The 256,667-nt window shown below is 36.1% G+C and overlaps 7 protein-coding genes across 9 annotated transcripts; 5 read left to right on the forward strand and 2 right to left on the reverse strand.

Annotated features, from left to right (window-relative positions):
• Window positions 1-26,412: 26,412 nt before the first annotated feature.
• On the forward strand, window positions 26,413-42,091 carry rgs8 (regulator of G protein signaling 8). Its single transcript, XM_079884833.1, has 6 exons — window positions 26,413-26,750; window positions 33,336-33,386; window positions 33,841-33,945; window positions 34,043-34,104; window positions 38,326-38,492; window positions 41,191-42,091. Exons 3-6 carry the CDS (start codon window positions 33,845-33,847, stop codon window positions 41,383-41,385), a joined length of 525 nt encoding a protein of 174 aa, XP_079740959.1. The 5' UTR covers window positions 26,413-26,750; window positions 33,336-33,386; window positions 33,841-33,844; the 3' UTR covers window positions 41,386-42,091.
• Window positions 42,092-48,745: 6,654 nt separating this feature from the next.
• rgs16 (regulator of G protein signaling 16) lies at window positions 48,746-51,186 on the forward strand. 2 transcript variants are annotated; one of them, XR_013822628.1, is made up of 6 exons: window positions 48,746-48,862; window positions 49,071-49,151; window positions 49,270-49,331; window positions 49,565-49,731; window positions 49,982-50,646; window positions 50,806-51,154. XR_013822628.1 is itself a non-coding variant. In XM_079884831.1 (5 exons), the coding sequence occupies exons 1-5, from the start codon at window positions 48,789-48,791 to the stop codon at window positions 50,222-50,224; spliced, it is 627 nt and encodes a 208-aa protein (XP_079740957.1). In that variant the 5' UTR covers window positions 48,746-48,788; the 3' UTR covers window positions 50,225-51,186. The 2 variants fall into 2 exon arrangements, 1 of the variants encoding a protein (XP_079740957.1); XM_079884831.1 differs by having other exon boundaries at window positions 49,982-51,186.
• Window positions 51,187-68,089: 16,903 nt separating this feature from the next.
• Window positions 68,090-77,863, forward strand: rgs5a (regulator of G protein signaling 5a). The gene is made up of 5 exons (XM_079884832.1): window positions 68,090-68,234; window positions 69,792-69,905; window positions 70,719-70,780; window positions 73,277-73,443; window positions 75,911-77,863. The coding sequence occupies exons 1-5, from the start codon at window positions 68,191-68,193 to the stop codon at window positions 76,070-76,072; spliced, it is 549 nt and encodes a 182-aa protein (XP_079740958.1). The 5' UTR covers window positions 68,090-68,190; the 3' UTR covers window positions 76,073-77,863.
• A 9,462-nt stretch (window positions 77,864-87,325) lies between these two features.
• Window positions 87,326-89,421, reverse strand: rgs4 (regulator of G protein signaling 4). Its single transcript, XM_079884162.1, has 5 exons — window positions 89,312-89,421; window positions 88,871-88,987; window positions 88,653-88,714; window positions 87,876-88,039; window positions 87,326-87,783 (listed from the first exon to the last, which is right to left on the reverse strand). Exons 1-5 carry the CDS (start codon window positions 89,353-89,355, stop codon window positions 87,535-87,537), a joined length of 636 nt encoding a protein of 211 aa, XP_079740288.1. The 5' UTR covers window positions 89,356-89,421; the 3' UTR covers window positions 87,326-87,534.
• A 20,731-nt stretch (window positions 89,422-110,152) lies between these two features.
• Window positions 110,153-219,186, forward strand: nos1apa (nitric oxide synthase 1 (neuronal) adaptor protein a). Its single transcript, XM_079884823.1, has 12 exons — window positions 110,153-110,759; window positions 110,989-111,060; window positions 146,385-146,477; window positions 149,781-149,839; window positions 170,204-170,312; window positions 173,304-173,445; window positions 175,590-175,747; window positions 192,265-192,426; window positions 198,831-198,996; window positions 202,385-202,534; window positions 213,516-213,804; window positions 216,225-219,186. The coding sequence occupies exons 1-12, from the start codon at window positions 110,655-110,657 to the stop codon at window positions 216,784-216,786; spliced, it is 2,067 nt and encodes a 688-aa protein (XP_079740949.1). The 5' UTR covers window positions 110,153-110,654; the 3' UTR covers window positions 216,787-219,186.
• A 12,699-nt stretch (window positions 219,187-231,885) lies between these two features.
• Window positions 231,886-243,151, reverse strand: uhmk1 (U2AF homology motif (UHM) kinase 1). Its single transcript, XM_079884803.1, has 8 exons — window positions 242,597-243,151; window positions 241,270-241,562; window positions 239,979-240,170; window positions 239,749-239,843; window positions 239,592-239,668; window positions 239,414-239,512; window positions 239,234-239,322; window positions 231,886-236,735 (listed from the first exon to the last, which is right to left on the reverse strand). The coding sequence occupies exons 1-8, from the start codon at window positions 242,895-242,897 to the stop codon at window positions 236,589-236,591; spliced, it is 1,293 nt and encodes a 430-aa protein (XP_079740929.1). The 5' UTR covers window positions 242,898-243,151; the 3' UTR covers window positions 231,886-236,588.
• Window positions 243,152-243,850: 699 nt separating this feature from the next.
• On the forward strand, window positions 243,851-255,808 carry uap1 (UDP-N-acetylglucosamine pyrophosphorylase 1). 2 transcript variants are annotated; one of them, XM_079884805.1, is made up of 11 exons: window positions 243,851-244,013; window positions 244,603-244,895; window positions 245,922-246,126; window positions 248,465-248,640; window positions 248,947-249,119; window positions 251,990-252,183; window positions 252,724-252,864; window positions 253,974-254,162; window positions 254,471-254,512; window positions 255,063-255,129; window positions 255,266-255,808. In XM_079884805.1, the coding sequence occupies exons 2-11, from the start codon at window positions 244,619-244,621 to the stop codon at window positions 255,356-255,358; spliced, it is 1,557 nt and encodes a 518-aa protein (XP_079740931.1). In that variant the 5' UTR covers window positions 243,851-244,013; window positions 244,603-244,618; the 3' UTR covers window positions 255,359-255,808. The 2 variants fall into 2 exon arrangements, with proteins under 2 accessions (XP_079740931.1, XP_079740932.1); XM_079884806.1 differs by lacking the exon at window positions 254,471-254,512.
• Window positions 255,809-256,667: the final 859 nt, after the last annotated feature.

Here is a 256,667-nt window from a genome sequence, read left to right on the forward strand (position 1 = left end):
TATATATATATATATATATATATATATATATATATATATATATATTTATTTATATTTAAGAAAGGTAAAAAAAATAGACATACTTAAGACGTACTAGTCTTTCAAATGACCCACCGGCTTAAAATATAGTTTTAAACATCTCTCCAATTAAGCATGTCTAAATAAATATCTTAAAATTTCACCCTTGACCCATAATATTATAAGTTAATTAGTAATCATCCAAATAATGCTTATGTAAGCACAATCGCCATTCCCTCCATTCACTACCATGCATTGCTGGAGATAAAGAGAGACGTGAGCAGTATTCATTGAGGGGAAAAGGCACTGGGACATCGCCCTGTCTCAGAGATGGCTTTGCAGTATTAGGACTGGCATATCAACTGATAGCGTGTGATGTCCCTCAGTCATCACTACAGAAGACAAACGACTACACTGGCTCTCAGCAAGTATCAAGAGAAAAGAGATGTACTAGTACGTGCCATCATTTCTGACAATGAAATCAAAGGCACAGAGATAGTATAACATAAGGGAGAAGGTAAAATGATGCATTTGCAGTGATTCAGTAAACTGTATCATAGTTCATAGTTTCTAAATCTATGATTGTGTTATCTCACTCGCAACTCTACATGTTTTGCATAGGATTCTGGGATATGGCTCATGATTAATGTTTTCCTCTGCTCTGGTTAAAGGAAAGCCATGCTCCCCTCTTTCCCCTTCTTACATTAGATTGCGCTCACCCTCCCAAGTCGCTGCCAACCTTACATGCCAATTACAAGGGCCAAAATGATGTAAATCATGAATAAGTCGTCTAGTAGTGGAGCTGGCCTTTTGATTTGTTTCACTTCTACAAACTTAGTGCAAAATTATTGACATAAGATGAATACAGCTCCACGAACAGCAGGGATAATTAGGCCCCTTAGGAGAATACACAATGTCCACAGTCTGAATGTGTACACTAACAAACAAGGAGTACAGCATGATAAAAATCACCACGCTTTCACTAGAAGAGAGATCGAGATAATCACACTCTCACTCTGGGGGAAAAAAAAATATATATCACCAACACTTGCCAAAGCATGTAATTATAGAAGATACTAAACATTGTCAGACTGCATCCATCTGGGTTCATCCAAATCAGTCTGATGCCCAATATGGTGCTAGGCTATAATTAATGCAAACGTCGTTACATGTTTACTGAAATCGACCGTTCTGAAAAACATCGAGAACATAGTAGGTTGAGCGAAGAGATTAGCCGTCTGCCCTTGGGGTAGCATTAGCAAAAAGAAAGATACTCTTGGACTTCTGATCTAGTTGAGAACACAACAGCTATCGATAGGCATGCTATCGGTGACCTAGCTTTGAAGAGTCTCAGATGTAGCGAGAGGTGAGGGATTAGTTTTGCGTGGAGGCAGAGAGGGACAGATGAGGAGGGGGCTAAGGGAAGGAGAGACCGCAATGCAATAAAAGGAGAAAAAGGGGGTTGAGAGAGAGAGAGTAATAGAATAAAGGCCAGACAGAGCAAAGTGATAGAGAGGCAGCGATCGAGAAATGGAAGAATTGATGAAGGGCAAAAAGAAAAAGGGGTGTCTGAATGAGGGAAAGCGAACAAGCAGAGGAGCTACTAAAAAGGAGGGATGAAGAGGGCACAGCCGGAAGCTCTGGAAGAAAAGGAGCAAATGGTTTTGGCTAAAGAGAACAGACATCAAAGGGGAGAGGAGCAGCCAAGGAGTCAAGAGGGCTCTGAAAGTTAGTTAGATTGTTGGGCGACATGGCAGAGATGGAAGCTGGCATCTCTCGGCTGATGCCTGCCAATGGCCAGTTCTTTGTTCCCACCCCCCCGAGACACCACTGAGGACAGCAGTTAGAGCCTTGGATTTAATCAGTATATTATGCACTTACATAAGTCCATAAAATTTTATGCACGCTCCAAGGTTTTATGGTCTTACGCAACATTCTCAAATTTGGACATCAATCTCATGTCTCAAAAGTGGCATGGGTCTTTTATTAAGAAGAAAATATTTAATCAATACTTGAAATGTCCAATGATGTAATTCAGTAGTTTTATGTGATTTAACAGGTGTACTTTTTAATTGTTTCCTCATTAGAAAGTTTTAGATCAGCATTATATTACAAATATAATTCTAAATTATTACTATATTGATTTATATTTACATGTACACATTTAAAAGTAATAATAATAATAAATTAATCAATATGGTAATCATTTTGAATTATATTTGTATAACAATGAGAAAACTTTCATTAATTATTCAGAAATTATTCATTAATATTTGTTAGATAATGTTGTGTTAAAATATTTGGGGGCAGTATGAATGTTTTTTTTTTTTAAAGAAGACTCTTATGTACCATGAAGGCTGCATTTAATTGATCATAAATACAGTGAAAACAGTGATTGTGAAAATGTATTACAATACTGTGCAAAAGTCTTAGGCACATTAGTATTTTCACCAAAAAAAAAATAGGGTTTAAGCCAGTTATTTGTATATTTTGCTGTAGTGTGTCAGTATAGGAAATATCAGTTTACATTTCCAAACATTAATTTTGCCATTAATTGTAATAATCCAGTGAGATTTTTGTATGCACAAGGAGTCTGACAGCAGCTGGTATACATGCTCCACGCGGAGATCTGATCTCAACATCAGAGTCTGTCTGTGATTACATGAAGAAACAGAAAAAAACAGAGACAAACTTAATCCAAAAGAACTGCAGCAATGTCTCCAAGACACTATGGCAAAATGAATGTTTGGAAATGTAAAGTGATATTTCCTTCTGAAACACTATAGCAAAAGAAATAAATAACTATATTCTATGTAATTTATTCATGTGATGAGAACGCTGAATTTTCAGCGGCCATTATTCCAGTCTTCAGTGTCACATGATCCTTCAGGAAACATTCTATGCTGATTTAGTGCAAAAAAAAAAAAAAAAAAAAAAAACCTTTTTATCAATGTTGAAACCAGAGATGGGATTTGAACATTTTTCTGGAAACCTTTATGGATACTTTTTTTAGGATTCTTCGATTAATATAAAGTTAAACAGCATGTATTGAATTAGAATTTTTAGTGTAACAACAAAATGTAATATTTTTTTTCAATTTCATGTCCAAATATTAATTTATTTTCAAAAACTTACTGATCCCAAACGTGTGTGTGTGTGTGTGTGTGTGTGTGTGTGTGTGTGTGTAGATATATATAAAATGTGCATGCACAAATACATGTATATATTCCATATTAATTCTTGCAAATAATTACGTTGAGTAACCAAGTTTAATGCACAAATCAGTGGGAATGACAGTGAGACATGAATGAACCCACAAATTTTGTATGTAAGAAGCACATTCTACGCGTTGCTGGTTTCGGTGCGAAATATCTGAAGCTCTAACATGTTCTCTTTTATTGCTACACATGCAAATGCATTAAATGGATTGCTGCAGTCATTTCTCCTGAAAAACAGTGCCAAAACAATTTAAAGCCTGAGGTCGAATCTATTGTAGCACAAATAATGCTTTCCACGTCGGTAATGAAGTATTACCAAGCTATTATTCCACGCGGAGTTAGCTCTTGAGGTTGTTTTCGTCCATTGTCAGAATTAACATAATCATATTTTTCAGATCCATAGTTCACATAATGGCAATTATGCAAAGCAAGGAAGACACAACAATCTGTTGGTTACTTTTGACTGCCTAAAACAAATAATTCATTGTAAAACACTTTCTAGTCCTCCCCGCAGCGATGTCCCAATTCAGTGAGCATGTGCCATGTATTACAGCGTATGCTCAAGAGTCTCAAATGAGAAATTTTAACCAGAAATTAACATGAATTAATAAGATCCAAGTTTTTGGCCAGTGGCTGATATTAATCATTCCATAATCTTCTTTTAAAATGTAACTAGATTTGGTTTATCAGGTTACGTTTCTATTTTTCAATGCAAGATTTAATAAAAAACCTTTCAAAACTATTGAAAACTTAAACAACAACTAGAAATGTTGCCTTTGCAACTGAAGATAAGTGTAAGCTTTAAATGGCTAAAATGGAAATAAAATTTAAATAAAGCGAAACAGGAATATTCAAAAACGAATAAAAAATGTTTACAAAAGCACAAACCAAAATTACTAAAACTTAAAATGTAAACTGTAAAGGTAAATAAAATTGAATTAAATGTATTAATAAATACTATAATAGTATATAAATAATACAAACACTTACATGTATATGCAATGTATATGAAACCCCTTTGTACAATAAAAAAACAACAACAATTATAATAAAAAATTATAAAAATTACTGATTACAACTGCCTTCCCCTCTGATGGCCAGAAACAAAGGATTTGAACATATTTTTTTAATTCCAAGAATGGCAGACCAACATGCAGACGTACTATATGCCACAACATTAAGTGTTCTGAATCCAGACTGACAGCTCTGATGAACAGTCGCACTGAGCTAATTTCAGTGTCATATCAACAACAGCCTCATGTGAATTCAAAAGGCTCCTTGCGCAGTAAGGTCTTAAAATGCATTATATATGCTCTCGTAGACTTAATTGAAACTGAAAATGTTATGTTCCACTCCAGTACCCTCTTAATAAGCAGGCAATCACCTACCAATGTTGTGGCACTATTACAAGCACCCTCTGCCCCTGGCCTCGGTTGGTCGAACAGATAAGACAGTGAGGGGAGGCTCTCGACTCTATACCTGGCTGAACCTACAGTACATAAGGAGCCTGAAGTCCAGCACTAATTATTGCTGCTTTACCCTCTTATCCGGCAGAGCAATTTATCAACATACAGCCAATCTGCTGCGCACTGTATACAGCGACGGCATTAGGAATTGCTGGCTTTTCTAACCACTGAACAGAGGGAAAGCAGAAGGAGGCGAAAAACTGCGTAGTCATCATGAAATGGGATTGTACGCTTTTCGGCAGCAGCAAATAGAGAAGCACATCAGTATTTGTCAGATATTTATAAGGGCTGCACCGCCACAAGCAGTGATGTAAAATGCATGAACGCTGGACTCGTCGGAATGTGAATGGTCGGTTACAAAAAAAAAAAAAAAAACAGTGGACGAGTAGGGCGGACCTGAGAGAGGAAATGTAGTCATTTGTGTCATTTAGTCAGCTAATCTAAAATCCTACACCGCTCTGACAGAATGTATAACATAGGGGCAAAAGAGTTCAATACGGCAGCAAGGTCAGGCTTCAAATTTAAACCCCTCAAAGAGAGAAAATATGATTAATAAATGAATTCCTATTCAAAATTTATCCGCCCTGAGCTTAGTTTGACCTTATGCGATTCACAGAAAGGTCTATTTTAATTATGATAATAAATGTGGCATTCCAAAGCCAATTGGATGTCACTAAGGATTCTCATGGTCTCTCTGATTGTTTCTCCCCTGTCTCTACTTTCAATTATTGTTTAGTATAATAATTTAATGTTATGCAGCTGTATTGCCTGGAGCGGCAAGTACATTTTGCTTTCCGTTTATTGGATTATCGCTATTTTTTTGCAGCTAGTAAAGTCCACCAGGTGACTGTGCCTGTGGAAACAGGAGACTATTTTACCCAGACTAAGATACCCAGTTTCTGCCTGAAATGCAATTTAAATGTTGCGTTGTCAGGGCCCTGTGATTTCCGGGATGCAATAAAAATGCAGACAGAATTGCGAAATCCAGTCACAAAAATGACGCTGAATTTGGCAAAATGTAGATACATAAATCAAAAGTATGGCTGTACACCTAATAAAATTGTGATATGGACTAGTGTCTGTGACTATCAAACTGCAAAAAGACTGCTTAAATGTGAATGATAGGCGCAGTTTTATATTACATACTCAAGCACACACGATGCTCAGAGTTTTCAGCATCTGCCGTCTCAATATATGAGGACAGTTCACAACTTCATCTCCAGAGCTGTTCACTTCAACAGCATTTCAATATTTCTTCAGATAAACACACTGAAACTCAAAGGTCATCACTAAAACCCGTAAAAATAAAGATTCAGTTTAACTTATAGAAAGTATGTCAGAATTATACCATGGTCTGTCTGAATACTCAATTCCGATTGGCTGGAAGGTGTGCATTAAAATTGTTTGATGCACAGGTAGTTCCAGTCAGTTTAATCACCATTGTATATTAATGTGCTGCTTTCAGTAAAGCGAGCACGCACACAAATCGGAGATGGCGCTACGCACACACAGAAACATTCAGAGGACAGAAACTTATCAGTGTTCCCCCGTGTCTTTTATTAATAAATTAGCTTCGCTACTGAATTGCTACATTATAATCACCAGCGTTGACAGGATAACATAGCTGTTTTTGAAGTTTCTGAAACTCGCAGCTTCATTATCAGCAGACGCCACACAGACGCAGGTAATTTACACATGCATGTCTCTCTCTCTCGCTCTCTTTTGATATTTCATTCAAATAAAGCTACAATTCATTCTTTCAAATAACCTTCCACACTAGTTTATCTCTGTGTCTGATTTAAAGAGGGCAGAATGCTAACGAGCAGTAACTGACGATATAACATTTTTACACTTCCAGTCAAATATTTTGCTGCAAACATCAATAACAGCTTTAACTTGGCAATGCTTGCAAATGACCATGGTATAAGCGGGATAATCTATGGTTACCTGTGCAATGCATTAAACAATTTGAATGCGCACTGCTTCGAGTCAGGTGGTTCTTTGCTGCCACGTCATGCATTAAAATCGCTTAATGCACAGATAGGAATGTTACATTTTAAATGATAATTCAAAATTAACTTAATATTAATTAAATTGTTAGAAAAAATGCATAAAAAATTGTATGCATTCATTTGATTACCACAGTTTTTGATTTTTTAATTAAATCATTAAACAGAAAAAAAAAGACATTTCTGGGGGAGTATATTATAGGGCATTGTTATTGTTAACATTTTATTGGATTATTAAATTGTTAGTTTTATGAATTCAATTGTTTAGATATACTTACATAGGTCCCTAAGGAATACAGCTTGAATACAGTGGATGCATTAAAGCATTTGATCAGATCTGTGTGTGGAAAGCAGAGAGAACTTTGCCTGACAACACTGATTTGAGGGAGATCTACAGCACTGTACATTTCTGCATCAGTTTCACTTCTCCACAAGCTGCGAGAACCTTATGAAATGGCGGCTATCTATTCCCACATCGCTCCAAGTAGGACATCATCACTGTAGTGACCTTGATTGATTAGGCCTCGGCCGTGCACTGCATATTAATGATCCATAATGAGGCTTAATGCGCAACTTTTAATAGATATTTTTTTTAATTGGCAGAAACATCACCATGCAAAATCTATTTTATGATTCATTTGATGATTAATAAAGTTCTAATATCTGGGGACTGTAGCCAATCATGATGATTGTCCATTTGCTTTGGGTAAATAGGACTTTGATGCTGCCCGAGACAGACACCCAAAAGAATCATGAGAACTACTAAATCCAAGATATTGCTAATTTTGAAAATTAACATTGAAAATCCAGGCCAACTAATTTAAGTACTAATTGGTGATAAAAAATAAAGATAATAAAGCACTAAGCTACAGTAAAATTGCGATAAAATAACCCAACCACAAAAAAAAAAAAAAAAAAAGCACTTTGTGGTCTCCAAGGCACTATAATTTCTCATTTTATTATTAGCGATTATTTTCAAGCAAGCAAAGCAAAATGAAAAGGCCACGGTGTCTTGAATATTTAATAACTTGTCAATAGCAACAATCCTCTCAAGGTTTATGCCTGGTTGTTTTGTATGCCATTTGTCAGCGCAGCCCCTATCCTACTCTGTTATTGACGACAATGAAGTCAAAGTTCCAGAGGGAGTCATATCATTCATGTCCTTTGTATAGTGCTCTCATGGTCGACAAATACCCTGAATAAACCAAAGCTTCAGAAATCCAGGTGTTTGTCGATAAGTGCCACTCATGGCAAATGTTAAGTGACCCAGTGGTACATCAAACATAATGTCAAAGGAGCTTTGTGGGAATCCCTGGCTGGTGTTGCTTATATTTGTTATTTGCACACATTCCTCACTTTGCTTTAGGTTGAGGACACACTAAGCTCCCCTTCATCCTTAAAGATTTTGTCAGTATAATAAGATCCATGTCATTATGGCACAAGACAGAGTAACTTAAGAACAAACTGTTTTTACTCTTCTAATTTAAGTACAGATCAGCGGAGCATTTCTGCCACTGAAGTGAAATTAGTCAGCAGATGGCACTAGCAGCCTTTGAAGAAACATTGGATTTTAAACAAGAGCTAGCAAATGAATCCTTTGTTGAGCTATTTTCTAGCATATTGGTAGTTGATGGACACGTTTCAGCTCTCAAACGGAAACAACGCTAATGTGTCAACAGTGCCCCCTTGTGAAAGTGGCCAGGAATTGTTAAAGACTGTACCAATGAAACAGAATATGTTTTGGGGAAATTTATGCAGTAAACAGCAAAATAATTGGCATTTAATTTCTCTGTGTGTGTGTGTGTTTATGTGTGTTAAAATTTAGGTTAGCATGTACAGGATGATAATGCAATATATCCAATATGTTATGTGGAGAAATAAATGGAAACATTTGCCAATTTAGTTGTTATTGCACAAAACTATACCAAAAAAAAAAAAAAAAAAATCAACCCTTTGTCCCAGGTTCTTTCCCAGCTTTTTGATTCATTATTCTTCTCTTTTTTTGTTGCAAAATGTAAAATACATCTTATATAATTTCCAATAATGAATTTTTGAAAAAGGTGTCATTAATGTGAAATAATAAATCACATGATCTATGTAAACTTATGTTTTGACAAAACAAATAACAAACACACACACACACGACTTAATACAATACCGAATATTGAATCATTAATTATTAATATATATATATATATATATATATATACATAGAGTATAACCTTTCAAAAATGTGTTGAGATGAGATTTAGTGACTTCATTAAAAAAAAATTTAAGATAATGGTGATTTTATTTTTTCTCAAACAGAATTGGGGAGGAGGGGTGTCACCTTTCTTGCCTTATAAAAACTTTTTAAAAAATTCTGACTGCAAAAATGATGACGGTTTTTAAACAGGTTTCTGTAAGTGGCATCTACGCCTTTAAGAAACAGCTGCTATATTTACTTCTAGAAAAGGGTTATTCTACCCTCTTATAGCTGTTCATTTGTTTCTCGAGGCTGCCTGTCAAATGTTTTTGTTCATGTGTTGCTTGCATGCTCATGTGAGAGACTCTCGAAGATTCAGGCAGGCTGTCTTCACACAATCTAACACCTGCGTAAAGCCACCTGTCTACTCTAACAGGGCTGTGCTAACAGGCTTTTGTGGTGACACATCATCAATTCAAGAGGGGCAAAGACTTTCAACAACAACAGAAGCTGAAAAAAGCAAGCCGGAGAAGGACAATGTCCCCGCGTGAATTACAAAAGCACTCACAGTGGGAAACCTTATTTTAGCTTAGCCAGGGTCGAAAAGTGCTGCTCACCTTCCCACCTTCCTGTCACAGTTGTAACTCAGGCTCCAAAATGTACCTGAAGACTGGCATATGTCAGAGTTTGAGCAATGCTAGTCTGATGGAGGCGTCACGGGTCATAGCGAGGTGTGTAGGGCGACAGCGTTCCCCTCTCGACACGCACTACTACAGGATGTTGTCACAATGCCGCTACACTATTGATTACTGAGTCTAAAAAGGGCAAAAGGTGCCGTCTCGTCATGAGGAGATGTTGCAGGGCAATGATTTAAAGTGTTTGAAAATTGAATTTGGAGGTTTGCCTCTAGTCTCTCAATGTTGTAGGTTGTTTCATACTGTGGTAGAGCTGCAAGACAAATGATTGCTTGGTACAGTATGTTCAGCACGCTTGGAAAGCCTCTTGTTCTTATACAGTATGTGAGTTTAATATCTAAAGAAAGATGAAAAATGTAATCTAATCTAACCTAATCTAAATATTTGTATTCTAAATTTCGGAATATTGTACACAAAAACTGATTTTTTTTTTTCTCTGAATTTTGCAACATTGTTTAGATAATTTATAAAAATAAAAAAAATTGGGGGGTGAAAAAAATTAGGAGGTTAACAGTCCCTCCACTGATAAATTTACTTGATTAAACTAATTTGAAAATTATGGCAAGTAAAACCTTGTAAACTTTACCTCAGATAAGTATGAATAAATGATCAAGTGTATGTATATATATATATATATATATATATATATATATATATATATATATATATAGAATGGAATGTGGATGAAAACACAGTTCACAGAAAGAGAGTATGAATTTTAATGAGCAAGTATGTGATTAGGTGTAAGTAGTTGATAACTGTTTTACAATAGAAAAATTGAACGACTGATATAATATCCAGTGTTGCAAACTCTTTTATCACATTTTTCCATTTTGAATTGAAAATACATTTACATGTTTCATGTAATTCATAACTGAATGTGATGAAGTTTGCATTTTCGAAATAAGACATACAATAGTGAATGTGTGCATATTTTGAAAATAAAATTACATTGATTACTTTACATTTAGCGTAGTTAAAACCATAAACTTTATTCATTTAAATCCCTTAATAGTTATTTCATTTCTTTATATAAAAAACCTAAAAGACTCCCACCTGCTCATCTAAGAACTATGACCTGCACGGAAGAGAAAGACTCCAACAATAAAAATGCCTATAAGGCCTATATCTGGCAAAATTAAGTCTTTAGTCAACTTTTAGGAGCACACTTGCTGAATATAGGCCATTTCAGATCAGATCTGTCACGCATGGTCCTAATTCTGATTTCATGGGTCATTGATATAGGCAGCACTCACTTTGTACCATTCAATTCAAAGATTCCCATCCTGTCTCAGTTATACAGTGTGATTGCAAGCCAGCTCGATGCCTATCAGCGTTGCCCTGGGCAACAATAATCTCCTGGTCATATGAGCAAGAAAGGCAAATGAGCTAGGGATATCTGTGCCCCATCGGTCAGAGTCGAAGGTGAGAACAAAATGTGTGGCAGGATCTCAATAAAGTGAGCTTTAAATCTCATACACATCAGATTTTCCACTGGAAGGAAGTGAGAAAACTGGGACGCCTGCTTGCCCCCACCAGTCACTATAACCCTGACACTTCCCAGCACAACAACACCAGCGGACACACTTACTTTATTCTCTTGTACAAAATAAACACCCCTCCAGGGATTTTTCACTTGAACTTGTGCCTACCTTCATCAGTCTGCCACAGCAGTAAACAACAAATCACGTCACACACATTTCTTATGCCTGATATTGGATAAGGACAACTTTGCCATTTTGTACGAGTAAATTCGTTTTTTTTTATGCGCATATAATTTGTATTTCTATTGGAACTTTCCAGAAAACAGCTCTTTACCATTTCCAAGAATGCATGTTCGCATTTACCTGTTTCTTTCGGTTTCACTCCGTTCTTTTTTAAAGTGTTCTCTGAAAAAGAGTGTTCTCACAGCGATTAGTAGTGACAAAGCGATCCGAAGTCATTTATTTTCAACGAGATTTGCTGATTTCTGATGACATGCCCATATCTGGTCATTTTCTTAACTTCTCAAAGTTGAAAAATTTGAGAAATCCTGTGAGATACTGTAACGGTGTATAGGCAATATGGTTATAGTTGCAATGTAATGGAAGTAGCAACCAGAGTTGGGAAAGTTACTTTTAAAAAAGTAACAATTTGCGTTATTTAGTTTCTTTTTATGGAAAGTAACATGTTATGCTACTTTTGTGTTACATTTTCTCACATTTTCTCTCTTGCTAACAAACAAAAGTTCTGTTTTTAGCTAATATAAAGGCCCTTTTACACCAAAAGTGAAATGAGTAAGCCTCAGGCTGAAGGAGATGCAAATTCACGCATGTACAGTAGAAGACACAGCTCAAATAAACCTTTCAGCTGTGCTTCCATTCTGGATGGCAGAAGAATGAGATGCAGGAGAATAAAGTGCAACACTCTTACTTCAGCAATAAAATGGAGAGGGGGGGGGGGGTGAAACACAAAAGTCATTTTTGCTTATTTGTATGGTTGAATTGGATCATCGAAGGTCAGCAGCAAAAACATTGGTTATTTAAAATATTATTTATATTTGTGTTATTTAACATTTACTGCAGATTTACGTGATATTGAGTTTGCTTTTCACTGTTTTTATTCCTTTTGAGGAATACTGAATTTGTTTTTGTGCAAGTGAGATGAGTAAATGCATGCTCACATTTAGTCTAGAACTGCAATAAGCATCACGTTTACACAGCGCATACAAAGCCTGTGCACTTACTCTTCATTTCTCTCAACCTGGAATGGAGAGGTGTCTAATAAATGAGAAAACAATGTAACTTGAATTACTCGTTTGAAAAAGTAACTCATATTTTGTTGTGAATTTAAAAGTAATGCATAACTTTACTAGTTACTTGATAAAGTAATCTAAAAACATAACTTGCATTACCTGTAATCTGATCTGAATTCAAGCTTGCAGACAATTTTAAGAAAGGGGCGGAGTTGAAGAGGACGCAATGATTGGAGGAGTCAAGCATATGTCACAAGAGAGAAGAATCAGATTGTTTCCATTCCGAATGAGTTTGATTCATACATCCTGTTCATGGTGTATGTTGCCGTTTCATTTCCCTGCATGATATTTATTTATTTTTTTTATTTTTTATCAGCAACAAAACTGATTGTCAAAATAAAATGTCTTTTTTTTTTTTACCAGCTATACAACTTGTCAACTAACTTTAAAGTGGCAGAATACTGCATGAACACCTACTAAAGACTAAAAGCACAGTAATTAAATCATGGTGAGGTCAAAATCCCTTTAAGGCAAGTCAGTTACTCTGCAGCCATATAACACCCACAGGCAGCTAACAATAAGATCAATAAGATACTACAAAAATAAAACATGACAACAATGGTATCATGAGTTGTTTTATATATATATATATATATATATATATATATATATATATATATATACTGTATATATATATATATATATATATATATATATATATATATATATATATATATATATATATATATATATATATAGTACAGGCCAAAAGTTTGGACACATTACTATTTTTAATGTTTTTGAAAGAAGTTTCTTCTGCTCATCAAGCCTGCATTTATTTGATCAAAAATACAGAAACAAATGTAATATTGTGATATATTATTACAATTTAAAATAATTGGTTTTCAATTTATTATACTTTAAATTATCATTTATTTCGGTGATGCAAAGCTGAATTTTCAGGATCATTACTCCAGTCTTCAGTGTCACATGTGACATCCAGTCTATCACATGATCCTTTAGAAATCATTCTAATGTTCTGATTTATTATGAGTGTTGGAAACAGTTCTGCTGCCTAATATATTTGATGAATAAAAGGTTAAAAAGAACTGCATTTATTCAAAATATATATATATTTTTTAATATAAATCTTCTTTATTATCACTTTTTATCAATTTAACACATCCTTGCTGAATAAAATTATTGATTTATTTAAAAAAAAATAAAGAAAAAAATTACTGACCCCAAATTACTGACCAGTAGTGTATATTGTTGTTATAAAAGATTTCTATCTGGAAAACATTTGCTTCTTTTTTTTTCTTTTCTTTTTTCTTTTTCTTTTTTTTTATTCATCAAAGTATCCTAAAAAAGTATCACAGGTTATGAAAAAATATTAAGCAGCAGAACTGTTTCCAACTTTGATAATGAATCATCATATTAGAATGATTTCTAAAGGATCATTTGATAGACTGGAGTAATGATCCTGAAAATTCAGCTTTGCATCACCGAAATAAATGATAATTTAAAGTATAATAAATTGAAAACCAATTATTTTAAATTGTAATAATATATCACATATTGTTGTGTGTGTGTGTGTGTGTGTGTGTGTGTGTGTGTGTGTGTGTGTGTGTGTGTGTGTGTGTGTGTGTGTGTGTGTGTGTGTGTGTGTGTGGACATGTTTTTCTACACCGGTGGGGACTTAAACCTGAATGCACACAGACTCATGGGGACTCGTGTCACCGTGGGGACCTAAATTGAGGTCCCCATGGGTACAAAAGCTTATAAATCATACAGAATTAGTTTTTTTGAAAATGTAAAAATGCAGAATGTCTCCTGTGATGGGTAGGTTTAGGGATAGGGGCAGTGTAAGGGGATAGAATATACAGTTTGTACAGTATAAAAACCATTACGTCTATGGAGAGTCCTCACAAAGATAGTGCACCAGACATGTGTGTGTGTGTGTGTGTGTGTGTGTGTGTGTGTGTGTGTGTGTGTGTGTGTGTGTGTGTGTGTGTGTGTGTGTGTGTGTGTGTGTTCCAAAGACATCAGTGTGATTAAATGATCACAGAATGTTTATTTTTGGGTGAACTGGCCCTTTAAGTTTGTGGCGTGACTACATTCGTCATAACGACTGTTACAGTTTCTCCCATTTACATAAAATGAACGAGCGGTCTCTGGTGTGTTTTTATTTTATTTAATTTTTTTCTGGAAAGTTTGTTGTAGTTTTGCTCAAATAGTAGGAAAATATTTAGAGGGCATGATTAATTGAGTTTTAAAATCTTTATCATTAATTTTACTAATTTAATGCATTAAATTGACCCACCTACAACGATTTAATTTTGAGAAGTTTGCTTGTTGCTGACTCTGTTTGTTTCTGTTTGTCATTTATATTAGCATATAAATCCTTTACCACACCCCGCAAGGCCTGTCATAATTAATCACCACAAATATGTCTGCGCTGACTCATTTATTTCATTATCATATTCTCATGAAGATATTAAACCCACTGAAAGATCATTAGCAACTCTGACCTACTTCCTACTTCACCTCTGGTGCTGAATATGAGATCACCTCTATTATAGCTCATTATTTTCATCTAGGGCATAAGGGTTGATTAAACGCATACCTCATACAGTGTGTGGTCAGTACTACTTACCGCATGCAATTAGTATTGATCCAGTGGGGTAGGATGAGACAGATAAGCCTTGCTCTGGACCGATGACTATATTCCATTAGCCGCATAGAGCATGGAAATACTATAGGCCTGTCTTGACTTTCTTTGCAAATGGGAATATTTTTCACTCCCAGGATCGTGGTTCACAGACTGATATTTCACATTCACACTGGACGAATAGACAAAAATGATCGAGCGGCCTATAGGTCAATCACTGAAGATTAACAGCCGCAAGAGAGACCCCTAGCGGTCAAGGATAGAATGGCTCATTTCATATGCATTCTAGTTGTGTAATTCAGAATAATCCCAGTTGTGTAACGGTTTGAAATAGTACCCATATTACTGTAAAAATGAAAAACAAAACAAGATTACGATCTTCAAGACTTAAGATTTCTATAATCATTTTAATATTACATAACCTGCACAAATTTATTCCTGCAGGCATCACAAGCACAGCTATTCATGGAGACAAAAAAGACATACAATACATGAACTATAAGATTGTCTATAAATAAGGGTGTTGCAGCCTTAGAGAATTGTCTATTTTAATTCCATGATGACTATAAGGCCACCAAACTTACAATGGAGATTTAAATAGCCAGTCCTAAATTAGGCTCAATTGTATCTTGTAGCCTTGATATATAAAAATAGAAGAACACATGAGATTGTAAAGGCAGGGCCAACTTCTGTGCAGAACAGTGTTAGTAGTGTATGTGTGACATGTAATGTTAACAACTTAGATGATAACTGTTCATGATAAATGCTGTGATTTCACCTATTACTTTGACTGTGGAGATTAAAACCAAAGGCTGAAAGGAACTTTTTATACTTCTGTGCTTGGTGTTTCATTCTCAATAAAATGGAAAGGACAAACACATACACTGTTTTGTAGAAGGATATTTCACACTTGTTTCTCAAGGCACTAGACATGGACGTTCTCTACTTTGGTGGTCATTTATTAAAATATATTTCTAAAAACGACTATAAAACATGAAATGGACTTTTCTGGTGCTTTTGACATCACTGGGAGGAGGTGAAGTAGCCTAATGTTCCTCTATGCCCACAAGAGGGCAGAGCAACTACACTAATACATTTGTAACTTGATTTTGTGCTGTGGATTCTGCCATGCTTAACCCTTTTCTAAAACGTCGACCGTAGAAGCTGTTCTGGATACATTTTCGATAATTTATCAAGAAGCTAAAGGCCACAAAACCTATAAAAAGAACCCAAATCAAAATCTAAAATTGATTTAGTCTCGAAATAAAAAAAGCTTTTGTCTACTGTTTATGTAACATGCCATTAATAATTTGCCATGCATGCAACCGGTGGTAACAATAGTTCAAATGTCTGCATCCAAAGCCACTTTTGTTTAACATTGCTTCCAGTCTTATGAGTGATGATTAGCTGTAACCACAAGACTGCTAATGTTATTTTTCACTTTGGGGCAAAAAAAGTGACATTCAAGTCTGAGATGAACTCCTTTTATAAAATACTTTTATAACCATGACACTGGAAGATGGAAGTTCTGTGCTGGAAAATAATGCTAATTCATTATTACACTAATGTTGTTGTTGTCATCCTGTTTCTTAATAAAGCCTAATAGTTACCAAGACAGTATTGCCACAATTTCATTCAATGGAAAATTCTCTGTAGATGAATGAATGGTAAATTTGAAATGGTAAGTGGGGGGAGATTTATGAAGAGTCATGTCTTTCATATAATCCTCCATTAACATCTATGCTAGTTAAGTTGTCTGTGGGTGTGCAAGTAGCTCAGTTCATTACAGCAAAAGGTCCTTAGAGACATTTGGATCAGGTGAAAAGCTTTGGGTCGTCATTCACCGCCCGGACGCTCTCATTCTGCACATTAGCTTCAACACACTCCCTGCAAATCTACATATCTTAGATCTGATGTAAGAACGACGACAACAAAAAAGCTATCTATCTATCTATCTATCTATCTATCTATCTATCTATCTATCTATCTATCTATCTATCTATCTATCTATCTATCTATCTATCTATCTATCTATTTACAGTATTCTCATTTTTAATTAAATACAAATGGGCATATGAATACATACCTAAAGTTTTAAAAAGTAAAAATGACTATGATGTAATTTGCTCGTTGTAAAGTTTTAGAAACAGTGCCACAGACATAAGCTCAATAGCTATAGTTGGAACACTGTTATCAGCTGAGTCTAATGGGAATGGAGTTTGCACACTTGCCTCACTTTATGCTTCGTCATGCTGTCATCTCTGTTTCCACTGTGACAAAGACTTCCTCTTATGTCATCTACATGATGACATAATGTTTAATGTCTTGTGTTTACTTATAGCTTAACTGTTATAGTCATTATGTTTGCACTAACTATTGAGCTTAATAACCGTTACGTAAGAACTATTTGCATTAGTAGGTACACTTCCACATCCAATTTAAGACTCTTAATAATTTATTAAATTATTTTGATCACTGAGGAGATGTGCATATCACATCAGGATGTCAAACTAAATATTATTATATCCTGTTTCATTTTATATGATTCAAAGTTGAAGTTTAAAACTGTGATTCTTGAAATTGAAATAGCAATATTTCTTCTCTTTGTTGCAATAACTTTGGTAACATGATTGAAAAAAAATGGAGCGTTTTTATTAGCTTTCTTCACATTATGGTCTATTAAGGATCCAGATTATGTCATTTCCTGTGTCACACTTATATGGAATGGGGGGGGGATTGGAGATCATGCAGTAACAGTGTTGTGCATGTGAGACACATCTGAATATGACTTTGTTTGGTAATTAAAGCTATGTAACAGACCACAGTATGTCAAACTTTCAAAAGATTATTGGTGTTGTGCCTGTAATGATTTTTTGTAAAAAGTAATTTAATTAAAGTGTTTTTCAGTTGCCATTGTTCCGCATGCTGTTGTGTTCAACACTTTTGGAAATGTTGAGGGTCCACTTTAGACATTCTACTAATTAAAAGTAACTTTGCCACTACATGTCAACTAACTCTCACTTGAGTATTAGTAGACTGTCTGCTTAATATCTGCTATCACTTTATTGCGATGCTCTCCCAACAGACATTCTACTGACTATAAGTAACTTAGCATGTACCTGTGTACTTATTCTACTAACCTGAACCCTAACACCTATCAGTCTAATATTCTGAGAGTTAGTAGACATGTAGTTGCAAAGTTACTTACAGTTAACAGAATGTCAAAAGTTGACCATCGAAATAAAGTATAACCTTTTGAGATTAAAATTCTCACTCTATTATGTTGTTTGTTATGAAAATCAGAAGGTGTCTTTATGTGCAGGATCAACTTTAGACAGATGATTGACATTCCCAATTTGGACATAAACTACAAGCATTACAAATCAATCGTCCAACAGATAAGGCCATACAAAGCGGTCTCCTGCAGAGGCATCTGAAAGGCATTCTTTCATCTTCGTAATCTCTCCACCTACAGTGTGTGGGTGTAGAACTGTCCCCTCTCTCCTGTCATCACGTTACAATGAACGAGCTTCACTGAATGCTGTGCTTTCACTAGTGATCTTTTGGGATTCCTGCCAACGTGTAATCAGTGACTCCATGGAAAGTGACAAAAAGGGGGAATCTAATGGCTGTAAGAGTAGGTTAATTACAGAGGGAATACATACTTGTCACAGGGGGCAACCCAGAGTTAAAAGAGAAAGTAGGAGGCATTTAAACAGACTGATATCTGGGAGAGAACTGTGGAGCAGAGAGAACAGGGGAGCACACTGTATAATAACACAACTGCTGATCTTTTGTTGTTTGAGGGCATCTGGGTTAATAAGCCCATTGAGTAGACTGTACCTTTTGTAGCTCACCTTCAACACCATGAGTGCCATTATTGCACTCGCTCTTGATGAAATAATAATGAGGTTCAATATAAACACATCTGTTTTGGACGTACAGTATCACTCCTGGATTATTTTTGTCAGATTGAGTGTGCTTAGCTCTCAATGCTCAACAACTCTCCATTAAAACTCTTCAGGGACAATAATGCTATTTGCATTCCCAATAATCTTGTATAGGCTATAATATTTGTTAAAAAAAGAAGAAGATATATTTAACTTAAATACATGTTTTATGTAAGCATGAGTACGCCTCAGAAAAATAAAAAAAGGTCATTGCAGCTTTTTTCTTTTTTTTTTCTTGCCATTTTGCATCTATTTCTCACAATACAGACATTATAATTCGCAATTGCAAGTTTATATCTCACAATTGTGACTTTATTTATCTCAGTTGCGAGTTAATAACTTTTTTTTTTTTTTTTTCAGAGATGCTGAAACTGTAATCATGGCATCTACCAGCAGGGACAAGCTAACCAGACTACCTTTAACCCCTTATTCTTAATTGTAATGTGGTCATGCATTCATTCACCTACATTTATATATATTAATCATTTTATTCACATCAAAATTCCTATGCAAAAACATCTTGCAAAGTGCCACATCAAGTCTGACGTGGAGCATGGAGCTGCATAAATCTGCAGTGACTTTCTATTCAAAGACATCAAAATAGGCATTTGCTGTGTGTATTTTTTTTTTACATGATGTCATATCTTTTCATTTCAAAAGAGCATTTAACAACCTTCATCACATCAGGCTTTTCCAGAGATTTAAAAGCTTACTAAATCCACCTTTGAAGCTGATTAAACTGGGATGTTCCCTCTGACCAGATAACAACATTTATGGCTAAGTGCTACCCTACTTACAAGCTACCGACTAAAATCACTCCAGCACTCATTGTCTGTCTGTCCACAGTGACCCACTCTAGAAGATATTTTACAGATTTATGTCAGTGCAATTTTAAGAGATTTAAATAAATACCATACTATAAATATCATATGAACCTATTTATATAACTAGTGCACACACTCACTGGCCACTTTATGGTACACCTTGCTGGTACCGGGTTGGACCCCCTTTTGTAATTTTTCTTCATGGCATGGATTCAACAAAGTGCTGGAAACATTCCTCAAAGATTTTAGTGATTCATATTGACATGATAGTACCATGCAGTTGCTGCAGATTTGTCGGCTACACATCCATGATGCGAATCTTCAGTTCCACCACATCCCAAAGGTGCTCTATTGGATTGAGATCTGGTGACTAAGGACACCATTTGAGTATAGTGAACTCATTGTCATGTTCAATAATTAGTTTGAGATGATTTGAGCTTTGTGACATGGCATGTTATCCTGCTGGAAGTAGCCATCAGAAGATGGGTACATTGTGGTCACAAAGGGATGACATGGTCAGCAACAATACACAGGTAGACTGTGATGTTTAAACAATATACTCAATTGGTACTAAGGATGGTCACAGCCTGAACTGTTTATACAAGGGAGGATCCAAGCTTTCATGTTGTTTACACCAAATTCTGACCTACCACCTGAATGTCGCAGTAGAAATCGAGACTCATCAGACTATAGGCAACGTTTTTCCAATCTTCTATTGTCCAATTTTGGTGCCCGTGCGGATTGTAGCCTCAGTTTCTTGTTCTTAACTGACAGGAGTGGCACCGGCTGTGGTCTTCTGCTGCTGTAGCCCATCTGTTTCAAGGTTTGAGGTGTTGTGCGTTCAGAGATGCTCTTCTCCAAACCTCGGTTGTAATAAGTGGTTATTTGAGTTACTGTTGCCTTTCTATCAGCTCGATCCAGTCCTCCTATGACCTCTAGAATCAACAACAAGATATTTTCGCCCACAGAATTGCTGCTCACTGAATATTTTCTCTATTTCTGACCATTTTCTGTAAACCCTAGATATGGTTGTGTGTGAAAATCCCAGTAGATCAGCATTTTCTGAAATACTCAGACCAGGCCGCCTGGTACCAGCAACCATGTCACGTTCAAAGTCACTTAAATCACCTTTCTCCCCCATTCTGATGCTCAGGTTGAACTTCAACAGAAGTTCCCTTTCTCTCTTTCTCTTATGATTGTGTGCAAACTAGTGTTTGCATACTATTATTTAGGCTATGGTTCTTTTTGTTTGAGATTATAATATGAAAAATATTCAGCCTGTCATTCAGACCATGTATTCTTGTCTGCTTGTTTCTGGCTACATTTAATTTTGACAAAATTAAATGTTAAATACTCTTCTGATTTGAAGTCTATATTAATACACTATATTCAGCCTTTCACCTAGACCGTTTCTACTTGTCTGGTTGATATTTGGCTGCATTTAATTTTTGAGAAAATTAAATATGAACTCATCTTATCTTTGAGGAGTTAGATGTCTGTATTAATATACTATTCAGCTTTTTCATCCAGACCGTGTTTACTTTTCTGGTTGATATTTGGCTGTATTTGTTTTTTTAGAAAATGAAATATATACTTATATGATCTTTGAGGAGTCATTTAATTCTGAGGAAATAAATGGTGAATTCCTGGGGGAAAATGGATAACACCTCATTATATGGTGCCCATCTCCCTTTGGTGCCCTCCAGCAAGTTCTAGTCTCAGTCGCAGAAGGAGGGTTTAGGAGGGGTTAGTTTGGTTGTTTCCTGCCGGTCATCCGTTTCAGGATACTCGATTCTGGTCCCTTTAGTAGTCTCAGCCGTAGTCGTCTAGGGATAAGACAGATCTGAAGACAGTCGTTATCTTGAAGAAGGCTTTGACTAAGAAGTAGTCCTGACACTGAGGCCATCAGACTTCTGAGGGCAGTCCCCTCCAGAGAGAAATGGTTTCCACCTCATCCAAATATGGTGTTTCTCTTCGATGCCCTCTGGAAAGCGACTCTCTGAGGAGGGTCGCAGTGCTGCCAGTTCGGTTGTTCCCTGCCGGTTTGCCGCTTCAGGGCACCGAGGTATCAGCGTTCCCAAACGATTCTCCTCCGAGGGTCTTAAAACAGTCAGTTCGGTTGCTCCCTGTCGGTTTGCCGCTTCAGGGCGCCGAGGTGCCTGCATTTCCCAACGATCCTCCTAGGAGGGTCGTAGAACAGTCAGTTTGGTTGTTCCCTGCCGGTTCGCCATTACAGAGCACTGAAGTGGCTGTTCGACCAATACCAGAGGCCAGTCTCGAGAGACTGGTCCCCCCAGTAGATTTTCTGGCAGCGTAGAAGCTACTGCCATATTTATCTCGTTGGGTCCTGCTAACTATAGAAAAGAGCTACAGAATTCAGCGGTTCTCGTCTGCCCAGATTTCTAGGGGTCCTCCCTACGGTGGTGGACCCCGACAAGGCTCTGGTTATGGAGCAAGAAGTACAGACTCTTCTGCGAAAGGAGGCTATAGAAAGGGTTCCTCCTCCCAGCAGGGAGTCAGGGGTTTACAGCCATTACTTAATTGTTCCAAAGAAGGATGGAGGCTTACATTCAAACAGATTGTGTCACAGATTCAGTCCGAGGATTGGTTTGTCACGATATATTTGAAGGATGCGTCCTTCCATGTAGCCATCCATTCTCATCACAGGAAGTCCCGGAGGTTCACTTTCGGGGGTGAAGTGTACCAATATCGGGTTCTTCCCTTCGGCCTAGGTTTACCATAGCTCAATCCGAGCAGGTGGCGGTTCGTTATCGAGATGGTGTTGTTGAGCTCTCAAACACTTCCTCCCAGACCTGAGGGGCCATCATGTGCTTGTCTGCACAGACAACACATCGGTGGTCTCTCATATCACCATCAGGGGGGTCTAAGGTCACATTAAGGAGCTCCTATGAAAAACTTTGGTCGAGCGGAAGTAGACCTGTTTGGATCTTAAGAGACTCTGGGGCTGGGCGCTATGATTCAGAGGTGGCCGAGGTCACGTCTGTACGCATTTCCCCTGATCTTTGCTCCCAGGAGTTCTGGAGAGAGTTTGCTGGGACGGGGCCCGTCTTCTGTTAATAGCCCCGTTTTGGCAGGCCTGAGTACGGTTCTCTCGAGTCTTTCCTCGATGGCTCTCCTCTGGAGATTCCGCTCAGGGAGGACCTCTTCTCTCAGGCGAGCGGGTTGATCCTTCACCCCTGCCCAGAATTGTGGAAACTTTGGGCTTGGCCTCTGAGGGGGCCCAGCTCATAAATTCAGGTCTCTCAACTGAGGTTGTTGAGACCACCCTCCACTCCAGAGCTCCCTCCACGAGGAAACTGGCTGCTGGAGTTCCTGCAGAAGCGTTTCTCCGCAGGTCTATCCCCCTCCGCACAAAAGGTTTACATGGCGGCCTTAGCTGCTTACCACGTCCCTTCCTTGGGGATACACCCTCTAGTAACGTTTCCTTTGTGGCACTGTGACCAAGAGGCTAGGCTGCTTCTAAAACATTATCATCAGGAGTTCCCTCCAATATGTTTGCAGGATGTTGCCTCGCGCAGGTGCTTTCGTCTTGGTGTGCACAGAGATTTCACACGGACAGGCACTTGTTACTATGACGTCGTGGGTGCAGTGTTCCCACAGCATCTCAACGCAGGTAAACTGACCTGTGTGAGTAGTAATTCAGCACTTGTGGGTAGTTCAGTAGAATTAAATGTCCTTATTCCTTTATATCCACGGGACTCGCGTGTGGCACTGATATCTGTCTCTGTAGTGTCTGAGCTAAATATACTGCTGGATCTTATATGCTGTGGGCCTATTTATTTGCTGGAGGTTCTGGACATCTTGTTCAGATACATGGTATTATGGATTCTAGCAAATACAAACAGATAAAAAATCAAAACCTGACGGCCTCTGCTAGAAATCTTATAATGGGCCGTGGTTGGATCTTCCATCAGGACAACGATCCAAAACAAACATCAAAATCAACACAAAAATGGGTAACTGAGCACAAAATGAAGCTTCTGCCATGACCGTCACAGTTCCCTGACCTGATGAGTGGAGTGAACTGAAGAGAAGAAGCACCAACATGAACTTCTGAATCTGAAGGATCTGGAGAGAATCTGTATGGAGGAATGGTCTCTGATCTCTTGTCAGGTGTTCTCCAAACTCATCAGGCATTATAGAAGAAAACTCAGATCTGTTATCTTGGCAAAAGGAGGTTGCAAAAAGTATTTAATAACAGGGTGCCAACAATTATGGCCAGCGTGTTTTGGAGAAAAACATTTATTTTATAATGTGATTTACCCCCACTTTCAATTCTTTTACTTCAATGAGAGGTTAGATTTTTGTGAATTTTTTGAATGAAAGTTCAAAAGGATAAACTATGCAGATTTATTTTTTACAGCCATTTTTTATCATATTTATCAGGGGTGCCATCAATTTTGACCACCACTGTATATATATATATATATATATATAGCATCTATTCAAACACACAACACAAAGAAAATTCACCCCAACATGCAAATTGACAGAAATGAATAAATGTAAAAAGGAAAGAGAGAGGGGGGGAAAGAGAGAAAAAAATAATTACTGGACTCTATTGTCATGAACATTTCCTTGATGATTAGTCATCCAGTGAGCATGCTATCTCTTCAGCCCTAGAGAGGGGTGCTTATTCTAACATGCATGCAGAGTTTATCAAACAGCTGCTTCAGAAAAGGCCCATCGTCCTTGAGAATCCACAGGGTGGCTCTCCACATCATGCACTTTGTGGAGTCATTTCATCAAATATCAAATTATTTATTAACTCTTTCCCCGCCATTGACAGACATTTCCGTCATTTATGAGACAATGCTTCCCATTGACGGAATTTTCCGGCTTCCGTGTTTTCACTGTTTCATCTTCTGGAAGAGTACAGAATCTCCAGATCAAAACACAGGCAAAAAAGAAGCAGAAACAAGCAAAAGCATATGTAAGCAGATGCATATGTAACATAACGCGATCATATAAATTAAAACTGCGTAATGTTACTGAATGAAATGTCGACCCAGGATGAGCTATGTGAAGCATTGGGGGTGCTGATGGACTCGATCTACTCCATCTGTGTTTTGATCATCGTTCTGAATCTGATCTGGATGAAGTCTTTGACAAAAATGCAATTTTCTCAGCTTTTTGCTCAAAATGTTGCTTTTTATATTAAACTTACCCACATTCGAGTGTTGATTAAAAAGAATGCATTAAGCTATAAAAAAAAAACGGGTTTTGTTGTTGTTTAAAAGCAGAGGCTCTTTTTTTCTTTTTCTATATTGCATGTTCGGGTATTCATACAACAGAATATTCTTGGGACCATGAAAAGTTTGTGAAAATGATCAAAATTTATTGTGGTGGCTGGCAACTTTAAAAAAAAAAAAATGCTGGCAGGGTAGAGTTAATATAGATATTATTTCAAGTGAAACATCCTCAACCACATGGAGAATGCCAGGATGCAGTGACTTAGTTCTATGTCTGTATTTGCTCTCAAGCTCTCAACTGCCTTCAAAACAGTAACTCGAATATTGTAGGTCTTTCTCAGCTGCAGTGAATATTTACTATTAGAAATCCTGTTGTATGGCGGGGAACCCCAAGGACAAATGTAAATTGTCATGTCAAACAAAATGCCAAATCAGAAAGCGAGCTGACAGAATACGGAAGCGTAACACAACTTCATCCAAACCTTTTTCTTTTTTTCCCCCTCAATTTTTTTTTTTTTTTTTAAAAGCAGTCCAAACACTATTATCCCCATTTCTTCGTGCCGGTCGTCTTCCATGTTTGAACGCAAGAGATTTCGTGAGATTTCCCGTGTTCACAGTCGGGACCCTGGTTAACTGTGAATGGAATCTGTTCTGTTGTACTGTCTTGGTCACATATGCCAACTGCCACATTGGCACACTGGCAATATGCCACATTGGCACTCCACACACTATAGGAACAAAACTGTTAAATCTATGTTTTGTTTTTTTTATCGTCATGTTTTTGGTCTCTCACATTTTGAAAATCTGATAAGATTTTAAATATATTTAAGGTGGGCCATCCTTAAGACAACTGCCTTTAAAACAGTGATTCTGAAAGTTTAGGTCTTTTATAGAGGCAGTGAATAGCATCAGCTGAAAAAGCTCTAATGAAGGCTTTGAACAATTCGTCAGCAACCTCCAATTCATGTGGTCTGTCGGCTGTGCATTATTCACATGTGCCTGTATGTGTTCACATGAGTGTCTAAGATGATACGACACTATTTTGAGGACATAATATGCCTCCAGTTGAGAACTGAGAATACTGGGTACTCAAGTAGTCAGTCTACAGCCCACACACAGATAAGAGCTATCAAATGAGGCCAGCATGTCCCCATTTTAAACCCAGCAAGGATTTGCCACTGTGAGTGCGGGATAAAAAGGCAGCTTTGATGTCTACGCCGGCTTGATTTAGTCTCCTTGTTCCTCTCCTCAAAGGAACCCATTACCTCGGCCAAAACCTGCATGCTAGACCTCAAATTTCCCTCTTTTCTATGACATACATCCATGCAGAATAACAGTTTGACAGCGAGAGACCTCGCAACACAAACATGACAGTGAAAAGCCTAGACGGAGCAAAACAAAACGGCATAGTAATGCCCTTTGAATCTCCAGAGAGACCAGTGTGTTGACAAAGCCTCTCCCTCTGCTTATTTTTCTCCCCTCTCGTCTCATCTCTCTCCCTCCTCTCTCTCTCTCTCTCTCTCTCTCTCTCTCTCTCTCTCTCTCTCTCTCTCTCTCTCTCTCTCTCTCTCTCTCTCTCTCTCTCTCTCTCTCCCGTTCATCGCTCCCTCACGCTTTCACACCGATGAACACGCTGTGTGATGATTGCTACATGTGGGCAACAGTAGATATCTCTACACAAGAACAGAGCCACGTTAAACCCATCGGATAAAGAAGCGTCTCCATCCTGAATCAAAGAGCTGCCATCAACGGCAGTGAACTGTAAAGGTAAAGGCTCCATATTCATATCACTGATCGATTGTTGCATAAGTTGCTGCTCACACTGGCTTTGTGTGTCTAGGATATTTGTCATAGCGCACAGTTCTCACCATCTGTCCTTCTGTCATGTCTTCTCTTGTGTAGGGAATTGGGTGCAACTAAGAAAAACAGATCATCTATTTGGCTTTCACACTGTAACATTTATAAATGATGGAAACTGCAGTTTGTGATAATTTTTAATTTTTTATGATGTTGCCAGTGTTCTTTTGTGGACGTTGTTTAAACGTGTTTCCATGAATGCTGATTTTTTTTTTTTTTTTTTTATTACAACATACAGAAAAAACATACAGAACATTAATTTTATTTGAGTTATACTGTATAATCAAATAATAATATGTCATATCGATTACTTAAGTTACACCATTTTAATTTTCTGACATGCACAATGAAAACTGTTTGTTGAAGGGATTGGGCAGCTAATCCATCTCTCCTGCAATAACTGTGAGGGCTTTGTAGGTTTGTAAATGTCAGCGAGGGGAAGTGACAGAGATGAGGAGAGACTTTGAAGCATCCACACTCACCACCCACTGCTCTTTTTAAGACACACTGGAGATATGTTTCATTCTGCTGTACAGACTCAACAACAGCATCCATTCTCTGCATGGATGTTATAATCATTTACATTTTACATTTAGTCATTTAGCAGACATTTATCAATCTTTGAAATGGTGAAACTGTAGTTAAAAGCACAATGCACATAAATATGAAGAGACTCGTAACTTTATGTGGGATGTTTATCAATTCCAACGGGGATTTTCTTAGCAGAAACACTTGAGGTATGGATAACTAATCTAACTAAACTAATGCATGTTATTATAATATGTTAGCATGCATCATTGACATATTGGCATTCATTAATTAACTCTTTCCCTACCAGCGTTTTTTTATTTATTTTTTAAAGGGATAGTTCACTTTGAAATTAAATTTTGGTATGTTTTAGCTTACCTCAAGGGCATCCAAGATGTAGGTGTCTTTTTTTCCGCAGTAGTTTCAATTTTGATATTTTTAGGTCAAACCGTTCTTGTCTGTCAGTCATTTAATGCAGGTCTGTGGTCACTGTCTCAAAGAGCATGCACAGAGTCCAAATTAAAACAATTCCCCATCGTCCAAATTAAACAATTTCCCATCGTAAGTACACATTGATGGCCTAAGACACGAAACGAGCGGTTTGTATGAGAAAACTAACAGTATTTATATCGTTTTTACCTCTTATACACAACCACGTCCAAGTGATCTGAGGGCGCGCGCGCATCCTGGTGTGTGACGTGTACGCAGACTGGTGCATAGATATATACACTAGATGTCGCCTTAAAGACATTCGTTCCAATGAACTGCCGTAGACAAGGCGACATCTAGTGTATATATATCTAGTGTATATATCACACACCAGGATGCGCGCGCGCCCTCAGATCACTTGGACGTGGCTGTGTATAAGAGGTAAAAACGATATAAATACTGTTCGTTTTCTCACACAAACCGCTCGTTTCGTGTCTTAGGCCATCAATGTGTACTTACGATGGGTAATTGTTTAATTTGGACGATGGGGAATTGTTTTAATTTGGACTCTGTGCATGCTCTTTGAGACAGAGACCACAGACCTGCATTAAATGACTGACAGACAAGAACGGTTTGACCTAAAAATATCAAAATTGAAACTACTGCGGAAAAAAAGACACCTACATCTTGGATGCCCTTGAGGTAAGCTAAAACATACCAAAATTTTATTTCAAAGTGAACTATCCCTTTAAAGTTGCCAGCCACAGCCAGCATTTTTATCATTATCATTTATCATTATCATTATCACAAAATTATCATGGCCCCCAGAATATGTTGTTGTGAACAGGCAATATATCAAAAGAAAGAACACAGCCTCTGCTTTTAAACGGGGGGGGGAAAAAAGAATAATGTTTTATTCTAGCTTAATGCTTTTTTTATCAATACTTGAATGTGGGTAAGTTTCATAAAGCAACATTTTGAGCAAAAAGCTGAGAAAACACTTTTTTTGTCAAAGACTACATGCAGATCTGATTCAGAACGATGATCAAAACATACGCTGTGTCCGAAATTGAATACTTAGCTACTATATTGTATGCGAAAAATAGTACGCCAACAGAGTAGTATGTCCGAATTTATAGTATTTGACAAACAGTAGGCGAAAAGTACTCGGATGACCTACTACTTCAGACGAGATTCTGAAATGTACATACGATGGACACTTTACTATCCCATGAGGCCACAGGAGACGGTTTATGAATGGAAGTGAAGCGACATCACTGACGCTGGTAGGTCACGTGATAATGACAACATGGCGGATGTAGTATGTCTGTTTTAGTTAATGCACTTTCAAATAGTTGAAAAATCAAATAAATGTCTTTTTTAATAAATTATCTTTTAGTAATTCCTTTTAATGGATGTTTAGTTTTATTTATGTTAATAATCGATTATGCACAATCTAGTCCCACTTGATCTGCATACACAAAAAGCTTTGCAGATTTCCACAGAATTTAAATACCTGTCACTGACAAAGTTTAACACCCCCCACCCTCACCCACACCATTTTTACATGTTCATTTGTTAAATATTTTGTTGAATTATATATATATATATATATATATATATATATATATATATATATATATATATATATATATATATATATATATATTCAACAGAAGTGTATCATTCTCATTTTCTGAGAATGTTTAAATAATGTTTACAATGTTTAAATAATGTTGTCATTAATTTCCTTGAAAATAAGTGTAGAAAAAGCAGATGATATAATTTTTTATATAATGTTTTTAATGACTTTGTACCATAATTTATTATAAAGTTCTACCAAGGTATGTTGAACTAAATTGTGGGGTCTTTGTATTGGGCCTGTCAGCAAAGAGAGTAGGAATATATTAAAACCAGACAGTGGCATTTGAGAAAAAGTGTTCCTCATGTAATTGTGCTAATGCTTATTGTTCGTACCACATTCACACAATTGCAGTTCTATCCAATTTGTCTGAATTATGTCCCATTTCCCAGAATAGCCACTATGTGCTAACCTTTTTCAAACAGATGTCTTTCTGTCCCAGATTTAATGAGACCTCACACTGATAAGGAGCACTTATTCTCAATTTTCTGCATAATGTGTACAACATCAAATCACATGAAATAATTTATCATAGAAAAGTCAAACAGGCCTTGCTATTTTGAAGATATCTAAATAAAGTAACGGTGACCTTAACTTCAGAGTTTTGTTGGACCGAATGTGATTTGAGGAGACAGTAGCCATCACGTTACATAGGTGAGGACCTCAAAGAGGAAAGGGCATTGACAAAAATAGAAGGGAAAGAAACGTTGGCGGGCTGTAGCCAGGCATTACCTTGCAACTGTCATGGCAAAGTGTGAAGCAGGGTGTAAATGAAGGTAGTGTCTCTGGGGCACAGATGCACCTTTCTAAAACAGGAGCTAAACCCTCACTCCCACAAACCCCTAAGAGAAATGTTCTTTTAGTGGATTACAACATGCTGAAAAAAAAAAAAAAAGAGCTTAGTTCCACCTAAGGTGGTTAAGTGGCCTCCTGGTCTGTTTTTATGGGGGTTTTTTTTAGCACTTTTAAGATAATTGGTCTTGGAAACCAGCTTGGTCAGGCTGGGAGACCATAGTTTATCACAGCAACATTTACATTTAATCATTCAACAGATGCTTTCATCCTAAGCGACTTGACAAATGAGGAACATCACAAGCAATTTATTATACATGAGTCAGCATATGTTGTCTGTAAGCATTGCTGGAGAACTTTAAAATATTTAAAATCTTAGGCACTCTAAAACTCTATTCACCTTGTTTATTCCAGTACGTGGAAAGCAAAACTAATTTAAGGCTGGTAAAAGCAACTACATTATTTTTTTAACATGGACGACCAAAGAGCTTGGAATTTAAAAATAGCAAGAGCGAGGGTTGAAGATCAGATGGCATAGCAAATTGATAGTGGGTAGAGGAGCCTCAGCGGGAAACCTGACATCTCACTGAGCTCCATCAGACAGTAACACTACAGGGACCTTCACATGTTCTACTGAGCATTAGGGTATGGGGCACTTTTCATGAGTTCTTTTCTGTTATCTGTAAGGGGACCATAAAAATCAATGTGCCAGTTTTCACGTTACTGAATTATCATTGATTAGCCCAAAATATTTGTTTAACTCTCATTAGAGTGTTAGTAGAGTATTAATAGATTGGTAGGGCTAGGGTCAGAATACGTTGACGTACTTGCAAAGTTCCTAGTCAGTACAATGTCTGTTGGAGGAGGAGCATCACAATAAAGTGATAGCAGATTAAGAAGACAGTCTACTAATACTCTAATGAGACTTAGTTGACATGTAGTTGCAAAGTTACTTATAGTCAACAGAATGTTCACAAGGGACCATCAAAATAAAGTTTTATATTACATTATTGTCACAGCGTTGTATAGTAGCCTATAATCCCCCCACACCCCCACCCCCACCCCACCCCACACACACAAAAATAAATAAATAAGAAAAAATAAACACAGAGAACTAGAAAAACACTACAACTTAACCGTTGAAAGCTGAGGGCTTAGGGCGTTTACACGACACCGTTTAGAACACGCATAAAAACTACAACTTTTAATGCGTTTTGGCCATTCATTTACACAACAATAGTGTTTTGGGGGCCTGAAATCACAAACTTTTGAAAACGGGTTCCAAAGTGCATGTTCTTGAAAAAAAAAAAAACACCATTATTGTCTCAGTGTCCTGTAGTTTTTTTTTTTTTTTTTTTTTGTAGTTTGTGTAACTACAAAAAAACGCACATTTGTGAAAACGGTGATGTCATGGGCATACGTATTACATGTTTAGTTTATAGACGCGTAGTGTTTCTTTACAAAGTGGCATCGCCAACTACTGGCCTAGCATGCATAAGCCATGGTAACAAAGGAGAACTCAGGCAAAGACAGTGAAAATGAAACTAAACAGAACAAAATATAATGAAACAAGGCATGATCGCGACAGTTAGATTAGCCTATATTATAGTGTATTAGCCTATATTATATTATATTATATTATAAGCTTTTAGTTTAACATTGTGATTATGCTGTCCTACTATGAACTGCATTTCCAGCAGTGTATGCTTAACTAAACAGACTAAAATTCAGCATTTGGGAGTTTCACTGCAACCCATTAACATTCCATTCGAAGTGAGACAGGACCCACAACTATGAAATTACTCAGCACAGAAACTCGGATTCCTACATCAAAGAGAAATTGAGAATATTAAATTCCGAGCACTCACAAAAACGAAAGGAGAATGTTAGCTATGTTTTTATTTCTTTGGGCATCTCATGGTGATTTTATAAGGGTGAAACATCAGAGTATCTTTTATTTAGCTCCCTGTAGCTCCATTTGTGCTGCATGCATGGATAGAACATGAACTGGCTTCTCCCTGCCTAGATAGATTCGTCAGAGCATTTTATAAATAGCATGGCACGTGTTCTCATCCAGTGCAAGGAAATGAAGAATAAGCCTCAAGCATCCGGCGAATCACTAAAATATTCCAATCTTGTGAGAATTTTCGGATTGTTTGTCAGACTGCAATTAGAAATTCATAATTTCTGTGATGCTTTAGAAGGGACATATGGTTAAAACACAAGGGGGCTCATGTTATTTATTTATTTCACCCTGCTTGAAAAAGATATTCAGTAATGGAAGCACTATAAAATAATTCACTTTACTTCAGCGCATTTAGATTTGATCCCTAAACTTTTTAACCTTTCATTTGTAATTAGTCAAATGAAAAAAGATACGAAAACAGGGTTGAGAAATAATAATAAATTATGTCATTATTTCCTTGAACTTGCACTCCATTTAGCAATTATCAGAAACAGGAAAATATTCAATAATGAATACAACAAAACAAAAATAAACAGAAATGTGATACTTGACACAAATGAAACTGCTTTTTATGTCAAGAACTACTAAAGCTAACCATGCAAGCACACAGATTAAAATATACCTTGGAATATACCTCCTCTTTCATAATATCCGTGGTAGACAAACCAGTGGCTTTTCTGATTCCCATCAAAGTGTACAATAACACAAAGTCCTGTTCTCATGGTTTTTTTTTTTATGCATGTTGAGAGGAATTACTCATGCATATTTTCTGTGTCAGGAAATCACAATCCTTCAGAAAAAGAATGGTCAATTCCATGCAGTGTTTCCAATTAAAAATAACTACATGTGAAAGCAATAGGTTGCATCAGCTTTGTGGATTGAAATGGTAAGAGAGTGAAATTTTATTTATTCACTTTTTGGAAATGTTCCTTTGGAAGAACTGAACGTGCCTGGAACTGCAGGTGCAATAACAAAAGCAAAATAACGTGAGTCTTATGTTGGTCCAAATGTTTTATATTGCATCAAGGGAAAAGGTGGCATCTGGCATTAGTAATTGTGAGCCTTGGGAATAGTAATTAGAAAAATATGCTCACTGATGAGTAGTATATATACGTTTAAATCTTTATCATTTTCACAGGCAAATCAACTCCTCACTTGACTGGAAGAAATTGCATTGCAAGGACATTCAGTGAGTATCCATTTATCTTATAGTTTATCATGTAAGAGTTAATGTGAGTATCTCTCTTTCTCTCGCTCTCTCGGCCCTGATTGATTCTTCTATGATGTAAATATACATACAGAATTCATGATAATGCCTTTTTTAGGGCCAGGTGCGCTGTTGCATTTCAATGATTCCCATTTTGAAAGAATATTCATGTTTACAATACAGTGAATCCACATCTCCAGATAATTAGTGAACATTGCAATGGTGTGTTGTATAATGCATCTGTGAGCATCAATGCAATCTAATCAGACGGGCTATTATGCACACCTGAGCTGTTGTCATTATTATCAGTAATTTGGTATGTTCTAAAAATAGATCATCACCGGTCTCTTATGAATACACTAATGTCATTGACAGCTGTTAATCTCTTGTTATTGAAGATTGCTTTTATCTTTTTTCCTCTTCTTTTTTTTTTCAGGGCCATGAAAACTAGACTAGGGTGCCTGTCTAACAAATCAGACTCATGCAGCGATTTTTCAGAATTCCTGCCTCCCGCTCAGGAGAGGTCCACAAGATACTTGAAGTGAGTAATTTGTTGTTCCCTCAAGAAAAAAAAAAAGGAAAATATTTAATTAGCTGTCTCATAACTGTACCTGATCATGTATCCTTGGCCGTCTCAGGTTATCCAATGATGAAGTGACCAGATGGGCAGATTCATTTGATGCTCTGCTGTCCAATAAATGTAAGTCGCACTATTCATGATAAAGTTTATGGGTCTGAATTATTGAGCTTATTTGCGTTATTCTTCAGTTGGGGCATTCGAAGTGTGCGCCCAGAAAGCCGCTTCTCAGACAGCGTGTGGATGCTGATTTGAGCTCTCTTTCAAGCCTTTCTTATGCTTGAATGAACATTCACACAAAATTACATCAAAAAGGCCGGTCTCGTCGAGCATCCTAGTAAACATAGTCTGTTATGTCTTAAGTGAACATAAACAGTTGAGAAATAAAGTGCATGTTTAACAGTATATTGGATCGTGCATCTCTTAAAGTGACAGCAGCCTAATAAACCTGCTGTCTTGTAATGTTAATCAAACAAAAAAGACAAAAAAAATAATTTACTGCTCTTGACTGAATAACTTTTGTAACCTTAATAAGGATTCATATATATTTATTTTATACAGTGAAGAAGACTATGCAGTGTTATTTTACATTTGATTATTCATTTTCTCTACCTGAAAATGTGAAAATTACTATTAGACTTACCTGAAAAACATGAAAAGCAGTGTTTATTTTATGTGTATGCTTGGTCTATTGTATTTGCGTTGTTGTTGTTCGTAATTGTATTATTTGTTCATATTTTATTATTGACAGTTTACTTGTCTTTAACAATACTTGTATCAAAAAATGTATATGAGTTTATTACTATTTATTATAAAATTTATTATTAGTAGTTTTTGGTGTCACAACCTTATTTGTTAAGGTTATGGGTCAAAAACAACGAAGACAATATAGGCATATTTTATTTATCAACTACTTTTTTTGTGGTGGGGTCACAAGTAAATATTCGAACAACTACTGGCCCAACCAGTAGTAAAAATCCTTAGCGTTGAGCCCTGTAGTCCAACTTCTTTTGATAGTTTGTATTGTCGCAAAATGTAAAAAATATAAACAATACTATCAACGAGCTCTACTCTACTAAATGTAAGAAAAGCATTTAGTTTCTTATCTTAAGAAAATATTTTCTGTAAAGCTGCTTTAAAAAAGCTTTTCTGTGTTGTGAAAAGTGCTACTAAACAAATAAATTATAATCTATATTTAAGCAAATTATGTTTTTATATGTGTGTGTGAGTGTGCGTGTGTGTATTTTAACACTGTACACCAGCCACACTTCTCCAAATCATTCTTACAAAAAAAGAATCGTTTTTGTCTTTTCAGTCAGTTGTATTTCTATAGGGATGTACTGTAGTTCAGCCATGATATAGCCAAGTTCACCAGCAAGTTATGTAAGAAGCTTTCCATATTAAGTAAAGGGCGCCATTTCCCTGTGAGTCACGCGTTTGGCTGTGACTTCTCTCGTCGATTGCACACAAAATGACAGGCCTTATTTCCTCAGGCTTAATTCGAGCATCAATTAGAACAGAGTGTGTGTGTGTGTGTGTGTGTCTTTCCCTGAATCTCACAGCAATGACACCCCAGACGTGCCACAAATAGCCTCTCTCAGTGCTGTTAACAGGACATTTGTTCATGCTAAATACTTCTAAAATCTATCAATAGTAGTATTTAAAAACAAGTCAGCAAACCATTTGCAAAAGCTGAGGTACCCCCTAATGCTAGGTATTAAAATTCAGAACTCATCCCACATGCACAGTTATATCATGAACATTGATCAAACCATGCAACTTGTTGAGGAGATTTGTGCTATTGCTTTTTTCCCTAAGTGATCATATATTAAATATTCACCTATTGGGAATAAAGGAGGGACCCACCCATATCTGGGTGCAAGAATGAAGACTTGGTGATAGGTTATTTTCAACCAAGTGCCTAAACTGTGACAGACATACAGTGCTTGTCAGAATTATTTGCCCCCTTGGTAAATATGATCAAAGATGGCTTTAAAAAAATAAATCTGCATTGTTTATCCTTTTGATATTGAATTTTTTTTTAAAAAAATGCAAAAATCTAACCTTTTATTGAAGTAAAAGAATTGAAAGTGGGGGGAAAATCACATTATGAAATAAATGTCTTTCTCCAAAACACATTGGGAACAATTATTTGCCCCCTTTTATTAAATACTTTTTGCAACATCCTTTTGCCAAGATAACAGCTCTGAGTCTTCTCCTATAATGCCTGATGAGTTTGGAGAACACCTAAAGAGATCAGAGACCATTCCTCCATACAGAATCTCTCCACATCCTTCAGATTCCCAGATGCATGTTGACGCTTCTTCTCTTCAGTTCAGCCCATTCATTTTCTATAGGGTTCAGGTCAGGGGACTGGGATGGCCATTGCAGATGCTTGGTTTTGTGCTCAGTGACCCATTTTTGTTTTGATTTTGATCTTTGTTTTTGGATCACTGTCCTGTTGGAAGATCCAAACATGGCCCATTATAGGATTTCTAGCAGAGGTTGTCAGGTTTTGATTTTTTATCTGTTGGTATTTGATTGAATCCATGATGCCATGTATCTGAACAAGATGTCCAGGACCTCTGGCAGAAAATTAGGCCCACAGCATTAAAGATACAGCAGAGTATTTTATTTTACACATGGGGTACTTTTTATCCCTGTATGAACCAAACCCATATTAAGTGTTTGCTGCCAAAAAGCTCTTTTTTGTTTGTTTGTTTCATCTGTCCATAGAATGTTTGACACTACTGGAACTTCAAACGGGACAGGTTCTACAGTCAGATGAAACAAAAAATAGCTTTTTTTGACAGCAAACACTTAATATGGGTTTGGTGCACACAGGGATAAAAAAGTACCCCATGTGTAAAATGAATTGTTGATGTTATGTATTTCAATGACCATTATGGCTGTGTCTTTCACTCACTTTCAATTAATTACCAGGGTATAAAACTGCCTTGCCTAATGTTGCATCACAATAAATAAATAAAATGGATGTAATTGATTGTGAGAGTGAATAAAGAATATGCTGATGTACATGGACTCAAGTCGCTTTTTTGGAATTTATTAAATTCAATAGCATTCATGTAAAATATAAATAATAAAATAGTGTAAAATGGGCTATAATACTGTAAAATGAAATTGCGGTATGGACATCATACTGTAAAATTAAATTGCGGTAAGGGCATCTTACTGTAAAATTTAATTGCAGTAAGGGCATCATACTGTAAAATTAAATTGCGGTAAGGGCATCTTACCGTAAAACACATTTACAGGTAAGCTACTTTAAAGGGGAACTTACAGTAACTTACTGGCAATAGTGCTGCCAGTAAGTTACCGCAAAAATACGATAAAATGTCTAACAGTGTATGCTGTGTAAAATCTCCCCTTCAGGTAGCGTGATCTGTAAAAAGCATTTCAGATATAAATGACTTCCTGTGTCTAACAGGATACATGTTCAGCGGAAAATCACTTTATAAAAAAAAAAACAATGGAGGCAACAAAGGAGAACATTTTGTTCGCTAGCCAACAGGAGAACATTTAGCCTCTGTACTGCCTCTTGATTGTCCTTTCATTGAATTTCCAGAGAAGCACTATTGTCTCATTTACCCACCCTGCTGTTTGTGTGGACTTTAACTGAGAAGTCTACCTCACACAAAAAAGGATTCAGGGTAAAAATAAGCAAAAAAAAAACAAAAAACATATGATGATCATAAAATCACTACCATACATGTTTAATCCAACCAGGCTCATTGGAAAAACATCCCTGAGGCGACATTTCTGCAGAATGATATTACGTTGCTTGCACATTATGCAGCCCTTTCAAAGTGAAATGTGCAGTGAGTGATGCTAAAAGTGCATTCAGTTTTATCTGAAACAGATGAATGTTGGTGTATTCTCTCATTTTAAGCACATCACAAATATGACAAAGAAAAAAATTGCTTTTGCTTGGTGGCACGTCCTGATTATATGCATCCCTGGGTCAACATATTTTGTTGATTCTGTGAACAACATTCCTGTCTGAAAATGTAACCCTACCCATACCCCTAAATGCTAGGTGAATAACCCTGATATATAAGCACCTAACCATGCACCTAACCATAAACTTGTCATAAACTGTAAACTTGTCCCTCAAATCGTATTGGTAGATTGGAATGTTGTTCCAGGATCAACAAATATGTTTATCCAGGAACATGTTACACTTCTGCAGCTTGATGTCATTGAGAAGAATTTCCTGTAGCCAGCATGGCCAAGATATGGCATATTAGACATGACAAAGATATACTGGTTTTAATATAGTAAGTAAGATGTTTATCTGTAATCGTATTCATCTTTATTTCATAGATGGTTTGGCAGCTTTCAGAACCTTCCTCAAAACAGAGTTCAGTGATGAAAATATCGAGTTCTGGTTGGCTTGTGAGGACTATAAAAAGATCAAATCCCCTGCTAAGATGATGTCTAAGGCCAGTAAGATCTTCAAGGAATTTATTGACATTCATGCACCCAGAGAGGTATGTTGACTCCTTCTATAAAACCATAGCAACTACACCTGAACAAACAGTATTTGTTTGAATCACCAAAGCTTTTCATGGTGTTGCTAAATAACGTAATTGCAAAGAGTATATTAAAACATTCCAATTTGTATGTACGCAATGTTTCCAGGGGCCTATACCATGAAGCCGGTTTAGGTGGATAGCCAGGTATGTTTCAGTTTAGTTTGCGCCAACCCTGGGTTTTAGGCACCATGAAAGTGGTTTGGCTTTTAGCAGTGTTCATCGCCATAGTAAGGCTGGATCCCAAATGGCACACTCCAGCCTTGTGGACCTCCTTCGAGTTCACACTTGGTGACGTCAGGAAGTGCAGACCTAAGGGGCGCTGGCCTCAAGTCCACAAGGGCACGCGAGAGTGTATTTTGGGACATGCTTGATGACATCATGCCACCGAAACTCCTCCCCTCATTTATCTGATTGGGCGTTCGCAATGATTCCTGGGTAGGTAACTCGTGTGGAGTTAGAAAGTGCGGGCTTCGCTGAAGTCTGCTTCGAGGGCACAAAGAGAGCACACTTCTGAGCGCTGAAATGCAGAATGGGACACCTACGGACTCGTACACTAGGCGAGCACGCGCAGTTTAAGGCCACGAGTCCACATGAAGCATGCCATTTGGGATCCAGCTTAACTTCCGCTCCACGGCTAACCTGGTCTGGGGCAGGTTATGTTCCAGGTTAAAGGTTGCAAACCGAATTTGGACCAATCAGCGGTGAGCAAAGTGACACATGTCTGATGCGATAAAGTCACTCCACCTGTTTCTACTCCAAATTAACGGTCACTAGATAGCAAATGATTTTTAAAGACAAAATCTTCAGGCTTTTAGTAATGCTTACTTAGAATAATAATTTTGCATCATTTAGATATTATTTATGTAGGCTAATTATTATACCCTTCATCGATCACACATGGACAAGTTTAGTTTAATTATTATTAAGCACAGTTTAAATGAATAAATATTTAAAGGTAATATAAATACGCTTTAAAATAAATAGATAAAGCTATGCAATTACTACATGTGAGCTTAAAAGTTCAATTCTCTCAATACCTTTATCAGGTATATACCTTTATTTGGTTTTGTCAACTTGAAACTAATCCTGTAACCCAGAATTTGTTTAACTACCATCATGGTATAGGCCCCAGATGTAACAAGTATAATGCCCTGTTCTGTTGTTTTCATTGTGTTTTTGGTTGTGTCCTGTGTTATCCTCAGTCAGCTTAATTAGTTATCCCAGTCACCTGTGCCTTCTCATTCACCTTGTTAATTATCTCACTTGCTTTGTGTACTTAAGCCTTCAGTCCTCCCTCTGTATTTGTGTATGGTAACATGTGTGAAGTATATTCTGTGAGATTTTCCTGAGTTTTGTTGTTAAAGAGCCAGTTTCCTGTTCTTCATCGTTGTTGTGAGCTTTTATCAGCATGTTTTGTGACAGGCATTCGTGTCTTATCCTGGCAGGCAGAATTTATGTTATATATATAACATGTTATATATATCATATGTTGGTCTTTTGAACATTCTATTCAACAAAGAATCCACAATATTAAACACATTTGTTTTCAACACTTATCAAAATTAAAATGAAATAATAAAATTAAAAAAGGAACTTAAATAATTTCAGAAGAATCATGTGACACTGAAGGCAGCAATGGCTACTGAAAATGTTCATAGGACTGTGCATATATATATATATATATATATATTAGGGCTGTCAAATGATTAATCGCGATTAATCGCATCCAAAATAAAAGTTTGTGTTTACATAATATATGTATGTGTATGGAGTATAATTATTTTCTATATATAAATACACACACATGCATATATATTTAAGAAAAATGTGTTATTTATATATAAAATATTTATATATAATATAAATTATATATAATATAAATATATATACACAGTATATACATGCAAATATTTCTTAAATATATACATGCATGTGTGTGTATTTATATATAGAAAATAATTATACACCGTACACACACATATATTATGTAAAAACAAACTTTTATTTTGGATGCGATTAATCGCGATTAATCGTTTGACAGCCCTAATATATATATATATATATATATATATATATATATATATATGTATATATATATATATATATATATATATGTATATGACTTTTTAATTGCTTATACAATGCACTTCCAAGTTTGAGACCTGTGCTATAAAGAGTTTTCCTCCCTCTGAGTTTGTTCTTTAGCACCACCTACGCTCACTTTAGTTGTTCCCTGGCTTCAAACATGAAGATCATCTTCTTGTTCAGCATGACCTTCAGTTACATTGTGAATCACTGCTTGTTATTCGGGAAGCACAGCGCTGTCCTTAAGCATCCTGATTGTGCGGGTCACAGAAAACACAAATAGCTTCAGTTTGGCTCCTTCAAGACGAGACGTATCTACCAAATGTAATAACCCTGCTCTCTTGGCTCAGACAGTGCACCAACGAGCTTAATAAAATTTTTGACGGTGGAGAAGCGTGAACCATGATCATCAGAGACAGTGATAGATGTTTTTGTGTGAACTTTGATGACCATACCATTTATAGTCTATTCACTTTGGCTGTGCTGGGAAATGGTTTGTTTTATTCTATGCTGTTATCAAGAGTATTTGTACAGAATTTAATATTCTCTAACTCTTATATCTCTGAAGGTTAACATAGACCACAGGACCAGAGAGGAAACCAAACAGAGGCTTCTGGAGCCAACTTCCAACAGTCTCAATGAAGTCCAAGCTAAAGTGTACAGCCTCATGGAGAAAGACTCCTTTCCTCGGTTTATAAGATCAAAGATCTATCAGGACTTACTGAACAGGACACAGATATACTGTCAGAGGAAATCTGTTTAAAAGTTAATGTCTACGAAAGATGTTATTTTGCTTGCCTGGTTAGATGATATTGAGATAATAAAGCAGACTTTAATTGTAATATATAGCATAGTCTGTGTGTTTACAAAATAATTAGATGAGAGTAATCAAATAAAAAAGGTTTAAAAAAAAAACGAACTAGTTCCTTGCTAGTTTGTGCATCTTAAGTAAAACATGACCCTGTAATTTACTTCTTTTCCCAGTTCTATTTGAACTATATTCTCACCCTCCCAATTGTGATAGAATGGTCAATGTTTCTTCTGAATGCTGGCAAGGGTGTAAATGTAAATCAGTCTCTACATGGGTAATATGTAAGAGTAGAGTATGATAATTTATTTTTCTTAACTTCAATGTAACTTGTGTACACATTAACACTTATATGTTTCGATAAGACATGCCTGCTGTGTTACTGCATGCAGCCTCGGCCTGTGGCATCTCTCATTGAATCCTTTCTCTTAAAATCTAAATATAATTATATACACATACGCACACAAAATATATTTTTTTCTCTGAGAAAAAAAAAAGCTATTTCAGAGTATATGGCATTATGTATTGTTTATCTTTGTTTACTTTGTTGATTATTAATTTATTTAAGTTTATTCTTTTAGATGTATATGTTCTAATGGTTTACAATGACATGTTCTCCAGTGATTGTACTAGATCAAGTAAAGCATGTCACTTCAATTACGGTGTTGGTGTGTGTTCTTTTTTGTGTCCGAATGCACTATTCTATGTTGTTTTGTAGCATTTTCACACTGAAAATTCTGGATGATGCACTTAATTAACAGAAAAAAAGGAAGTGTTGGATGTTGGACACTTCATGCTCTCAACTCTCGCAACTTTAATTACTTCACGCGTTCACACGTACATGAAATCAAATGTAGGCGTATTTTAAGCGTATTTGGCGTGCTGTCCGGGGGAGGGCTCCAAGCTTGGAATTTGGCCCGAACCCAGAGTACTCCCCCTTTTACTGGGATAGAAACCAGCCGAGAGTGAGGTGATGGGGTGGTGGAGGGATGCTGTGAAACTTGACATGAGACAGAGGTGAGGAAAGGCTTTATTTATACCGGCTTCCTCTTGTGCTGATTGGTTGATTACCTGAACGTGCTCCTCCCGAACTTTGTTACATACAACTTCATATAGAGGAGGGGGAGGGGCTTTCAGACTTTTTAAAATTCAGACACCACAGTTGAGTACATAGTGTTCTCTCCATATATGTTTCTTTGCAGCCTTTAGCCACTGTCTACAATGAGCTGGATCTTTGTTTATTTTTTGCAGTCATACAAGTTGACAGAATTTTAACTACGGCTGTATTTAACCCTAAGCACTTCCCCTTGGGGGAATCCCCACCGCCATTTTGAAGTGCCTTCAACTTCATCAAGTGGACAACGGAAGTTTATTTGGACAGACCCTCGACTCCTCGATTTTACGTGCATTCACACCATGTTGTAATGACCGTAATTACGAGATTTCAACTTGTAAAAAGTTTTCACGTCCTCGTAATTACAGCTTGTAAGATGGGTACTTTCTGAGAGCTCTTACTTGTACCACGTGACCGCAGTACCACCTGACCGATGCAGATTCATTTAGTCGTTCATAGTGTTGCCATAAAAATGAATAATTCCCAGTCTGAGGACTTGAACAGCTCCGAATAGATTGTCACGTGTTGTCATCTCACTACGGTCATTGTGGCATGGCATGAATGCAGAATTTGACAGAGGAAGCGAGGCTACTCATATGTACACTTCAGGCATCATAGAGACACAATGCAACACGACTGTGATGTCACAACACGCAGTGCTCACACTTCATTTACCCACAAGTGATCAATGGCTTTCCATTTAAACCCATTGCACGGGTTCCGCTAGTAGTGTGCACTCATGCAACATAAGCAATGACGTACATCTGACTTAAACGCAGCCTAAAAGTTTGCTAAGAAGTATTTCCTACTAAAGCAAGGCAGTATTTGAATCTGGTCAAGCCTATTTAATAGGAGCTGACTGGGAGTGGCCTTTAACGGCAACATAACCAGTGCATTGTAGCTGTTGAAGTTTCCATATATTATCCATATATATTATGGCAAAAATGGAAGACAACAGCCCTTTTTCCCTGTTTTCTCTAGTCAGGTAGCATAGATAAAAAAATATTTTTTGTTTTTCTACCGCATAAGCAGACAAGTTTTATTGAGAATTTATTGCCAACGGTGAATTACCCCTTTAAGGTAACAATTACATGTTGCTACTTTTTACAGTATGGCAATAGAATACTCTACAATAAATAGGTACACATGACCGCAGACAGATTGCAAATGTTATAAAAGCTCTTCAGCACACAGATGTGAAGCTCTTGGCTCATTTGGTTTCTTCCAAGGGCTATAGCCCAGATGGAATAATTAGATCTTCCACCCCTTCAGATCAGTGCTCCCTGAACTGTTTAAGACAGAGAGAACATCTGTTGGCCTGGGGCAAAGTTCTCCCTGAAGGCATCGTGAACATATTCACGAGCCTCAGGCGCATGCCTCCATATCAAAGCTGTGTGAAGACCCTGTTACCATGGGAGAAGGAGGGGAACCATTCAGGTGGGAGCTCAGGTTAATTACAGCCTAATCCTCTTTCTTTAAGAATTCCATTGTTCAAATTGCCAAAATTATCTTTCTAAAACTCATTATTACAGCTGAATGCATTGGGTGATGCTGATGAAGGTGATGAAGAGAAGTGATGGCGTGAGCTTTCTCTTGCAGCCTAGTATGGCAATATTTTGATCCTTGTTGTTTTTAATCTTTCTTGATCCTGAAACAACATTCCAATCAACCACTCAGATTTGGAGGGCGAGTTTACAATTTATGTGAACTTTAGGCTTACAACCAGGGTTAGGTGCTTCTACATCAGTGTTATTCACCTGTCATTAGGGATAACTTATGGGTAGGGTTTGTTTTAGAGGTAAAGATATGGTTATGATAAAATTTTCGGACAGGAATGTTGTTCCAGGATAAATCAAATATGTTGACCCAGAAATGCATCTACCTCTGCAAATTCAGGATGTGCTTCTCACCAGATGAGCATCTGCGTGCATTGTCGAAAGAAAATGTGAAGCGATGTGACAAACTCAGCTGAATATCAGTGCATTGTTGTTAACAAGAACTGTACACTTATATAAGAATAAGAACACATAAAAACAATAAAAATGGATATACTTTATAACCTCCAGATGACGGCAAATTTTGATTTGATGTTGTAAAAAATATATTTACATTTTTATTAATATTTGTTTATTTATTTGTTAGCAAAGCTAAATCCATCCATCAGTTCATGAAATCAAAGAATTGCTATAAGATCATATGATCATATTCTGTAATTGTTGTTAATGATAGGTCTAAAAAAACAGTAGTCTGATAATTTGCAATTTGCCTATATTAAATATGATTCAAATATTCAGTTGAATAGCTACAGTTACTAATTTCATCCACAAAATCTTTTGAATTTTTTTTTTTTTTTTAAAGGTATTAGTATTGGCAATAGTCTTGATGGTACTTAGTAAAACTTACTATTCAATCATTAATAATTAAAATACTTTTTTTAGGGTGATTCTACATTTATTTGAGGATTCAATGTGCATATATATATATATATATATATATATATATATATATATATATATATATATATATATATATATACTGTGTATATATACTCTATAAACCTGTGCCATTACTTAGTTATTTGTATATGCTTTTAATAATCTGATAATTCTTTAATAATCTTTTTTTTATATATATATATCTTTAAAGGCTATAGGGGGAAATAATGGTTATTTTTGCTTTGAGCTAACATTCATTCTTTTTTGAGCTGTTAATGTTAAATAGTAAATGTAAGTGTCCATGGCTAGTATCAATATGACATTTTAAATAAGATAACTAGCAATTTTATATTAAACAAACTATTCAATTTAACTGAGGTGTAAAATCTGAACTGGAGCTTTTCCTGACCCATAAAATGTGTATGTAGACCAACAGCTGACATTTTCTGGTAATATATATGTAGTATACTTGAAATGAGGATCAACCGAGCATGTAGCATGTAAGACCTTACTTGGTTTCATTATTAAACTGTTCAAATACTATAAGTGTACTGTAAGTGTTTTGTGAATGTTAACCAATACTCAAGGTTTTCAAAACAGTAATGCCAGGAATCATCACAGGCCTGGCCTTTACCGATATAAGCTGATGTAGGTGGATTCCCGGACAAAATCCACACTCACCGAGTCTCAGGGCTAATTCATGACACCTTAGGAGCATTACTGCTGACAGGAACCTCGAGCAAGAGATTTGCACTGTGCTGCGAGTGCGTTGTCCCCCTCACCCCCCACCCCTGTATTGCTAGGAAACTAATCGTAGCAGAACACGTGAGCTAGAAATATTAGTGGGCTTTTATTCAAGGTTCTGAGTGGTCATAATATAATGGCAAATACAATTAGCATTGTGTATATAATATTTGTCTATCATAAAAACTTAAAATTTAGCTTATAATCATAAATGAAGCATATTCTCATCTTGTCATCAAAAATATTAGGCTTATAATAAATCCTGGGAAGATTGGACATATACTGTATGTATATACACACACAATTAAGCTTTTTGTAAACTCCTATAATAATAAAGCATCATTTGGAATAGAATATGATCATGAGTGATGGAAAAATAATAAAAAATATGTAAAAAAAAACAAAAAAAAACAGGTATCCCTTGTTCAAGGATGAATCTTTCTTATCCTGATAATTCTGTCATTTGGAGGACACAGAAGTCATGGTCTGAAGAAGAAAGCTTACAAAGGTTAAACATTTGGTTGCAGCTGCCTTTATGGCCTACTGGCCTACAGTGTGTTTCTGTAACTCTTATGTTAAAATAAAGAGGATGGTGCTTTCCACCCTGACATCTTGACATAGTCTCAAAATCAAAAAGAAATATGTGATGAATGTAGATAGAGAGATGGCTGAGAGACATTACAAAGAGAAAAGTTTTGTTGGTTTGGTCGACTAACAACAAATTCTTGCTTGTACTGTATAAGCTCTTGTGTACTATATGTTCATTTTTTTGTTCTTCCTTCCACTTTTGCACTGTATGTTTGTGCATTTTGGGGGCGGAGCAATGGAGGGAGAAGTGTGTTTGTTTGGGTTGATTTCAAATATCAACGTTAAACAATGATTCTCAGATATTGCTTACTGCACCTTTAACATGAAAAAGTTAGCAGCACCCTGAGGTAAGATTGGTTGACTGTGTCATATAAGGTGCTTTCTCTCAAGTGCACCTTCTCCATCTCCTGTTCTCATGGTGCAGCAGTAGGACACCCACTACTATCTCTATGAAGAGACCTATAGCAAAAGGGTTTCATCCTGCTCTACCCATGGGAACTTCTTTGTGGTGGTGTAATTGCCCTTCTGCAAGGCATATTATCTGTAAGAAGGAACAAGAAGCTGTGAACAACAAGCTTATTTTCCCCTCTGCATGTCTTCCACGTCTCTGAAAAATTGCTTCCAGGCAGTGGGGTGAAAGTGAATGCCTTCTATCAAAGCAGACGCAGAGATCTCAAGGACAACTGATGCAGAAGTTCCCTTGTCCTCACTTAACCAGATGTTTGGTCTTTTATATCTTGAGTGTCATGTTGGGCGAGAGAAAGACCTTGATGTCTGACTGCATCATAAGTTATTGATCCAAGTTGGGATTCCCTCAGGTACTATATCATTCAGGGATATTAAACCTAATCAAATTCTCCTCGTTCTGAGCACAGCTTGATCAAGTTAGGTACGGCTGTCATGATTCGGCTTGTGGATCAATGAAGTGAGGCGTTTAACTTTATTAGACTTTTGATGAAAACAGGAAATACTCTCTATAAACAACAAATATGTTCCAATTGTGATTGTAATATTTGAGCAGTTTAGGACATGATATTCTGTAAGGTAGGCTACTTATGGAACTGGCTTCCAGATGATAATTTAATCAGCAAGTTACTAAAAATAACTAAAAATAATATTTCTGTCATGACAACTCTTGAGAGATTGGTATGGTAATAGAGATTGGCATGGTAATGGATATGGCAATGTTAATGTATTTGGTCTTGGTGGAATAGATCTGCTAAGCTTGCTACAGAACAAGTACCGAGACTTGCTACTGCCAATACATTCACAGACATTGCTATAAGCATGTAAGACAGGCTGCTCCTGCTGCATATGTAACATACATGATTAAACCCCAGTAGCAGATCTATACAGGTGGAGCTGGGGAAGGTGGATGGTTTCTGAAAGCACGCTGCAGACTGCTACTAGCAACACCCCGGTGTTTATTTAAATGTTGAGCAGCAGCTGACGCTGATCCAACAGCAACCAATCAGCTGTGCCATATAGTTTCGTGCCAGAACCTGGTATTAATTTGATAAAAAGTATATATATTGCCTGATATTCCATGCAATATCGTGCAATGAGGTACTAAGGTAAGGCCATACAATCAAAAGGTTTACCCACCTGTAGTCTAACAAACATTATAACAGCTACAGAAAAGCCTTTGTAAATTGAGAATATTTTAAAGCAAGTGTCTGCCATGCCCATGTTCAGTGAGGTTCACCCTTGAAGCAGAGATCAGTATCATTTGATTCACAGATAATACTATGAAATGTATTATCACTGTCAGTTGTTTGTTGTGTAGCTCGAGGTCATGGTGCAAAGGACCATAGGTTGATTTTACTCCGAACCATCCCTTTAAAGTATACAAAATATATTTGAAAAATTAAAAACATATTTATGTTGCCATACTGTATTCTTTAGTCAAGCAGTCATTTAAAACTGTGCATGATAAAATAAAATATTTCCTGTGTTGCTAACTGAAAATAAGAGATTTGTGGCTTTTTAGACAAGACTTTTTAAGCCAACTGTATGTCCATAATCTTTCCCTGTTTTGTCTATGTGATGAACATAATAAGATACCATCAATATCATATACAAGAAAACACATTTCTGGTAAGTGATGTACTGCACTACTCTCTCACCACTTTACCAACATCCCTGTAAGGATTCAGAGATGAGGACGTTGTTTTTACTTACAGTTTGCTTTTCAAATAATTATATTTTTGGAACAACGTGTGAGCAGCACAAAAGCACACTAAAATGTCCTAAATTGGAGAACTTACATCAAGCAGACATGTGAACATTTCCATCACTGTGGACTTTCCTGACTTTTCACTTACACAAATGCACAGTACACAGTACATTAGTGTAGAGAGGACTGTACTATGATTGGCTGAGAGGAGAGATGACGCTCTGCTTCCTGCTCTATATAAGCTCCCTGTCCCCTCTCTACAGACACACTGCTGATAATTTTTTCTTAGAGACACTGCGCAATGGATGTTTATTTCCTCTCTGGCTTTACAATGTACAGAGGAATAACAGGGCTGCCAAACACTTGCCTGGAAAGGTATGATGCTCATATTGGCATTTTTAAAGGTGTTGTGTGCTTTTTGTCTTAATAATTTATGCATGCTAAATCATCTGAATGCTTAACAAACCTCTGCTCTTTTATATAATATCAGTGAGGTCTTTTTTTTAAATCCTTTTGTAAGAATCGTATATATTACAAAAGTGTACATGTGCTGTGTATTAAATAAATGTTTTTTTAACATCAGGGCCAAACGATTAAAGGCATGCGTAGGTGGATTTCTACAGAGACAAGACTTGAGCAGCCTATGCAGATATAGAAAACCGAGGTAAGCACAGTTATTGAATGCACTGGCTCCGCCTTATTTCATAACATGTTCATTTTTGCATGATAAAGAGTGTATAGTCTCCTAATGTTTCTCTTCTGATTGGCTGGCGTCTTTGCAGATTGACCTTGGAGGAATGTCTGATGTGGAAAGTGTCTTTTGAGAAGCTCCTGTCCAGCAAACGTAGGTTCACATTGTGTATAGTTAAAGATGAAACTAGTAAAAATGAAAGAGTTAAGCAAATTATTATGATTAAATGGCACAAATATGATATAGAAAAATTATGGAATCAAGTAAAAAGCAGCCTCGTGACTGATGTGCACAGATGTGACTGGCTGCGTGGGGGGCTTTAATCTGATAAGACACGTTACACAACTGATCCTTTCTCTCTAACCCCATTTTTCTCTCTCTATCAGATGGACTATATGCCTTCCGATCTTTCCTGGTGTCTGAGTTTAGTGAAGAAAACATTGCTTTCTATCTGGCCTGTGAGGACTTCAAAAGCACAAAGTCTGCGGCTAAGATGCCATCCAAAGCAAAGAGGATCTACGAGGAGTTTATCGGAAGTGAAGCTCCTAGAGAGGTAAAGACATGAAATGAATCACCATATCCTGCAGTATCATTCCTAAACTAAAACAAATTTGGTGTAGAAACAATTTTCATTCAGAAATTGCAAGTGAACAAGTAACAGTTCAAGACTGAAATAGTATTTTCTTGTAAAACGTACTCTAGTAATCTTTGTTTTATTTACAACTTTATTTACAACTTTTTTTTTTTTTTCATTATATATTGTGGACAGTTGATGTTTAAATTCACTTCTCATTCACTTTCAGGTTAACATCGACTATGAGACTCGAGACATCACTCAAGCCAACTTGAAAAGCCCCACAGCATCTTGCTTCGATATGGCTCAGTACCGCATATATATTCTCATGGAAAAGGACTGTTACCCACGATTCCTCAGATCCGCTACCTACCGAAATCTAGTCAACCAGCTCAAGATGAAGAGCGCCAAGGCGAAAACCAAAAAGGCCATTGCGATCAGACCAGCACATGAAGAAGAAGAACCAAAATGAAAAACATATGTACGTTTTGGCTCTACAAAAGATGGAAGCTCGGCAAGAAGTGGAAGGGACCGGTGCGGATCCTAAAAAAAAGGCTGCTTGAGGCAGTCTGAGTGCCATGAGATGAAGAGAACCATGTAATGGATTCAGAGTTCATCACTGCATTCCCAGACCCCATTTAATATTGTCCAAAAGAGGGAACAACAGAGCCACTGGTGTAGAGAGTTGCATCTGCACGTATTCGGCACAAAAGATATGCCGATGGACTCTGCCAATGTATGCATACTTTCAGCAAATTATGTTTATAGAATGGAGAAAAGTGTTTGATTGTTTAATGCATTCATTTACTTCATTTATTTATTTATCTTTTTTTATTATTACATTAACACTTTATTTTAATAGTCCACTAGACATTAGTAACTTTGCTACTACATGTCAACTAATACCCCTTAGAGTATTAGTAGACCGTAATATCTGCTGTCACTTTATTTTGATGGTCCCCCAACTGACGTTCTACAGACTTTTTATTTATAACTTATTTTATTTAGTAACTTATTCTACAAACCCAAATCCTAACACCTGATCTATAACAGTCTACTAATACTCTGAGTTAGTTTACATGTAGTTGCAAAGTCACTTATAGATAGTACAGTCTAAAGTGGACTATCAAAATAATGGTATGATACAGTGGTGTATCTAAATTTAAAGAAAAAAATAATATAATGAAAACCATCATGAAGAAAAAATTGGTTTTAAAATGTTACAATAAAAAAAAAGGTGATACCAGGGTAGCATCATGTAAGTGACAATCTGCCTGGACCGCTTTGAGGCTCAGCTAAAGAATGTTAAAAGTTGGTGTGAAACTATTTATTTTAAGTTATTTTAGTTTTATAAATGTTTTTGTTACATAAATGTCCAATTCAAATTAATAAAATTTTGACTAAAGAAATAATGTGTTTTCTTTTTTTTGACTGAAAAAAAAAAAAAAAACAGCTAACATGGATATGGGTCATATTAGAAACATATCTAAACAGCATGTTTGTTCTGACAAATAAAAAATGGCTGTTTTTATTCAATGTGTACAGAGTGAACATGTAAGGCCCCAGTGCGCAAATATCTCACAGATGCTTCACTTTCACTACGAGGAAAACAGGCTTGTTATGCACATGACTGGCCAGACTGAGCCTGTGTTTCATATTTAACCATCGATGCCCACAAGCAACGAGCAGCCTGAAGTGTAGGTTTACACAGTTGCCAAGGCAACTGTTTGGGCCTGGTTGCAAAAGCTGTCCACATGATTCTCTCAGCTCAAGATTAAGCCACATCTTTCCTGCTGACAGTAATGAGAAAGTTCATCATCCAGTTAGAAAATCAAATACTGGAGTTCAGAAAGAGGAAATGCATTTGATAACAGCAGCCATAAAGATTTGTTAGCCTTTGTGTTTGCTAAGACGTGTAATGAAATAAAGGAAGGTTGTCTGAGAGCCGGCGTTTGATAAGTATTTGTAAATCTTGTCATTGGTTGCTTTCACACGAGACTATGCATTAAACTATATTACATTGCCTAGACAGTAATCGCATGAATATTATTATTGATCTACAAAAGCAATCACAATTTGTCGACGAAATATGATTCTACAACGAAACAATGGCTGAATATTTTAATTTCATCAGCCAAATGGGGGCTAGATGATGGTCCAGTAGATATACACCCTATATTCAATACAACATTAGACCCAAGCTCATCGGATGGATGGTCCTGATGATTAAAGAGGGGTTACGTGTACTTAAGTTTTGCGTTCCCGTAGTAATTAGATCTCAAACAGGGTGATTTTAAGTATAAAAAGATACATTGCAAGGGCTAAAATGCTATACCTGTCAGTGGGCTTTTAGGGTTTACATTCCACAGACACACAATAAAACAAGAAAATCTATTTAAATGTGGAAAATAAATAAATAAATTTCCTTATTTAAGTTTAATTATTAAATTATATTATATTATATATATGAGGGTTGTTATCATTACTAACACTAAAAATCATAACAAAATAATTACTATTCTAATAATATATAACTGAAATGTTATATATATATATATACTAATATATAACTAAAGCTTATTTTATTTCAGCTAGTTACCAAGGAAGTTTTTTTTTTTCATTTCTGTTTAGTTGCAGTTGAAGTACTAAAATGAACTAAAATTAAGTACTTAATTAAAGTATATATAATTTATAATTTTATATAAAAATATATAAAAAAAACTTGCTAAACAAAGCAAAATTACTAAACCTTTAACTAAAATTTAAATGAAAACAGAAAATTTAAAAATAAAATCTAATTACAAATATGAACAAAATCCATAATAGTATATAAATGATAATAAAATATAACACGTAAAACCTACACACAAATAAATAAATAACAGCATAGCCTCAATATCATTATGGTAATGAATTTATAAGTGCACTTTGTTTATCAGAGGTTTGAGTTGGCTATTTATATTCTGAAATCCTTTCCACTGCTGTTAGGCAAGCCAGTTAAAAATAAAACACATTTCATGGCTAAAACTGTTTACTTTGATTTGCATAAATGCATGAGGTTAATGCATTCAGATATGGTGATTTCCTCCTTTGACTTTTACAGTTATAGGCTACTTCATTGTTTTTGTCTTTAGCAAGCAATACTGAATGTGTGATAGTCGAATACAAATGTAAGAACCAAACATTGATTCTGAATGACTGTATAGGCCTACACCTGTGTTGTTTAATCAAATCCATAAACCTACCAACATGTTCATCAGAAGTGGGAGCCAGCGTTAAAAAGCCCATTCACAGACTACAGTGCATCCGACCTCAAAGTAAATTTAGTGTTGTTTGTTATCCCACGTCTTCATCGATGTTGAATAGAACAGCGCAAGTGATGAGTCAGACAGAAGCATGAAGGTCATCACCACACTGACTACAGCCAGATGCAGTGAAGCCTCAATGCTCACAGTCAGAGGACTCTGACGCACTAGCAGCAGCAACTGACAATATGCTTCACCTTGATGATCAAGACAGCATTGCATTCCAGTGCATTGCATGTGACAAACTTTAATAGCATTTGTCTTTAATATATGCATTTTTACTTTATTTACAAGTAGAGGAATTTCAACCTGCTTTATTTCCTATTTGTAATTATTTACGCAACATTGCCGCCTAGTGGGAGATCAGCATCAACACTGGATTCCTGTGTCACCGGATAAATGACCACTGCATAAATACACATGTTTACAAGCAACATAAATCACATTTATTATTATTAATAATACATAATAATAATAATAACAGTGTTTATATTGTTTTATATTATTTCATTTATTTATTATGATTTATAATTAGGACTCTTAATAATAAATGTGTGAATTATACTTATAACATAGTATTCATATTTTAATTTCATTTATTATTAGGCATCTTAAGTGCATGGAATATAATAATATTATAATATTTTATTACTGGGGCTTTTATAAGTGTGAAATACTTATGCTTTATAATTATTTAATTGTATTATTAGGGCTTTTAAAATCATGAAATAAACTTATATTATAGGTCATAATTATTTTATTTTATTTTTAAAAAATTATTGTATTATTAGGGTTCTTAAAAGTGTGAGAATGCTTATATTATAATTTATATAATTTAACTAAATGTTATATTATTTTATTACTAGGGCTTTTAAAATACTTATATTTTATATTTATTTAATATAATTATTAGGGCTTTTAAAAGCACAAAATAAACTTGTATTACAGTTCATAATTTTTCCAATTTTTTTTTTTTTTTTTTTTTTTTTTTTTTTTTTAGGGCTCTTAAAAGTGTGAAATGCTTATTATAATTTAGAAATATTTAATTTGATTTAATAAAATAAAATAAAATGACATGACATATATTTAAAAAAAAAAAAATTGTGCAAAAAGTTCTTTTTAAGGCACTGAGTAGTACCCATAAAGCAAAGATGGCATTGTCCTTGTCACTTTCTCCAATTTCTTTCTTTTATTTAGTTCCATAGCATCTCATTCTAGGGAAATTCGAAAAGGTTTTTATAATGTGTGTCAGCAGAGGGCAGCATCTTGCAAAGAAAGAGGACAACCACAACAGTCTAATAATAGTTAGGGGGCAGTCATGAGCCAGCATGTCATGAAAACAACAACATGATTTAAGCACATTAAACAGCTGCTGAAGACCTGAAACCTTTAGTAATTGATCAAAATCAATTATATAAATTAAATATAAATAAATAAATATATTTATATATTTACCATAACTAGTTTCTGTTCCATACCTCTGAAATATAAAGCAACCACATAACAACTGATTGAACATGCCAGTGACAATCACTATGAACCTTGTCAAAAGAATGCAGTCACTCGTTTGATGCAGCCTCAGATGACCCTTTGTGAGCAGGAAATTAAGGGACACTGTGAACACACGCTGAGAAACACATTCCCTTGGTGCAGATAAAAAATGAATAGCTATTCCAGGAAGATGTTACGAATCAAGCACTGTCCGTCCCATCAAGTCACTTGTGTTTATGACAAAGACCCTCAGCCACTGTGACTCTGAGTCATTTGGTCCTCCCGGAATGCCAGCATCATCAATAATATTCTGGCTGGTTGAGAATATACTGAGCAGTGTGATTTTAATGGCAAGTTAACTGTAAACTCTTTATTATTACCTGGTGCTTGCACAGATCGCTTTTTAAATTAATTTACAGTTAATATATATTATAATCAAACTAATATGTAAGGGTCAGCCCCCTGTTGATTTGCAGTCTAAGCGTGGGAAATGGCTTGTTGCTGCTCCCCTGCGAAAAGGAAAAACTGTTCTGTCCACTGACCTTGTTCCTAGGGGCTTTGGAGCCTCCGTCTCCTGTGAATTAGAGCTTTCACAGTCAGTCCGCCCTGTGCATCAGCAGCCATTTCTCATTTCTATCATGTCATCATTGGAGTCCTCACTGTCATGGGAATATAATACAAATATTTAAAAAAAAGCATATGTTTTATATGTATTATATAAATATAATTTTTGTGGACTTCCAATCTGATGGTGCTTTTCCACCATTCAGCATTAAAATGCATATATAAATTCATGCTGGCCATTTTATCAGGGTTTGATTTTCTAAATTACAGAAGGGGAAAATGAATTAAATAGGCTACTTCTGTTCCCTTCTACAACTGATTTCATTCTGCCTTTTGGAAATTGTGCCCAAAAGAGGGGGGAAAAGGCCTGAAATGTGAAACACAATACAGATGCATTCAAGATGTTGGTAGCTTTTCAAACCCAAGGGGTGCAGTTCTGTCTCCATTACTGTTTAATAAGAATGCAACCTAAAAAATGTTATTCTGCACTGCCATTTCCATCCTTAACTGTGGCACGTAGTATTTATTACCTCACCTCAGTTCTTTCCTGAAAAAACACCCAGATGACCACACAGCCATCCACTTTCATTTGATCTGAAATAGCATGCTGATCTTTTCTTCAGATCTGATCCAGGAACTTTTTGACAACAAGGAATGTTCAACCTGTTTTGGCCTCAGGCAGCATAATTGAGAACACATGCTGTTTGAAAAACAACAGCTCTAAAAGACATGCTTCATCGTTATAATAGTAGCGTGAAACGTTTGAGGGTGAAATCTCACGTACGCGGGAGAAATGATATCTCAGGCTCATCATTATGCTCTAGGGTGCGTGATTATAATTGAAAAGCATCAACAAAGCACATTTCTCTAACATTAAAGGCTGTAGTTTTGTCATTTTAATTTCACATTGAAAATTGCACAATTCACTTTTAAATTATGCATTAAATTACACTGACAGGGTAACATTTTATTTCAATAGTCCACTTTACTATTCTACTAACCATATTTGCAACATGTCAACTAACTCTCATTAGAGTTTGTCTGCTTAATATCTGCTAACACTTTATTTTGATGCTCTCCCAACAGACATTCTACTGACTATAATGTCATTTTATTCTACTAACCACCTAATTATCTACTAATGTTTAAATAATTGTTGACGTGTTGTTGCAAAGTTACTTACAGTTAGTAGAATGTCTGAAGTGGACTATAGAAATAAAGTGTATAATGCATGGTTTCTTGGATGTTCAGTATAAGTGCATATTTTTCTCTATTAAAGGGGTGGTATAATGCCCTTTTCACAAGATGTAAAATAAGTCTTTGATGTCCCCAGAGTGTGTATGTTAAGTTTTAGCTCAAAATACCCCACAGATATTTTTATATAGCATGTTAAAGTTGTCACTTTTTGAGGGTGAGCGAAAACGCACCGTTTTTGTTTTTGTCACTTTAAATGCAAATGAGCTGCTGCGCCCAGCACAGGGGGCGGAGCTTCAACAGCTTGTGTCCTTTTACCCCACACAGACATGCACTGAAAATTTCAGAAACTTTTAGCCTTTTATGTTCAAACCGGAGTCAGACAATGATGGAGAGACTCAAGAAGTGACAACAGAATGCAACAGGACATTTCTGAATGGTTAGTAGATGATTTTAGATAGTTTATGTGTAGTTATCTTCTAGTCATTGATTAGCATATTCTGTCATGATAATCTATAAATCGCGTTCCAGGGGTGGGGTTTATGCAAATTGTAGGGTTAGTGATGTCACTAACCTGGGAGGAATGTCATGTAGTCCCTACCAGCCGTTTGTTGTAGTCCTTAAAAAGCAATTTCTTTAAAAGAAAATATCTCCTTTTGCTTTGAACTTTGAGCATTGTAACTTTGCAGATGTTGTTTATGCTCAAACAGCAGCATTACACACTAACTAAAGTTAGAAAAGTGAAATCATTATCAACCACCCATTTAATCACAAGTCATATGTGATCACCAAAATGCAATCATGCAAATATAAATGTCTGGCTAAGAGTAGTGTATTCCCCATTTCCCTTCCCTTTCAGCCAAAGTTTGTAGATTAAGAAGGTCCATAGGGTGGGATATATTTATGGTTCCCACGGTGAGTGTTCCGTTTGCTGGCTATCGCTTGATGATCTAAGAAGTGCTAAACCAGACAGCACAGATTTTCCATAATGGATTAGCTTCAACGTCAAGTTTGGTTTGGCATCTCTTTATCATCCAAATTTAAGGCTTTTGCTCATAGTCACTTTATCAGGAACTTCCCTGTCTGCATCAATTGCATTGTCAAAAGTCTTACATTTAAATGTACGCTAGTTATCTTAACTAATAAAAAAGTTTATATACTGTACAAATGTTTTAAATGTTTTTAAAAAATACATATTTATAATTATTTAATAGCAATATTAAAATACAGTGAGAGATTTCATGACAAGCTCTACTCTAAATAAATAAGGCTATGTACTTCACACAGCCTCATTTTCTCTTTCTTGGTAAAAGACTACCAAAATGTGTATAAATATTTAGCTTCCAGGCCGAATTCTCTATAATTTACACAACTTTTCTCAGTTGTAAGTAATTTGTTTTTCTAAGGATGGGACGGGGAGACTTCGAGGCCATGTTATTTGTCCTTTTTCCACTCAATATGCAGTTATGTAATGGCTCAGATTAATTCAAAGCAAATAATTTATGCAAAGGACTCTTCCCTTATTAAGCCAGGGTCCTCCGGAAAAGCCTTCGCAAATAAACGATTTAATGTAATCAATTTATGCCTCTGTGGGAACATTATTTTAATTTCCTCTCAAGTGACTTGTGCTGGTGCGCTGTGTGAAGACAAACTCTCAGAGGCCTGTGCCCTGCATCATGTCAATTTTATGATGATGGAAGTTGCCATAAAGATCACAGCAATGCTGTTTGGCTGGTTCGTGTGTGTAACATCACTTTAAGCCCTCTGTCTAAGCATGTTCCATTTTCCATCCTGAATGCAAACCAGAACATGATTTCAACAGGTCCTGTTTGATTCTTTTTCATAAAATTTTCCACTGATTTTCAGCTCTTCTCTGGCACTGATGTACATGGATCACATGCAGCCTTCCAGTACAGAACTTGAAAGAGTCGATAATCTGACCCATGCAATATCTGACACCTGCCTCTGAAAGGTTTTCGACACTGATGCTTTCCAGGTACAATCAGCACCCGTAATCTCGGCTGGCCAAGTGCACTCAGTGCACTTGCACAGCATGACAGATGTGGCTTCATTACTTGGCCGTGTTCTGCAGCATCCTGTCTGGGGACATTCGTATCACTATGAGCTTACCTTTGTGAGACAGGATAAATGATGTGGACTATTGTAAAATAACTACTAACCTAGTTTACATTTGCTGTTTGTTAAAGTGGTCGTGATAATACTGGCACAGGTGTGAATTCACTACTGGCACTTTTGCATTTGAGCATCATTCGTATTTAGTTTAAAACATTGTCATTCTTTCAGTACAAACACTATGTAAATTAGCCTGAAAGATTTTGATCGTCATCTACATAGCACAGCTGATTGGTTGCTGTTGCATCAGCGGCCAATGAGCTGCGGCTCAACATTCAAATATAGCGTTACCGTTAGTAGTCTGCAGCGTGCTTTCAGAAACCCTCCACCTTCCCCAGCTCCACCTGCATATATCTGTTACAGGGTTAATTCATGTATGTTACATGTGCAGCAGGAGCAGCCTGTCTTACATGCTTACAGCAATGTCTGTGAATGTATTGGCAGTAGCAAGTCTCAGTACTTGCTCTGCAGCAGCAGCAGCAGCGTAGCAGATCTATTCCGCCAAGAACAAATACATTAACATTGCCATATCCATTACCATTACCATGCAAATCTCTTCGAGAGTTGACATGACAGGACTCATCAAATGATAATCAAATAACAAAATAGCATTGCCACAGTGAGCTTATTGTGCAAACGTTGGCTGCTACAGTGGGGAGAACAAGTATTTGATACACTGCCGATTTTACAGGTTTTCCTACTTACAAAGCATGTAGAGGTATGTAATTTGTATCATAGGTTCAGCTGTGAGAGACGGAATCTAAAACAAAAATCCAGAAAATCACATTGTATGATTTTTAAATAATTAATTTCAGCCCGTTCTCATCCCCAAGTCGTCATATACTGACGCTTTCAAAAATGCTTCAATATCTGACGCTCAAAGCACCCTTTAGCGTCCATATGAGACGCATAACCCTACCACAGACCTAAACCTACCCATAAACGAAGCGTCTCATATTGACGCTAAGGGTGCTTTGTGCGTCGGATATTGACAAACTTTCGAAAGCGTCAGTTACATGACGCCTAAACCTACCCATAACCGAAGCGTCACATATGGACGCTAAAGGGTGCTTTGAGCGTCAGATATTGAAGCTTGTTTGAAAGTGACGCTTTGGGGTGAGAATGTGTTGTTAATTTGCATTTTATTGCATGACATAAGTATTTGATCACCTACCAACCTTATTACCTGTATTAACTGCACCTGTTTGAACTCATTACATGTATAAAAGACACCTGTCCACACACTCAATCAAACAGACTCCAACCTCTCCACAATGGCCAAGACCAGAGAGCTGTGTAAGGACATCAGGGATAAAATTGTAGACCTGCACAAGGCTGGGATGGGCTACAGAACAATAGGCAAGCAGCTTGGTGAGAAGGCAATAACTGTTGGCGCAATTATTAGAAAATGGAAGAAGTTCAAGATGATGGTCAATCTCCCTCAGTCTGGGGCACCATGCAAGATCTCACCTTGTGGGGCATCAATGATCATGAGGAAGGTGAGGGATCAGCCCAGAACTACACGGCAGGACCTGGTCAATGACCTGAAGAGAGCTGGGACCACAGTCTCAAAGAAAACCATTAGTAACACACTACGCCGTCACGGATTAAAATCCTGCAGCGCACGCAAGGTCCCCCTGCTCAAGCCAGCAAATGTCCAGGCCCGTCTGAAGTTTGCCAATGACCATCTGGATGATCCAGAGGAGGAATGGGAGAAGGTCAAGTGGTCTGATGAGACAAAAAATGAGCTTTTTGGTCTAAACTCCACTCGCCGTGTTTGGAGGAAGAAGAAGGATGAGTACAACCCCAAGAACACCATCCCAACCGTGAAGCATGGAGGTGAAAACATCATTCTTTGGGGATGCTTTTCTGCAAAGGGGACAGGATGACTGCACCGTATTGAGGGGAGGATAGATGGGGCCATGTATCACGAGATCTTGGCCAACAACCTCCTTCCCTCAGTAAGAGCATTGAAGATGGGTCGTGGCTGGGTCTTCCACCATGACAACGACCCGAAACACACAGCCAGGGCAACTAAGGAGTGGCTCCGTAAGAAGCATCTCAAGGTCCTGGAGTGGCCTAGCCAGTCTCCAGACCTGAACCCAATAGAAAATCTTTGGAGGGAGCTGAAAGTCCGTATTGCCAAATATTTGTGTATCAAATACTTCTCTCCACTGTATCTCTTTAACAAAGGAGATCTAAACCAGACATGATGGATTAGCTTCAACGTCAAGTTTGGTGTAGCATCTCTTTATCATATTGCAGTGTGGACATTAGCAGAAGAACATTATTTGCATCATTTTCATGGTATCTGAACCCAGCAAGTTAATTATAATAATTCCATTGGCGAATTGGGTGCTAAAATAACGGCGCATAGTTTGCAATGTATTAGTCTGTCTTGATATTACAAAAGTTGCAGCTAAAAAAAAAAAAATTCACTGGGGAAGAATTTTGATTTCTTAATTCCACAGTTTGATTCCTCCTAATTTGAACCCTTAAAGAACGAATTCAGTACATTATGGAGTACCATTGTTCGCATTTCTTAATACTCAAGAGTCCTCAAAAAAACAATTGTATGGGGATTGTGTAACATGGTTTGTGGATTATTAAAACAGTAGAGAAACTCGTTCAACCATATCAAAAAACCTTTGAACACCAGTCCCTAGAACAATGATATGAATTAATCAGTTCCTTCCGCTGTGTAATTTTGAAGGAAATGACTTGCCAAAGCATTAGCTATGAGTCTAAACAAACCGCTTGGACTGAGACAAAAACCTGCGATTAGGTGATAATAGTGTTTGCAGAAATTCCTGCTGGCACATCACAGAAAAGCTTTGCTTGCCTTCCTGTCTGGCAAGCATGTCTATTAGGTTAATACTGTTTAATTTTGCTGAAGGCAAGAGCAATTGTTGTACACATGCCCAATCATTGTACATAAATGGTATCTGAACCTGATACCCAGCAAGTTGAGATTTTGATATGGGCTTTGCACCGAGAGAGAGCCCTTATACGGAGTTTTGATCATTACAATGATTACCTCTGAACAACCAAAATAACTCCATGAAAGTGCATACAGTGACCATATAGGCTACTACATATGTTACAAAGTATTGTTGCTTACGTTTATCTTTTTTTAGTTTACATTGTTTTGATATTAACATTGAACATGTTTAATACAAGACTCTCTTGTATAGAAGGTACTACATTTGGTTTGAAACTTAACACGCGCCCATTAAAAAAGTATGTTCTATTTAGTACGAAAATTGTGTGTAGTATAAATGAAATTCGGATGTACTACATTCGCCATGTTGTCACTGTCATGTGACCTACTGCGTCATTTGCTTCATTTTACTGCCATTCATATACTGTTTTTCGCCTATTATATAGTATGGAAGAAGATGGCTTGATTCTGATTGATTCCTAATGTTTTCTGTCATCCTCCATGACAGCATCCAAAAGCTTAAAAATGATCGCCTTGATCATCTGATCAATTTTTGAAGGCAGCATTTCCTTCTCTGCCTTTGATATCCCACAATCCTGTGCGTTCCATTCCGTGACAGTTCAGCTAAAAAGTAAAGATGGCTGAAAGCTACGGTTGGTCATCAGTTTGTGTGTTGGCTAAATGTTTGTTTTTATCAACGTTTCCACTTTTGATATCCTTTCTAGCGAGAAATTACTAAGTAATTAAATAATAACGTAGTTATCAACAAAGCTCTCTCTATTTTGTAGATCATTAAACTGTACTAAGAAGTCTAAACATTTTTTTTTTCTCTGTGCCTTTCCAAAAAAAGGAAAAAACATTAACGTGCAACAAGTACGTTGCAGTACTCAAGGAGTGCTGAAATTAATTACTCATCATTAAAATCATTTTATACAATTTTATAAATAGCTATAGCCTCTGGCTTCATTATGGCTTAGAACTTTTGGCATAAAGTTAAATATTTGTCATACCTGACCAGAAGATGTTCAAATAAATGTCACATTAAGGAAGTTAATAAATGTCACATTAAGGACAGTGAGCCCAACGGGCGGTTGAAATTTAAAAGGCTGATTCGTGCTTCAGGGCAGTGACAAGTACATAATGTTGTCCCCGTACATGTTGAGCAAAAAAAAAAACTTACAAATATTTCTATTATTATGAGTATTGTTATGAAATAGCATTATAATAATTTGTAGCATATCTGAACATTATACTTGTAATGCTAATATTTCTGATTGGCTGGTATCAAACACTATCACATAATCTGCCAGTGTAGCCTTGGTAACAACCGCCAGTGCTCAGCTATTAAGTAAGCTGGCTAGCTCTGTCAAAATAGATCGATTTTTAAAAAGGAAAAAACCTGATGAGCCAGCTATCGAAACCTCAGATACAAAAAATCAGAAAACGAACTCCTGGCCCAGTGAAACTCGTAGGTATGAGGCAGCATACATAAAGTATGGATTTACCAGCGTCACGCATTAGAATGGACATGAGTACCCCAAATGCATTCTCTGCTTCGAATGCTTAAAACTATCGAAACTTCAACGTCACCTGAATCAGAAGCATCCAGCAGTGGCCGAAAAACCAATCGACTTTTTTAAAAGAAAGGAACATTTGACCAGTGCGGCAAGCTATTGAGAGCATCGTTTTTGGCTTCCTTTCACATTGTGCGAGCAAAGAAGCCGCACACAATTGGGGAGGATTTGATACTGCCAGCTACCAAAAACATTGTTAAAGAGCTACTGGGTGAGGATGCTGCCAAGAAAATTTACGCTGTCCCACTCTCTGATAACACTGTGAGCAGATGTATTGGTGACATGGCTAAGGATGTGTCTGCTCAACTGTTGGACCAGGTGAGAGCTAGCGAATATTTCACACTGCAGCTAGATTAGAGAACGGATGTGGCTAATGCTGCCGAGTACATCAGATTTATTTCCCAAGAAATGTTCATTGAGGAAATACTATTTTGTAAAGTGTTGGACGAATATATTGATTCAAATGGACTTGACTGGTCTCGTTGTGTGGGTGTGTGTTCTGACGGGGTCGCGGCTATAACTGGGAAGAACAGTGGGGTGACGGCTCTCATCAAACAGAAGGCCCCGAATGCGGCATTCACACACTGTATGCTCCATCGAGAAGCACTGGTGGCTAAACTTCATTAAAGCCCGCCCTTTGAAACACAGACTGTTTGCTCTTCTGTGTAAAGAAATGGGAGCCCGTTTTGATGGATTGCTGCTTCACTCAAACGTGCGCTGGCTTTCATGGGGGGCAGTTTTGAACCGTGTGTATGAGTTGTGGAGGGAGGTTGCAGAGTTTCTCTTGTCTGAAAAACATCAGCTGGCTGACCGTTTTACAAATGCAGCCTGGATTCTCAAACTTGTCGTCATCTGAATGTACTTAACCAAAGCATGCAAGGGCGTGACACATACATAGTGCATATGCAAGACAAAGTGTGTGCTTTTTCCCTGAAGATTACGATGTGGTCAAACAAGCACAAGGAGGGAATTACAGAAATGTTCCCACTACTACACCAAGAGCTGCTGTCATCTGTGAGTTGGACACCATTTCTCCACTGATACAATCCCACCTGGAGCAGCTCCAGGGATATTTCAGAGACTATTTCCCTGACCTTGACAGCACCCATCTAAACTGGGTAAGGAGGAACCCATTTGCCCCTGATGTAGGCTCTTGTCTGGACTTAAAATCACAGGAGGAGCTGATTGAGATGACTACTTCATGGGATTTAAAAATGAAATTTCCCTCTCTAACTACTGGATGTATGTAAGAAAGGACTTTCCCATTCTAGCTGAGAGGGCTCTGAAATGCCTTTTTCCTTTTGCAACCACTTACTTGTGTGAGTCTGGCTTTTGAACTTTAAAAGAACTTAAAACAAAACACAGAGCACGTCTAAATGTGGAGAGTGACATGCGTGTTGCATTGACAGACATAAAGCCCAGGCAGGCTTGACAAACTGTGTAGGAGCCACGAGTCAGTCTCTCTCTCTCTCTCTCAGTCTCTCTCTCTCTCTCTCTCTCTCTCTCTCTCAATGTTGTTGAATCAGTATATATATATATATATATATATATATATATATATATATATATATATATATATATATATACTATACACACACACACACACACACACACACACTACAGCCTAAACACAAATAGCAAGAGCATTACATTTAGCATTCAAGTCAAGTTCCCATTATCTTTATAGCGATTTTTACAATACAGATTCAATGTGAATTTTACATAAAACTTTGCTATTTTTAATAAACCTGTATAGCCTATAAATATCATTACTAATTTTGGCAAATACATTTTTAAAATGCCACATATACCCCCCAAAACTGCACAACTGTAGAGTAAAACATTAATTAAAAAAAGTGATAAAAAATGCGTCTAAAAACTGATATGATTGTTACAAAATCACACTGATTTTGGCCTCTGGAGAACTCAGAACAACTGCTAGCATAAAGTTTAAGGTAAAAATAACTGCCATTAAATAATAGTATCTTACTACTATGCAATTATAAACTGTTCATTCACTACATCACTTTACCTGTCTTTATCCCCTTTTATCCTCTTCTCTTCTTTTTGGCACTGTATCTATGCTAATTTATAATGTGTCATGTAAATTCGGCCATTCGTCACAATCAGGTAACTTTCACCGTGTCTATACCTGGCTGGCGCGAGCTTCCAGGCCCTTGTTTATACTTTCGCCTGGCTCCGCAGCGCGAGTCTCCGCAGACTGCGCGCGCACCTCCCCAAACGGACGAGGCATTTATACTTGACGCGCTCGCCGTTGTACTATTCTTTGAAACGATAGGGGGCGACTCGAGTAATTGTCCTCTAACCATCAGGAATCAGCGGTGAGAAGAAGAAAGGTATAGGCTACACACGTGACAATGTTTATTTTAGTACACCGCCACCAATACCACACTACATAAAGAATCGTGTAAAACCCAGTAAACCCTGAGATTATTACTCGTGACAATAAAACAAAATATATGGATATGAGAATGTGTATGCAACATAACTAAATTAACGATCTCTTACATATTTTCTTATTTCACTAAACATTTCATTAAGTTTAATAAACATTTTTATTAAACATGGATCTTTATGTTCATTAAAAATACTTCTTATGCTATTGTATGCTCATTTTTTAAATGTAACTCATTTAGACGTGCAAACTGGGTGTGTGGTGAGAAGTTCGAGCTCGGCCAGATTCGGCTCGAAGTTGTTCATCTTCGGATGCGGCGCCGCGCGCGTTGTTACAAAAAATGTCGCGCACACCGCACACATCTGCTCAAATTGGGTCTTGCGAACCCAACGCGCACGACCGCCCACACCGCAATGACGTCATTTTTTCCGCTCGTGTGGACGCGTCGATAAACCTAGCTTGAACATAGCTTGAGTGTGTTAAAGGGATAGTTCACTTTGAAATTAAATTTTGGTATGTTTTACCTTACCTCAAGGGCATCCAAGATGTAGGTGTCTTTGTTTCCGCAGTAGTTTCAATTTTGATATTTTTAGGTCAAACCGTTCTTGTCTGTCAGTATAATGCAGGTCTATGGTCACCACCTCAAAGTGGTTCAGCTCACCAGCTCCTCCGTCCACTCTCAGCCCCCATGATCAGGGGTTCCAAAACTTTTCCATGAAGGCCCCCCAAATACCACTAGGTTCTGGCCAAGGCCCCCCTTTTGCAGGATGTGTTATCGAACCCATCGACAATACTACGGCAAATGTAGAAATAAATAAATAAAACATCTAGGTGTAAATCCATTTACTTTTATTGGTGTAATAATAACATTTGTATGTCAGATCTTCAAATCTCGTAAAGTAATTTCAATATCTTCAAATCTGGTACTTGAATTTCAACATTCAACATTGTATCTGTGTGTGTGTCAGTAACAACGTTGCTACAGCCCTGTCGTGTCTTACAATTCTACGTTGTTGCGAGCATGTAGCGACGTTGCCATAACAGAAATGCAGCGTGCCACAGACGTTGCCAAAACGTAGATGTGTTTGCTGGGTATTGACAATGCCTGTAATGATATAAGATCACAAGGTCTGCCCTGTTAAGCATACAAACTGATCGCCTACCAACTGCTCCATGTTTGTGCAATCCATGAAGATTGCCACCGGCCACGTTTGCATTATTCAGCATAACATACTTGAACAATGGCATTTATTTCACACTAAATATATCTGGAGGCAAAGGGAATCATTTTAAACGTTGCTGTAGCGTGATGCTCCTATTCTCACACTTTGTTTATATTTTGTAAAAATAGATTGTGTGGGGATGTTACACCACATGCAGGCCATATGCTACCCTGGTAAAATATGCCTCATATCATATTTTATTTATGACCCATTTATTGTTGCATGAAAATTTGCTATATGCTCTCATTTTTAAGTTGACGGTGAGATCGGGTTAGCTATTCAAATGGCCTTCTGGTCAGACACAATTATGTAATTTGGTTAAACACTGACTTAAATCATGTTTGAAGCAGATGATTTATGGTAAGGATGGCGTTTATGAAAAACAACCAAACTAAAACTAACATAGCCTAAATCTTACATAAATCACATTGTTGTAACAGAAGCTCATATTGTATCATATTGTATCATATTGCATATTGTATTGTAAAAAAAAAAAAAAAAAAAAATTCAAGCCACATTTGATTGGGATTGATTTTATTATTTCACCACCCTTATTTTCATTACATCTTTTTTTTTACTGTGCAAAGAATGTTCTAGAAAAACCATGTAATTGAGAGTTTGTTTAGCTGTCCCCAGACAAGACAACACTGTGTCTAAATTTTCCATTATCATTCCTCAGAAAGAACACCAATATTTTTGTTATACTTTATACTTGGAATTAAGGAATGTTTGAGTACACAAAAAGAATATGCCTTTATATTCTTTCTATTGATTTATTAGATATATTTATAAGTGAAATGCAAATATTGCATGAAAGAACAAAACTCCAATGGAAATGGAAAAAAATTCCAGTGGAAAGCAAATTTTGATAAATAATTTTAAAATATAGTTTGCCAATGTATTGTTTATGCACATATATATTTACAGATTATTTGTATAAAAGTTGACTGTAAATTGTTCGGTTTTTTATGTTATTGTGATTTGTCATTTTTATACATTTACCACTTTTATATTTGTACCTCCAGAAGTTACCATTCAGTCTGTAACAGGTCTTGAACTTTCCAATTTCTGTATGTTTAGGTCATCTCAAAAATGGAGTTATACTTCTGGTTAGTATAGCTATAGTTAGTAGTGCATAAGACAGTTTGACTCTCTTAGATGATTATATGTTTTAAAACTAAAACCTACAAAAACAATACAATGTATTTGATACCACAGATGTCAGACTTAATCACAATAAAAGTGATTTAAAGTTCAAATTAACTAAGAAATGTGTTGTATGAATTCACTTTACAAAACAGCTTTTTATGTTTCTATAGTAATAACTAAGTTTCTGTTGCTAGGCATATAGATCTAAAGTCTACTGATGTTTCACTGCTTTGGCCAGTTTAAAATGTCCTTTCTTGTGTTGATTATCTCCCGAGCTCTCTCAGCTCCCATTGTAATTGCAAGCCAAGACTTGATTGGCTCTCGAGTTTCTGGCTTTGGGCCAGCAGACTTTCTCCATATAATAGAGGGGAGCAGAACGACAAGAGAGAGAGGAGACATCAACTAATAGTGGTGGACTAACACTGCAAACAAGTGAAAAGCTCAGAAAATGTGTAAAGGATTAGCTGCCCTGCCCCAGACATGTCTGGAAAGGTAAGATCTGTAAAACATCTTTTGCATCATGGATTTATTTGAAATTCACTCCATGTCAGCTACATAGGTCAATTACTTTTAAATTGCCAGCCTCCTTTTGGGATTCAGTGCTTGCGTATTTTGCAGATGTTTTGCAATATCTGTGTTTTCTGGAACAGCTGGTAATGCTAAAAATGGTTTAGGTAGTGCGTATTGATTATTGCATATGGGAATACTTTACTTATTTTTTCAGTTCAAAGTTGAGTTAAGCAGAAACTTAAGGACTTCATTTATTGTACCCCTATTTTAAATGTTTAATATACTGTTTAGAAGTATAAAATATACGTAATTTTTCACTTTAGATACCTTTTTGTCATAGTATCAACAGTTATTTTTTATGTTTTCTAGTTTTGTCCTTGAAAACATCAAGGTTCCTAAACGTTACCAAAGACCAGAACACACTCAACTTTGTTTAGTTCTCTGCTCATAACAAGATTTGGAGCAGAATTCCAAGTATAGCAATGAGGACATTTATTGTAACTGTTGAGCCATATTCTGATTTGTGCTATTGGCTCATTCATTGTCTAAACATTATCACTGTTCTTGGCTTTGGTCTTAAAGCTTGGCCTGAGGCCTGGAGTACTCCTGAGAAGTCTATTTGTACATCTGAAAGACAGTTTTAAGGTGGCAACATGAGGTGGTTTATAATGTCACATTATAATTGGGCCATCAAATCATAATTTTAGCATTAGCATGCATATATATATATATAAAATTAGCATGCATATTACTAAATGCATAGAATATTGGCTGTTTATTAGTAATTATAAAGCACATATTAATGCCTTATTCTGCATGACCATATTCTACATCCCTTAATCCAATCCAATACCTAAACTTAACTATTAATAAGCAGTGATTAGGAGTTTATTGAGGCAAAAGGTGTAGTTAATAGTTAGTTAATAGTGAGAACTGGACCCAAATCTAAAGTGACTAATCTAGACTTTGTAAGAGGAGAAATGTGTGCATTGACGTCATATTTTGAGCAATAAATCAGTCTGTGCCAAAAAGATTAAAGAAACCTCAACAAATCAGCAAGTTTGCTTGACATCACTGCATCCGCAGTCATCTGGGAGAAATATGTTTTTTTCCCCAAAAAACCTTACAAAAGGATATTACGTCTGTTCTTAACTCTACAGCGACTGTGAAATAGGTCTGAACTGACCGCCTTGAACATGTGGTGTTTTATTGTGTGATCTGTCAAAATGTAGCAATTACTGTACTGATTACAGCTGTCCAATTCAGGGAATAATAAGCGGTAAAGAAAAGGTTTTTGTGGCTGGCGTGCGATAGAATAAAGACTAAATAGACCCAATTATCATTCTCCGTGTACTTTGTGAGAAGAAAATAGATTAGTTAGGCTGATATTATATAATCTGTTGACAGGTATTGTACATTTAGGAAATGTCCTCAGCATTCATGCACAGCTCATATATTACATCATAGAATTGTTTATAAATGTATGTTAAAAGCATGTAAATGGACATCCGTATGGGTTTGTGTTTGTGCTGTCTTCAGGGCTAAGGAGATCAAGACTAAATTGGGAACTCTGCTTCAGAAGCCAGAGAATTCCATCGACCTTATTATCCCCTACCAAGAAAAGCCTGAGAAGAAACCAGAGAAGCTTCAGAAGTGAGTTCCTCTTGGCTCCCTCTGCCTCTCCTTATTGTTTTCTCTTCCTCTCTTTCTTTCTTTTCTTTACTGATGAGGACTTCAGATCTGCATGTGTCTCTTCACATGCCTCGCACTCTCAAATAGATCATACAGTCTGTGTATACAAAGAGCCTCTTTAAACTGAAGTCACCATTAATTCGCATACATACTGTATATATATTGTTTACGTTTCAAAACAGCGCTGAACTGAGTTTTGGAAATGTTCTGTATGCACTTAACGTATGCACATCCTGAGATTACTTTCCACCTTTAAGTGCTTACAGAACATTTCGAAAAGCTCAGTCCAGCTCTATTTGAAGTATGGAGAAAAGGGGTGAATAGTAGAGAGCAAGTAAGTGCGGAAAGGCCATGTTAGTAAATCCTGTAATGGAAAGCTGCTAAGAGTCTGTTTATAATGTAAATTGTGTCCAAATTGAGCATAAAAACACTTGCAGACCACTTCAGCTCCCTTTTACTTGCGTAATGCCTTATGCAAGTGTTGTTAATAGGGTTGTATTGTTATTGTTTTTCAGGCAGAATAGATAACAGGATAATACATTGTGTATACTGTAGAAAAGATAGTTACCTCAATAAAAAACTTGTATAAGCTGTTTAAGACCTTTTAGACAAGAAGAGACGTGAAAATAAACTTAGAGCAATATATTTATGTACTGTACCATATGTTATGCGAGACTGAGCCAAAGTTTTCAGCTTGTTGTATATGGAAACAACTTGTTGGCCAAATACAAAGGGGAGAAAAACAATGTGATGAAATGTGCTTGTTTTGTTCAGACCCACACCTGAAGAAGCGGCCCAATGGCGCGAGTCCCTTGAGAAAGTCCTCTCCAACAGCTGTAAGTATGATAATTATCTTACAGTTTTTCTCGATTGCTTTAACACTATAACCAGGCTTTTGAACTAAAATTTCAAAATCATAATGCCATTTATCAAAAAGCACACCCATTTCCCTAAACTTTAAACACTATTCCCTGTTTTGACACATGAGTCAGATTTGTTGAACTTTCACTGCAAAACTCTACACACAAATCCCTTCATTTCTCATTGCCTAGACCATGTTGTCATATAGAAAGCACTAGCATTCAATATTGTTCACTCAAGTCAGCACAGCTTCAGCTCAGTTAGCACACAATTACCCAGGTGGAAACACTAAGAGTCAAAATTTAACACACATCAATCAGATCCTTCATTAGATAGATAAAAGGGCCCAAATCAGTTTATTGAGTTTTGGAACAATGGATCCAGAAAGACATGTAGAGGAGGGATAAGGAGGAGGAGGAGGACGAAGGGCAAGGGCAAGAAGACAAGCAGTCTCAGATGAAATTCAAGGGAGAATATAAAAAAAAAAACAGTAAAACAGGGAGAAAATGTTTGTTTTGTTTTGTTGTGAGTGTGTTGTACTGTGTAGTACATGAATGAATAAAAATGTGCCAATGTATCCATTGGTTGTGTCTTTTGTGTTCATCATGTGAAAAGGTTTGTGAGGGGGGAGGAACCACAAGCAACATACAGTAACTTACCAGTTTTGGAAATGTTGTTTTGAATTTATTGCACCAGTGTGTTAGACTATGTTGTAGTGTGTGTGATTTTGAGGGCTTGTGTGTCCTGTCTGAGGGCAAAGTTTGGTTTTTCAGAAAGAGTGAATGTTTTTGAGTGTAGAGCTTAATTTTGACCTGAAAATAGGATGTTTGGGAAATTGGGTGAGACGTTATGGATTTGTGTTTATAGTTTTGAGAATACTAGGCATAGTTTCAAGAAATGTGTTTAAGCAATCGAGAAAAACTGTAATGTCCATTTGGTTGCATTTTTATTTGCTTCGCATGGTCTAAAAGGGTTGTCCCTATTCTCTTAATGAGTAATGGGTGTGTTTTGGGATTTACGTGTGTTAAACCAATCAGAGTCTCATCTCCCATTCCCTTTAAATGCCAGTTGCGCTCGCGCCATGGCAGATTCGCTAATTACATGACGGAATTTGATAGTGAAAAGACCGAAGCCGTCTCCAGAGCGCAAACGGAACTGCTCGTGCACGAGGTAAAAGTGCGCAAGCAGACCATCTACGGGACAAGCCGGATTCCACCATATCTTTATGTACACAACAATAATCTAATTTTAATTTTAATATTTGGCATGTTTGTGTGCTGCTGTGCATCCCTGTGTGTTTAATAAGCAGAGTGTACGCGCGTTGTGGACCCACCTATAGGCGCACATTACTAACTTGGTCTTTAAATAACAAAATATTGACTTTAAAAAATATTGACTTTAGACCAGGTTTCAGTTGGTCAATGGCGCAGTCTATTTCTGTTGCCTCAAAATAGCATCGCGCCAACAATGCGCCAGAACACACCTCGTTTTCAGACCAGCAGGACCATGGGCGCACAAACAACAATTTGCTATTTAAACAACGAGGCGCAGGATGTGAAAATGATAACTGCGTCGGGCTGAAACTAGCAAAAAACACTTGCATTGCGCTTGGCGCTGCATTGCGCTGGGTGTAAGAAAGGGCCCTAAATGTTAGGCCCTAATCCAAATCATTGGAAGGTTTAGTTTATCTGTTGAGTCTGTAAAACACATTTTAAAACTTTGTTTATATCTGACGGTTGAGAGCCGAAATCTATAAAGTTGCACTGATGCACTTAATTCGGTATGTGTAAACAGCTTGTCCTTGAACGGGCACATTAAGCTTTAAAAGCTACACATCTATGAGAATGTTCCTAAAAGTAGTTTAGAACCATAAAAAAAAGATTCTTTCTGAGTTACACATATATAAACACACATAAGATAATTTGTCTGCACAGAAGGACTGAATAATTTCATTATTCCGTTCCAAATAGCAGGGAAAACAAATCTTTGTTATTCATTCAATGATATGTTTCAAAGCCAGTTTGTTATGTTTAATTGCAACAATCTGCCTTGGAAAAAAGGTTTATTTCATTTATTTCAGATTAGCCTAATTGTGCGATATTGGAATTTTATATTATGCTTCTATTCAAATATAAGAGCATATATTTTTGTTGAAGCTAAATCATTCTCAAACGCAATAGCAAGTCTAAAAATAAATCTGCATTGAATAGTGAATAATTACATTGATTAATCCACCGAGCTGAATCAGGTGGCACTTAAATGCCTCATGCTGTTATACAACACGAACTGGAGAGAAATTGCATTAAGGGCTGTGTGCCTTAGGCGTGCACAGCGGTAATATTTGGATAAGGATGTTAAGAGCTGTTGGGACAGGGATCTCCGGTGGCAGCGTGTCACCAACACATTAGTACAAAAAGAACACACAGAGCTGCACTCACTCTAATAGCTTTTCCACATTTTTTATTCCATAGACGGCCTGGCCACCTTCAAGAGCTTTCTTAGATCTGAGTTCAGCGAGGAGAATATTGAGTTCTGGGAGGCTTGTGAGGGCTTCAAGAAGACCAAGTCCCCCCTTAAAATGGCCACTAAAGCCAAGAAGATTTATGAGGACTTCATTCAGACCGGTGGGCCCAAAGAGGTTTGTTTGTTTTGTCACTGATTTTTAATGTGCTAATCACAGTTAAGATAAAAAGCTCTGTGCTTCAAAGGTACTGTAGAAGGAAGCAGTTCTCCATCAGACCCTTTAATCATCTCCTGTGAAAATATGTTTCATATCAGTGGTTTAGATCACTGTATAAACGCTGAGGCCCATGTTCTCCCCACTGAACGTCCCCAAGGAGATATAAAAAAAAAGTCTTTTTTTAAGGGAAATTAAGTAGTTTTTTAAGAGAAATTAACTTTGATTAAAATAAATTTACCCTCAGGACACTGAGAAAGGTTATTAGAGCTCAATATTACCTAGGGCTGCAACTAACGATTATTTTGATAATCAAATAATCTGTAGATTGTTTCTTTGATTAATCGATTAATCGGGGGAAATATCACAAATTTGGGCTATAGTTTTGGTCGTGATTGGCCGGTTTTGAGTAACAATTGGGCTGGTTTTGTTACGCAAACCTGCCAACCCTTGTGGACAATTTTATAATGTATAATGAAAATGATTTGGACATTTACAGTCAAGGTTTCCTATTCATTGTATTGGAAGAGCGGTCTGTAAGGTGCGTCTTTGTGGGCGATCCAAAGCAAACCCATGGAGCTATTTCATTGGTATTGCTTTTTACAAAGCATTTTCCAAATTCAAGCTTTCCAAATGCTGCTGTGTTTTCTGAGGTTCGATTGTATACATTTAACTTGGGTAGGTTTAATGGGTAGGTTTAAGGAAAGGTTTGGGTTTAGATTAAGGAAAGGAATTATCAATCATTATGTATAGCCTATTTAAACTGATCATATTTTAATTACATACAGATTGATCATTCTTTTCATAAACCCCTAACCTTTAGCATATCTAAACCTACCCATAACTTATTAAACCAAACTCCTAACATATTTTCATTTTCATTTTAAACAACCAAAAGTCCTGCCGGAATGCTGTTCCTAGACAACCAATTAATGTCAACGCCAACTGGTAAAATTTGCATAGCAAATGCATGGAAAATATGACTTTTGTGTATAAAGAGCATGCCAAATGAAAACATGAACTCGTGCTTTAGATACACATTGCCAACTCCTGCAGCACCTCACTCTGTGTTCTCCGCAATTTTCCACATGTGTTTTGTCAATATAAATGTATTATAAAATGCTGTAAAGCGAGGTGGTGAATGGCTTCCGTGCACAGCATGCAGACACGACTAATCGATAATCAAATTAGATTATTTCCAATATCGATTAATCTATTTTAACGATTAGTTATTGCAGTCGTAATATTACCATTTTGTATGTACAGCTCCTTGTTTTAACTTCATGATTGTTGGTTACTTATATTTGATAGGCCTATTTCAGCATCTCAAGCTGGATGTAAGCTAATGAAAATGGGGATTTCTACTAGAGTTTTAGCCAGCCCTTTTGAAAAATCCAACATAAACTAGCATGAATTCCATGTTGGTCTAGGCTAGAGTTAGTATAGTGCTAGTCTATTTGGTGGACTTGCATGGTCGTGCTGTTTTCATGCAAAATTGAGTTGGTGTTGCTGGTTCATCAACAAACCAGCATCACATGCAAGTAAAACATTTAATTTTTCATTAATTAAATTAGAGTAAAACATTTAATTTTTCAAATAGCCAAAAGGTTGTAGGTTTTAACCCTGTGTCATGTAAACCCATGCTGTCCTTGTAGTAAGTATATTATGTACTATAAGTCTATTTAGTCTAAAGGTTGAAAAATCATTTAGCAAACAGTGTTATTGAAAAAAGTTTGTATCAGGAAGTTTACACAGCCGTGTGCTGAGGTTTAAAGTATCTGTTATGTAATAGCCATTAGATAACATACGAATACAAATGTTGATAAATGTTACTATAGCCATTTGTTTCTTAGTTACATAATTATTTTTAAAAGCAGTGAAATGCAAACAGTCTTATTGCCATTTTAAAATAACTTTAGCTCATTCTTTCATTGTTTCCTTTTCCTATTATCTTTTTTAGCTGTTTCTGTGCATTCAATATTACGATCCAAAACTTTGATATTGCATATTACAATAATACAAAACTATCCAATTTCATATAAATATAAAACTATAAATGAGTAGGGCATAGTCAAAACAAATGGAAAGAGTTGTGCACACTGTTGCTGCTTGCAAAACTTATTTAAATAACACAAGCCAAAGATTTTTTAGCCATTTTTCTAGATTATGTAAGGAAAATAATACGATCAGTATAATGGTCAGGGGGAAATAGAGTGTGGAAACCACAGGGAATCAGTCCAATTGGCATTTTTGTTTTTCTTGCACTAGCTATTCTGGGAGGTTGACTGCTCCACAGCCCCCCTAGAGTTCTCAGTCACTGCCAATGTTGATATAATGTGTTTCTTACTCATTATGTTTGTCCAATTTGCAGCATCTTGTGACTGACTTTTTATACACTTCTTCCTTATTACCAACATCGTGCTTTTAGGTGAACATCGACCACTTCACCAAAGATGTGACTTTGAGGAACCTGGTGGATCTTTCTCCGGCCACCTTCGAGCTGGCTCAGAGCCGGATCTACACCCTGATGGAGAAAGACTCCTTCGGTCGCTTCCTGCGGTCTGAGCAGTATCAGGAACTCCTCAAGTAAACTGACTTGCCCAGCTGCAGGGAGACTCTTTTTTTTTGGTCCATTCACAGTCATAGAAAACACTTTTAAAGTCTTCAATATCCACTTTTTGGCACATTTCTAAAGCTTGTTAAATGATACCACAGTTGTTTATTTGGTGTAAGTGGAAAACACCGGGCACAGTTGCAATGTCTCCCTGCAGCTGACTGAAGCGGCTCATTGCTAACAAGAACATCTTAACCGTGTAAAATTAATGTGATTCCTGCCCAGTGCTCTGAATGTCAAAGTCAAGAACTTCAATAAAAGAAGTTAACGATCAGGGTTTAAGAGACAGTATACATTGCTCCTCATAAAAGTGTGATTTGTCATTAATTTGTGAAAGCGCAAAATGCCAAAGATTTGAAAACTTCTATATATGTCCTATTAATTGGAGTCACCATCTTTTCTGACCCTTGTAGACTAAATAAAGACTAAAACCGATCCCCACTTGCAATTTATGGCTTTTCGGGAAAGTGCAGAAGTGGTTCATGTACTTATGATGAGGACATTCTGACCTGAGTATCTAAGCAGCAAGTTCATCAAGGAGAAGAGGCTGGGAAATGGGAACGGGAGAGCGTAGGCCTTTTCTTGGAAATGTCTGTGTTAATATTAAAATGCCCAAATGGTAAACCGCAGGAAAACATGGAGAAACAACCCACTTAGCACCGAAAGCTTAACTATAAGTCAATGCTTAGAAAAAAAGTGTGACATGTTAAGATGCACTCCAGTCTCTGGGAACTTGTTGTTTGGGTTACCGCTATTGAAAGTTGCTAAGATGGGAATATCAAGTAGGAGGGAATCTCTATAAAGCACTGGGCACATAATTTTTTATTCTAAAGGAAATGTTTATTCCCATGCCACTTTAAAAGCAGAACACATTTAGATTAAGTCATGGAAACCCAAAACATTCAAGCGATTTTCCCCCCGACTTTCTACAGCAAACATGTATCACGATAGCATAAATATACACACATTATAAGACCTATACACTAGAATGATTACTGCAAAAATGTTATTGAAGTTAACATCTATTATTTGCTCTTAGCATGTGCAGCCAGTCATAATTTGTAAGAAGTATGTCAGTCTGAACGACATATCAAATATATATAACCCAAAAGTGTGATATTCAGTGTCCTTTTGCATGTTTTTTTTTATTATTATTACTATTTACAAAGTGTTTCTCAGACACTTATACTCTTGCATGTTTCTTCATTATACTGTTTGTGTACCTGTGTCACTAAATCTAATAACATTCATTCATATATGAGCATGGTTGGTGCTTACAGAAGTCCTTACTGATGCCCCACAATGCAAATTTTTAGTTCACTGCAGGACAGGTTTAGTTTAATATGGCTATCATCACCTAAATAGAAATTAAATTAATTCGACATGAATTTTAAGAGCAGTAGCTCTTTTAGTAAAAAAGTGTTTTATAATTATTTTAAAAATGATTCATTTTGTGGTTAATAAATAATACAATTCTAGCCTAATAAGATTGTCAAAATTGTCAGTAAGGACTACAGAGTACCTTGCTTATTCAAGAAATCTGCATAAAACTATATGCATGTATGTTTGTTGATCATATAAAATCCTAATCACATTAAAGTTCTGAAGATTTATTTATTTTTTTCAGATGTACATATCAGCAACAATTCATTTTAATTTATTTTCTATAAGATTTATTGTCTGATTGTTTAATATTCAAGTTAAAAAGTACCAAGATAAGAGTGTGTCCTTTCTTTTATTTATAAAAAAATATATATGATGCCTGAATTTGTCCTTTTCTTTACCATTACCATGTAATTCAGACACTTAAACGTTAAGCTTTGGATTTACTTTGTTTTCCTCCTCTTGTTCTGAATAATCATGGACTTACTCAAAGTTGCTTAATGGTACTCCATTTCGGCAATCATGCGAATTTCAGTAATATTTGTATTCCCAGGAGAACATTGTTAAAATGCCAAATTTGAATAATAATGCGGCTGCTTCCTGGCTTCCTGCGTGGAAAGCACTCTCAGCCTTTTCATTTAGCCTCTCGAACAGAGTGTTTCATTCACACAACCATGATAAGATGGAGTGTATCAGTGTGAAGAATAGAAAGATATAAGAAGAAAGAAAGAGGGAGAGGTGGAAAATTGAGATGAAGCAGATGGGCAATGGGAGGTTGCCAAAGTAAACAGTGTCAGACACAAACATGTTCACATTCATTACCACTCTCACTCCTAGAAATAGATGTATGACTCATAACTGGGGGTCAAACCCCTTGAGGATTGGCGGAAGTGAAAAGACATTCCTTCAACCATTACTGAGTTGTTTCACAAAGCAGCCTTTTCTTAAATGCCAAACAAAAGAGCATTTCCATAGCTTTGTCCAGACTAATAGTCAGGATCACCAAAACCGTTCTTTATTAAATTGTTTTTGTTTGTACTGCTCTTTTCAAAGACATATAAGAACTCCTTTTATTTAAACAGCACACATACATTTATTATTTACTTACAAATTAAATTACTTAAGTTAGGCCCAATTGAAAAGGGTTAAAGGGACTAAAAAAGGCGTATAAGCATATTAAATTAAGTACAAAACCACATACAGTGGCCCTAAATCGTATTCAGAAACTCTGGAAGCTTAAAAATTAGTCACACTCAATAAATGTCGGAATGTATTTGTATTAGTAAATATCACACCAATCTGAAACATATGCAAATAAATGATGCAAGAGCTCTTCTTAAAGCTAAACTTACATTTCTGCAACAGTTTTGCTATTATGTTTAACCAGTGTTTTTAGTGGATAAATATATTTTAAAATGTCATTTATTTTCGGCGATGACAAAGCTGAATTTTCAACAGTCATTACTCTCTTCAGTGTCACATGATCCTTCAGAAATTCTTCTAATATGCTGAGTTGGAGCTCAAGAAACATATTTTATTATTGTCAATGTTGAAAAAGTGGTGCTGCTTAATATTTTTGAGGAAACCGTGATTCTTTTATTTCAGGATTCTTGGACAGTCTTTACTGTCACTTTTGGTCATTTTAGCATCCTTGCTGAATTAAAGTATAAATTTTTTTCTTAAAAAAATTCAATAAAAATAAAGAACTTGACTCCAAACCTTTGAAGATATTGCATAAAGTCAGCCCATCAAATGACTTCCATCTACATTTTGAATACAGTTTTTACCAACTGCTTACACACAAAATCTTTTCATGTCACACAATTTTTGAAACCTCTCACTCAAAGTGCAAAACTACATGCCAAATCTTCAAAACCATAAGCTATTTCTCAGCCTTTGACTCAGTTTTCAATTGCATAAAACACTTTTTGCAAAACACTACACACAATTCTCTACCTAAAACACAAAGATCTACCAGGAAGTGACTTGCTTTCCTTTTCCAAACACAACCAAACAAAATGCTACACTTATTCACCAGGTCACACAGACACACTCCTCACATGTGCAAACACTAATTGCTTAACTGATCACTAACCAATCACTGCTATACTGTAGTATAGGCCTAAATAGTTCAAAGGTCAGATGATCTGTTTTGAACAATGGATTCCTGGGACCCCCCCAGGACCCCACATACACACACAATTGTGTTCTTTACTGTATTCTATAGAATATACTTTTGGTTTACAGTACATACAGTATGTTTATGGTTTTGTTGTATGCTACTGTAAACAACAATAATGTTAGACCTAATAAATATTTTCTGTTTCTACATTGCATTGGTGTTTACAGTGTACTTGTTACATCAGATTACTTTCACTGTAGAACATTGTATTGAAATGTAGATATAAGCCTATGAAAGACCAAAGAGCTTTAGATTTAGAACAGCAGTGTTTACATGGTATATCCAAAAATGTATTATTATGAAAGAAGTGTTTGCCATTTGATGCAAATGCTTCATTCTGACATGTGTTTATGGCATTTTGAATGCGTGTTGCATTTTGAAGGAGATGTGAGGCATTTTGCATTTTGTGTGTGCAGTTTTGAGAATTGTGTGTAGAGTTTTGAAAAAAGGAGACATAGTTTTGTAAACGTGTGTAAGCAATTGGTAAAAACTGTAATATAATGTTTTACAATTTAAATAAGCTTGTATTTATTACTGTAGAATGTAATTATTGTCAAATGTTTTGCTTGAAATGTGTGTTTGTGCTGTATTCCTTTAAAATAAATGCCACTTAGTTTGATATTTTGTTATATAATGCAAAGAAATTCATGCATTATATGTCCAAATGCTTGTTATGGCCACTATGTTAACAAATAGCCTGTCAGTTCACATGCAAAATTTCTTTTTATGGCAGTGCTCATTAGACACAGTCGTGGTGGCGTTACCTCAGTGTTGAAACTATGTACAACAGGCATGTTTCAATCCATATCAAGGCCAAACAATATTAAATCTTATCCAGGAGTCAATGCCAATCTAAAGACAGCTCGAGCTGAAGCTATAACAAGGTATAAATGTGCGTTGTGTGTGTGTGTGTGTGTGTGTGTGTGTGTGTGTGTGTGTGTGTGTGTGTGTGTGTGTGTGTGTGTGTGTGTGTGTGTGTGTGTGTGTGCGTGCTTGTTTTTCTATCCATTGGGGACTTCAACCTGAATGCACATAGACTCATGGGTACCTAAATTGAGGTCCCCATGAGAAAAAAAAAGCTTATAAATCATACAGAATAAGTTTTTTTGAAAATGTAAAAATGCAGAAAGTTTTCTGTGATGGGTAGGTTTTTAGGTAGGGTTAGTGTGAGGGGATAGAATATACAGTTTGTACAATATAAAAACCATTTCGTCTATGGAGAGCCCCCACAAGGATAGCAAACCAGACGTGGACCAGGATGCTAATCGTGCCCTTTTGGCACAATAATGTTGTGCCAGCTATTTGTGGATGCACACAAATGGAAACAAATGTGGCTCGAATACACAAAAACAAAACCAGGAACCAGATAATGACCGTGCAGGGCTCAGATGGAAGGCAAGATAATGCTCTGTAAATACTCACTTCATATGGCCATTTGCGTAGTAAAACCAGACCGCTCTCATTAAAGAGACAGCTGTGAATGTGCAGTGTTTTTGATGGCTACCAAGATTTACATAGGAGGATATAAATTTTAGGAAATTTAAATATTGAACTGGTAAGTTTGGCTTGTAAAACAGTTGTTGTTGTTGTTTTAGCAAACAAAATTAAAAACTAAATATACCAAACAGTGCTGGATAGAGCTTGATGCATATCATTTGCAAAATGTAGTAAGACTTTACAATAAGGTTCCATTTGTTAACATTTGTTAATAGTGAACATGAACTAACAATGACAAATATGGTCACTTTATATTATAGTTATAATTTTATTATAAAAAAAGAATTGGGTTACACTTTATTTTTCGGTGTATGTGTTTTAGTGTAATTTAAGTATTGATTAATAATTATTATTATTAATAATTAACTAAAGAGTTAGGTTTAGGATTAGGGTTTGGTTAAGGTTAGTTGCATGCAGTTTGCATGATTTATAATAATTACTAGTCACGGCATACAACATTGTAAAAAGGACACTAAAAAATAAGTGTACTTATTGTTACGATGTTGCATTGCAAAACACTTTTGCTATTGAGGTGGGTTACCGGTATGGACTAGTTTGGTGGTATGGTTGGGTGTTAAGAAGTAAGGGAAGGGTTAACGGTGTAGATGTAGATGTAATTACATAAATTAGTCACAGCTGTAATTATATACAGTTTTCTTTTTAAATAATAATAAATATTATGGTAACACTTTATTTCGATAGTCCACTTTAGACATTCTTCTATAACTATAAGTAACTTTGCAGCTACATGTCAACTTATTCAGCTACTCTCTGCTTAATATTTGCTAACACTTTATTTTGTTGGTCCCCCAACAGACATTCTACTGACTATAAGTAAGTTGGCAACTACAAGTCAACTTATTCTCCTAACCCAAACCCTAATACCTAAACCTAACCTAACAGTTTAATACTAATACTCTTATTAGAGTAGTTGACATGTAGTTGAAAAGTTACTTACAGTTAGTAGAATGTCTAAAGTGGACTATCGAAATAAAGTGTAACCAATATGATATGTACATATTATAATAAATTACATTATAAGTAAAATGTAAAAATATGTATGTGCACAATTGCATTGTATCAGATGATTCGTTTAAATGTTAGTAGTTGAAGACCATAGTTCTAAAGCATTTATGTTCATTCAATATTTGCTGATGCATTATTCAAATCAAAAGTTGTATTAATATTATTTAATGGACATGCAGAGCAATGAAAAGTTGCATTTGTATTAACTAACATAAACAAAGATCAATAAATTATGTAACAAATATAGTGCTCATCTTTAGTTAATGCATTAACTAGAGTTAACGGTAACGCTTTAGATTACAGCCCGGAAAGTATACATAATTAAGACGAATTTGCATCGTAACTTTCGGTAATTATAATGTACCTATGAAGTACTTCCATGTAAGTATAAGGGAACGATATGCAAAAATTTGGGGAATAAGGGGGTAAGAACCAGGAGAATTAAAAAATATATATATTTATACTGTAAATATTATAGAACTAAGGGGTACTTATTCTACTATTATGGTACAACAATCTTACATTTGGGAGCAATTTAGCGAGAAAATACACTGTGTACCTTTTTGTAAAAATTGTGTACCAATACAAACTGTATAGGCTTTTTAAAAATTACAGGGTACATATCTATGCATTTATACAGGTTTTTTTTTTTTTTTTTTTTTTTTGATAGCAAAAGTGCAGATGTTTAAGTTTGAGTTTACATGCTTCAAGGCAAGTAAAGCTAAAACTATTGCATTTTTTTAAAAATACTAATATACTTTTGTTCCATGTATACAGGGTAAGTGGTGCTTGTTACCCTCTTGTTCCAAGTAGTTACAGGGTAAGTGTGACATTGCGGGCCGTAAATTAAAGTGGTGCTTGTTACCCTCTTGTTCAATGTTGTTACAGGGTAAGTACTATAAAAAATACATACAGACAATCTTATAATACTGACTTGGAAACCTTTATAAATTGGTCCCAAATGTGATTGTTGTTTCATAATAGTAGAATAAGTACCCCTTAGATCTACAATACTTACAGTATAAAAAAAAAAGATATTTTGTCTGGTTGTTACCCCTTTATTCACCAAACTTTACATGTTGTTCCCATATACTTACATGTAATTACTTTATAGGTACACTATAATTACAGAAAGTTACACTGTAAAATCGCTTTAATTACGCAGTGCTTTCCGGGCTGTAATCTAAAGCGTTATCGAGTTAACTAATGGGGATCCTATTATGTGTTACCCAAAAATGCCTTGTGTCTGAAATCACCCCCTTATTCCCTGTATAGTGGATGTCAACACTTCTTATTGTGGTGCATTTTGGGATAGAGAACCGTTAGATCCTTAGAAAGCACAGAACCATCACAAACAGCACCTTGTTAAACTGGACTCTCATTCAACCCGTAGTGTTCCTTGTTAAATAGATTTTCATATGCAGATTATGATCTATTCTTTTTTTGCTTCAGGCAAGTCCAATGCTGTTCCGTGTGTATGTTTCTGCCATTTCAAAAGCTGCCCACTCCAATAAAACAGATCAAACAGGCACTGCAGCACCTGAAGCGCCAGAGAAGAGTGTAATTACATCAAGCCCTGTGCTGAGCCATAATGAGCAGACTCTGTCCTGCAGCAAGATCCTACCACCAAAGAGAACAGAGAAAAGGAGATAAATCGCTCGAGAAAAACAGCCTGTTCTCTGCTCAACCAGACGCTCGTTTGCTCCTCTGGGACTGCGGGCAAAGACAACACATGTCAGTGTAGATGAGGGGTGCTGAGAAGTCACACATTTCTTTTGGGAATGTAAAACAGCTATGTAGATAGTGATTCAATTGTTTTTGTAGGTTGTTTTGAACACGGTGTGTGAGCACATTATGGGACTCAAATAACTGAAATGTCTGCCCATCGTATATGCAAATTATGACTGTGATGATAATGGCAGCATCCATAATGCCCTTCACTCAAAGTCATCATCTCAATTCCACTTGCACTTTCCTTTTTGCTGAATTTAATTGAACAGAAAGCAGGGTGCAAAGAGGCTAAAGGCCCCTTGGGGTAAAAAGGCCCTTTTGAATTTATTTTCATTCCCAAAACAAGCACCACCACAACACTTTACTAAACAACAATGTGTTGCTATATGCACTGCAAAATACTATATCCATGTTACAAAAGGGTTGACTGAGGTAAGTTGATCTAAGGTGTACCCATTAAAAGAATATATAAATATTATAATTTTTGTTATTATTATTATAAATATAATACAATATTTTTTCATTTTTATAATGATCAATAATCAAAATATTTAAACAATTCTATTTTAAAATTGAGAAAAACTTTTTCTTTTTATTTTTGTTGAAAGGATTACATTTTTTTAACATAAAATTAATTAGTTTGAAGTTGGAGATGGATTATATACTCTTAAAAAAAGAGGATATGGTTAAAAATTGCGCCATTTGGCTGGGGATGAAGTTGGAAGATGCCTGTGTAGAAATAAATTGTTTTCCTTAAGTGAGATTTAATAGACTTGTTTTGAAGCATGTGTAAAGAAACATGTTTTCAATATTGTAGCTGCTGGACATACATTGTTTAAATACTAAAAGCAAGAGAGGCTTTATTGCTACAATAAAGAGTGTTTTGAAATAAGCCGAAAATGGTATATCATTTGAGTATTTGAATATTTTTCTCAAAAAGTAATGCTGCGTTAAGAGTATTTGCATATAATGACAACCCTTGCTCTATAATTTTGGTCTCTATAAGCTGCTACTTTATAGTTTCACTGCAGGGGGTCCTGATTTAAAAAAAAAAAAAAATCCAGAATATGGGATAAAAGTCCATCCTCACTGCCTTCATTCTTAAATGATTTTCAGTACAGCTTCTTTGATCATTTGCTACTTCAATCATGTTTTCAATCATCATAAACTTTCCTTTGTAGGCTACAGCTTTGTGTGAGATGTACAGCAATATTTCACATTCATAATTTTCACTCATCACTTCATTTGTGTTTATGCTTTCCTTTGAATGTAATGCATCTTTGAAGAGGTCACATAATTTGTTTACATTCATAGATTTTCTCTGCTTTTCACTTCAAAAGAGATCAGAACTAAATGTTCCCATCCTGTAGTCGTCTCGAAAAGAACCCACTCCAGCTCAGCCTCTTTGAGCACTTTGATTTCTTACAAAAAAATCTCTCTCTGCATGAGACAGACTGAATGGATTAAAGAAAATATCATTGTTTGTTCTCTCACAACTTGTTCTTTCATCAACATCTTAACTACACTCCTAATAACAACCACGTGTTTGCATGTAAGGTCACGTTGACTTTGGCATGGTAACCTTTTCTTTTACTGTTAAGAGGTTTCTGTAAAGCTGCATCGAAACGATTGAGAAAAGCACTGGCTATACAAATAAATGTGAATCGATTTGAAAAGTTGTACCTCTGCCTTTAAATCATTCTTCATCAGTGTACTTAGGAAGGAGAAATACTGAACAAATTGTTTCTGGCATATCTATGAATATAATACTTTTCTGAATGTGTCAATACAACTAGATAATAAGTAATCTTAGTGAAATAGACCATTTCAAATAGTCTTTTAGGAATATCTGAGAAATGCCCTTGAGAGAACTTATAGTTTTTGAGATATCTGAACTTCCTGTACACTTTCACTCAATGTCCTAAACATCCACAAACGTACTGCAATCCTCCATTACGTCACACTCAAGTTACATGCAGTATCATTATCACGTGTTTTGAGATGGTTATTGGCTTGACGCTTTTAATATATTTGGTGGAGGAAATGTTTCCAGTAATGAGAAACTTTTCAGTAATGAGATACATATGGCAACCTAATTAAATACATTACATTTTTTTGTAAAATGGTTTTCAGAAACAATTCTTTACTATTTAAATGACTATTTATTGAAGCTATATGAATGGCTCTTTGCTCTCTCAAAAACCCTCAATATGCTCAAAATTGTTAAAGGGTTTGTTCACCCAAAAATGAAAATTCTGTCAGTAATTACTCACCCTCATGTTATTCCAACCCCATAAGACTTTCGTTCATCTTCGGAACACAAATTAAGATATTTTTGATGAAATCTGAGAGCTGGCTCACTCCTTCATAGGCTTCTATGTTGCCGGCCCAGAAAGTTAGTAAAGACACAGAAGAAAATAAATAGTTGAATAAAGTCGTTATTTTTGTTTTGTTTTTTTGCACACAAAAAGTATTCTCATCGCTTGATAAACTTATGGTTGAGCCACTGTAGTCACTTGGACTATTTTAAACATTGTCTTTACTAACTTTCTGGGCCAGCAACCTAGAAGCCTATGGAGGAGTGATCCAGCTCTCAGATTTCATAAAACATATCTTAATTTGTGTTCCGAAGATGAACGAAAGTCTTTTTGGCGAGTAATTATTGTCAGAATTTTTGGGTGAACTAATAACCCTTCAAGACTAAATCTTCAAATGCAATTTGTTTCAAAATGTAAAATGCAGCAGTTATCTGTTAGATCTGTAAGTATTTCGGAGACCGTTTGAATTTTATGATATTATTTTATTCATAAATATGACAAAAATAAATATGATACCAGTAAACAAATATGTAAACATCTCACATGTGGCCATTTATTCTAACCGGAGCATTTGTGATATGATATGTAAAGTCTGCCTTACACCCGAGACAGTTTCACAGCGGAACACGTCGTGAATGATTGGCAATGACAGGTAATACATTGCACATGCACATTTATCACATTCATTTGTCATTTTGTGGATTATGATGGATGGCCAATAGAAAAATAAAATGCTGGAAAGTTCACATTTTAAGGAGAAAGAAATTACATCACCTTTAAAGTTAAGAAAGCTTATACATTAACATATATACATACTTGTATTACATGACATTACAAGGTTAAAGAGAATACAATTGGTTATTGTTAGTGATGATGATGATGCTATTCTCATCGTAGCTCAAATAAAATCCTAAGCACAAGAATTTTTCCGTCTGTAACAGTCACTTAGTTGTAAACTACAACACATGTATTGTTTTCCCAAAGCCAATTCAGGGAATTTTAAGTTTGAATACATGTGGTATACAAGTTTGACAACCCCCCGTTTGTTGTCAGTAAAAGCACTGCCTGCATAAAATCCGTTCAGAGGATGACTTTCACTCTGAAGAAGTCACAACATTGCTGCAAAGCTAAAAGTGGCAAATATGTACGATCACAATGGCTGAACCATCTAATGATGTCTAGTTTGGCTCTGGCTTACAACCTTTTTTATTCATAAACATGAACAAGCGTTACAAAGCCAAAGTGAATGGAAATCACATTATGGCAAAGTTCGTCATACACCTTGTTCACCTAGGGTCAGATTAGGCATAACTAGGCAGGCACTGACTGTGGTCAGAAAAGTGTTGCTTTCCTTTCTTCTCTAAACTACAGATTTTGTTGTGCGTCAGTGGTTGAGACAGTTCCAGGAACAGTTTGGATTTCAGGAAGCGCCTGTACGAGTCCTTTTCCATGAGGGTGAAGATTTTACTCTGAGCCTCCTCAAAACATGATGCGTCACACCTTTCCAGATTCTTCCTAGCCTGCTCTCTGGTGGCCGAATCCAAATTCACCTATAAAAAAAAAAAAAGATTAATGGAGATTTATGAGGACATGTTATATGCGATAAGCGAATAGACCTAGTGCAGTCAAGCAGTGCTCTCACCTCACTGGGGGAATCGGCATCAATGTAACGCTCAAATATCATTTTAGCTTTCAGATTCATCTTGTCCACTGATGTCTGCTTGAAATCCTCACAGGCCACCCAAAATTCAATGTTCTCTTGACTGTACTCAGACTGTAAAAAGGAAGCGAAAGCCCTCCGACCATCTGAAAGGAAAGAATTTAAGTGAGACTCAATATACTGAATATTAAATATTAAATAAGAATAGAAAATGATAGAATAGAATAGAATAGAATAGAATAGAATAGAATAGAATAGAATAGAATAGAATAGAATAGAATTCTGAAGACATTCAAATCTGCATCTAATCTCATTATTCAGAGGGAGCGGATGCTGAGGAGGTTTTGGAATGAAGAGGTCAAGGCTTTGAGTCTGTGGGGATTCTCTGAGGACTGCCCTAGTGGTTGATGACCCCTGAAGCCCACCAGAGCAGAACACTCGAGCTCTTCAGGGGCCACCAGTGCAGTCTGCGGACACGTAGCACGCGCGCTCTGGAGCGTGAGAAAAATATGGTCATGGCCTGTCAGAGCGATTATAAACATAGTCTCCTTTAACAGAGACATTAATGAGGCCAGGGGCTCCTTGACAGCGAATACAAGGCCGAATAAACAAGGGGCAGTGCAGAAGTCTCAGGCGTACTTATTAAGCCATTAGTAAGCCGCAGCCTGTTCATCATTAACACATGCTGGTTTCTAAGATTTAATCAGGAGCAGATTTTTCTTTTTTTTTATTGCATAACCAATTATTCTGGAAACTTACCATCATTTTTGATCAGGTTGTTAAATGATGTTTTCCATTTCTCAGTTTCAGCAGGAGAGATTCTACAATCAGATGAAGAATTAATAACCAAAATGTTCAATATAATATAATATAATATAATATAATATAATATAATATAATATAATATAATATAATATAATATAATATAATATAATATAATATAATATAATATAATAGCCATGTTGCTCCAGCCTTACCTGTTCACCTCTGTGACCTTCGCCTTCTCCTTCTCTTTCTCCTTCAAAGCCTTCTGCTCTTGAGGTGGATCTGGCTTTTGAAGCAGAAAGCCAATCTTATGCTTTATGTCTTTGGCGCTGTTGAAGAAAATATGTAATTCAATTAATATTTTGGCTTTAAAGACTCTACTGTGAAAAACAAAATTATGGAAAGCTAAAGTAACTTAAAAGTAGCGTCTTTTCTCTTAAATTTCTCTCAAACAACTGCTTCTAATTTACTACAAACATAATAAAACTCTTTTCCTTTTTCCATTACTTAAAACAAATATCGAAATATCAAAACAACATATGTTGCTATTAGTCCACTTGAGAGTATACAGAGTATAAAAACATATAAAGTCTTGAAACATTGAACTAATAATAAAGAATATCATCTATAATTTGCAATGAGCATATTCATACCTTTTTAAGCAGGTTGCGGGCAGGTCTGCGAGCCCTTTACACATGGTGCTGGTGCGTAATACAAATCCAACGCTACAGAAAAAGAGTGTGTCACAAAGCAGATCCTCACAATCTCAATGCAGTCTCCTCCTACAACTGTTCTTTTATACAGCCCCAGCCTTCACAACAGAAGAGCCAGCCAATCACAACAGAGGCAGAAACAAGCAGATGCAAAACCAAGGTGATTTCCAAAGTTTTTGAAAGGAAAGGAGTTTGATGTGAACTTTTTTTTTTGTTGAATCTAAAACAGTTTATGATGTATAATAAACATGTGATGGATTTTTTTTTTTTTTTTTTTTTGTGGTGTACTTTCACTTCATTTTTTTGAATGCATTAACAAAACTGTAAAATTAAATAAAAAGTTCATGAAATAATAAAAAAAAAATCATTAAATGGAAGAAAAAAAAAACAGTTTGGGGGCAAAAAAAATATGCACAAAAAAATAGAATAAAAAATAAAATGTGCAAAAGAGTAGTAGAACTTACAGTGGTTAATATATGTCATTTACAGAGTTATATGAGGACTCTGGAGCATACAACCAGTCACATGGGTAATTTTTGTAAAATTGAGATGTATACATCATATGAAAGCTGAAAAAATAAGCTTTCCATTGATGTATGGTTTGATAGGATAGGGCAAAATTTGGCAGAGATCTGAAAATCTGGAATCTGAGGGTGCAAAAAAAAATTAAACATTGAGAAAATCTCCTTTAAAGTTGTCAATTTATGTTAACGATTGTGTTGCATTTACTCACAAAAATAAATGTTTTATATATTTACTGTAGGGAATTTACAAAATATCTTCATGGAACATGCCACAAATTTACCTGTGCAACTTGTGACTGGTTTTGCATATACTAAACTTCATATGGTTTCATTTTTTTCACCCAAGTATAGTTTAAAGTTCTCTACACTTCTTTTTATAATTAAAACCACTCATATTTTTAATGCAAATCTTATATTCTCCAAATGTCATGTCTGTGTCATAATATTGCCATTATTCACCAGAGCGGTCCGGACAAACAGTCACAGCACAAAATGTATTTAAACACTTTGACTGACCTCCACGACACCATGCAGCCCTTAAGGTCAGAGAAGCAACATTCTCTAAGTTGTCAAATACTTGTGGTCTCCATGCTCAGTTTAACTTGTTTGTACCCCTCAATGACCTTAAGAAATTGATCTGTGAGAAGAAATAAATATTACACATTAGGACCACTACAAATGAGAATAAAGCTGTGCACAAGGCAACTGAACATTTGTTCTGTCCAAGTCATAAATTTCAATAAATCCTTAAAAAAATATTTCCTTTATATCAAGACCCCATTATTATTTTGAACTGATCAAGTCAAGACACAAATCTCTTCAACGGAAAAAAAATAATTTACTACAGACCAAAAGGAAAAGGCAAAAGGCCAAATTCTGTAATGATATGGAGACAGGAACAGACTGCTAATCACTGGCTATCATTACCCTGATTTACAGAGCTATCAGATCATGTCAGGTCAGTGTAAGATCATCTATTACCCTCTCACAAAGGAAATGCACTTCATTTTAAAATTTATGGAAGCATTAAAATCCTGATAGCAAATAATTGATTGCAAGAAAGACATTCTAACTGCAATTTAGAAATATTAGAAACATTTCAAAACATGCCATCAACATATGGAGTTAATTAAACATTGCACATTGTAAAATATATCTTTGTGAACGTAGAAAGTTCTCAATTATCTGAATGTACCAGTTCAGGAAGTTATTAAGAAACAATAGTTTGATTTGCAATGGGGGTTGAATAATTTCTACTGTGTGTGTGTGTGTGTGTGTTTATACTGTATATATAGGCTATATATAATTTCAGTTGTTTGCAATGCACAAATCAAACAAAAGTAATTGAAATAGCTCAAACCAATAAATGTTTCAAGTGGTTTCCCCGAATTTAACCAAAAATTCAACTTCTAAAGACTTCTAAGTCTCAAAATTGTTCAACCCCCTGAATAGAAACCCTCACAACAGCACAAATCTGCAAAACATGTGTTGTCTCAAGCATACCTGATGCAACCAGGGCTTCATTAGTTGCACCAGGTGTGTTTGAGCTAGAACACATGAAATATTTGAACTGGCTAGGGGTTTGTTGAGTGTCACGTTTGACTGCATGATAGAAATATGGCTAAGTCAAAAGAATGGTCCAAAAAGTTAAAAGAAGATATCATCGCCCTTCAAAAACAAGGAACAGGATGCAAAAAGATAGTGAAGACACTAAATGTACCTAAAGACACCGTTGGAAGCATAGTTCGCAAGTTCAAAGTTAAAGGAACAGTACTCTTGGGCTGCTTTGCATCCTCTGGCACTGGAAACCTGCAGCGTGTGGAAGGCAAGATGGATTCATTGAAATATAAAGAAATCCTAAAAAACATCATGCCGTCAGTGAGGAAGCTGAAGCTTGGGCATCATTGGACCACCAAGGCTTGGTTGCAGAAGAAGTCCCAGAAGGGTCTACAGTGGCCATCACAGTCACCTGACTTACACAGTAAAAGGGTGTACTAAATATGCTTGCCATGAAGGGGTTGAATAATTTTGAGGCTGCAGAAGTAATTAAAAGTTGCATTTTAAGTTGAATTTGGGGAAACCACTTGAAACATTTGTTGTGTTGAGCTATTTCAATTATATTTGTTTGATCTGTTCATTGCAAACTGAAAGTCTGTAAATTTTGCCAATAAACCTGAATTGCAATGGGGGTTGAATAATTTTGATTACAATATATATATATATATATATATATATATATATATATATATATATATATATATATATATATATATTATATATATATATATATATATATATATATATACTGTATATTGATTCAGTCACATTTCATCTTGCTTCTCACATACAGAATTTGTCCACAAAACTTGCTTAAAAGCACGTCTCTTCTCACTCTGTCCCGTTCAAATTGTTGTTGACGCACCCATGCAAAGTATTGAATCAATCCTATCAATAGCTCTGGTTAGTCAAATGCCTAAAGACAAACCTGTGACTTCAGAACCAGAAAAAACTATGCAGTAAGTCTATCAGTTCCAGTTCATTCAACTGCATCAGCTAGACTAGACCATATAAGGTGCGTATGAATGAACAATAGTTTAAACCAGGGCAGACTGAGAATGTGATAACTAAGGTCATATGAGATCATATTCAGGGGAAAAGTCACCTTATCCTTGTATTAGCCTACACCTTTCTTCTTATCATAAGTTACCTGGTCCCAGAATGTGGGGATGTGACTCAAAGCATGTGGGCCGTTCAGCTCCATTTAGTTTTAGATATTGGAAACCAATGAGGTTTTTCGCTGATTACACATTCAATGCAGTCTCCTGTGGATAAATGATTACTAGATTGCAAGATTAGTCTGTAAACAGAAACAGAAACTATTTTCATAGTCAACCACAAAAGAAGTAATACTAGTATACTACAAACAACAACAACAATAATAATAGTAATAATAATAATGAATGCATATGAATGCATTTTAAGTTGAATTTGGGGAAACCACTTGAAACATTTGTTGTGTTGAGCTATTTCAATTATTTTTGTTTGATCTGTTCATTGTAAACTGAAAGTCTGTAAATTTTGCCAATAAACCTGAATTGCAATGGGGGTTGAATAATTTCGATTTCATCTTGCTTCTCACATACAGACTTTGTCCACAAAACTTGCTTAAAAGCACGTCTCTTCTCACTCTGTCCCGTTCAAATTGTTGTTGACACATCCATGCAAAATATTGAACCAATCCTATCAATAGCTCTGGGGTGTGTTTCCCAAAAGCATCGTTAGCCAACTATGTTCGCAAGTTCGGTCGTTATCAGCATTGTTCAACGAGTCAGTGTTTCCCGAAACCATCGTTCTAACGAACATTTGCAAACAGCATCGCAGAGTTGTGTAGTTGGAACGACAGCTCTCGACCTGTGGTAGTTTGTATGACATGTGGACTTAATAAATCCTCATCTCGAGCAAAATAAGCAAGCTGACATTCAGTACAACCTGTGTCTATTATTTAGAATACATACAAATGTAATTTACGTCTTTTAGTTTGTCAAGAGAGATTTAAAGCACCGTTTTTTAAGAGTGCGCATGTGCGAACGTGCTCTACTATGGAAGAACGAGCCTGTGACTGAACCTGGAAATAAAGCAATATAACTGAGCTATGCGCACTCTTCAAAAACGGTGCTTTAAATCTCTCTTGACAAACTAAAAGACGTAAATGACATTTGTATGTATTCTAAATAAAAGACACAGGTTGTACTGAATGTCAGCTTGCTTATTTTGCTCAAGATGAGGATTTATTAAGTAGAAACTATGCTTCTAACCACAGGTCGAGAGCTGTCGTTCCAACTACACAACTTTGTGATGCTGTTTGCTAATGTTCTTTAGAACGATGGTTTCGGGAAACACTGACTCGTTGAACTATGCTGATAACGGCGGAACTTGCGAACATAGTTGGCTAACGATGCTTTCGGGAAACGCACCCCTGGTCAAATGCCTAAAGACAAACCTGTGACTTCAGAACCAGAAAAAACTATGCAGTAAGTCTATCAGTTCCAGTTCATTCAACTGCATCAGCTAGACAATATAAGGTGCGTATGAATGAACAATAGTTTAAACCAGGGCAGACTGAGAATGTGATAACTAAGGTCATATGAGATCATATTCAGGGGAAAAGTCACCTTCTCCTTATATTAGCCTACACCTTTCTTCTTATCATAAGTTACCCGGTCCCAGATGTGGGGATGTGACTCAAAGCCGTTCAGCTCCATTAAGTTTTAGATATTGGAAACCTTTGAGGTTTTTCGCTGATTACACATTCAATGCAGTCTCCTGTGGATAAATACTAGATTGCAAGATTAGTCTGTAAACAGAAACAGAAACCACAAAAGAAGTATAAATACTAGTACTACAAACAACAATATACTGTATATATAGACATATATATATATATGTCACTTCTTCGTCATGCAGACACATGCCCAATTATAGGCCCATTATTTATTGTGCATATAGAAATATGACCATTAGGTGGAGTTTTGACATCTCCATCTAACTACCTGCCAAAAAAATCAGGCTAAATTGCTGTGCTATTGATTAGCATATTGGAAAACAGCACATGTTACATACACCTGACTGTGTCTTTAGCTTGCATGAGGGGTTAAATTGGATCTATGCCTAGTACATAATGTACAAGAGCAAAACTACAAAATAGGGCAATTTCTGAAAATTGTCGTCTGATGGTACATGCACTCCTCAGGGTGCAATTATAGGCCGATAAAATGCAAACACACTTTTCAGAGATTATAGCCCTAGACTTCTATTGATTGATGTGTCTATTGTTACCTTAATGGAATGTTAGGATCAAACAGCCTTTATGGCAAACAGTAACAATTAAAAAAAAAAAAAAAAGAGGAAGAAGACAAAAACATAAGACTAAGAAGAAAATCAAACTGAAAGGTGATTGGGGGGAAAATGAAGTGAATTGGGCCAGTTTTTGGTTGATTTAAAAGCAGAAATCTGAAACTTATCACAGCACTTAGCCTACATTAATTTGCTTCTTATAACTATGTATATTGTGTATTATAAAGCTGTTTAAATCATTGTCATTTTAGGGTTTAAGGGTTTTACATGGCAGTGGCGTTGTAAAATTGGATATAATGCTACACAAAAAAAAGGTAAGCAAATTGGGGGGTTTTTTTCACACTAAAATTCTGTCAACATGCACACTGTTTTTGTGGCTATAATTTTGAAACATTTAGTATTTTAATGTTTGCAAACTGACCCTATTCACTACCGTTATAACTGCCTCACTCTAACCTAAATTTCTGCTTTTTTAAAATAAATTTCCGTGACAATCAACACTATTCCACAATGGACACTGACCTTAAATCGTACTGAACCCAGAATTGATGGGTTTTAAAGGGGCAGTTCACTCAAAAATAAAATTTCTGTCATCATTTACTTACCCTCAAAGAAACCTCTATGAGTTTCTTTGTTCTGTTGAACAGTGCTTCAAAAGAACAAAGAAACTCATACAGGTTTAGAACAACTTGAGGGTGAGTAGTAAATGATGACAGAATTTTCATTTTTGGGTGAACTATCCCTTTAAGTGTGGAACCACTGACTGAACGCTTTGTGTAGCTTCAAGCTTCAAGAGCAGTGTACCCAGTCATTGCAAGTGGTCTGGCCTGGATTCAACCTGTGGTGTATTTCACATGGAGGAACTATTCTCCTTCAAGCTCAATATGTTATACATCACCTCACAAAACCTTCTAAGTTCATACTTCAGCTGATGCACAGGCATATTGAGCAAAGAACCAGACTCCAGATGAGAAACAAGCTTGCGAGGTGAGATCACCGCTCTTGGCTCAACAGTGTTTAATGTCGCTCTATCTCTCAGTCTATCAAATCATGAGGAAACAAAACTGAATGGTTCACCTCAGAGTAATGTCATATCAAATCAGTTCCAGCTGCTACGTTTACACAGGAAATGGAGTCATGGTGGCCTTAGGTTGTCCAGGTCATTTTTCATCATAAAACATTGGGGTTAATCAGGTTAATCAGAATAAATAAATAAAAACTAAATAAAACAAGTAGATTTGTTCACCTGCTCCACTCCAAACCAGTGAGCTGCCTACAGAGGCAACATTTTTAAGGGATTATGAACACGTTCAAAAGGGTAGTCATCTTATTTATAATTTAGTCAATTTAAAACTAAATTATAAGTCAGGATCACATCTACAGTATCTGCTTGTTAAGTCTTACGTCACGCGTCACAGTTTCCGGGTCCAATCAGATGCCAAAAGCAAACAACAAACTGCGTTAATATAATGGTGTTCTGCAATATTATTGAAAAATCGTGATCCTGTAACCTTTATATCCATATGTCAGATGGACATATAGTGATTAATCTTTCATGAATTGCTAAAATATTGGTGCCCGGGATGCTGTGAGGCCGGAGACTCTAATGCGCACTGTGAGTTTTTAAAAGCTTATAGCATAAATGTGTGATATGAAAAAATAGTGATCATAAACAGCTGTTGAGTATTCTCAGCGGAAGCAGTAGAAGCTTAGACCAAGAAAAAGTATTTATTACATCATGACTTTACAATGTGTAGAAGGCAATGCCAGAATGCATTGCGATATCAGTGAAAAAATCAATTTAAGATGGCGATATTTTGTTAGACTGAAAAAGTGCAGTATAAATAAATAAAATAGTTTAATATACCACGGGTCTTTGGTGGCCTGCAGGGACATCATTCACTACCCTTGTCCTCATAAGTTTTTTAAAGTTAGACATAGCATAAACAATATAACAAGAAAAAAATATTAAAATTATAAAAGCATGCCTGTTTTCCCATTCACTTTTTGTAAAAATTCTATGGGGTCGCTAACGACCTGAGGTGTGTAACAGTGTAAGTATATTTTTTTCTGCACAACAATAATTTAATATTTGATGACTGAATAAATGGACCTATAAATTCACCTTTATTCCACAAGGTGGCAATGTTGGATAGACAATGATGAAGTGACGTTTCACTCATAGTCGCTGCAGGCAGAAAACAAAAGAATAGGAAGTATCATCAGCAAATATTAGTGTAACTGTCACTTAATGGTGGATCTGGTGAAGAAGCTGTCAGCGATCAAAATTTTTTTTTTGATGATGTTGAAAATTATATTTTTGAGAATATGTATGAGATCGCAAATATGAGCCAGATGCTGAATGTACTGTGAAATGAGCTCTGACTGTAATGTGCTGGAGAAAGCAGGTGAAGGCGAGGATCTATCTGCAGGGTTTTAATGAAATAACCAACGCATTCTCATAATAAAGAGCTCCAGGGATAAAGAAACAAAACCACGAGAATGACCGAACTAGAAGCAACCATACATCTAAAACAACTGATAAAGTAACAAGTGAAACACAAGGGCTATAAATACAAAGGGGCAAACAAGCTTAACTAGGAAATGAGGAAACAAGATACACCTGGGGAGACTAATCAACATGAAAAACTACATAGAACTACAAGACTTAGCACAAGACAGGAAATGACAAAAGTACACACAAAACAAGTGGAACACAAGACAGGAATCATGACACTGATGAGGACAGTGAAGATGGTATAAAACATCTGCTCAAACTGAACCCTCTCAAGCTCCAAATGTAACAAAATGTGCTTTATTTTATTCTTCTATAGTTGTTACTTTAATATCAGGAGAGTTTTATATTATCGAGAAAGGTAGAGATCCATCCGTGTTAGATAGATCCGGGTAGCTAAAGATAAGAATATGTAATAATGATTGGCGAAACATTCATACATTTAAGAGTTAATGTATTGTGTTTCTTGTGTTAAAGATTTCCCCATGCAGACTTTGCACTGGCTCAAGTTGGTCACACAGATTCGCTGCACTGACCAACAGAAAGCTGCTTGATTTTAAAGTGAGTTTGTGTGTCACACACTACTGATAATAGACAATGGACCTTTTCTGCCTTCTAAATTTGGCTGAAATTCTGCTAATGTAACCGCACCTAGTGAATTCAATTCTCTATGTAGGTATAGCTTTTTAAAAATAACCATTTAGAACCAATGAAACATTTAGACAACACATTAGGTACCTGCCTTTACTTATATCACATCCTCCTTTGTTATGCTAGAGTTAGTCCATCAACGCCACTTTTACGCACTACCTTCAGTACACATTTCTGCTTGAATGAGAGACAGGTGCTATTCGGGGTTTAGTCTTATCGGCCTCAGATAAAGAGAGAGAAAAACACAGTGCTCAACACTCAATCAGCGTCAGACTGAACTAGCTCAATGCTGCCATGGCCAGACAACATAATAACAGTCTTTTGTTGTCAGTTCAGAAATTTCATTGAACAGTCCATGAAAAGCTGCAGTGAAGAAACGTGTTTGCCAGAAGTTAATAAGTACTGGCTTCACAGATTGTTCTGTCTTTATGCTGTGTTCAAGCCACATTTTTTTTGTTATGTCTGTAGTTGACTGGACAGTTTTGTTCCAAAAGTAGTTTTAGAATAAGGTTGTAATTTAATTAGAAACTGTGATGTTTTTCTTACACTTATCAGATGTTAATACCATATTGTGTGATCACACACAAATACACAAAAATCAGCAAGAACGTGATTATGTTCTTATGAGTAATGTAAAAGCACCCATGCCCCTTTGCTTTTATGAAAACAGAAACTATTAATAGTATATGTCAGGAATAGTAAACTGCTCAAAACCAATATTCTTCATTGTTCAAAACCAATGACAGACTTTCTTCCATTCTTTTTTTTTTTTAAGAATATCTTGGCCAGTCTTTTAACATAATGAAAATAAATGAGGGCTGGAACTGTCAAGCTCCACAATAACATATAAACACCATAAAAAGTCAAATTCATACCATTTGTGGGAGAACAGACAGCAGTTTAAGAGCTGTTCATGAGAGAAAACAATGCACATGTTCTGAGTTAAATCTTTTGAATCAGTTCACTGAATCTGATTCTTTCTAGAATCTAATCCACTTCTGGAGTGATTCACTAACTCAATGATCAAAGTTAACAGCACATTGGAGTGGAAGATTATAAGTGAATAATGACAGTTTTTTTTTTTTTCAGTGCACTATTCCTTTAAGACAGACACATCTTCAGCATACAACTGATTAAAAAAAACATCCCATCTAAGCGTTTTCAAGTCTAAAGTTCAGCTTTTGGTTATCTGTTGTATTTCAAAGACTGATGACGTAACTCAAGACAGATGATAAATGTATATTGTAAAACAGGTGCCATTAAGCTTTCTCTATATCGTTCCCAGGACTGGGACGTTTATGGCCATTTACAACCCTGTTTCTGAATGGACAATGGCTTGTAAAATGAACGGTGACAGGAAGGTGACCTCTATTTATTTAAATTTTCTTTAAAATATTGAATTGATATTGATTTAAAGATTTTTTCAGAGTGAAATTCTGTCAAACTGTTAATGTTGGTTGTTTAATACTGTTGACGTGAATGGATTGTGTACTGGTATACTTTTCCAGTAAGCATATCATCAGTTGATTCATGACACACTTAAATAATGACAAACAAACAAACTCCTTTGTCCCCCAACTGTCTAAGAGAGTGAGAAAGTGTTTGACCCATGCGAGGGAGCATGTGTGAGGAATTAATGTGGCCGTGTCTGTTAGCGGGAACATAAATAAACGTGGAGCTACGTGCCAGGCAGCACAGAAAGAGGTGAATATTTGGCCAGATGGCGTTCAAGGGCCCATTGCTCCTTTCAGTAGAGACCTGGACTGTTTATGTGTGTGTGTGTGTGTGTGTGTGTGTGTGTGTGTGTGTGTGTGTGTGTGTGTGTGTGTGTGTGTGTGTTGAAACCCACGCATGCTATCCGCTTTGTGTACTGTAAGACCAAAGAGATTGTTCCCTTAAATCAGAACATCTTCAGCACGCTTCAAAGCGCTGAGAAAGAATGAGGTTACGACAGGTTCAGTCTTCATCACTGCTTGATGCTGATTAGGCCCGTTGACAGAGTGAACTTCAACCTCAGCGTTACGAAATCATGTGATTTGAAAGTCCACAGTGTGTTTCTCCACACCACATTGTCTCATCAACACACTGCACTGTATATGAGGGAGAGTAAAATTTGATTTAAATGTCTGTGATTAATGTTTTCCCTGAACGAACATCTGTTTTTCAGTGAAATGAAGACTGACAAGATAATGGAATTGTTTTTCAACAACGAGGCAGTCCATTTAATGAATCAGTCCATTTCTACAGGTTACAGAGGTGTGGATTCATTTATTGGTTTGAAATGATCAGAGGCTCTCTGTTTTGCGACATGTATTTTAGTGCATCATCTTTCAAGCCCCCCTGGCAGTCGCTCCCTCCATTTCATAGTAATGTGGTCCTTTCAGGGCACATCTGCGTTATTAGCAGAGTGAATTGAAATGGCAGCAAATGGATCAGATAGTGAATGATTCGAGGCGGGAATGACCCCCTTTTATACTCGTCCTGAAATTTCTGTAGGAGATACATTAGAGTGACAACAATCACAAAGTTAGTTTTAGGTAGTAAGTCATAAGACGTTCATAAAGTAAAGTTTTCAAATTTGTAAACAGAAGTGCTGAAAAGCCATGAATTTTAGTTTATCTGGTTTTGGTTGAGGAGGTTTTTCAACTTCTTGTGCATCAAGTAACTGTCAACAATAATAAATTCAGTCTAAATTCAATCTATTACAGTTATTATAGTATAATTACATATAGGATATTATAGTATATTATAGTATATATACTATAAATCATGTTATGAATGGTGTATTTAAATATGTAAATAAGTATCCAAGATTCTTATATTCTTTGAGTTTTCCGCGTACAGGCGACACCATTGTCAAAACGATCCCCATTCACACGGATCCACGAAAACGACTTTAAAACGCTGTATTCTGCAGCCAAGCCATTAGATGGCGATAAAACGCTATAGACTGAACACGTAATACTAGGGCTGGGCGATATATCGCATGACATTGTTAGGCGCATCTCGTCAGTAAAGCCGGTTCCTTGATTAGTAGTAAATCGCCATCACCTGCTTTCAGATGGAGCGGCATTCACTACAAAGAGCCGTAGTTAACTATGCGATAATTAATGCGATATGGCTCAGCGTTTTCAGGCACCCAAAAGTGAATGGCCAAACGCATAAAAAGTTTTACGTTTTTAGTTGAAAACAGTGTCGTGTAAACAGCCCCTTAATGTAAACGGGCGTTTACATTAAGGCCCGTTTACATTACATATTTAGTTTAAACATAGTTGAAAGGTAACCCTATGTATAATGGAAATGCTCAAATATTTAGTAGTTGTAGTGTAAATAAGTGCTAAGTTGTTACTGGTGAAAATAAATCAGAAATATGAAATGCTCATGCAAGCAAATTTGTGTTGCATGTATTTCAGTCTCTCATATAGGCCTACATCTTTTCCACTCGGTATTGCCCATCTTTAACATTCAATGTATTCTTCAAGCTTGTGTATGTCCTAATTTAATCCAGTTATATAAAAAGAGCATTGCAGCTACTGTACGTGTCACATGTCCCATATGGAACAGGACACATGGAGCACTGGATTCTTGACCCACAGTGGAGGTCTATGGGGGATCTGCAGTATAATCAAGCTTTGGCTGTGGAAGAGGGGCTGGGAAAGCTCTCTGGGCGGAAAGAGGAACATCAGGCTGGAACATGCTCAATTACAACGTGAAACCCGTGGATGACGCCAGCAGTACTACTATCATCCTGTAAATGTCAAAAAGACATGCATAGCCTCAGGTCATCGGCCAGAGTATTGTAAGTAATCAAGGTTACGGTAAAGATGTGTCATGGATCACGTAAAATCGTGAGATTGGTGTGCATGAGTGCATCCTATCAAGACATCAGAGGAGGAAGTCTCATTACCTAAAAGACTGGCCAATTCAGGTGGCTAAGCTTTTTGGGACAAAACAGAGAAAGTGTGAACATTAACAAAGATTTGACATAGGGCAATAAACAAACAAACACAGCTAATTTAGGTTAACAGAGAGAGAGAACTTGTGAGAGAAATCCGAGTTATTAAACTTGTCATGACTTAAACAGCTAGAGTGTGTTTCTGCACCATTAACGTTCAAGTAAATAGAGGAGAACCACAAACATAGACAGTTTGACAACATTGCAGTCTTTTAGCAATAAGGGCACCATCCCAAGAAATGTTGATATATTGTGGAAACTGTCATTACATCACTGTAAAAAAGTGTTTGTCATTGTTTAGAGAGTTTAAACCCAATTTTCTTCATCAGTGACTCCATTTAAAGTGGTTTAAAAAGTGAAACGAACCAATTAATTGCTACTTAAAGGCCCACTGAAATTCCTTGAAACACGCAGCATTTTTCGATGTGATGTAATTTCCACTGAAACAGGAAGACAGGGTAGGACATATCGAGCACCCCCTCCCCTTTTTTAAAATGGTAAATGGCGTTTCACTTATATCACAGCTCGGCTAGAGCCGCTGAGGTCGGCAAAGCCGCATTTGACAGCTTGTGAGAGCCACAGTCTAATTGGGTGATTCCCAATTATTATAAGATTCCCCTTTAGATTTAATATGAAACTGTTTCTAAAGCAAATCAGTGTAAAATATGTTTGAAAAACATATAGTTTGAAAAGTGTAGTTTGTGTAGATGTGTCGTTTTGAAATTTACTGTATGTTGGTGCATGCATGGCACTGGTGTTATCTCTTACACTTGTCACTGCTGTTTCTAATGTCGAGTCTGTTTAAACGTTTCTCCTCCTAATCCCCCCCATTTCACTATAATATCTAAGTAGAGTTCAAATGGGTCCAATATGTTTTGTGGCCTGCACCGACTCGTGCATATGATCTGCTCTGTGCTATCGTGTTTTGGACCAGAGCTGATTGTGTGCACGCATTGGCGGTTCGCATGACATTAACGCAAAACCAGACTTCATTCACCCCAATGGAAAGCATATTTGCACAGTCTGAATAGTTTCCTATCTATCCCCTATTGTGCGCTTTATGTGCCATTCACCATACAATAGTAAATGTGTGAACAAGTGACCAATTTAAGCCACATATTCAGCATGTAGGGTGGGACGCTTCAGATTGAGCATTTGATTAAACAGAAAATCTGATGAGAAGCTGAAGTGCAGGGTGATGTCATCAAAATCGTTGATTCATATTGGCGGAAGTGAGAGATATCTTCTAAATGCGAATTCTGTCATTGTTTTGGAGCAGTTTAGCTTACAACATTTAGACAGATATAGATAGATAACATTTGGGCTAACATAGGCCTATTCATAATAAAAGCCAAAAGCAATTCAATTTTGATTTTATGGGGACTTTAAGAGCTGCTACCTTTTTCATCCATGCACTTAGGCTACTGGTTATGTGCAACAAACTTCTGTATTCAGTAAAAACCGATTGCATTGTTTCTGGTTCAGTTCTTTTGTACATGTTACGTTAAATATGGAGCTGTTTTCCTCAAGATGACTTTAAAGGAGATGAGAATAACTGATATCCATCACATGTGCAGGTTGACATACAAGTTTTTTCTTCTTCTCACCAACATTCGGATATTAAAATCAAATAAAACGGCAACAATAAAAAATAACTAGTTAGGTGTGCTGATTACCTCAAAAGTCCATAGCTATCGCTGACAGTTCATTCATACTGTTGTTAACACTTTCTCAGACAAGCAGATTCGATGAAACCATTATGGTTCGGTTGAGCCTTCAAAAATTCCCCTTCGAGATGTAAAATAAATTTAACAACAGCACAACAGTGACACTATGTGGCCAAACATGCAAACACAGCCTTTCCCTGCAGAAATTTGGTATAGAATGCATAACCCAAATACACCATTAAATCATGAAGACTGTTTAGACATTTGGCCTTGGCAACAATAAACCATCTGGTTTATTAAGGCCAAGTTAATAAAGCATGTAATTGCCTTGGATACTTATCTGATCTAGTGAAACCAAGCTATCTATTAGTGACCAAAAGCAATGACAAGGTCAACAATGTCATTATTTGATGGTTGAATATGGTTTATTACAGAGGGAAATAGCCTTGATATGGCAAACCATAGATTAATGACTGTTATTGTGGTGTTTGACATTCCTGTTATAAAAACCTGTTCAACCACCTTTACCTTGAGCTTGACCTAGCTAATTAACAGAGAAGCCTTCAGCATGCATACGAGTCCAGAAAGTTTAATAGCCCAACGGTGACCTCAAAATAAACTTGGTGACTGATCTAATTGATTACAATCTGACACATTACTGTAATGTAGGTTAAGGGGAACAACGAACAGCTTTCACCATTAGCCTTTTTCATGTCCCCCAATATGAATAAATAAATAAATATTTGTAAGTGTTCAGAGTTGGTGTCTGTCTATATGCAATACACTGTAATAAATAACTAAACATCTCAAATCTGGTTTTCATATGCTGACAATAGCAATACTGTCTGAAAAGTTAAAGTCAAACAATAGACTGTTATTTTTGTAATTTGCTTTTCCAGTTGCTTTCTTGCACTGCTCTGCCCCTCTGTGGTTTATTGTCGTATTGGAGTAATGCTAGAAATGACTTAATATGATGTTTTAAAGATCTTGAATTATCATTTATTTCAATATTAGTAGTTTTATTTTTATTTTTATTCTACTTTCATTCATTTTCATATTTAAGCAGAATTAATGCGGTTGGCACTGTTTTAGTGTTGTCAGAACCAGTACATATTACATCAGTGGCCTACATAAAAATGTTACTTTATCCTTAGTAAAAACAACCTTCTGAGGAGTCAGCAGGCATGAACAAACAAATATGTCCTCGGCTGCTTTGCTCTTTGTACAAGAGTGTTTACAGTCCTTGTGTTTGAGCTGTTTCTGCAGCTTACGTGCCCCATATTCCTATGGAGGCTTTATTATGAATTCAGATTAAGCATTTAAACATCCAGGCATTAAAATGCATCTTAACTGCTGACCTTTTGAACACCCACTGACTTGGCTACACAGAGACTAAAATAAGATTTTCACTGATATCATAAAGTGGCATAGTAACTTGCCCAATTGTTTTGTGATTGTAGCACATATTGTGTTACAGTTGTCCCAATCATTACATCTTTTACATAAATTACATGTCATTACGTCTATTTTCAGCCACAGTTAGGTTCAAGGAGTTCAGGTAGTTCAGACTCAACCAAAGTCTTCATCAATTATTATTTGACATCCCTTTATGTAAGGATCTCAAAAGGTGCTCTGCTATTTGGGGGTCATCTTTAACACTTTCCTAACTCTTGAAAATAAGGAGCCTCCAGCACAGACTGCAGCTCAAACGGAGCAAAGCAAAAAGACCAGAGAAATATCATCCCTTATTCTTAAAAAGAAACAAAACTGTAAATTCAAAAATAGTTATCTTTGTCTTAATCTTTTTCTCCCTCATATTCTTCTACAACATCTCATTTTCCCCCTCTAACATAGACCACTCTCTCAATAATCACACTCATTCCTTCAACACACAATATCACACACCCTTATTTCACACAAAATCTCCTTCTTTCTCCTCTGGGCAAGCACAAATTGAGAGGCTGCATCCGAAATCGCATACTCTCGATTAGGTACTTTGAATAAGTAGGCCTACTTTGCGAGTGCTAAAAAAGTATGTTCTATATAGTATGATTATGTGTATTAGGCTACCTAATTCCTAAATACCTAAAATTCACCATGTTGTAACTGTCACGTCACGTGTGACCTACTAGCAGCGTCAGTTGTGTTGCTTCCCTGCCATTCACAAATCCTCTCCTGTGGCCTTATGGGAAAGTAAAGTGTCCATCGTATGCACACTTACGAAAAGTAGCCTATTACTGTCATGTCCCTGGGCTGATCTGTCCAATCTCTGTTGTGTGTTTGTGTTTGTTTGGAGCATGTGGGTTCGTTTTGACAGTTCACCATGTGCTTCACTGTCATTGCAGTGTCTCCTCCCACTCCCTTGTTATCCCATTCATTACCTCGTTATTATTTGACTCACCTCACCTGATCCAATATCAATTAATTCCTTCTATCTCCTATTTAGTCTCCTCGTGTGTGTTGTCTTGTGCCAGATTGTTGTTTGAGCTATGTGTGAGTAATAGTTCCAGTCGCTTTGTCTTGTGGTCTACTGTGTTGGATCTTTGCCAGTTTTTGTTTCCTTTTTTAGTTTTATTTTCTCTACCTCCTCCTGATTTTCCCAGGCAGTTCTGCTGCATTCAGCCCTGGTCTCTGTGTCCTGTCATGGATTGGCTTTTTCTCTGTCCTGCTTCATGTGCTACCTGAGAGCCGCCAGCCTCCCGCCTCTTCAGCCTGTCCCTCTGTGCTACACCGCTTTGTTCTGGCTCTTCAGACGTTGCGTCAATCTATTGAGGATGCTACTCTGGAAGTTCCTCTGAAATTCAGTCTGTTGAGTTCCTGTCTGGATTATTGACAGGCTTTTGTGTTTCCTATTTTGAAGAGAAATAAACCTTTTGTTGCCTGCAATTTGAGTCCGTATCCTGACCTGACAATTACATCATCTGGGTTCTTTTTTGCCTGCTTTTTAATGAGTACTGTGGATTCACACCTCTTCTGTCACATTGTTTGTTTTTTTCGCCTACTACAGGGATGGGCAACGCCAGTCCCACTCTGCCGCTGTCATGCTGAGTCTGAAAATTAAAAAATGCTGTCTTCTGAGGATGCATTCTGAGATCCCTTCATCTGATGGATTTTTGAAAGCAGCATAGATATATCCTTCACTGCCTTTGATATCCCACAATCATGTGCTTTCCATTCTGTGACAGTTGAGCTAGAAAAATAAAGATGGCATCTGAAAGTTGTGGTTGCTGGTCAGCTTGTGTGTACTTAAATGGAGGTTTTTACCAATGTTTTCCACTTCTGATTTTATTTCTAGTGAGAAATTACTATTGTAGTAATTAAATATTTGCTTGGTTATCACCAAAGATTGCTCTATTTTGCTGTAGATCAATAACAGTTACGCTGCCTCAGAAGTCTGTTCGAAATCAGTTTCGTGAGGTACCTTCGTGCGCAAACACTGCCTACAAAGTCATTGCCTAAGGCAGCGAGGCAACAAGTCAGCTGCCTTAATTTTTCGGGCGCAAAGCCACTTAAGACAAGCCTGCATGCAAGCACAAAAAAAAAAAAAAAAAAAAAAAACGTAATAACACCTGCTAACGCTGTGATACGCAGGGAATGAGTTCAGAGCCTGTTAATGGATGTCAATGGAGGAGAGGCCTCAATACTTTTGTGGGAAAATGTCTTCTTATTTAATGAATCGACAGCCCAAACATTTGTTTTGGATTGATCTATTTTAACTTCATTTCTGTAGCTGCGTCCCAACTCAGAGACTGCATCCTTCGAAGACCGCATTCAAAGGTCGATTGCGTCACCGCTGCGCGACGAAGGCTGTCCCAACTTGAAGGCTCCTTCAAATGCGGCCTCCATAATGCGTCCTTCAAAGAATCCAACAGATCTTTCGCATCCTACCCCAGAATTCATTGTGCACCAGTGACGACAGGATTTTTTTGAGAAATTGCCAAATTACACTTTTAAATCTAAGTATTGGGTTTCAACTTACTCAAATATCTGATAGAAATGTAAAAAAAAAAAAAAAAAACTTTAAACCAGTTCAAATGTTGATCTTACCAAGATGCGATTTTATATAGTTTCTATATTTATTATGTATCTAAATGGACTAAGGTGAACATATTTAGATGTAGTTAGTGAACCCTGTTTTGTTTTTAGGTAGTTGAGGTCCAGTGCAAACACTGCCTCGGCACTGTCATTGCTGCTAGGCGAAAAGAACAGTCCTCCATAGGCTAGACCGTCGCATTTAACAGCGTTCAGTCCTTCGAAGGATGCAGCCTCTGAATTGGGACACAGTCTATGGTAAACAGTGATTGTCTGTCACACAACTCTGAAAGAAATTCAATGATGTCAAGGCTGTAATGTGATTGGTTATCAAGGCACGTGTGATCCAAGTTAGCCGTTATGCTTTCTCCAATTGACATTCACAGCAGCGCCATCTTTAAAGGGAATGAAAGCGAGGCTGAGAGGGATAGACATACATCTCTTCGGTAAAAAATATCTTTCAGAGAAATTCAATTGACCAAAAAAAAGACCTGTGGAACATTATAAGTGATCTAGGAGCTTTATACTGCTTTTTACAGCGGATGCCATTGAAAACACAGTAATTTTAATAAATAGTAGGGAAGTATGTGATCTCGGATGCTGCCAGTGAATTTTTTTTTTAATCCTTGCAGTAACCTGTGCTCATTAATTAGCTCAACCCATACTGTAAGTGAGTTGTACTTCCCAAAAACCACCAGGAGAGGGTGAAATAGGATATTCTGAAATGGATTCTGTTCTAATCTATTCTATTTATTTTAACACAGTCGTGTATTTGCTAACAACTTAATAACTTCCATCATGCACTACCTCACAAAAACAAATATTTGTATTTCCATGCAACTGGGGATACAGAAAAGGCGCCAGCCCAGAATGTCACTTCATAGTGCTCCTCACAACCTACATTGTCAGTTTTTGTTAAATAAACAGAGCTAAAGATAATAATGTACGGGAAATGAGTCCTTTTCTGTCTCCAGCGGTTACTTTGTAACACCAGCACGGTTTCCAACCACGGTTTAAACTCTACAATACATTTAATGTTTAAAAGGTTTGAAATGTTACTGCAGCATTAGAAGCATGCTGTGGATTATGTTAATGTGCATAATAGCCTATGCATTTAGATATGATAACAAATTTGGGAAACATCCCTGGCATAAAGTGTTAGGTCTCTTAAAAAATAGAAAAATAACTATTTTAAAATTTAAAATAACTAAAGCACTACAACATTTCCCTTAGACGTTTCTCCTCTCTGCTTTGGATAAGGGAAACTAGAACTGCAATGTTTATATTGGCTGAGGATTCAGGAAAGCAAGTCGTGAACTAGTTGAGCAACTATATCACAATAATTACGAGATGAGAACCATCATATAAAGAAGGAATTATTATTCTTATACTTATTAAAGAACATAACACAATCATACTAATAAAAGAACAGCATCAAAAGGATCACTTTATGTTAGTGCATCAATGAACAATCCTGATACAGCTACAGCAATATTGATGTGTTGCTCTAATCATCTATCAATTGGTTAAATGTCATTCAATATTGTGTTCATTCTATTGAAATAGCTTTTCTGACCTTCCTTGTGCTTATATAAAAACATATACTTAAAACCAATTAGTAACTTGACTACATGCATTCTATTTTACCACAAACAATCTGGGAAAAACAGTCCATTAACAATAAAAACTGATGAAAGCAGAACTGCAGTATTGGCTATTCAGAAAATACATAATTCATACATAAAAGTAATTCAAAAAGTAGGCAAGAAACTTTTTAAAGTGATTATCAATAACAAAAAGAAGAAATGTAAAGGAAAGTGTTCAATTTGAAGAAATACTAAAGTTTTAACTCTTTAAAACGGGTTTAACAGTTACGCCAAAAAAGTAGCATAGTGATATTGCTTAGTCAACTTTATCTTGGCCTGGTTTCACAGACAAGGCTTAGATTAAGCCAGGATTGGGCCTTAATTCAATTAGGACATTTAAGGCGTTTTTATAAACGTGCCTTAGAAAAAAACTTTAGGCTAATGGTGTGCATTTTGAGACAAAACAATGGCAGTGACATAGGATATGCCCGTGCAAGTTGCGTTCAGTCAAAAAAAAAAATGCATTTTAGTCTCCCAGATAGCACACGACTATTTGATGTAAAACTTACATCTGGAAGACGTATTTTAAAGAGTGTTTGCTCATCTGCAATACGTCTATAGGACGTTTCCTGTCAGATGTCAAATAGACGTTTAGAAGATGTCTTTAAGATGTAATGATTTAGAATGATTTAGAATGTATGTTAAACTGACATCTTCTAAATGTCTATTTGACATCTGACAGGAAACGTCCTATAGACGGATTCCAGATGAGCAAACACTCTTTAAAATACGTCTTCCAGATGTAAGTTTCACATCAAATAGTCGTGTGCTATCTCAGCTGAGACTAGGCTTAAACCTTGTCTGTGAAACCGGGGGTTTATGTAGGCTATATTTTCAAGTTCTCTTGAAGCAACATGCCAACTCGTCTCAGCTATTATTGAGCTATATCCACAGTATACCGAACTCTGCCACTAGAGGCCAGGCTCCGCTCTCCTTTGAACACTATTGTTGGGTGTTGAATGCGAAGCGAGGTGTTTTTCTCCTCCTCCAAACCTGAAGCCGTGTTCCAATGAAAGCAGGTGGAATTCCCCCTTTCAACCAATGGCGCTCTGCCCTCGCAACAATCCCTTCGAAAAGGATGTGTGGGCTCGGTTATGGCGCTGCTGGCGTGAAGTTGTTGGGAACGGACAAGCCCAGGAAGCAGGATTTTGGCACTACTACACCAGCTAAAGCTTAGGGCTGCCCGCTTGAATGGGAACAAGTGAGCGGATCATTCATATTTGGTCAAACGTACACATTGGAAAGCCACTTCGGCGACGTCGGATTGAAGAAGATAGTGATTTCTACAAAAGTTGCTCTGTCAAAAGCGAGCACGCATGAGAGATAAGAGTGACCTCTGGCTAAAAAAAAGGCATGGATCGCAAGAGTTAGACTAAGTTCTGACTTCCCTCGAGCTGTTTGTTTTTTTCAACTCTGGAGAAGGACGTAACACGGTCACCATGCCTGCCAAAACAAAATACAATTTAGTCGATGATGGACACGATTTGCGGATTCCTTTACATAACGAGGAAGCATTCCAACATGGGATTAATTTCGAAGCAAAGGTGAGTTTCTTTTGACATGAAGATGTTTTTCAGCAGCATGTTTTATTTACATCCTGTTGCAAATCCTGTTTCCAGTCCTAGGATACATTAAGTTGTTTAGCCTTTGTTTACATTCCGTATTGTCAATTTAATTGAGCGCATGAGTTCTGATATCTAACGTTAGTTTTACTAAGCCCAACTTGTCGACGGGAGATCTAATAGATTTCATCTCGTTGGCTTTGATTTCCAGTATATCGGTAGTCTGGATGTGGCTCGACCCAATAGCCGTGTGGAGATTGTTGCGGCCATGAGGCGGATAAGGGTGAGTTTTTATGTTTCCAGTTTACTTTTACTGCTTCCTAAAGTCGAGTTAGCTTACAAAGTTTACAAATGTCAGTCATTAGATGGATATAACTGCCTTCTTGGTATTCCAATAAAGCGCTACGACGAAATGACTCAGTCTCTGTTCCGCACGGGTGGTCTTCATGCCTCGAGCAACAATCAAAATACAAAAGCAGGACAGATCAATGAGCAAATTGCCTACAAAATGAAATGATGGGATATTGATAGCCCTGTCAAAGTTGCTTTGATAAACATACACCAGTCCTATAAGTTATGTCGCATACCACAGTGTTTTGGGATTTCCATGTGTGTAAACAGAGAAGGGTTCTTTGAAGTGGGGGTCTTCTAAGTAAAGCTCAGTTTTGGCGCCCACCTATCACGGGCGATGAGAATGCAGTGGCTTCCTATGTAGACCCCCCTTGATACAGAAATCTTACGTTTTGCTTTATTTTTGTTGTAATTGTGTTTAAACACATTTTTTCCCAATTTAAAATCTTCACATTTACATGTAGTAGCTAATGGGGTCTACAAGCTACGTTCTGAATCTCAGGGTCCCTATAGTGTTCACTGCTTCAGTTCCTTCACTCAGTAGGTGATATCTGTATAAGTTCACTTTACTAGGCACAATTTGCTAATCGAAATGCCCTGCAACGTCATCAACTTTTAAGAAAATATATGATGAAGATGAATGTATTATAAATTGTTTGTAGCTCATCACATTTGAAACCCCAAACTTTTTTTTTTGACTATATTTATTTATTAACTTAATGACAGTATGCTCTTAAGTATGAAAGTAGAGGTAAAAAATAGTATGGAATTAATAACTTTTTATTCCCTATCCCCAAGTCTGATCTTCAAGGCAGCCTGTTGTTGTCAGTTAGCTGTAATGGCAGGTTCTCAAACATCCACTACTGTACTGCTGTCAGGGAGGTTTTACCTGAACATACTTCCTTTTCCTGGTATACTTTGCATTCCATGGTCCAGATTTCGCTATTACAGTGAAACTTATTTCAGGGAAGTGTGATAAGAGGTGATTTGAATGTAACCATTGTAAGGCATTTTTAGTTTGTTTTTGCAACATCCTGGTTTCCAGCATGGCAGCAGACACCAGGTGCAAACGATCCTATTAACCTTTTCAGTGCGCTGGACCCCCTGCAATGGTCTGCTGGCTAAGGGACAAACCATGCTTTTACAGCAGGGAAATATTGTGTGAACACAAAAGTTGCACAAAACCAATCATCCTGTAGTGGTTAAGTAGTTTTAAGTTCAAGCAGTGACAGCATTGTTCGAGCTTGCAGTAGACTGCCCTATAAAGACAGCATATACAGTAACTTATACAACACTGATTCTGATAAATGTTTCTAATTGGTGTTAACGCTCTTTTCTATAAATGTGAGCATAGTTAAGCCAATCATTTCCTTCACTGGATGGATTTTGCTAACTGTTGATTACTTACAATTTGTAGTTACTGCATTTTGTTGTTGCACTGCAGAATATTGTGTGTGATAATTAGCTTACTTATCAGACCATGCATAAATATTTTGCATACAAAACATTGCATTTTGAGGAGAAATTGTATGCAATATAATGCTGACAAAAGAGATCCTACTAGTTTGATTTTAAGTCCCATTCACCATAATTTATTTGGCTAGCAGTTTCTCTGTTTTGTCTATTGTTTATTGCTTGCTGTTTGTTGCTATTGTGGACTTTAACAAAATGCACACCATGGCATATGATTTGTTCCAACATAGGACATTTATTATTCCAAGGAGTCATGTAACAGAATGCATTATTGCAGTTTGCAACTTTAGATTGGTAATTTCAATGTGAAAGCTTAGTGTAAAGAGAGTAGTGCAGTAGTTAAATGTTTCAGTATAGTGCTTTCTGTTCTGATGGTATTTCACTTTGTTGGATCTTATGATGTGGTGTCTATGAAGGAATGGAGAACATTTCAATGGCTGTCGGAAATCATTTCCGTTTAATCTGCCTTTTGATCTTAATTGCCATCACCCTGACAAAGGAACTTGGGTCGAAGAGATCCGGTGAATATATTGGTTTCACTTCAAAACAGATAATGTAGGAGTGGAAATATTGAGGTGAGATCAGGAGCCTCAGACATTTTGGTCAATAGTTATGTTAAAAATTACAGACTCTGTTTGTGCAGGAAGAGGTGATTTAGAGTTCATTGGGGAATTAAAAGGTTGAAGCCTATAATCATTGGTCATTTTCACCACACCCAGATTCAGTTTACCCAGTATAATGAACTGGAGTATGAAGTGTTTATAGGCTGTTGTCATGCTTTATTTGGTGCAAAAAAATGTTTGTTAAACACCAACTAATAGATATAAAAGTGTAAATGAATGTCTAGATCCCCTATAAAAGCTTATCTTGTTCCTTTCGCTGTCTGAACAGCAGTTAAGTATTGTAGTGGTTTCTTAAGCTTCACTTTACTTCCACATGATCTCTCCCAATTAGCCTTTTTTATTTTTATTATTGAGCATCACAATATATGGCATCAAATCCACTTAAGCCTCAAACCTTCCTTGACTTCAAGCCTTTTTAGTGTCAAGCAGCAGAAGTGGTTTGTTTGACGCACATGTGTGACACAAACCCAAACCCAATGTGTGACCAGTGGACTAAATTATAGGCCTACCTTAATGTTTACTCTCGCTTCACTGATTACGAGATACCTCAGACACCTTGTATGCAAGAACCTGATCGTGACATTATTTTTGTGGAGATGATTAGCATTGAGTAGATGTTGCTGGCAGATTTGGAAAGGGAAAAATTTACAGTCTTGCAGTCCTCTTGTAAAAGCTTTTAGACTCTTTTGCATAGCCCAGCATACTTTGCTCTTATTGCTGTGTCTCAAATTTATTGCATTATATATTGTTAGCTTTAAGATGGTCAAACCTCACTCTTTGGAAAAATTGATGACCTGCACTTTAAAACAGAACCTTAATTAACTGACTGATTAAGTGATGTCGGAATGAATTCCTTCACATTGAGGTCTCTCCTCTAACACTGTGGAAGTGGAAATGTTGACAACTAACTTATAGTTATTGAATATAATTTTTAGGAATTTTCTTCCTTTTTAAGAATTGATTCAAGCTAAAATTAGGTGATATTTCCTTGTTGTGATTCACTGCTGTTGTAACTGGTGGATTCCAGTCCCAGCTGAACCCTGTCTGAAAAATGAATAGCCTTATGTTCATATGCTATTAAAGACATTCTCTGCATCCGAATGTGAAGACCATAGCTCCCGTTTTCCCTTGAAAGTATGGTTCACAACGGATTTCTGTTCTATAGGGGTTAGGAGGAAGAGGGCTAGGGGCAACATTTGGGACATGGAACCTCTGAAGTTGTCACTGAATAGATGATTTTCTGTTCTCCTTTAGCTATGTTTAATGAAAGCAGAAAGGTCATGAAGAGTGTTCTAATGCCGCTTATTGATTCTTCCTTTCTGTCCCTTCATCAAACCCATTTGGACGTAACACTTAGTTTAGTTTAACTGTTCCCATTGGTTCATGTAACTTTGTTGTTTGAGTTTAAAGTCATGATGGAACAGAAGTAGCGACAGATCTTTTGTTCCGTATTGTGACATACATTTGAGTGTAACGGATTATCAGGGGAAAAAAAAGTAGAGCTAGAATAGTTGGTTCTATTCATCAGTTACTGATTGGATTTTGAGATGTGGGCTCAAAAAGTGGAGCCAGATGAACGTGCACTTGATGTCCCTCATACTTCACAAGAGAGAAAGGTCACGGATGAATTGTTCACATTAACCTATATGCATTTAGAAAGTAGATGGGGTGAATTTTCGGCCAAAATAAAGCAAAAAAACAAAACAAAAAAACAGCTGGTTGCCAATTGTGTGTTTGGAGTAAAACCTTGCCAGTTTTGTTTTATTTTGGCTGATCTCCGTTCCGGACTTGCACACAAACTGCATTGCAATAATTTCCCAAAATGTCATTTGTGTGGAAATATTAAGAAATCCGTAAACAGGACACACTGAAGACGGACAAAAGGAGGAGTGAAAATTCTGTAGGCACAGCAAGTTCACGGTTCACAATGCCCTAAATATTGAATTGGGGTTTACATGTATTCTCTAAAGGGAACTGACTGTCTTCAGAAAAGTTTCGATGGCATTTTATTTTCCTCGTACTTCCATGTAATGCCTAATAAAGTAGTGTTTATAAGCGAAGCGCCGCATTGTTTACAGCTGTGAATTTGCTTTTTTTAATTTTTTTTTCAGCCCATCTGCGGTTTTTGTTTTGCGCAATGTTTTATGTAGTATAATTTCACAAATCTAAAGTCAGTCCATTCTGTAATGTTTTTGCTTTAAGTCTTGGAATTATACAATCTAATATATATCAAAAACAACTGTGTGTAGCATCTTTGTTTGATCGTGATTAAAATGCAGTGGTTGCCTGTAATTTCAAATGTTTCACATTTTGTTTAAGGTCAAAGGCAACCCGTATCAGAATTGGGCCATTTGCTTGTAAAATCAGCAATCACAATCGACCGTTAAAAATATGATTGGTGCATCCCTAGTTAATTTTCATTTCATTCTGACTTCAGAAGAAAAAAAGGCTTTTTTTGTTACAACAGGCTAGTATTTGCCCATTTTCCTTTCTTTTAATCAAATGGGTAAAAATGGATATCCTCACTAATATTCACACTTTTTCATCTGAATTAAACTGGATGACATTTGACAGTGTCATACAAAATCCAGCCGTAAGAAAGACTTTTGGCCAGGATCCATTCTGTTGATGTGCCCTCATTTTGTCTCCAAAGAGCCTCTTTAGATTTAGAAAAGCTCTCTATCCCCTCAAGAACTGAACATCCTCTGTGTAACATTGACTAGCGTCAGAACAACAAAGCCATAGGATACTCGAGCCCGTCCCCTCCTTAACCATAGTAACGGAGAACAGTAAATTGACTCATAACTCTCTCCTTTCTCCTTGGAGTGTCTTTGCCTTGCGATCTGTTATACGGGTTGTTTTCACCCCCATCAAGCACAGAGCAAAATTTCATCTTAAAAACATGTTTTGTGTTTGTGTGGTTTTTTTTGTTTTTTTAAAATATACCTCCTTTTCTGAGACCTTTCATTGTAACAAATGAATATTCTGGCCTAATTTGATCCTCCTTTTTAATTAACGTCTCCAGTGGCTCAGAGGTATAACTCATTCCTTGTGATTTTCTTACTGTGAGGGTAAAAAAAAGTCATTAAGCATCTCCAGCAACCCGGTTCTGTTGCATATTGAATTTTTTTTTTTTTTAAAGCCAGGGCAAGCGTGATTAATAATGTCCTTGATGCTAAGAAAACTTGATCACTTGATAAATTCAAGAAAACACCTCCATTTGATGCGGTTTATATAAGTTTAATTGCCCCAGCGCATCACTCACTGTAATCCATCAATAAACACCACATCTGTTGATCTGTGGCTCTCTTTTTTTTTTTTTTTTTTTTTTTTTTTCATTTGAATACTAAAACCACAAAACCAGTCACATGTCGCACAGGTATATTTGTGGCAAAAGCCAACAAAACATTGTATGGGTCAAAATTATAGATTTTTTTTTCTTTTATGCCAAAAATCATTTCATCAAGTAAATATCATCTTCCATGAAGATATTTTGTAAATTTCCTACCGTAAATATATAAAACATTTATTTTTGTGAGTGAATGCTGCACAATCGTGAACATAAATGAACAACTTTAAAAGCGATTTTCTCAATGTTTCTCAATGTTTCGATTTTTTTGCACCTCAGATTCCAGATTTTCAAATTGTTGTATCTCGGCCAATTATTGTCATATCCTAACAAACCATACATCAATGGAAAGGTTATTTATTCGGCTTTCAGATTATGTATAACTCTCAATTTAAAAAAAAATGACCCAAGTGACTGGTTTTGTGGTCCAGGGTCACAAATGAGTTTATCACATAAGTTATGTCCCGCCCGCACAATGAAGACTCTTCTTTTGGAGTGGTTCAGTCACTGTGAATGTCTGTATATCGTGATTTAGTGCTTCTCTTTACAGCTCTCATTCTAGTGTTGTGTTTAACCCACTTCATACCCTGGGGTGATTTACTGTCTAGTTGTGTTTATTTAAATCTTCATAGCTCGAGCATTCTTTGGTTTCTGATCGAAGACAGGGGTTGCCTCATCAGGACGTTAGAGCTGCCATTTTAAGATTGATAGAAAAAATATCAGCAGTTATATTACCATAATTGTGAGATTTCAGTTTCAAAACATTTTTATGGCCTATTTAACCTTCTGTTTTCCAACACAATATATAAAGCCCCTCACCACAACCCTTGGTGTAGTTCTTTTATAGCCTACCTTTAGCTTTTTACTTCTGGTGACTGCATTCAAGCTTCAAAATTCATAAAAGTTGTTCATCTGTGATAATTAACTTGATGGACAAAATGGGCATGTATCATAAACTTTTGTTGATCACAGAGCTTGTTTTTTGCGATAATCCAAAAGCCAATGGGAAAATCCTATTGGTTTTTTGTCGAGGGAACCAGCGTGATGCTAACTGCCGGTTGGCCTACAAAGTGACGTCATACCTGCGCCACTCTATTGTGCTGGGTTAGATCCTACTCTGAAGTAGGAGATAATATAGTTCCCCCAAAAGGCATTCCTAGAACTAAAATCATTCCCAGTTCCTGCGGTGCGAACATGCCAAAAAAGCAGGTTCTTCCGCCATTAGTTCTAGGAGCTATGAAAAGGTTCCTCTGGTGCAAAAGCCCTAATGTTGGCTAAAGGCATACTGCATTAATATGCATTATTTGTAAAAGGCAAATTAATTGCCTTTCTTCACTTGATGGATGTTAATTTATTAATCAGAATTAAATAATTATCAGAAATTTGCCAAATATGTAAATGGATTTTGCCAAGTGTTCATCGGTATTATCATTACACTTTTTTTTTTGCATTAAGTCCTGACAAGCTGTCATTAAATCAGGGGAAAGCCTTCTTTATGCTGCCGAAGTAATGAGCCTGTATGTGAACAATCATAACGGTGCACATTGTCTTCTGTCTAAAGTCTTTCCAGACCTGTCATGTCAGACTCTGTGATGCAAATTATTTGCACTTGCTTTTAAAATAATCTATTGAAACATTAGTTGTCTGCATTGAAAACTCTGTTTTAATAATTAGCCTGAGGCATTTGTTTTTCTTATCCTATGATTCCTTTCTCCATATTCACAGCTACTGTGGTCCCATGTTTTACCTTTGATTGTTCTCCTAACAAACTTTCATCTTCACTATTTGAAAAAGTCACGCAAAGAAAAAAACGGGAAGAGCGTTCCAAAATACAGTGATTTTGCACTTTAAAACAAGTTAACATTCAGAATGAGCCTTGCCTTTTTTGCTGTCATGTGATCTTTCTTACCAGGTTTATCATTGTGACGGCTCAATTCGTGGCATGTAGATGGAAATAGTCATGGAAAGAAAGAAACCCAAGAACATGATTTGGGGAGTCTTTTAAGATTTTTTATTTTTATTTTTTTTGGTGAAATTAATTTAAACAAGTCAGTAAGTTTGGCAGTATTCATGCATTTTTATAGAGATTTACCTTATTTACCTTAAAAATAGACAGATCTCTTGTTTGCCCTTGTGAACGACAAGATCCAAAGTGATTACAAAACTACTGTTCAAGTATAAAAGTGGCAGAATGTTCAAGTATGAAATTAATCAATTACAAATAACTGCAGCTCTAGCTACTTCTGCTTATTGCAAGGCTCAAACCGTGGAATGTAGATGGAGTCATTCAATTTCAGAGAAAGAAAAAGAAAACATTTCAGATATTAAATATGTATGCTCTTCACAGTTGATACAGGTTTTTGATGTTGTCACATGATCATTTTTTATTTTATTTAAACCATGTCGTTGGGAAAAGTCATGCAAAGAAAAAAAAAAGTTTGATTTATTCATATAGGCTACAAAAAAAATCATATTGGATTTACCTTTTGTTGCTGTCAGATGATCTATCTTATATTGTTGTGTTAGCTCAAACCGTGGCATTTAGATGGAAAGAGTCATGCAAAGAAATAAATAAAAAAACATGTTCACATTGTTCAGAAAGTGATTTCCACAATAAAATACTCATTTTGCACTTTAACACCAGTTAATGCAGCTTTTTGATGTATTCATATACAAAACATTCAGATTTGTCTTGCCTTTTATTTGTCACATGCTGTTTCTTTCCAGGTTTCCATTGTGATGGCTAAACTGTGGCATGTAGATGGAAAGAGTCATACAAGGAAAAAAACTGAAGATGTTCAGAATATTTTTTATCATGTCATTTTTTTTTTTTTTTTTTTTTTTTTTTTCATGTCATGCTCTTATCAAATTTAACATTGTGGCAGCTCAAGTCATGGCATGTAGATAGAAAAATGAATGCATAGAAAGGAAAAGAGAAGAATATGTTCAGAAATGCAGTGTTTCTATTTCTGCTGTTCCTAAACCCAACCGTCCCGTTGTTCTTTTCCTAAACTGAACCGTCATGCTCTTCTTTTCCTAAACCCAACCGTCCCATTGTTGTCCCGCGTATCATGGAAACGTAAGCCCACCCACAACCTTTTCCTTAACTTAAGGGGCCGTGTTCATTTCACGGAATTCTTCCATGGGCCTAACCTACTGTTAGAGAGTGGATTAGAGAATGTCTACATGCAAGTTTAGTTTTGTATGTTTTCACAGGAACTTTCTTACCACATTTACCATTGTGACGACTCAAACCGTGGCATGTAGATGGGGAAAAAGTCATTCAGAAAAAGAAAAAGAGAAAAACATGTTTAGATAACATGAGTTGAGAGCACTGCTAGAGAGTGGATTTACATTTTCAATCAGCCTGCCTGCTGTTTTTGTTCAGACCAATGCAACATTCTGACTGATTTGTTTATGCACTGTTCTACATTTTAACCAGTTGATGAAAAATAAGCTAATGTGAGTTCTAAAAATAAACAGTTTGGATAAGTTATCTAGAATTGTTCACAGAGCACCATTTATAGTTTTGACCTTTTTAAAAAAAAATGTTTTAAAGGCTGAAATGTGAGTTTTATCATTTTATTTAAAAAAAATGTATCATAACTTAATTTGAACATGTAGTATGTTCATGTTAGTGTCAGGTTTTGTAAGGGAAGGATGAGGCGAGGACTGCAGAGTTTTAACGGGCTTCTTTATTAATAATAAAATAAAACAAAAACTATCCTATGGGGGAAAACATGACCAACAGCTGGTCTGGGCAGGAACAAGCAAAGCACATAGGCAACACACCATGGGAACATTTGACAACGAACTGGGACAGGACTGAGAATAAATATGAGAGGAAATGAGGAGGGTAACAACTGGAGAGCAGGTGGGGAAAATAAACCAATAATCAGGTAACATGAAGGGCGGTGTTAAGACAATATATGACATCGGAGCACATAAACAAACAAAACAGAGCCATGTTCTCGCACAAAACATGAGACAAACACACAGCCAATGAGAGCTCTCACAGACTGCGTGTCCACACAAAACACGACAACACGAGCCAGTGCTATGGAAAGGAGGACTTTTCATTTATTGCATTTCTCCCTATATGTCATGGCAACCTGACATTTTTGATTCATGTCCTCATTGTCCTGGTTTTATATGAGTGGACTAAAGCTTTTAATGTGGAAGGGTTAAACTGAGGCAATTGATTTGATGGTTGTTCATCAGCTGAATAACGATCCTCATTATGGTTAATGTGGAGTTGTGGAGTTATGCAGTGCTGGGACTGACATGCAGTTTATGCTGAAGTGGACCTATGGAGAGGAGCTGTGGGATTGTTGTATTCAAGCCAGTTGGGGAAATTCTTAATTAGCTTTTTGCTTAATTTAACCTTGAAAGGGTTGACAAGCATCTGTTATAGTACTAAATCATAATTTCATGTGTTTAAGACACCAGCAGTTTTGAGACACCTATTTTGTTTTCCATATTTTACAACAATCGTAAAGTCGTCAAAAATAAGAATGATACACAAAAGTATACAAGTATAGATGTATGTAGTAACAAAAACAATCTATTATATATTGTATATTATTCAAAGTACCAACTTGTACTATCTGGTCCAACTCATTCAGTTAAAAGTAAAATAAATATATAATAAAATATTTATTTATGATAAACATTTAAGATCACTCAAACAGTACTTTATCAAGATATCTGTAATAAGTTGTATTTATAACTTTTGATATTCATAAGTTCATATTCATGTGCCCAATTCTTTGTCCTGGAGTAGATAAGCCATAAATCCACTTATGATTTCAGATATTAAATAAACTTGTCATAAGTACTTTTAAGTATTAATTATAGATAAATTGGTTTGAAATTATCTTCTGTTCTTCATTCAGTTTTTGTAGTTACCTGAGCTTACATTACATTTAAAGGGATGGTTCACTCAAAAAAAAAAAAAAAAACATTGTTATTTTACTCAATATTTACTCAATATTACTCAAATATTTATTTTTGGGTGTGAGGTGTCCCTTTAAAGTGTAACATTGATACAAAATATAACTTTAATTAGCCCTAAATAGGGTTGGAAATCGTAAGAAATTTTCCGGTTCCAGTTCCGCCAAACGATTCCGGTTCCCATTCAATAAAAACTATCAAAACAACCAATCAAAATTAGTAGTAAGGGAAAAATGAACAATCCTTTTTGTGATTATTTCTTATACTTGTCAAATGAGTTTAACAGACTGGTAATGTCAACAGATTCAACATTATTTAGCAATTTTTGCAAAAAATTAAAAATTATCCCCAGCCAAAAACATCCTGGTACCTGCAGAGATGTTTTTGCTTTTTAGCAGCGTGTTGGGGTTCCGGTACACCAGCCATGTCAATGAAACGAATGAATGAAAATTAGCTTATCAATGCATATCTAAATTCACCCCTATGGTATCTTTGTAGAACTTCAAAAAAAATGAAACAAAAAAATGCTGCAGCCAATGAGCAGCTGGCGGGGGCTTGGCTGCAGGACGACTCAACCTCCACGGACAGTTTTTAATGTTTTATCAGACAATAACTACTCAAGACTTTGCTTTAGTATAATTTTCGGGACAATTAGGGACGGATTCGGGATTCGCAACAGCTTAGATTTCGGGACTGTCACAAATTTTTCGGGACGTCTGGTCACCCTATGTGGTTGAAAAGACTGTTAAAGTAACGTTGTTTCATATTGACAACTGCTCTCTCTGGGTCAGCAACAGTGCAAACAGATTTGAATGTTCCGGTGTGAAGTTTTAATTTAGGAATAAGATCGCGTGGGTGTTTGAAAAGCAATTTCTTTAAAATAAAATATCTCCCTTTGCTTTGAACTTTGAGCGTTGTAACTTTGCAGATGTTGTTTATGCTCAAACAGCAACATTACACACTAACTAAAGTTAGAATAGTGAAATCATAATCAACCACCCCTTTAAAAGATAAGCTCCCAGCGCTTCGCCCACACTTCGCATCAGAACCGTTTTCGGAACCGAAACTTAGGAATTTCGCACGGTTCCGGTATTTTCAAAAACACTGACGGTTCTGGATAAGAACCGATTATTGGTTCACAACCCTGGCCTTAAATAATAAACTTTGAATTCCACTGAAGCCAGAATAGCAGCATGAACACCCTTTGTGTTTGAGCAGGTAATGACATTGGCAGATGCTCTGTGATTTATCACATACTGTTGGCATGAAACCGTAACCACCCTCCATTTACGCTACCCAGCCCCCAAACCATATGCTCATACAGCGTTCGTGGAGAACTGGAGTGTATGAGCAGGAAAGCTGGACGGGAGAAAGGAAGTTAAAGAACAATGAGACCAAGCTCACTGAGATGAGGGATGGTGTGTACATGCCTACAGCAGTGGCCTGGGATGATTATATAAGTGCTTTGGCCAAAATATCAGGCCTGTCAGGAAGGAAGGAAGGGGATCCACAGTTGGTCCACGCTTCGCTTGTGTATAGTTACACCAACAATAGCGACTGTACTAAAGACCACACCTATGTCAAATACCAGGGACAAGGAAGTGGTTTGGTTGGTGTACAAAAGATTATAATGTTGATAGTTACCATTTGGAATTATTGAGCTATCACTTATATTTTAACCTCTTATTCTGTTTCATCTGTATCCATAACTTGCATTTCAGAAAAGTCTACAGGCTGTGTGTGTCTTTCCAGTTATATACTGAGACTGTACCAAGTACAGTGCTCACCGAAGCTGAAACAATTTGCCCTCAGAGTAATTGGTTGAAATGAGGGATTACTGCCCTGCCAGAACCTATTGCATGTCATCTGGGCAGGTAGACAGCCTTGCTGACCCCTGAAGGCATGTTTCTGCATTTAAGCGTCTCAATAGGCAAGGAAATTACAGGCGCCTCTGCCAGTTCAGGAAATAATGCGACCTATACATTTTAATGATGAGAAGCTCCTCAGTTCTGTGACTCTATGAGGGCCAGTGGTTAGCCAGTAATTGGTGTCATTTGCACAGCCTTAAATAAAAATCTGCCCAAAATGAAAATATTATCATCATTTACTCACCTTCATGCAATTTTATGCAATTTTTATTTTATATAGCCATTATTCATTTATTCCGGTGTTGTCAAAGCTGGATTTTCAGCAGCCATTACTCAGTCTTCAGTGTCACACAATTCTTGAGAAATCATTCTAATATGCTGATTTGCTGCTCTGGACACATTTCTTTTTCAGTGTTTACAACAGTTATGCTGCTTAATATTTTTGTGAAAACAGTGGTACATTTCTTCAGGATTCTTTGATGAATGGAAAGTTCTATAGAACTTAATTGAAACATATTTGTAACAATGCAAACAAGTCTACTGTCACTTTTAATTAATTTCATGCATCCTTGCTGAATGATTTAAAAGTATTAGTATTACAAGTATTAATAAAAGTATTAATTTCTTTAAAAAAAATAGTATTGATCCCAAACTCATTTGTTTAAGGTTCCTGACAGAACAAAAAAACATTTAAAGTAGTTCATATATACAACTTAAATTCGAGTCTATTCCTAACACAAAGATACAAGTTTAGAAGACTTTGAATATAGCACACAAGTTGCTTAGACTACTTGTTGATGATTTAATGGCCTTTTTTGTTGTATTTATTGGAGTTTGGCCTTATCTGCTTGGACATGGACATTCTGCCCAATATCTCCATTTTTGTTAAAAATAAGAAAATATGTGAGCATATTTTTGTGAGCATATAATCTGAAATAGTAATGTAATCATCCTCTGTTACACTTGGTCTCATTCTTATAATTGCTGTTTTTTGTGCTGTGTGTGTGGTGACTATTTTCCTCCCATAAGTGAGCAGAGAAGGTAGTTTTTGCAAGCAGTGTAACTAAACGAACACAAGCCGAATATAGGCTCTTTTATGGGACTAGCTGATTCAATTTCTACGCGTGCCTTCTGGTGTCCCTCAAATGCTAATCGATTAGATGCACCAATGAAAGTCTCTAAGCCACAATAACTTTCCAGTGTAATGTCCTGCTGTGGCCACAATTATTACAATGACATGGGCTTGGTGTTTACCATTGATCTTAAGTTAATGGCAATGTGACCTATGACTTTCAACCATCGCTATGATTAATGCCTTCATATTCGCACTGGCATATGCTTTCTGCACCAATAGTCCCATTTACTTATAATTATTTACACTTTCCTCATACTTGACTTGAATTTGATGATACAATCAGTAAACGCATCTCTTGACACAATTTTTTTTTAACGCACTGTTGTTGTATTTGAAACTATTATACTCGTTTATTATACTTATCCAAATTGAAACAAGGGCTCTAAGGTCTCTAACTAGATATCAGAGCTATGCAATTAAACTTGATGAAATATTTTTTTTTGGTGAAAATTATTCCTAGAGGAGACTCTTACGACTTCCACCAGAATGGTTGCGTATCCTGGTGTTTGTACAGGCAGTGCGCACAGTAAACTACCGCTACTCTTATCTGTCCTTTTCGGAGATAAATTGAAAATGTTTTATATATTTAGATATTAAGGGCATTATAGTGTAATGTCATTAGATTGCTCAACAGCATTTGTTTCCGGCCCGGAACCATTTTTTCTGCAGTGGAAATGTGTGGAATGGTTCAGATATAGGCCAGGAACCTGCACTGGAACAGTGTCGGTGGAAAAGGGGTATCTGAAGGCAATGTTTGCTCTTTGGCTAACAGATAGCCTAAGCTTAATTAAGCAGTGGCCTAGGCTGTCTTTGAACTTTCCATCAGTGCAGATTAAGCTGGATAGTTATTTTATTAAAAACTTCAAACTCATCTAGACAATCTTAAACATTAATTGGGTAAATGACAAGCTACATAGTTCTGAGCAAGAACTATGCCAAAATTAAAGCAAGTTTTCTGAGTTTTGTATTACTTCTGCATTTTTGATGAGGCCTAGATGTAACAATTCTCAGTCATTGTTTTGGTTATCATTATCTCTCTCTTTTTGTTGGAAGTACTGTAACAGTGTATTTGAAAATAGCTTGAAAAGAGAAGCCTGTTGTTTGAACTTGGCCATTTTTAACAGTTGATTTCTAACTCCTGATGAGCCTCCGTATGATTTGCAACCAAATGTTTGCAGTCTGAAGGATTTCAATTGGATGGTCACTTAGGTCTTTATGGAGTTCACAGCATAGACATTACAGCATGTTAAGAGTAAACTAGCCAGGAACAGAATATTAATTTATCTGTCAAAATTATTTAAACACTGTTATGGACGTTTTAGCTGACAACATTGACATTGCCTAATAGTTAGTTTATAGTAATAGTTGATTTATTGCTGACTCATACTCTGTTTGAATTTTAAATTCTGTATAGAGAAGTTTGTTTATGAAAAATTATTTATGGCTTTGATATTTCAGCCTTTTTACATGCTGGAAGTGCATCGCAGTAGTCTGTTATTTTCTGTTTAAACTAAACTATTTCAGTTTTTTTTTAACTAAATTCATAAACTTTTTGCATTAGTCATTATTCTCTTGTAACTTTGCTGTGTTCACTTCTTGTGTTTTTCAGCTATGTACATAGTGACCATTTATGAAGACCCACAAATGCGTTCTTATGAACCTTATTATACAAGTAGAAAATGTCCTCTTTATAAAGGTTTCTGTGTTTGATATCATGTGACTACAAGGCTCAGGAGGTATATTGAAATCTAGATGATTATAATGGGAAATGGGGAGTAACCATGGAAACCTCACAAAAGTCTGTAGAATAACAGTAGGAGTTACAGAGAACAGTGTGGAACAGCTCAAGCCTCTTTTGATTTACTCAAGGCAGAGATACATCATAACACTCGAGGAGAGCATTTATTCAGTAAATCTGAATGGTTTCTTCTGAAAGGGCTTTCATTCAACCGCAAAGGACATTCCAGTCATGGTGAAGTCTCTTGATCTTGAATTACATTTTACAATGTTTGCTTTCCGATTAAAGCTTCTCACTTGTTACAGCCACACATTTAGTATCGGTATTATTGAAACTTAACTTTTGCTTATTTAGTATAAAGGCTTTGCTCGTTTGTTCATAAATGTCTGTTTCAGTGCCTTTCGAAGAAAATTGAGCTGAGCACTGAGCCTTACAGAAAATGTGCATATATTTAACATTCAGATAGCCTTGGCTCTTAACACAGGCTCAGTGTCAAGAGAGCTGCTTCATCCGTTTGCAGCAGGGTAAATCCTGCCTGCTGACTTCTTTGATACATTTACTCACTCACAGCATCGGGGGCATTGAAATGCACTCCAATTACATGCCTTCCATTCAAAGGCTTGCATATCTTCATGCTTCGTCTGTTGTGCCGTGTCAGAGCTCCGTTTAGGGAGAGGAAGACGAGGAGGACTGGGTGATGGTATAACGCCACAGGGGAATGTCTTTGTCAACTGGTAGCCTCTCAAATGAGTTTATGGCATGCATCTGGGGGATTTGCCAATAAAAGTTTGTTGTTCTATAGTCAATACAACAAGGTGAAATAATGTGAGCCAATCACTGGCGTAACTTTGTTTTAAAAAGTATCTGTGGCGGGAGTTGCTAATACAACGTTATATCAGATATACAATAACAATTCCCACAAGAGAGCGTTTCACCACTGATAACAGTGGCAACAAACACATGATTTCAAAATAACAACACATTCCAGCACCAGATCGCCTTATTTAACACAAACAACCATCAACTACCGTTTCATTTGCCAATAGTTAACTGTTAAATAATAGTTAAATAATTAACTGATTAGTCAATCAGTTTCAAATGTAAATGTGTTCAATATAGGCTGAAATTTTTAAACCATTGTATTTATTGTCTGGTATAAGTAGTAGAGTCTGTATATATCCTTTGTAAGAAAATATTTAGTTAGTGGATTAAATTAATAAATAATTGAATACATTTATTTGAGTGACCTTACAAGTCTTACTTTCTTCTTTTTTCTTCCTTTTTTCTTGTCTGAAATAAAATGATTTTACGTACAAATCATATGAATACATTTATTAAAATATTGTTTTGTATATTATATAACATCCTCTTTCCATTGCATCACAACTAGCTTATGATGTTTCTGGTATAAACATTCTAAGGGGATAGTGGAAAAATGGAAATTGTGTCATTTATGCACCCTTGTGTTATTCCAAACCCATAAGACTTTCATTCTGTGGATATTTTTTTATTATTCACTTAACCTTTTCCTTCATCCATTGAATGTCCACATATTTGGATCAGCATGGAACATATTTTATGCATCAAAAAATACAAAAAAAAGTCTTCCGAAGAGACACCATCATAAAGAAAAATGAGTGAAGTATCATATATTAAATATAATTTGTGTGTGCCAAAAATGAACAAAAGTCTTATTGGTTTGGACTGACATAAGGATGAGTAAATGATGACGGAAAAAACTATCCCTTTAAATCGCCTTTTGTTTCTAATTATATGCAGTTGTAGTGGGTTTCTGTTATAAAATGTAATATGGTTATTTTCCATAATATTTTCCATTTTGCTGGAGTCATCAAGTTTACAGCTAATCGTGTTACTGCACATTCTATGATGGCATGAATGCAGATTTGATGCTTCCACTGTAGATAGAGAACAAATTCAAGTGCATACACACCTGAGCTTAGAACCTTTTCTGCGTGCATGCGTACACAACTTGCATGTAGTCATTTGTGAATGAGGCTCATTTGTTACATCCTTATATTTCTCTTTTATCTGTATCCGTGTGGAGCGATTGGAGGTTAGGTTCCTTCTCAATTACAAACTAATTATCTTGACTGTGTTTCTGATGAGGTTTTCAGTCTGCTATTATTGGTCTGCTATTAAGCAAGAGTGAAATGTGAAGATTGCGTGCACCAAGATTAAATTGTATGGGGATAAATATTCATTAGCTTTTTCCCCTAATTTATTTTTTCCCAAGTAAAGAAAATTAAGCACCACCTGGTCACCACGACATTGCACACTTTTTTTTTTTAGTTCAGTGTTTTATAATTATTTCGTGCTGTAATTCATAAGAACAGTATATAGCCTAGCATTCACAGCATTTCTCCGATTTGCACAAACTGCAATCTATTTACATTGTGAAATTGCTAAATTTTATATTCAATTCATCACCTTAACGCCATTTGAATTTCTGTATGTACGTTACTAAGCCACATGATGATGGCACCTGAATGTTAGATACTCTTCATCTGTTTATATTTCATATAGAAATGAAACCTCTTTACAGATGTCTGTTGCAGACTCTACTAAAATATTTAACAAGGCACTTTATCAGAAATCGTTCTCCATCCATTCTAAATGACACCATTTGATGTCAGCTCACATAGCCAGGAGTGATGTGGAGGGGGAAAAAGATAAAAGTTTTGACCAAAAAACTCTTTAATACATTGGTGTCTGAGGGGAAAGTTATTTGATTTGACTATGCCTTTTTTTTTTCTTCTTCTTCTTCTTTTAGATATTTGACTTCATTCCATTATTTGAAATGATGAATAATAACATTATTTTTAGGAAACTCTTCAGTCTTTCAGCAGCAATTTACATAATTACATCGAGATTTACGTAGTTGTTAACTCTACTAACAAAGACCAATAAACACAAACTGTAGCATTTCTTTGTGTAACAGCATATTGATTGTTTTCATTGTCTGTTTGATCCAGGTGTCATTTGGATTTTAGAAGCCAAAGCCTTAACATGAGAGAAAGATTTCATCAAGGATTTTGTCCTGCCTTCATTCTGTTTCCTCTGAGACTCTTTTGCTATATGTGACCCTGGACGACAAAACCAGTCACATGGGTAAATTTTTCGAAATTGAGATTTATTATGATTATTATCATTATTATGTTATGATAGGAAAATATTTGGCCGAGATGCAACTATTTGAAAATCTGGAATCTGACTAGGGTGCAAAAAAATATCAAAACATTGAGAAAATCGCCTTTAAAGTTGTCCATTTATCACGATTTTGCTGCATTCACCACAAATATACATGTTTTATATATTTACGGTTGGAAATTTACAAAATATCTTCATGGAACATGATCTTTACTTAATATCCTAATGACTTTTGGCATAAAAGAAAAAGCAAGATTTTTGACCCATACAATGTATTGTTGGCTATTGCCACAAATATACCCGTGCGACTTATAACTGGTTTTGTGATCCAGGGTCACATATCTCTCTAGAGATAAGCTTGCGAATAAGGCAGGTCAGCTTCAATCATAAAAAAACGGCAGTTTCTCAGAGGGACGGGGAATGCTGTGGTCATCATTTTTATTCCCACAGCAGATCCCTGTGGCTTTCGTGGTTTTAAGTGTTGGATTTGATTTCACAGCAGAAACGTGGTGCTGTAGTGTTGAAGGGCCCTTGCTAACTTTATGAATTGCAGCAAGCAGATTGCCAATAGCCATCCAGGCTCCAAACTAATAATGGCTGTGGAGACACTCACAACATTTGTGCCAAAGGATAGATTTATTTATCCTGCCTTTTACCACTCAGCGACCACACAGCCATTGTCGCAATACCAATATTTCAAATGAATAAACTTATATTAATTTATGATTTTTTAAATGCATTTCTTTTTTAAAAATATGATATAACATTATTGTAGCATAAAAACAGGAAGGCAGTACATAGCAAGAAATATGTCGCTAGATTATGGGGTGTATAAAGCTGAAAGTGGGCACTTTACAGAAGTGATGCTTTATTGCATAGCAATTTTAAAATGCATAACAATAGAACCTTATCGGTTCTGTCTCCCAAATAACACTTCATCTCTCTTACAGTGGAGATTGAAGACATTATATATTCATAGCAGCTCAAAATGAGAAACTCACTCAGCTGAGAGGGCCATCAGAAGGAAAGATGATGGCCGTAATGGCCATTCTGTTTATATAGATAGCAGATGTGAGAGTAAGGTCAGAAAATGGTAAGATTTCATAACTTTTAAGGGAGAGAGCATTTAAGAGATTATGCCTAGAGCAAAATTGTGTTTGCTCTGCGCAACCCTGGTCAAAATCTGGTGTGCATTACGACTCCCACACGAGGAGAAATCCCTCTGGTTTCCCAAGCAGCTTTTAATTGGCAATGCAATGAAGGGTTGTTATCTTGATCTTAAACAATAAAGGCTCCGGCTTTATTTATAAGAGGAATTTCATCCAGATTAGTCTTATGTAAAATCAGAAAAATGATTAGGACCGCCACTTATGAATTTTTTTTGAGAGTCTTGTAAGCATGATACGAACAGAACTTGTGCAGTCTTTCAGTGTGAAGTGAACAGAAATGTTCTGTTCTGCTTATCAATGGAATATTGTCATCTAATGCCTGTTTGGATTCTGTTGTCTTAGTTGTGGTGTTGGTGATTATTTTGAACTGAATTAATTTATTTGGTTCTTTTGTTTTTCTGCATTGCTTTCTGAAATGAAGGTTATATTTGATGGACTTGTTTTGGGATGCACTGATATTTAAATTCTGTCTGTTACTAATAAGTAGGGCTAGGTTAAAAATATTGATTTCTCGATTCTAATCGATTTTCATTTTGATGAATCGATATCGATTCTTAAATCACAAGAATTGATCTTTTAGTCTGGTGTTTTTTAGTTGATGAATGAACAAAACTTTGTAGCGTGCATCCTCATCCAATAAATCGCAATAATCTTTGTGCTTTGTCACTTTTGATGTGAAACATAGTCTCAGCTTTCAAATTCGGCCAGTTTTTAAACAATAAATACTGCTTTGGCGCTCTTTAATGTGGCGTGACTGATCACTGTACTGCCTCAGTTCAAGCAAAACGGCAGCATTGTGGAGCGTAGCTACATGAACGGATCATCACTTCTGCTTTACTACTTGTTACAGCACAAAAAGTTATTATAACATTATTATTAAAAAAACGTCCTTATCTGTCATTTGAATGAATAGGTAGCCTATACAAATCAGTTAATTTTAGCTTTTAATATTAATATTAGTTTACAGCATTAGTTGAGAGAGATTGTTTTTCCTTGAAAATTTGCCATGTGCTGTAACATTACCCCATTAATCGATAACAAAACAAATCGAAATCAGAATTGAATCAGCTTATTAATCGATTTAAATAGTGAAATTTGTCAATGCCCAGTCCTATAAAAAGCTGGAAATTATTTTCATGTTATTACCAATAACTGATAAACCATTATGAAAGGGTCAAGCAAGTATGTTTGAGCTCTTGTTTACCATATTTGATGTGCTGCATATATGTGTGTTGATTAATGTTCATATACAAGTGTCAAAGTAATGGTGAAATGGACATTTAGTGGAAGGAGAGAAGTGACGGTTTCATTTTGCAAAGATGAACAAAACATGAGAGTAAATGATGGCTGAATTTTCATTTTAGGATGAACTATTCCTTTAAAATTAGATTCTGTTTAGCACTAAAAACTAAAATCAACCGTTTTAAATGCTACAAGTGATTTTAGGCATTACAACATTATGTAAATAATGAAAAAATTATATTCCTTTTGAGATTTGCTTACATTTAAATTATAAGTGTTTTTAAAGAATTACTTCAAAGGGTTTAGATTATCTATATGTAAAAATTGTTTAAATGAATATGCACAATTGCATATTCATTATTGGCTGATAAATAAATAAAAGGGCCAATAACTCTTATGGTACAGAGTATAATGTGCATAGTTTTGCTTTCCACCGTTTCACATTTATTGGCCTTGCTATTTGTTTCAAGACCCTCACTCTTGTGTCATTAATATTTTTTCATATTCAGAATTAGTGGGAACTTGACTCAGTCATATCTCATTCTACAGTCATTTCAGTTTCCTGTGGTCTTGGGAGATTCATCTTGTTTTTCTTATAGAAGTAGTGATTCACAGCACTGCGGTTAAATATAATCCCTGCGTACCTGTCAGAGACTGTTTCTCTGATTTTCCTTTGAAAGGAAGGGGTGTGAGGGCTGTGGTTCTTTCTTCCTCTTGCTGTTTTTAAGCCACATATTCAACTTTTTCCCCACCACAGGTTTCTTGAAAGGTTTGCCAGTCTTTTGTTTTCAGCGATGTTTGTTAGTTGTCTTAAATGTTATAATTAAAAGACTGAAGGGTCAAGCTGTATCACTCTTCATTTACAGCACACCACAATTTGATTCATTTTTCCAGCACAAAACATTGCACAAAGTCCCATTCAGTTTAGTTTATTTGCACATGATGCTTCTATGCATTTTTGGCTTAATTGTTTAACTAAAGAAGACATAACCCTCATGATGCCATCATATTTGTGTGCATGGCATTTAGTGTTTGCTTTTCAACCCATGCTCATTATGAGACTTGTTTACTCTCAATAATAACATCCCATCCACGCAAATACGCGCTCACAGTCTGTTCTTTATTTTTCTATTTACCGCAGTTGACTCACTGCTATATTAAAAGAAATGGTAACGAATGCATCATTCAGAAAGCCATGTTTTGAAGAATGCTGAGATCAAATGATCAGTGAGATCAAATGTTATCAGTGTAAATATTTTACAAATATTATAATGCAATGTTATAATTGGTGATGCTCCCAAAGATTTTTTACCTAAAGTTTCAGTAATTGAACTTATGTTCATGGTGGCATGTTCTTAGGAGATAAATTAAAAAAAATTCGTACTAAAGTTCTTCAACAACAACAACAACTTTTATGTATTGCTATATTTTAGCATTGCATTTTTTTGTCACAGTGTAGTGTTCACACTGATTATATGTTGTGTGCACTAAATAGACACTGACGTGGTCAAAACGAGTCATCAGAAAAGCGCTAATTAAACGCTTTATTCCAGCCATCCAAAATTTGTTTTGGCCGAAATTAATTTCATTATTTCATTATTTTTTTCTTTTCTCTCTCCCTGTTTCGACCAAATATTAGGTTGTCAATTTTGGCTCTGTGGTGCTTTCAAAACATTACATTAATGTGGAGCATTTCAACACAGTGACATTGGCTTGACCAATGGTGTGAGTTTGGGGCGGGACTATCTGTTTGCTTGACCAATAAGAGATGAGGGATGGTGTTGGAGAAAGCTGTTTGAATATTACTTGCACAATTTAATTTGGTAATGCGTGTTGAGAGAAATTTCTCACTTTCAGCTTTAAATTGAAGTGTAGCTTTGTGTTTATTCCAGAATGTGTGCATGAAGATAATTTTAATACTTAATAACCCTCTGGATTTTTACATATTAGTGCAGTAACAAGTCCAAACTGTTTTGGATTACTTCTTAAACAGCATTTCCTTAGAGTGATGAAATGAGAGTGAGGTATTTTCCGCCCGGCAACGGTTTGAGGAATGGTCTTATGTTTGTAGGTCAGCCTGCCATTGCTTCTGTAATGAAACAAGCCATTACCTGTAAGTTACAGCTGTGTCACAAGGCTCTGTTGTGCCTCCGCATCATCTTCAGGGGTCTCTGACAGTGGTGAGAAAGAGAGAAAAAGAGAAGTATGAATGTGAAGAGGCTGTATTCCCCAGTGGGCTTTTTATACTGAGAGGCTCTTCACAGCCAGCCTAATTATAATGTTCAGAGTCATTGTGTCCCCTTTTTTTTAGGGAAAAGCAGCTATGAGCCAGAAGCTTATATATAATGTATGAAGAGTTCAGATGCAAAAGCCTCTAAGTGCCATCTGAAATTTTCTTATAGAATGATCATTTTTATCAAGCTCGTATATTTATGTTCAGTAATTTCACTTAAATGACAATTAATAGGTAATCTTCATTGCCATTTAAGTGAAATTATTAAATTTAAATATATGAGCTTGATAAAAATTATCATTCTAGAAGAAAATTTCAGATGGCACTTAGAGGCTTTTGCATCTGAACTCTTCATATATATATATATATATATATATATATATTACATATATATTACATATATATTATATTATTATACATAATATTATATAATATTTACTCTATATATATATATCATGATCTATTTTACAGTCTTCTAAAAAAAAAAAATTATTATTATTATCATTATCATATATATATATATATATATATATATATATATATATATATATATATATATATATATATATATATATATATATATATATATATATATATATATATATATAATTATTATTATTATGTATTTTTTTTTAATGTATGTGTGTTAGTGTTACGTTTATTTATTTTTTATATAGGGACCTGAGTGTCATAGGCCCTGTTTACCCCTGGTATTAAGGTGTGTTTTGGTCAATCAGATCACAAGTAGACGATGCTAAATACAGGTGTAAACGGGCTCTAAAACCTTTTGAGCTTGTCAAATTTCGACCACTTCCAGAGGTAGTTGAAAACTCATTCGACCGGATTGCTTTTATAGTGTAAACGCTCATGTGGTCAAATGTGTTCGAACAGCCACAAAAGACCTCTCACTTCGCTTAAGTTCATCCAACATGAAGTATTTGAGTTGAGATAACATGGTTCCATCGTGTAGCACCACTGTCCATGATTAAATCATTTTCAGCCAAAGAGTTATTTTTTTGTGTCTATTTAATAGACACACAGAGTTAAAATAACATGCGATCAACATAAACATATATTTTCTTTTAATACATATGATGTTAGTTGTTGGCAGTCTAATTATTGGAAAGAGATTCAGTCTATCACTTTCTGCTTTTCATTTTGCTTAGACATTATTGTCTATTAAGAAATTAGGTTTTTTATGACATTCAGAATTGATTTTTTTTTTTTTAAAGCAATGAAACTTGGTTTACTGATTTTGTTTCCTGTATCTCACTGGAAGTTAATGCTAGACTAAAGGTTGGTTATTCTGGAATAATATTTCAAAACGATTTGCCAGTCATTTTATCAGAACTTATCAGTCCATCAATTTATTTTCAACAATTTGGTTGTCCTTGGGCTCCTTGAGGACATTTTTATAGGTTGCTATGGGAACGCCATTCTTGATAGTATCTTGTGTGGCCTGGACACTGAACGAATCTAAATGTTGTTTCAGAGCGTGTCTGTGTCTTTTGGTATCATGGAAAAAAGACTTGTTGACAAAGTCAAAGTTTTTCCTCTGCTGTGCCAGAGTAAAATATTGGTGTCATAAATCGCCTGGATATAGATTTCAGATTTTCTTTTTTCTTTTTCTTTTTTTTTTTTGTCTGCGTAAACTTGCAAGACAGATGTGCTTCTCCCCTGCAAGAACTGTCTGATCGGAGACCTTTTTCTCCGCTTGCACCTCGACTTTTTGATAAGCTGCAGAAATTGTCATCAAGATCCTCCATGTCTGATGATTAATGCTGACACATTGTCTGTCCCATTGTGCTGCTCGAGGACTGTACGGACAGCTATATGACTCATTCGCTGTCTAGAATGCAAAACTCTTTCAAAAGAGGTGTGGTAAAAGAGCCATGAGACAGAATGTCGTGACTTCTTTTACTCTGGAATGTACAGATCGCATTGATTTCTATCCCTTTCTTCCAAGAACTGTCAGAATGCCCTTGGTGGGAATGTTATAATGTAGCCCACTGTCTGATTTAGCCTTTACCTCACACAATAGCTCATTTTAGGCATCTGTAACATCTTTGAAAATCCGTTAAATTATTATATGTTAGATATCAAAGCTGTAAACACAAATTCTTCTCCTTGACATTCAGCATGGCTGCAACTAACAAGTATAGTTATATTTTTCTTTTTATTAGATAATCCACAAATTTATTTACCTTTATATAATAGATACAGTCCTTGTGTTATTTATTCCTTTCTATTTTTAGGTTATTTGTTATTTTTTACAAAAAAAAAGGCAGCAAGTTTCCTTCAACTTCAGTACATTTTAGAGCTGGGCGATTTTTTTTTTCGATTTACATTCGATTCGATTTTTTTTTTTTTTTTTTTTTTTTTTTTTTTTTTAAACAAAAGAACTGCGAACTGTAGGCTAAATATATTTTAAAAATATATATGTATTGTATTTAATTAAAGTGCATCAACATAAACAAAATTTTGTTTGTCTGTTACAATAGTCACTGTCCGATTACACGATTTTGACTCCTAAAAATATCTTGTCATGTCGTGGACCAGGCACGGCGCCAGGATTTCAGTTTTGGATGGGCCAAACCAATTGTGGGTGGGCCTTAAATTAAAAACGTTATCCAATCACTGTTTAACCTAATAAAAATTACTGACTAATATACTGTTATATTATCTGTGCGTATAATATAGATTTTAATAGCTTGATGCTCTTTAAATATTTTGTTGCATTGTAAAAAGTTTCGGTGCATAGGACGGACCGATCCGCGATCGCTCTCCATGGTTCTGACCAAAGAAGAGCGCTTTGGAATCTCCATTACGCATCAAACCTGGCGTTGTCTCTTAGTGCGTTACGAAGACTCTTGAGTCTTGAGGTATAACTTAACTAAAGGTATACTACCACTAAAGGTACCATTGTCTTCAGGGCTATCATCCACTCACGAGGCAGAGGCGCTGGCGCCCTCCTAGCAACGGCGCTGGTCGCCGAGAAAGATATGATACATCATGAGATGCGCAAATATGTCTGGAGACATGACATGTAAGACATGATTTTGACCACTTCATTGAGTTTTGTTTAGTAGAAAGACTTTTTTTAAAAAGATTTTCGTTTTGTATAAATTGTATCTTAATTTTGATCAATGTTTTACCAATCATTTGCCTGTATTTAATTAATAATAAGAAAATATATAGCAGACAATGTAATAAGGCGCCGGCATGATCACTTGCATTGCACGTGAACCGGAGGGCGCCGAAACTCAGCTTGTGCCTCACAGATTTCAGAAATATAGGCTATCTATTATAGAAAGCTTGAAATGTCTACTTTTAAACGAAAATATTCAAAACCAAAAGAAATAGGCTCTCTGATTATGAAATCCATATGAAATGTGCATTTTTCTCGCGTTCATGGCGAGTCAGCATCGTCAGCAACTTCATCTTTGCAGCGACACATAAAACACCAGTTTATTAATAAATAATTAAATGTCTCCTCCTTGCTATTTTAGACACATTCATAATCATGACTTTTACCGGTTCTTTGTGGCTAGCAAGCGTGCGGTCGTGCGCTTGACGTAAACTATCATTATCCTGTGTAGGCTATATAGCCTAAGTAGCATAATTCAAATAATATACAGGGGCGATTTATCCACGAATGGCTTAAATGAACAACGACTAGTCCGCTAAAAAAATTTTTTTTTAAGTCAGCCCTATTCCACATTTTTTCGAACCAGGCAACAGGACATCTGGGTTGAGCGAGCGGCCCTGCGGAATGAGCGAGCAGAGCGGAATATTCAGAAATGCGCTCTCCACTCACGAGCTCTGATCAGAACAAACCCGAACTACTGTCTGCTGAATTTGCGCAGAAACATAAAAATAGACATAACCAGCTTTTTAAAATGGTTTTTAAAACTAAACATTTAGACTATTTTAGCACAAATTATTACGATTTTTTTATAGTTCTTGACAAAATTAGAATATATGAAACGTTTTTTTTTTGAAGAAGAAGAAGAAGAAGAAAAGTTTTGGGTGGGCCTGTTGAAAAGTGGGTGGGCCTAGGCCCGTCAGGCCCACCCATAACGCCGTGCCTGTCGTGGACAAGAAACATGTCAGACTACACGTTGTTTTACGACCAGTCATCGCGAGCCAACTCACACACTCATTCACTCGCACATATAGGCTACACAAGCTCACTCACATAGCCTACACACACACACACTCACACACTCACTCACACACACACACTCGCACATACACACTCACTCACTCACATACACGCACTCTCTCTCTCTCTCTCTCTCTCTCTCTCTCTCACACACACACACACACACACACACACACACACACACTCACTCACTCACTCACACACAGTCTCACTCACTCACTCGCGAACACACACTCTCACTCACTCTCCCTCACTCACTCCCTCACTCGCGCGCCGTCGTCGTGGAGGACCGTTAAAAAATTAAACATGCTAGTCTTTTTGTCGTGAAGCATCGAGGGCTGCGCCGCAGGGAGCGTTCTATGGAAACCCTGAAAGAAGATTTGGGGAATGCAAAATGTATGTATTGTACGCTATATAGAAGAGGGGGATAAAAAAAATCTAAAAAAATCGATTTTTTGAAAATATGAATCGATTTGACCTACCAACTCGATTTTTAAATCAAATAGATTTTTTTTCCCAGCCCTAGTACATTTAAACTGAAAGTAATAATTTCTGAGTCAGATGTTAATTCAGAAACTGCTCTGGCAGATTCACTATAGGATTCATCAGACCAGAAACACCTGAGTTTGAGTCGTTTTGAATGATTCATTGAAAGAATCGACTTCAAGTATTCATTTCTTTCATGAATGGGATCAAACTGATCGTACTGTTAAATATGATTCATTTTGTCCTGCTGCTGTAGATTTTTGCTCTTTCATGAAACATAAGCTGAATACATTTGTGTAAGTTGTATAAATAAAAAATTGCTAGGGAAATTGCTTATTGATTTGTGCAACAATTGTTGTATGTATGGATTTATGAAAGCAGGTTGCATACTTCTGTGTTGTCCGAATAACTTTCTCCAGATGGGTTGCATGTGCATTGCAAACCCAACTAATCAATTATGTAATTCATTATTGAATTTTTCATGGTCAAATTGTATTGATTAGTTTAGCTTATTTTAATTCCTACCCACCTCCATGATCAGACTATCAAGTCTGCTGTGTAAGTAATGTTGTCTTGGGACAATACAAAATAAAGTGTCGCCTATGATGGAGGATGACATTATGATGGATCACCCTACCTCTCTGGGTGGTTTAATAATCAACCCATAGGCCTAATCTTACATGCTAAGATAGAATGAATGTTGGAAGTAGGAAGTCATTGCCCCAGCCTGTGTATGTGCATGTAGCTGTCACAAGTAACCCAGGATTTGATTTGTAGATTGCTGGCATTGAATGATTTAAACCACTGAATCTCCTGCTCCCAGGAGGATTACTAAAATCCTAATCTAGCCTCAACATCGCGTGAATGTCACTCTGTTGAAAGATGCCATTTCTCAAAAGTGACCGATATTGTGAATGCTGTTGCAATGAGCAAAACGAGCTTGGCATTTTAAAGGTGTGCTGTAGATCAAATGAATGGCTTATGCTCTGTTACTTGTGCATTATTATAGCTGAGCAATATCGTCCTTGCCGTCTGAAGCTTATAATAGATAATAGCAATTGTTATCCTCTAATTTTTATAGCAGAATAAACATGACTTTAGGGATCCAGTGGGATTGGTTGATATGGTGCCTGCCATATTATTAGTAAAGAGTGTTCATAGTTGTCGTAAGCTGGAAGATTTTATGCATTCCAGAGCTAAAGCTATAACATAATGAACATCAGCTTCTTGAGTAAAATTTTTATTTTTTTATCTAAAGAATAATATGATGTCGGGAAGAATAAAGTGATTACAGGATGTTGTTTTTGCAGCGGATTCCAAGAGTTAGATGTAACCTGCAGTTCAGTGAGTATTCATTAAAGGAGTTAGTTGTCTGATCTATTCATTCCCAGATCCAGACCAGTGTTTCAGATATACACGTGTGTGTGTGTGTGTGTGTGTGTGTGTGTGTGTGTGTGTGTGTGTGTGTGTGTGTGTGTGTGTGTGTGTGTGTGTGTGTGTGTGTGTGTGTGTGTGTGTGTGTGTGTGTGTGTGTGTGTGTGTGTGTTTGTTTGTGTGTGTGTATGTGTAGTGTACACATGCAAATATTATATAAACAAAGACTTTTGTAAAATGTGATTAATCTCGATTAATCGTAATAGAATCATTAACTTAATTTCATTAGCACCTTTAAACGATAGTGTATGTACAGTATGTTCCCACGGTCATTGGAAAAGTTGTAAATAACAGGGAATTTTTTAATTTTCCAGGCCTGAAAGTCATTTTAAATGACAAAAAAAACTTGCTCACAAGCTGTAATGATGTAGCCTGGTTAAAACCAGACCATTCTCAGGCCATCCTTAAAAATATTCTTGTTTGCCGTAACCCGACCGACCCAGTCAATTTAGGTCCGACCCAATTATTTATTTTTTTTCCCTTTTAGTCCGACCGACTTGCCGATTGTAAACTTGCGTTAAGACCGACCGATTTTTTTTTACTCTTCAAACAACTAATACAAATGCAAGAAAATGATATTAATTATATTTTATTGTGAATAAATAGGCCTACATATAGGCTACAAACGTAGGCTACGCTCTTTCTTTTAAATAAAAACCTGTGGCGTCATCTATGATTATAAGGGCTGTGTAGGCTGTAGGCCTATGCAAAATGAAAGCGAAATCGCGACACTCAGATCCACGAAAAATATGTTTTAGTAGGCTAATTCTATGAATTACACTGCGCAAACCAAAAGTAGGCTATTATACCCACCGGATGAAGCGGGATTGGCTCTCCACAGAACATAATTTATAGCCTATTCATTTTATTTTATTTTTCGTGTTCGCATTTATGAGGAAGAAACAATGTTACGGACGTGACCGCTCTGAAAGCGGCAATTAAAACTTCACAGAGATCTCAAACAGGCATTTAAAACACCAAATATTAAGAATGGGCATATCAAGCAAAATAAAATTCGATGATTGATCGAAAATTGTATCTCTCCCCCCACATGCTCACCGGCAACGCTCCGACAGTAAATTTCTCTGTAGGCTACTGTCTAATAGGCCTGTGTTGTAGCCCACAGTCATTAAAAAACGATTTAGTTTCATATTCATGTTTAAATAAAATAATATTTATTTTTTAAATTTCATGTTGATTATATGAAAAGTGAATAGCATGAATAAGATAAGATGATCCCGAAAATATCGGAAGACAAATGGAGTAGGCAGACATGATTTTAACCACTTCATTAAGTTTGTTTTTGTAGAAAGCCTTTCTTTAAAGTGAATTTCGTTTTATATTAATTGTATCTTAATTTTGATCAATGTTTCATCAACCAATTTCATGTATTTAATAAATAAGAGGTAGGCTAAATAAGGCAATATAATCAGGACACGGAGTCGCCGGCGCGTGAACTGGAGCTGGGCCGGGTTTCCCGATAACGATGTATCTTAGCTCTTAAGAGCGCTTTCTACGTGCAAGATTACGAACGCTCGCAGCAATTCCACGAGCGTTTCCCAAAAATGAACTTAACATGAACGCGCGAGAACGTGCTCTACGTGCTACTTAAGAGTCGCTGTCCATTCGTGAAGTTCTGAAACATAACCTTATATGGAATCGTATTCTGAACGTTTAACCTAATAATTGTCATCTGTTATGGATTAGCAATCAAGACAAGTCTATATAAAGCACCTACAGGTGGAGGCACTGACAAAATGGCTGAAAAAAAAAAACGTAAAAAAAAAAAAAAGATGTAATTTTTAACAGATTTAAAGGATTTGTTTTATTTATTTTTTGTTCATTCATTAAATTGATTAAAATTATTAAATTAAATTATTTCAATTTTTTTGTTTTGTTTTCTGACCTTTTTAATTATTTAATTTATACATTAATTTAACCAACAACAAAAAAGAGTAATAAAGTGTACAATAAAGTACAATCAAAACCTTATATTATAATCACATACATTTGAATAAAGTTAAAGGTGTAATCTGCCGGTTGTCCTGCAGGTGTCCTCATAAATCTGTCTTCTTACGATGAACTTGAGGATGTACGATTACTCCAGAGCACTCGTAGATCTACGAAGATTTTCAAGTGCTACTTAAGCTACGATGCTTTTGGGAAACAGACCGTAATATTAAGATCAGTCGTACGATCGTTTTTACGATCAACTTAGGCTTACGATGCTTTTGGGAAACGCAGCCCTGGTCTCTTAAATGAACCGAAACTCAGCGTATAAGCTACTTGCCTCACAGACCTGAGACATATATATAGGCCTATATCTAAAAAAGCATGAAATGTACACTTTTAAACAAAACAATTCAAAACGAAAGAAAACAGACTGCTCTCTGCTTATGTAATGAAATGTGCATTTCTCTCTGGCGCGTTCACTAGGCTACTGCGAAGATCGCGTCAGCATCGTCAACTTCATCTTTGACACAGAAAACACTTGTTTATTAATAAACAATTGAAATGTCTCCTTGATATATTTGACATACTAATAATCATCACTTTTCCCAATTCTGACAGCTTAGGTGCGTTATTGGCAGCGCTCCCGTTACATGAATAGGCCTATAATATTACCGCTATAATATTATTCTTTGGTGTTTATACAGGTTTTCTAATTGTTATTTAATATATATATATAGCACGAATTTCTGGAAAACTGTCAGTGAAGTCCCGATATGCAAATTTGACCAAAATTGTACATTTTTTTTTTTACATCGAATCTCGAAAAAAAAAATATAGACCGACCAACCGACCTTTTTTTTTTTTTTTTTTTTGCTGTTACAGCAAACCAAGATATTTTTAAGGATGGCCTCAGTAGTAACTGAGTTATGGTCTGGCAAAGCTTCTTTAATAACTCATTTCCAAAGGGGCGTCACCAACGGACGTCGCTCAAATGCCTCCGGGCGCAATTGGATAGACCTTAAACTCCTAAAACCAATCAGAGCGATCGTCATCGTGTAAAGCCATATGCTGCGTCCCATCCCAATTCACCTAAGTTAAACTACGCCATAAAAGTATGTACTCTTTTTGTGAAGAAAATGTATTTACTTTTGAATGTGTAGCAAAAAAGTAGGCAAGCTTTGGGACATACTACTTCGTCATCTTTATCAGACGGATCTGTCGCGTGCATCCTGTCATGTAAACTGCCCTGTCAATCATCTTGTCACAGTTAAAATCCTCTATTAAATCTAATTTAATTTCCTACCGTTTCGGAGAGAAATGTAGTAGCATGTTCATCTGCCAATGGGTCTTTCATGGAGACTGTCCTCATGTGTTTTAAATTTGAATATAATAATGCATTTAAAAGTTGGTGCGCTTCACCAACGGATGTCACTCAAATGCCTCTGGGCGCAATTGGATAGACCTAAAACCAATCAGAGCGATCGTCATCGTGTAAAGCCCGCCTCAACGTTTCTGGTTGGTGCCGCGATTTCGACGGCTTGGAAATGGGCTTGAATGAGCTCTTTGCCAGACTACTTGCAGAGCAAATCTAAATTTGCCGGAAGTTGTCTGGGTTTTCCCAGGCTAGTAATGATGTCCAATTTGTAAGTGAATAATTATTTTTTTTTTTTTTTTAATGGTTTAAAGAGGTTGGTTTACAAATCTGCCTGAATGATTCCTTTGTGGATGTTTATAAAGTAATCACAATTGCTGTATCTGCAACTACATAACTGTAACTACATGTCATGTGAACAAATTGCTTAATTTTGATAAGTAATGTAAGGCCCGATATATTGGTCCAACGACGGTTCGCCAATACACGGGGAAGGTTATCACGTGTTCTGTCCTCATTCATGCAAAGTATTGGTTGGTTAAATTTGCAATACATTTGAATATGTATTTACTCGTTATTTCATCTGACTCCATAAATGAAAGGTTTTTGAGCGAATGTTTGACTATTAACCAGACTTTTAACCATTAAATGAACAATGTCAAAATCAGTTAGAATAATCACATGTAACAATTTAATATTTCAGATATCAGAGATCAATTCCACAACCAATTCAAATATCTAGAACATGGTTATACATTGGTTACACCAAATAATGAGAGAGAGAGAGAGAGCGAGAGAGAACCTATTCCATTCCTGTCCAGCAAAGAAGAGCCCAGAGAGAGGGAGCACACCTTCCTTTATTCTCCTGACCAGGTGACATGGGGGATGGGGGAGACCACCCTCAAATGGCTTAACCAGTTTTCTCTAAACTTCTATAAACCTTCTTACCTTTTATTTTATCTATCTGGATATGAGATATCTGTACCACTCACTTTGAGACATTTCAAATGACACCAAAAACATAACAGTCAATGAAAAACATTCACATTAAACCATGTTCTTGTGTGAGTTCTTAGTATTTTGTGCGAGGAAGTGAGGTATATGGGGGAGGTCGAATGTTAATTAGCCAGCAGGGCCCTTTTGTCTCTAGACCAGGCCTCAACCAGTATTTTCAGTCTGACAGTAATGATAACTTGCAGTTCAGCAAGTGAGTCAGATTTGTTACAAAACAAACATCTGACCAATTCAATGAGTCTGTTCAGTGATGGATTCATCAAACAATTTATTAAAATAACCGGTTCATAAGTCATGTTCATAAATCGGACTAAACTGGTGGGGCTATGCTTGTTTTTGCATATCTCTATAGTTTCAGGATTTGTTTGTTTTTATACATAGTCTTTTGGTCTCGTCACATTCAATTCAACTCATCTTTGCTGAAGGTTTATCGGTAATTCAGTGCAGGAATAATGTTTTATCCCATTACATGTGCTATAGAGTGTTTTCTCAGTTTGCCTTGTAAAATATTTCGGTTTGGCTCTGAAAGCACTGCTGGTCTGGTTGTTTGAACTTTGCTGTGACCTTGCAGGTTCAGCTCAGAGAGGAATTCAAGATAAGCTCAATGCTCCTCATTGTTAGATGATTATGCAGGTCTCAACTTCGCTCATATTTTAACACTAGTGTAAAATTTTGCCTGGCCTGTAAATGTGCATCTTGAGCAAATCCCATGATGCTGTGTCTATGTAGGCTACACCTTTTATTACTATTTAGTACACTCAAAAAAATAATGTTGAATCGCAGAACTTGTAATCGGTAGAGTCTGGTGAAATGGGTTTATATTGTGGCTTAATCTTTCGAATACATTTCTCACAGACAGCAGTGTCTGTATCTTTTTTTTGACCCCAGTGTGTCAATACTTGATGAAATTCCACTCAGCACCTGCTGAGAGACATAAAATGGGGTCCAGGTGGCTGAAAGAAACTCAATTAAAATGAGACAGGAAGGCATGACTGCAGAGAGGGGCTAGGTCCAAATTGTGGTTTGTCAAAACAGCCCAATAATGAGTCATAGAATCCACTTTTTCTTTCATATGCATATCTGAAAGCCGGAAAACACATACGAAGCAAACTTTCTCCTAATTTACTTCTCATTATCTAACATTAGCTAGTGAATAAACAAGATGCAGAGTAGCTAGATGACTACTCTGCTATATTTTCTTGACGGTGAATGTAGCTTTGAAGGATGTTAGGCTTGATGTTGACATTATGTAATTAAACTATAAATTAAACTTTCCTAATGGTCCAACTTGGTCTACTTTCTGACAATATTGTGTGTATATTTGTATACTGCGCACATGAGTAGGAATGAAAAATGAGAACATGCTGCTCTTCATACTGTCCCTGCAGAGACTTGTTTACTTGTGCAAGTGTGTTTGCTCACAGTTGTTTGTACCAACACCCACATCCATACATCTCTAAGCAGGCTAATGCCTTTGTGAATTTTGGAAGAGCGCTGCATACTGTACATCACAACTGAGGAGCCATAGAGTAGAGAACTCGATTCTACCCTGAAGCACTTCAAAGGCTTTGCTGTTCTCTTTCTGATTTCCACGCTGTTGATAAGCACTTGGCTCATTTAAAAGTTCCAATCTTGCATTTCAATTGTCAAAACGTTAATGGCATTTGAGCTCGTTCTCTACAAGTACATATTCGCCAATAAAAAAAGTGAAGTTATTGATGTTTGCTGAGGACAGACCACACTATTTCTATTTAAACGGAGGCCAAGATTGAATTTAATTCCTCTAAGTATCCATGGGTGTCCTTGAGGGGTGGAAAATTAATTACTCTGTATTGATATTTCTTCCCATAATGATCTCTACCTCTCCTCTACTCTTTACAGTATGAATTTAAAGTGAAGAATATCAAAAAGAAGAAAGTCAACATCATCGTGTCCGTGGACGGGGTGAAAGTAGCGCTGCGGAAAAAGAAAAAGGTAATGTTAATTAATTAGTTAATTAATTAGTTAGTTTAAAGGGTGAAGCTATATTCATTCATTCATTCATTCATTCGTTCGTTTTTAATTTTATTTATTTATTCATATGTATTTTATTTATTCATTTGTTCATTTTAATGATTTATTCTTACACAGTGGCATAGTGACATTTAACAAGACAATTATATAATTTTTATTATGGTTTTTCAAACATCAAAAAGAGACCCTTAATATATAAAAAATCTGTGCAATGTGCAAAATGAAAGCCTCTCTTACAAAGTATAATCACAATAATTACAAAAAGGGAATTCAGATCCTGCAGAATTCCCAGAAATGGTGCATCTAATTCTTTCCAGGTATAACATAGAAGTGAGTCCGGATAGTCAGAAAAGAGGAACGTAGTATTTTTCTTCCACAAAAGCAGGATAGCTTTCTTGGCTACAGTCATTCAATATTGAACAGGTAATCGTACCTTTGGACTGAGAGACACCAGTGAGTCTGACCAACCAAGAATTGCTATCATTGGGTCAGGAAGTAAAACACAGTTATAGACCTTGGCAAAAAAACTGGAACATTTCTAGCCAAAAACTCTGAATTTGTGCACAGAACCAAAAAAGATGTGCCAGAGTACCCTCGGCAGCTTTACACACATATTGGGGAGACAGAAGGATAGAATTTGCTAAGCTGTATTTTAGAATAGTGAAGTCTATGTAGTAGCTGTAGTAAATGCTACAGATTTAAATCTATAATTCAGTTATTACAGACAAATACTTTTACTATGCAAAGTATATTGTTTGCAATACTTTCAACTGAATGTTAATGTAGGATGATGATGCACATGAAATGCACCAGGAACTCTGTATCAGTATTTTCGTGTGATGTTAGAGACTAGAGAGTCTTTTTTGCAATGATGTACAGTGCCCTCCACAATTATTGAACCCCCTGGTAAATATGATCAAAATTGGCTGTAAAAAATAAATCTGCATCGATTATCCTTGTGATCTTTCATTCAAAAAATGTGCAAAATTCTAACCTTTCATTGAAGTAAAAGAATTGAAAGTGGGGGGAAAATCACATTATGAAATAAATGTTTTTCTCCAAAACACGTTGGCCACAATTATTGAAACCCTTTTATTAAATACTTTTTGCAATCTCCTTTTGCCAAGATAACAGCTCTGAGTCTTCTCCTATAATGCCTGATGAGTTTGGAGAATAACTGACAAGAGATCAGAGACCATTCCTCCACACAGAATCTCTCCAGATCCTTCAGATTCCCAGATCCATGTTGGTGCTTCTCCTCTTCAGTTCAGCCCACTCATCAGGTCAGGGGACTGAGACGGTCATGGCAGAAGCTTCATTTTGTGCTCCACAACAAATTTTTGTTTTGATTTTGATGTTTGTTTTGGATCGTTGTCCTGATGGAAGATCCAACCACGGCCCATTATAAGATTTCTAGCAGAAGGCGTCAGGTTTTGATTTTTTATCTGTTGATATTTGATAGAATCCACAATGCCATGTATCTGAACAAGAAGTCCAGGACCTCCAGCAGAAAAATATGCCCACAACATTAAAGATCCAATGGTATATTAAATTGTACACATGGGGTACTTTTTATCCTTGTGTTCACCAAACCCATCTAGTGTGTTTGCTGCCAAAAAGCTCTGTTTTAGTCTCATCTGACCACAGAACCCTGTGTTGTTTGAAGATCCAGTCGTGTCTGACAATTAAATTTGCTGGAATTTGTTTTTGGATGAGCGAGGAGTTTTTTTTTTTAAACCCTCCCAAACAACATGTGGGGATGTAGGGGTTGTTTGATAATTTTTTTTTTAGGGTTTCTGACCCTAAGACTCAACTAATCTCTGCAATTCTCCATCTGTGATCCTTGGAGAGTCTTTGGCCACTCAAACTTTCATCCTCATCATCCATTAAGACAGTATAGACACACGTCCTTTTCCTGGCAGATTCATAACATCTTTAGTTGGTTATAACTTCTTAATTATTGCCCTGATGGTCAAAATGGGGATTTTCAATTTTTAGCTTTAGCTATTGTCTTACAGCCACTTTCTAGTTTGTGATGCTCAACAATCTTTTGCTACGCATCAGAACTGTATTCTGTGGTTTTACTCATTGTGATGGATGATTAAGGGGATTTGGCCTTTGTGTTTCCTCATATTTAAACTCCTGTGAAACACGAAGTCATAGCTGGACAGTTTCATGTTCCTAGTCACCCTGGTGTACTAAAAAAGGTAAATATTAATGGGAATATACTTCAGAGATATTTTACTCGTAAAAAATTCTAGGGGTTTCAATAATTGTGGCCAACATGTTTTGGAGAAAAACATTTATTTCATAATGTGATTTCCCCCCACTTTCAATTCTTTTACTTCAATGAAAGGTTAGAATTTTGCACATTTTTTGAATGAAAGATCACAAGGATAATCGATGCAGATTTATTTTTTACAGCCAATTTTGATCATATTTACCAGGGGGTTCAATAATTGTGGAGGGCACTGTATAATTTGCTTTTAAGAATGAAAATATTGTGCTATAAATTGTTTTTGGGCTGTACAGTACAAATGTTCATATTGGAAGTTAACACTTGCACTAAATACATTTTATTTCCTGAAAAAATAAATAATATAACATATTTTGATGAACGCAAGCTGCAAGATATAACTTTTGGGGGAAAATTTCAGTGGCGTTATATCACGCAAGTGCTTTAACAGCGTCAATACAATGAGAATGAACTGCTGGAAACATATTTCCGGTTAATTTGTGTCGATTGCAAGTGTCGTCACAGGGAGAGGAAGCGCTGGTGTCTGAGCGTGCAAGTCTGAGAGTGCAAGTGCAGGTCTGCAGCCAGACGCTATTGGCTTTTTTAGTAACAACTGCATGTCATAATTTAGATGGGGATGATGGCTATAAGCTTCAAGCAGCTTTAAGCTTAGACTAAGGGTTTGATCCTGGAGTTTTTGAGATCAGTGGAGAATAACAGGCATCACAGCTCTACTGTGTTCGCCCTTTGGCAAGACACTTTGCCTTAAGCTGGTTTCCAGGATGGTTTTGTCCTTTGGCAAAATGCTTAGCTCAAAGTTAATAGGTACAGTCGGCCATCTTAAGTTGCCTTGTGCTGTACATTTAAACCTAAAGTATTGATTTGCACAGGTGCTTTGTCTCTTGGTTTAATTTAGAGTTGGAACTTAAATGAGAAAATTGATAGAGCAAGTTTCTGCCTCGGATAAATTATCATATATTAAAGCCTGGCTTGTGGTGTACTGAAATGATCTCTTTGATTTCCTGCAGAAAAAAGAATGGACCTGGGATGAAAGCAAGATGATGGTGATGCAAGACCCAATATACAGGTGCGGAGCTTCATAAAATCACTCTTTTATTTTAACTGCATCCAGCTCTTGACCAATGGATCTGTCAGTCCTGAGAGTAAGTGAGTCGTACCTTGTGTCAGCCCTCAAGTGGAGGCTTTCAGTGGGAAAGGTGAATAAAATGATTGTGTCATGTTTTCCCTTAAACCGTGCTCCTAAATATATCACCTTCAGAATCACAGTGGCAGTGTTCGCACAGTCAGTGTTTAAGATTGACAACCGTTTTACGATCAAGTGTGACTCTCAGATTGTTTATACAACAGATTGTTGTGATCAAATTATGTCTGAATGGATTCTTTTTGCATTATTATTATTATTATTATTTTAAATTGTTGATTTGAAGTACAGATCTGTGTCAGACGTTTCTCATTTTTTGCTGCTGTGTGAATGTAGCCAATGCGATTTTGCTGTTACTAATGTTTTGTTCTCAGTCTAATTCTCCATTTCATTCAACCTGTCCTTGATCCGTCAGATGCGTCCTCCTTAAAGACTAGTTTGGTATTTCTCCCCATGAGGAGACTTGCTGTGACTGGCTCTCAAATATGTCACACTTAATGTGCTACATATCAGATAATAATTATAAAAGAAGCCAAATAAAGACTCAAATGACACTCGTAGTCAGAGCGACTTACAGAATGTGACTTTCTGCTTTATAGGATTGTGAAAAAGGCTTCAGTTACTGACCAGAACAATTTAATAAATGAGACTGAGAGATTTAATTGCACTCTATTTCATTTAAGTAATTAGACAGTGGGAGGCACAATTAACACCAGATTAGTCTTTTGATTATGCAAATTAGGACAGCGAGTGTTTTGCAGATTGGAAAAATCAATGTACTACTCTATCTCATTGTATTGAACGCAGCCTTTAATATATTTTGGAGTTTCTCAAGGGGAATCAAAGTGAATTTTGCGGAGCAGATCAGTTTGCGTGCTGTTTGCCGACTGTGTCTGCCAAATCCTGGATCATGAGATGTTGTGGTTAAGAGTTGAAATCTCTGGATTAGTCGAAAGAAAGCAGCGGAACCCTTGTGGTGACTGTCATGTTGGGACTGCAAGGTCATTATTACCTTACAGCCATTTCATACACAGCCCACTTACTGTGTTCCTCTAAGCATTGCTGAGGAGGATGCAGGATCCAATTTACCAGTCGCTGACAGACTTAATGAAAAATGAGGGGACTACCACACTATGTCATCAGTATTAATCTTTACTTGCACTTACGCCCTGATGCTAAGCATCAGATTGATTTAGAGCTGGCAGGGAACAACTGCATTGTCACAAAAACATCTACCAGTGGTAACCACAGGACAGTCTTATAAGACTCAAAGTAGAAATGATCTGATGGCCGAGATGCAATCTTTTCCTTGTATCCACAATAGCAGCCACCTGCAGTATGAGTATTTTATCTAGGATTTGGTTGATCCGTGTGACTCAAGGGCATTCGGTGAAATGCGTTTGGGTTGGTTTGTCTGTAAAAGGCATAGAAGTACAGAGAATAAAGAAATCGTTTTGCACTGATTCTTTCATGAGTCTGTCTTTGGGTTGGGAACAATTTGAGAAATTATTGATGATTTTAAGTGGCGATGGAAGTAGGGGCTATTAATGAAAGAAGCATTTCTTTTAAGCTTTTATTAGCCACAAAGAATTTTGAGTTTTTGCATTTGTTTGAGAATGAAGATTAAGCTCTTTGGATATGTAGGTCATGAATATTTCCATTTAGAACTTTTTAGATAATTGTCATTTAAAAATTCATGAAATGCTCACCTTTAAAGATTCAGTAAAAAAAAAAAAAAAAAGCATATTCAATATTCAGATTTTCTTTGAATGTTTTTTATAGTGTGTGTGTGTGTGTGTGTGTGTGTGTGTGTGTGTCTTGGGTCAATACGATTTTTTTAATACATTTAATCAGGACACATTCAATTTAAAGTACTTAAAAAAAAACAACCTTTTGATCAATTTAATTGATATTTTATAATGTTGCAAAAGATTTTTATTGGTATGTTAAGAATGTTTTCTAAAGTATTTTGACACTGAAGGCTGAAGAAAAAAAAATCAGCTTTGCCATCACAAGTATGCACTACATTTTGAAATATATTAAAAAGAAGAAGAAAGAAAACTGTTATTTTAAGTTGTACTAATATTTCACAATTTTACTGTAGTTTTTATCAAATAAATGCAGCCTTACGGAGCATAATAAGAGACTACTTTCAAAAAGTAGTCCTTTACCCCAAATATTTTAACAGTAATTCTAATCTGGTCTATTGTATTTCACTTTAAAAATTCGCCTCTTCAGTTTCATTTGCTCAGTCAGAATTAAACGTTCCGTTGTACATCTGGGAATTGTAAGAAAGCCAGTGGTCTTGGCACACTGTTACACTAAATGCAAATGTTAAATTGCAGCTCCCATAAAATGCAAGCACACTGAAAAAAATGATTCATTGACTAGTTGAATTTACTAAAAAAAATTATGTTAATTGGATCCACATAATTGATTTTAGCTACATTTAAACAAATGCATTACGTTGAACTAAGTTCAACGTAATGCATTTGTTTAAATGTAGCTAAAATCAATTGTGTGGAACCACTTACGATAAAGTTTTTTAGTAAATTTCAATGATTTCAGTAAATTCATTGAATTTACTAAATGTTTTTATCGTAAGTGGTTCCACACAATTGATTTTAGCTATATTTAAACTAAGTTGAACTTAGTTCAGTCAATGAATCATTTTTTTCAGTGCACTGATATTGCGATATGTTTTTGATTGGTTCATTTTATGTTTACATTTTTATGCATTTGGCAAATGTTTTATCCTAACCAACTTGCATTGCAGTCGTTTTATCATGCTCATGTGTTCCACTGGAATCAAACTCATGACTTTGTTTTTAGCACAAGTCTATACTTTTTAAGCTACAAGAATTCCTATTCAACATGCTTTTTTATCAGACTTTTGTCATTTAGTATATACTGTACATATGCAGCAATCTTAATTGTATGTGTTTCCTAATTCTGAACTTTTTCAGTGATAAAACTGAGCTAAATTTTGTTTGCACATTTTTTTGTCAGTTTCAAAATCATATACTTTTTGCTGCTGCATTCATATAGTTTATACACTTTAGTAAAAAAAAAAAAAGTCTGCTTAATACTGAGCAGATGTTAAAAATCAGTCTTAAATATTTAGGCATGCAATAATTTTGTTCATCAACTCTTCATCTTTCCTGGATCACAGTGTTGGGATCGGTCCAAAGCAGTAGCCAATATCTACATCAGCACTGCTGAAAAAGCCCCAGAATGCTTCATCTCCCAGGCAACATATGAGCGCAGCGTCCCCATTCGAATATGAAAAGCTTTCTCGGTCGTCCTTGCTCAAGGGTATGTGTGTGAGCACGTGTGTGTTTGTTTCTGTTTGTTTGCGTGTTGAGGACACACAAACCATTAGTGTTTTTTTTTTTCTTTTTTCTTTTTATGAATACACTTCCATTAGTGCTGGAGTATCCACCGCAAGCAGCCGATAATACGTGACTCCATGATTAAAACCAACTCTATCATAATGGATACCATACTGGCATGTTTATGCAAGTTTTCCAGAATTGGCAGGCATGTGACTCCCAAATGCATCTCTCTCGTACTGCAGATCACTCGTACTCTCTCTTATTGTGTAAAAAATATGGTTTTGGGTGATGTTTGCCGGTGTAGATGTGATCCATATCCTCACATTCCCTTCACCAGTATCATTGGTGAAATAGTTCGCTAAGTCCCAGCAAGAGGCGGAATACATTACAGTATGTACTAGGCAAAAAGCACGTAATCTCAGGATGATGAATAATGAGTGGCTGGTTTTTGTACTTACTGGCTCTGATCAATGAGTTTATGAATCTACCGCATTGCAATGTACACCTAAACCATAGTGTGTGTGTGGCTGATTGCCATCTGAAAGAATAGACCAGCATGTGAATCAGACCACCCATCTCAATTATAAATTAGACTTTTATCTGATCAGAACAAGACAGGGACTACATTCACTGTTTGTATAGCAAACCCTGCAAGGCTGCATGGACAGCTGATTGCCCAATGGCAGGTTTTGATAATTCCTGGTGCATTAAAGAGTTGAATTAAAATGTGACTTTCAGCTTACCTTACTGCAGAATCACAGGACTTTATGTGATGTCAAGATTTGAGTCCTGTATGCATATCTTGAGAATGTTAGTCATCTGATGGAAATTTCATATTTTGATCTATGTACAATTTAACTAACCCTCAATATAGTTCAGGTCCCAATTCACATCAAACTTAAAACCATTGTTTGCTTCTGTATTGCCTGTCTAGTTGAAATCTTACTGTATATTTGGATGAAATGCTCCTTTAATATAAAAAGCCATAATTAGGCTACATCTCCAAGTCATTCTGACCAGTGTTCTTTTCTTTTCTTTTTTTCAGTTATATGCATTACCGTTCAAAAGGTTGTGGTCAGTAAGATTTTTTAAAATGTCTTATATGCTCTCCAAGGCTGCATTTATATGATCAAAAATGCATTAACTGTATTATTGTGAAATATTATTACAATATACACGTTTTTATAGTTTTCTATTTCAATATGTTTTAACTTGATTTATTCCTTCCTGTGATGACAAAGCTGGTTCAGCATCATTACTCCAGTCCTCAGTGGCACATGATCCTTCAGAAATCATTCTAATATGCTGATTTGGAAACATGTATTATTGTTATCAATGTTAAAAACAGTTGTTTTGCTCATTATTGTTGTAAAAAAAACCATTTTTTTTATTTTATTTAAGGATTCCCTGATGAATGGGAAGTTCAGAAAGCATTTTTTGTTTGTATTAGAAGTGTGTTGTACTATTATAAATGTCTACTGTCACTTTTAAACAATTTAATGTTTCAATTGAAACACACACTTGCCACAAATCCTGCCTCTGCATTCACACCCCATTAAGGCCTGCATTGGGCTCATGCTTTAAGGGAGCGTTTCAGGATGTAGACCACCAAAGTAGCTTAATCCTCATATTCTCTCTCTGTAGTGTCGGCTAAAACAGACTGAAAATTTAATTCTAAATGCCATCTCATGCCTTCATAATAACTATTTTATTAGCTTCTCATTCTCATGCTGTAGCCGTGGACTTTAATTGGGTGGGTGTTTGAGAAAACCTTGTGTAAGCCATACCTCTACTGTTCGACTGTTACAAAGCAGAGACTTATTAAAATTGAAATTCACAAAGACATGAATGTCTATTCCTTTAATGAGTGTTACTGTGGTGATGCAGTTTCACTTCATTGTTTGCTTAATTTAATGTCCCACACACATTAACCTGATTAAGCAATATTTCAATGTTTTTGTTCAGTTCCAAGTTCGCCAGTTATTAACATCTGTTATCTGTCAGACAGACGGTCGATTACACCTGGTACTGACACGCATCTCAAATGGTGAGCAAGCCGTCAAGTCTAACATTTATCAGGACGGATTTACATTTATGCTGCAAATTCTGTGATATTTGATATGTGCGTTTCAATTTACATGTATATTATGGGGTTTCAATTATTGGATCCGTTTGGACCCAGTTTACAGCCGTGCTTGTGATCTGATCACTGTGTAAACAAGGGCTCAGATAAGGAAATCTGATTGTATCATAAAGACTATTTGTTTGTGTATACCAATAGTTTGTGTGAGTCACTAGGGAAAGGGTGTGAAGACCATGATTAGTGGCAGTTTGATTTTAGTGTAAATGTAGTAATGAAGCAACAGTTCACGTCACACCCTTTGGTATGTGCTAGTGCATTTAATGTTATTTCCTTTTTAGTAACACGGTCTGCAAGCATATGGCATCACTGTTAAATGTTGTTCTGAGCACACCCTGATAACAGTTATATTAAACAAATTGTTTCCTACACATACAACCAATTAAACCTTTGATCACACTAGTCAGTCAATGCAACTGTAACTTTAGTTCAAAGAGAAACTATTTCCATAGTTTTTCTCCTTTATTTGCATTTTCTACTTTGCTGAAGTAGCAGCTTTTGCATTTTTAGTTTGATGCTATTATGTAAAAGTGTTTTCCACTTGTCTATACTAGTAACTACCATTCAAAAATGAGCAAGGACACATTCAATTGCTCAAAAGTGACAGTAAAGACGTTTATGCTACAAAAGATTTATTTATCAAATAAATGCTGTTCTTCCAAAGAATCCTGAAAAAATGTATCACAAAAATATTAAGCAACACCGCTCATAAGAGATGTTTCTTGAGCAGTAAATTAGCATATTAGAATGATTTCTGAAGGATCATGTGACACTGAAGACAGAGGAAAACTTGACAATTTAAAGGTATGCAAATCGATTATTGTACATCTTTAATTGAATTCTGTATCAATGTGCCAAGTTGCCATACTACTTGGCAACCGTTCCCAGTTATTTAAGCTAATGAAATAAATTACTTAGTAGAATTTTTTTAATTTATTTTGATTCTTTTTATTAAATTATTTATTCATTGAACATTTGGTTCATTAAGATCAATTAGCCAGGCATTGTCATGTTACAGTGATTCTTCCATGCTGTGCCCCCTTTAACCATGGTGAAATAATGCACAGCCTCGAGTGGCTTTTTGCTTTAATAGCCATCTTAGAAGAATTGTTGGTTTATGTATTACCTGTCACAATCATGAATTTTGTGTTACAAATAATTGCGATTAACAACTTCATTCTGTCAGTTCACTTAGAGTGTAAGCCTTTATTATACATATTTTTTTACTTGAAATTGTATATAATATTATAAAAAATAATAAAATAGGCCTATGTGATAAACTATAATGCTGTGTTAAAATAATATTTATTTATTCAATTATTTATAATATAATTTGATAGACTGAATATGAATGCAGTCTGAATAAACCCACAAACCTCATATTGTCAAATTGCGATTAGATTGAATAATTACGATCAGACGATTAATCAATAATTGTGACAGGCCTATTTATGTATTTGACATTTATGGCCAGATTTACTAAATAGGGCAAATTAGCGTGAGCACAATTCCAAAAAAGCACTGATGGTAGTAGAAAGTTAGGCGGATCATTTCCATAATGACCAATGCAATCTACCAAGAGCAGTGCAAATTAGCGTCTGGTTAAGACATGGTTTTTGGGTGTTAAATAATGCCGCAAATACCAGTAAATTGACTTGCGCAGACCTTAATAAATCACCTTGCATGATTCATTTAAATACTCTCCTCCCATAAATTTTGCAATTGAAAGGGAAACTCCTTAAATCTAGCCATTAGTCTGTTGTCGTGTTGTCATTTTTAACAGCTCTGTCTAGACTGACATCCAGTTTCCTGTTTTGGTAGTATAAGATGTGCCGATGTAAATGTGTACTCGCAGCAAGTGTACACAAAGTACAAAGTATCTGCAACCTGGCAGGAACTGTGGGTAGCTTTCTGTTTGAGTTCTGTACAGAGATGCATAACCCAGCATGAGCTGTTGAAGAGTCAGCAATGTACATTTCCCAAAAGCTTTCTTTTATTTAGTTCACTTTCCCCAGATTTCTTTTTTTCTAAATCCTGCTACCCTTTATCAGTTAAGTGTGCAAGAAAGATTGTAAGCACTTCTGGGAAATCTTTTCCATACTGACACAAGGGTCTGGTTGTCTGTGTCTTATTAAAGTTCTGACTTGTTTCCATCTAAAAGTTGATCATTTAATCATTTCCTTCAGTGATTCCTGCCTCTTCTCAAACTTTCTCTAACTAGAAAAGTGTAGATATTTTCCCCCCAAGTAACCTTTGTAACTGGGTTTTCTTATACTTTAATTATTATTTCATACGTAGGAATGATTCATATTTGATTGCTGCAATGATATGCATTCAGTTTTCTCAAAGATTTCAGTGAGTTGTCATTTTAGTAGTTCAATAAAAGACATGAATGTCAGAGTTTAGTTAGCTTTGGGTTAGCGTATTACATGTTCAGTCTATAGGCGCGTAGCGTTTCTTTACAAAGTGACTACTGGCCTGGCATGCATAATACAGCGTTTTTAGTTTTCGCGGATCTGTGTGAACTGGGATCGTTTTGACAATGTTGCTGTCTGTATGCGGAAGAAGAAGAAAAACGTAATGGAAAAACTTTGCCATTTTTAGTGCATCGTTGTACATTTTTTTTACCCTACATTTTTTTAATTTATGCAATTAACACATTTCGCTTGTCACAGAAGTACTGGGATAAAAGTTTATAGTCCTGGTATAAACACTGATGTCCACACTGTAAAAAATATTTTCATGATTTGTTATCACAACTTTTAATCTTTTGTCAAATCAACTTAGATAATTAATGTGGTTCAGATAACATATATTTTGAAGTTCTATTTATTAAACCATAATCTTTTGTCAAATCAACTTAGATAATGTTGTTCAGATAACATATATTTTGAGTTTCTATTTATTAAATCAATCTCTTTGTTGCATTAACTCAATTTTTTAATTTCAATGAACTCAAAATTTTAAGGCAACCAGGTAACTTACATTTTTAAGTTAAACCTTTAACTTAAAAATGTAAGTTACCTGGTTGCCTTAAAATTGAGTTCATTGAAATTAAAAAATTGAGTTAATGCAACAAAGAGATTGGTTTAATAAATAGAAACTCAAAATATATGTTATCTGAACAACATTATCTAAGTTGATTTGACAAAAGATTATGGTTTAATAAATAGAACTTCAAAATATATGTTATCTGAACCACATTAATTATCTAAGTTGTTTTGACAAAAGATTAAAAGTTAAGATAACAAATCATGAAAATATTTTTTTACAGTGCATGGACGCGATCAAAATAGAGCAAATCACCTTTTGAAAGTAACTTGACTCTTCAAACGACGATGTATCAATTAAATCGTTAATCCACCAGGTGGTGACAAATGACTGTTAAAAATTAAAATATGTATTTGTCATTGAATCATTCATTTCAGAGACATGTTCATGCTGATTCATCCAGTAATGAAACAATGTTTGAGTGAGTCATTGAATCATTCATTAAATGTTTTTTTTTTTTTTTTTTATAATTCAATTAAACTTTAGATTAAATTAATTAGATTAAAGATTAATTAGATTAACTTAGATTAAAGATTAATTAAACATTTTAAATAGACTGCAGCAATTAACATTTTGTCAGAACCTCTTGTAAATTACATGTTATTTTGTTTAGTTGTCTGTTTAGAATCATGGGAGAATCACAATCTCTGTTTGAAGCAAAAAAAATAAAATCGCGATTCTCTAGTTGTCTAGATTATTTTTTTCCAGTTGAACAGAAAGATTAAAAGCATTAGGTGATATTTTTAAAGACTTACTAGATGACAGCATTTATCAGTAAACCCGTTATTTTGATTGATTGAGTGTAAGTGTGAATATCTGCAAAAATACCGCAAGTATCATTTTGTGGCTGGTATGCTTTCTCACAGAAACGTAGTGAATAGCATTATTAGGTCTGAATTGCAGATGTCTCTTGTGGGATGACCTTGGTGCTCTTTAAAACTCTGAACTTATTCAGCAGACGTTTTCATCAGCAGAGTAGACAAGGGAAGGCCAACAGGAAAACTGCTGACACACTGGCTGATTGGAATTGATACTGGATGGCATAGTTTTTGCCAGGCAATGCTTCTCTCACCATTGACGCAAATGACCTGGCTTTAGCACTGCAACATACTGAGGAATGCTATTGCTAATAAAAGTTCAGTTTGATTTAAAGTCTTATACGATCCATTCCATATTGCTCTATTTTGGCATATTTATTATTCCTTACAAAGAAAGCTTGCTTTTTGGAAATGTCCTGCTAGCTAATCATGAAATGAAAGGCCTGAATTGCTGTTGTTGTTGTTTTCCTTCTGGAAAGTAACAGATGAATGCTATCAATTTATATGCCAGACAGATTGCGTATTTTTTTAGCGCTGTATCCGTGCTGCCATTTGCGTAAACCTCATTGCATGGCACATTTAGCTTGTAGCACTGCATCCGATATTCCATGAATACATAAAAGGTCCACCTCATTGGTCGTCTAAATGAGCCACCGGAGGGCATGGAGGGTGTGAGGTGTGTGGCTGATGAAGTATGTCGAGCACGTCGTCTGTTTGTGGGTGATTACTGTCAGAATGCTCTGAATGGCTGTAGATAAAGCAGAAGCGGAGGCAGATATGCCCTCAGAAAGACTTATTGCATAGACAGAGGGTTGTATGTTTTCCTCCTATTTAGTGTTAAACTCAATTACAGGAGGCTTGGAAAGTCGTAAGCTATAACTTTTTAGTGGAGGGCATCCCTGAGAACCCAGCATGCACCTCCAGAACATCTGTATGTGAAACTAGGCGGTTTAAAGACTAACCTAGAGGGATGCACATAAAACTTCCCAATATCCAACACCGTTTGATCCTTAGCCAACCTTGAAGTAGTTTAACAGAGCTGCTCGTACAGTACATGCAGTTGTCTGCATCATCTTCACTTTGGTGAAGGATACAGCATATTGAACTTTGGAAAAGCACCTTAAAGGTATAGTTCACGCAAAAATGTTAATTGTCTGAAGAGACTCATGTGAAATCATACATGAGAGAAGCCAGTCAGTTGAGTTTGTGGCAAAACCTTTTACAGTGCTTGCATATTGTTGTCTTTCAATGCATATGATAATTTATACTCGGAAAGTAGAACTGAAATGGCATTCATTACAAGATGATTTGTTAGAAGATTTCTAAAGCACCTGCAGATTATTTTTCCAGTCATGAATTTTGTCATTAAGGATTTCTTAAAAACACACAAAAATCGTCTCGTCTTGTTCTCGTGAACCCAATCCTCTCTCGTGTCGTGAGCTAAGTGTCTCATCACAGCCCTAGTATATAAGCAACTTTGTTTCATTTATCATGTGAATTCCTTTATACAGAAAGTCAGACGTTCTTGCCTACAATGAACCAGAATGCATTTGGAACATTCACAAATCATGCTCATCAGTTTTTAAAAACTTGCAGAGTTTGCAGAGCTCAAGTGCTGTTCTCATTACAGCAAAAGAGGGACAAACCCAATTTTTTTTTTATTCAAAATTATGGTGATTTTAATATTATTTATTTATTGATTGATTGATATTATCCAAACTCAAGCTTGACCCAACCATTAGAGTCCCTCCTTTTACTTTTCTTTTTATCTTGATCTTTGTTTTTACTGAGATGCTTGAAGTGGGGTGACAACATTTGTCTTAGGAAGGAGACAGTTGTGTGTGCTTGCAGATTTCCAAGAGCAGAGAGAGGTCTCATTAGATGTGTCAGTGGGAGCTCAGAGGAATAGACGGATGGCTCTTAATTATTGACCCGCTTGGCAGCTTACGACACTGAGATTTAGATTCTTCTCGCCTTTCTCTCTTTACTGCCCCGTCACTGTGTACCCGACACATCCATTCAGAGTCTGTCAAAGCTGCTGAAGGAAACAGACGTTATTACTGTACAAACTCACCTGTTACTCTTAAATAATAGACATTTAAGGGTGATTATATGTGTCTGTACTCTACAATGAACAGACCTCTTGATTAAAATCGGGTCAGTTCCATATTTTACATGCTATGTCCCGCTCCACAACAGAGGATCAGTCAGGTTGCCATTTGTTGTAATAATTGGTCTGTGTTTTAGTTTTTGTTTGATTTTAGCTGTCATTTTCATAAATGGAGTTACTGACAAAGATGGTTGTTGACAGGTTTGGTCAGTCGAAGGAATAAACGGCCTTCTTTTATTATTTTATTTTAAAATAACAAAGATAATACTGATTGAAACCCAAAGTATTATAAGTTTGAAATAATGATGATTAAAATATGATGAGAGAAAAGGAACATGGCAATATATTAACTTGCTAACACATCAGTTTGCAGATTATTGCTAGCTATTGTTTATTTCATTTTGAAATAATTATTGACTGGTCTTTGTCTATATTGCATTTTGGCAGGTTTTTTTATTTTATTAATATGGTAAATCTAAAGCTTTTTTGTCGAAAGAGAAGCTTAAAATAATGAACACTTATGTAGTTAATTCCTCATTAATATATAGTTTTTAAATACTGCATAAAGAACTACATCTGTTGCTTCCATCACAATATTGAGATGTTGCTGATGTCCGTCAGGTAAATTATCTAATATCTTATTAAAACAAACAATCTTTTGGAAATCTAATAAACCATTTTGAGTGTTTTTGTTCACCCACTGTGTTGGGGCACATGCAACACACGTCTCTGACCTGTCCTGATGTTCTATTGTGGCCGTGTGTGTGTGTGTGTGTGTGTGTGTGTGTGTGTGTGTGTGTGTGTGCCAATGGCACTTCAGTTTTGTTGGATGCAGAAGGGCTATAGCAAAGAAAATAGCAATCAATAGGCATTTTATTTATTATCTTTCAATGATCATAATTATAGCTGCATTAATGATGGCAATAGTTTTAATAGGAAAAAATATGCAATAAAAGGGCTTTTTCTTCTCCCCATGTTCAAGTTATAGGGATAGCAGAGAGAGAACAGGAAATGTTGACAAGAGTAGAGGGGATCGGGTTCAGGAAATGACGCAAGTCGGACCGGAACTCCCGTTGCTAGCATGGTAATGTTTTGGAACTCGCACTAACTGCTAAGAAAAAAAAAAGAAAAAAAACATTAAGTCAGCTAATGTTGTGTGCTGAAAAGGCTTTTGTCATTGTTATGCTTTCCTAATGAAAAGTTTAAATGGCTGTGTCAGCTTAAGACCTCTTTCCCTCCTTCACTGTCAAGAACGTCTTTCTCCCTTTCGTTGTTTTACTTTCTCCCATGTCTTTGTAGAACAGCCAAGTCAGAAAAGTCAGTCTAGGCTTAAGTTCTCTCATCTGTTTGACAGCACTATTAAATAGCACAGTTAGAAAATAAATGTGATGTTTGCCTGTAGTACATTTGTGAGCTATTGTTTAAAGAAACATTATGTATTTAAATATAGAGTTTGTTAGTTCTTAAGTTGATTGGATTTCAGGAGAGATGGTGCATTCCTCATTTTTTCAAATGCCAACAATATGCTGAGATTTAACATAAGCCATAACTTGCAGCTTCTTCCAGATATCTACATTTCTTGCGTTTTTTTCCTGTCACTACCATTTTATTTCCCTGTTCATATCTTTTATTTACAAATGTATAACAGAGGATTACTACATAATCCATTCCAAGCATGATGGGACCCCACAGTTCCAGATTCGGCTCAGGTTTGTGTTATTTGAGGGTGTCGTTGGGTTTGAGCTTGTAATTAAATAAAATTACATTTTTTATTCTAAATACACTCCGGTTCAAAAGTTTGGGGCCAGTATGATCCTTTAAATGTTTTTAAAGGACTCTCTTAGACCCTGTTTAGACCTGGTATTAAGATACTTTATGGTCAGTCAGATCACAAGTGGACGACGCTCCATACAGGTGTAAACAAGGTCTAAAACATTTTGAGCTTGTCCATTTTCAACCACTTCCAGAAGTAGTCTAAAACGCATTCGTCCAGATTGCTTTCGTCGCGTAAACGCTCATGTAGTCAAATAGCCACAAAAGGCCACATACTCTAGGCCCACCGACCTAATGCGTAACATTATTGGAAGCACGCTAGCCAGACAGGACTGGAGACCCAAGTTTGGTTTGTAGATGAAAAACATACCAAGCACAGTGTTCTCTCACCATTCCTGATTTCTAACACACACTCACAGCGTTCCACGTGGTCTTGCGGCTGTCAGAGCAGAAACGAAAGTTACATTTTACAAGGTTATTATGTCCATTTAGATCAAAAGATCTGAAAAAACACATACATTTACATAGACCCTCCCCTCAAAGAAATCAGGACAGAAGTGGTTGAAAGTGGACAAACGAGAGATTAAAACACCAGGTGTAAACGGGTATGTGTCTGCCTCGTTTACTTCCGATCAACTTCCTACTTCCGTGATCCGATCGACCAAAACACCATATTAACACCATTAATACCAGGTGTAAACAGGGCCTTATACTCACCAAGGCTGCATTAATTTGATCAAAAATACATTACAAATATTCTATTATGTACAGTAGAATTATTGCTAAATATATTGATTTTAAAGAACTTTTCTATTTTTTTTTCTAATTTAAGCTGAATTGAGCGTAATTACTCCAGTCTTCAGTGTCACATGATCCTTCAGAAATCCTTCTAATATGCTGATTTGCTGCTCAAGTAATATTTCTTCTTCTTTATTATTATTATTATTATTATTATTATTATTATTATCAATGTTGAAAACACTTGTGCAGCTTAATTTTTTTGGGATGCATATTCATTCTTTGATCAATAGAGAGTTCAAAATAACAGCATTAATTTGAGATATCAGTCTTTTGTAACATTATAAAGGTCTTTACTGTCACTCTTGTTTACTGTCACATCAATTGAATGCATTCTTACTGATTAAAAGTATTACTTTCTTTTGTAAAAAAATCTTACTGGCCCTTTTTTTTTTTTTTTTTTTTTTTACATAACTCATTTTCCACACCCGCACTCAGATCTGTGAATATCACTTATCACTGCATCTCTTTTGGCCTGTGCTGTCATTTTACATCACAGGGTTTTGCTTACATGTCAAGTTTGAGCTTCAGCTTAGCCTAATGTCTGTGTAGAGTATATCTTTGCCTAGAAACAGTTTGTCAAATGTAAATGTGGTACATTTTTGTGGTGTGGATTGGACAGGACTTTTTGACACATGAATATTCATTTTCAATATTTTCATACCACATAGTACATAAAGGAATAATTCAAGCGACGCTGCATGTTGAGCTATTAGTTTTCTAATCTACTACAATCATGACAAAGTGAGCAATTTTACATTCATGAGCTCCTTTTGTGCAATCATAGGAATTAGGTAGTAGACCCAACATGCACTTTGTATTTGCATGAACGTGGTAACATTTCACTTAGAGATACTTTAATAGCAATTGTGTATCCCTGAAGAAATTATCAATTTGGATGACATGTAATTTTGTGTGTTTAAAGTCACAGTACAAATTGTGTTAGGTCAGCGTGTGGCAAAAGGACACACAGCTTGTGGTTGTGAAAAATGAAATGATGCAAATGAAATGCAAATATTGTATGGAAATTAAAGCGGCAGCCAATAAGCTTCAGGAGAAGGTGCTTAGAAGTGTTTGTTCTTTGCAAAGCCTTTTAGCAACGCAGTTGTTTCTTATGCAACTACTGCTGATGGTAATGGTATAAATGTGCAGTTAAAAATCCTGTTTGTCTGTGTGTCCTCAGCAAATGCAAAACCGCATGAAAGCCTAATCAAAACACATTAATCATCTTCACTGAAATTTGCCGCTTGAACTTGACAACATGCCCATGAAATCCCCTGACTCATTGGATGAGGCAGCTGACATGTCAGGACAATATTTATTTTTATCTGGCAGACATGAAGCTGTAAACGATTGGGGTCCAGTGGCCCTCTTGAATCTCGGCATTTGGTTTTTAAAACATTTTGAGCTAGTTGAGTACATGGATGGAAAAACAGTCGCATCCTAAATCATTTACATGAAGATAACACTTGAGTTTGACTATATAATTTGAGTGTAGTTAAGTGATTACAATGATTTTGCTATACAGAAGCCTGCTAAACAAGGAACAGCAACCCCAGGAGGCACTTGACAGTGTGTGATTGCAAGCTGAAGAGACTGAATAATGTGTGTATATGGGACTCTCTTGGGATGATGGGACTGGGGCCGTGTCAGCTCTAAAGGTGTGCTGTTGCCCCCCTACTGAAGAGCAATGGTGACATTTGTGTGCCTTTATTGTCGCCAAGAGCACAAACTTGGCACCAGGAGCAGGGAGAACTGGCCTGCTGTTATTAACAGGAATATAATAAGAGACATCAATAATTCAGATCTCTCATTTGTTGTAAAGTGCAGAGAAAGTCATGGCTCATCCATACTGTCCTCATGACTGCACTTCATGTGCCTGTGTAAAAAACACATTAAAAAAATTCACCAGAGGGGCAGTGGAGTTTGGAAATTGTTATAAAGCTAAGTTATGACTTCAGTACATGCCGAATGGAAAAACATTATGAAGAATTGCTCTTGTAATTACACATACACATACGTGTCACATATGTTAATAAAGTTAGCCTGTTGTTGATGGTTGTCAGGGCATTCCTAGGGTATTTTGGTTGGTTACATAGGTGTTTTAGGTGGTTGCTCTGATGATGTTGTGGCTAACTGCAATGGTGTATCTAGAAGGTGTTGTGAATGGTTGCTAGGGTTGGTTGTGTTATTGCTAAGGTGTTCTGGTTGGTTCTATGGTTGCCTGTGTGCTCTGGTAGCCTGGCTAACGTCAGACCTCGTCTCATTGAGACGTGGTCTGGGAACCACATTTTCATTTTCTCGTATTTGAGGCGTGGTTTACGAATGCCCAGAGCCGTTTATTGGGCGCTACGAATGTCTATCAAATGCGCCTGTACGTAGCTCATAGCCAATCGTTTCAATTATACCAGATGACGTATGTAGAGCGGCAGAAATTCGACGAGGAAGAAGACGAAATAAACTTGCGTTCTAAACTACTTAGAACACTATCTAAGGCTGCATCGAAAGGTAACTTCGTGTCTGATGCCATGTTGGACCCATAGATATAAACAAACTGCTTCGGTGTGTCGCATAGACGTACGTCGTCATCGTCTTGCTGCTCCCTCCCCGTTCTGTGATTGGTTTTCTTTTTGAAGGGAAAATCTGGTCCATGGTATCCAGGCTGCATAGCAGCGTGAATAAAATCGCGCTGCGCGCAAGGCAGCATGGGGAAACCCAGGCTAGTGCTCTGGGTGGCTTCTATAGCATTGCATGATGGTTTGTGTTCTGGCCCAAGCCAAAACAGCCCACCCCAAGCCTGTGATATTCTGGTTCTTCTAATATTACTTTGATCCACTTTTCAATTCACATCTATTGTTTTTGTTTGTTTTTGTCATCCAGTAATTTGAGGTATCATTCATGTCTGTAGCATAAACTGTGCAGGACGAGTTACATGGAAAAGTTTAATATCCGCCACCATATGTTCATTTTTAACGTTATCATTATCGGCATGATAAGAAAATGTGGTTGATGTCTTAAAGCAGATAAATAATGTATTATTTCCTTCAGCTGAGACACTTCAGAAGCACACTTTTTTTCCATGATGTTTTTGAATTGCTTTAAATATGATTGAAATCACTTCAAAAAGGGAAATACAGTTAAATGCAACATGCAAGTCTGTCATATAGGCTACATAAAATTATAATGAGAACATCATTATAATTGTGTGCTTGGGACATGGATTTAATGGTGAGACTAAATTTAATGTTTATGTAATTAGGCTCTCAAAAATTATATAATTTTTTTATTTTATTTAGATTTATCGGCCAATATATCGGTTATCAGCCTTCAAATACTGTATAAGGAATTATCAGTATATTTAATAAGTTTAATATTTAATATAGTTAATAATAGTGATGCCCACCTTACAGAACTAATAATGTGCAAACGTACAATGTCCTACATATGACTCATTTTTTAGCTAAGCCAGGTATCCCCAAAAGTCATAGTACTTTGTCACTATTGATTTTTCATTGAATCAGGATGAATACTTTGAGATTTGAATGCTAATGGGCCATCTCTCTAGCCTTTTCTGCCTGTTAAATATGTGTGCTTTCCTCTAATATAGAAATGACATTACTTAGTCATTGGCGTCAGAGATGAGCAAAGCGGCACTTACCTTCTAGTATAATATGCTCATTATATTCTTAAAATATGTCTTAAGCAGAACAACCCGTTAAATAAGGCTACAGGTTGTGTAGTAAAATCACTCTCTTTCTATTTTGATGAGCGAAGTAGTGTGTGTTACATATACTCATCAGATATTCCAGCTCCTCATTTTGCTTTCAGACTTGATAAATTAAAGTGGCTGGGGGAAAAAAAGCTCTTAAACAGCATGTGTCATCTGTGCAAATCGCTGATGCAGCATGTTTCCCTGAAGTGTCAACAGCAAAGAGAATTCAATTAATGATCGGAGTTTCTCTTCTCCCATCTGTCTAGGACTGTGCGTCAGAATATATCCTTGAGTGGACTGCTGGGTTAATATAGTTCAGATAATCGTTGTCTAGCACATCTCTCTTACAGGGTTTATTCGATCCCTTAGAGTCACTGCAAGTATCTGCAAGCTCTGACAAGTAACATGCTGTCATTCTCAGTAGTGTGTGTGTTTTGGATCCATATCAAGTCTGCAATGGTCCAAATGAAGACTAAAGCGATAATAAATAAATATGTCCCAAGCTAATTCAACAATGATACCTCGGGATTCATATCATGGCTGATATTTTCGCAGATAATTGGCAAATTTATATTAATATCAATAATCATGAAATCACAACCGATAATTGTAATAAATTTTGATTATATATTTACCATATATTTTCTGTGTGTAGTTTTCCTGCAGTATAGTGTTTGTTTGTTTTTTAGCCATGTTAGCATGCAATACTCTCTATAGTATAGTGTTTAGGGTAATTTTAATCGAGATGAGTAACTAACTACATTTTCCATATTCTATTTATTTTTCATTAAGTAATAAGCAAAACGCTACGAACAAACATCTGTATATGTGTTTATTTGTGGGACTTAAGGACCCTTCTCACACATTCTTTGTCTGCAGAACTATTTACACAAGTGTCCAGTGGATGTTTTTGTCACACATCTGTGTTTTTTATCATCTGGATGAGAAGTGGTTTTAAAGATGGTGTAAAGTTTAAAACTAAACACATTCTTTTGCTAAAGGTACTTTGGTAATTAAAGTAAAATACATCATTTATATAATCCATTTCAGATATTTAAAAATACCAGACAGGACAGGGTATTTATAATGTACACACAGAAGTGGACACACTTTTTCTGCCCGGCTGCTTTACAGATATTGCACGATACGCTGCATGACCTTCCAATCTGTGTGATGTTTTTGCAGGTTCCTATGATTCCAATATTTAATTTTTTTCATTCCCAGCCCTAATTCTTTGGTCATTTTGACTATATAAGGTGTTTTTTTTTTTTCATTAGATAGTTCCCTGAGACTCCTCATTCTATCAACTTTCTTTCAAACCCACAGTGTGATGATTTAAGTGCCGTTTAGGCATATCTGCTTCCTGCTGCCATTTATTCACTCTGACAAACCCGCAAAGCAATCTGAGATTGTGCGTGCGTGTGTGCGTGCATGCGTGCATGCGCCTACTTGACTATATTTTGGGGACAAATTTGTACCCACAAGTGACCAAGACCTCCCTCATTTGTTAATCTGGAAAGAAAAAAGTTTTCTGTGATGGTATAGTTGAGGGTTAGTGTAAGGGGATAGAATATACAGTTTGTACAGTACAAAAACCATTACGTGTCAGTGTTTCTCCCTTGTCTGTACAGGTTTATTCAATGAATAGCAAAATACAAGGTGCCGGCACAGACCAAACCAGCTTGCTTTTTCTTGGTGAATGTGTCATGTTGTCTAGCAATCTAGCTATTTGTCTGTGATTTCTTCTAAAGGTTCTCTGTGGATGCATGTGCTTGAAAAAAGTTGCAATTGACATCAGTGTGTTTTATTCATCTGCGACAAAGCATTCAGAGTTTTCTGCTCAGGATTTTCCTCAATGCCTTGACAGCTGCATTGTCATTTTTATGAAGCTCAGTCCTCTGCTGTCTTGTGGAGGAAATTGATCCAGATTTGCATGACGTCAATTATTTATCTTTTGGTTTATTTAGTATTTACACTCTGATCTGCATTGCTACTTGTTCATTGCTACAAGTCCTGTTTCCTTTAGGGTAAATGCACTCACACAGTGCTACAATAGAATTGAATGTGCTTGTGATTCATGTTGTTGCTGCTTTGTTTGCCATACTACTAACAACATTCTTGTTTAGATGCCCTACCAAAATACACAGCCAAAGGTCATTCATAAATGTCCTTTCCACACAACATTATAAAAATTTATAAAAGTGCTGAGCACTGCTGTGTGATTGAACCAAAATATAACAACAAAAATGAACCAAATGCAGGAATAAAAGCTTTTAACTGTCCCAGAAATGCTCCTGTTAATACATTTCTCCTATTATCTATTTTTGCTCCACTTGAATCTACTGTCCTTGTAATTTGGCCAAGTACCTCACAAGTTAGACTGTAAATAAGGGAAATGATTTACCTTAAAATGTAGGTTTTATTATTTTTATTTTAGGTTTTATTTATTTTTTTATTAAATGTAATTGCCTCAGGTCTTGTGGTTGTTGTTGGTTTCTTACACAAGGTTTAATATGTTTCTGAATATCTTCCCTTTTTTGTTGTTTTCACAGGATATTCTACGTATCGCACGACTCTCAAGATTTGAAGATCTTCAGTTACATTGCAAGAGATGGACAGAGCAATGTGTTTCGATGTAACGTCTTTAAATCAAAGAAAAAGGTAGGCCTCTCTTGATTGCGTCTTCTAGTCAGAACATTGAGTTGGTTTCCATTGAGTTGGAGCCTTGTCGTTGAGTTGGAGCCTTGTCATTGAGTTGGAGCCTTGTCATTGAGGCTCCAAGTGAATGAAAGCTACTGTCTGTTCCTTCCATTTTCAGCACACATATTTTACTTCAGGGCATATAGTTGGATAAAAAAAAAGAAAACATCATACAAAAAAAGGAACAGCAGCCCTTAGCCATGAAACTGAAGTGCACTTTTCAGAATGGCTATATTTTTCTTCTCACTCTTTCTAGCATGCAGAGCAGAACAATGATATAGCAGCGGAGCATGTAGATGATATACTGACAGGGTTTGCTTTTAGTTCTTAAAGCTGTCTAATTCTGATCCCTTTCAAGCTTCTGCACTGGATTTGAATCGGTGGCAAATTTAAAAGCTAAAGACGCCCACCACTTCTGAGAAGGATTTGAATCTAAATCTGTTTTTCTCTGCTTGACTGGTTTAAATATTTATTTTTAATATTGGCAATTAATCTATAATGTCATGAGAATCAAAATAAGATTTTTTAGAGAGGGAAAATTAGTAAAAAATGTTCTCTCCAGTACTGGTGCCTACACAGTCTATAAATATAGAGAGGAATTCATGCTAGGAGCTAGTTGTCACAATATCACATCACATTATCACAGAAATTTACAAGGATCTCTGACTAATTAGGGCTTCGAGAGAAGAGTTTGCAAAGACTTCGAGTACGTATATGTAAGGCATATGCGTACTGTAACGGACAAATACAGTATGACTGCATTAGGTCATCACATCTTTTGTTTTCTCATGCACTGTAAGAAAAATATGCTGTTAAATTTACAGTAAAAACAACTGCAGCTGTGGTTGCCTGTAAATTGTACAACAGAACTGTATTTTATCATGTGATATAATGTTAATATATCAATCTACATTGTTTTGTTAAATTGTCAACAACAACAAAAAATGCATTATTTTAAAGAAAATAGAATGTCATTCATTCAGAGACTTCTGGAGGTAAGTTTTTCACCATAAATTTTCACCGTAAAAAGCATGTAGTTGACATTATGTAACAGTAGAATTATGTATATAAAATGTTCACCATATATGGATATTGTATCATATCAGTTACCAGGTTTTTACAGTAGCAATTTTTCTGTAGAATTAACAAACATTTTTTACAGTGTACTTTGTACCTTATTTACACTTCAGCAAAGCAGTAAAGTTAAGACCTAATGTATATGCAAATTAACATCACTTTTTTCCACTGGAACTAGTCTGTGCATTGTTTGTTTTGTAAGTCTGAACAGGCCTTTTACATAAAAAGCTGCTAGAGACACTAATTAATCTGAATACAACTTTCCAGTCTTCTTCAAACTGACTTTGTTTGGTTTCATTCCTCATTATTCTTTGGATGTGAAATTGCAAATAGCATACAGAATGAACACAGTGTAATAACATTGCCACAATACTAAAAACTAGGAAAACTGCAGAAGACTGTTATTATGAAAGCCTGACACATGTACTCAATATTTTTCCTTTCATCATGAAAATGTGGGATTTCCACAATGGCAATTGATTATAGAGCAGAAGTTTGGCTTTGGAGAAAGGCAATCAAGAAAGAATTATTCTTTATTTAACAGATTCTTTAGAAAGAAGTCGCTCGATTGAAAGCCCTGTCTGGTCCATTTCTCCCCGGGATCACTGTTCATTACAGACCAGGTCATTCCGAGTTGCTCCGGGAAATAATTGTACATCAACTGCTCAAGTGTGCTCAATGCTCTCCAGTAAAATGTGCTCTCATTTCTCCTTTGACTTTCTGCAGATTCAAACATTGTAGTCGGAATAATGTTGTTTTTCCATTTCTCACCATCATCCATCAAAATACTGTTAACTGATGTTCAGCATTTTGTGGAATAGGCGATTTTTGTGCAATAGTCTCATTGAGTCAGCAGACTTGATCCAGTGTTTAAATGTACCTTGAATTATATTGTAACACTTAATGGATTGTCACAACTAGCAAGTCACATAAAGTGTGCACTCAGAATGGGGACTTGAGGCCTGTTCACACCAAGACCGATAATTATAAAGATAACTACAACTATATTAATGTCAACCAATTAGTCTACCAACATGGGATATTGTTCTGTTTATTTTAAGCGCGTGCTGCAAGTTATGTCGTCAGCCGCTTTACATGCTCAAGCTCTTTAAAGCAGGATGAGTTCTGATTAGCTGTCAATGCTTTTATCGTTCATCAGCTGAAAAAAAAAAAAAAAAAACATTCTGAAAGTGATTCCAATAATTTAGTTTCTCTGTGCCATTTTTGTTATAGGTGTGGTATGGACTCTGCTATTCTTTTTCATTTAGAACGATTTTTAGTTCTAGTTTAGCTATAGTGATCAATATGAAACTACTATCTGATAGAGATAGAGGTGCTTAAGATAATTTTATTATTTTACCAAATGTATGTGCCTGTTGTTCACATTCTGCCATAGTTTATTGGTGACAAAGTAAAACTGAAAATTAATTTAAAAAATCCATCAGTTTAATTACATTTCTTTCCATATTTCTCTTATTTGATGATTACCACATTGCTTTTGGGACACACTATGTAAAATTGTCTGATGCACAAACATTTAGAGCATTTCTATTTGAATTGTTAATAAACGTTTTGAATTCTTAGTCTTTTGATTGTCTGCTTGTATGATTGACAGCATTCCTGTTTTTATATATATAGCCAGCAAATGTGGAAAACAGGAATGCTGCCAATCATACATGTATGGATGTATGGATGTGATGTGATATTTATCTATATATATGTATGTATATGTGCATACATACAGGATATAATGAATATCCTTGTATTATAAATTCTGTATGATAACTATTACCATTTTCGGTTTCGACTTTTGGCTCATCCAAGAACTGATTTCAGTGCATTAATAATACTAAGCTCTCCCTGATTTCTCTTTAGAGCCAAGCCATGCGGATAGTGCGGACAGTGGGTCAGGCTTTTGAGGTCTGTCATAAACTTAGCCTTCAGCACACCCAGCAAAACGCAGATGGCCAGGAAGACGGTGACGTTGACAAGACTTGCACAGATTCTGGAGTAACAGGTACTGTAATGAGCGGTATCCACTTTTCTTTTCATTTTCTTACTTGAAATCAGTGTAGTCCTCTACCATGTCAGGTTTTTATTCTTCAGACTCCCTCTAACTGTCTGTTTGTGCCCCTTGAACTTGGTGTGAGAGGATTATGGATGAGTGATGTTTCTGCTGATCTGTGACACACTTTGCATTTAGCAATCCATGCAGTTGTTCGAGGTATTTTGGTGCAATCCACTGCAGTGTTTGAGGAAATCTTTGTGCGCCAGGGCTTTGATAGGCAGGATGGAACAGCACCTCTGATTGCTTGTGTCTGTGGGGCAGATCTCACGGTGCATGGGCCATGGGTTCAGGCTGATCATCCTCCCACAGCTCCCTCTGGACAGGTTTTCCTTTCAAATGCAGATGAGCTCCCACTCACCCACGCACTGCTTCTAATCTGCACAGGGTTCCCCAGCACCAACACGCTGCGGTGTCACGACAGGGAGACAATAACTCACACAGGAGAAAAAGAGAACAGGCCTCAGAACAGACAAGTGTTTCAATTGCTACAAAACCTGCCGACTAATAAGCGTTGTGCATTGCGGCCTTAGTTTTTTGAGTCTTAGGAGTTTTTAAAACATTTAAAATTGTTTGAGTGTATTAATCCCAGAAAGAGAAGCTTTAAGGCAGCTGTCTAAGATCCAACAAATAATTTATAGCAAACGTGTTTTTTAATTAATTTTTTATTTTATTGTACAGTAGATGTTAGAGGGGAAAATGAAGTGGCTGGAGTTTTGCCAAACTCAATACTTTGAGTTTTGTACAATCTTCATGCCATCACGAGCTGCTTTTTGTGGCTTCAGATTTGGTTATTAGTTATATAAATATTTAAATAATAGCAATACACTCACAAATTATATTAGTTAATATTTTATCTTAGACAGATAGGGAAAATCTATTATCTTGTGCCGATGTACTGTACATATGAATGAGATTTGTCAACGGAATGTGTGTCATATGGGGTCTTGTAAATGACTTTGTCTATAATAAGAGTAATCTAGTTTTGTTTTGTGTCATGCATCAGATTTTTTTCTGGTCCAGAATGACCTTTTACCTTTTTTCCACGCCAGTGGAAATGCCAGTGAAGATCTGTAAGGGACTGTACATGTAGTTCAGTGTGGAGTAAATGCCTCCGACCTCAGTTCTATTTCCTTTTTTAACTCTCGTGTTATGTTCAGTAATACAATACACAGTTTATGGTCTGGGTCAAATTGTCACCCTAAAATAGCCATAATCCCTACAAATTGCATGTTAATTTAATGACAGTGAACTTATGCAATGATTTCATAGTTCTTTTTACCATGTATAAATGCAAATATTTATTGGATCACCCATGTATTTATTTAATTTGTTTGTGCAATTTAGTAAAAATGAATTTTCTAAATTATAAATATTCAGTTTAGTCCCTCAATTAATGTAATAAAAATTCAATGCTTAAAATATAATTATACAAGAATGATGTTCAAAATAGTTTTAGATGTAGTATAGCATGTCACACCACAGGACACGGCTGTCACTGCTTGACATGTCAACTACTCATTTCCAGAAATACAGATCTGCTGTACAGACCGAGTGAAGGTGTGGTCGGAACATACATGGGGTCCCGTATCGGTAACACAATCCCCCCCACAGGGGATCCATAGCTTACATGGGAAAACATCAGTGTTTAGTCAGAATATCTGTTTCTGTACATACATGTGGAGATAGGCAAGTTGTGAAAAGGAAATAAATATATAATATCCTCACTAACAAACATTGATCCCTTCAAACAAGTGTTATTTTAGTATAATTTTTATACTTATAAAGTGTGTTTTTGTCATTTTTTTAATAGTTGTTTTTTAAAATATATCTGTATAGTTTTATAAAAAAAAAAAAAAGTTTGTTTAGTACATCAAGTTAAACTAAATTAAAATGAGAAATGTTGCCTTGGTTGTACGTGGCATAAACCTAACAGAAGTAAGGCTCATGCTTTAAAAGTTTGTAGTGGCATGCCATGAAGGTGAGTAAATAATGAGATTTTTTTTCTTTCAGTGAGCTTTCTCTTTAATCACTGTATCATGCTTTCAAGCTTTGGAATGAATATTTAACAAGATAAATTGTTTCTCTCTCTAAAGAGCGGGAGCTCACAGGGGCCGAAAAGCCAGCTCTAGATGAGACGGACATTGATGCAGAGGAGGTTCCCCTCCCCGACAGCACAATGGACGACTTCAGTCGCGGCGTCACTGACCTGGATGCGCCCAAGAAAGAGGAAGACGTCACCAAGGACAAAAAGGTATCCAGCTGCAGCTCTCTTGCCCACTTAATTATTCAGTTCATATCAATAATTAACCACAATCTTCCATAATATCAAGCTCTCAAACTAGTTTGTCACATCAGCTTTTACGCACACATCCCTTGCACTGTATCTTCCAGTCAACTCTAGTAATCGAGGGAATGATGTTCAATGCATATTGTTTTGCAGATTTGGTTTGTTTAATGCTCACGGCTATGTTCAGCCTGGGGTCCAGATGCAGCTATAAGCCTATTAGCATAATCTTTTAGTGTGAAAACAGCTGCGCTGCAAAGGATTATTTAATGATACTGTGACCCTGACTAGCTGAGACATTCTTCAAGAGAATTATTATGGTAATGACAGCTTAGTGTTGATGAGAAGAAAGTGGCAAACAAGGTACCGGAGTATTTGTTGACCTGGATTGTCGTCACTGCATGGAATTCATCTCCATTGATAAGTTTCACCATCTGGTTCATCTAAATGACAGGCATTCTTATAGAGTTGGACTGAGGATTTGAGTCAGCCTAAAAATAGCATTATGAGTATTCATTGTGTTGAATGCTGGTTTTCTGTTGTCCATATAGCTTATTTGTTCTACCTCACTGAAGCATGTTTATCTTTCCGCTCAGGCGTGATTTTGTGGGTTTGTTGCATCAGTGTCTGGGGCGATGAGGCTGGAATCATGTCTGAGACTGATAAGACATTCCTCTCCTCAGGAAATTACAATGTCAGAAATATTTGGGTTGTGTCTGATGATTGTTATATGATTTATAAGCCAGTCAGAAACTTTTACTCTGCACCAGAGAAATCTCACATGCCAGCCTCAGAGCTTCAGTGTGTCCTGGCTTCGTTTGGATTAAAAAATTGTTTTTGACCCAAATGGAAATGTTGCAGTCCAATATGAATTCCAAACTCAAATGAGGTGTGGTGAGGTCAGTGTGATTAACAAAAGCAAGGCCCCTTTAAAACAGTCCTTGAGCATGACTCTTGGAATGAGCTCCTAGTCAAATACTAAAATCAATTGTATTTTGACTGTATTCCAGATACTCATATCGTGTATGATTTTTCTTAGGTTTGGTCATCATACAAATTCATACTTTTTTCATACAAAAAAAAAAATACTTGTCCTGATTCCATATAGAGACTATGGCTATACTAAAGAAGAACATGCTTGTCCTGTTTGTTCAATATATTTATTTAAGGGATGAACAATATTTTTTTGGTAAATTGATTCAGAGTTCTTGTTATCTGTATCCGTTGATATTGCATATATTTCTGTTGGTTTTGGATATTTAATTGTTCATGCTCCTTTCCTCTATTTTTATATTTCCAAAACCTTTGCTATCATCATCTAATAACTTCATCATCTAGTGCACTATTTAGCAAATCTGTACATATACTCAACATTTACAATGTTGTGATGCCTAAATCAAAAGCAATTGCTTGTAAATCGATTGATTTTATTTTTCAGTATTTTATTTTTCTTTTCTTATTTTAGACAAAAATAGTTATTATAATATGGATTTATATTATATCGACTATTTATCACTTAACAGTCATTAATATGTAAAAAGTTATCGTCCAAAATTTTAATGTTTTACATCCCAAGTGACTACTTTAAAATCTGGTTGTGACTCCCAATAAATGTAATCACAAGTTTGGGTGATATGTGCTGTATGAGACCCATTGATATGCGATATTTACTATTGAAATCTGACACTATCGTGGTTACTGACATTGTTTGAGTCTTTGACTTTGACTGGCAGTACTTGATCCATCTCTGTCCGCTATTGTGGTAAATACAGTTTGAGTAAATATACAGTTGTCAATGCACTGACACATAACTAAAGAGAGTCTAATGCCAGGTTTTCTTGCACTGCAGAATAATTCTTGTTTCTAGTTTACAAAGAAGTGTCATTTTTGTAACAGAATCATACACGTGTACACTTGGCGCTTGTAGAAAAGCTATTTAAACTTAGCATTTCAGCAAACGTCTTCATGAATAAAGCCTTTGAGAGCATGCTGTCATACTCCTACATAAGCAGATCATTTCAGATTCTTGTGCACTGCAGTACGGGGATACTCATGCCATCCTCAAGGACTTGTGGAGCGGAACTGGACTGGTTGTGTAGGAGTTCATGCTGTTTTTAGGGCTGGTACAAGTGTCAGAGTTGTTCAGTAAGCCTGCAGTCAGTTGTGCTAGTGCTTCTACTGTCAGTCTGTCGACTCTGTGCCTTTTGTGTCTCTCGTTTATGAACATGAGCTCAGAGTGGAGTAATAATGACATTTCCTGAGCCCAGCCAATTATAAGACTATACATTTCTCACTCAGTAGATGAAGCAATGTTTTCAAATCACAGTGCATGCTTTAAAGATCACCTTTTCCTGATTCATGGTTGGAGACTTATTTGTAGAATTGATTAGCAAGTCCCTGTATGAGGCAATGTTTGTAATAGCGTGCGGAAAAGCTTTCGGTCTATATTGAGGTCATTCACCCCAAGTCTGAATCAATGGATATTGGTTAGTGAGCAGAATAATGTATTTATTTGTACCTTCTGAGATTTTTTCACTGATGAATGTGGCCTTATCATTTTAAATGCATTTTTAATCCACATTTTAAATTTTTGGCCGTGTCACATTATAATTGCTAACCAGAATGGGAATAAGACGGGGAAATAAATTACACCTACTCGGTTTAATTTCAATTTAAATAAAAAATTCTACTTTTGATTTTTTTAGAGAAAGGGGTTTAGGTTGTTTTTTTTCTAACTCATTTCATTATATTTTACTTTATTTTAGTTACTTTATTTTACAACCCTTTTTTGTTGCATCAACTAAATTAAAATGTTATATATTATAGTCATTAAATATGGAATGGCTGGCTTTACCTTAATTCAAATAACATTTCCAAAAGTGTGTGTGTGCTTGTTTAATAAGCATTGTAGAACAAATTACCATGTTTATTGTTTCCTTTCCAGTTAATTAGAGCAGCAAATCTCTGTTTCACCCCACCATATTGTTTCTAGGAAATTGGCAGATGCTTTCTAGTAAGATGAGAAGTTTAGAGTTTCTATGGTGTTCCTCTTTGAGCTTTGATAATGAATGGGTAAGGGACTCTTGGTGTGCACAAGTGGTTGCATCCCATTTTATAAAAGACCGCAGTGTGCTTTTGAGGATTTCTCCACAAAACGGTCACTGAATAACTAATGAAAGCAATTAGTCCTCCTCCTCAACAATTCTGAATCTTACTCAATACCAGACCTCAGTACCACAGTCCAGAAACACTGTGGCAGGCACTGTGGGAATTTCACATATTAAATCTAGAGAAATGAGGCTACTGCATAGCTGTTATCTTATCAGACTATCTGTGCCAGGCAAACAGCCAGGTTCCTTCCAGGAATTAGTTCCCTTTACTTACAGGGCACATCTCCTGGATGCTGCTAGAATAACTCTAAAAACCAGCCGGACCCCGAGGAGCTGGACATCACAGACCGAAAGCTGCAAGACTGTGTAAATATAGCCCTGTTTCTTCATTTTGGAGAAGTAGTGTCCATCCAGATCAGACTGTTCATGTGAAAAGTGTCTGGAGATGGGATTTTGGGCAATGGTGGCATGGAGACGCGCTCTCTAGAGCCCTCGGGTCTGAAGTGCTAGATGGTGCCCAAAAGCCAGAATGTATTTCAAAGCAATGTCGGTTTCTCTGGATAATTCATGAAGAACTGAGTTCAGCCCATGTATCTGTGTAAGAGGCAGCTTTACTTTTGCCCTAATGCTCAATTTCAGAAAATCCTCCCCAGTGCATTGCTGTTTGCAAACTTTGTTGTTTTTACAAATAAAAACTCATTCATTGAGCGATTTGCTCACTGTGTTGTTTACCAGTTGGGCAAACGAAACCCAATGCCCTTGTTTGCACACAATAACACAGGTGCTTGCAATGCCACGGCAACTTGTATATTGGAAAAACGTTTATTGTAAATGCACTCTGAGTTGCTAATAATAGTGTCTGCCAAACACGTACATGACTAGATTTATATAGATTTTATGTATTTATTTATAGTGTTCGTATTATTTCAGGGAGACAAGTCATCCTCTCTCATCACATTCATTTCAGACTGCAAGCTCACAGCTCTAAAACTTCATTTTTTTCGTGGCGCTGTAGTATACCATGTTCAGTCAGCATTAATTCAATCCATCTTTTTATTTGTTTTGCTTCTAAACACGTTTCATTGCAGCTGAGAGGAGACATTAAAGAACAGACTCTGAAGAGGAAAAGCTTTCTGCTCCAAGAGTCTCTGCAGTCAGTTCAGTTTTATCACCTTTATCTTTGCCTTGGTCTTGGGCAATTAACTCAAATCCAGCCTACACTTTTTACGCCATTTAAGTGTTGCATTTAACACAAATCTTATAGAATAATATGCTTTGTGCAGTTTGTTTGTATAGTGTTTATATTTCAACTTTGAAAAACATGTGTTCTGGCATGCCAATGGATTAGTGCAGGGGTGGGCAAACTTTTTGGCTCAAGGGCCACACTGGGTTTTAAAATTTGACAGAGGGCCGGCCCAGTAGCAGATTATAAAACACGATCTCATGAAAGTGCGTATCTGTACCACAAATTTTATTTCTCGTGCCATTTATACGGCAAAAATGTTTTTTTGCGTGCATATGCTACGCACTGTAAACCCCTTGGTTAGGATTAGGGCTGCGGAGTGCGTGCCTATTACACGCCGTAAAGTGCGTATCATATGCACGCGAAAACTGCGTATCATAAGCACTACAAATACAATTCATGTATTCGCACTTTCATGAGATCGGGCTGAGCAAACACATTTACGTTGTGGCAACGTCTGCGCGAAATTCAACAACTGAGAGACACATTCTGACAATACATTATTTATGCTAGATATCCCCCATTTAGCATGTTATGTTTTGAGGTTAATTTTTAATTAGTCAGATGTTAGATAATTATAGCCTATACTTTTTAAATATTGTTTATCCTTATTATTATTTAATGGGCCAAACAGTAAAATAGAAACAAAACACCTGTAAGTGTACACTTAGAAAAGTAAAAATGAAAGAAGGTTACGTTAATTCACCTTTATCAAAACTGCATATGGCATCAATTTGCACTTCCAAAAGTCATACATTTGTGGAAAAAAACGAAATAAATTAATGTATAAATTTATTTTAAGTATAATAAAATAAAACATAAAAAGCAAAGGCAGATCAGAACATTTAATGAACAAAACCGGGTTCTGTACATGGCAGACAGGGGAGCGTAGTCGAAAGCCGGGCGATAAAGAGCAGGCGATAAAAAACGGAATCAGTCAGGATACATCCACAAATCCAGAGGAGCAAAGAAACTAAATAGCAGACAAATCAAAGGAAAAACTAAACATGCGTGCAAGCGGTTACCAAACATGTTTTTCTCCGTGAGTTTCCAAAAAAAGGAAAAAACATTAACGTGCAACAAGTCTATGCGCTTTTGTCGCTGTCTGTTTGGTTTCCATGGTGACGCGTCATTGCTTGTTACGTGACACACCGCAGCCACAACAGCGCTGAATGAATGATGATCTGCTTTTATGTCATTTTTCCTTTTTTACATTTATTAGCTATGGCATGAAATATCTGATATTCTGATTGTCAAATATATGCAACGCAATATATATGTATATAATATATATAACACAAAGTATTGCAAGAAAAAGGCAAAATGAACGCGATCATAAGACAATTTTTTAAATACTCGACGGGCCGGACTAAACAGCCTAACGGGCCGCATGTGGCCCGCGGGCCGTAGTTTGCCCACCCCTGGATTAGTGTCATGAATGAAACAGAAAAGCAGTAAGGTCCTTTTTTTCCAGAGCCTTTACCAAAGAATGAAATTGAAAAGAAGAGATGGACAGATAGAAAGAAGAAAAACACTTTTCTACTGTTGTTTTAGTATTCATACAAAACTGATATTGAATCGTCCCTGCTAGGTACCCATGGATGCTTACTACAAATAGCAAACTACAAATGAATTTGTGCTCAGATGCGTTGGCTAAATGCTGATAAAGCTTTGGCATTTCACTCTCAATGATCTTTCAGACATTATAACAAAGCCCTTTTGTCTTTGTAATTCATTCAGTCATAAATTTAGATCGTGTTTCAAAAGGATGCGCGATTATTCAATGCATGATTAGTTCATTCACTTCTATCCGTATGCTAATGTCTTACAGTGACATTTAACATTAGTTTGAATGCATGGACGACAATAAAAGCCAACAGCTTTATAGTGGCTGTTAATCATCTTTAGTGCTAGTTAGTTAACTATTTAACAGCTTACACCTCTGGTGATTCTCCTTCAGATGGTGTCTGACAACCATCCCAGCACACAATATTTAATGCTAACCTATATTTTTCAAGGTTCTGAATGAACCACCACAGTGAAAAATGGATCCTTTATAAACTTGCTTTCAAAAGACGTTATTTGAGATTGTTTGATGTTTCTAGTCATTGTACTATACTCTATAAACCCTGACATGTCAATGGAGGAAGTCCATGTGGACTGTGTTTTAATAGACACACAAGTTTTGTCTGATCTTTTTAAGCTGTATTATTGTCTAGGGTGTGCCGGTACCCTCAGGCAACTTTTAGTGTCATAGCTATAACAATGCACACTGTTTTCCCTTGCATCCTTTCAGACATTATTGAATAGAGTCTGTCATGTCAGTGAGAAAGGTAACAGTGCTCACTCACATCCTGAATGTATTTGAAGTTAAGATCTTTCAGCATTGTATTCCAATCCCCAATGTCATGTTCCTGTCCTCAGGGCTACTCGACTTTGGAAAGCTCAGGAGCCACAAAACCTCAAGATCCCTTTAGCTTGAAAGGATACGCTCTTGGTTTTTCAGTAGGACCAAAATCATGGTTTGAGTAGTTTTATATCACAGCAACGGTATATAATATCACATGTATGCACTTGTCTGTGAGACAGTCTGCTGTAGGCTATAGTTTTTATTTAGGAGTTAAAGTGATTTTGTAATTCATGTCAAGTATCGCTGACTTAAGTTAAGTGTTTATGCTTGCATTTCACTTAACTACCCTTCATGTTTAATCCCACAAGAGCTGTCCAAACCTTTCTACATGTTATTTGTTATTTTGTAACCATCAATTTTTTTGTCCTTCTGCTTATACCTGGGTTTAAAGGTACTGTATAGTTCCCCCAAAACTGATTTTTTTTTTCATGATTTACTCACCCTCATGTTTTTACAAACCTTTTTATATTTTAAAGGGACACTATGCAAGTCTGAGTGTTTTTTCTCTACGAGCTCCCCCTGGTAGTATAATGCTTTCAAACACTCTGTCGTAAAAACGAACTGTTGTCCCTCCCCCCTTGCCACGAGCAACCCAGCTGATCAGCTGTCAACCTAGCTGAGCAGAGGAACCGGCTATTTCAAAACCAGTTATGTCTACCGAGGCAAGTAAAGCAATACTTTCTTTCCAACTGATGGCGATTTTTTTTATTTATTGTGTTGTCATGCATACTAGTATTTTTACCGGGAACGAACGATATGAACGAGGCGAACTACTGCTTTCGTGTTTGTTTGTTTTTGGGAGAATGGGCATGAGCATAAAAAATATATATATATCGGAGGCTAATATTTGTCTAAAGTTATATTAGCAAGGTCTATAAGTTCATCTGGTAGAATGATGGTTTACCTTTGCTTGTCTAAGAAAACATCAGAACGTTTTTTCTAGCTCGATCATGATATGTGCAACATTTTGCGCGTCTGATATTGCCTACTATCAGACGCGTTGACTTAGTGACATAAAATAAAAGTGTAAGTTACACAAATAAAACCGACAGAGGAACGGCCAAACAACTACAGAAATCAAACGTGTTTGCTATGACAATGCTAACATCAAAGTTATAGTATCTAGCATACTAGTAAGCCCCTAACAGACAGCGATCATAATAAAAACCTTTACAGACAATAGCAAACATCCTGAGGTCGCAATTACTTGAAATTTAAATATTAAACACAGTTTATTCCAAAGATACTTAACTTACAAGTGCAACAGCAGCCAGGTCAGCATCCGTTTCGCAGGCTTCTGTTTCTCTCAGTTCTCACCATTCTGAAAAAGCCGGTCCGATATATTTACTCGAGTCTGACTTCTTGCTCGGTCAGTCTCCCGTTTCCTCTTTCGTTGGTCCTCCGACAAAGATTTCCTAGCTTTCTGCTTCTTTTTTACAGGCTCAGCCTCAGCCATAACTCAATCTATCGTTGCCCTTTGCTTATAGCTAGCCCGCCGGTGCTTGAATAGGGGCGTGTACGTGTGCAGTGCCGTCAAGCAATTCGTTACATCGCGAGACCTGATATCACGCGATACTTCCTGACACCGACCCGCGTCCCAAAGTTGCAAGTGAGTTTTTTCCGCTCTCGGGCACCAGGGGGGTGCGAAACCACCACCATTCAACCCGAAATAAGTAATATAACCATTCCACTGACTTCGAAGCTGTTCAGTTAAGGTTAAAAAGTTACCTAGAGCACCTTTAAATAATGTTTGTAACCAGACAGTTGACAGCACCCATTGACTTCCATGGTATTTTTTTTTTCCTTGTCAATGGCTACCGTCAACTGTCTGGTTACCAACATTCTTTAAAATATCTTATTTTGTGTTCAACAGAAGAAAGAAACTTCTGTTCATACAGGTTTGGAACAACTTGAGTGCAAGTAAGTAATGACCACATTTTCATTTTTGGGTGAACTATCCTTTAAGAGGGTTTTTTTTTATTTATTTTTTTATAATAAAATAAAATGGGTTTAAAAATGATGTCCTTGTTGGTTGGGTTGATGTGAGTTTTTGGTGAAAAATAGGAGGTCCAAGTGAATGGCAGAGAAAGGCATCAATGCAAGAGAAAGAATGAGCCACTTTTATCTAACAAAATTATTAATTAATTAATATTTTTTATGTATTTATATAACTTTATTTATTGAACAGGGTCATTATTGAATAAATTATTTGTAATTTTATGTATTTTGTTTATTAAAATAATTTAGCTAATTTATTATTTTATTATTTTATTATTTCAATATTAATATATGCATGTATATATAGTATATACATCACTAAGGTTTTAGTGATGGCATTGACAAGTAAATTATGTATATATATGTGTATATATATATATATATATATATATATATATATATATATATACATATATATACATATATATATATATATATACATATATATACATATATATATATATATATATATACATATATATACATATATATATATATATATATATATATATATATATATATATATATATATATATATACATATATATACATATATATGTATATATGTATATATGTATATATATATGTATATATGTATATATATATATATATACATATATACATATATATACATAATTTACTTGTCAATGCCATCACTAAAACATTCTTAAACCTAAAGAACGTGACTATCTATACTTCTCTAACGCTGTCAAGGACCTCTCAGAAAAAGAAGAAAAAAATGGTCAATAAAAAGGAGGCAGCAATCTACCTAGCAGAAAAGCAACGAGGGCATCTGTGTGGCCGCTAGCAAATCTCACTCAGCCCAGCTGTGAGCTGAACATTGTTTTTGTTTTGTTTTTACCCTCGGTTACCCTCGAGGGCTCAGTGCTTTCCGCTAGGGTACAACTAACACTTCACATTCAGAACGGTCGACATATTGCGCAGGTTCAAGAGAGGCAATGTGTCTCCTAGTGTACAGACATGAGTTATAGTGGTTTGCTCCCAAGCTTGTTGTATTTCATGTGCTGCTGAACGTTTCAGTGTGTCGTTTTGTGTCTGACTGGAATATCAAACAATGTTTAAAAAAAGCTCCTGCTTTACATTCAGGTCTTTAAGTTTGTTTCTTGTATAATGAACACACAGCACTGGATTGTTTCGCCAATTATCAAAAAGACCAGCATAGTAATCGTGTGCTTGAGAAAGGCTTACGTTGTAATATTCAGCATATTTTCTTTCTCATGCAAGATGTGCAGACGTTCTCAGGCAGCGGTGGATGAGTGTGTTGTTAAATCTAATCCACTTTTAAATGCTTTGCTTTCAAGTACAGAACATCCATCCTGGATTATCAGAGATCTCAGCACATTTTCATCACAGTTTTGCGTGCTAGATAAGAAGTTTATTTGATGTTTAGCAGGAATCAACATTTTTCCAAGAAATTGCTGCTCAGGATGACAGTCAGCTTATCTACTTTGTGAAGTCTTGAGCTAGAGCTTTCCTGTTGCTCAAACAGTAGAACGTTGGCGCTTGCAACGGCAAGGTCATGGGTTCGATTCGCAGGGAAAGCAAGAATTGATAAGAATGTAAATGTGTACCTTGAAATGCTATGCAAGTCGCTTTGGATAAAAGCGTCTTCCAAATGCATAAATGTAAGTCGATATACACTTTTAGACAGTTTTCTGCAAACTTTCCACTGATGTCTTTTGACTAGTAAATGTCTTAATAATCTCAGCCTCAGATGGACCGCTCACAGTATGTTCACTGGCCGTCTGATGCATATTGTACAAAAAAATAGCAAGAGCTGGCTCAAAATCAACTGTTCCAATTTGATTGGCTCACTTCCTCACAATTTCACCAGTTTAGGGTGCACCAGTGTACCTGGAGACAGAACTTTGAGTATAAAGTAAGTAGAGCTAATCTGCTCAATTTGTTCAAATCCACTAATTACTTTATACCCAAATATTCAATTCAAATATTTTAATACTTTTAATATTAATACTTTATTCATCAATGATGCACTAAATAGATTAAAGATGACAGTAAATACTTTTTACATGGCTACAAAAGATTTGTTAAATGCTAAAAATTAAGCAGCACAACTGTTTTTTACATTGATAATAATAAGAAATGCTTCTTGAGCACCAAAATCAGAATATTAGAATGATTTCTGAAGGATCATTTGACACTGAAGACATTTTAAAAAAATCTTGCTGACCCCAAACTTTTGAACAGTAGTGTAGTTGTAAAAAAAAAAGTTCTGTACTTATAATATGTGGATGTGTATGAACATAAATGTCTAGGTTGGAAATTGTTCATGTGCAGAGGGAAAAAAGTGGAAATGACATTCTGCTAGTTGTCAAAAGTCTGGCGATACAGCACAAAGTTTGTATGACATAAATCTAAACCTGTGTCAAGAGTTTCTTACAGTTAGTTCAATATACTAGCCCTCAATCAACAGTCTGTGCAAACTTTCCTTAACAACAGTTGAAAAACACTCAGCAGCCACCATAATAATGGTTTAACATGGGCATAAATGAGAAAATTAGCGCAAAATATCTTATGATATTGTTATTCTCCACCTTGAGGTCTGAAGGATTGAATGAGACAGCTGTTCCAAGGCAGAAAATGTAGAGATCTGTATGTAAGATTCTAGATTCTGCTTCTCAGTTTCTAAATGTATTGTTGTCCTCAGCAAACAGCGATGTCATTTTTTCTAATTTTAAAGATGTTAGAAATTAGCACAACCGATTGTTGTCATTGTATTGCTTTAAAAGTCATCATAAGGAATCTTCTGGGCAACGTCCACCCCTAAATACAACACGGAAACCAAACACAAAAACAAAGGATGCAGCGATTTGCTGCTTCGCAGAGAATCCCATGTGAAACAGCCTTTAGGGAGTCGAGTTTGTGCAGCATGGCAGACATTTCCATATTCCTCCTCATTGCCCTTTTTCTGCCACTATAGATCTGCATTTGACCCAGACAAAAAGCTCATGTTTTCATGGATCCTGATGACACTTGTCGCTAAAGTAGCACTACAGACTTTTAATAGCCGATTACACATCCATCACATAATCACAGATGAGGCTTATTAGGCTTTTCTGCAGCCGTTAATTGAAAGCACTCAAATGAACAGCACTTCCCCTGATACCTTTTAACAGATGTGTTTTCTTCAACCTATTACCAAAGTCTGTTCTGCATTGTATTTTCTGTTACACACTCAAATACAGATTTCAGAACAGATGATAGTGTAATTATTCCCTGTGGAGTGATGGAAATATTCCAGTAACCCTAATAGATAAACTATATTTGCATTTACAGAAGGAAATGCTGGTGCTTGCTTAGCAGCAAAAGCTTAAGCCCTTTATGTCAAATTAAAACAGTCATAAAATTTGTTGTCACACAAATTTGTTGTTTCTGTGCCACCTTTGCAATGTTAGCAGCTTTAGATTGTTAAATATATGTAGAAGACAGATCTCAATTCAATATGCAAATAAATCCAATGAAGAAGACCATTTGCAAGTATTATATCTTTGCTTTTGGTTGGACTTTGAATAGCAAACAGTAATATTATATAATTTTATTCATGCCAACCTCGTTAAATATTTATTTTTTTTAGATCATTTGCTTAATTTTAACTCTTTAATTTTTTTAACTCCCCACAAGCATTTAAAAAAAGTTTCCCCAGCCACCCCCAGAATTTTTGATCACTTTCACACAATTTTCATGGCTCCCAGACTATTTTGTTGTTGGTAAATTTCATTAAAAAAAGCAAAATCACGTTTTTGTCAAAGACTACTACATCTGGATGGGATTCAGAACGATGATCAAAATAGATGGAGTAGATCGAGTCCATCAACACTCCCCAAGCTTCACAGTCCTATAGCTCATCCTGGGTCGACATTTCACAGTTTTGATTTATATGCTCTTTAATGTTGATGATCGCGTTATTTTACGTATCGCATATGCTTACATATGCTATCACTTGTTTCTGCTGATTTTTGGCCTGTGTTTTGATTAGAGGATTCAGGAATCTTCTTAGAAGATGCGTAATAGCACCCCCTACCGTATAACAGTGAAAACACGGAAAAGCTGAAATTGCTGTCAATGGGAAAGAGTTAAAGCTCCAATATGTAATATTTTTTCACCACAAGAGGGCGCAGTTTTCCAGGATTTCCAACAATAACAAAGGCGAAGCTTGATGACGCTATGAAGGAGGTGACGATGGGAGATGTCGTTTTTAATGCGTTTTCACCATCTAGCGATGTATCTAAATGGAATTAATGAATCATGATCACGGATGAGGTAATTTATTCGTTTTTGTATTACCTGTATGTCTGATCGTATTATTTTATGTCATCATAATTAATGAACTGCAAGGAACGTGAAATGTTATGCTATATTATTACAGGCATGTGGTGTAATTCATATCTATTAAAATCATCTTTACTGTAACTATTACGTTACTTGTACAGTAAAAAAAATTTGATTTGCTTACTTGTCTATCGATACACTCGCGAGAGCAGAGTCTCTGTCAAGTCCAAGATTGTCGCACAGCTCTCTCCATCTCGAAAACGCCTGGCCGATATTTATCCGGGTTTTATTCCTCCGTTTGTCACACAGTCTGCGTGTATCCGAATATGGACGCTTTCGTTTTGTTGGCACTTCAATACTCGCCAAAGAGTAATCGTGATCCATAACAGCTATAACCATACAGTTTATGGCTATAACGCTATAACCACCACTTCCGCATTTGACCATGTGATATTCCGGTGTGGTGGAATATCACATGGTCCACACCGGAAAAAAAAGGATAGTGCGGACATTGCGTCACTGAGAGGCGACATTTCTTTTCCGGGACGGACAGTTATTTAACATCGGAATTTCTCTGAAATAAAAAATCTTTGGAGACTTTTGAGATATTGCAAGTACACAACTGGAGGAAATATATCACACTGTGCAAGTTATTTTCGGAAATTTTATTACAAAATTGTTACATATTGGAGCTTCAAGTAAAATGACAGTGAAAAAAATATGATATGTGGAATTAAGTAGAATAAGTTTGATTTTGACACCATATGCCTTTTATGAAAGGCTTATGGTGTCAAAAACATTTTTTTTTTTTTGTCTAAAATTGGTGACAATTCAATAGAGGTAGCTAAAAATCAGTTTTAAACCATCCTTGTAGTATCATTGTCTTCTTAATCGTAGTTAAATGCTGAATTTGTAAATTTATAACTATTGGGCATATTACAATTACATTTGTGTCTGACTGTTGACACGCTGAGTTACAGCAAGAAAGACACATTTTGTGAGTATGCAAGAAGCATACTTTTATTTCATCATTTCTATAGCTTGTTTTGTCTCATGTCTCAAATCATTGACAGCCCTTTCAGAGCATCTAAACATCAGGGATCTGTTTCTGCAGCATTTGTTGAGCTGTAAAACTAGGATTTTAATTGTGTAAAATATATTCATCAATGAATTATTCATTAAGAATGTGCTAATTCATTAAGAAAATATTCATTAAGCCAATCCATACTACTTCCTGTCTTCACAGTTGTTTTTCTTACAGTGTGCTCTGTCCAGACACTCTGTTCATAACAAATTATTTCATCCATGATTTATGCTTTGCGATATGATGACTTTAAACTTGCACAGCACAAAAGTAGCAAATATTTTATCAGCAGAGTCATGCTTATCTTTAAATTTTCAGTTTACATCAGAAGATGAGCAGTAATATCATTCACAGAACATTTTCCCCAGGCGCACTATGCAGATTTTTCAAGCTATGAATTTAGTGGATGTCACCGGTGTCTGAGGTAGAGGTAGAATGAGGTAGATTCACTCAGGCGCAGGTGTTGTTTACAACGTGCCATTCTGCAGCAATGCCCAAATAAACAGCTGTCAGTAGACACAGAAGGAAATCCTCATGCAGCCCACCTGAACAACATGTGAGAAATGAAAAATATGAGAAGCTGAGGTGAACAGATTTTCCAATATAATGCACGCAATCTTGTTTGACATCAGATTAGTCTTAAGTAAAAATCCCTTATACTGGATGTTTTTTTTTTTTTTTTTTGAGAATATAAAGAAAAGATTCAAGAAGAATTGTTTAAAGGTGATGTGTGTGATTTCTCCATCACTAGAGCCAGCAAAAGACAAATAACAGGCTTCGTTCACTAATAATTTCATACAATTTGTATTTTAGAAAAGCTACTTGTACCATTCTCAATGACGAGTTAAAACAAACTATTTATATATAAGCCTACAGACTACATGTGATAATAGTAGTCTTTACAGACTTGTCATTTGCCAGCTGTGCATTCATTCCAGGCTGCATGAATTCATGTTATTATTATTTTTTATTAGAAATACTCAATACATTTGTTTAGTCAGTTTCTAATAGTATCATACACTACTGTTAAAAAATGATCTAATATTAGAATGATTTCTGAAGGATCATGTGACTGATGCTGAAAATTCAGCTTTACCATCATAGAAATAAATTACATTGTAAGATGTATTCAAATAGAAAACAAGAAATTGTAATAATATTTTGCCATATTACTGGTTTACTGTATTTTTGATCAAATAAATGCAGCCTTGGTAAGCATAAGAGAATTCTTTCAAAAACATTAAAAGATCTTACCAACACAAAACTTTTGAATAGTAGTGTATATTAAAAAATAAATAGCATAACAAATTGTTTCTAATGACACCAAGAGTATATAATTTTTTCTAAATGTGATCATATATTTAGAATTAACATCCCATACTTTCTTTTCTGACCTGCCCTGTCCTCCATTGTTGGACAAACAGATAATCCTGCCAAAAACTTTCAATTGTTTGATGTCGGACTATTCCAAAAGCAGTGTTGTGAAGCATGACAGAATCAGCTTATGGACAGCATTCTTGTCATTGTCCCTGCAAATCAAACTGGGATAGGAGAACATATTTAGCTTTGAAGAAAAACATGAAAAATCCATGCTTTAGGCTGTCCATCGCAGTTGTACATCTAGTAGATGCTCAAGTTTGATTTTTCAAACAACTGAGCTCTGGTTTGGTGCGTCTAGCTCTTCGTTTAGTGATTCAGCACCAGGCAATGCCAGAATATTTCAAAGGGCTCTTCGCAGCACATCAATCTCAGCCAAAATCAGTCTTATATCTGGCCACTGCTGCTGAGGCGTTCATACTCAGTCCCTCATTCTGTATGTGGGAGGTCAATATCTGACAGCTGGCATTACCATATTTTCATCCCTGTCGGGGTATAAATAAGTTGGCTGTAGGGTAAAACTAACAATTTGTCACAGTTGACTGCCTCCCATCCTTCGGAGCTGTGTTTGTTTGCACAGCTACACCGACTGCAAAAGCTAATGTAATTAAAATCCGAGCCTCAGTAGAAACATCTTTGACCACAGAGTTGGTCAGAGCAGAACATTGTTTCCTGATTGCAAACATGCAGTTGTTTTTAAGTTAACACTGGCATGAAGCGCAGGAGCTGAAATGGAGTTTGCCATGCACTAATGACTTCGAAACTGGCTTGTTTTGTTATTTTGCTCTTTGTTAAAGGCCTTTGCCAATTCTCTATTGTGTTTTTAATGCATTTTCTACTTTTTCTGCGCATTTCATGCTGTTTCTTATTCTCAAACAACGCTTCCTTTGGTGAACATGTAGAATAATTACCGATCTTGACAAAACAAGTGTTCTCTCTCTTTTTCTCCAGCCCTCTGAGGAGCCCAACATCCTGCTGGCTTCCCCTAAGTTGCTGCTTCCATCAGGCAGTCAGGTCCCTGCCAGCACTCCCCTGTCTGTGCACCATCAGCTCCAGCTGCTCCAGCAACAGCTCACCCAGCAGCAACAGCAGACACAGGTGGCTGTGGCCCAGGTGAGATGCTGTCACTGCACTTTAAATGGACAATTTAAAGACTTGTAGATGTAGTGTGATTTAGTGTGCTGCAGCATTAGTGAGCTGTGAGCTATTGTGGTTATTGTTGTGTACGTTTTTCACATGGTATCAGATATGTTTACTCATTACCGTGTTAATACACAAGTTCAAAATTTTTTTTTTTTTTTTTTTTTTTTTTTTGGGAAATAGTCTCTTATGCTCACAAAGTCTGCATTTATTTGATCAAAATACAGTTAAAATATAATATTGTGAAATATTATTACAATTTAAAATAACTTGTTATTCTAATTAATTAATAAATAAAATAATAATATAAATTATATATTTATTTCTCCTGCATGGCAAAGCTGAATTTTCAGCAGTCATTACTTCAGTCCTCAGTGTCACATGATCCTTCAGAAATCATTCTAATATGCTGATTTGGTGACCAAGAAACACTTTATTATTATCAATGTTGAAAACAGTTGTGCAGCTTAATTTATTGGTGGCAACCATGATACTTTTTTCAGGATTATTTGATAAGTAGAAATTTCCAAAGAATTTATTTTAAAAAAATTAAAATCTTTTAGTAACAAATAGGGATGCACCGAAATGAAAATTCTGGGCCAAAACCGAAAATATTTTTTTTGAATTATTTATTTATTTATTATTTTATATTACTTTTTTTTGTGTGTGTGTGTGTAATTTTATTCATTTTAGACTTTTATAATGATATTCAAAACAAGCCAGTAAAATAAAGTAACCACACTTTAATTGATACTAACACTAAAATTGGACAGAAAATAAGTTAATATTAAAGGGGTCATGAACTTTTTTGCTTTATAATGTTTCCTGGGGTGCGCTTATAATGTTAGTATGATTTTTACATCAAAAATTGTCATAATTTATAAATAAAAGGCATTTTGGCTACCCTGATTTGAACCCTCTGATTTGAACGCTCTGATTTAAGGGGCGTGTCTGCTGTGAGACTTCAGTGTAAACGCCCTCTGCTGTGATTGGCTAACATCTTTGCATATGAAATAGCTAAGCATTACATGTGGAACTCTCTCGAAACTTTTATTAAGTTTTTACTATTACAGCTGTCGAGAGTAACTAATCGTGAAGAGTGTTGGTTATAGCATTATATTTAGATCGTGGCATGAAAAGTTGATGTTCTCATATTTTCATCTGTTTTTATCTTTCTGATAAAAATAACAAAATTGCAATTTCAGCCGATGATTTCCGGCGGCAACTTTGATTAATGCATCCTTACTGAATAAAAGTATATATATATTTTTTTAACATGCTGACCCCAAACTGTTGAACAGTAGATTTTACAGAAATTTTATATTTATGTATAGGTGTGTAGCAATATAAAAAATAAATAAAATAAATAAATAAAAATTACTGTGTGAGGGGGAAAAAAAACAAAGTTTTAGTTTTAGTGTCAGTACTACATTAAACTACTATATATAATGTTGAATATAATGTATAATAATGCAATGGGGGAATATTTGTGGGTCCTGATAATGCCAAATGTCTTATTCTACCAGTAAAATGTGGCCTACATTATTTAAAATAGATCTAGTCAGTGACAGAGTGCAAGCATATTCATCTAAAATAATTCTGTATTTTCAGCTTCAGAATCATGATTCATGAATATTTTTATTCTGGTGTCACCATTGTCCTGTGTATTGGGTTACCAGCACCAACTCCAAGCCTATTTATTGCCACCCACAATGTAATATATAAAATTTTGTATTTTAATCAACAGTTTATTTTTTGTTAACCTTTTATCATATGTTTTGGAGTATCGCAATAATATCGTTTGTTGAGTTCAGTATCGTGATATGTATCGAATCGTGACATGAGGGTATCTTTACACCCCTATTTATTTATAAATTTAATGGATTAATTTTTAGGAGTGTTTGTTGAGAGGTTAAAAAGCTCTAGCTCATCTCATTTGCCAATATAATTACATGTATTGTTATTTTGAGGACAGTTTTATTAATGCACATTGTGCATTATGCAAATTCTGTTTTATTATGGTTTAGGTGAGTCTAAATGTTTTGTTGTCTGCTCAAACAGATAAACACAATACAAACAACAGCTGTTCTGCAGGAATCTAATTCAGCTCCTCTAGTAATTTATGAGCAGGAAAATAGGCTAAAATGTTCCTACACTGATGAATTTTATATTTTTGACCTCGACTGGATCCTTTTTAGATAACCGAGCTGCTTTATCAGACTGTTTATTTGAGATATTCTTGAAGCTTGAAATGATTTAATGGCAGTCTTAATTGTGGCGTGAAATGTGTGCGTTCACCCACCTTTTTGTTAATCTGTGAAGAATGTCTATTTCTTGTCTAAGTAGCGCTTTTTTTCAAAATGGCTGTTACTTCTAATGTGAACCACAACATTAGAACTGACTGTGAATGGCTTGGAGTGAACAAAAAACCTGCAGTCTTGTGTTTATTAAGCATTTTCATTCTCTCCGGCACTAGACTGGTTTATTCAGCCTTTGAGAGCCTGCGGTTTGCTTGTTTAGCCACAGTTCTACACCAAGTGTTTGGCGAGAAGAGAAAGCGGTTGTTTTTCATAAGCATATTGCTGAGCCAGAGGGTATGCTCTCTCTTAAAGTGTTGTTTTTTTTTTTTTTTTTTGCATGGAAGACACTTCACTCTTCACAGGTTTGACAACGGGCTCACAGGGAGTGGAATTTCGTTCCACGCTCTCTTGACCCACGTCTTTGTTGAACAAGCATGGCTCTGTGTTGCTTTGAGGTATAGGATAGTACTTTCTGTCAGACCTCTGATAAGCAAAGCCAGCCACTGCAAATCAGACCTTGATTTGCAACACAACACAAGCTTTGGCTTTGCTCTGGCTGCTGTGATGTCTTCAGTCACTGAAGAAGAAGAGACGCTTTGAAGCCCGCTATCAAAGCGACACACGCGAGTCAATTGTCACTTATTAATTTATTTCTCAATTTGTTTTGCATTGGCCCTCATCCTTAGGGAAAATGATCTGCAGATGAAATGATATTTGCTTTTCTGAAGTCTGGATTAGTGGTTATTTGCGGAGGAAGGTTTTTGTGCGTTTTGTGTTTCTTTTAATCATATTCTGGTGGAATATTCTCCTTTTAGACAGTTCAGTACAGATAAAATGAGTCAAAAACATTTGGCTCCCACCACTTCCAGAAAACGATGCCTACGTCAGATCTCCAGAACATCAGCTTTATATATCATGTCCGTACATTTCAGATTCTTTATGATTGCAATTCAGGCAAAATGTATTTTGAATCAGTGATTGAGTTATAGTTGTGCATCCAGAGTCAAATTAATGTATTTTCTCTCAAATAGAAGCCTTATGGTTGCTGGAGTGTTTTTTTTCTGTGTAGAAAAATAATATAGATGTATACAAAGGGTTTATGTAGTTTACGCACATCCACGTCCAACAAAACGGCGAGAAAATGACCTCTGCAAACTCTTCGTATTTCAGCACTGCTTGATTTCCACTGCCCTCTTGCAGCTTTCAATGGGGTGTGTGCGGAAAAATCAACACTGAAATATTTGATGTAATTACCTGGTGCAGTTTGAGGGCAGCGACAATGGAATAAACAGTCATATAAAAACCTTGTAATGACTGCAGTGCAGTGGAAGAAAAAGAAAAGATTGCCTTTGTGTTTTGAAATTACTATGGTCATGAAAGTCTCCACTGTGATTAAATGGATTGTTAGAACATGAATCACACACATTTTCTTTTTTCTTTTTTTTTAAAACTCTCTAGGTTGTGTCTGTGAAAGTGAATCATTTGGTGACATTCTAGTGTTATTAAATTTGTCTTGAGAAAGCATGACAATTTTTTTTTAGAAAATAGTGGTGTATGTGAATAACAGCATGTAAACCTTTAACTCTCCTTACCCATGAACTTGGAAATAAACTTGGTTTTGGTTGTTTTGTTTTAGTTTTTAGTCACGTTTGTTGTGGTTGAGTTGAGTTGGGTTGGGTTGGTTTGGTGTGATTTAACTGTAGTGTCCATTTAACTGTTCATTTATTTTATATAATTTTTTTTTACCAAAGGTACCTTTTTAAAGGCCAATTTGGGGTTTAAAAAGTAACTAAAACTTGTCATTTAAGAACAATTAAGTTTGTTTCAACCTGTTTCGAAATGCAATACTATACCGTGATAGTACTGTAACATGATAAATAGCTTGAGGAGTTATCAGGATATGAGCTATTGATACCAGCACATAGCTAATTGGACTTCACCTTAGACTTTGGACCTGACTGTACTCTCTGCTTCTGTTCTGTCACAGGCTGTTTGAAAACTGAAACATTCCTGGTTAAATTGTTCAAATTCATGTCCTTGATGTTGAAAGAGGGTCGACTTGCTGCATTTACTCCTCATAAACCTCTGCTTTTTTTACCACAGCACTGTAGCTAATATTTCTCTCACTATATGCAAATGTTAACGACAGCAATTATTGTCGATCGTTCCCATCGTACAATCAGAGATATTACTGTTCTCACTCTTTTCATTTTCCCAATGTAATTGCACACTGAACTTTTAATTGCTTAATTAGTAGACTTGAAAACGAAACGAAAAATAACTGATTGCAATGGCAATGCATTGGCGTTAAACAATTCTTCACTTCTGCTTTTGTTGTTTACTTTAAGACAATAATAAAATACTGAAGAAAATGAAAGGAAAATGATCATCAAAACATTTGGGCTCCAACATTTATCCTGACTTGCCTTGGCTTATGAATGTGCCCCACTCAGAGTGAGATATAAAACTATGACAGTATGAAATATGAGGCTTGTATATATTTACATCCTATACCCTTTTGAAAACAACATCTTTTGTCATGGTAGGCAGCACTTTTCCCAAAGACAATCACTCTTTGTCAGAAAACACGCACACACATGCATACAAGCATGTACACTCAAGAACTGATGGCAGACGGCTCAACCTGAACTAAGCTTTCAGTCCACATTTACAGTATGGTAATTTTTTTTCCCTCAATTTTTTGCGCTACTCCCTGTTGGCCTGATCTTGACGGCTCATTGGCTTTGTCTGGAGAATGTATTGTTCTTAAGGGCAGGCAGCACAAGCGGGCACACGGTTTAAGCTGGGTCATAAATCACCCCGAACCCCTCGGAGGCCGGCCGCTGTGACTTTAGGAGCAAACAGACACTTAGATGGTGCTCAAGACAAGACACTGCGGAAATGGATTCGCCCTCCTAGCGCTGGGTAGAATCTTAGGACTTATGAAGGACACTGAAGAGCATCATAATCACTTTGAATACCTTTACAGCTGGCAACGTTTGTCATTAGCAGGACGTACCCCAGCAGTATTTCATTACAAAATGTATGGAGGGACTGTCTTATGTGTCTGGTACTTATGGGAATGGGACTATTACAGATAATTCCTTTATCTAGTTGAATTAAGATAATAATTACTTGACCAAACAGCTGTGAAAAATTAATACTGAGGGTATTTAGTTAAACAAACAGCCATAATATTTAATTGATTTATTTATGCAAACACCTTTAGCATTGTTTTTATGTCACAGAAATATGACAGATTTAATTATAGATTAGATAACTGGATGGATTAACTGGATAATTAATCTCATGAATTTAAATGTATTCCCAGTAAACATGGTATTCACAGCCTTAATCTGGACTGAAATATTGAAATACTCATAGTACTTGTATTATTGTTTAGAGGACTACTGTAAGTGTGAAAACTCCCAGAGAATGAAGCTGGTATTAGATTCTAACCTCCAGTATATGATGTCATCATTAAAGTGGATGTGAAAAGAGGCGTTTGTCCTTCTGCTTTTGCTCTTCGGGTGTATTTTAAGAGGAATGTCAGGGACATACAAAACACTAAAAGGTCTTTCATGATGTGGTGTTAAAGAAGCTTTTTGAATGAAAGCACTCTTTAATTTGCATGAATGGCAGCTACCCACACAGTAAGTGAAATGACCTTCATAGTAACACTTCACAAAGATTATCATGTTCAGTATAAATCCATTCAAAATATATTAAATAGAAATGCATAACAACGTGCATGAAAGGATGCATTTACAGAGCTTTTAGAGATGTCCGACCTTAAGAATATGAATAATTTCAAGTAGGACTTTGAAATGCTCAGAATAACAATGATAAAAAATAAATTTTGTTTCCTTGAACTCTTTAACTTTGAATAATCCTTTAAGTTGAAAAGTAAATGGAGTTTGAGTCTTTTGTTCCTAGCAGGGAAGACTCAGCAAGGATGTACAGCAAATAAACTGCTGGCTGTCTCTGTATTGTTGCTTTGCTGGTTCGTTCTATTTTCTCCTTGTCCGTCTATTGAATGTACTTAAGCATGCACACTATCGTTTATGTGTTCCTCAGGTTCATCTGCTGAAGGATCAGCTCTCCGCAGAAGCTGCGGCAAGGATTGAGGCTCAGGCTCGAGTTCACCAGCTGCTGTTGCAGAATAAGGACCTACTGCAGCATATTTCTCTCCTGGTCAAACAGGTTCAGGAGCTGGAGCTCAAGATGGCTGGAAATGGCTCTAGTGAGTATGATTTCTTGTGTTCAGCAGTGCTAGAGAGTAACTTCTAAAACCTGTGATTTGTGACAAATTAATTGTCATAATAATGAAAGAATAAGCAGGAGTCTGTTTCATTAAAGGGTACATAACATGCACAGTTTCACCTAATCTCATGTTAATCTTGAGTACCTATAGAGTAGTAGTGCATCCTTAATATCTCAAAAAAGTGTTTAGTTTTATTATATTTAGAAAAGAAAAATACAGCTTTCCGATTCTCTCCGGAAAAAGCCGAGGTCCTGGAGGCGGAGCTATAGAGTCAAGCGGTAGTTCTTGATTTCCAGCAAAAGACAGAAATCTGATCCAGTTGTACTTACACGAATGGGGTCTTTTATCACTGGGACCGCTCCACGTTTTAATAGCAAACGATTTGCAAATCCAGCGTCGACCTGAGCCTTGTTAATAAAACATTCGTCACTGAAACGACCAGAACACACAACCGCACTTCCTACACTCCGTTGCTGCCCCGGAAAAACAAACTGCATCCACTGTTCCTGTAACACTGGGTTCTTTGGAAAACTGAACACGGTAAGCTTTCCCTCACATCCAAATACACACTTTTTTGGAGACATTCTTGAACAAATCCTGTGCAGCGCTGCCGATGATTTCCTGTTGATGTGCGCGGTCTCGCTCTCCTCTAGTCGACGTGCTCGCGGGCGAGCTTTTCCGAGAGAAATGCTCATATAAGGAGTTCCACTCTTATCTACGTCATTAGATCCACGATCTAAAAAAAACCAGCCGAAACTTGTACCAACCCGGAAGTAAGATTTTCAGCATAGAAATTCTCCGTTATTCGTCCAAAATATTTTTTTAAAACTTTGCCCATGTTTAGCATGAGAATCTATCTCTTTAACACTGTAAACAACTCTGAATACATGAAACACCATTGTACCCCCCCTTTAAAACATTTTTATTAGATAGTTTGTTATAGATTAAAAGACAACAAATGCATTAAATATTGAACACATTTTGGTATGGAAATATCTATTTATAGTCAGTTGTTTTTTTTTTCGATTAGATTATTAAGTAGAAAGAGGTTATCATGCAACAATTCACAAATAATTTTTAATCTCACAGTCTCAGGCTGTACAGTACATCCATGCGTAGAATAGAGCAGTATTGTTTTTCTGTTGTAATTTCTTTATCTTCATGCTAGCAATAAACAATTAGCCTAGCACACCTGCAAATAATTGATAGGCGTAGGATATAGGCTATTGCCAAAAATCTTATACATAAACTAGTAAAAGAAAATCTTCACACTATCCCAACATGCAAAAAATTAAAAAAATATGTAGCGTTCACTTCTAACCTTCACTTCAGAGCAGTGTATGGTTAATAATTAAAGAGGATGTGAGAAGAGATTTGAAGATTTGTTGTTTATAGCCGTCTCTTAAAGGGTGACCTTAAAGGATTAGTTCACTTTCAAATAACAATTTCCTGATGATTTACTCACCCCCATGTCATCCAAGATGTCCATGTCTTTCTTTCTTCAGTCAAAAAGAAATTAAGGTTTTTGAGGAAAACATTCCAGGATTTTTCTCCATGTAATGGACTTCAATGGCAACCAACGGTTTGAAGGTTCAAATGTCAGTCTCAATGCAGCTTCAAAGTCTCGACACGATCCCAGCCGAGAAATAAGGCTCTTATCTAGCAAAACGATCATTTTCTAAAAAAATGTATTTCTAACCACAAATGCCCGTCTTGTACCATCTCTGAGATGCGCCACGCATTACGTCACCATGTTGGAAAGGTCACCTTTATTATTTCTTATTCTTATTCACCATTGAAGTACATTATATGGAGAAAAATCCTGGAATGTTTTCCTCAAAAACCTTAATTTCTTTTCGACTGAAGAAAGAAAGACATGGACATCTTGGATGACATGAGGGTGAGTAAATTATCAGGAAATTTTTATTTGAAAGTGAACTACTCCTTTAAGTATGATGCTTGGGACAGAAAAGGATGGGAGCTCTTTATCATGCAAGCTAATGTTAAATACAGCACTGTTCTGCTGGTCTATATGAGAATGTCCTCAAATGAACTGCTTTAAAATAAGCCTGAAATTAACCCCTGTGGGGAATGTGCATGCGATGATAGGAGAGAAGTTAAAAAGCCAAGGGACATTTAAATGTGATTTGGGAGAGAGAAGAGGAACAGATGGGAGGGTCTGAGTGAAAAGACAGAGAGTGAAGGAGAGCTTCTGAAACACATCAGATATATTCAGAGAGGGCAAGTGAGGATGCGTTGCAGGGGTAAGAGCACCGTTATTAACCTGATGGAGTAAATGGGGAAATAAAGTGGTGCAGAACTGACATTATGAAGTGTTATTTAATATGAGGGAAGGCAGATGACATCCACAGAGAGGATAAAATGGAAAGACTGAACACCAGATTTGGGGAATATTGAGAAAGTAGTTTGAAAAGGTACAAAAAATTTTAACCCTAAGAATGCTAGTTATCTAGTTGGTCAATCAGCAACTTGCTGTCGACTACGTTTTAACTCATTCTGTCGGAGTGTAAGAAACGTGTCTCTGATGTAAACACTCTAAAACCAGCCTGTTCATACAGGGATTCTTTAAGAACTAGACCGGGTTCAGGCAGACCACTGACTAGTCCATTTTGAAAAGTTCAAAATTTTGTGGTCGGTAAGATTTGTTGTAATGTTTTTAAAAAATAATTATTAAGCTCACCAAAGCTGAATTTATTTGATAAAAAAAAAAAAACATTAAAAGCAGTCATTTAAAAAAAAAAAATTATTAAAATAACTCTTAATATATTTTAAAATGTAATTCATTCCTGTGATTGTAAAGCTGAATTGTCAGCATCATAACTCCAGTCTCACATGATCCTTCTGAAATTATTCTAATATGCTGATTTGCTGCTCAAGTAACATATAACGTCTTATCACAGTTGAAAACAGTTGAGCTGTTATACTAAAAATATATTTTTTACGGTGCAAACCGTGATACATTTTTCTCAGGATTCTTTGGTGAGTAGAAAGTTCAAAAGAACAGCATTCATTTAAAATATATATTTTTTTTAACAATATAAATGTTTTTACTGTCACTTTTGATCAATTTAATGTGTACTTGCTGAATACTTACTGCCCCCAAACTTTTGCACAGTAGTATTTTACTTATTTTTATTTATGTATTTATTGTATTTTCCCATCTGTTTTCTTTTTACTTTTCAGTTTGCTTTAAAGTTGCTTTGGAGCTTTATTTTAAAATTCATGTGAAGCGCTCTCAGGCTCTTGAAACGAACCAAGTGTGAAAATGCCCTCAAGCTCTCCCTCTCTCTCTCTCTCTCTCTCTCTCTCTCTCTCCCTCTCTCTCTCTCTCTCTCTCTCTCTACAGTGGGCTCTCAAGACAGTCTCCTTGAAATCACCTTCCGTGCTAACGTGCCCCCAGTCCTATGCGACCCCACCACCCCGAGACCAGAGGACGCCATCCTACCTCCGCTCAACGACGGGACGCCGCTCTCCCTGCCGCTGTGCAGTCCAATAGGTAGGGACCAGTGCTTGATCAAGTTTGAGTGTTTCCGCTTTCTCCCTGGACCACCCCAACAGGATGAGAGCCCCGACACGTCATCCCAAGGCGTCTCGCCTTCATCACGGGACGAGCTTCTGGGTAGCCTTGAGCTGCTAAAGTTCCGCGAGTCGGGAATTGCTTCCGAGTATGAGTCAAACACAGATGATAGTGATGAAAGCTGGGGAACGCAGGACGAGAGCAGCCTGCGTCTGCTCAATGTCCTGAACAAACATGCCCCTTCTGACTGCTTGGAGGACGAAATTGCTGTTTAATGTGATTTTGTGCACACGGCTTCGAAAAACACTGCTTGATGCTCTGCTTAAACAGTTCAAGTCAATCAATGTCAAAATTGTCAAACCACCTTCTGCTGTTTGTACTGCTGATAATTCTGGGACACCAGGGTGACTTTACCCATTTGGTGGCTGTTTTGTTTGTTACCTTTTATGTGATGTATTGAAGAGGAAACTGTCCCAAGCATAGTAAATGCTGTTGTCTCCATTTTGAAGTTTAGGGACAGACGTTAGATGTCAGATTCTTGTATCTCCTCTAATGGGACTTTCACACAGTCAGCGATTCTAGTGGCAGTATTGTTGGTCATAATGGCCGCCCCTACTTCCGAATACTTCAGTGTTGTTGGTGGGCTGTGCAACTGACCATAACTTTTGATCACAAGTTAGATATATTGCTTGCGAATATAAGATTCACTCTAATTTGACAAATAATCAGTTTTTTGACATTAAAAGTTGACATTCACAATTGCAACAGTGCATAATGCATAATATGAATAAGACGGATCATTTTTGACATGTTAGTAACACTTCATAAGATCAATTAACTGTGAATAATTATTTATATATATATATATATATATATATATGTATGTATATATGTATAGTAATAATATTATAATTATTATTATAATATTATAATAATGTTTATTATTATTATTATTATTATTAGTTTATATATTATAAACTATATTCAATTATAAAAATTATTAGTAGTAATACAATTTAATATTATATTGAATAATATTTAAGTGTTTTATTTATAAATTAACAAATTTCACATTATTCTAAAGTCTTAATTTTATATCCCTTCATACACTGTAAAAAAAAGTTGCTACCTTAAATTAAGTGCAATCAACTTGGATGTTTAAGTCATTTCAACTTAAATTACATTAAACTGAATAAAAAAAAAAGTTGAATCTTGTATAACTTGTTTAAAATTTCAAAATTTTTAAATTGAAGTTCAAAATTTCTTAACTTATTGTGATGAGTTAAAGCAATGTAAAAACATATGTTGTCATAACTTATTGAGCATATTATTTTTTACAGTATATGGCAAGTGAGAAATATAGAAAAGTTAAATCGCTCACAGAAGGCGGTTCATGTCAAACATTTTCACTTCTATTGGTAGCTGCCACATCACACTGATGCTCATTTGCATTAAGTTCTAAACTTTGTTGCATCCCTGGAAACCCTTGTCGTTGTGAATCGCTGTACGTGTTAACGCTCCTTTAGAGTCCACAAAGCAATTGCTGGATATTCACAAATAAGTGATTGTTTTTAACTTCAAGAGAAACAGTACATCTATATGAAAAGAACTTTAGAACAAATTTTATACATTAGCCTGTGATATTGTATCCATAACATCAGTTGTACAGTTGCAGGTTTGTTTCTGGGCAGTATTAGGTATGTATGTACTGATATGCTCAGCCACTTAGACCACCTTTCATCAGAAGTGCTCAGAATGAAGACAATTACCCAGCTACATCTGTTTTAGCATGCACGACAGAACAGACTCTTAATTGAATGACTGTGGACTGAGGACGCTACGCTAATTATACCCTAAGGGTAACGAGGCGCCTAAACCGGTCAGATCTTTACCAACAAGAACCCCAATTAGTGTGTCAGAATTTTCACAACCCACATACTTTATTCATTATTTTCATACTCAGAAGAGCTTGTCGTGTCTGACTGCTTTGCATATGTTTTGCTTTCTTGCATTCATTTTCTTCTGTACTTCTAAAAAGTGATATTTCAATGTCTTACCTGTACCTCTCTGATAAACTACTCGCCTCTTTAACCTCTCTGTTTATATTTTCCCGCCCCGCCCCCCTCTCTCTCTCTCTCTCTCTCTCTCTCTGTGTACTCAGTGTCATTTAGGGCCAGACAAGTGCACACGATTAGCTTGGTAATAATAGGGTGGTAAGCAAGTCTTCCCACACATACAGGATTTTGAAAGCATTGTTGGTCTTAAATGTCTGTATTTTACTCCATTTATGCACATCTTTTTTCTTTACACAAAACTAAAATTAAGTATTTACCATCTTTAAATCTCCCTTAGGCTTGTAACAAAATCTTCCCACAGATTCTTGGCTGCATCTCTGAGGGATTCATGACCAGTCGTGTTGTCTCGCAGCAGGTCTGGAGGCCAAGACCCAGCTGTGAGCTGTGGTCTAAATCCTCCTCAGGGAAACGTCTTGTTGTCTGAGCACAAGAAGACTGGTGTTTTTCTTTTTTCTGATTTCTCCTCCTTCAAGGACACAGTACATTTGTGTTAGTGGTGTTTGCTTAAGGCACAAGCTTCACAGTTATTGTTGTATGCAAGTTGGGGATTTGAGCAAGTCAAAATAAGTAGTATTAGTGCATAATTCATCCCACATAGTTTTTGTTACAGGCATGATTGATAACTCAAATCATGCAGCTTTTTGATCAGAAGTGTGATGTTTTTTTTCTCACCAATTACATGATTTTTTTGCAAGGTGAACGATAAAATAAGTGAAGAAATCCCATAGAATTACTTTGAAGTCATGTCTATATTTTATAGTTTTTTGCATAGCCCAGCTTAAGTTTTCATTTGTATGTAAATAATCAAATATTTGAAGTATTAAAGGGTTAGTTCACCCAAAATGAAAATTCTGTCATTAATTACTCAACCTCATGTCGTTCCAAACCCGTTAGACCTTCGTTCATCTTCGGAACACAAAGTAATTAATGACAGAGTTTTCATTTTTTGGGTGAACTAACCCTTTTAATACTCTTGGAGTGGCCACACAGCAACAAAGCTGATTGTAGGCTGATTAATGTCATGGATGCTTGATGAAACTGATCTACAAGACATTTTAATTTTCTAGGTCTGTTAGTTCAACTTTGCAAAAACCGAACTGGTATGATTTTTCAGTAAGACTTAAGCTTATACATTACATATTTGGAAAAAAAAAACACATTATTGCTTTATTATTTGCCTCCATTCGATCAATTGTAGAACAATTGTTAGTTCCCACCCTACTTTTTTTTTTGATAGTCTGTTCACTCAAATGTATGTCACAATATGAAAGAAAAGATCTGTCGCTACTTCCTTTTCATTGAGCACGTTTACATGCACACCAATATGCTGATCACTCCCAAAAATCAGGTTCTTGAAATAACCCGTTGTCCCGGTTTACATGTAAACCTATAGCCCTGCAATGCAAGTAAACTGCGTTTACAAGACTCTAATAAATCAGGTTATTTCCCAGTAGTGCATTTAAGCATAAAAAAGTTTTCAAACATGTCAGCAGGAAATTTATGAACTCGTATATTATACTCTCATGTTACAGATGCAGCATTTCCACTGAGCACTTCTAATTCAGCTACATGAGATGAAAGCATCATTTCTTATGTCAAGAAAGAGTCAGAGTTTGTGATTATATATTTCCTCGAAAGGCTCGCTCTGTCTGGATGTGCTTAAATCCGGGTGCTTTCCTGTCACATATCACACATGCACACTTCAATAAGACGGCAGAACGCAGCTTAATGTATTTACATGCCGAGAGAAATCAGGGTAAGGTGCAAAAATCTAGCTGTGTTGATCAGTTTATGCTTAAGCCGTTCATGGGCTTACTCCGATAAAGGAAAACAGGTTAACGTGTTTACAAGATAACATGCATTGTCGACTTAAGCGTAATTGGGTTAAGAACGTGCATGTAAACGCACTCACTGTGACTTTAAAGTTTGTGTAAGCGCATTTCTAGAACCTTGGCGGTGGGCTCTTGATTTGAAAAGTAATTTGCTTGGAACTGCCCACAAAGCCCTAACCACTCTATAGAAAACCATTCAAAACATTTTTACACAAGCATACTCTACTAAAAAAAATCTTTTATATGATACTAATGCCTGAGGAATCATTGCTAATTATTTCAAATTAATTAATTTGCCATTGATCTTGTCCTTGAATCCTAGCCACTGCTAGTTTTTGAGAAAAAAAACATTTATTCCACAGTCTTTGGTGTCATGATTAATAAACCATCACTTGTCCCTCCTGTAGTTTACTGCAGGTTTTCAAAGTATATGACTCATTTCAAAGCCATTTACAATGAGTTCTGTCATTTTTAAGAGCTTTGCAGTGCCACTGCGTGACTGTGTAACTGTTCATTCAGTGTGAGAGTCATTGTCAGTGAATGTTCAGTGACATGCATCAAGTTAAATTACTGGATCAAGTCTAGCTTTTAAAAGCGGCTATACAAATTGGCATCACTTGAACAGCCATCTCTAAGTGAACAGTTACACGTCGGCCTATATCTATCGTGAATATCACAGTCGATTGACTTTCCTAGTTAAGATGAGGTTCAATCCTTCTGCTTTTCCAAGAATGGCTGGCACACAAATGAAAGCACTTCAGATGCCATATGCAAGCACAGCTGCTTCAAGAAATAGAAATAACCACTAAAACGTGTGCTCACAAACCCAGCAAGTGCAGAGAACACCCTCTGAATCGCTGTGTAATTTAACGGATGCTCTGGAGCATTGCTGTCTCATCTTTGCACGCTCGGGGAAACGAGCGGCTGTCGGATTGATCCTTCTCCCTGCGGCGTAATTGAAATTGCATAACAATATCACATCTCATTTTAGTACAGCTGCCGCTTCTGAGAGAAGCTGTTGGAAACTCGGGTGCTTCTGAATTAGAAGCTGAAGCCCGGGCCAACCTGTCTGAAGTGTTCAGCTCCATCTATTGTAGAGACCGTAAACTCTCATTCTATTTCCTTTCAGGGTTACAAGAAAAGACCTACAAGGGTCCTCAAGGAGATGTGAATTGTGAAGTCCGGGGCACTGACCTATTTAGATTGTCGCTCCACTTGACTGGAGAAAAAAATCCTTCATGTTATAAAGTGAACTCCAATACAGTTCAGTTGATTTGAACTCCTTTATGCCCTAGAAGGGTGACACGCCATGAAATTAAAACTGCCCTTTAAATAAAGCAAATTAATTGGCTATATTTCACAGAATGCACTGTTACGCGCCTTTAGTCAGATCTGGTTCCAATGATTTATTCAAAGACACATGAGCGTCGATCAAGTGGATAAGCTGTCATTGTCTTGCATCACAGTCTATTGCTCCAAATCCCTTCATTTCATCGGTGATAAACTTGCAGATTGTTGCATTGCATTCATGTTCCTGCTTGACATTGATGTGGCAGAGCCTTTGATTAATTATTGATCTGAGAAGTAGAACGAAAATGGGGGCATTGTCTCCCATTATGTTCAGTGGTTTTTTTTTTGTTGTTTTTTTTCAGTGGCAGAACATTGTCATAAAAACATCCTCCGATCTATATTTTATGTGTTCAGTGCCGGGTTTGGTCTCACCTTAATTTTAACACTGTTCTGTTATAGTTTGAGATTTATCATCTTTCAAAAATCCTTTTTTTTTTGTTTTTTTTTCAATGCATTTTTATAAAGTGCTGGTGTGGCTTCCAATACGCTACTTAACATACAAATAGCTATTGACCAGAAGGGTTTCCATGCCTCCAGGTTTTTGGTGGTGCGGCTTTTGTTGCTCTTTTGAGGTTTTATTCATTTATTACCTTTCTACCCTTAAATGCGCTACAGTATATCTACAGTACCAAGGAGACTAGTCAGCCAGCAGTGCTGTTCAACAGAGATAAAGTAAATGGATAGTCCTAACAGTGCAGTTTACTTGTGGAGTTATCTGCCCTTTTCATTTAGGAGTCCTGAGATTGATGCTTTTATTCTGGACCGCTGTGCCTTTATAGCTCTCCACCTCGTTTGAGTTAATGATGGAGTTGATAACAGGGATGGTGAGTCAGATGGAGCAAATGCATTCTGAGTTACTCCACCTTGACCCTCTCATCATGTGTTATCCAGGGCTAACTTATTTTACCCTTCCCCCTGCCCTTGTGTTTAAAGATTCATGCTAGAAAGGGGGTTCAAATTAATTATTGATGTTTGGACCATCTTCTGCTGACCTGAACACCTGCTAGGTCAAACAAGTTGGAGATAATGGGTTAAAATGCTTTATTTATTCATTGTTATTCTCCATGTGTTGGAGATGGTAGTGGTTTGGCTTGGTGTCTAGATATATTTGCTCTTTGTTCAGCAGTTCATTTTTGATTCTTTACCACATGTGGTGCATCATGAAATATAAAATCTGGCCACTTTTGATTATTATTTTACAGTTCATAAATATAGGGGTCTTGATCATCAGGGTTCCCTCTTAATGGAAAACTGAGAAATATGTCTTAAGAATTAGTGCTGTCAAATCAATTAATCGCATTTAACAGTAAAAGTTTTGTTTATAATATATGTGTGTGTGTGTGTATATATATTATATTTATATACTGATGTGTGTGCATGTCTCTGTTTACTGTGTGTGTATGTATATGTGTATATATATATATATATATATATATATATATATATATATATATATATATATATATTAGTTAGGGAAAGTTAGGAATTTTTTTGCCAATCTGCAAAAAAATTTCTTACCAATAGCTTTTTTTACCATGTGTTCCTATAGGTGTCTAGTAACACCTCCCAATTTATCCACGGCCAAATCCTCGGGGAAACGCCTGGAGAGGCAATCAAAGTTGGGGTGCCCAGACGTCCTGGGTAAAAATAATTAATTAAAAAAAAAATTTTTTTTCAATATTACCTTTTGAGATGTCTAACTAGGGTTTTTAGGGGTGCCGAATCTATCCCAGCCATTAGTTTTGAGTAAAAATGACTCCAAGTCCATACAAAAACCACATAAAAATGGTTTTATTGAACAATTACAAAACAAAACTTACTAAATCGGTTTAAGGCCAGACACTACAGGTGAATAGAGTCAAATTTTTAACTAGCAGATATCACCATGAAACTTTCCCAGTTGATTACCTATATTAAGATGAGAAAAAAATGTATTACAAGTTTTCTGTAATTTAATTTTTAAATATGCAAATTAGGCAATATCTAATTAAATATGAGCTAATTTGCATATCTTTTAAAAAACGAAATCTGAGTATTGGATAAAGCCAGGTTAAAAATTATTTCCAACTGTCAGATCCAAATATGGTCATTTCCTTTTTATCAGCAACCAATTGTGAAAGTAAAAGGGCTGAATGCGCAATCTCATTGGCTGATGATAAATCTTTAAAGGCCATTTTCTCAAAATGACTTTTCTCTCATACTCCAAGTCTGAAATCTCCACTTCAGTAGCACCTATATACACCAAACTCTCCAGTCTTGTACCTAGTTATATTATGAAGACATTTACAGAGGGATTTGTAAATATATTATTCCTAGCCTGATTTATATTACATTTTATTCCAAAAAAACATGGCGAAAATCTTTTTTTAAGGCTATTGACAGTATTTTCGGATTTACAGGATAACAAAAGTAGATATCCATAAATCCCTCAGTAACTTTTTTCCCATCTAATATGTGAACACAATGAAAAAAAAATTTTTAACCTGGCTTTATCCAATACTCAGATTTCATTTTTTAAAAGATATGCAAATTAGCGCATATTTAATTAGATATAGCCTAATTTGCATATTTAAACATTAAATTACAGAAAACTTGTAATACATTTTTTTCTCATCTTAATGTAGGTAATTAACTGGGAAAGTTTCATGGTGATATCTGCTAGTTAAAAATTTGACTCTATTCACCTGTAGTGTCTGGCCTTAAACCGATTTAGTAAGTTTTGTTTTGTAATTGTTCAATAAAACCATTTTTATGTGGTTTTTGTATGGACTTGGAGTCATTTTTACTCAAAACTAATGGCTGGGATAGATTCGGCACCCCTAAAAAACCCTAGTTAGACATCTCAAAAGGTAATATTGAAAAAATTGTTTAAAAAAAATTCATTATTTTTACCCAGGACGTCTGGGCACCCCAACTTTGATTGCCTCTCCAGGCGTTTCCCCGAGGATTTGGCCGTGGATAAATTGGGAGGTGTTACTAGACACCTATAGGAACACATGGTAAAAAAATCTATTGGTAAGACATTTTTTTGCAGATTGGCAAAAAAAAATCCTAACTTTCCCTAACTATATATATATATATATATATATATATATAAAATATGCACGCACGCACGCACACACACACACACATATGGGTGTCTACACACACAAACCCATAATAATAATAATATTATACACGCATGTATTATATAAACAAAAATGTTTACATTCGATGTGATTTAATCACAATTAATCGTTTTGACAGCACTAATAAATATCAATATCATATTTGAAATAGAAAATAAAATTGTGAAAATATGAATACACTAAAATATTTTATCTGTTAAAAATTATAAGTGCAGTCCTTGCTGTAAAATGATTTTTAAAAATCATTATGCACTAAACTCAAACGACTGGATATATCATAGAAATCCATTGGTCATAAAAGAGTGGGAACCCTGTACCATGCAGCATGTCTGTGTGTGTGTGTGTGTGTGTGTGTGTGTGTGTGTGTGTGTGGGCTGCACACCCTTGGGTCCAGAGGTTTCGTGCTGGGACACATCAGGAGCTCATAAACCAGCCCAGAATAGCAGCGTGTCAGACACCCTCCTAGCATTTGCCACTTTGGTGGAGCCTGACTGAGGTATTTATACTGCTGCCTCGAGCTACACGATTATGCCCAGCCCTGTGGAGAAGGTTCAAATTCGATGATCACTGCGTCATGCTCTAAATTGAAAGCTGATGATTTGCTATACATCTTTCTCACTCAAATTCTAGTCTCACTGGCCCATACTTTTGATTTTACGTCATAAAGCCTTATCCAGTTTGCACTTATTCTGTCCAAGAACTACACACTCAGGACAAGACCAACCACAGATTGCTTTGTTTTATGTGCTTTTTAGGAGTAGATAAATCTGAAATGGCACAACAGACTTTTTAAACATGATTTTGCTTTGCAATCAAACAATTGATCTAAATGAAGCTTTTGATGTGCGCAATATGCATCAGACTGTCGGTGAAGGAAATGTGGGCCGCCTGTAGCTGATACTACACAAACATAGTTGAACTAGTCTGGGTATTGTAACATTACCAGATGAAATAACATGTCGGCCATTGAAGTGCATAGTAAATAATGTCCCTGGGATTTCAGATGGCTTCATTACTACTGCAGATCAATATGTGCAGTGATACAATCACATGAAACCACAGACAAGTGGCTGCTTTTCTCCTGCTCATTTCTCTCCAGAGCTCATTATAGCAGCATTATATGTGCTTGTTTAAGCCTCATAGTAAAATGTATTCAGATGACGCTTGAAGAGCAATCCTGTGAATTATAACTCGTCTTGTTACTCATTGGTGTGCCTGGAAAAGAAAGGCAGACCTGTCACAAATGGCAAGTTGTGGGTTTTTTTGTTGTCAATTTTTTCCCCTGATTACCATGACAACAACATGCTGTTTTTGGCACCCAAACTTCCCTCATTCATCTGTTTGCCTTGCCTGCAGAGCAAAGACATTGTCAGCATCAAAATAACTTCCCTTTGTCAAATATTTGTGTAGAAAAGCCTCTCTAGTCTCGTATGTGGCCCGTGTTTGTCGTCAACAAGAGACTGTCACCAGCTAATGAGAATTCTTACTCCTCCATGAGCAAGTGTTGAAACTGTTTGAGTTTAACAGGCTGGAAATAACTATGCCACATCAAGAGTTTCTTGAAATCACATTTGATTAGAGCCATACAGCTTTTATTGTAAACCGCTTTGAATGGCCTAAATTGAAGCTGAATTTGAAATGGAACACAATGTCAGAGGCACTTTTGTTGGCAAATTGCTGTTTCTATCTTTCCATCTTTATCACTGTCGGTCTACCTCTCTTCAGTCGCCTTTTAGGTAAAAGGTAAATTTTCATTTCTTTTTGTATTGTGATGTAAAAGTTCAAAGTTGCGTTTAAATACTACTGTTTCATATTTGAGTTTTTTAAAAGAATATCTGAATAGAGATGCAAACAATAAATCATGCTTTCTTTGTCACTTTGAATGCTAACCATGAAATAATGGTTCTGAGGTAAGAAACATGACATGTTGTGACTTGACACATTCTATTTTCTGCCTATGTTGGTGTCATTGTGTTGTTTTTTTTGCATGAATTTGTGTCCATTGTTCAACATTTTATGTATAAAATGCTTAATCACCACTGCATGAAAATAGGAATGCACAATATATTGATATGTCGTTTAAATGTATTAGTTTTCTTTTTTAAATTGGTATCTGTTGCTATTGATGATATATTGGCAAAAAATGTCATTTTTTGCCAACCTCAAAATGAGAATTTTGGTGATGCCCAAATCCACTTGTAGAATTTAGAATGATTTTTTTGTATGTTTTTTATTTTAAATGTATCTGTAAAATCGGGTAGAAATTTAAAAATCATTATTTATCAGTTATCAGCCATAACAAGATAAATAATAATAATTATAAAAAAGTGCATCCCTACATTTAATCTGATGGATTAAACGAGGTTAATTGTAGCAATATTGGGTTTATGTTGAACAAACTGGTTAAATGAACACTGTCTAGCAGTGTTGTGCTTTCAGTGTTAAACAGTCATGCATTTAAGTCTGTACAAAAGCTACTGAAGACACAGCTCACTTTTAAATGTTCATTTAAATACAGTAAAGTTCCCCAGTGCCTCACTTTGTCTGAAAACCTTTTTGTTGTTTTGTTCTTTAGTGGACCAAAGCATGTTTGAGAACTGCAATGCTGCGGAACAGCCGAAGCTGAACTTTCGTCCAGCAGGCTCCACAGACACGTCTGCCCTGGCAGGATCCAGGACGGGTGGCAGCCAGCACCTTAAAAACGCCCTGAACTTGGGCAAAGCCATGGGTGCGAAGGTAAACGACTTGCTCCGCCGAAAAGATCCCAACAGCTTTGGAGACATTGGAGTCACAGAGGTGAATAAGAACGTGGAGCCAGTGTGGTCCAACCTGACTGAGATGGGACACAATACAGCAAAAAACAGGTACTGATTTCACACTCACAGCTGCAAACGGCAATGACCTCAATACGCTCATTATGTTCAATTGACTTCATGCTAAGAATAAAATTGCTTGGAAATTGTCAAGCGTTGCACTTGCTTTTGACATTTTAATCACCATAGTGCTTCTACAGAAGCGGATTCAAGGCTGGACTGCGATATGTCCCAATCTGATACTCCCTTTTTACTGTCCTGTCTAACAAATGTCAAATAAAAAAGGAAGTAAACAAAATATTCCTCTAAACATGGGGTGATTGTTGATCTAGTTCCAGTACACTTTCATCCACTAATGTTGAGTGAATGTATTCCATCCAAAGTGTGTTTACGAAGTATGTGTATATATATATATATATATATATATATATATATATATATACATACATATTATGGCTGACAAAAATGACGTATTAGTATCTGCGATTATTAATATGTTCAGTTTAACGTGTTAAAATATTTAATGCAATTAATGCAGCATCCAAGGCCAGCATCTAAGTTCAATTAAATTAGAAGTTATACATTTTAAAGCCTATCTACAATCCTATCTACATTTTAAAGTCCATCTATCTTAGATTTAGCATCTAAGTTCACTTAAATTAAGTTATACATTTTATAGCCTATTAAATGTTAAAAAAAATATTACTGTTATATGTTGAATGGCTATAATTACTAATTTCTTTCAGAAATTGAGGAAAAAAAATCTTATAAAACAGAAAAATGTATGATTTAATTAGTTAGTTAAATCGATTGATGGCACTAATATATTGATCAGTTCATTCAGTTACAGACGTCATTCATCGTGACAGATGACCGATCATATTGTTCTGTTGCAGTTCACATCTCTTTCAGCAGTGAATGTGAAAACTGTTATTATACGAGAACCCCATGGGTTACTGCTGAGATTTGACTGACATCTCTGAGAGAGAGAGAAAAAGTCTTTTCATGAAGGCAACTGTATCCGCCATCATTATCAGCAGCCTTCAAGAGAATGTACATGTGTCTATGAGTCACTGTGTATGTGTTGCATCAGGCAAACTTTGACTTGTCAAGGGTTTGGTTTAATTGGCTGAAATCTTACCAGTTGTGCAACATCTAGTATGCACATTCCTTCCAGCTTTTTTATTATACCTGCAAATTTTATGGAAATAATGCATTTATGATCATGATTGTAGTGCTTGCTAAGACAATCGTTGAAAGACATTACTAGGTCTCATACTTGGAGTTAGCGCTTTAAACAAATGCCTACTTTCAATGTTAGCCATCCTTCACCATTCGTGCCACAGGGATGAATGTGTTTAAACGGATAAAAAAATATCCCATAGACTTTGATTCTCATCAACTTTCATATCTTAAACAGACCAAGTGCAAATTCCACTATCATAAAATAATAAATGAAATGATGCATTTACAAGAAACCAACTTCTTATCTCTAGAAAGGCTATTATTGCATAGCATGTGGCATTATTGAGGGAACTGTGCAGTTATCATGGGAGATTTATGGTAAGTTCACAATTACGTAGACAAGAATTTGACTAAATGACTGTGAGCATCTCATGTGACTTGAGAAGACCATGACATTATTGCATCTAATGTTCCTATCCATGGACCTTTTTAACATAATTTTATAATATATCAACATATATATTATACTCTACCATTTACAAGTTTGAATGAGTACTTTTTCTTTTCTTTTTTTTGAAAGAAGTCTCCTCACCAAACAATCGAAAAATACAGTAAAACTAAATACTATTATGATTAAAAATAACTTTTTTCTTATTTTAACATATTTTAAAAATGTAAATTATTTATATGAAGGCAAAAGCTAAATTATCAGCAGCCAGAAACATTTCTTATAATCAATGTTGAAAACAGTTGTGCTGTTTAATATATTTTTGGAAACTGTGATAGTTTTTCTTTTTCAGGATTCTTTGATGAATAGAAAGTTAAAAGGAACAGCATTTATTTGATGTAACTGTAACTTTTGATTGATTTAATGCATCCTTGAAAAGTATTATTTCTTTCAGACTTTCAGTCACTGTTTTACCTTCTATTTTTTAATACATTTTATTAAAAAGGTCATGTATAATTATTAGCAAGACGAATTAGCAAAATGCAATTAAAACTTTTTTATAGAGAGTTTAATGTCAGCTGTCAACTTTGAGGCAAAGCATGAATTGTCTTCTCCTCATCTTTTTATCCTGCCCAAAAATGATCTTCTGAATTCAACAGTAAGACCGAGTAAGAGAGATGATGTAGTCTTACGAATCTTTTTTTCCTTTTTTAGTAGTATCATTTTGGACCACCATGCAAGAGAACTGAAGAAATTCAGATTTGCTCTGAATTTTCATTGTCATTCTGTCTTGCATGATCACATTGTGTCTTTGCTTTTTTTTCCTTCTCTCACACAGTCACATGTCCCTGGACTCCTTCCCTCGGCTTGATCCTCCACCTCCCACCGGTAAAAAGCGTCTCCCACGTGCCCTGAAGACCACCCAGGACATGATGATATCCTCTGACCCCGTGGTGGCCTCCCCAGAATCCTCCTTCGTCTCCTCACCCGACAAGATCACCAAAGATAAAGCTGAGCTTCAGTCTGAACCGAGCCTTGAAGAGTCCGGCCTTGAGAACCCTTCAGAACCCGGCGACCGTGTCGACAGCCAGATGGAGAGAAGGCCCAGATCAGAACTAAAAAACGAGCCCACAGCTGTGGTGACGGATGAGAAAAATTCTGAGGCTGTCGATCAGTCACAGCTGCTGCTTTCTGTTCCAGATCTCATTCACAAAGACAATCTGGACCCAAAGAAACTGGCCAACTCTGAAACTAGAATGGCTTCCACCCCGTGTCCAGGGAAAGGGGGCTGCCGCATCAGCGTCTCTGAGGGGGAACTGTTGGGGAACGGCACCGTGGATTACCGAACCCTCAACTTGGAGAACGAAGAATCCCACCCTGACCTGCTGTCATTTGAATAGCAGGCTTCCACAATGACAAAAGAGAGGCCAAAGTGGCTTGAATCAGTCATTTAGACTGCTTTCATTCTGCATTTCATATTTCAAGTACCACTGATTGTACTTAGTTATTTCATAGATATAATTATTCAGATGATGAAAATCACAGGTTTTTTTGTAATCATAGCAGCATAATTCTTTGAAAGATTGTATTTTAAAGTATTTGTGGACCTGTAATTAAAAAAACAAAAACATGATGAATCAGTTAACAAAAACCAAAGTCAATACTACACTGCAAAAAAAAGTATTTCTTGACTTTTTTTCCAGTCAAATATTCCAGTAGAATTAATTTGCTTGAAAAGCAACACTGCATAAGATATTAAGACGACTCCCCGTTATATCTTGAATATTAGTGTATTTCGTATTTCTCTCTGCAACATTTTTGCAGATTTTTTCACACAAGTATAAACAGTACAGACAAAACATTTATAATGTTACAAAAGATTTCTATTTTATATAAATGCTGTTCTTTTCAACTTTCGATTCATCAAAGAATCGTATTAAATATTTTAAGCTGCTGTTTTCTACATTGATAATGATACTAAATGTTTCTTGAGCACCAAATAAGCATATTCAAATTATTTTTATAGGATCACTATAATGACACATAAGACTGAAGTATGCTGGAAAATTTAGCTTTGCCATCACAGGAATAAATTACATTTAAAAACGTTTTCAAATAAATGTTTCTGCTTTTTGATCAAGTAAATGCAGCCTTAGTGAGCATAAAAAAAAATCATACCAACTGCAAACTGAACGATAGTGTACATTCTTGAAAATAAGTCTTATTTATGCAGTGTTGTAAAATTTGTTTCTAAAAAAGTATGTACTGGAAAATTAGACAAAAATACTCATTAAGATTTTTTTTTTTTTCTGCAGTGTTACTGTAATACCTCTGAAGCTGTCTTTTACTGTTGTAAAAGTGGGCAGCATTTCATGTCTTTTATATGTTTGTTTGTTTTTTTTGCTTCATTTCAATTTTACAAGCTTGACTTTATAGATGCTAGTGTTGTGTTTTATGACCACAACTCTGACCTTGTGCTCAATGTCATAATCACATGGCCTTGGGTCAGTATGCACCTAACGGTAGCAGTATGTACTGCTTCCGTGTTGTTTTTGACACTGACCTCTAGATCAACTTTTAAAGTCTCATAAAGAGTCTAGGATCATACCTTAGCGATAATCGTCAAGGTGCTGATGGCTTGAGGAATGTCAGTAATGAGGCTCAGTCAACATGAAGCTATGCAGAAGGGTTCTGAAATTTCCTGGAATGCCATAACTCGACACTAATCTCGATCCTCGTCCTCTTGTTTGTGTAGACAGCCCGACTCCCGTGACATTCTCTGAGGCCTGTTCTTTATCTCACAGAATGGCTCCTCTGGAGAGATTTCTGGCTTTTCCGTTGCTAACAATGCCGCTATTTACGCTCCCATTATTTATAGAGATACACTGTCAGCCTGTATATATGTACGGATGTACTTAGATGTCGATTTCAATTCAAAGATGCAAGTCTTGGCATAAAATAGCTTTTATGCATTATGAAAGACTGAATGAAAGTTTTGAGTTGTCATGTATGTTTTGGCATCATAGCATTAAAGGTATAGTGGAGGATCTTTCCGAATTTTAGATAAGACCCGCCCTCTCCACTTTTTGAACAAGTTTGATTGATTCACCAGAATGATTGACAATTAGGAGGACCAATATTATAGGTGATCCACCCGGAAGTAAAAAATCCTCCACTACACCTTTAATAAATCTCTATGCGCTTTATGAATGTATTTCCGTACCACATGTTTTGGTTACACTACCATTGTCATACTATATGTGCAATCATGCATAAAAACTACATGCATACAAGTTTGGACACTAAAATAAGAATTCAGAGTGTACATTTGCAGGTGATGAGTTGAATTAATATGGACCACTTGTACTGTTACTGGGCCATCAGATATGAAGTCAAAGTATTTTATAAAACGCCTTTATAACTTCTATGTATAAGTGCTGGCAAAACAACAGCTGAATGAATGAAATAAAAGGATATTTATCTTATTGTTTTAGCTTTTTTAGACGGTGTTTAGAGTTGAGAAGATTCTTGATGGAAACTTAACATGGCGGGAATGTTATTACTAAGTTTTCTGTGATGATTTATGTATTTTAATTTCAATCAAAGTGGTCGCATCATTGTCACAGTTTGTTTGAATGAAGGAAAAAGAATGTTGAAGGAAAAACGCATGTATATGAAGGTTTTCGGTGCACTGAAATGTATTTTGAGAAGCTGGATCTATTAAAGTGATTTCCCATTATACAAATTGTCTATTCATGACACATTTTGGGTCTGGGTGCCGTTATTTTCAGGAAATGGATTTTATGCAACTTATTTTTCAATTCAAAGGGAATTTACAGGGTCTGTAATAAATGTAACGGCAATAAAGCAGGACTATGATGATTGCAGTGCCTCTTGAGACATGCAAGCTTTTGTTTATCAGAACTGATTCTTAACCATGAAGCTGCCATCACCCTAAATCCACTAGTAATGCATGAACTAGCTTTTCTGCATCTGAATCAAGTAACATGTTCTGTAGCTTAGCAATGTTTCTGAGGTGGAAGAAGGTTGTTTTTGTAACACATGAAATATGGTTTTCGAAAATCAAGTTGCTGTCTAATATAACACCCAGGTCTTTAACTGTAGAGGATGAAGTAACAGTAAATCCTTCTAGATGCAAATTGTATTCTAAGAGATTGTGTACAGGATTTTGGTGAAATAAGTAATACCTCAGTCTTATCCGAATTTAATAGAAGAAAGTTATTGGTCATCCAATGTTTTACACTCTCTGGCAACTTGGAGAGATTTCTTGCAACTTTAGAGATTTTATCTGGTCGTGATGAAATGTATAACTGAGTGTCATCGACATAACAGTGGAAACTAATTCCATGTTTTCTTATTATATTACCTAGTGGCAGCATATATATTGAAAATAGCAGAGGGCCTAACATCGATCCTTGTGGCACTCCATAATTTACTGACGTTATCTTAGATTTTCCCTGTTTAAATAGACAAAATGGTAAAGGTCTGATAGGTATGATCTAATCCATTTTAATGCCTGTCCCCAATAGCAGTGTAATTTTGTAGTTGATCTAAGTCAATAATATCAAATCATATTAAACTCTTCATTTTGACAAGCGTATGGCATGCACCTAGGAAGAGGGAAAACAAGGAAACTGCCTGTAACTGACCATTGCAATAATCATTCTTTTAACTAAATAAATAAAAGTATAGTGTGATAAGACATATAATATAATTATTATTATTTATTAAATTATTTAATGATCTATTTGGAAAATGACCGACTTCTGATTGGGTGGGCCACAATTCAACCCCATCCGTAGCTTCGGCACTGTGTCCAACTGAAGAACTATTTGTAGATTCATGCACATGCAGAGCATTTTCAGATCGCTACAATATCATGTGAACTTAAAACTGCTTAACTCATTTCTTTTTTTATTATATTAGCTGTCATCTTCCTGGTTTTACCTTTTTAATTTACAAATGAATAAAACTTAAAATTGAATAAAACTTATACAATTGAATAAAACTATTGAATTATTTAGACCACAATTTAATATTTCTTTTCTTCTTCTTTTTTTGTCCACTTCCCCAGCTCGCCGGAATTTAAAAGTTTTATTTCAAAAAGGGTGATTATCTTAAGAGTGTCAGTGAGAGAATTTGTGCCAGTGGGCAGGTCTCTCTATCCTAGTTTCACTGTCTATTGTAGTCATATCCAGTGTTTTACAGTTTCTTTTCCTAAAACATAACCTTTTGATCACTGCCAGCCAGACATCCTGTTTAGACGGACTACTTTAAGCATGAAGGTAGCTTTTTAAGCTGAAGAAAAGATTTTGCATATGCGTAATGCGTAGAATAATATTACATCAGCCAGATACTTTGCTCCAAACATTTGATCTGTTCATCATTGCCATTATTACTGGTGTTTGTGATTCAGTAAATAATTAAATAAAATGTGATTCAGGTAAAATGCATTAAACTGCATTTGATTTATTTAGCCTTACATTGTATAATACTACATATTTCTATAGTGTGTTTATATATATATATATATATATATATATATATATATTGTATATTTGGTGTCCTTGTATATATATATATATATATACTACCGTTAAAAAGTGTGGGGTTTTCTTCTTTTTTTTTAAAAGAAATTAATTATTTTATTCAAGCAAGGACACATTCATTTGCTCAAAAATGACACTAAAGACATTTTCATTGCAACAAAAAATATATATTTCGGATAAATTATTTTGAAACTTCTATTAATCAAAGAATCCTGAAAAAAAATCAGTTTTCACAAAAATATTAGGTGAAGCAGTGCTACTGTTTTCAAAATATTTCTTGAGCACCAAACCAGCATATTAGAATGATTTCTGAAGGATCATGTGGCACTGAAGACTGGAGTAATGATGCTGAAAATTCAGATCTAACGTGACAGGAATAAATCTTTTTAACTGTATTTTTTGATGCAGCCTTCTCGAGTACGAGAGATGTCTTTCAAAAACAAAAAACCTTACCGACCCCAAAAGTTTGAACAGTTATCTATAAAGTTCTTTTGGACAAAATGTCTCCACAAAGAATTGCTGATGTTGAGATTTAGATCAAATGAGACATTTTTCAGATTGGATGTATCATGTCGCAGGAGGAGGAAGAAGGGATACTTTAATTTAGTGCTAGATTTCTTGCAGGAGGTGAAGAATGCAATGTCAGAAATAATTTGGTGTCCTTGTACATCTCTCTGCAGAGATTTTTTTCTTGTGTGTTTTACAGTCCTATTTACCCTTGAGTATTTAACTTTCTTCATCCCAAAAGAATATGAAACAGGCCTGAATGATCCCTTATACAATATTACTACTACTACAAAGTTACTAATAATAATTTACTACTAGTCTTCCAGTATCCAGTTTAAGATAGTTTATTATAAACAATACTTGAATCTCTGGTCATTTTGTTCCTCTTTTCTCTTTTAAATTTTAAGATGGTTGAGATATTGTGAAATGATCTTTATCTGCATATAATAATGGTTCCTATAAGAAAGTTTTGTATTTTATGTTGTTAATGTAAGTGGGGGGAGGATACACAAACACAGTGATGTCACAAAGTTTCCCAGTATCACTCAACAGGGTCCCAGTGAATGAGACAACAATGAATTGCTATGTTGGCTAAAAGAGCAAATTATGTAAGGTAAGAGAAAGTTTTTCAACAGTGAAACTCTCAGATCAGGGATTAATACGTCACTCACCTGGAGCTTCTGGCAGTTCTCCAGGCATTGTTTCACTTCTATCCTTCCATCCAAATCGAGTGCTTCCTGTTGCACACTTACCACACTTGCTTTTGGCAATGCAGAGAAAAGACTCCATCTCTAAATGGTCATCTAATAAACATATCAGATTCATGATTATGAACCAAATTCTTGCATCATTTGCATTTGCATCATCATTTTTTGAAACTTGAGTTAAAACAAAACAGGGTTCACAAACTGTCTAAATATGTTCACCATGGGCCATTTCTGTACATAATAAAGAGTATAAACTAAACATAATCGCATCTTAGTAAGCTATCAACATTTGAACCGCTTTAAATATATATATATATATATATATATATATATATAATTTTTTTTTTTTTCATCATTAGATATCTGAGTAAGTTGAAACCCAGTACTTGCGTTTAAAAGTGTCATTTGGCAATTTCTCTCAAAAATCCTTTCGTCACCACCATCGCAGAATGAAATAAGACCGCGAAGGATCCATCTGCTGTATCCTTCATTTCACGGGAAACGAATGACGCATTTGGAGCCTTCGAGTTGGTACAGTCTTTGTCGTGCATGCGTGCATGTGATGCAATCGACCTTCGAATGCGGCCTTCTAAAGATGCAGCCTCTGTATTGGGATGCAAAAATATATCGGCTTCTCGAACAAGAAAAAAAATTAGGGCGGGACTTAATTTTGTCCATTGGGAGCTGATTGGATGTTTGTGGTTTGCTATTGCTGTGATGTCGTATGAGTGAAAGACTGTCCCACCCTAAAACACATCATCAGAGAAGTGAAGAGATTTCACTGCAAGAGAGAGGGGAAGTTATTTTGATTAAAGATTATGAAGGCAGATGAATTAAAAAATAAATAATTTATAATAAACACTCCAATATTCCATCAAATAAGAACAGTCCATTTGGATTTCATGGTGACTTTAATAGTTTGCAGTCAATGTATGCTAATATTCTGAATTTACATGACAATGACCTCCCTGATAAGGTGGCCATTACCCTGATATGCTTACTTTGATAAGCATAACTCCCTTATTGCAATAAATGAATGATTTATTCTTAATAGTGCTGAATATTAATTCAAAATGAAATCTGTGACCCATAATCATTTAACCAGTTGAATGCATACGTGTATGGATGAGTCAATGAATATTGTTAACAAAGGACATTTCATTTACATGAGGATAACCTCTGCTTCTTCTTCATCTGTCATGTATTATTTTTTATTTTTAAGATCATTTGAAGCAACACTTCTTTTTTCTTAATGCGTTTGAGAATTATGATGGTATTTGTGGATTGGCCTGCCACATTAGGCTCTTTGTTGTTTTCCTTGTACATGTTCTCTTTGTGTGATATTAGCAAGCATGTCATTAGCATTTGATGGCCACTTTTCTAATGTTTCTAATTCATAACAGCATTTCCCCGTCTCATAAATATAAGTTACAAAATATCTTTCTATTTGAGATGCAGAAAAGGTCAAGACTTGATTATTGTAATGTACTTTTGGCTGGATGCCCCAGTATTTCCATAAATAAGCTGTAGCTTGTTCAAAATGCAGTAGATCAACTAAATCCAGAAAATATGATCTTATCAGTCCAATATTCTCACACAAATGCAGAAGCACCATTTTTATTTATTCTACACACTGAAGACTCATTTGTTTAATCAGGTTAAATGAAGTGTGCTTATGACCTGCTGCCTATTACTTTCTTTCCACTATTACTTTAACTTATTAGATACATTAACATATTTTTTTTCATTCCTTCTCTTTACCTGCACCGTCAGACACCCAGATCTAGCCAAATTCACAATTCAAGACCGAAGCTTAAATGAAAATTCTCATCATTCATTCACTCGTTTCAAAGCTGTATGACCTTCATTCTTCTGTGGAACACAAAAGAAGTTATTTATTTTTCATACAGTGATAATCAATATTGTTTGGACCCCAACATTCTTCAGAATACCTATTTTTTTGTGTTCTGTTGAATAAAATAAAATGCATACAAGTTTAAAACAACACACGACTGAGACTATAGTCATTTTGGAACTATAGTGTTTTGTTTACTTGTTCATTCAAGTTTTGCACTCAGAAACACTTTTACAACATTCTATTGATAGTGAGCATCTAGAGCAGTGAAATGATGAATTACGAGGCTGATGTACTGTACAACAGACACGGTTTTCTAAAAGTGAGCCCTAAGATAAATAATTTGAGTATATCTGATCATACTTAAACCCTTTTGCATGATTAATGAGCATTCTAATGCTAGAGTCTGTCATGCACTGAAGTGAATGAATATTTGGTATATCTTAATTTTCTAATCATCTTATTAAACATCATGTAAAGATCAGTCTTTCCTAGATGAGATGGCTTTCATTTTCATGCTGAAGGTGAAGGATCTTCATTAGGTATGAATTATGTTTTTAATGAACAGTATCCCAGTAACCTAGCCAGATCCGGGAAAGTTACGTTGAACAATAATTAATACTACAAGCTATCTGGGCTTGCTTCTAAAAACATATAATTAGGAATGGGTTTCATTTGAAAAATGTTTCACATTTGGGTCAAATATGGACAAACCCAACCGTTGGGTTTAAAAATGTAATTTAAAAAATGTAAACCAACGATTGGGTTTGTCCATATTGACCCAAACATGGGTTGAAACAACCCAGCATTTACTAGAACATGTCATAAATAATAATATTAATTAAAAAAACAGCAGACATCAACTTGAGAAGCTATACAGGTGCTCAAGAACACTATTAGTGCCAAATAATATTAATAGTTAAACATAGCCATAAGCAATATTTAACAGAGTTTCCATGTCTAAGCACATGGGAAAAAGAGCAGATCATTTCTACAACTGCCAAGTGAATCCTAAAATAGCCTACTGAAATAAAATAAAATAAAGGTTTGAATTTAGATTCAAAGACTCTGTATCTGCCATTATAAATTACATAACTGTAACCGTGGTATGGCATAAATGTTGGATATTCATATCTAATTTAATTTTATTATTAATGTAGACATGTATTAAAGCAGTAATGAAATATAGGCCAAATTACAGACATTTTTGTTCATTTGTATTTATACTAAATATAATTAGTTTATAGACTAATTACCATAATGCCGTTCTGTCCGGCCCCCGGGTGTGTCCAACACAACACGAATCTTTACGGCCCCCTTTAAAAAAAGTTTAGTCATCCCTGACTTATTCTTTTCAACATTTCTGTTTTTTAAACTAGAAACTCCAAAGTACTTCCAATCACACTTTAGCATTTGTTGTAGCCCTGGCTCATTTCCCCAGACGCCCCACATAGTCTTCAGCCTGCATGACTCTTTATTCAATAACAATATCAGCTAGATGTCCAGTGTGTAACCAGGAGGGTTATTACTGTGTGATGTAGAAAAATAATCATGTCACCGGCAGGGTGCTAAATAAAGATGACATGCTGCGCATTCACAAATCCTGCCTCCTGTTTACATTCCAGCTCCCGTTCATCTGTCTGCCAAGAGAAGACCCAGAACACTGTTTGTGTAAAGAGACTCTGCAGGCACAATCCTGAAGAACAGAGTTCGGTTTGTTAGTGTGTTACTATGGTGACAGTCACTGCTGTGCTTTTCTGCAGCCATACTGAGCAAAAGCCCAGGCATTTTTCAAAATCAGAAATTACCCCTTGCATAAAAAGCGATGTGAAAATAAATGTTTGTTTTGACAAGAATCATCCAATGAACAACGATGCCTAAGGAAAAATTGGGAAGAATTCTATTGGTAATGTTTTGTTTTTTTTTGTATACAATTGAGGAGCTTTTAAACTCCAAAAAGTATGGAAAACCACAATAAAAGTATCATAAAGTAGTCATTTGACTCATAAGTCCAGATTTAATAAGAACTATAATATAGACTCAAGTCTGAAACTTCAAAAAGGACACAAATGCATCATAAACGTGGTCCATATGACTTGTGCAGTACATATGCAGTCATCTAAAACATATACACTGTGACAAATAAGTTGACAACATGTTTTTACATTGCTTCTTCAACTCATTAAAATAAGTTATACAAGATTCAACTCATGTTTTAAAGTCAGTATAACGTAATTTAAGTTGAAATGACATAAAAATCCAAGTTGATTGTAATTAAAAATTTAAGGCAGCAACTTTTCGTTTTTTTTTTTTACAGTGTAGTAAACATTGAAATAATAATTGAAATCAGTGAATCAATAAATACAGAAGTTAGCAGCTCACTGAAGGGGAACATCAGTGAAGAATTACTTAAATTTCTCACACAAAGTTGTCAAAGGCTTCAGAAGACTTGAGTCATATGGACCACTTTATGATACTTTTATGAAGCTCTTGCGTCTTTTTTGGGGCTTGAAAGCTACAGTCCCCATTTGTTGTAATTGTATGGAAAGATGACAAATGCATTTCTTCATAATTTCTGTTTTTGTGCTCTATTGCAGAAAGAAAGTCATGCGGTAACAACATGAGGGAGTGTAAATGACAGAATGACAATATTCATTATTGGGTTCAGTTATCCTTTTAAACTTAAAACGCACAATCCAGATCACTTACTGGAACTTCTTACCAGAAATAGGGAAGAATGTCAGGACTGGGAACTGATGGACAGTTAGATAAACGTACCTGAGATCTGGAGACAGCGACGTCGATAACAATCAGCCATCACTGAATGCAGTGTGCTGTAATGCATAAGACTCCTGACCATGTGGGTATGGCCATCTTTCCCTGTAATCACAACAACCATTGATGTTTGGGTCTCACACAGATTCCCATCAGTGATATCCTGACCTCCGAGTGGTAAAGAGAACACAACGAGACTGCATGACTCAGCTTCAACCCACTCAGTTATCATTTATCTGTCTTATTGATCGTCACAGTACAGCACACACGTGTTTGTTTCAGATAAGGAGCAATGTTTAGTAAAGAGCTTTTTCTCCAGTAGGTTATCTCATGGGGAATATAGTATTCCTCTGGGTTTGCATGGTTAGGCTACGTCTGAGTGAGAGGGTGAGAGAGTCGACGGAAGAGAAAGAGGGTGTCTGCTCTATTTTTAACCAATTCAAAATTGTCAGTACAGTGAAAATAGCTGGCATTAGTAAGAAATGGCCAGGGTAATACTGCAGCAAAGTAAATCCACTCTTCTGGCTGCCTCAGTGCTCTGTAGTCCCAGCAGCTTACGATTCCACCCACTATAACCAAAGGCAATGTTTTACATTTTTGCTGTTCAGTCAAGTGTGGTGAGGCATGAAGCTCCAATATTTCATTCAGGCTTGGGTCCAGTTCTAAGATGCAAGATAGGCCATAGATGTTGTGGTGCTTACAAAAAAGCACTAAAATATAGTTTTATTTGTTCTGTACAGGTTTCTCTAAAAGTGTAAATACATTTTTTTCTGTACTCTTTATTTTCTGCATTTTGTAATATAATATAAAACTATGCAAGACTACTTAGTCTGAAGAAAAGACACAAAAGCACCATACATTGAATGAATGATTCAATGACTCACTCATAAAGACTTCATTGGTTTCATTGCTGGATGAAACCTTCCTGCAAAGCTACCTGAAAAACTATGCGCAAGTGTACCTGGACAAAAGCCGTTTTAAACGCAAAGGGTCGTTACACCATATATTGATTTGAATTAGTTAATAGAAGTTAAATCATAAATTAATTCAATTTGTGATTTTATTTTTGAAAGCATTCTCACTTTACAGCATTTTAACACAAGTGCCAGTACTTTTCACAGTACTGTAGCTTTGCAGGAAGGTTTCTTCAAGCATCTCGGAGACGTTCCCGCGGTTCTTCTGGATTTAGTCTGTCTCAGTTTTTTCTGTTTCTTCATGTAATCACAGACGGACTCGATGATGGTGAGATCAGATCATACCGGCTGTTGTCAGACTCCTTCAGCATACAGAAATCATTTAATTATTACAATTAATGGCAAAAAGAATGTTTGGAAATGTAAACTGATGGGAATGGAAATGGGAATTTCAAACAGTACACAGATCCAAAAGCTCCATAAAGTTTCATAAAAGTATATATATATATATATACACCAAATTATATATTATCATATTTTCTATATTAACAAAATAAATGAAATAAAACTAGGCAAAACAAATAGTTCAACTTTCCTCAACAAGCCGCATAATTTGAGGTTTCATTTATATCCGTGTCAGAAATGATGCGGTATGTGTGTGCTGCAGATGATACAAAGGTTAAGGGGTTTACTGAAATCTTGAACCACAAGTGTGAGCTTTAGAAATATTGATGCTTGCCTTAGCAAACTCCACTAAAAATGTATGGGCTTAGACTCTAGGAGCAGGATTGAGAAATGCTTGCACTATGGTATGATTTTTAAATTGGATATTCCATCTCTCAAAATAACACAAAATCCATTGAGCGAAATACAGCCTTGTGTTGTACAGCTTTTTCCCTGCTATGTTTCAGGCAAAGCATGTTAACAGGAAACAGGCTTAGGATAGAACAGTATGTTGGCATAAGCATGTTTGCTTTTAGGGAACATGCGAATTGTGCAAAAAGTCGCAGGTGCTGTGTAGATGCATGTGCATATCTTCAGTGTGAACATAAACACTTGGGGATCCAGAAGGCAGTGAGCCTAAACCATAACATCCTCTGGATTCCTCTGTCATTCTGCCATACATATTCCGAAACGAGATTGTGCAGCCATGCATGGGTGTTTTGCTAATTCGAGTGGGAAAGACTGCAACGCAGCAGGTTAACATTCGCTTTCAACACCACATATCTTTCACTTCGCCTGGATGTGAGCAAGCTCTCCTGCACTAATTAATACCGCCTCATTGAAACAGCTCCTTTTGTAATTCATTCAGTTGACAGTGTTGGGAAACTTCCTACCTCAATGAGAGCCCTGTACAAGGCCTCTTTTATTAAACTGCAGTAAATTGCTGAACCTTTATACTGGCAGCGATGTGGGGCTACAGAGAACTGCAGGAAACTGACAAAACAGATCTTTGGAATCTACTGTTCAAAAGTTCAAGGTTGTTCATATTTTTTTATGTTTTTGAAAGAAATGTCTTATGCTCACCAAACAGTATTATTTTTGAAATATTATTAACTTTTAAAATAAAAAGTTTATTTTAAAATTCAATTTATTCCTATGATGGCAAAGCTGAATTTTCAGCAGCATTACTTCAGTCTTCAGTGTCACACGATCCTTCAGAAATCATTCTAATATGCTGATTTGGTGCTTAGGTAACATTTCTAATTATTATCAATGTTGAAACCGCTTAAAGGAGAACTCCGGTCAATTTTAACATTGAGCTCATTTTTTTGTAAATTTGGAGTGCTGTCAGTACAGAGAACAACGACAAAGGCATAGGTTATCACGCGCGTGAACTCGACAATCGACTACTGTGGACTTCGACCAAAAACAGGAAGAAAATACAGGTATGTGCGCTGGCTGAATTAACATCATTTTTATTCATATCTTTCACATCTACTGCAGTCAGATTCACCGCGTTCACTCTGAAGGAATCACTCACATGGCTGGGCACTTGTAATGACACATCAAGGATGTTAAGAGGCTAAAAGCAGGTTTAAAACTTGCCCCATTGAAGTCAACAGGGTGTAAATTTTAAAAAGAGGATAACACGGTCAAGGGCGCCATAAAGGGGTGGAAGGTTAGGACGATTCTAAGGGCCCAGGCTGATTTAGGGCCCAGAAGAGCAGACCCCCTTTTTCTTTTCTTATTTTTTTTTCTCTTTTTTATACATACATTAAATGTGCTAGGGCCCCCATGCACTAAATTTGTATTTTGTCCGTTTTGACCATAGATTTAATATTTAAAAAACAAATCATGTATTTACTGTTTGAGCCACACCCCTCCCCCTTACAATGGTTCATTCCACCTGCGCTGTCCGAGCTACGATCTTTAGTGTAACGTCTCTTGCTATGATGCAGCGCAGACAGTGACACACGCAGGCATGTCACATCAAAAGTTAGGGCATCAAAAAAGGAAAGGAAAGAGAAGACAGAGAACGCCGAAGTCGACAGTAGCCTATGTCACACAGTTTTTCAAAAAAAAGCCCTATTCCTGTATTCCAAAACTTTCAGAGTTACTTATTTTTGTTGCTACATGACCTGCTTTTATCTAGCTAGCTTAGTAAAATAATTACTGAATTATGATTTACATCCAACAATAATAACATCTCTGGGTTATCATACTGTCTCTCTACACCATAGACTGTAAAAAATAGCTCTACACAGATTCAACGGCTGCTGCACACCCACGTCCTCCTTCTCCCCCCGTGCGAAATTCGCGTCCGATATTTTAGCACATTAAAAAATAAATACAACCTCACGTTATGTCAATCACACTTGCACACTGCCTCCGAAACTTTCGTCCGTCAAAAAAAAAAAAAAAAATCGGATCGGGTTCGATTTGCTGCGTTTTTCGCATCCGTAACAAGGGTTTGAATGGTGTTTTGACAGTTTAGACGAGCCACAGAATGACGGATACGAAAAAACGCATGCGAAAATTTCGGATTCAGTGTGCAAGGACCTTCAGCTGAACAAGGTGAGCCTGAGCGCGAAACTTCACGAAGATTGAAGTCTCTCAACACGTCTTATCTACTGTGTTCGCCACATGATGATAACTTTACAAAACAAAAAGTAATCTATACGCTTCAAAAATCACAAAATCAGTTTGCCGTGTGTGTCGTGTGTTCTGTGAAGGGACAGTGTATTCTTACAGTAATATGAATAAAATGCCCCAGAAAAAATGTGTCTGTAGTAAGTAACCATTGGCTATAATAAGGAGTTTACAAAATAGATATTTTAATATTTTATATTATGAAAACTAAATAGGCCAATAGAAATAATATGGTTATTACGTGTGTGTTTGACTTACACAAAAAATTTTTTTCTTGTTTTTGTAGGCTTTGTACCTGCTTTGTACTCATCTTTAGACATTTTAACTACGCAATGTGCTAAGTATCTTTTTTAAAGTATACAGGGCATGTTTATTGGGTTAAATTTTATCTGTAGAAAATGTAGGGGGCCCAGAAATTTTGGTTTCCATAGGGCCCAGAATTTCTGGCGGCACCCCTGAACACGGTGTAGGCAACACCGATTTTTGTCATTGTTCTCTGTACTGACAGCACTCCAAATTTACAAAAAAATGAGCTCAATGTTAAAATTGACCGGAGTTCTCCTTTAATATTTGACTGGAAACTGTGATACTTTTTTCAGGATTCTCTAATGAATAAGTATTTAGTCAGTTTTGTTCAATTTGATGCATCCTTGCTATAAAATAAAAAAAGTTAAAATCTTACTGACCACAAACTTTTGAACATCAGTGTAGATTCTTATATCTCCATGTTATTGTCAACAATGGCTGATGGTAAAATTAAATACTTTTGTCTATAAAAATTAAAAATAAAACACAAAAATAAAAACTTCAAAAGAACAGCTCTAATATATGTTTCTTATTGATTTTTTTTACAGGTATGATGTGCATAAATCCAGAGGCAAACTTTCTAATGCCTCAGTAATGATATCCGATTCCACACTGACCTTAAAAGAAAATGCAATACACTTTTAACAGTCTGAAAGGAAGTGCTGCCATCTAATGGCCAATAACACTTTCTTCGAGGATTTGATTCTATCATGAAGTTTGGAGCATCCACTAATCAGAAAAAAAGCCCATGAAATAAAGACACAAGGTCATGAGACGGACATTAACATTTTATTGAGAGAAACATGAAAATTATTCATTCCCTCCAGAGCTTTTAAGTCACAGTCTCCCGTGATCCTTGGCGGACGATCATCTGCTCAAATTACATTTGACGAAAAACATCAACAACATCTTTCTACTCATTCTAATACACAAAACACTCATCCTTGCACTCAATGCTAGATTCAAGATATTTTTTTTTCTACTTTGTAACGTTCAAATTCAAGTTTAGGTTTGTTTTCCCTGCTACATATGTGGACTTTAAGGCAGAGCTTTATTATCTTAAGTTTCCCCCAATCACATCTCTGCCTCAGGCATAAGAAGACTCGGGAAATGAGGATGGTTATACAAGGACACAAGGACAAGGATTGTCTTAACATGGAGCAAAGAAATGATTGATGTACCACACCTCTGATGTATAATTATTATTTATCTGCAATTCATTTTAATCTCATGTTATTAAATTTAACGACTTTAGACTTTCATTATATACTTTAACTGATCTGCATTTGCATCCATTATTAATTTATCAAAAAATATCTATTAAACTTTTTTAATGCTTCGGAGGGAATTTTCACTGTTGAAAATCCATATTTTCAGTAACAAAGAAATCATTGGCAAAGCTTCAATTTGAAAAGCACATTTTAAAGAGAAGCATTGTACATAGAATCGGCATTTAAAACATTCAGAGACATTTCATCAGAATTCGCATCATTCTCCTTACTGCGTTCACGCTATAAACCCTGCATGTTTCCCTCTGTATTGTACCACAAATGTACTGTAAACACTTTTTTTGCAAACTTTTTGACCATGTTACTATATGCAATTCCAAGTAAGCATGTTTACCGTGACTTCACTACAAACAGTAGATTCCACATGAAACTCAAACTCAGTTCTGTTGTGTTTACACAGCATCATCTACACCTCTGATCCTGTAACAAAGCCAAACGCAGTACAAAAAAGCTGCCCAATCTCCATAATACATCTTTCTTGATTGTTTTTCACCTTAGCAAAGCCACATATCCAGTCTCTCTCTGAACTATAACCCATATATCTTAATATCTATACATGATTCATGTCAACCTATGGCCTCACTGCTCTTGAAGTTCACACTTCCTCATTACATGTCAGGTGAGTGAGTTGCCTTTCTCTTTTACGTCAAAGGTCATGTGCAAGCTATGAGATATATGTGATATGTATGACTTCAATATAGAAACCAATAAAGCAGCAGATTCAATTTATATATCCAATATAGCCTATTTTTAAAGAGGGTTACAAAGGAAATCATCTTAATATATATGAAGGTAGATGACAAGGGCATTTGCAAGCATTTTCTCCATTCCTGATCCAATTCAATCTCTCTCTCGCCATTTAGTTCTCCAACCTTTCTGGAGTTATTAAGACCCAAAGAGCGTTTCACTCCCATGTCTATCTGTGGTTACACCCTGCAGTGTTTTCTCTTGGGAGGTCCATTACTCTCTACACAAACACAAAAGCCAGCCAAACTCCAGCACTGTGCTTTACTGTTCATGTGATCTCTGGCATCCAACTAAAAGGTTTCTGGACACATCTAAAGGCATTTTCATGCATTTCAACATATGGCTTCCCTGCAGAGTTAGTATTTCTCCAGGGTTGCTGGTGGGGGAGAGAAAAGGCGGCTTCGAAACAATTTTGGCACTTTTCTCACAGTCTAGTGTTCACTGACTGTGACATTATTACAACATACAAAACAATTAAGGCAGTATGAAATGATCCCTGACAGACACCCATCTCTTCTATGCAGTAGTCAGTTATGGAAAGAAATCTCTGTGCTTTCTGAAAGAGTTAGAAGGGGCCTCGAGGCTCTATTTGAGGAGCTTTGATGATATTGCTTGTGGGAAAAAGTAGGCCTTCATCCTGGTGTCATAAATTTTATTTTGGATCGCCGGGCTGAATTCAAAATTTGGATGGCTCATAACTACAAGATACACTTGAACTGACTATTGCTATTCTCGCATCTATGTCAATTCACTAATCTATAAACTGGATATGCATCTTTTATCATCCAAGATCAATCTGGATTGTAAAACTGGAATCTTCCTTTTCTAGTTTCACATCTATTAAAATGACACAAAAGTCAGTTTCTCATTAATGGTCTGACGCATGTGAGCAATTTTCCATTAGACCTACACAGTATTCGCATACAAAAAATCACTTCCAATCTGTTTCATAACCAACTTTTTAGATTCATCATAATATAAATTTGGCATTGTAGTTAGTATTATAAATGCTTGTTTCTGAGTAAATGAGTAACAAACAATAACTAGAAAGAATTATTCAACATCTTAAAAGTCAATTATTTGCTCACTGTAGGTGTTCTCTGGCTTAAACGGGAAGAAGAATAAAGCAAGACAAGGAAACAGTCTCCTTATTGTAAATCAGTAGCCACGGCTATTTCATTTAGTTCATACATACTGGCTCTCTTTGTTTTTTTGAAGTTTATCCAAACATGTAACGCATATAATTAGTATCCCAATGAGCATTTCAACACAGACAAGCTCAAATGCTTAGTAACTGAATCTTTGTAAACAAGAGCCACTTTTTCCAGTGGCAGAAATCCAGATTCATATGAGCAGGATGCTAAAATATCTCTTGCTTGCCATCTCCATTATTCTCTCAAATGTCATCACCATTCAAGTGAAAGAGTCAGCGAGAGAGAGATATAGAGTGTATAAAATCGAGATCACTCACAATATCTTCAATGCTCAGAGTCAGTCAGAATTTCAGTAAATTGCACAGATCTGGAATGACACACACTCATCAGTTCAACCAAAGTGCACTTTTCCTACATTAACACTAAAACATTCCCATCAAAAAGAAGAAGAAACATTAATAAAAAGAAAAACTATTGGCCACAACGCCATCTAATCCACACCTCATCTAGAAAGTTAGAAGAAAAAAAAAAAAAAAGAATTGGAAAATGTTTTAAGTTTAAACTTCAAATTCTTTAACATCTGAATATTGAAAAACAGCCTGTTCTTTCCTCACGTTGTCTTGTGCACTTATAATATTAGAGCTCACAGCTGTGGAAGTTAATTTTATGTTTCTAGACTGCAGGACATATATATAACAAATTAAGAATTCGTTCCCTCGCTTTATTAAATTGTGGCCACGTTGAATGAACCACGATTTAATCATGGGAACGAATTGTTAATTCATGTCTACCTTTTTTTTTTCTCCTCATGCCACGTGGGGCTCCGTAGTATTGCAGTTTGGACGGTAGAAGTCCAATATTGACAATATTCATAAATGAGAACGCGCTTAGAAGCAACTGCTCATGTGTCAGCTCTGAAGTACTAATAAAGACTCCACATATCATGCAATCACAGACAAACTGACTGAAAAGCACAATGATACCAGGAACACTAAATACAACCGGAAAACTTTAAATAATGTTTGTTAAATAATGTCATCAAAATCACTCACTATTGTTGTATAGTCAAATCCATTCAAATAGCTGATACAACTGACTTTAACATGTCTGCAGAAGGCATTTCAGCTTTAACAAGCCGCCAACAAGAGCCTTTCTGAACTAATATTAAATGGTGTGCTACACAATTTGTGTTACTGTGTATTAGATAGTAAGGTAACACAGTTCTATGTTTTACAATAATATTATTACAATAACAGAATTACTAATCCATGTGTTAGGGCAGTCCAGCTTAAGGAAGATACAGAGCAGATAATTTGCTCCTGAATCTTCACAAATGTGTGCTATGAAAGTATGAGTTGTGTGATATACCATTTCACACATTTTAAGACTTGAGTAGTTTCAGAAGAAGTCCACTTGACATGCTCTCGATGAGTTTCCAGACACAACTAATATTATACTTTGGAATTCGAGATGGAAACTGTAAAACTACAGTACGGTTCAATAAAGATCTCCAGAGAGGTTTTGAAAAACATTTTGGTAGAGACACAGATTGTGGCTTTTTTGTTTAACATGGAGTCTCATTCCAGTCAACCCTGAATAAGCAAAGAAAAGTCACTTAAGAATGATCTACCCACTGTCGTATTTGTGCTCTTTCGGCAGATGCTGATGGATTTCCGTCTTCGCTTTAAATGCGGTTAAACAGCTTGATGGTCGAGTCGAACATAAATGTTAACCACGGCACAGTGCATGCAGGCCAGTGTATTTCGCCAGTAGTTTATAAATATGTGCGTAATTACTGGAAATTCCCAAAATACCATCACTAAAACTAACAACGGAAGAAAACAGGCCACATAATCTGCAAATTTTGGAATTGTAGACATTCAAAGAGCATGTAAACCTAGTCTCTAAAGTGATCTGTTGTTTAGAAGGCAGTGTAAACCAAAGCAGTGCATCAATACCACTTCAAACAAATTAAATAATCAAAATGACAACGCATGGAAGCAGAAGTATTGAACGTCTGGCAACCAGCTATCACACGGTAAATATAATTGTCTTATTGTGGTGTGATATTTTAGTAAAAAAGTAGGAAGCAGGCACTAAAACTTTTCACCTTGTTTTGTCCAAGATAATTGCATGTGTGCCTATATTCACAACGATTTTGATCTTAGTGACACAAGTACATATTAAAGGTAGCACAATAGATTAATACACACAACATGATCTCAAAAGCAGTCATATGTTTGTAAGGTAATTTACACTTTTTGTGTGGAGATGTGTGTGCAACCTTACTGCACGGTTTGGTATAAGTAACCTCTCTTATAGGCACTCAGTGGATAAAACGTAGCGACCACAAACTTGCCATCAAATGTTCGGCCTGTCAGCAGTCTTTGGGCTTCTTTGGAGTCTCCAGCATTTGCATACTCCACAAACACCTGCCAAGACAAGATGAATAGTGAGTCTTCAAATTCATTGTATAATTTTTTTGCTAACATCATTATTGTAATAGAATGTAAATCTTCCTGCTTCAAATTCAATCAATAACTTATTTCTAATTTGATTTCTTGTGTTACTGTTGTGTCGGGTTAGAAAGTGACACGGGATTGTGTCAAAAATGGCAAAAATCAGAATTGGTCAGAATTAGTGGCACACCTGGTAAATAGGATCAAAGATGGCTGTAAAAATATCGAACCTTTCATTGAAGTAAAAGAATTGAAAGTGGGGGGTAAATTACATTATAAAATAAATGCTTTTCTCCAAAACAAGCTGGTCATGATTATTAGCACCCTTTTATTCAATACTTTTTGCAACCTCCTTTTGCCAAGATAACAGCTCTGAGTTTGAGAACACCTGACAAGAGATCAGAGACCATTCCTCCATACAGAATCTCTCCACATCCTTCAGATTCTCAGATCCATGTTGGCGCTTCTTCTCTTCAGTTCAGCCCACTCATTTTCTATAGGGTTCAGGTCTGGGGACATTGGATGGTCATGGCAGAAGCTTCATTTTGTGCTCAGTGACACATTTTTGTGTTGATTTTGATGTTTGTTTTGGATCATTGTCCTGTTGGAAGATCCAACCACGGCCCATTATAAGATTTCTAGCACAGGCTGTTGATTTTTTATCTGTTGGTATTTGCTAGAATCCATGATACCATGTATCTGAACAAGATATCCAGGATCTCCAGCAAAAAAATAGGCCCACATCATTAAAGATCCAGCAGTATACTTAACCTGGACATGGGGTATTTTTTATCCCTGTTTGTACTAACCCCATCTGGTGGATTTGCTGCCAAAAAGCTATTTTTTTTGTTTCATCTGACCATAGAAGCAAGTTGCTTTTGAAGTTCCAGTCGTGTCTGATAACTTAATATATTGGAGTTTGTCTTTGGATGAGCAAGGAGGATTTTTCTTGAAACCCTCCCAAACAACATGTGGTGATGTAGGGGTTGTTTGATTATTATTTTTTCTTAGACCTCAAGACACAACTAATCTTTGCAATTCTCCATCTGTGATCCTTGGAAAGTCTTTGGCCACTCAAACTCTCCTCCTCACTGTGCATTAGGATGTTATAGACATGTCTTCTTCCAACATTTAGTTGATTGGAACTTCTTAATTATTTCCCTGATGGTGGAAATGGGGATTTTTTTTAACGCTTAAGCTATTTTCTTATAGCCACTTTCTATTTTGTGAAGCTCAACATCTTTTGCTGCACATGAGAACTATATTCTTTGGTTTTAATCATTGTAATGGACGATTAACGAAATTTGGCCTTTGTGTTTCCGCATATTTATACTTCCGTGAAACAAGAAGTCATAGCTAGATAATTTCATGTTCCTAGTCACCCTTGTGTGCTAAAAAATGTATGAAATTAATTTTTAAGAACACACCTGCTCCAAAAATTCCTATTAGAATTTTTGTTTAAGGTATCAACATTTGTTGTAGCCATTTATAAAAAAGAAACACATATAATTCAGATGTAATAGCCTGTAAGAATTACCCATTAATGTTATTAAATATACTTCTATATTTAAAATTCTATGGGTGCAAATAATTATGGCCAACGTGTTTTGGAGAAAAACATTCATTTCATAATGTGATTTCCCCCCACTTTCAATCCTTATACTTCAATGAAAGGTTAGATTTTTGCGAATTTGCGAATAACATGACAAAAGAAATGGGATTTTGTGAGCTTCCAAACAGAATTGAATGTGAAGATAAAAGGAGATACAAAGTTTAAGGATGTAAATGCAAATAATTAATGAGAAATTTGCTAATTATAATATTATTATTGAATTATATTATAGTAATATAATACATTTCAGATTTTTTTATTGAATAATTTTAATATATTTGAGTGGTCTATAAATAATAAAAAACAAAGACAATAAATAGGCAAGTCATTCTATTGCACATACAGTAGTGGCCAAAAGTGATGTCCTGCCCAGGAAAATTTACATCTTCACACTTTATTAAAATATAATTAAAAATATGTAAAAGATTTTGTAATCATATTGTGTAGTTGTGCTTGGTGTCAATTGATTTATTACTGATAACACAATGAAACATGCAAAATTGTTTGGACATTTTTGGACAGGCTGTCAAACTATGTCAAAATATTAATAACTGATTAAGTTGTAGTCAATGTATGCTTTTATTCCTGTGAACTTTTTGTTTATCTATGCTTTTTTCTTTTTTTTTTTGCTTAGTAAAATAAAACCTGTAGCTGTAATTTCTCATTTAAATTTTGTCAGATAAACAATAAATGTTTTCTTCCCTCATATTTAAAACATTTAAAAAATATATATATATTTTCCTCATATTTTGATGGTTTAATTGAGCTTGTAGAGTCACTAAAAACAAACACCCCCTCTGGACCAGTGTCATTTTCTATACAATGAATTTATTAGGTAAAGAAAATATCTTTTCCTCACCTGTCCCTTTCCAGGATTCTCTTTTGGGATCAATAAGGATACCACCGTGCCATACTTCTGGCATTCTTCTTTCATGTCCTCTATTATATCTAAGAAAGACAAGAAGTAAATGTGCCTGAGATCTGCTAAAAAAAAAAAAAGTATATTTGCTATAAAGAAAATGTAGAGACAAAGACTCACCTTCATACTCATCCTCATTATACAGGTGACTGTCATCTATTACGTTTAGAAGTCTCAGGACAGATGTAGGCAGAATAACCAAATCTTCAATATGAGGTGCTGAAACCCAAAGCAGTCTCTCACTCACACAAACACCAAGCAATGCAGACAATGCTTTTAGATGCTGAGTGATACAAACCAAAGGGAATGCTGAAGAAAGGGTTGATTAGTGCTGCCTCAGCTGTGCTTCTGAGTTTCGGGTCATTGTGAAGCATACTGGGAACGTAAAGATACATATTACTTACTCTAGTCATGTCTAAAGAACACACAACTGCACTGCTTAGTTTACTTCCTACCTTTTGATCAGATCCCTCAAATGATAGACAGGGATAGCCGGGTAAACCAAAGCATTGCTTGAAAAGATATGGTCTACTATTGCAGAACTGTTATCCTGCAGAGACACAACACAATCATATTTTAGCAAGAACAACATTACATTACACAGAGAAAATTATTCAAATAAATAACATTCACGGTCATATTCAAGGTAGAGTTCAGCTTCACAGCTGCTTGGGTCTCTGCTGACCTTCCATTCCTGAGACTTCACAGTTTCTTTCAGTTTGATTCCTGAGAACATCTCCAGAAGAACGATGCCCAGACCCCACATGTCCACAGCAGTTGTGCAGCCAGAGTCGCTCTGCAGACCTGCCTGGGCCAGTGAGTTCTGCAGCTCAGCTTCAGGTGCCCGGTATCCATCAGTCTGGATGTACTTCACATCCTGTGCGGAACAGACAAGAAACTCACTGCGAACCTATATCTAAAAATAAGACACATCAATGCTAAACTACCATTCAAAAGTTTGCAGTCAGTAAGATTTTGTTCTTTTATTAAAGGTAGGGTAGGGAATGTTTTTCATAAACACTTTTTGTTATACTGGTTGAAACTCTCTTCACATCCTGATAGCAATCAATAATAGAAGTGGTCTAAATATTACAAAATGTACATATATCCTCTGGACCAAAATTAAGTAATTAAGAGATGGCAAATCGTGACGTTCTCATCCTCAGACTCGTATTGATGTGTTTCTATGGCAACACTATCAATGCTGAAATGAATCTGCAGCAGTCAGGTGGTACAAGTCAGAGCTCTGTAAGTTGTTTACGTTCATTATTATTGTAATGTTATGTGCTTTGAGGTAATTTAACGCTGTCTCTCGTGACACTGCAGAATCTGCTCTGGCTGTGCTCGTTCATGTGTTTTGAAGGAGGCGTGGCTTTGGAGACGCTCTGGAGGGAGAGTGGGATCTTATGCTTTCAAAGCTAGATTGCTATTGCTAGCCTCTCCGAAATTGCCTACCCTACCTTTAATCAAATAATCCTCAAAAAAATTGTATCAGTTTCCAAAATATATAAGGCTGTTTTCAACATGTTTTCTTGAGCACCAAAATCAGAATTTTATAATGATATCTGAAAGATCATGTGACACTGAATACTGGAGTAATGGCTGCTGAAAATTCAGCTTTGACATTTTTATATATAGTTTAAAATATATATTATACAAAAGTTTTAAATTCTAAAACGACAGTAAATAAACATCTCCAGAGAGGTTTTGACAAACATTTTGGAAGAGACACAGATTGTGGCTTTTGTGTTAGTAATAATAAACAGTTATTGTAAATTGTAATAATATTTCACAATATTACTGTTTTACTGTATTTGTAATAAATGCAGCCTTTGTGAGCATTAGAGACTTGCTTCAAAAATATTTAAAAATATTACTGACCCCAAACTTTTGAACTTTAGTGTTTGTTTGTGCATGTCAAAAAATTCTGACAGCAAATGATGAGGTGTCTCATGCCAACCATTTCAACTCCTCACCTGGTGTCCCTCTTTGAAGCTAAGGCCGAAGTCAATGAGCTTAAAGCACTCGTCATCAGCGCTCCAGAGAATGTTGCGGGGCTTGAGGTCAGCATGTACATAGCCTTCTCCGTGCAGGAAGCTAAGGGCCTCCAAAACATCACGGGCACAGTGCTGAATCAACCACATGGAGTGTCCCTGATTACTCGCCCTGACCAGCAAATCTGACACACTCACGTCCAAAAGCTCCAACAACAGGCAATGAGTGGCCACACCGAATGGGTTGTGATTGGTGAACATTCCATACAGCGCCACTAGAGACACAACAGAGAAAATACCAATGTTAAACTTGGGATTAATGCTGGAAATAACAGATTTTGGATCTCCAGGAGTAGGGCTGTGAAATCTAACATAAAAGTTTGTTTATATATATATATATATATATGTGTGTGTGTATGTGTGTGTGTGTGTGTGTGTATGTATGCATATATATGATATATATATATATATATATATATATATATATATATGTGCATGTGTATGTATATATATATATATATATATATATATATATACAGAGAGACACCCACACACACACACATATATATATATATATATATATATACACACATATATTATATAAACACAAACTTTTATGTTAGATGTGATTAATTGATTTTACAGCCCTATCCAGGAGTCATGATCACTTTACGATCACCATATTAACTATAAAATTACACAACCAAGGAACTTAAACTTTAAAGCCTAGTCCAGGACTAAAATGCATGTGCTGTTTTATATTTGTTTGATCTTTTTGCTCTTACAATTATTTAGATATGGATGAGCAGGATGAATGTGTCATGTTGAATATGTATAACAATCATGGTGTTAAAAGGGCCCAAATAATGTTACATCACAACTTTTGAAAGTTTTTACTTTTGTGTAATGGAGGGAAATCACACAGTAGTTTACTACAAAGAACTGAACTCAAGTCAAAATTATGTCATTTTGCATGATTTTAATACCAATATAGTGGTATATAGAGCTGTTTAAATCAGTGGTTCCCAGCCTTTCTGGCTTCACCCCTATTGTCCAAGACAATATTCGAAAGGCCCTCATATCTATGCTGATATGTACTTGTGGTACGGCTGTAAAAAATAAGTAATAAAAACAAAAAAATATGATGTCAGTGATATGTTTTACATCTCTATTTTTTTTTTTTAATTAAGATTATGTTAATAATAACTAATGTTAATGATAACTAAATGTAAATAATTTTAAGACTTGTTGGGTAACCACTGGTTTAAATCTGTTTCTTAGCTGGTCTTGATCCCCTGTACGTGGTTACCGATATTTTTATGTCCCTGAATCTTCTCCAGCACAGAGCTTTCCTTCAGGTACCCGTAATCTCCACCCTGCGCGTCCGCCTGAAACTCCTTCACTGCGGAGCTCGCCCTGCCGGAGCTCACCCGGTACACCGAGGCCGAGACGCCCTGACCCAAACGAGCCTGCACGTTCCAGTTCTTTCCGTAAATCTCAAATAACGCCGGGCTCGTCAACTGATCCACGGCCCCCGGGCTCACCGTCGTCCCCGGTGTGCTGACATTTGGACTGGACATTTTTGCATTGGAGCCAGAACTGCTAGCCATAAGTAATATCAATGATAATGTGAGTTAAATACTATCAGGTTCATAATACGTAGTGTTTGCTTCATTAGTTGACCTTTGCAGAAACTTTTTTCCTAAAATGATCTTTGCATAGTGCTTGTTTGAAAGCCAAAGTTTACAGCTGAGGTAACTATCAACGGATGACGAACAAGGACTTAAATGCACTATTTTAATGCAAACGCATAAATTGGTGCGATCTGCCGCACCATAGTCGCATCTTAAAGATCCGAAAAGCCGAGGTGGCGTCTCAGAGATTCAGCGAATCCATGAAACCCAGTTCTGGACCGAGTTGATCAGTTCTTGCCACTGTTTTGGTGGCCATGATACCGGAAATGACGACATTGTTTTAAAAGCCGTGTTTTCTTCGGTCGAGCAAATGTAAAATTTGAATAGTTAAATTCTATATTTAAAATGTAGAGTATTTAAATCCATATAATATAATGATTTTTGTAAAGCGCTTGTCTCTTTAATACATTCAATTAATGGATAATGTAGTCAATTCCAATACTATTAATCCATTATTAATCATTTTGTTGTTATTGTGTATTGTTGTTATGGATATTTAAAAAAAAAAATAACATTCCCCCCCAATTATATGAATTAAAGTAGTACATTTCAAGATAGTACATTCAATAAATAATTTATTAATTATTGTTAAATTTGTCTCTCCACAATGTGCCTTCAAAATGACAAATCTAATCAAAAACGTAGGTTAATTCATTATTACATTTGGAACTTTGGGCAAATATATGAATCGATTAAATGAATAAAGACTAACAAAAAAACAAAAAATCCGCGCTGTAAGTCCCGCCCTTGACCTGATCTCTGCCTCACTATTGGCTACGATGATATGAATGACAACTCGCCTGTCTATTCAAGGGCTGCATAGAGAGGGGAAAGTAGCGCGTTTCATTTGACGCGTTTCATTGGTGGTTCCGTCACACGGTGTGTGTCCTGCCACGTCAGTCTGACGGATATCGGAGGAGGATCTAACTCGGGTAGTGAAGGAAGGCGGAGCTCTCAGGAGATGTATCCGTGTCTTTAGTCCCACTACAGAAGTGAGAGGAAAGTATTGAATGATCAGCAGCTGCTCCAAAGGTAAGAATATTATGATGTTGTTAAATTTACCGTCATAAAACATTTCGCAAGGCCTGGCTCTGCAGAGAGCTTAACTGTTGTCAACGGGGCGGTCCACGCGACAGTGGCATTCCTCGCAACTCTTTATCAAACACTACTTTACCAGTCTATCGATTTGTATTTGAGGGCACAAATGGGCCAGATATGGGTAATTCTTACAGGCTATTACATCTGAATACTATATGTTTCTTTTTATAAATGGCTATGACAAATGTTGAGACCTTAAGCAAAAAATTGGAATAGGAATTTTTGGAGCAGGTGTGTTCTTAAATCAGGAATCTTTAATCAATCTTTAATCAAACTTGTTTATCTATCAAACTTGGTCTATGTTGTGTCCCTTCCCATTAAAAATTATGTTGATCTTTGAGTAAAGGTATCACACCTGACCTTAGACTTGGCCTACCTTGAGTTTATTTGATTGAGCACGTACACAGAGTGGTTATCAATTTATGAGTGTGATAAAATGGGTGGATCTGCCAGGAGTTCTAGAGATCCTTAGATAATCAGTGTCACTTTTCTTCTGCCTCTGTTCCACCACTGACTCGTCCAGATCTAACGGAGAGACCATGGACATCAGCAAACTGGTGGAGAGACTCGCTGAAGCCGGGCAGTCTCATGTCCTCCAGTTTTGGGATCAGCTGAACCCTGAGGATCAAGCTGAGATTAGTGCCGATCTGGAGAGCATGAACTTCATGGAGATCAATAGCTTCTTTAAAACTGCCATGAAGACATCTGGGCAGAGCTCCCAGGAGAAAGTGGACACCAGGATGGAACCGGTGCCCCGGGAACATTTGGGGAGTGTAACACGTGATCATGAAAGTCTTAAAGAATGGGAAGAAGAGGGTGAGTTCAGATATTGTAATGTTTCACAGGACTTCATCTCAAACATTTAAGGTCCCTGAGGTCCTTTGCTGGTTTACGTGGGTTTAACTGCTCTCTCAACCTGGCCAAACTGGGGTTTAGCAGGTCAACTAGTTGGTTTTCCAGCCTGGCCAGGTGACAAATGCCCCAAATCTGAGTAAAACAGAGGCTAAGAGACCAAAGACCTTTTATAAAGGAGGCCATTTACAAAATCGAATTTTTGTTAGTCTTTGTTGAGCAGAAACAAATGTTGCTTAGAAATATTGCACAACAAAACACAATGCATGATGCAATATCTTCAATGCCAAATTGGACCCCTAAGAAATCATGACCCCTGAGAGATAGACGATTTCTCTCCAGTGTCAAGCCAATCGGGAACAATAAGTTTCAGATTTGAATAAACATTGTTTTGTCCCTGTACTCCATTTTTGGGAGGATGCTCAAAAAGGGGTTGAAAACATCTGGTTCTGGTTAGATCTGACGTGATTTCTTTGCTGAAGTCATGTTGAGCTCATTCAGAATCACATCATCTTTAATCCGACCACATTGTATGGGACCCAAAACCTTCTTTGTTCCTTCTGTCTTTGTCCCATTCATTTTTTTTTATTATTCATTTAATTCAATCATTTTGTTTTTAATAAGTCACATGAAAGTTACATTTGATCATGTTCAAGGCTGTGTGTGGGTAAAGTAACATCAAGCATACAAGTAATTTATGTAAGATAAAGTGGGCCTCATAAAAGTCTAGGATAATCGCCCCTGTTATCTGCAATTATTGAAAAGCAAACTGTTGCTTAAGCCAGATATTTTATACAACCTCCATCACTATTCTCTGCTTAGTTTGGATATTTTTATTTTTGTAAAATTAATTAATGCCTTATATTTTACATTAAGGACTCATGTAATGGCAACAATGACCTATTTTTGTTTATACCTTGAATAGTATGACATAGCCTACTATTAACACTTATTTGCTAAAGTGACCGAACCTCCCTTCATTCCACGCAGGCCTGCGCTGTATATCAGAGAACAAAGTGGCGGTTCTTCTGCTGGCTGGAGGTCAAGGGACACGGTTGGGTGTATCATATCCAAAAGGCATGTATGACGTTGGCCTCCCTTCCCACAAAACCCTCTTTCAGATCCAGGCAGAACGCATCCAAAGACTGGAACAGCTCGCTGAAAAACAGCACTCAAGGAAGTGCTGCATTCCATGGTAAGAGGATCATTAAACACAATTAAAGCTCATTCAGTTACAGTGCACTTACAGTAAAAGCAGTGGATAATAAAAAAATCTGTCATTTTCAATCTCTCTGGAAAGGAATTTGAGTTAACCATTGTTGAATCTAATTACTTGGATTAGTAGGCTTGTTTTGATCTTGAGGAAGTTTCCCTGATTTTACCGTAATGAAGTGACCTCCCCTCTGTGAATGTCAGTGCATGGCTTGGTCAGTGTGAAATTGGGCTGACATGAAACCAGCATGTCATCCTGAGGAACTTAGGCCAGACTTCACGAGAAAAATAATTTTAGAGCCAGTCTCTTCCCAACAGAATTGACCTCTGACACAACACATACACATGATGCCCTAATGATCAGCTCTAACTTTAACTCATTATTTAAAGACAGATTATAAAACTATATCACTGTATGATCACCATAGTCTTATGCCAACACACTTTAAAGAACGCCGTAGTGTTACAATTATTTTAGTATCCAAAATGTACCATATCCAAAAAAATTCTAATCCCATCATACTTAAAAAAAAAAAAAAAAAAAAAAAAAAAAAACACAAGGTCATAGATTTGTTTTTACAATCAGTTAACTCACCATGCTCTCCCAGATTAATTAGGTGCTAAGAACTATGTCTCTGAAATGTTTGCTTTTTTTTTTTATCTCCAGTTTGAACTTAATTTTTTTGCATTTTTTTACTATTCAATTCGCATTTATTTGTATAGCGCTTTTCACAATACATATCGTTTCAAAGCAGCTTTACAGAAAATGTGTGTTTCTACATTACGATTTAGAGTAATCTGTTATCAGAGGTGACTGTGTCCTAGTAATATCCACATTTCAGAAATGTACAGTTCAAGAAAATAAAAATCATGCAATTAGCTTGCATCATCTAATGCATTACAAGCTGTGATCATAATTACAATATATAGAACATTTGGCAGGTGTGTATGGTGATGTAAAAACTTCTACATTTTTACAAAAAATGTCTTTCAAATAAATGCTGTTCATTCTTTTCATCAAAATATCATGAACAAAAATCTCATGGTTTCTACAAAAAAATTAACAGCACAACAATTTTCAATTGTTCAAACATATTAATATTAAAATGATTTGTGAAGGATCATGTGACACTGAATACTGGAGTAATGGCTGCTGAATTTTCAGCTTTGCCATCACATGAATAAATAACATTTTAAATATATTAAAGTGCCCCCTTTTATGAATGTTACCTTTCATGAGGGCTTTTCACACTGCGCGTAACCTCAGGTGATCGTCATACTTTACCGCTTTTAACCCTGGTTAAATTAACATTTAACATAGGGGCTGTTTATGTGACACTGTTTTCAACTAAAAACATAAAGCTTTTTATGCGTTTTACACAACAATTTTTTTTTTTTTTTTTTTGGTCGTCTCCGTTTAAACTACAAAAACGCGAATTTGTGAAAACTGTGATGTCATGCACGTGTGTTGCGTGTTCAGTCAATAGGCGCGTAGTGTTTCTTTACAGCAAAGTTTACAATCACCGACTACTGGCAGTGGCATAATACGGCGTTTTTAGCCGTTTCCGCAGATCCATGTGAACAGGAATCATTTTGACAATGGTGTCGTCTGTACGTGAGAACTGCGATGGAAAAACTTTCCCATTTTAGTACATCGTTGTCGTGTAAACGTACCCTTAGAAGCGGAGTTACCGCTGCTTTTAAAGGGTTAGTTCACCCAAAAATGAAAATTCTGTCAGTAATTTCTCACCCGTCCCTCATGTTGTTCCAACCCTGTAAGACTTTAATTTAGCCACTGTACGTTGAGCCACTTTTGTTGAGCAACCCTGTAATGTTGCGCCCATTGATTGTTGATTATTCACCTTGTTGTGTATATTGCCTAATCGTAAGCTTCTTCAGAAATGGTGACAAAAAAAAAAAAAAAAAATGTAACTTAAAAATAAAGGCTTTTTCGTTAAACGTCATTTAAATAAATGAATATTCGAATATTCAAATTTTATGAGCCCGAATATTCAAATGCAATATTTTTGAAAAATGCCCATCCCTAGTTCTTACGTTTGCGTTCTTTGGATGTCACTGGAAACACTGCACATTGTCTATGAACAGTAAATTCAGTGTTTTTGCATAATATGGGCACTTTAAAATTGAAAAGCTCATTTGTAATTATTTTGCAGTATTACAGTTTTTACTGTTCTGGTTTATTTTTGATCAAAGAAATGCAGCCTTGGTGAGCATAAGAGACTTCTTTCAAAAACAAACTTTTGGACAGTAGTGTATTTATACTTTAAGCAAATGACATGGTTAATGTTTTGATACATCAGGTACATTATGACAAGTGGCAGAACAATGGACATGACCAAAAACTTCTTCAAACGACACAACTACTTCGGCCTGAAGGAAGAGAATGTGTTTTTCTTTCAGCAAGGCATGCTTCCCGCTGTAGACTTTAATGGGAAAATTATTCTAGAGGGAAAAGGCAAACTGGCAATGGCACCAGGTGAGTTTTTAAAAACAAGATTAGCAACTCTTATTGACAACTACTTTTTTTTTTATTCACATACGTTCTTTGACGTTGTAAATAGTTTACAGCATGTTGTCGAACAAAACGTCAAAGTCTCTTTAAGTAATCTTAACCACAGACCTTATTTTGCTCATAAATCAAAAAAACACTTTTCTAAAAACCTATTCGAAATTTCCCGAAGGAACTTCAGGTTAACTAGCCTTACAGTTAGCTTACCAAGAATAGTTAGAACTACTGTGAATATTCAGCACTTGTATGTTTTCTCTGAATCTACATATTCAGATGGAAACGGGGGTCTGTACAGAGCTCTGGGGACTCAGAACATTGTGAAGGACATGGAGACGAGAGGAATCTCCTACATCCACGTCTACTGCGTAGACAACATTCTTGTGAAAGTGGCCGACCCTGCTTTCATTGGCTTCTGTACACTTAAAGGCGCAGACTGTGGTGCAAAGGTCAGTCTTTAACATACCTAGCCCTGCCCTTAAATGAATTTCCTCTTCTATGCATAATGCAGAAAACATGCAAATACATTTCTATTACGAATGTTTACTTGGTGTATTATCATTAAGTTTGTGCACTTTTTTTATCTGTATTTTTGGTCTATTATTCCTTAATATGATTACTTTCTAATGTTTTTATTTTTTTATTTTTTTTTATTTTATGGAATGTAAAAGTGCCACATATTTAAAAACAGAACATATTTTGCTAGTCCACTAGATGGAGCAGCTGCTAAAAAAAAAACAGGATGTACAGGAATTTACACTACCATTCAATAGTTTGGGGTCTGTACAATTGATTAAAATGAATACTTTTATTCAGCAAGGACACATTAAATTGATCAAAAGTGACTGTAAAAATATTTATAATATTATAAAATATATCTATTTCAAACAAATGCTGTTCTTTTAAACTTTCTGTTCATCAAAGAAAAAAAAAAAGTATCACTGTGCAACACAAATGCAACACAACTGTTTCTTGAGCACCAAATCAGCATGTTAGAATCGTTTCTGAAGGATCATGTGATACTGAAGACTGGAGTGGTATTGCTGAAAATGCAGCTTTACCATTATAAAAAATTAGATATTAAAATAGAAAACTGTCATTGTAACTTGTAAATTGTAAAATGACTGTTTTTACCATATTTTGAATAAAATAAATAATCCACAAAAAAAATCTTACTGGCCCTAAACCTTTTAACAGTAAGTTTTTTATTTATTTAATTTTTTTACACATTGGAATGAATTTGCATGGTTTATATGGTTTTGAAAGACGAAATAAGAATTTTATTCAATACTGATATATTCTCAATTTCTTTTTTAGAGACATTTTAAGTACCAAACTATTCTCATCTAATTGTTAACCTATTTGTTTAATGTTTATACGTTAGGAATGTTTTGATGGGACCCTGGGCTTAGCCGCACATCCTATAGCAATGAAGTGTGGTTCCTTAGAATGTAGTTTCAGGTAACACGTCCACATGTGCTTTTGCAGTCTGCGTACACAACAGCAAGAAGGGGAAAATACTTTTACAGGGAACAGTGGTTATTCTGGACATTTTAAATGGTCTCCAGTCAGGAGCTTAATTGCCTTTAAAACTCTTATATAACCAGCCTGGTGATGCAGGATACCAATTAATTTAGCCATTATTCTCAGTGTAACCTCACAGTCTTTGACGTATTGTAGTGGTTATTATGATGCAATGAACACCAAATTGCTAAGCTGATTTTTATCATACATGTTTAAGTGTTAACTTTTTTTTTTTTGTACACTTCCCATTTAAATTATCAGGAAATAAATATGTTTGTAACAATCATTCAACTCAGATATCCAATATGAAATGATTGACACTTGACAGTAGGTGTGTTCCTGAAGAGTATGCATTAACACAAGAATGAAACTCACCATGTTTTACTTGTGTGAGCAGTTAGTCATGTAATGACCATAGAATTCTGGAAGTGCTTGTTTTGTTACGTCTGAACAAATGTTCCTTTATCGTATTCTTGCTGTATTTATTCTGCTCTGACTTTGATTATTTTTCTCTGTTTTCTCTTAATTTGGATGTTTGTATTGGTTGTTATTTGAAAGTGAAGAATCGGTTTTGTTTTTCACAGTGTGAACAAAATGCTTTAAGCTGCCTTTGATTCCGTCTCAAACTGAATCATTGGCGTTCGAAATGTGATTCATGAAAGTATTTGCATGTGATATTTGGTTCAGACATAAATACTCAACAGCTGGTTTTGAATACTGAGCTTTCTGAAGCTGTTAGTAATTAAACGGTTCCTGCGTGACAGGGGGACGATGGTAAGAAAATCTGGACCCACCCACCCCTCATAATTTCTGAAGCATGCACTTAAAGTGGCTTTAGCTCGAAGCCTCTCCTCAATGCTAACCCTTCATCAACTGAGAAGTTTGTAATTTGTTACTCGGATGAATGGAAAGGGTTTTCTGCTTTTGCCTCTGCTGTAATTTAACACAGACCTCAGGCAAACACAGCACACTAGAGTGTGTGGGCTGTTCAAACACTGCAGCTAGTTTAGTACTTGACATTTCAGTGTTGATAAATGTGTCTTTTCAATTTAAATTCATTTAAATGTATATATATTTACACTTGTGTTACTGCCGATAATGATAATTCTTCAGAAATCATTCTCATATGCAGATTTGGTCTTCAAGTAACATTTCTATTTATTATCACATTTAAAAATAAGTTGAGCCGTTTAATGTTTTTGTAAAAACCATCATACTTTAGGTCAGAATTCTTAGATTTATAGAAAGTTCAAAAGAGCAGCATTTATTTTAAATATATATATAATTTTTTTTTTTTTTTTTTGTTACAATGTAAAATTCTTTACTGCCACCTTTGTTCAATTTATTACATCCTTGATGAATGAAAGTATTTTAAAAAGGAAAATCTTCCTGACGCCAAACTTTTGAACATTAGTGTAGGTTCTTTAGATATTCATGTTATTGCCGATAAATGGCTGATAATAAAATTGTGCACTATTTATTTTAGTTCTATAAAATTTTAAAAACACTAAAAATGTAAGCACCAAAACATTATAAAACTGGATGTGCATTTATATTGCATTCAACAGTAATTCAATTGTTAGTGTTATTAAAGTGTTAGTGTTTCTAAAGATTCACTTTAAGTGAGCGCTAGATGATCTAAATGGAAAAAAAAAAAGGAACATGACCTAAGTGATTTTGAAGGCAAACTAATGTTGCAGGTATTGCATGTACAGGAAAGTATTGAATACATTGACATTTTGAAATGCCTCAATGTTGTGCTGAAGTCACGCATGCATCTACTTCTGATTGGCAGGTTGTGGAGAAGACCAATCCAACAGAGGCGGTGGGCGTGGTCTGTAAGGTGGATGGGCTCTATCAAGTAGTGGAGTACAGCGAGATTACCTTGGCAACGGCAGAGAAGCGAAGCACCGATGGTCGACTTATGTTCAATGCTGGCAACATAGCGAATCACTTCTTCACCCTCACATTCCTCAAAGAGATTGTGAGGTTAGTCAATCCTCAGAGAGTACCTCATTAATTATATGAGTCCGCTATTAATGTCACTGTAATTTAATGAATTTATATATATATATATATATATATATATATATATATATATATATATATATATATATATATATATATATATATATATATATAATAATTTTTTTTTTTTTTTTTTTTTTATTCATCTGTGAATCTCAGCTTTTTTTTCAGCATTTGATGATATTTTGTCGCTAGGCAATGATCTCCGTAACATATTAAACAATATAGCTATTTCTATTAGCTATTTCCAATGAGCTTTGCCATCTTGTAAATACTAGACAGGATGGATCTGACTTTAATGTGCACAGAGAATGAGGTAAAGTCAGGAGAGGAACATCTGCAGTTTTTGAGTGTCTGGTATTTTAAACACAGATGACTTTGCCAGACGTGTTCTCTTATTGTCATTTTTATGAAATTTTAACTGAAAGAACATGCTTCACATGTCTGTTACTGTCTGCCCGTCCATCCCTCTGTCTTTATACCTGTCTATCTTTCTTTTAGGACTCACGAGCCACAGTTGCAGCATCATGTGGCACAGAAGAAAATTCCCTACGTGAACACACAAGGGCAGCTAATCAAACCTGACAAACCCAATGGGATTAAGATGGAAAAATTTGTCTTCGACATATTCCAGTTTGCCAAGTTAGTGTCAGGACTTTTTGTTCATTCCTGTTTTCAGTATGTGTGCTGTTGACTGGAATGGTCCTCATTTACCCACGTTCCAGTGAACTGACTGAGTTCAAATAGATTCTACAAGTTTTACACAATATGCACATTGTAGACAGTGCAGTTTTTTCCTGTACCCTTTGAAACACAAAAGTAGCTATCAAAATGTCAAAACAACTCTTTTTAACGACACCCCTGCTCTGGCTCGCACTATTATGAGATATGAAGGTCCAGAGAGCCTCCAAATTCTCTTAAAGACTATAATTAAAGCTTTTTTTTTATAGCATCTTTTTGGCATGCTAAAGAAGTTAAAATTATATTTAGTGAACTGGCTTAAAATTGTCAAAATAAAATAAAAATATCAAACGCTTTCAAATTATGTATGTTTCTTAACTAACCTTTTAAAAAAAAGTGGTTCAGGGATGACGTCAAAACCCGGAAGTCTAATTTGCCACTGGTACCCTCGAGATTTTCCTGTGGGGATTTATGATGTTTTTTTTTTTAATTTATGAGAAAAAGAAAGCCTGTTAGTGATAAACTTAAACTAAACTTAAACTAAAATAAACTTAAACTAAACTTAACTAAAATGATACTTTAAAGGTTTGTTCTACAACATAAATTACACACACCCATACCAAAAATGTTCATTTTGAAGCAGTTATGTTTATTTTTTTAAATGTATGTTTCTAATAAGTAAATAGATTAGACAGTTTGGAGTGTGAGTGTGAGTGTGAGTGTGTGAAGTTTGTTGTAGAACAAAAAGTATCACCAAGTTATGTTTACCACTTGCTTTATTTTACTCATAAACTGAAAAACCCCTTTATAAAATCCCATAGGAAAATCTCAAGGGAACCAGTGGCGAATTAGTCTTCCAGGTTTTGACGTCATCCCTGCACCACTCTATGGAGGAGTCCCTCCAGGTGGGCGTTACTGTAAGGGTGTGACGTCACGTGAAAGCTATAAATGATTGGAAATTGTCTATCTTTAAAAAAAAAAAAAAAAAAATTATTTGACCTTATATGTATTGCTTCGGGCATGTTCAATTAGTTATAACTTATTGAAAGTTTTTTTTGTGTGTATGACAGAAATTTTATGGTATATGAAGTTCTAAGAGAAGATGAGTTTTCTCCGTTGAAGAATGCAGACAGTCAGGATGGGAAGGACAACCCCACTACAGCCCGTCACGCTCTCATGTCCTTGCATCACCGCTGGATCTTAAATGCAGGAGGGCATTTCGTTGATGAGAATGGAACCCGCATACCTGCTATACCCAGGTGAGACAAACACTCAGGAATGATAATTCTCTCAGTATTTACCCACTTTGGTGTTGTTTTTTAAACTCTATGGTGTCATTTTTTTCCCCCATGTAACACAAAATGAGAATTTCTGAGGAATCCTCACACAGCTCTTATCCATATGGATGCAGGCCTTTGGATTATTTTTATATTTTACTTTAACCTAGATTGTCTCCAGTCCACCCTTTTATGTTTCAAACATTTCCTTCCCACCTGTGTTCAGTTTAACTCCCATTTATCTTCAGTTATAGTGTAACCACACTATATTTCCTGTGTAACATTTCTAGACATGGACCAGCAGGGACAGTCACTCCTGAAGTCAGCCAGAAGTAACTATTCTCACTGTCGTATGTAATGCATGGTGATGGGGCTTCGCTCTTAGTAGATTCCGTGTAGCTGTTAGAGCTCAGTGGGAGAAGATGTCCAATCCCAGACCGGCCATAGTAAAGGTTGGCATCTTTTAACTGGCTCTGACCCGAAAAGCAGCTACTAACAGGCAGAATAATATGCATGTTGGGAAATGGGCATCAGGCATGCTGAACAGAACAAGGCTGCTCATCAATATAACAAATAATCTGGTGTAGGTGCTTATAATCAAGTTTTCTTGAATTTTGAATTATGAATATTTAAATGCATTAAAATGGTTGCATTTTGCATAAAGTGATTGTGGACGTTTAAATGGGTGAATCATTTGTAATGGGATTTTTATATTTTATTTAAGAAGGTTAAGTCTAATCTAAGTTTTTTTTTATTTTCAATTGATATGAAGTGTTTGATTTTTCTAAAATCATTTTATATGACATGATTAATGCTTTATCTAGCATAGTCATTAATACAAATAAAAATCTATAACCCATTTTGGTGCTCTGCCTATCACAGCCTGAAGGATGGAACAGACCTGCCAATCAAATGTGAGATCTCTCCTCTTGTGTCCTATGGTGGTGAGGTAAGAATAATAATCCCACAGTTACTGTACCTGATATATGGTTTTGGTGCAAGGGGAAAAAAATACATTCTAAGCCATATACTCCACTTTCTATTTAAAAAAAATTAGGAATTAATAGTCTCTCTTGATTCCATAGGGATTGGAGCATCTTGTGAACGGGCAAGCTTTCCAGTCCACTCTGGTCATTGATGAGAAAGGCGTCCATGAACTTGTGAAGAACGGCCTGTGAACATACAGCCGGCTGCTGCAACTTAAAACCAAAATGAAGACTCTTGATCTCTTTATCATCTTCATCTTACTTCCTGCCAGGGTGGAGGAAACTGTGAAATTAGTGTACAATAAATTGAAGGAACGTGGGCAGAACGCTAATCACAATCAAACCATTTTATGATCAAACTATTTATTTTGCAAAGACTTATTTTTATAGCAATGTGCAGTGCTTTTTTTCTTGAATTGGTAGATGAATTTAGCTGTTTAATTTATACATCAAATGATACACAATGGATACTGTACTGCAGGTTGCATGATTGGACACTGCTAAGATTATTTTACAAAATATAGATGCATGTAAAACCTACTCAAAACAAAGTGAATGTCTGTTTTTAACAGGTATGTTTCTCGACCAGAAAAAGTGAGTGAGAATGTGACATTGCATCAGACTTTCCAGCACAGGGTTTATGGGAGATGTTCTGATTGGTTGGAGTCTCTTTCTGCTTTAGAAAGTGCGCACTCACTGAGACGCCAACTCTTTCTCCTCTCTATTTTACACTGTCTCACTTGCAGTCTTTAGCACTTCTCTTCTCTCACTTCCCGATTAACCATTGTCTGCATCATCTATGTTAGTTTATTTGTGCATATCCATGTATAAAATAATTTATCATGTTGAAAGATTCATTTGTTTGTTTACTTTATTTTCTGCATACTCATTGCTTTTCCCATTAACCATTTATAGGAATTTCTTGATTTACATTTGTACAATATGCATGGAAATAGGAGAGTTATAATTTTACATTTGAGAAAATGGAAATGTCCACATTGCTGTAATTTTCGCATTGACTTTGATTAGTATAAACATGCATATTTCAAAATCTCTTAAGCATGATTCTCCCCCACCCCCAATGCAAGTACATATGTTGTTGGAATTCTTAGATTTGCATTGCTTTATATTGGCAATGAAAGTATCCGTTTTTGCCACTTCATTTGATTCTCCATGAAAAGATTATTTCTGTGTACACTAATACAAAAAAAGCTAAATAGAGAAATGAAAAACATATTTTGAAACGTATCTGTTTATACTATTCACGTGGTTGAAAATTATTAGAAATATGCCTTGACCTAGCATCGATCTCAATCATGTTTATAAACCCCGCAAAGCTTGTGACTGGGAAGTTAGAGAAGTCGTCCTTGCAAATGAATATGCAGTGTTGGAATCAAGGGGATGTTTTAAATGAAAGGCCTTTCAGATTTAAATCCAGGCCGCTCGCACAAATGTGGATGGTTTGGGATCAACTATAGGCGATCTGTGACTTGGAATATCC

The sequence above is a fragment of the Squalius cephalus genome (assembly GCF_949319135.1).
Source record: "Squalius cephalus genome assembly, chromosome: 10".
Classification (NCBI taxonomy): domain Eukaryota; kingdom Metazoa; phylum Chordata; class Actinopteri; order Cypriniformes; family Leuciscidae; genus Squalius; species Squalius cephalus.

Excerpts from the sequence above, each read along its gene's own strand:
- rgs16 (XM_079884831.1), top strand. The coding sequence starts at position 48,789 with ATGGATGTTTATTTCCTCTCTGGCTTTACAATGTACAGAGGAATAACA. Across the intron at positions 49,152-49,269 it reads TGCAGATATAGAAAACCGAG|ATTGACCTTGGAGGAATGTC; the intron begins GTAAGCACAGTT and ends GCGTCTTTGCAG. Across the intron at positions 49,332-49,564 it reads GAAGCTCCTGTCCAGCAAAC|ATGGACTATATGCCTTCCGA; the intron begins GTAGGTTCACAT and ends TCTCTCTATCAG.
- rgs8 (XM_079884833.1), top strand. The coding sequence starts at position 33,845 with ATGAAAACTAGACTAGGGTGCCTGTCTAACAAATCAGACTCATGCAGC. Across the intron at positions 33,946-34,042 it reads AGGTCCACAAGATACTTGAA|GTTATCCAATGATGAAGTGA; the intron begins GTGAGTAATTTG and ends TGGCCGTCTCAG. Across the intron at positions 38,493-41,190 it reads ACATTCATGCACCCAGAGAG|GTTAACATAGACCACAGGAC; the intron begins GTATGTTGACTC and ends ATATCTCTGAAG.
- rgs4 (XM_079884162.1), bottom strand. The coding sequence starts at position 89,355 with ATGTGTAAAGGGCTCGCAGACCTGCCCGCAACCTGCTTAAAAAG. Across the intron at positions 88,988-89,311 it reads CCCGCAACCTGCTTAAAAAG|CGCCAAAGACATAAAGCATA; the intron begins GTATGAATATGC and ends TTTCTTCAACAG. Across the intron at positions 88,040-88,652 it reads CAACCTGATCAAAAATGATG|ATGGTCGGAGGGCTTTCGCT; the intron begins GTAAGTTTCCAG and ends CTTTCCTTTCAG.
- nos1apa (XM_079884823.1), top strand. The coding sequence starts at position 110,655 with ATGCCTGCCAAAACAAAATACAATTTAGTCGATGATGGACACGATTTG. Across the intron at positions 198,997-202,384 it reads GATGGCTGGAAATGGCTCTA|TGGGCTCTCAAGACAGTCTC; the intron begins GTGAGTATGATT and ends CTCTCTCTACAG. Across the intron at positions 213,805-216,224 it reads CACAATACAGCAAAAAACAG|TCACATGTCCCTGGACTCCT; the intron begins GTACTGATTTCA and ends TCTCTCACACAG.
- rgs5a (XM_079884832.1), top strand. The coding sequence starts at position 68,191 with ATGTGTAAAGGATTAGCTGCCCTGCCCCAGACATGTCTGGAAAG. Across the intron at positions 68,235-69,791 it reads CCCCAGACATGTCTGGAAAG|GGCTAAGGAGATCAAGACTA; the intron begins GTAAGATCTGTA and ends TGCTGTCTTCAG. Across the intron at positions 70,781-73,276 it reads GAAAGTCCTCTCCAACAGCT|ACGGCCTGGCCACCTTCAAG; the intron begins GTAAGTATGATA and ends TTTATTCCATAG.
- uhmk1 (XM_079884803.1), bottom strand. The coding sequence starts at position 242,897 with ATGGCTAGCAGTTCTGGCTCCAATGCAAAAATGTCCAGTCCAAATGTC. Across the intron at positions 239,844-239,978 it reads TGAAGTCTCAGGAATGGAAG|GATAACAGTTCTGCAATAGT; the intron begins GTCAGCAGAGAC and ends GTGTCTCTGCAG. Across the intron at positions 239,669-239,748 it reads TTGAGGGATCTGATCAAAAG|TATGCTTCACAATGACCCGA; the intron begins GTAGGAAGTAAA and ends TTACGTTCCCAG.
- uap1 (XM_079884805.1), top strand. The coding sequence starts at position 244,619 with ATGGACATCAGCAAACTGGTGGAGAGACTCGCTGAAGCCGGGCAGTCT. Across the intron at positions 252,865-253,973 it reads GACATATTCCAGTTTGCCAA|AAATTTTATGGTATATGAAG; the intron begins GTTAGTGTCAGG and ends TGTGTATGACAG. Across the intron at positions 254,513-255,062 it reads ACTCCTGAAGTCAGCCAGAA|CCTGAAGGATGGAACAGACC; the intron begins GTAACTATTCTC and ends TGCCTATCACAG.